At 39.5% G+C, this 271,327-nt stretch overlaps 2 protein-coding genes across 3 annotated transcripts; one reads left to right on the forward strand and one right to left on the reverse strand.

Moving 5' to 3' along the window:
* The first annotated feature begins 34,485 nt into the window (after positions 1–34,485).
* Positions 34,486–75,243, forward strand: col5a2a (collagen, type V, alpha 2a). Its single transcript, XM_087830230.1, has 54 exons — positions 34,486–34,751; positions 55,426–55,647; positions 56,169–56,188; positions 56,289–56,321; positions 56,418–56,450; positions 56,724–56,777; positions 57,659–57,751; positions 57,844–57,915; positions 60,614–60,658; positions 60,749–60,802; positions 60,957–61,010; positions 61,479–61,532; positions 61,625–61,678; positions 61,872–61,925; positions 62,019–62,063; positions 62,352–62,405; positions 62,511–62,555; positions 62,887–62,940; positions 63,044–63,142; positions 63,235–63,279; positions 63,365–63,463; positions 63,591–63,644; positions 63,743–63,850; positions 64,050–64,103; positions 64,239–64,337; positions 64,443–64,496; positions 64,600–64,698; positions 64,795–64,848; positions 65,236–65,289; positions 65,384–65,437; positions 65,554–65,607; positions 65,744–65,788; positions 65,870–65,968; positions 66,058–66,165; positions 66,294–66,347; positions 66,580–66,633; positions 66,805–66,858; positions 66,968–67,021; positions 67,126–67,233; positions 67,444–67,497; positions 67,591–67,644; positions 69,201–69,362; positions 69,529–69,636; positions 69,756–69,863; positions 69,960–70,013; positions 70,719–70,826; positions 71,039–71,092; positions 71,266–71,373; positions 71,868–71,921; positions 72,030–72,137; positions 72,332–72,638; positions 74,068–74,249; positions 74,346–74,588; positions 74,931–75,243. The coding sequence occupies exons 1-54, from the start codon at positions 34,667–34,669 to the stop codon at positions 75,075–75,077; spliced, it is 4,479 nt and encodes a 1,492-aa protein (XP_087686356.1). The 5' UTR covers positions 34,486–34,666; the 3' UTR covers positions 75,078–75,243.
* Positions 75,244–80,393: 5,150 nt separating this feature from the next.
* On the reverse strand, positions 80,394–176,012 carry gulp1a (GULP PTB domain containing engulfment adaptor 1a). 2 transcript variants are annotated; one of them, XM_087829857.1, is made up of 13 exons: positions 175,847–176,012; positions 135,951–136,036; positions 112,980–113,060; positions 96,711–96,772; positions 91,906–91,977; positions 86,394–86,492; positions 86,137–86,274; positions 85,849–85,965; positions 84,445–84,531; positions 83,499–83,729; positions 83,152–83,290; positions 82,959–83,053; positions 80,394–81,163 (listed from the first exon to the last, which is right to left on the reverse strand). In XM_087829857.1, the coding sequence occupies exons 3-13, from the start codon at positions 113,005–113,007 to the stop codon at positions 81,092–81,094; spliced, it is 1,140 nt and encodes a 379-aa protein (XP_087685983.1). In that variant the 5' UTR covers positions 113,008–113,060; positions 135,951–136,036; positions 175,847–176,012; the 3' UTR covers positions 80,394–81,091. The 2 variants fall into 2 exon arrangements, with proteins under 2 accessions (XP_087685983.1, XP_087685982.1); XM_087829856.1 differs by lacking the exon at positions 83,499–83,729 and having other exon boundaries at positions 175,847–176,008.
* Positions 176,013–271,327: the final 95,315 nt, after the last annotated feature.

A 271,327-nucleotide genomic window follows, 5' to 3' on the forward strand; every position in this document is an offset into this window, starting at 1 on the left:
TATAAAACTAGAATTTTTTTTAAGTGACTTTACTAAGGTGTTTATAATTTCACGCACATCCTTCATCATCCTCATTTTGTGCATCCGTTTTCTACAAATTGTACTTGTGGAGTTTTTTTAAATTATTTTTCTAATGAATTTTCTTTTCTTTTCTACACTTTTGTTATTTTTCATTAATGGTGTTATTTAAAAAAAAAATCCTGATCTTGACTCTACTCTGCAGGTCTTAAGAATTCCAAAAAGTTGACTCTATTCATCTGGACGTAGTGTTTTCAGTTCATCGTTTCGTCACTCATCCAAGTGACTTCTTCAGTCTCAGCTGACTGCAGGTTTCCCCAACCTTATAAACAGTGCATTTGCACAATAACTGAAACCAGCCCACCAAATGAACAATGGGCTGTAAGGTCAGTCCCTTGATCATTAATATACAAATTGTCAAGACCATTGATCAAAGGCCATGAGTACCATTCACAGAGAGTTGGGGAACAGTTGCAATCACAGCATTGTGAGATGTGGTCTTAAGAACTTCTAGTCTTGATTGTGGACTCTGGATCTACTAGCCCTAAACTAAAACCACCATTACTGCCTCTATAAGTATGGCATGGCCTACTTAATGAACATAACCTTAAATTCTGTAGCTGCTTTTACATATAACCTTAGACATAAGAATAGCCAAGTACATACATACCTAACAGAAAAAGTCCCAGCCTTTTGATCTATGACAGATGATTTGTGTTAAATTATTAACAATGACTAATGTAGAATATGAAATATTAATAGAACAAAATAGAAATAGTAGAATAAAAGACCACAGTCAGATTAAGTGTCAAAGAGCACATCACTTCATCATTAACAAGATTACAGCTTTGTCTCTAAGTATTGAATTGACTTACTGTAATAGGTGTTAGGACCCCCATAGGCCCCAAGAGTCTGTGCCACTTCCAATAAGCATTATTGTTGCTGCACACTGCCCTCTGGCTTGTTTAGGGACCCAGGTTTTTAAAGTCTGCTGCTGAGACTCGGCATATTGGTATGGTATGAGCTCCTTCTAATCTGCAAAGGCTGGTAATACCCCACATTTATGTGCACGCCACAGACATAAACAAAACAGAGTCCTAATGCTTTCATACTATTGCACAGTTTCTTCTAATTTTGGACAACTTGACAAAGAAGTAAATAATTAAAGGTTCTTTGGCTGCTTGGATTCCACCATTTAAGCCATTATCCAAGTCATTATTATAGCTCAGTATCTCTCTCTGTGCTGCTTGTGTTTCCAACGTGACCTCGTGTGGTTTGGCTGAGTTACATTTTGCTACCATTCAAGATAATGTTACTTTTTACAGCTTTATCAAGTTGGATTTAAGAACTGTTACTTGCCTGCCTTTTTTAAATATGAGGTATGGTTTGGTACATGATTTTATTGAATATTTCTCTTATTTTAAATCATACCAATATATTTTAACAGCTATTTCTAGGTTTAAAAACTCTGAATCTATAGCAGAATATGTTCATTCCAAAGACCAAAACCTGTTCCTGAATCTGCCTCATACACTTGTTCAAAAGTCAGATTTTCTGCAAGCTATGCACCAAATGGGTTCTGCCAGTTATGACAGTCCACACTGCCAACGCTCACAAGCTCTGAGCTCTGTCCAGTGTAGGATACATCCAGTAATAAAAATATTTGCAAAAAATGGATCTGGAAATTAGCTTAAAAAGCCCCTTTAAAAATATTTGCCATAAATTCTGTGAATATTAACAGCATATGTTTCCCTCTACTGGTCTACAGGGTGCATAGCACTTATGATGAGCTGACCTAAAAAAATGCCCAAACCCACATTCAAAAATATAAAATAAATAAATAGATAAATCAAAGTGTATCTATAAGGCAAAAAGGTATATTTTACTCCAGTCTAGAAATGAACAGCAAATGAGCAACAAAAACTGACACAGAAACACAGCTAACATTACACCTGTAACATCACGTTTTAGAGTAATCAGTCTAAGATGGTATACTGTATATATTTTTGCATGCTTGTGTGATTTGTTAGATATGAAAAAATAGCAGCTGGCTAGAAAAGCTGATTATAGTCGGTTGTCCACATGTCGAAATGCATGGAGCAGCAGCTGGTATAAACACAGATGCAGTCTGACTGAAGGAGAGAGGAAGCAGTGTTTATAGCGCAGCCTCATCATCTCTAGATGGCATCCACTGCTTGTCAGTTGCAGTTATACAGTGAAGCAATAAAACAGCTGGACACTTAAATTCAACAGTACAGCTACATGGAAGCATTTATGTGTAATATGCAGTGGTGCAGTTCAGCATGAGGACACTGGAGTATCTCTAGTAGCAATCAAGATTTTCTCAGTTACAGTAAAATAAAAGCTGAAGATGCCTTTTTAGCTTCTTGGCATTGGCAGTGTCATACAAAAATAATCACTACAGTTAAAATAAAAAATAAAATGAACGAGTGAGCTTTGTGAGGCTGCTATATGGGATCAGTCCACTAGAGGGTGGCCTAACTTTAATTATACAAACAGTTGTGCCTGTGCATGATGTGCTTTAACCCCAATGCAGTTACTTGCTTAAAGCTTATGAGCAATAACAATAAAAATAAAGAAAGAAGGAAACAATTATTATTAACATGAATTTGTGGCAATTGGTTATCAAGGTACTGGTTACCCTGTCGAGATGGGAAGTTGGATTATATGAAAGGCTCTTTTATGAGTGTCAGGACACTCTGGTAATGTTTGAAGTTCAAAGATGTTTAAGTCTGTAAGACAGACGCTTCATAGCTGCCGGCTCATCGAGTGGAACCGTTTCCACAGTTTGTTAAACGGAGAAGGAAAAAGAGGGAAAAAAGTGTCTTTTTCCATTGCAACATGGACGTGCCGGGCTTCCCGCTGTGAGTTCATTTAGTTTGATGAGGAAAATGATTTTACACATTAAGAAAAGAGAACATCTAAGAATTGTTAGATGTTATACATTAAAGCAGAGTTCAAAGTCCAGATTATCTCCTGTTTCTGGATCAGTAGAAACAGATCCTTCACGCAGCACATGTGGTGACCGTACAGGGGATGTAATCATTTTCTGACTTTCTCAGGCGCTCTTGAAGGATGTTTCATTGGCTCGTCACTACCCGAGGCTCGGATCTCTCGGCTGTTTGTCAAGTGATTACAAGACTTCCAAAGGGAAATGAGACTTTAAGGCTGTTCGAATACCGTCCTGTTTTTGACGCACAGTAACAGCTTGTGCTGTACCCCACCACTGCAAACCAAAGCCTGCTCTGCATTATCTATTCCCCCTCTATTTATTTAAAGCTACCTTCATTTCATTTAATGTTAAATGGCCTGTATTTGTACAGCGCTTTTACTAGTCCCGCCTAGGGACCCCAAAGCGCTTTACCCAGTCATCCACCCATTCACACACTGGTGGAGGCAGTTGTAGCCACAGCTGCCCTGGGGCAGACTGACAGAAGCGAGGCTGCCATATCGCGCCATCGGCCCTTCTGGCCAACACCAGTAGGCGGTAGGTGAAGTGTCTTGCCCAAGGACACAACAACCGAGACTGTCCAAGCCGGGGCTCGAACCGGCAACCTTCCGATTACAAGGCAAACTCCCAAATCTTGAGCCACCATCGCCGGTTAACGGTCAAGTGTTAACTGAGCATCAAATGTGTGTGTTAATTCTAACTACCTCAATGGCAACAAACAACACTAATTCAACAACGAGCTGGTGTAACACAGTTTTGCTACCCAGATATTTACCTCAGGGACTGGTGGAAGCCTTAACAGGGCTGAAATACGTTGGACACATTTGTCAAGTGGTCAGCAACATGACTCTAAATCAGGGGTGGGCAATTGAAGAGCTAGAAAGAGAGAGAATATTTCTCCAATATTGGCTTCTCTTCATTGGCTCCCTCTTAAATCCAGAATTGAATTCAAAATCCTGCAACTCACATACAAGGTCTTGAATAATCGGTGCCCATCTTATCTATAAGAAATGTGTTTACATTTTGGTGTGAGTATGCTAACTGTTGGATAAAATTAAGCTAATGTTTTCTTGTGCATTCTTAAGCTTAACTAGTAACACTCTCTCTTCTAATGTAATGAAGCATGAATGTCCTCATGTGTGCTGAAGTGTCCATAATCTCTTAAAAAGTCACTTTGTTACTGACTCTCATGCTTCCCTGCTTTATTTGGAGTTTAATGGAGGTTATTAATCCCATTTGCATACAGATTTCCTGCCTGATAACCAAGTCACAGCTCGCTTCTCTGCTTTTCTCAGAGCCAGCTGCCACATTGCATCTTTACACTCTACGCAGCTAATCTGTCAGAAAAGCCAAGGGCTGAACTGTTAGAGCTTTAGGGACGCCATGCTTTACTCTACCTTTGCTCCCTCGCTCTAGAGATTCAGGGTCGCCTCATGTAATTGACCCTGTGCACGAGAAAATGCTAACTTCCTGGTTTGAGACCGGATGTGGGGTTGTACATTTCCGGTAGCTTTACTTTGCGGTCAATCGCTACTGCGAAGATATTCTCCAAAATCATGTCCAAAACTCGAAAACGGAAAGATGGCGTTAAGTTACAAAGAGCAGAAGGTGGGAACACTCACCGCTGTTGTGTCATAAAAAATCGAATGATCAATTTTGACGTTTAAAGAGTTTAGATCGATTTGTTTACATCACTCAACACAAGCAGAACTGCAGCAGAAGACACATCGTCCACATTCAGAAGCACATCTCTGTATAGTGACTGGTCTCATGATTTAAACAGGCAAATGTTCAGCATTCAAACTACAGGTGAAGAATAGTCAAACCAGATGTTTCCCGTTATGTCGAGATCAGCTAGTCAGGTACACACCTACACAGCATGTTAACAAACTGTGGAAAAAAGCCACACAAAAATTGCTGGTAAGGGTTTCTATACATTAGTATTTACGAAGGGTGTGTTGTGACTTATCTTCAAAATTACAGCGGTCCCTCGCTATAACGCGGTTCACCTTTCACCTCGCTGTTTCGCAGCTTTTTTAGTGCAAGTTTGCATGCTTTTTTACATCACATTGTGTCCTGCGTCCTGATCGCTGCAGACGATCTCCTCCGTGACGTCTCTCCTGTACAGTACAGAATCGCTGCATCGATCGCTAGCAGTGTGACTCTGAAGTGCAGTGCTGTATGTCCACGATGTCCACGAAACGTTTTGCACCGTCAAAAAATAAAATTGGCTACTTGATTTCACCTATCGCTGGTTATTTTTAGAACATAACACCCGCGATAAACGAGGGACAGCTGAGAAATATAACATTTGAATCCCTTTTCTCTTTTGCCCTGAGGCACGGGAAAAAATATCGACAAGTCGATGAACATCATTTACAGATATATTGGGTAAATGCCCGAGACATCTATAGAAGTGTAAATCGCCGCTTGATTCATTCATTTGCTTAACTTGTTTTGGACCGTAAACAGGACACGAATAGGACACCGGAAACAAAGCTCCCCACAGGAGTTTCCGCACCGGAAGCAGCATATGCTAACGTGCACATAGTCAATTGTCCTGCAAATGCATCAGATATTCATGAGACACACTGAATGTTCCCTTCAAGAGCAAAGCATTCTCCAATTTACATAAGCTGTAAATTATCGTTAGTGAAGTCAGGACATGCCTATGCTGTAAGTGACATCCAGGAAAGCCAAAGCAGACATTTTGAAAGGAAGCTGGCAGGACTGGAAGTACAAATATGATAAAAAGCATGGCCCTCGGGAGCCTGGTTCACCAGAGATGAACTTCTTAAAGGAACAGCCCAACATTACAGATGAATTGCGATATATGAGAGTCAAAATTATTATTTATATATTGGGGGAAAAAAAACATACCATTAAATCATACCAGCCCACTTGAAAAACTAATGTAAGCAAAGTGGAAACTCTGTAACACATCCCACAACAGACAGAGGATGATCCCCCTTGAGATTTAAGAGAATGCTGTGGTGATTCACAGTGCAGGGAGTAGAACAGCAGATGAGCTTTAATAGAACTTACCTCTAGGCAAATAACATCTGTGGTGTTTCTCTCCCACAAAGACACAAACAACAAAACAACTGACTGGTCTGTTAAATGATCTTCTTTCATTAGTGAAGCCAGTCTAAGGATTTATGTAACTCCCACATTTCCAAGAAACCACAAAACAATATCAAAATCAGATTTTACACCATATTAGAATTTATGAGTAACTTGAACTTGTCCAACAACCAGTGTAAGGTTTACGCCACACATATATTATTAAAATAGCTCAGTATGTCTGTGTAATGGTTGACCAGTATGCACAATCTCTTTATTCAAAATATTTTTCATGCTGAAATATTGAAACACAGTCCCAATCAAAAGTTTAAGACCGCTTGAAAAATGGCAAAAAAAAAAAAAAATCATATTTTGCATGGTTGGATCTTAACAAGGTTCCAAGTTGAGCTTCAACATGCAACAAGAAGAAGTGAGAATGAAATTAAAAAAAAATTGAGCATGAAATTTATTGAAAACAACACTTAAACTGTTATGAATTATATTATTATTGTATTATATTATTATTGTATGCATATTTGGTGTTGCTGTCCTTCTCCCTGTTTGCGTGTGTATATGTGTTTCGACATGCGCCTTCAGGCCTGGTGGGTGTGGCCCTGCTGACAGTCTGGCCACACCCGAAGCCACACACCTGCTGCTGATCAGGCCTCGTCGGGGGAGCTACTTAGGAGAGTCTTGGAGCTCCCACCGACGCGGGATTATTCCATGAGACTCCACGTTAGTCACCCAGTTGTGCTTGGTTAGTGTGTGTGTGTGTGTGTGTGTGTGTGTGTGTGTGTGTGTGTGTGTGTGTGTGTGTGTGTGTGTGTGTGTGTGTGTGTGTGTGTGTGTGTGTGTGTGTGTGTGTGTATGCCTGCGATTGTATGTGTCCTGACGGCTGCTTCTATTGTGTCCCCAGGAGAGGGGTGGAGTGCCAGACAGCAGCCAGCACGGGGAGTGCTGAGACACGGGAGCGGAGAGCACAAACACTGGGAGAAGACACGACACGGGAGTCTGGGAAAGCACGGGAATTTATTGTTGTTTAGTTTCATACACTGTAAATAACCGCACTGTTCGCACACAGAGCACCGCGCCTGGGTCCTCCTTCCCTACACCCCCACGGTCTGCCTGTCAAACCGTGACATAAACTGAAACAGGCTGTTTTACAGCTGAACAAAAGTTTAGGACCACAAAAAACCCATAAACCTCCCCAAAACAGAAATCAAAGTTCCAAACATGAACTCAGTAATGAGGAGCTCCACCGTTATTGTTGATCACTTCAAAAATTCGTTGTGGCATGTTTGATGCCAGCGTTTCCATGAGGTGAGTGGGAACATTTCTCCAAGTGGTGACGATGGTCGCATGAAGGACATCTACTGTCTGGAACTGGTCTTCATTTTTGTAAACTTCTCTTGCCATCCATCCCCAAAATATGATTTTTCGACATTTTTCAAGTGGTCTTAAACTTTTCATTGGGACTGTATTGTTGTTGTCCTTTTTTTTAATTTATTTTATTTTATTTTAACCAAAAAAAAAGCATTAAAAATGTAAAGCACATGATCATTTTTTGATTCTAACCAAAGCTAACATTCAACTGATCCCATTAGATCGGAGCTGCCTTTTCTTAGCTTTGGAGCTGTGACGAACTGGAATACACCCCAAATTTATATGCTCTTTTAAATTGCACATTGTATTGTTAAAATATCTAGTAAGGCCAGTCCAGGCTTAACATGTATCCTGTTTTGACCTCAGTGTATTTTATAAGCAGTGTTGGGGAGTAACGGAATACATGTGCCGCCGTTACGTATTTAAAATACAAAATATGAGTAACTGTATTCCGTTACAGTTACCGTTTAAAAAGGTGGTATTTAGAATACAGTTACTTTGTTGAAATAAATGGATTACACGGAGGTACTTTCCTGTTTCATATTGTGGCGGGTCAGGACTGTTTGGGTTTTGTTTGACAGCTACGTTCTGTAGTTCCAGGCGGCAGCGTTACGGTTGCCATGGTTACAGGGTGACGCTCTCTCTCTGCGTGTTTCCTGGGTGAGAGAGGGCTTTTTGTTGTTGTTGTGCTAAGCTAATAGGCAGAATGCTACCGGTATAGCTCTAAAGAATGTAGCATCATAGGCTGTGTAGTCCGTGCTGCAGGGAGAAGGAAAAGTACGAGCTGTCATCGAGCAAAAACGGGAGCTGGAAGCATGTAAATATAATAATAACCACTGCAGCCAAGAAGAGAGCCTGACGAGCCCAGTTGTAAGTAAGCTATTAAGACTCGACTGTACACCGTGTTCGTGTTTTCCTCCAAAAACAATAATTTCAGTTGGAGCAGCCTTTCAACGTCTCTCTCTGTCTCTTGCAAGCAAAGTTGACTCAGACAACAAAGTAAAGCTAGTTTTCGGCTATGAGCCCGACATGGAACCCACCGTATTAGCCAGAGGTCCCTTTACTACGGTTCGGAGCCGCGGACCTTCAGTAACAGTAATAAATCACAGCAATAGTACATTCATGTAGTTGTAAACAGCATGATAATATATTAAGTAATCCAAAGTATTCAGAATACGTTACTCTCATTGAGTAACGTAACGGAATATGTTACAGAATACATTTCGGGGCATGTATTCTGTATTCTGTAACGGAATACATTTTAAAAGTAACCTTCCCAACACTGTTTATAAGTGAAGCAAAATTATATGGAGGGACTGATGTCAAATGCCAAACTTGAACTTTTTCCCTTTATGTGAGCCATACATCAGAAGTGTCAGCTGGATTTTCACATGTTTTATTGGATTCTCAGCATAAAGGACCAGCTCCTGTATAAACACAAACCAAGGTTATTATCGTTAACGAAAACTAACGAAATAACAAAAACTAGAAGTGAAAAAACATTTTCGTTAACGGAAATAAAAATAAAAACAAAAAAAGGAAAACTAACTAAAACTATAATGAGTGTTCACAAAACTAACTAAAATTAACTGAATTTATAGCAAAAATGTGTTTAGTTTTCATTGATGTGTGCGTGTCATACAATAATCAAGGGTGAAAATGAAGTTTAGTTTCCAGATTTTTTTCTTGCTGTGTCTCATTATGCCAGCAGGTGGCAGCACGTTAGTCGAGTCGTCTGTGTCGCTGCTCCGTCCACGCGCAGAATCATGTCAGGAAAAGTCGGGAGCCAGAGTCCAATTTGGGATTACTTTGAATATGACTGTGTTTTGGATAAAGCAAGTGTCTTGTAGTGGAAAGAGACAAATTATGAGGGACATTTCTAAAGGGAAAAAAATCCCACAAACCTTAAAGTGCACTTGAAAAGCTCACACAAGAAGGCTAACCTAGCTTACCTTTAGAAGGTAAGGGAGCACACTCAACCCTCATCCCCAGAAAACAGAAGCTAACCCCAGGCAAGGCAGCGTGATGCATCCCGAGACAACAGGACGGGGATATCAACACAACTGTGTGAGTCAATTACCTTCAAAAAGTTTATCAATTCACTTGAACCAAAATTACGAACACCCGGTGCTGCGAGAGTTAATAGTCTCATTGGGGCCAAGATATAGATTTTATAGTTGCCTGGTATCAATGGTTGTTCATCTGCCTTTATTTATTTATTTAAAGAACCCATAGGTGGGAATGTGAGTTGTCTGTCTCTGCGTGTTAGCCCTGCGACAGACAGGCGACCTGTCCAGGGTGCAGTATGGTAGCTGGAATAGCAACATACCCAAGGATGAGCAGAATGACTGATATGATGAAACTGTGATTTTGTTACACTTAATTATTGCAAACACGACTAAAATTATAACTGAAACTAATCAAAACTAAACTGAAACTAAGGATTTTCAAAAAAATAAAAACTAAACTAAACTAGCAAACAATTGGTAAAAACTAATTAAAACTGATATAAAATTGAAAATCTGAAGTCAAAACTAAATAAAAATAAAAACTAATGAAAATTGCAAAACTATTAAAACCCTGACACAAACTCACACGCCTATGTAGATAAAAGCACAGCCTGCTGTCTCAGAGGAACTGCACAAACATGGCCAAACTACTGCCATCCCCCCCAAATAATGCTGAGCATAGTGTGGCACAGTCTTAGCTTCTCAGGCTAAACAAGGTGTTGAATTTGTCTGTGAAGGTTCTCAGTCATCGTAGTCTAAGGAGCTTGGAAAGAAAAGCGTCTGGACTTCTTTAAGTCGCTTGAAGACGTTTCACCTCTCATCCGAGAAGCTTCTTCAGTTCTAGGGTCAAATGGTGGGTCCCAGAGTCTGGGACTCTGTTGTTGAATTACTTTCTGACTGGCAGCTTCAAAACTATGGAAAGTGTAGAGTCTCAGAGGAATCATAAGAAAGTGCTAGTGGTGTCCTTAACACGTGCAGCACATGTTGTAGAAGTACCCAGGTTTTAAAATCACCTACGGAGGGCAATGTGACTCAGCAGTTCATCTCCGCTTTATGGGGGGCAAAGTGATTCAGCCTTCACCAGATGGGGTTCCAGGAAACAAGGGCGATTGGCTGAGCCTTCCCAGTCTAATGTGGCAAACAGAGATGAGCACTGAGGTTACTGTTCAGTGTTCTTCTTGAAATGATCACTTCCTTCAACTTCTTGTGGAAACTCAAATTACCTTCCATGCAAAATTGACTTTGGCCTCTGAACTTAGAGACTTTACAGAACCCAGTTTGAACAAGATGTACAGTCATTACAGACATTTGTAAGGTTAAAAGTGGACTCACTGAGTTACACTGTTTTACATATTTCCTTTTTTCCAATCCTGCTCTGCTAAAAGTTGTTTAGAAAATGCAAAGTCACTTGAAAAAGTTACCAAAGACCAAAGTGGGACCCATATCAAGTGATTGTGCTGTGAGTGTGCTCTCATTGGCTGCTCTGTGCTGTAACTCACAGAGCTTCTTGAATGGGCAGCACCAAAGGCAGGTAAATGATCTGTGTGGTCTCTTGAGGTGAAATTTAAAACACACAGCCTTACATAAGTAAAGTGGGACCTTTCAGTCTTATCTGCAGTCACACTTTGTAGGCACAACAACAGAAAGACTCCTGAGGGCATTTTAAGCAGTAGCAGCACCATCATGTACACATGTTATATGCTAAAAGGCTTTCCGAGTACACAGAGTAAACCGATATGGTGCCAAGTGTGGTGACTAACAAGTGCGTGAAAACACAAACAAAATAAAATGTACCGCATCAGCTTAGGGTTAAATTTCTGTTTTTGCTGGCAGACTATGTGTAGACTGTAGTATAACACAGCCCAGCTCCTGTTTTGAAAGGAGAAACCACAGAAAAAACACATGTTTAGGTGTTTGAAGAGGGGAGTCTTGTTCACTCTGACTCTGAAAGGATAAAATGAAACACGGAAATGGAACACATCACGGGAAAACAATCCCAGCATACCCAAAAAAGGCAGATGCTCTCATATTACTGTCTGATTGGATTAAGAGAGGAGTGGACACGTGAGAGGGAAGCTTTACGATATGATGAAATGCTCATATTGAACTCTGAAGAGGCAAATAAAGATTTTTCCAGTGTAAGAGCCAGCAGTAAACCACTGACAATCTGTTAATTCCTGAGTTGTGATTTTAATATGTATGCTACATCATGTGAGCCACAGTGACCCGATCTCAGTATTTACTATTATATCAGCTACAAAACAGAGAGTATTTGACTTTCCTTTATTTGTCCAGCTTATCCAAATTTGAAAGTTATAGACTGTAATTTTTTTATTTTGAGAGGTTTTGTGGGGAGTTTCTGTATAAATTGACTGTAAGGATCTCTGTGAATATATTTTCCACTATGTAAATATAGTGGAAAACGACATACAGACTGTAAATCCAGTCTCCATGTCGCTTATGCATATTTTCCTAAATTTCAGCATGGAAACTTTGGGGAATAATAAAGTTCTGTGGGTCTGAACAATTGCTGGCTGCACATGACTTGCTTGCTCCCAGCACAGTGTGGATTAAACAGGACGGGGCAAATTTACATTTTTACATGTATTCTGAGTTTTAGTGAATAGCTTGTACCACATGTATGTGGTATAAATGTACATGTAAATCTGCAGATAGACTTGAGTGTGGACCTGAGGAGATACTGTAAACTCTTTTATTCATTCTAAGTTAATTGATTATTATTATCAATATTTAATGGTTAACAGGACCTTTCAGAGTGATCATGGTGGGCAGATGACTGAGTGATTTATGGGGTTATATAGTGAGTTAATTAATAATAAATAATCATAATAAACTATATTCATGTAGCACCTTTAACCTCCTAAGACCCAAACTCTTCCATAGCATGCATTTTTAATTTCTCTTTTTAACATTTTTTTCCTAAGAAAAACGAGAGCCACATATGAGGATATTCATTTAAAATTTTGATAGAACAGTAGCAGTATAATGTCCTCGTAAGTGGATATCAGGCCCTTGTAGAGCAAAATTTAGTATTTTGGTCTAAATAACCCAAAATGTGATGTCCACATATGTGAATGCCAGGTCCTAGGAGGTTAAAACACATGTTACAAAGTACTCCCCAAGACAAGATGGGAAACAAACAGCAAAACATTTAAGAATAGACAAAAGTGAAACGACATTAAGTGTGGGAACACAGAAAACACAAAGAGCTTAAAAATAATGGCTAAGGAAAATAAAAGATGGGAACAAGGTCATTTAAAAGCAAATGGAAAATATTTTTTTTAAAAAAAAGGATTATTAGTGAAAGATGATAAAACAAGACAACATAGAAGTCACATAAAAATAACTGTGGAGGCACAGAAAATTTCCACTTCCCTCTTTTAGAGGGAATTAAATGATGATAGTCAATCTGATCTCCTCAGGGAGATTATTCCAAGGAATCGGAGCCCTGACATAAAAGGCTCGATCACGCTTGGTTCCCGGCCAGCAAAGCCTTGGCTGAGGATCTTGGATTACGACCAGGCAATTACAGTGTCAGAAAATCTAAACTATATTTTGGTGTGATTTCAGAGTGGGCTTTAAAAGTCAACAATGAAATCATAAAGTTAATTATAAAGTTAATAGGTAACCAATGGGATGAAGCTAAATTAAGAGTGACATGTGCTCTATTTTGGACCAGCTGTAGCTTTTGCTTTGTTGGTTGATCCAAGTGTTTAATGAGTTGAAATAATCTAACTTGGAGGAGATTAAAAAAAATCAGGACTATTTTTAGATTAACTTAGAAACACTGTAGAACAAGATTGGACAACTGGAGTCACATGAACGTTCAGGTTAGATTGTCAAAAAAGTTGCTGGGTTTTTTTCAGCTCTGGCGAACCTTTACAAACACTGAGCTCAGGTGTGTTGTGTTACATGCATCAAGGCCATTCTATCTTATCCATATTTAGCTGCAGGACGTTCTGTGCTAAATAGCAAAACAGTCATTGACTGCATTTAATTTAGAATTAGTGGTGTTGAAAGAGATGAATAAAGAAAACTGGGGAGGTCCAGGGACAGACCTTTGAGGTACCCCACAGTGACTTGCCAATGACAACACTGAAAAAGCTCCTATAAGTAAGAATAACACATCTTAAAACGTGAACCAGAGATGCCAAGCAAGTGTTGGAAACAGTTCAAGAAAATACAGTGATCCATGGTATCAAATGCAGCGCTCATGTCTAATAAAACTAAAACAGAGGATTTAGCACCAGAGGCTCATTCATCACTCTGAGGAGTGCTGTCCTTGTGCTATGATTTGCTCTAAGGCCCGGCTGGAATGTTTCAAAGAGTTCATTTCTGTTCAAGAAAGCAATCAATTGTTCAGTGATCTTTTCTAAAATCTTGGCGAGAAAGAGAAGTTTGGAAATATGTTTAAACTTATTCAGGAAATTAGGTTCCACAGGAAAAGAATCAGTGAAAACTAAAGAATTAATTATTGATTGATTGATTGATTGAATCTTTATTTTGAACATGTTAAAAATGTACAACAACATAGAATTAAAAGAGACAAATAAACAAAGCAAAACAAAAAGAAAACGAGCAACCACAACTACAAATATCTGTCATGTTCAAAAAGGAGCAGGAAGAAGCATGAGCTTATTTAATCCCACCCCTTTTCCACTATCTAGTAATTTATAGACTCCAGAAATACCTCCTTGCAATCACATTATATGTCATGTGTATTTTTTTTTTTTTAAATTATTATTCTTTTTTTAAATTTATTTATCTATCCATACATACGTATTTACACATACGCACATATACACATTTTCAATAACCCCATTAACACCTCAAAGGATACACAACCTACAAATATATATATACCCATACCAACATACCCGTGCACCCGCACACACATGAAAATATCAGACAAGAACACCCTATCAAATCTCTACCTCCTCATTGCTTTATATCTTTACTTAGTCTGTTCCACAGCTTCACTCCACACACAGAGATGCAAAAACTTTTTAATGTTGTACGGATACGAGGATGTTTTCAATTTAATTCCCCCCTCAAATTGTATCCCCGTTCCCTTTTAGAAAACATTTTTAGAATATTGTCAGGAAGCAGGTTATTTATTGCTTTATATATAATTTGTGCAGTGAGAAAATGAACCAAATCTGTGAATTTGAGAATTTTTGATTTTAAGAATAGTGGATTTGTATGATCTCTGTAACCGGTTTTATGGATTATCCTTATGGCCCTTTTTTGTAATATAAAGATTGATGATAGCGAACATTTGTAAGTATTGCCCCACACCTCTGCACAGTAATTCAAATACGGTGCAATCAGGGAACAACAGAGAATGTGGAGTGATTTGTGGTCCAGAATGTGTTTTACTTTACTCAAGATTGAGACACTTCTTGAAATTTTGTTATGTATATGATTTATATGAGACTTCCAGTTTAATTTATCATCTATAATCACACCAAGAAACTTATGTTCAAGTACTCTTTCAATTTATAGATCAAATATGAAAGATTCGGAAACTTCCCTTAGGTATCTGACAGGCAGGATATCTGGGATGCATGACGACAGTTTAATTTTATTAATTATCTCAGTCTCTATAGAAAGGACTCAAAGTGAATAGAGGTTCTGGGAGATTCTATTGTAGCATGTGAAAAAATGGATATTGGACTGTGTTAGTTTAAGTGTGTTGATTTACTGGATATTTTGTTAAACAGAACCATCTGGCAAGTCATGTTTGAAAAGTATGGAAAGGGCAAACACCTAAAACGTATGTGTTACTACAAGTAATGGTTCACTCACACCAGAGTAAAAATGTCCTTGCAAATAGGAAAAGTTCCAGGTGATTGACTGATTTTTTTTATGTCACTAACTGCAAGCAGTCGCAGTGACTAACAGGTTACTCAGAGGTTGAGCATGCAACACCATCAGTTTGTAGGTGACCACTTTCCATCACCAGGTGACTGCAACCATTCTCCTAACATAGTCTTTCTGGGGCTGATTGGCAAAGGGTTGCAAATAACTGCCATCTAACAAAAAGAGCATGTTAATATTTTTTAATCTGTCTGACTTAAATGTCCAACATGTGCAACTTGTCTGCAATGCATCTCTTAGCAGTAGGGAACAACTGAACTGGTTGCCAACTGTTTGTACTCTGGTTAAAATCTCTATATTAAAGCAAGATTGTTAAATGAATTCCTGTATAGACGGCAACAGTTTTCAATTTTCACCTATTTGTCATAGTTAAAGTCTATATTGTCTCAAACAGAGTGCATTTAATTGTCTGCTTGACTCCATTCAATCATAAACGGATAGACTGCTTCCACTCTGTTGCTGTTTTAGTTACTCGCAGTCAGTGGTCGCAGACCTGTTCTCCATCATTTTAAGGTGATGAGAACACAAGTTCATTGCACACAGCTGCAAGAATTTTGATCATGCAACCAGTGTTTCCCTAGTATGATGTTGCATAACCATTCAACAGAGCAGAGCCATTTGGTAAATCAGTCAATTCTGGAAGCAGTAGGAAGACAAGCAAAAACATGTTTTCCATTGTGGCCATGCGTGCATAGACTTAAGCCTGGCAAGATGGACTCTTCCATGATACGCATGTACCATGAGAATCCAGCTAGCTAACAAAGCAGATTACCACATACTGCACGATGTGTTACATTCAAGTTACTGTTACGCAACTATCTGTAAATCTATTCATGCAAAATTAAAAGGGGATTTGCAGGCATGGTGGCGAAATCTCAGCAATCAGAAGAACATGCTTCGCTTCAGTTCATTCAAGGAGAACTCAAATGCGATCATTCTTATGCTCAATACAAAATGACACTGAAAGTGTTTTTTGTAAAAAAGGTTCATGCATTCAAACATTTCTCAGTAACGTCATATAAATACATTTAATCTTCTAAAGCTCACTAATCGGCATATGAAATAAAACAAACCAGGCTTCTCTCCCTCTCTCTTTAGACGTTTCACAAGTCAGTACAAGATGAGGAAGCTGTTCTCCATGAATTATTGGCAAGAAAACTAACACATCACCAGTGCCTTGCAGTTAAAAAAGAAGAAAAGATGACAACAGACACACACAGATGACTCCAGGCAGGGCTGAGCAGCACTGTGAAACAACCCTACGAACTGCAGTCTGACATGGCTGAATAAATAAGGTTTTTTGAAGAGCTGTCATTACTCACCTATCAGCTATTTGTAACATTACCTGCCTCAGGTAAGGTTTCCTTCACTTAGTTCTCCAGAGGAGGCAATTCATTCTGCTCTGAGGCTTCTGTATACATTATTGGGAGTGTGCACAGGCATGCAGCAGGCGTGTTGCAAAGAATACTTGTAGGCAAACAGATACTGTTGTCACTGGAGTCAAGGGAGGTTGAGGTGATAACCTCTGTGCTATCTTTTATAGCTATCTCTGTTCTTTGCATCCATGGTTTACTAGCAGAGCATACCTTGGAAGTAGGTTCAAGTCTCTGTTTTACTTGCTACTGTTCATAGCAAGTCACAGTGCTGTTTCTGTGCTGCTGGAAATTTCTGTTGCACAAAAGTAGTGTCGTAACTTCTCATTTCACATACACTTCCTAAAGCATGGGCCCTTTTTTTCAGAGGGAATTATACACATCTTTTTCCTCTTGACTCGTGGATCTCAGAGTGATAAATTGCTCTGGTACATTCCAGTTTGGGCTGGAGGAGACCCCCACTCACCAGACACACAAGGGTGGTTTACCCATCTGTGGAAGTAACTGGAATATGAGGGCCATGATTTTTTTTCCCTCCCCCTCGGCTGTGGAAAGAAAAGGCTCACATCCTAATAAAAGTGTGACATCACCACAGTGCATTAATTTGCTTTATACCCAGTGATTATCTGTCTGGTGTGGACTGTGATTTTCATGTAAGAAAATAGATTGTTTGTTTCCTTTGACTGCAGCTTGGAATATCATCATCACATAGGTTAATTGACTGTATGTCAAAACCTAACAATACATTTTCAGAGAAACTCTCATATTCATATTCCCAGGGATCATGGAGTTCATTTGACCTCATCGCTGGTGCATGGTAAGGGGAGATGGCTTTATTACTCGAGCTCCACGAGGCCTGGACATTTTCTGCCTCCGTATGCAGAATCATTCCCCAGCCTGTGGTCACATTGGTTTGGATGAATTCTACTTTTGCTATTATACCAAATACTCCTAATTGCCCCAGTGTTCTCTATATAGTATGGTTTAAAATAGAAGTCTCAGATTGAAGAACAAATGAAGATTCAGACAGCTAAGAGTAAATTAAATGTTTGATTATGTATATCCAATCCTCTTTGTCTAATGTCATAGTTTAATGGCTTAAACTCAATGATCCTACAGTGAGCAGTGAACAGTGAACTGTAGGAGGCACATTTTTCTATAGCTTGCCTGCTAGAGCTTACAGTTATGCATTACTAATTGTGTGGCCTCTTTGAGTGAAAGGTAGGTGCTGTTCAGTCCTGTTTAGCATTTGGTTGAACTAAAAGACATTCTAAGGATTTGTTTCCTTAGTGGTTAGCCAACATATACCTTGTAATATTATCTGATATATTACTATGATTTGAGATAGAGAGGCTGCACCTTTCTGTCCAAACAGTCTAGATAGATATCTGATCATTTCCCATCTCTAATTTTTCCATATCTGTCCAATTTCAAAAATACAAAAAGCCAAAACACAAAACTTTAAAAAATTATTTCATTTATTGGTCTACGTATTCTGAGTAATGATTTATGTGTGTTGAAGATTAAGATCTCTATCCATCCGTCCATCCATCCATTGATCTATCAGTATATCAGCACCTTTTTCCAGTTATTTCTGGGGATCCTGAGACATTTCTGTCCACATATCCACATTAATTATGTAACCAAGGTGTTCTTTAGAGTTGGGAAAGCCAAGGAGGCATGCAAAGTAAAAAACAAATAAAATCCTATTGTCCAAGTTGTCCCTAACCCCTTTTCTAAGGTTGAGACCAGCAAACTTTTGGAGAAAACTCATGCATTAAGTTACTTAATGACGAGAGGCAATATGCTGCTATAACTTGTAAATATGAGTGCAACAAACAGATCAGAGATTTCTGATAAAACTTTCCCATTTTTAAGCTGCACGGAGAAGAGAATAATGTTGGAAGACGTTAAAGCTCCAGCAACACCTAATTCCTTGACCGACACATTTTGGCGCATGGGCTTCATCAGAGTCTCGGAAAAGTAACGGGGTTCTGCCACAGCTATGTAGAGATGAGGTAAGCAATGAAACCAGGGGTGAGCATAATAAATCAATAGTCATGTAAGGCGTGTGTTGGAGTCACTCTGGATTTAAAAGGTGACCTACACCATACTGAATTTTCTAACACGAAGACACATTAAAAACCTTGATGAGCAGGTATCTGCCTTGTGTGATTCTACAAATGCCTCTTAAATTGAGATTGGGGATATGAAGAAGTTCTTTGTTGCAAAGTGAAGTCACAGACTTTCCCTGATGGACTTGCATGTTCACATCTTGTTGTTCAAACTGGCTAATCCCCCCATGCCTCTGGGATATAATGTCGGATTAAGCTGAAAAAGTATGAAATCAAGTATTTCTTCATCTTTTCAAGTCAAGTCTGGACCCCCATCTAACATCACAAGATTCAAACAGTCTGCCAGTTTCTAAATAGACTGACATCCATGCCATGCAAAGTGCTTCAAGCCTGCGTAGCACTCCATAACACTCACAAACATACACGTCCAGTCCTGTTCCCCAAGAAAGACTTTTATTTAAGAAAAGCTACTGATTTTCTTCTGATTTAATTTTCTTAGATGGATTTGAAATATTTAGAATGTGAATATGAGCATGATGTCATAAAACATCACAATTGTCCATTTCAAATATTATGAAAAACCAGACAGTAGTTTCAAAGATAACTTGTCATGGTAGAGAGGCTAAAGGTTCATTCAAAGCCATGAGCTTTGTTATGAATAACTAATGATGATCAAGTGGTTTATGCCCAGAGCAAGTGCTGGACCGCCTGATTAAAGGCTATGTGTCATCCATCACAGTGATGTGTGTTTGATTACTCTTAGCTAGTGTGCAACCTTATTATTGCACAGAGTCTTGCTAGAGGCTTTGTAGAGACTGCTTTCAGCTAGATGTGGATATTAACAAGCTAAAATACTTAGAGTGACAATATTAATGCAGCTATCAAATAGCCTTATATTTTAAAATCTCACAGGTTAGTATGGTAGATTGGGAACATGTTCTATTTACCAGTAAATATAACATATAACTAAGACTGATAGAAGTGGTATTAATTATAAAGGTATTTGGTGATAAACCAAAACATAACAAAATATTTTGCTCTGTTACGACTTCTGTCGTAATGTGTGTCCTATGCAAATCTAAGTGTGCAGGTGCCCTTCTGTCATTGGTGGATCCAGGGGATGGTTGATGGATGCGGATTGGCTAACAACCCAGAGATGATGTAAATGATGACACCGCCATGGACACCTAGGGGATTCATCCTTGGGTCGTCTCATCCAGCAGACTTCATGTTGCCTGCCCAGCGCTGTTTGCTTTACACAGGAGCATGTGCTGGACTGCCTTTTTGTTCTCATGTTTATGTTAGGGAGGCAAGTTGTTGTTATTTGGTTTAATTCTTTTCGTAGGCAAGTTTGGCACATCCTTGAGATAGGCTCTTTTTGTTTGTTGTTTTGGAGTTAGGTCCACCCACAGTTATAGTACTATTCCTTTCTTTTGTGTCAAATCACCATAGGAATCCACTCATTGTAAATAAATCACCTTAAAACTTTACTAGCTGTGTGATGTGCTGCTTGGGATCAGACGAGGATGGATCACCCTGATGATATCGTCTGGCCACCCCTAGACGGACCATAACAGCTCTAATTATGGCACCATATGTGAGTAATGTTATTAGAATATCTGAATCATCCAAAGTGCCAAGTGGCAGAGTAACTTAATTAGACGTTTAATGCAAACATTATAGATATACATAGAATTTAAAAGTCTTAAATACATCAAACATGGGTTAAATTTGTCATCGGGTGTACTTTTATGCAAACCAAAATTCTTCCTCAGCCCAGACTGTTAAGCAAACCTCAGTGAAAAAGAAATATAGAAAATGATTAAAGTACAAACACAATGGACTCTCCTGTTAAAGAGGCTCTAGATTTACTTCACAAAAAATCCCAACACCCCTTCTTCTCATTTAATGTATCTCAGACAAAAAGGTTTAAACTGAAGTAGCAATATCACTGTGAAGGAGAACAGAACTGTTTAATCAAGTATCTACACCATTATGTTGTCAGAGTCGGTGCAAAGAGGTTGAGGTGGATGCATGGGTAACATCACAGAAACATCTTTTTCATTTCTTATTTCAAACAAACATAAGGTCAAAGTCAAACAGCATACTGTTTCCAGCAGTCTGTACACAGTTACAAATTCTGTTGTTAAAAGGAAGTCATTCCTGGGCTCAGCCAAGATAGTGGTAACATGACATGATGTCTTTCCAACTCATTAAGATTAATACAAATATACAGGTGGAATAATTATTATGACTAAGGCCTCAGTCAAGCAGGTCTAGATACTGGTTGGTAAAAACCCACTGGCAAGTGCTAGGTGACATTTTTTGTAAAAAGGGTGCTGAGCTCCTTGTAATCAATTTGATTGCTATCAGATTGCCACAGTTGCCCATAGTTTGCAAACACTTGCTAACTAGATCCTGAGTGGTAGTGAAACTTGAAAAATTGTGACACAAACCATAAACTGAGAATGTTTGAAGTAAACTTTATGCCATACTATGGCAACCAACGTATTTACTTCAAAGGCCAATTGTCTCTGTTTCATATTTTGCACTGTACTTTTCACAATTTTGCTGATACTTGGCAAGTAGCTGGTGAGCCTTAGCAGACAAGTCGGTGTCTTCTATGCAAACAACAGGTGACCATGGCAATTGCAAGGTTTTTCAATGGAGCACCCCTTTTGCAACTAATTGTACTTGGCAATTGCAGCAACTATTTGCCAATGGGCTAGGGAATACACATTTTTCTCTAGTGCCTGCCAGAATGTCCTAAACTGGTCTCTAGATCCATATGACTGAGATTTAATGACTGACAATGCACGTTCAGTATTTGGTCAGATGCTAGAGTGCAGAGTTCTCCAAGAGGTCTCAGGATGCTACATTATATCTCAGCTCAAAAGAGTATGACAAAAAAGGGAGAGAAGAAAGAGATTCTTAGCAAACCTGTCTTGATCAAGGTTATTATCGTTAACAAAAACTAACGAAATAACGAAAACTAGAAGTGAAAAAACATTTTCGTTAACGGAAATAAAAATAAAAACAAAAAAAGGAAAACTAACTAAAACTATAATGAGTGTTCACAAAACTAACTAAAATTAACTGAATTTATAGCAAAAATGTGTTTAGTTTTCATTGATGTGTGCGTGTCATACAAGAGTCAAGGGTGAAAATGAAGTTTAGTTTCCAGGTTTTTTTCTTGCTGTGTCTCATTATGCCAGCAGGTGGCAGCACGTTAGTCGAGTCGTCTGTGTTGCTGCTCCGTCCACGCGCAGAATCATGTCAGGAAAAGTCGGGAGCCAGAGTCCAATTTGGGATTACTTTGAATATGACTGTGTTTTGGATAAAGCAAGTGTCTTGTAGTGGAAAGAGACAAATTATGAGGGACATTTCAGGCAGCGTGATGCATCCCGAGACAACAGGACGGGGATATCTAGACAACTGTGTGAGTCAATTACCTTCAAAAAGTTTATCAATTCACTTGAACCAAAATTACGAACACCCGGTGCTGCAAGAGTTAATAGTCTCATTGGGGCCAAGATATACGTTTTATAGTTGCCTGGTATCAATGGTTGTTCATCTGCCGTTATTTATTTATTTAAAGAACCCATAGGTGGGAATGTGAGTTGTCTGTCTCTACGTGTTAGCCCTGCGACAGACAGGCGACCTGTCCAGGGTGCAGTATGGTAGCTGGAATAGCAATATACCCAAGGATGAGCAGAATGACTGATATGATGAAACTGGGATTTTGTTACACTTAATTATTGCAAACACAACTAAAACTATAACTGAAACTAATCAAAACTAAACTGAAACTAAGGATTTTCAAAAAAATAAAAACTAAACTAAACTAGCAAACAATTGGTAAAAACTAATTAAAACTGATATAAAATTGAAAATCTGAAGTCAAAACTAAATCCATCCATCCATCCATCTTCATCCGCTTTATCCGGGGCCGGGTGGCGGGGGCAGCAGCCTAAGCAAAGACTCAAAACTAAATAAAAATAAAAACTAATGAAAATTGCAAAACTATTAAAACCCTGGTCTTGATGAACGTTTTTTTCACATTTTAACCCTTTAAAGCCGGCCAGAGCAGCACGCTCTGTTTTGCATAACTATTTTTAAATCCCGGTAGCACTGCAACCACGTAAGCTAGCGCAATAATTTTTTTTGCATATGAAACCAGAGGAGTTGTACTTACATCTTATGCCATCACCTTGTCCTAAGTCACAGTTTCCTTCCACATAAAGCTTTGCAAAAACTGCATAAAAAGCACTTGCAGCAACAAAAACATAATATTCCAGAAAGACACTTCGCCGATCCGATCAGCTGTTTGTAACACTTCCTAGTCCATGAGCGGGAATTATAGCATGTCCGCCATGTCCTTCCCAAAACCGGAAGTGACGTCCTTTGCGGAAATGTAGTTTTTTACCATTAGGGCCTTATGAGCCTATACTGGTGTTTTTAAAAGTTATGTTTGACTTTATGACTTTCTGTGTCGTTTCTGGGATGCTTAGGACTCATATTGCACTGCTGGAAATAGTTTATTTTGATGCATATGCTGTTTTTTTTGCAAATTTGCATTATAATATTTATTTTTGTTTTTCCTGCAGTATATAAAAATTGGTGTATTTCAAAAATAAAACTATGAAGTCACTCAAAATAAATTTCCTGTGGTGGGAAACTATTTTGTGCAACTTTTTTGTATTTACAGTTTTGAGGGATAAGCCTCTTAAATTTCTCTAACTAGAAATATATGTTAAAAAAACAAAAACTATTTTAATTTTTGTAGTTTATTGCACTTTTTTTTTGCAATTTATGTAATTACTATGCACTTAATGCAAACATATTATTAAAATTTGGGCTATAATGGTTGTATTGATGTATATCAACTTGAAATGCTCCCAAAACGGCACTACAACATGTAAAAATATAATATAAGCTCTGGCAGACTTGGTTCTATGGTAGGTCTTAAAGGGTTAATAAAGTAATTCTGATTATGATCAGTGTCTTTTTAAGCATTTATTGAACTTCCTTAATTTTCCAATTTCTTCTGAGTCTCAGTAGAATTTTTGATGACTCAGGTTTGAATCCCCTAGAGTTATTTTTGAAGCTTTGCCCCATGCAAACATGGATAACCTTTAGTCAATGTGACCAATTCAGTCAGTCAGCTTACAGCAGCCCTCAAAGTCCTCACTAAAGCAGTCATAATTTCCCAGTCTCTAGGAAGATTGCCTGACTAATCGGGATGTGTTTGTGTTTGGGCTGTGTTTTCTCATAAAGTCAATGAATAAGGCCTTTTGAGCTGTTCTAAATAATACTTTTGAGAAATAAATGTTAACTATGGCAGGTTTAGGTTATATTGTCCATCTAGAAAACTTGACTCAAGTGCAAAGCTGTTATAAGCCAATAAAGCACATTTATGTTCACTCATTTTTATGCATTGAACTTTTTGCTTCTATCTGTGTTTTAAGTTATGCTTCTTCCCACCATCTTCCCCTTCGTGTGCCTCTCAACTCCTCTGTCTGAAAAGTAAACAAAAGTCTGAGTCCGGCACTCAAAGGCAGGACTTCCATCCCCCTCAAAGATAGCTGGCCAATGACTCATGCTCAGTGGCCTCAGTCCTCCTCACATTTTCCACAAGGTGCAAATCATTTCTCCACAACCATGTAAAACCAAATGTACATGTGGTCAGGCATTAGGCCACACTGAAAAGCTTCATACCATTTATTGATCTGGTTGTTCCAGTTCTCTGGAATAAGAGCTGAAGCTGCTAACCACTAGCGCAAACTTCCTTAACATTTGAAACTACAGCTTCAGTGAAAAAGAAAAGAAAGTATTTCAGCTCAATCACATACACAGAAAGGCATTTTTACTTTTTATTTCTCACTGTAGCCTCATAAATATGTGCTAATATACAGCTAGATGCTGAAACACACTTGGGATTGGGATTTCTTTTTACATAATGCTTTTCAATGAAGTAAATTTAGTTTTCTCTATAAATTAGATCTCCTGCTTATACTCTCCATTATAGTCCTCCCACATTACTGAGGAAATCCCTTCCCCAGATTGCCTGCCGTCTGCCAGGAGGAGCTCATCTCTGACAGATGACTCTTGTGTTATGGCTTTGTTTCATCATTTGTAACCTGACATTCCCATTGGTTGTTTCATTTGAGAGGTATGTTCAGACTTGTCCTGTTAGCTGTTCTGACATCTATCATCATTACTATCACTGCTATTGTCAGTAGAAATGAGAAAGAGGCAGTGAAAATGCTGATTAATTTAACAATTGGCTTATTTGATCACTAAGAAAGGAAGCAGTTGCCTAAAAATACATTTGTGACTTGTCTGTCAATTGATAATGAGCTATTGTTTTGACTTCTTTTAGTAGCTATAGAAAATAAATGGGGTTCTACTTAAGCTGAGTTGCACACGTTCCTGCATGCACATTGATCTCACAAGCACAAATGCTTGGCCTGAGAAAAAATACTGCAGAAACTTTGGGGGGAAAAGATTAAAAGTTCAGCTTGGATCTCTTTGACTAATGCAACATGAAAAGTACAGTTAACACCAATGAAAATCTTTTTGCACAGTATAAAACAATATTGTCTTTTGACTTTGGTTTAGTGTTGATTTTCTGGTCAATCTCCTACAGTCATCTGTATTCACTAACTCTGGCTAGTAAGTGGTGGAAATAAAGCTTAGAGTTTGGTTATTTTTGAGGGACTCAGAGTAGAGATGTTATTCCTCCACATTAAAAAGAGACTGAAGTGATTCACACTTCAGGAGTGGGATGACTCCTGGATGCCTTATAGATGAGGTGTTCAGGGAATGTCCTACCAGATGGAGGTCCCAGGAGAGACCCAGGACATGCTGGAGAGATTGCATCCTTCAGCTGGCTTGGGAATACCTTGTTGTTGATGTTTCCTTAAGTTACACTGTGAACTTCAGATAAGTGATGACTTTAACAATAATATGTAGAGCAATGACATAAACATAACATCTTTATAACTCTTTATGAAGCCTACATAAAAGTTAAGTAACTGCATCATAATAGTGCAGAGACACTATGATGACTGTCACAAGAAGAGATATGCCACTCAAGTAAAAAATACTGAACTACAAGCTTTGGAAGAATTATACAACAACAGAAAAATGCAAAAGTTGAACTTCCATCAGAAAAATTGCATACTGGGTAAACTTCTTGATCTCTTGGATTAACTGGTGATTCTATACGTGAAACTTTTAGCCTCGTGAGCAGTGAAATTATAGTGAATTTAGACAGTGCTTCAAATTACCTACCCACATAAGTCCCTGAGCCACAGTGAGATGGCCATTCAGTAATGAAACTTGCTTTGAGGAGTTTGTGATAATCACTCATTGCTAAGTACTAAAACACTCATTTGGCCCAGTTTTCTTCAGGATTGCATCAAGAGCTCAGCAAGAGGACTGAGGAAGATATTCACTTCAAGTTGACCCTGATTTCACCGTTGCATATGGCTCTCATATGTGGGTACACAGGAGAAGCTTTGGTGTAGGTTTCTTGATCTCGGTCTGGAAAGATTCATGCTATGAACAACAAACCCCTGCTGTCCAGATGAGTTTTGGCTTCCATAATAAAAGAGGCAAATTAGGTGAGAGGACAACTGAAAATGGATAATAAATGCCAGGAATAATTAATGGCAATAGTTTTAGAAAAGTTACAATTTTGCAGACAAACACATGGCTAAAGTTCCACCAGGAAGGATTTAATGTTGTGAATGTTTGTGTAGATCATTTTATACCTTGAGTGTGTATTTCTTCTGTTAAGGAAATCAAATTTGCTTGTTTCAGGTTCTTGCTTGTTATTGTCTCTGTTTTACTGGCTTCCAATGTCTTCTCCATTTGGTAGGAGGACTTGAGATGAGATGACTTTAGCAGATGAGCCAAAACCATGAAAACTGCACGTTAGGAAATGGGGGAAATTCATCACAGCCTTGGCAGTCAGAGTGGGGAGGGAGGATTGCTGGGGAACAAGAAAGAGATAGCACAGGGGGAGATTTTTCCGCTGTAGGAAGTCAGCTCACAGCTTACACCGCCTCAAAACTTTCTGCCTGTAGGATCACTTTCATTTTCAGTACTACTTGTTTCAGATTTTGTGCAAAACTCGCACCATCTAGCTCAAATTTGACAATATAAAGTATGTATGTATGTATGTATGTATGTGTATATGGCCACAGTGAAATACAGCTTTCAAAAAGATAATTCATGCTTTTGTGTCATCCTCTCTAAACTACCCAAACTCTGTTTACACTGGCATCAGATGCAAATCACCCCTGTTTACAAATGGCCTAAAAAAAAACAGCATCTAGGCTCTTTTCCATTTACAACAGTTTCCATTTGAATTAAGAAGTGATTTCAAACGATTTAACTAATCACGTACAATATGTTGTTGGTATTGGCTCAGTTTCAAGTGTAATTTGAAACTGAGCCAAACTGAGTTTCAAGTGTAACTTGAAACTGAGCTCCTCATCCTCATTCTCAGGAATGAACCCTTTGGTCTGCCAAAAATGTTCTCCTTGAACTTTCCAAATATTTAAAGACTATTTATGCATTTGTGGCCAGAGCTACCAAACTTTTTTACAGTCTGCATGAACATTCAGTTTCACCAGGGATGACATGGAACAGTTTCACAACTCGATGCAAGCTCGAGTCGGTCTGTAGGACTGTTGCTCAATAAAACCAGTGATTTAAAGTTTTGAGGACCTTTTCAACTATACATTCACACTGGTGCCTTCGGTGATTCAAGTGAAAAGAGACATGTAAAGAACAGGAAAAAATGCTGATGATTCAGTATCTTGCAGAATCACCTTATTCAATAACTGAAAATAATTGTAACTGTATAATTTTATCACCATCACACATCATTGTGGAGGAACTTGGGCCCAGTTTTCTTTACAACATAGCTTCTCTTCACCATAACATTCATTTATTCACCACTCTCTTAAGATCTCACCAGCGTTTTAATCAGGTTGAGGTCTGGACTTTGACTGGTCCATTGTTTGGTTCATTTGCTCTTCTGTTTTGGATCATTGTCCTGTTGTATTATCTGATTGGAAAGAGGGCCCCACATTTGACCCTAGAATGCTTTGGTAAATGGAAGAGTTCATGGTCAAGTTGGTGTCTTCAAGGTGCCCAGGTCCATGGCCGCAAAACAAGCCCAAATCACCACGTCTCCACCACTGTGTTTAACAGTTGGTATGAGGTGTTTGTGCTGATACGCTGTGTTTGGTTTTCACTACACATGGTGCTGTGGATTACTGCCAAACATCTCCACTCTGGTCTTGTCTGTCTAAAGAACATTGTTCCAGAAAGAGTTCAGATGAAGTTTGATTCTGCAAACCCAAGCAATGCTGCCATGATCTCTTTAGGGAGAAATGAATTTCGATGTTTACCCTGTTTTTCTAATAGTACTGTTATGAATTTTAAAACGTAGCATGCTACCTGAGGCCTATAGAACATGACACGTAGCTTTTAGTTTGTTTGGGGCTTTTTGGTTTCTCTGATCATTACACAGTCTTACCTTGAGATGAATTTACTTGGATGTCCACACCTGGGCATGTTGTGGTACTGTATAAGAACAGAGGTGTAACGTTGTTTTTATTTTAAAAAATGGAATGCAAACTCCAGCACATTAAATACATCGCAGAGTTGAGCTGTCTAAAACTTGCCCGTTCTGGAAGCTGCATTTCTACCACAAGACTTCTCTCCATAGTCCAGGACTATGGGGACCAGGCCTGCAATAAATTAATCTGTTGATTGGAGCCACTAAAAAACGTTTCAGCTGTCAGGTCTAATACTGTATTTATTGATTCTTGTCAATGTGCACAGAATAAATACTTTCTTCTTCTTTGGTTCAGTTTTTTCAAGATGGACAAGTATTACATAAGTGTGGGTCACCTGGAGGTTTCTTTTTATCTCAGTGAGCTCCTTTGACAACATCATATACATCATTGAGGTCTGCATCTTACAGTGGGCTCCATGTGCTTTCCATATGCTCCAAAATGCTTCCTGTTCTCCAAAAAATGAGTTGACATCAGAACTAAATCTTTTCATTTCTGATGTCTGAGGACAGAATTCTTATTGTGTTCTGTGGTTTAAAATGTAATGTTTGCAATGCAGGGCAGAAACAATTCTAGTTCATGGTTATGGATGGGTGCTTCTCCTGAGGAATGGTGAGCTTGCTGATGGTGTGTGAGCTCTGGCTGCACAGTCTGTTTATTGCAATATTTTGGCAGTCGTAGCCTTGGAGACTTAGACACTGCTAATTATTTCCATTCTCCGGTTCAGTCCAGAGCTAAGCTATCAAAGAAGCCCCCCTACCACAAAGTCTGTCAGTGCCATCAGATGTCTCAAAAAGGAGCACAGAATGTACAGATGTTTTATAGTTTGTCTTCCTTCAGAAAAAAAATAAAAGTTAAAAAATAGCTTTTTGCTTAAAGGCTCGAAACGAACATTTCAAACACACCTTCAGAAGTGCGAGGCATGCTGTTTCAGAGCCAGGCCTCATTCTGCTTCAACTTTTAAACGTGTTTTTAGGTAATGCAAGTGGCAAAGTGCCTGTATTCCAAATCACTGTTGCAGGCACTTTGAGTAACTGCTGCAGTCATCAACTTTAGCCAGAGACACTGAAACATCATAGAGGATGAGAATGTGTGAACTGCTGTGACGCAGTTTAGGCAAAGTTATAGGAGAAAAGTTTTGGGTTTGGCAGTCATCTGATACCATTTCACTCTGGACACAGGCTTCATTGCTTTAAAAAGAAGCCAAAAAGGAGGAGTTTAGTATTGTGGGTGGAGATGGAGGAGTAAATAGATGGATGATGCCAGATGTGTCAGATCAGAGATTTTCATAACTACTTCCGTATACAGCAGACATGCAAATGTGAAGTCAGTGATCTATATATAATTTCTTTCCTGGGCCATTAAACACATAGCAGAGTTGAGCTGTCTAAAACGTGCCCATTCTGCAAGCTGCATTTCCACCACAGGACCTCTATCCATAGTCCAGGAATCTTTAGAAGAACTCCAGGGACCGGGCCTGCAAGAAATTAAGAGCAGTACAGTCTCACAGCAGTTTGTGAAATAGTCATACAAAGCAATCTAGTTTTCTTCCTAAGTATTTGAGTTTGTGTGCATGCATACAGATTAGAATATATGGAAGTGGGAAGATAAAATATTTGGTTTAGGAACACAATATGCAGGGAATCTCATGTTGAAGAATAGAAGGAAATAGAAGTTCATGTCCAGCAACATTAATAGATTAAAGATTGTGAGTATTTCAAAAAATGCTGTGAGACCGGGTTGACCAGAGATATCATTTTATTTCAAGTCAAACAGAATTTTCAGTAAAGTCTGAAAATTCAGGTTTGCAGTACAGAATTCTTTTCAGAGATCAAGAACACTTTTTGTTTGCGCTTTGCCACCAACCCCAGCTTGAAGCATGCACCAGGAGCATGCTTGAATATCTTCCAAGTCACAGAGGCCTTAGAGACTGGTCAGAAAGCAACTGGCAACCACCATCGTGAGACTGTGAAAAGTGTGATGCAATTGGAAAACGAAGACCATTCACCTTCTTTAAAATCAATACGTGTTTATTAAGAAAAAATACAAGCAAAAAGCTGTACGCATGGACTATCCCACCTTATTGTTTTCAGTTGACTAAATGAGCAAAGGCTGAGAAATAAAGCCGTTAATTGCTTGTGATAACACGGGGCTAATTTACATGTGAGTAAATTGTGAGTCTTTCGGTGTATGATGATGATGATGATGTAAAGACATTATGAACATTTGTTTTGGTAAAATAAGTATTGTAGTCTTGCTTAATTCATTAATAACAGAGTAAGTGCAGCCACAGTCTAATGTGTTCACTTCCTTTGAGTTTGGACAAAGTCCAAAGAGTTTTCAGTTACTGTGCAGTGAAGACAGGTCACATATATTTATGATTTTTTTTTTAGACAGGAAGCAGAGTTGGATAATCATCTTTCAAACCCCTGAAATTTGAAAATATAATCCCTTCCCCCTTTAATGTATGCTTAGTGATGACAGCGTAATTTTAGCAAATGATATTTGTTCATGACTCTGTGCCTTTTATGTAAAAAGAAACCAAGAGCTGCAGATTGATCTGCTGACTGCAAAATAGATTAGGAAATCACCCAAGATGCAGCAGACATTGTGCATGCAAAACCATGTTATGAAAGGGGACCTACGCTGCTTTCCCCTGTTTTCTGTCTTATATATAATTGGTGGCTATTCAGTTTAAACATGGGTAAAGTTTTAGATAATGAGGATGAGGTCAGCAAACGTACAAAAGGTCACGGTTAAAACTGATTTAGGGGCTAGATTCTCACACTTTCATTGTACTTTTGGCTTTCAATAAAAGCACATATCCCTGTCTTAATGAGGGGCGGGCAATCAGAACAGTTAGCTTCAATGGAGTGGGAGGAATGTTACAACAGCTTGTTTCAGATGCTGGTTGAACTGAAGGGCTGCACCAAAGCCTGTAAAATCGAAAAATATAAATAAATAAAAAATAATTAAATAAATATTTTTTTGAACAAGCTTCTCTTGCGGAGTCCAAGAATAAAGGAATGGGTTGAAAATTAGCTTAATTGTCCCCTCTTTATCATCTTTTTTCCATAAAAATATTAAGACTGAAGCAGGATTTATTACTTAAGAGCACTTTTACCCTCTGCTATTTGTAGCTATAGATGTATATTATTGAGTTTTAAAGACATTTTTTGTCGTTGGTGTGGCTGAATGTCTGTTGTATTATAAAACGTGAAATCTTCCTGGAAGCAACTTTGCAATCAAATAATTAGATTACTTCATGTTAATACATGAAGAAAACCTTGCCATTAAGTTGTCTAGTTTCAGATTGTTTCACAGATTATCCAGCGATTGTTGATTTTAGCTCTTTTTAAAATCTCATTTACATTTTTATGGTTAATATGATGCTTTAAATTTCCTTATTGGAATAAACTGCATTTAATATTTACATTGCAATAGTCTTGATAGCCACTTGGGGTTGGCTAGCTAGCCAGCTTTATTCATAAATGGCCTGTCTTACAGCACATAAACGCGAGTCTGTTACCAAAAAATATACATCTTTTCTCTCTAGCTAATTTCCCCCATTTAAACAGATGAGGAGTCCATTTAATAAATTCAAACATTCCACTTGTTTTGAAGCTTATAGTTAACTTACAAGGGACGTGACTGCTTTGTTGGACAGGTAGGTGTCTGTACACGTGCGTGAAGCAGGCGGCTCAGCTTGCTGAGATCCCTGAGGTAGACATCTTCACCTTTTTTGTGGTTTTTGTGCCCTTTGGGGCATTTTAATTAAATATCTAACACCTAATAAAGCCTGTTGTGCAATCATTTGTACTTGCAGGCTGCTAGCTGGTTAACTAATAACCGCTAACACGCCACCATCTTTTCTGTTTCCAAAAAATCATCCCACAAGATAGTGATGGCTAACATGCCAAACCTGAGGCTTTAACCCATGATTAATCCAGAAACAAATGGGGGACAGTAACTTTAGCTTCATATATTGTTCTACAACGAATGATTTAGTCTCTTTAAAAACAAACAAACAAACAAAACCCACATGAACCTTGTTCATTTACTAATTATAACAACGGCAAATCATTTAATTTAAATAAATGTGAAGCTTGCCTTAAATAAAGGCAGTCCAATCAGCACATGCAAGCAGGGAGGCAGTTCCTGCATGCAGATTAATACTGTTTACTTTCTAACCAGTCAGTTGCCAAGCTAGCCTGTATGCAAACCAGCAGGGGACAAACCAGGATTCACACTAATTGATTCCCAGATCACTTTCTCTCCCTTTGGCAACATTCTTTGCGATGACAAAGTCTTTGGAAACAGGCAGCAACTTGCAGTGTTTGCAGTCGGTGTTCTAGTGTTTCCTTTATCCTTCAGTTTACAGAGAAAATATGGCTGATGCTTCTTGTGAGTCTTGCTGCTCTGTGGGACTCTGGGGGAATTGGCAGACATGGTTTCTGGGCAGGGCCAACAAGAAAACAGCTGTCTTTCTCATTACCTCTACTCCAGTGTCATGAACCCCCCGCTCTCTCTATATATACACACATGGAATAACCTGGCACTTCTAGCACCTGGTGAACATGGCACACAGCTGTTTCCTGCCACATTGTTGAGGTTTAGATGTCTGTGTGTCAAAACTCGGTTTAGAGTTAATCTACAATTAAGAGCAAAAAAATAAGGTGTGAACTACAGCTCTATCACATTAGCTTTTCTGTTGCTATTTATTTATTCATTACACTGATATACAGATCATATTTGAAAGTGAAAATCATTCTCTTGGAAATGCTCTGTTATTCCTTTGTCTGGGTCATTATTTATTGGCTCATTTAAAGCCTATTTCACTGATTTATGGCAAATGTGAGCAAATAGCAACTCCCAGGGCTGTAAAGTGAAGCCAGTAACAAATGCCAAAAACTGCATTTCCTCCAATGGCCACTTGGGGCTGTCTCAGAAGTCAAATCAATCCTCATAGACAAGTTTTACAGCACAAATAAACAGGTTTAAGACTGGAAAAAAGGCCATAACTAGCACAAGTAACTGTAAAACTATTCTAAAATCAGCATCCAATTACAGCCACATCTTGCTAATCAAGCTAGATAACCAGAGTTAGCATTAGCTAGTAACAGCCCTAATCGAGCTTTTTGTTTGACTATGGTCCCAAGTGGTTTAAAAATTAAAATGACAAAAAACAAGAAGGTGACAGTTAAAATCTCAGAGCTGAGGCTCATAAATGCTACGAGGATATAATTGTGGCTATGTCATCTTTCTAACACAGTCTATGAAATAGATTAGTAGATTATCAGAAGCAGATTGATGTTGTTTTTGTGGCAAGAAAATTGTTAGATTGTATTAAAATTTGGAACCTTGCTAAGGTGCTACAAGATAGAGTGAAAAAATAAGCAATTTAAAAAATGTTGCATTTTTTTTGTTTAAAATATTGCTCTCTAATCTGATGTCAAGCTGTTGTTTGCATAGGCAATTTCCAAGTTCCCATCGTAAGTCAAGAGGTGTCGACTCCAGATTTCTCTCTAAAATTACACTCCAGATTCCCAGCGATGACCACCTACAGTCACGACCACCCACGGCAGCTCTTTCTCTTTGGTTTTTTTCTCTCTTTGTGTGCTTGTTGCTCAGTATAATTAAATATGTCAGTAATTGCCTAAGAAATCCATCTAATGTAATCTTCAAATAAACTTTCTTGACTTCAGTTTCCCTTTTGAAAAACAATTGTAATAAACTCTATTCTTACTTTTAATTGCCCAGTAAAAACTGTCCTGTTTGGTGCCCCAGAGACAGCAATAAAAAGGCGCTTTTATGGTCTTTCTTAGTGACCAGTTCTGAAGAAAAGTAGGAGAGAAAAGAAACAAAAAATCACCTTCAAACAAGCAAAGTCATTTTTCTTATCTCCTCCTTGGCATCTTTTTCTATGCGTCAGAGTAAAGACGGCTCATTTTTTAAGATAGATAGAAAGAACCACTGGAAACTATGAGAGCTTGTGAACATGGGTGTAGTTCTCTCACAGCCACAAAGCCTGTGAGAGGATGGTTATGGGAGAGGGCTGACAAAAGGGGGAGGAAAATTAGGCTCGCCAGCATTCTTCTCATTTAAAGCTGTAACTACACAAAAAAAGCACTCTCGCAGTCAGGGTTGGGTCTGCTGCTTACAAGGAGAGGCACTCTTGTATTCATGGTGGTGCAGTGATAACCTGAACATTTTTCTTCTTCTCATCCCTTTTCCCCTCGCTTTGCACACAAGGACAGCTCATGTCTTTCTTATAGACATGGAGAGCTTTGTGCATTTAAGGACTTTCCTTTTTCTGTTGGTCTCCGTTGTTCAGGTTTTGATAGTTTCATCTCAGACCAGCGGTAAGTGAACCCCATCAGCTGCTTATGTTAACACCTATTGTTGTTGGTGATAATGTGTGAAGGTGGCTAACCTTCAGATACTGGCTTGGACTTTTTGTGCAGGCATGAGAAAACTTTGAAGTACAAATTAGGCTTGGTTGTTTAGACTTATGTTGATTATTAATATTGCAGAAATGTAATTAAGTGCCATTTTGATTTAGGAGAAACTATTTTAGATAGACGGGGGTTTTGCTGGATTGTTGAATTCTCCTTGCATATGACAACTTAATTTGTCCCACTGACTTGTTCTGGTGTGGATGAGAAATGTTTCCAGCCCACTGAAGAGTCTGTGTCAGGCTTAAAGATGATTAATACGAAAGGAGAATCTTGTGGATTATTTGCTAATGGCAAAAAAAGAAGCTCTGCATGTCAGAAAACAGTTCAGTGGAAATCTGTCAGTGATTGCGAGTGATGTCACCCTGAGGCAGTGAAAATGTGCAGAGCAGGGAAACGAGGACCTTTGTGGTATTACATTACTCCTGCACGACTCTACCACTTTGGAAGATTCATTAAGTGTCACCACAACCCCCACCCCTGCCCCCCACTCCCTTACATTGTGCATCTGTGAAAAGAATTTCAGCTTTGAGGGAACACATGCTACATGTTAATTCAGGGCAGATGTGAGGAGCAGAGATGCTGCTGGAGTCACTGAGACTGTGGGGCTGCTGATGTCTCCAGCTGGCAAAGCTGCGACCTGGAACACCTGAGAGTTCTTGTTTTACTTGAACCACGCTTCCAGCTTTTTTTCCCCCCCTCACCGGAGTGTTTGATGTCTTGTGTCGTCACAGGGACTGACTTGTTCTCCTCGTGATGTCATGGGGCACACTGAGCACTGGACTGCTGTTAGAGAGTGTAATTAAAAAGAAAAGCTATTTTCCTTTATATAATTAACCAAAATGAGTTGTTTTCTCTCTTTGGGTTCAGTTTCATGTAAAGCTGTGGTGTGATAGTTGGACACTGGATAGAGTGCCACCTTGTGGTGAAAGCAGCATGTGTACACTTCATCTGCGCCAAAGAAATTTAACACAAACTTTAATGCTGACATTTGATGATCAGTGCATTTAACCCGAATTAAATATACAAAGAGATCCAGCTGTGCACATCTGCACGTTTCTGCTGTTTGTTCTCTATAGCTCCTAGAAGCTAAGTTTTAAGCATCTCACTACTCTAGCTGGTTAAATCTCACTTTCCAGATTTGTTCATATTCAGCAGTACTCGATCTTGCATGCTTTTTTCCCCCATGGAACATAGGTGGGGGGAGATGGTTGCATTTCAACCAAATAAAAACTTTGGAAAGTCCGTGGTTTTTGTTGACTAAGGGAAAATGTGGTTCAAGGCCCTGTGGAACAATATACTCGTGTCTTAATGAGGGGGGCTTTAAAGAGACAGTGACCAACTCTGCTTGTATGGGTTTTGCTTGAGAGTCATTACATTTCATGTTTTTAACAACTGTCTGCACCAAGACCAAAAACTATTTCAGTTTTCCTCTACTGTCTGGAATGACTCATGTCAGAACTCCTGAAGCACACTTAGTGTTGCAGTGAGATCACTCATTGGGCTAAAATATATCCTTGTGTCAGATTAAATGCATGATTAAAAGGTCAGTCTTTAATTAGGTGTTTTTTCCCACCAGGTGACTGTATATAAAATTTTAATGTAGCCACTGTGAAACAATTGGTTCTTGTCTTGAAGTGTTGAGCTGAGCAATTTGGCCATCGCCATCTTGGGGTTTTGAAACCGGATGTAGCAAATGAGCATTGGGAACTAAGAAACACTTATACAGTAGCAGCTTGGAAAACAAATGGTCAGCCCTAAAGCATTTGCTAAAGCATTAGCTTTATTGTCATTTTGAGCCCAAATAAGAAAACAATTTAGTAAATAAACAGCATGTTGTATTTAAAGAAACTTGGAACTAACAACAGAGACTGTAAACTCATTAGGAAAGTGGTTACTGAGGTCATAAATCAGGGTCATTTGCCTGTAGATTTCTTCATAATCTGACATTTTGCAATCAGAGGAGCCCCCTGCAGGCCATTAGAAAGAATTCTAAAGAATCTTCAAAAAGCAAATCATCCAATCCTAATGTTTACAAAGTCAAATTAGAATATTTCCATATTCCATTTAGTTACAGGGAACTACTTTTATAGGGAAACTGCAACTTAAAAAACATAGCTTGGCAGATGGTCAATAAAACTGTTGTCATACTCTCAGAAACCTTTTGTTAGCCAGCATTTTGCTTTTTTGAGAATAAAAAAAAAAAAAGATAGGACACTGAGGTTACTGAAAATCAAACACAATGCTTTGAAGACAAAAAAAACATGTTCGAAACAAATGTTGAATGTTTTAGTTGATACAGCTCTAGATTAGAGACATGTGCCTGCACATGTGTGGAAAGTTTTCTGCATAAGAACATGGTTTGGAAAACAAGATCAAGGAGCAGACTTTTAGCTCACACTTGGAAATGGTGACGCCAGCACAGAACACCAGGATAAAAGAAAATATATAGTGCAGGCCTCAAAGAAAAACTACAACCTGTGCTGGAAGAAGCAGATTTTTTCAGTAATATTTGGAGGAAAGTTTAAGGATGTGAACACGGAAAAAAATAGCAATAAAATACTGATTCCAATAACAAGAAACAGCAGTCTGTGCCCAGAGTTTTAGCCAAGAACAGAAATCATGCATTTTGTGTGTGTGTCTGTGTTCATGTGTGTGTGAGACCACTTCTTCCGACACTGACAGAGCTGTAAAACATCTTCAAAGATGGCACTTTGCACCTTACATCAAAGAAACTCAACACCCAGTCCTCATGACACCGCTGGCTTACTTTGAGTGTATTCGCAGTTACATTTGTCTCATCATCACCAGCTTTTTCATTTCCATCACAGCCAAAATCTTAAAGCGTCTCCAAGCATATTTTTTCCTCTGTTTGAGAGAAACCATTAGCACAAAGCAAAAATCTGGTACTCCAGATCAGCAGACCAGCATGAGGTCACCCTGCCTCCTAAATTGGTTCCAGTTGTTGTTGCCACATCAGTGACATCGCAACAAATGGGCTGTTTTCTACTAAAGCTGAAACGTCCAAACATGTGAATTCAACCAGGTCCACAGACGGCTTTGATTAGAAACACATGCTGCATTTTTGAGCTATGACTTGATTACACGCCTTCTTCTACCAGAGTTAAAGGCAAGACAAGGGAAGGGGGGAGGGTCAGCCTTAAAAGGTTGTACATTGTCTTATATTGTTTCAGTTACACGTTTGAGGAGGTGTTATGTCGACTGATGTGAAATGTCAGACTGTAAACCTGGGGTGTGTTGGTAGTAGAGACAGTGGAGCTGATTAGGAGTTTTCATGCAGGGATGCACCATGGGAACTACTTATAAACCAGAGTATTGCAGTCAGAAAATGGAGGATTGGGGGAAAGGATGACTTCCAGATGTTAAAAAAGTCTCTTTGGCACTACTTGGAATATATAAAAAAAGTCTTATTTGGAAGGGGAGGAAGTTAAACGGCCAATATAAAACAGTGTGTCAGTGTTGCTTTAGGTAAACTGCGAGCCAGTAAGTTTTACATCTGTCAACGCTAAAGACACCCTAAACAGTCTGAGGGGGACAGCCCATCTCCCCTGTCTTTACAGGTTCAAGTTAAAGTAGCTATTTGTTCCAAGGCCGTGCAATTATGGCTCCTCCTAACAGGTTTCCTGCCGCTTGATTGTCACTTGCTCGCCCATCTATCCTGTGATCCTCTCAGTTTGTCTATGTAGGAGGAGGATGAGAGGACAGACGGTAAACACAGAACAGGCTCGTTTCCCCAAATGCTACAATTGTCCTAATTTAATTATAATTGACACTGAGCCCTACGGTAGTCAGAGGAAGCGCTTGGCCACTAATTCACAAGTTCTGTGTCACAGTTGAATAAATAAAGCTAATTTTAATTCATGTTTATACTGATATAGTTAAATATAGTTGCAAAGCACTACAAAGTGTAAAGCTTTAAAATTAAAGGTGCACTGTGACTATATCAGCGTTACGCTGAAGGATTATGTATATAGAGCATGAAAATCCAAGCACATTTCACATGATCCACTATCTACTCCTTTTCATTACTTTCTGTTATATATACTTACATAGCCTGTCTCAAATAATGAGGTCGGCATTATTTACAAGTTTGATCCAAAAGCCTAAGCTCTTGGATGCTTCAACATCAGCAGTTACTTCTACTGTCTGAATGTTGTCATACATAGTCCTGTTTGAGCCTTCTGACTGGAAGGGTCAGCTAGTCAGAAGAGCTGGGTCATGGAGAGGGTGACCTTATAGAGACAGGAGTTTAAATGGCTGAACTGAGTTGGTTCCAAATGATTTAGCTGAGTGTTATTTTAAACTATGAATCATGCTAAGTTATTTTTGTGAAGTCAAAGAATAAAAATATGGAGCTGCAAGTATAATAAGTTCACCATCCATCCAATTTCTTGCTGCTTATCTGGGTTTGGCACTCATGTGTTCCCAAGCCAGCCAAGAGATGTGATCTCTCCAGCATGTATTGGGTCTGCCCCAGGGCCTCCTCTTGGTAGGACATACTAGAAATACCTGTCCTAGGAGTCATTTGAGTCATTTGAGAGACATCCTAGTCCAAGGGTGTCCAACTCCAGGCCTCGAGGGCCGGTGTCCTGCAGGTTTTTGACACACCTGAATCCAATGATTAGTTCATTACCAGGCCTCTGGAGAACTTCAAGACATGTTGAGGGGGTAATTTAGCCATTTAAATCAGCTGTGTTGGATTAAGGACACATCTAAAACCTGCAGGACACCGGCCCTTGAGGCCTGGAGTTAGACACCCCTGTCCTAATCAGACACCCAAGCCACCTCGCTTGGCTCCTTTTGATCTGAAAGAGAGCAGCTCTTTCTTGCTGCTTGTACCTGTGATCTCATTCTTCCGGACACTACCCAAATCTCATAACTACAGGTGAGGTTAAGAGATCGACTGGTAAATGCAGAGCTTTGCTTTCACACTCAGCTCTCTCTTCACCGCAGCAGATTGGCGCAAACGGAAACTTTTCAATTTTAGATTTCTATTTTAACAATTTTTTTTTTTTAAACAAGAAGTTTCTTTTACAAATCTGGAGATGTGAAGTTTGTAAGAAGACACAATATTAGTAGTCTAAAGATTGATTTTCATTTTGGAAAATCAAGGCTCCATCCTTTCAGTATGTGTCAAAAACTGTTTCATGTTCCGTCCAATCATTCTCAGTCTCTCTGTCTCGTCAGCTCCACGTCACTTCAGTACTAAACTGCAGGAGCAGGCCTTTAATTGGTCATGAAAGTAAAGATTATAAGCTTTCAGGCAAACATTATCTTTCTCCACAATTAAAAAGTAATATAGTCCATCACAAAATGCCAGGAAAACAAACATGGCCTTCATGATAATGCTTTTAAGCAGTCAGCCATTGCTGGTGTGTAGCCTGTTCAGCGAGTGTTGATACAGCTGGTTGTAGTTTTTCCTGCAGATCAGGGGGACTTTTACCCTCTGGAGCTTATCCTCTGCAGGTTGGCAGGGCTCAGTGTAATGTAGCACTCCCTCTGTACATGTTCTCTGTCTCTCCTCTGGTGACTGTTTAAAAGCTGCTGTAGTAGCTTTCAGGAGATGTTACAGCCCATCTGGAAACCTTTCTTTGTCTGTGCTGAAGTGCTTCGGTCCAGGTAATGATTCTGTAAAATCACACCACAGTTGCCGTGGAGGGAACCAGTTGATTGTTATAACGGGAAATGCAAACACATGCAATTTCAACTTCTCCTACAGTTTTAAATGAAACATTTGAAAGTCAAAATCACCTCAAGTCTTCAAAAATGTGATTTTAAGGCTGACGGAAAGAACTGAAGAAGCTGTTTGGATGAGAGCTGAAGTGACTTCAAGGACTTACAAAAGACATCTGTTTGCAGTAAACTCAACCACTTAAGTCTACCATGACCTGGATGACTATGAACTTACAGAAACACATTCTAAAGTCCTACCATGACTTGTTTGAATGCCACAAAATGGTGACAGTCGGCCATAATTGCAGGTTGCGGCCCGACCCAAATTCTAAGCTGAGGCCTGACTGTGTGTATATTACGACTGAAGAGGGTGACTGAATGGTGCTACATGGGTTACAGGGGTTAGCAGTGTGGCCTAAGACATGCTGTTAACAACTCGTTGGACAGCTGACTTCACAGTGAAATGGCTCATATATGAGCAGTGCTTTGAGGTACTTTTCTGTCCAGGTGGTCATAAAACTGCAGCAGCTGCAAATACTGCAGATTACTGCGTTTCACTGAGAACAATCCTATTAAATTGTACGTTACACAAATAATTAAAAAAATTGTTATGGAAGGTTTTTTTCTGAACGCCTTGATTCAGTTTGATCACATAATTTGGAGTTAATTTAACTTATTTGCCATAAAACTACAAATTCAGAACTGATTTCAGCAGTTGCAGTAGAGAATGAAGCCAGAAAAGGTACCAAGGTCATTAGGATCATTTTCTCACTGGCAGCTAATCTCACTTCAGGAGTTGACCTCCTGTTGGCCATTAGAAAAAATGCAGGCATTTCCACACTGGATTCACTTTTTCAGATCTGGCAGTCATGTGACACAAAAAGCGTTGACACGTTGCACTGGCCCAGTGAAATTCTGATACACAGAAAACAATTTCTTCAAATGACTGCTGCTCATGGTGGTCCTACAAGCTGCTGAATCATTGGGTACACTTAGTTTTCCACAGGATTGCAGGGACTCCTGTGGAAAACGTTTTTTTTTGTACAGAACATTTGTACTTAAGTTAGTTTCAAAAAGTACTGCTATAAGAACTCGTCAGCAGTATCATATGGTAAATGGTAAATGGCCTGTATTTTATATAGCGCTTTACTAGTCCCTAAGGACCCCAAAGCGCTCTACATATCCAGTCATCCACCCATTCACACACACATTCACACACTGGTGATGGCAGCTACATTGTAGCCACAGCCGCCCTGGGGCGCACTGACAGAGGCGAGGCTGCCGGACACTGGCGCCACCGGGCCGTCTGACCACCACCAGTAGGCAACGGGTGAAGTGTCTTGCCCAAGGACACAACGACCGAGACTGTCCAAGCCGGGGCTCGAACCGGCAACCTTCCGATTACAAGGCGAACTCCCAACTCTTATTATTTATTTATATTATTAAGTTTTCTTGGTGTTGACCAGCAAGAGTGCTAATAAGCACGTAAGGATTTCAGAATTAGACTGTTAGCAGCTGGAAAACGTCCACCATCTCAGACTTTTGCGAATCAATTACAATCTTTCTGGTGTTTTGTCAGGCCGAGTGGATTTTAGCACTTTAATGTGAGGGCCAAACTGAGCTCCTCTTCTATTGGATTTTGATTTGAATGTTAAGAAGAGTTCCAGCACACACAGGGTTTGTATTTTCTAATCATCCCATCCAGATCCCATCAGAGGGTATGGTTTTTATTGAAGTGTCGTCTATGATTAAAGTCATAGTTTGCTCAGCAGATGCATGGACTATCTGGGAGCAGCAATAGAAACCAAGAAGACTTGCTAAGTGTTGGCTGCAGAAAAAAGTAAGACTGATTGGACTAATAAAATTCTGCCTATTTAAGACTTTCTTTGTTTCGCGACATTTCTTCTTTAGGCTATGATGTGAAGAGCTCACAGCAGGTCCAGTGGGGTAGTGATTTTTTTTTTGGTAAAAAAGAAGGGAGCATTCTTTTAACACAATGTGAACTCTGTGCCGGCCACTGGCCATAATGTCCAGCCAGTGTTCCCAAACAGACGCGTCTCACATCGAGCCAGACCAGTGAGATGTGGAAATGTCTGCTTGTTGTCGGTGACTCATCGCCACCATTTAACCTCAATGGTTTTAGCAAATGGGTGAAATGCTTTGGCAGAGAAGTTGCCAAAAGAGACAAAGTTAATGAGAATGAATTAAAGTGGTGAAGCCAATGTTAAATATCGGAAAAAAACAATCTTTGCTGTATTCTTAGTGTCAGCCAGGAGCCTTTACGCATCAACCGCCTTTACCGCTTCACCATTCAGCTGTTTACAGCACATTGAGGAAAGTTAGTATATTTCACCCAGAAGAACAACAAACTCACATGCTGGCGTGGTAATTTACTCTGTGCTAGCTTTGAAATTATGTCCATATGAATAACATTAAAACTGCCATTTTGCATTTTTGTAACGCTTCAAATTAAAAAGAAAAGCAACGCAAACACAAAGGCTGGTGTGGGATAACCGGGTAATTCACGTGTTAGATATTTTCCGCTCAGGTTTCACTTGATCAGCCGTATGAGATTCAAACAAACAAAGGTTTACACAGCTTGACGTCTGCTGTGCATCATGCCATTCTCTATTTACTTTGGCTACATAAGAGCACTAAGTGGAGGCTTTGAGCCTTTTTTTTTGAGTTTTATTCAGTTGCATGCTCTTTCTTGTTTCTAAGCTTTTTTTCCTGGTGTGGCACAGTGTTTCAAGAGAAGGGAGGGGTAAGCTTTAAATACAGAATCTTTTCATCGTAATTTTATATCTACAGTATTAGGAGAGGGGCATTGAGGGGGGAAGAAAGTCCTGGCACAGCTGCGGATCAGAGAGGAAGGAACAGAGAGTAGAGGAGGAGGAGGAGGAGGAGGCAGGGACAGGGGATAAGAAAGGGAGTCTGAAAAGAGAGGGAGAGAAAAGAAAGGTGAGAATGTGAAAGGCAGAAGAAGTGAGAATGAGGGGAACCCCGGAGGATTGTTTGGGACATGTGATCAACAGCAGATACCTCCATGTGTATGTCGCAACAGACTCCAGTTTAAGAGTTAGGATGAAGGAATTTCCTCTAGAAAAGTGGTTGTTGTTGTTAATTGTGATTAACGATCTGAAGACAAGATAGATTGAGACATATGAGATTACTGCAAATATGTTCTTTTTCATAACGGAACTGAAAAATTGGTCAGCTGGTGATTTGTTCCACATCTGTAAAGCAAAACACTTCATTGTAATTTTATCTGGTGGGAGACCGCCTTCGAGATTTCTGCGACTCACAGCTGTCTATGACATATCGGATAAAGTATGCATCTGTTACTGATAGAAGGGGGAGCTTCAAGCAAACAAACTGCAGCAGAACTGCCAAGAAGGGATTCGCTGCTAGTGAAAAACGTTTTTCATTGGTTGATGCAGTTTTTGGTGTTTTGCCATAATGTCACAAGGACCTGGGTGGGAATATTCCCTTCATACTTCTGTCATTAGAGAAAATGGGTCACTGTGAAGTGTATCTCAGAGCATGTGCTTCCGAGTAGATTGAACAATAATCTTTTTGTCAGTCAAGAGCTTCAAAAACAGGAGAACATTATTTCATGTGCTTCGTCCTTTAAAAATTAGTAGAGTAATGCTGCTTATATACAGTTTTTCTTATCTAAGACTCTTTTGGCAAGACACGTGTATGCCAGAACTGAACCCAAGGCCGTATTAGCAAGTATTAGAGGTTCTGATTGGTTGAGAGGTTTGGATTCACTCTCAGTAACTGCGCAGTTGAATATAGTTTAATCAAACATGTTTTAAATGTATGTAAAATCAGCTTTAGCTTGGGTTACTTGTTTAACCTTCAACTACAAAACTATACCCTCTTCATTGAGCAGATTTGATAATGCAAATTATGCATTGTGCAACTATGCACATTTAATTCAGTCAAAAAGCAAATAATAAAAATCGGCCTTGACTTTAACATTAGCCACAGTTAAACTGGTGTTTTGTACTCATGGGATGGCCGCTGGGCAAAAGGAGCCAGCACCACAATGTGACCAAAACATCACAGGAAATGAACAGATGTGGCAAAATCCCAAGTAAAAGTGAAGGAGTACAAAGAAGGAGCATGTGCATATTACAGGAATATATATCTGCAGCAGAGACACTTTCAGGGATGCCCCAAGGGTCAAGCTCAGCCACAGTCCTGCCTCTCAGTGATAGCTGATGGATAAACAGATTTACGGACATTCAACACGTTAAAAATATGAAAGAAAACCAAAACGTGTTTTCCAGACCAGTATTAAAATAATAAGTAGAATAAAACAGAATAACACTTAATAATAACTTAAAAATCATATAGTAACAAAAACACATACATGAACTGATAAAGTGCAGATGAAAACTCATGGCACTGAGGCCACTCAGCCTTGTTGTACGGGCGTTGAGGCTACGCAGGCTTCTGCCTGAGGGAGAGGGGGTAAACGGTTCATGGTCTGAGTGGGAGGGGCCTCTCATGATGTCCAATAGCCTGATTATGTGTCTGTCAATATAAATGCCCTCTGAAGATTTTCACCATTCTTTACAGAACCTTCTTGTCAGCTTCAGAGACAACCCATGTTGTCAAGAAGCTCTGCAGATTTTCATGCTGTGTTTGTCTTAGTATCATCTGTTGTCACAGATTTCTGCTTTTCCAGTACTGACAGTTACCAGGGCTGTGAAAGCATCAATGCCCTCCACACCAATTGCAGTCTACCTAGAAGGTTCACATGAATGGAGAAGACAGAACTTCGGAGATTCAAAAACATATTTTAAGATGTTTAAAGGGAAAAAACAAGATCACAGTCAATATACAGAAATGAATGGCTCAATTTAAAAGGGAGCTTCTGCCATCAAAGTGTATAAAAGGCTTCATAGAAACTCAGTGCAGATTTCAGTTATCCTTCCAAGAATGCTTTGATTTACTTGTTGAATAATTACAGTTATTCATTTATTTGCATAACCAAACCCAGACAGTCTGGCTCCAGCAATTTCATAGATACAACCTTCTGGAGACAGAACCATGTGGCCAATCCTGCCTTGACCTTATCACCCCCTTTTTGTCTGTGCCTCCAAAAATGTAAACTGCAGTAACTTCAAGGGCTTCATTTGGCAATAAAGAGAAAGTGATAAATTCTGTGCGTCGCCCCTGGGCTTTCAACCTGAGTGATGTCACAACAGGAAGGGGGGCCTTGTGCTGACCCCCGTCTCCCTGTGCTCGCTTATCTGTCCGATCCTAACAGCGGTCCAGAAAATTACCCTTTCTCTCTGCAGCAACGGATATAGTTTATACCTGCAAGGAGCCGATCACTGGAAACAAACTCTGTGATTTCAATAACAGATGACTCCAGGAAGTACTTGGCGTACAGCTGAAATAGTTCACATGAATAAAGTCATGGTTTCCATTTCGGAGATAATGCTGAAATAATGTTGGATCAATTTTATCTCAAAATGTTTTGAGGAGGTTTTGGGCCTAAATGTGGGCTCAGACAGTGTTTTCCTTACAGATGCAGATACAGATCTCTGCTTCCAAAACCCCCCACAAAAACATCTTCCATAACAATGACTGTTTGTCTGATTCTTAGGGCTGGAAACCATTAGTAAAAGTGCATTTCTGTTAATACAATAACGTCACATTACTTTAAAACAAGGTTCCTCCAGCAATGTTTTGAATAGATGATGACTGCACTGAAAGCCTTTAGAAAATGCTGCGGCTTTTAAATTTGCTAACATAATCGCTTCCATGTATTTATCTAAAAGTCCTCAAACTTTCACTTTAAAGTGAAAAGGGATTGTGAGGAAAGTCACTAAATGGCTTGGAATTTGTGTTAAAAATAAAACTAAGCAGGACAAAAAAACAGGAGCGTGGCAGAAAGTTCATAAAGGTAGTGTGTCCTTTGATAGGGATAAGGGTAAAGAAAGGGAGATTGGAGAGCTTGAGGGGGGATATGAGAAAACACAGGCTAATGCGAAGGGTGGGAAGTGGGATTTAAAATGGAGCCTCCGGCAGCTGCGGGGTTTGAGGAGAGGATGCAGCGTCCTTAAACTGCTGTAGCGCAGAGGTCAAACAAAATGTGGACGCAATAAATCTCTCTTGCCTTCGGGCTTGCTGCTTCTCACAAATGCAGAAAGAGAGAGGGGAAAAAAAGAAAAGCCTCAAAGCTCTTCCCCACCTGAAGAATGATAGTGGCTGGACATGTGCCGTCCATCTTTTAGCATTTACAAGTCAACATGTGAATTATTGGAAGTGTTTCAAGATGAGATGCCCTTGAAATGTTGCACATATACCAGCAGCTTTGTGTACACTAGATGCAACTTTGTGCAAATCACTGTTGCTGTTTTCTGACTTTTATGCATGTGACCAGCTTAACTATGTGCTGCCCACATTTATCCGTGTTCTTGCATTTTGAAAAGGATGCAAAGACGAGGGAGAGAGAGGAGACAGGCATGTTATGCGAGCACCGCAGTCTGCACATGAAAATGCAAACAGATGGGTGAAAATGATGTGAGCTGAGATCCTTCTAGATGAGGTTTTTTATTGGTATCATCTTAATAACAGAGAAATAAACATCAAGAAATCTATAAAAAAAAGTCAGCAGCATCATGTTTTTCTCTGGACTTCTTACCTCTATAATAGACTGTAGGTAAAAGATGATGACATCAGACCAGGTCACATGGTTTGTGACCTACTGCTTTAAAGCAGTAGGTCACAAACCATTGTGGTTGTTTTTTGTGTTGTTGGGTTTTTTTTTTCCTCGGGGGGTTAGAGGTGTCAGCTGATTTTACTTAATTTACTTAGCAAGGTGCATCAGCAGACTGGGTAGGTGTATAAACACAGACGTCCTAATTAGTGCTAACAAATAATTAAAAAACAAAAACATTCAGACAGACTTCTCGGACGGTCATATTATCCATAGTATTTATGGCTAATATGACAGCATAAACACGAATGAGAATCTTGAATAAGCTGAGTTGATGCAGGTCAGACAGTGACTGACCACCTGTGTCTGCATACACCTCCCAATCAAAGCAGCCACACATTTTATCATGCAAAATTTTAAGCCTTAATATGATTTACATGAGGTAATTAAAGTTAATTTCTTCTTTAAAGTTGTACATTTAAAGAAGAGAGTCTGGATATCAACTCATTTTTGGAGCCAGCCTGGAGTGGTCATTTTGGGAACAGCAGCAGAAGTTGCCATTTGGAGTCACTCTAGATGTCTGAAGTTCAAGTTGTTGACACTAGCCCATTTCAAATGCAGCAGTAGTTGAATATTTGACCATGAAAACCGATCTTCACAATGTGTCATGCGAGAAAAGATAGTTTCCTCTTTGCCCTACACAGACCTGCTGGTTTCATCTGGCAGTACTTTTGGTCTATTTAGTTGATGACAATATCACAAAACCTCAGGAATTCTCACAGATAACAAATGGCTAAGTGACTCTACCAGACATCAGACCGTAATGGTTAAACAGTCCAGTCATTTGCTTTTCAGTTAAATGCATATAGAAAGAAAAGTGCCTTAATATAGTGTCATAATATAATCCACATGCTATGCTACCAATTTATCAGTGTTGGCAAGTACAGCAGTCATCCATCAAGGAGGAGGACGAGGCTAAATCATCCAGAAAAAGGCTCACCCAGCACTCTCTGCTTCATTAAATCCTTTTAATCAGAGGTTTATTAGACAAGTTGCTCCGGCATCTGAACCAAACCTTGTAGAGGAACTAAAGAATGGAAGAAGAGCATTAAGAAAACAAGCCAGATACAAATGCTGCACCGTTTCATTTGAGTTACAGCTACAGTATCTTGTAGTTTTCCAAATTCCAGACTGCACTTTGCTAACATTTGGTTTGCACAAACACAAAAGCCTCAAACACTAGCTTTCTTTGTATTCATGTGTTTTAATCAGACATCGTGAACAAACTCTGCTGGAAAGAAATTTCCTCTCAGTCCTTTTGAGTATACAATCCAGAGTTTATTCCAGCACATCTGGCTGTATGTTCAGTTGATGTAAAACACCAGGGTGCTCTGACCCCTTGTATAAGTTAACTGCCTGCTCTGGTAAACTGGAATGTTTGACATCATCCTTTTTCTTTTGCAGCATACCTGCTCTTAGGAGGACAAACCACAACTATTTATTTATATTAACACATTTGAAAAATCTGGTGAAAAAAACAACTGTGTTTGTGGCAGTCAGATAATAGTTCCATATACCCTTGATTGTAATTTCTGTGAGGACCACTTTAGTCAAAAGTCGATTCTTATTCCATATGACAATGTGTGCCTTGGGCTTCTGCGTATGCTGGAAGCCTAAGGCACACATTCCTGACTTCCATGTACAAACATGAAGCAACAGTAAGACTCGCCACGACAGAAAAGGAAAAAAAAAACTATCACTGACAAAGAAAAGGGTTACCATGCAGTCCTGTGAAATATTTGCACTTAAATGATCGTGATCAGCAACGATGCGTGTGAGCACCTCTATAAAAGCAGAAGTTTTGGCATTTTGCTGATCTGGAGGATTCGTGCGTGTGTTAATATAATTCCACAATCTGTCCAAGGATGAAAAGGAGTAGCTGGGTTAGTGGTGGGTTGCAAAATGGCTTGCAGAGGCAACTGCAACAGAGGGCAGACTAAAGCAACTGAAATGCTGAGTCCTATGTGAAATTTGAGAAATGAGTTTTATCATCTAAGACATCAGTTCATGTGGGCTGGCAGTGTGATCAGCTTTTAACAGCTAATGTACCATGGCCGACCTAAACTAACATTAGGTACAGTTCGTTTTTATGCAGCGTATTATAATTAGCATCAAGAATAAATGCCTCAATGTTTTATATATTTGATCACAAGTCCATTATTGTCCATAATAACTATTCTGTAATATTTTAAGTACATCCGCAGGTGTTTGTGTATTTTGTTTAGCTTGATCAGTGTGCAGCTGGAAGCATCCCAAGAGGACATGAAAACCACATGTTTGACAGGGTGCAAGGATTAAGTGGAAGATTTTATTCAAATCAAACAGCTACACCTGGCAAGGTCAAGAGTCACTTCAAGACTTTGTTGTGCATTTTCACATCCTAATAGCAAGAACGGCCTGTCGGAATGCATCCAGTAAACCTGTCCCCATTCTTATTTTTTGCTTTATCTTTAAATTATAGTCTGTATTTCAAAGCAGAAGTCAATGCAGGCAGTTTCAGAGTCATCACTCAGTGAGATTTAAGACTTGGGACATTGAGGATGATCACACGGTTTGATGGTTTAAACATTGATGCTTGTATTCCCGAGTGTGTTGGAATAAATTTGTCTAAATGATAGGTTACGTACTGCACAATGTTGCCATGTGCAATCAGACATCTGCAACATATTTTGATGCAGAAAAGCAAAAATAAACAAAAGAAGCTATGTGGTCACAGAGTAAACTGAACATAATCATACTTAGAGCCACAGTATAAAACAAAGACAGACCAGAACACTAATGCTCATTAAGAAATGCAATCTGTTTGGAGTCAGTGTGAGGACACTGCATTGCACTGTTTTTCAAAAGAAGTTAAGGATTCTTCTGATACTGAGCCAGAAAAAGATTGCCCTTCAATTGACCTTTGACACTGACCTCAGCAAGAGCCTCAGACTGTGCTGCTGAATCAAAGTCTAAAAACCTCACTGATGTTTAGCAACTTTCATTTTATCATCCTCAACAGCTTGAAGTCCTGTAATTATAAAGAATTCTCACTCTTGAGCACGATTTCTATTGTACAGCATAATTATCTCATTATGATAATGTGCCACAAAGACACAAAGGCACACGACCAGTTTGATAGAAGCGACCCCTGCAGCAAGCTTAATTAAACTGAGAAAATGCCACAATGTAAACTCAGTAAATTGCAGATTCAAATTTCCAGCTCTGCCATGGATATGTAAGATAAGATGGAGATGAATCCAGTCCAAGGCAACAGAAGCACAAGACATAAAGACAAGGAGGGGGTGATGTGTACTTCAGCAGGACCACAATCGTCCACTGACTGAACACAGGAAGGGAACAGCTCATAGCTGCGGTTGCCTCTTTAAAAGGAAGAGCCAGTGGAGACGGGGGCCTGTTGATGGAAAAGCCTAGACATGCAATCATTTTAACTTTCCTGGCCCGAGCTTCCTACCCCTCCCTCGAGATTCAGAGCTTTGTTTGTGAAAGCCGAGGTGAAGAGCATGTTCAAACTAGAGTGTTTCTTCAGCTTTCAAGCCCCGTCAGCATCATACGGTAAATCGTGCACACTGCTGAATATTAAACAGACAGGATGTCTTTTTCTGATGTGTTAAAATGCTAGAGGAAATAAAAGGAGGTAGATTGAGGTATAATCACAGGGTGTCGAATCACGTTGCAGCAAAGCACTGTTGACACGAGAGCCAAAACATTTTCTTTTTTTTTTACCTATTACGACTCCAGCTCTGGGCTGGGATGGCAAATACCTCAGTCAGTGTTTGTGGAACAGCAACTTTACGGGACAACTTTATCAGTGGACAAGTCGCAGGTTGAGCTAAAGGCCATATACAGCGGGAAGATTTATGTTTGGCCTCGACACTCTGGGTTTTTAGAGCAAGAAAGCACAGCTGCAGCAGAGCCACCCCTCAGCAGCTGTAACTCATCTGCATCTGGATGAGAAATCATAGTTACAGTCCTCATGGTAGAAACCATGTCAGCTACGGCAAGTTACTCTGACTGAAAAGAAGGGCTTGTTCAGAACAAAATGTATGATTTTATAAGCTTACCATCAACTGGAAAATATCTTTTAGAAATTAGATGATGCTGTGACTGTCAGTTTAGGCTCTGTACTCATCTTTGTTTTTCTAAAAGAGATCAAGGATCCACTTTTAAATGACTCATCATTTCCATAAGTTCATTTTCTAACCCCTCCATTTCTGGCTGCCATAGCTTCTCCCCAAACGCAGTGTGTTATGAGTGCTTCCATATTAGCCAAGGAAAATCCATAAACTATCCCCTTTTTTTCGTTCCTCACATCTGCCAAGTACATCACAAAGTAGCTTTCCCAGGTTTTCTCCTGGTGGTTGGTGCGCGTCATGACCTATGAGAAAGGATGTCGGGTTATCTGGGCGATGTCTGGTGAATGATACTAAATGATAGCAGCAGTAGACACGTGAGTCATGTTGAAAAGATCCAGACTCCATGTTTTAAACCAGGAGAGGAAACCGTCTGCCCTGTTAGCTGACTAGTGGAAAGTACAGATCTAGAAGTAGAAAGGGAGCATGCCTTTTCACCGATGTCACAGTCAAACCGTGGCGTCTGTGGAAAAGTGCAGAACCTGCAACGAATTAGCTGAAAGGAGGGGAAAAAGTGACCCTCCCTCCCCCCGACTTCCCCCCTCTTCCTCGGGGCTTGCGGTGGGGTAGTAAAGACCACTCTAAAAACCACACTTCTCTTCCAGTAAATTTCAAATTCTCCCAACACGCAGTGTTTGAAAACTCTCAAACCTCCGCAGGAAAAATTGCTCCCCAGCTCTGTGGCCAACAGCTCTGCCAGACATCCCTGGTTTTATGTCTCTGTATTGAAATGCACTGACGGTACACACAAATTACAGCAATACCTTTGAGATAACATTTACCTGAATGGAAATTCAACAGAAGCTTGTTTGAGACTTCAAGTCAAACTGAGTCAGTTAGAAAGAGTTTCTAGTTTGATCTTGTGAAACTGAATACAAGAATGTTTTATTTGAAAAATAAACATAAAGTTTTAATTCCAGATATTGAGATCCATTGTTCAAATAGTTCCAAGCAGATGAAGAAAACTGTTCCATGTGAAGTACTGCTTCTCATTTTGGAAGACCACCACCACAGTGTGGGATATAACTGGCTGCTGAGAGGCAGGAAATTTCATTTCTGCACTATGTGTGTTGTTAGTGACGTCAAATACCTTGTGGTCGATTGAACAGCGACATCTGAGAAAACATACCTTCAGGATGTGTTTGCTAGTTGGAGTGTTGATCCCCTGTGTGCACAGTTGGTTAGGAGAAACAATCTATGGGTGATGGCTGTTGTACCTCGAGGTCATTTGTACTAGCCTATCATGTCTGACTGAGTGTGCCTCTTTTTTAAATGTAACTGATGTAACTATGGAAAAAATACCAGATTAAGTTCAAAGTGCCCAAATTATGTTTTTTTTTGGGGGGGGGGGGGGGGTTGCCATCTTTAAAGTGGGGCTTCAGAGCTTTCTTCCATTACTAAATCTGGGATTTAAATAATCCCAGATAGTGAAACAATGCTAATGCTAATTCTTTTGCTAATGCTTTAAAAATATCTCAGTCATCAGCAAAGCAAACCAACTGTTAGCACATTACTTGGCTAATGTTGCTAACATTACCATTAGATTTTATTGTGTGGCCACAGGGAGGTTTTTTTAATAATCAGAATTGTGGAAAATTGAAGGCTGATTTGAAAACAAAGTAATTTAATAATTCTCTAAAGGATACAGATGAAAGTAGATTACAATGCTACTAATTTTAGAAACAGTAGCACCACTCACTGATTATATTGTACACTGTGTAATTTAATAATTTTTTAAGAAGTCTTTGATGCTAGTTGAAACATGCATGGTTAAACTGCAGTTTTATCATAGCCCTAACTATGCTCATAAACTCAAAGACTAGAGTTACGATACATAACCAATGTTGCCTTGACAGAGACAGGAGAGGATTACATTATACCAAAATACAGGATCAGTAAAATAAAGTAAAGATGCTATTGCAAAAAAACCCTGGGATATTTTATATTTTTATTTTTAAAAATGCTGTTCTTTTGAACCACAAGAACACATAACATAAATGGCCTGTATTTGTATAGCGCTTTTCTAGTCCCTAAGAATCCCAAAACGCATCCAGTCATCCACCCATTCATACACTGGTGATGACAAGGTACATTGTAGCCACAGCCACCCTGGGGCGCACTGACAGAGGCGAGGCTGCCGGACACTGGCGCCACCAGGCTCTCTGACCACCACCAGTAGGCAACGGGTGAAGTGTCTTGCCCAAGGACACAACGACCGAGACTGTCCAAGCCGGGGCTCAAACCGGCAACCTTCCAATTACAAGGCAAACTCCCAACTCTTGAGCCACGATCGCAGCCATAGAGCTGCACCTGCTTTCATATTGTATATATGTAGTTCCAGCAGTCATTTGTGATTAAAATATATACTAAAGTAATATCAGCTGGTAGGAAAGAAAACAGCAGCAGTAGTACAGCATAAAGGGGGTCATTCCACACCATTGTCTGAGATATTACCCAAATCACTGCTTCCCATCCTTGTGAGATTAGATGTAATGAGCTTAAGAGTGTCTGATTACACGGTGCATTTGTACAGACTCCAAGTCCAATTTCAAAGGTCCCAATGTTGATGGTGGATTGTTGAAGAGTTAAGCAATACTCATATTCTCAAGCTATCATTGACTTGCGTTGATCTTGTAAGGAGAATCTCAACATATCTCACAGATATGTTGAGGGTCTCTTCATTTTGTCACAGAAGGTTCGGCTGCTGGACTGCACTGATAGCCATGACTGATCTATTATTAATGGAATTCCCGAAAATATGTTTTTGTTTTTAATTACTTGATTTGTCATTTTATTGAATTCTTTGACCATTTTTTATTAACCAAGTTGAAAATCTATAGTGATTTTTTACTGCCTTCAGATATTCATCTCTACATGACCTCTGAAAAATGTTACTTCACATAGAATCAAATGTTGGTATAAATGGAACAATCTTTTTCTATTTGATCCTCAAATGTCATCATAGGTGTCAGATTTTCATACTGATCTGACTATAAGAAATATAGAGATCATAAAACTGTTTCATGTCAATACCATGAGATGTTCATTAAAGAGCATCTCAATGTGTACTTCACTTAATAAGCAAGTTTTACTTTAGTTTATTGGCGTATTTAAGTCTTCCTGTACATCTGTCCTGACAAATACATGTGTGCAAAGTATATTGAGAACTACAGAAAAGCTGAAAGAATGCGTGAAGTGCAACTCTGATTTGCATTTGAGTCACCTCTTTGCAACTTCCTGCATCCTGCAGCCGGGTAACCTGACTTACCTGCTGTCTAAAGCTCAGAGCTGCCACCTGCTGTTTATATCAGGAACAGGTAAAGGTTTCAGAGCATCTGCAGACCTGAAAGACTTGGGCTCATGTTTACAGAACGTGCCAGATGTCTGTTGAAGCCAGACAAACCACATCTACATTTCTTTCTCTTTTTTCTGACCAGAACTCTTTTATACTATTTATTAATATTTGGGGGGATTTTTAAGAATAGCAGTTGGTATTTAGCTGGCAGCATGCTGCATTATTATTGAATAAACAGTTAACTCATAAAGCAAACTCTGAACTAAAGTGAATAATTGGCTTCATGGGAGAAACTCATAGGTGGCTGCAGGTTTTTCTCTTTTGAAAAAGAGTCAAATTTCTGAGACGCTGCTTCTGGAGGAAATGATCTCATGTCTAACTGCTGGAGACTTTACCCCGACAGCGAATCACGTTTTCCAGACCCTTTCCCCCCTCTTACAGTGTGTGTAGAATATGGTGGAAACCTTGTTTGTACATTTAGAAGTACTTTGTGTACACATTGAGCCATCCTGACATCATGAGCAATGAATATCAGGATAGGCCACAGCGTACGGTTAGGTGTTTCAAAACCAAGATTTTTTTTCCCCACTGCAATCTTCATTATTAAAATGCTTTGTTAAAAAAGGATATCTTCAATTCAGAAATCTCTCTATAAAACAAGAGCTGTTCTTCAGTGGTTTTGTTTTGTATTCAACTGACACAAATTCCACCTTCCAGGAGATGACATGGACTGCACGGCAGACGGCCAGGTGTACACAAACAGGGACATCTGGAAGCCAGAGCCATGCCGGATCTGTGTTTGCGACAACGGGCAGGTCCTGTGCGATGAAATCCAGTGTGACGATCTGAGTAACTGTGAGAAGATGTACATCCCAGATGGCGAGTGCTGCCCCGTGTGTCAGACTGACTCATCAAGCAGCGGTGGGACGGGGAGTTTTGGTGAGCCTGAACCATTTGCCTGCGTTTGTGGAATTGAAGAAGAATTTTTTATTTAATCTGGTTGGTAGAAGACACCGTGATTCAAAGAAAGGCCTTCTCAGGTCTTTATCACGCTTTAACACAAATTTAATCCCAAAGAGGGGGCAAGAAATTAAACAGCATCGATTAAATAAACCTTCCCTACCATGTAGTTCAAAGCTTTCAGAAATAAAAGCTATAGCAGCAGCTTGTTTGGGTTTTTTAGTTTTGACAGGCTGCCAAATAATCTACTGAGATGAATTACTGCTGCCAGCAGCCTGCTGCACATCAGTAGCCTCACACTAAGAATGACTGACAACCGATTAATTGTGCTACTCGACTATTTTGCTTTTGACTGACCTGCGTGTTTATCCCATAATGATTAATGAATTTCTTTGGAGCTGTTTCAGTATATGCTGCCTACTGAGTTGTTACACTGATGATTTGTCTGCATATTCCTTACATGTTTCTTCCTTACAATTTTTCTATGCTTCCTCCTATAGATGGGGGTAGAATTTACAAGGTAGGCCAGTTTTGTGATCCTAGACTTTATATTCGCTCTGACTTCCACTGTCATGTCGTGTGAGTCTGAAAGTTGTTGTCACTTCTTATTGTTTGCGCAGGGTCAGAAGGGAGAACCTGGAGATGTTCCAGTTGTGAGTGTTTCCTACATTTAAACCTGCTTCACTGACAATTTTAAGTCCAAAAAACGTAGCAGGATGAAACTGATGTGTTTGATGGTTTCCCTGCAGGTGACTGGTATCAGAGGCCGCCCTGGACCTATGGTGAGCATCTTTTTTTCTTTCTTTACCGGCAGGATTTACCAAAAAGAACATTTCTAATGTTCATCCACCACAGTTGACACTAGATGGCATGAGAGGACAGCCGCATCCTTCATAACTTCACCTTAAAAGGAGGTCTACACAGCAGGATAGCCCTCCAGTCAGCTGGGTCACGGTGGCATTTCAAGCCGTGCCAAGCGTGCTCGTTGTTTTGATGTTACTGCACAAGTGTCAGGGTCAGATTTTTTTATTGATTCTTCTTGTCTATTCTGACAGGGACCTCCCGGCTCACCAGGAGAAAGAGGACCACACGGACCCAAAGGAAGGCCTGTAGGTCACATCAACAAGCATTCACAGACAACTTAAGAACAGAATATAAAAAGCATGAAGATAGAAAATCTGACCTTTTCCTGTTACCAGTCAGAGCATCACATCCTTCCTCTCGTTATTTTCTGGCAGGACTTTTAGAGAACACGTGGGTTTGCACAAAATAACAAACCACAGCAGTATTTATTACCTTAATCAAGACAACGCCATCACTTTATTGTGTCTTTCTCCATTAGACGACGGCAACACTAACAATATTTATCATCTTGCATCATATGCAAGCTATAAATAAGGACGTCATGTCTGTATTATTGGTTTGAAACACCCCCTTCGCTATAATTCACATGACATTTGAGCTTTTTGATTACTGGGGTCATGAGAATGGATCCTCACTAACTCACTCAGCTTAAAGCCCATTCGGTTCAAGGACAAGTGACTAACGGTCAAAAAGTGATGTAATGTGGAAATTTGATCTATGATGTGCTTAGCAAGCAAAGACGTGGCAGCATGAGGAATGAATGTGCTCTGCTTGGTGGAGATTCAGCAGAGTTGAGGGCAGCATTTTGCTGGTGATTTATTAATACATAACCAATGGTTTTCCTGTTGCACACGCTTTACAGCTCGCAGTTCATAAACAAATGAAAATTAAGTTTAGGTACATCTGTTTTATTATGTTCTTATTGAAGTCAGTGACATGTTCTAGAACACCTTCTGGCTTTACTGACTAATTGATTGATCTTCATTTCCATCTTTACAATTAAATCCATATAAGAGCTGAAACCCACTGCTGAAAGGAATAAATCAATGTGTGTGTAAATCAGTGTGGGCAGTTTTAAAAATACTTTTTAAACAGTAAATTAAACTCTCTCTCGTTTACTCTCCAGGGAATACGGGGCCCTCAGGGCTTTGACGGAGAGCCTGGCATACCAGGTCAGCCTGGTGAACCAGGACCTCCAGGACATCCATCACACCCAGGGGTGAGCCAATAAACAGAAACACTAGAGTTTAAACTGCAGGCATCTGTGTCAAGCCTTACATGGTAAGCTAACCTGCAGTGTTTTACCTGCAGGGCCTGGGAGCCCAGATGGCTGGAGTGACTGACTCAAAAACAGGACCCATGGCCATGTTGAGTGGCTCCAGGGTAAGAGCATGACAGCACTAATATGGACCGACCTTAACTGGATGTTTAATTAAATCCTTCAGCTGAAAAGCACCAAACTGACGCACCTATTTATCTCAAAAAATTAGCTTTGTTCCTGAGTGGATAACTTTTTTTCCCCACTTGAAGCTTTGGCAGAAAACTTTGGCACCAGTCTAGAACAGGTGTTCTCATTTCTTGGAGTTTCCCTAATACGTCTAGTACTTCATTAAATAAAGCTCCAAGCTACAATAAAGCTCCTATGTTTTGCTAATTATGGATAAAATATAATTAAATAATGGTGTTATATCTTCATTAACTCTATTACTTTGCAGTTCCACATCTTCTGGGAGTTCCTTCGTCTTTTCTGTCTCACTCTGTATCTCCCTCTTGTCCAGTCTTTGGCAGTTTCTAAAAGAAAAATGAAGAGAGCCACTTTTGAAATTTCTTTTCACTTTGGGTTTGCAGCCTGTCCAAACAATGTGACCTGCAGGAATTAAGATATGTACAGATGCATGTGTGTGCAGTAAAACTTTGTCATTGAATTATGAAATAGTGCCTCTTCAAAGTCATAAACAGGTTTAATTAAATAAACCTTCTTATAGCAAAAATGTGATCATTAGTCACTTTATTCAGCGTTTCCAGACATGCATATGGTGCATATTTTATTAAGCACTTTGACTGTTCACCGTTGCATTTACGCCAATACTGAAAGGTCAGAGTTCACGTATCGTCTTTGTATCATTTAAAGTTCGTCCCATGTAAGTTTGTCGTTTTGCTGTAATGTTCCACTTTGATCCCAATAATAGGAGAAGACAACAAGCTAATGCTACTGTTACTTACTTGTGGATTAGGGCTAATTTATGGTGATGCATTGGGGTCAGTTTCCTTCTGCAGCAACGACATCAAGAGAAGCAGTAGGGATGCCATTCACTTCCATAACGTCCACTATGGATTCTGTCTTATTGGCAGAGAGAATAAAGTCATGAGACCAACCATAACAGCAAGATACTGAACCCCAAGTTGCTCTGCGTTCGTTGCAGTATGACTGTGTGTGAAGCACATGGAAAAGAAGCGCTTGTATCAATGCCTGAATGAGGCATGTTGTATAAAGTGCTTTGAGTAGAAAAACATTCCATAAGAAGCAATCCATTTATTAACAGCTCAAACACAAACAGAAGCGCACTTTGATCTTCACGTACGCTTACCTCCAGACTGGCTTCAACAAATGCAACACTAAGTAGACCTGTCTGCTCTGGTGGAGCTTTGATTTACTTCACATTTCGAGTGCAGTTGACTAGTCAGCAGCTGATTAAACATGTTAAACATTGATGATGATGATGATGATGAAACATGGTGAGAACTGGAGCTGGTCCTCTCTGAGTCTTCATGTCAGCAGCATGTTGCGCCCCCCCCGTTTTCCCACAGTGCATCCTGGTGTTCTCTCTTCCTCACCAGCAGCACCTCCTGTTTCCTCCTCCTGTGCAGGCGCCTCCGCTGCTTCTGTGTCTCCTGATCCTGAATGTTTAAAATCCGGTAATGCACCCTGCCTCGGGTTGTTTCCAGTACTCTCTCGCCCCACTCTCTGCAGGTGTTCACCACCCCCTCCCAGGAGCAGCCCACAAGCTTTGCCGTCTCAGAAACACTCAGAAACAATCTTGCTCTTATCAACCTCGCTCCCTTTTCCCCGCTTCCACTGCTCTGCTTACTAACCCCACACCTCCAGGTCTGTTGTTCGCTTCCTCAGTGAAGGGCTCAGGGAAGAAATCCCAGCCTCCTGGAACATCCCATGCCTGCGTGTGACCAAACAGGAAGTCAGTTGGCGGGAATCTCATTTGAGCATGCTCTCTGTGGACTGTCTGCTCCTTCACTCTGTGAAAAAGATTTTTTTTAAAAAGTCCAAATATGTGGAGCAAATTGAACTGGGCATTCTTCTAAATATTGTTTTTAGCTAAGCTTTTTAATAACTGCAGATATTTTTAGAAAACGTATGAATCGATGGCCGAAGGAGTAAAACCTCCTGACTAGAAAGCCTCCCAGTAATTTCAAATGGTTTTGAGATGAGCCCCTGTTCTTTTTTGTGATACAAGTTATAATTTATTATCTAATTATAATCTTTTATCTCATTTTATTACCTAATTCATATGTAAGTTAATAAATAAAGTACTACTTCCCAAAACATTATGCTAATTAAACATAAAGATTACAACTTTATGAGATTTCACACATGTTAGTGTTTCCTGAACAGTTAATGAAACACAAATCTATTTCATTATTTTATATCTTTGTTATTTTTTATTGTATTTCTTAACACTTAATATGTCTGTTAGATATTTGTCTTGTTTAACTTTCATTTTCTTAAGTGTTGCAAATACCTAAATAAATAATGACAAATAAAAATGAGTGTGTGCTTGTGTCTCCTAATTTGCATTTGGTCATTTAGATGAGTTAGCAGGATATATATGTAAAGGATATTTAGATCTTTACAGCAGCATGATCTCGTTATAGAAACAGCTACTGTTTCTGTGCACACCTACAGAGCGTCTACTATCACATAGGTGTCATAAGTATCTCTGTGAATGGAAGTAATTAACTTGATTTTTAACTGCTGCAACAAAAAAGACGAACATAAATAGATATATTAACTTAATCGTTTTTGAATAAAACACATTTAACTGATCTGACGTCGTCTTTGTTTCAGGGAGAGAACGGAGCAAGAGGACCTCCTGGGCCGAATGGATCACCTGTAAGTTTGCAACATTTTTATTAATACTGGAGTGGCATTTTATTATTTAGTTGCTCTTCCTGTTTTGAATGTTTTATCCTTCATTTTAAGGGTCAAGCTGGACCACAAGGATCTCCTGGAGATGTTGGTGATCCTGGACATATGGTACTCTAACTTCAAGCATGCATTTTCTCTGTTCCTATATTTTCATTTACTTAATGTTATTTGATTTTTTGTTTTTGGTAAGCTGCTCATTAGAGAAAATTTTGCTGTCAGAATGATGGGCTGTCGCTGAGTGTTTGCAATCTGTGTTTGTCAGGGTTCACCGGGCCAGAGAGGACCTGAGGGCCCTCCGGGGAAGGCAGGCGAAGATGTAAGTTAGCTTTGAGATGTTTTTCTGCTTCGACTTGTGAAACTTTAGAGAATTTAAAAAAAAACAAAAAACTATTGTACTTTATTACGGAAAATCCAAATTTTGATAATTTCAGTAGAAGGGGGCAAGGTGAGTGGCCGCCATTTATACAAAAGGTGGCTTAAAAGAAAGAGGAAAGGAAATAAACTGACAATGAAAGAGAATGAACTGAGAATCTGCAGGAAGACTGATAAGGATCATTTGGAATTGAATCATGCAAAGTGCACAAATTAAAATGTGGAGCTGGAAATGAATAATATGGTTCCCCTGTAAAGGTATACATGCTTTGATAAATTACAAAATAAAATCTGTCACCTTAGATGTTTATAGGTCTTATACGGTACACCTCAAGCACGTTAGAAGCATAGAAAGACGTAACATAGAAAGACGTTTTACAGCCTAATGTGAAAATGTCATTTCCCCACACAGGGAGAATCAGGCAAAGCAGGAAATAGTGGAGAAGTTGGATTCCCTGGATCAGCAGTAAGCTTTAAATTAATAAAAAATAAATCCTGTGCTTTTTAAAATTATTATTATTATTAGAAAAAACTAACAAAGTTCTACTGTGGTTTTAGGGGCCTAGAGGATTTCCTGGAACACCTGGGCCTCCAGGCCTGAAGGGTCACAGAGTGAGTAATCCTTGTTAGAAGCACTTTAAAACAAGTACCAGTGGTATGATGATGAAGTGAATTGACTTCACTTTGCTTTAAACTCTTCTGTCATTCACTCTCTCCATGTTTCCTAAAGAGTAAAGTCAGTGTGCTTAGCCCAGCTCTGCATACACAACATAAAACAGCATGTCTTTTTCTATCTTATTAACAGGGCCACAGTGGACCTCTTGGACCAAAAGGTGAAACTGGAGCTGTTGGATCCAAGGTATAACTGATGTCAAATCGACGGTCTGTCAGTTTGTGCCCCTGGTGGATTAGATGGTTCCCATTAAACACTTTGTTTTGTGTCTTTTTGCAGGGCGCCACAGGGCCCAGCGGTCCAATGGGAGCACCTGGACCTATGGTAAGCTATTCTTAAAGTTTCTGTTGCTTGTTTTTACAGTCTCCACAGAGCCAGTAAATGCTCAGAAACCAAGTGACAGTAACAAATTGCCTGGAGCAGCCCCGTGCAGATGATGCAGTTTATTATTCTTTTGAGCAGGCGTGGACTTCAGTGTCGGCTGCTTTTGGATTCTGCTCTCATTTTGAATCAACTAAACATGTATTCACTTTCCTGTAACTAAAGCTTTTCACCTTAAACCTTTGCATAAATAAAAAGTAGGTGTAATTTATCACTCTCTGTGGATAACAGGGTCCTTCAGGGATGCCGGGCGAGAGAGGACGCCCTGGACCAGGTGGTATAGCGGTAAGGACGATGACACCATCTTTTTGTGTGTATATATGTGTGTGTATAGATAGATAGATAGGCCTACTCTATGACTTTTGAACCAAACTGATGTTTACCTTGCAGGGTAAGCGTGGTCCTCCTGGTAATATCGGGAAATCTGGTCCGATGGTAAGTCACAATATGCTGTGTTTTACTTTTGAGAGTTTACTGTGCACCAAAAAGACTATCATGACTTTTTGGAAATCCAAATTAGATACTTAGGTTAAACTGAGGAAAATATATTTGGGTTGCAATCATCAGTCTTATTTTAAACATATGTTTATGTGTTACTCCAAATAAACATATGTGAACATGAGCAATAACGGACACACAGATAGAAAAGTAGTGATACTTGCATGGTTGCTGTGCCCTGTTGTATGTCAGCAACCTTTATGTTTGCATATTTTTAGATGTGATGAAGTTACAGTAACATCCTACTGTCAATACTCTTTCTTAACAGGGCCCCTTGGGTCTCAGTGGATCGCCTGGATATCCAGGGGCCCCAGGTATGAAGGTAAGTAACAAAGAACATAGCTATTTGCTTTTTTATGCTTTCAAAGCCAAACATATCACTTTTATTGTTTATATTAATTGTTCTTGGCTTTTGTTTTCCACAGGGACAGCCTGGCCCCACAGGTGTCCGAGGTCCAGAGGGGGGACAAGGACAGAGAGGGGAGACCGGTCATCAGGGGAGACCTGGCCCCATTGGCATCGGGGTTAATTTCTTATTTTGTCCATACTTACACGCCACACTTTCACTTTTGCGCATTGATTTAATTTTCTAATTAGAGAGTTTCTATGTTCACAGGGGCCCATGGGAACAGATGGAGGCCCAGGTTCCAAAGGACCAGTTGTAAGTTAACGCTTATTTACTCCAGGCATGTTATTATTAAGACTAAGTGAAGTCACAAAAAGAAACACGTTTTAATTTCTTACAGGGTACTGTTGGTCCACAAGGTTCAGGCGGCCATCTTGGGCCCCGTGGCCCACCAGGACCTCAGGGAAGCACTGGTCAACCTGGTATCAAAGGACAACTGGTAAAAGGCCTCAGAGTTTGAACTGAATTCTTGCTTTTAACTGCCAGAGATTTTGTAAATGCTTAATGAACAGTAAGCTATCGCTTTATGTGAAGGAGACTCACATTTTTGCATTTCTGTGTCAAAGGGAGATGTTGGTGTTGGGGGATTTAAAGGAGAAGCTGGACCTAAAGGGGAACCGGTAAGATTCAGATCAAATAGTCAAACTGATGCAGATCGCATTATAAATCCAGACTTGCCTCTTATTCAGTCTTCTTGTTCCATGTGTTGATTTCCTAGGGTCCGCCTGGTTCCCAGGGAGTGATCGGACCTCAAGGTGAGGAAGGAAAGCGAGGACTACGTGGAGATCCCGGCTCTCTTGGGCCTCCTGGTCCTGTCGGTGAAAGAGTAAGCCTGGATTCTGCTTCCTACTCTAACACTCACCTTTCACGTAGTTCCAGGGCAGGAGTCAGCTCAGTAATTTGTTCACACAACTTTGCAGTTCAGGAAGTCAGAATTAAAGGCACATTCAATTATAGTTTCTGGGATTCTTCACTTTACTGATGTGGTTTAATATGCACATATTCAATCATCACTTCTCTTTCAGGGATCTCCTGGAAACAGAGGATTCCCTGGTGCAGATGGGCTGCCGGGACCGAAGGTACAGTTAGTTACCATAAATCATGCTATATATACATAATGATTACATTTGTGCTCTGAACAATTTATTTACAGGTTAACCTTTTGTTTACCGCTTGTTTACTTGCTTTAATCAGCAATTTTGTTTTGTCAAAAGGGTGCTCAAGGAGATCGTGGAATATCAGGCCCACCGGGACCGAAAGGTTCTCTAGGAGACCTAGGGCGCACAGGAGAACCTGGTCTACCAGGTGCAAGGGTAACACAAGAACTTGGCATTTTCCCTTTTGAGCTACAGTATTTCCGAAAGTTTCTCTTTATTGCTCTAGCTTCCTATCCTTATGTTTTAAAACTTTTTCCACAGGGTCTTACTGGGACCCCCGGAGTTCAAGGTGCAGAGGGAAAACCAGGACCACTGGTAATTCTGAGTATTTGTATATTTTAATGTGTTTGAATCACATGTACTGGAGTTTTCTTTAAAATTATGATAAATAACCAGTGTTGGTTTGTGTCATTTCAAGGGTGCCCCAGGTGAAGATGGTCGCCCCGGTCCTACAGGGCCCATTGGAAACAGAGGGCCTGCAGGAACCATGGGAGTCCCAGGCCCCAAGGGCTTCAGTGTAAGGCTGCAGCGTCTCTGAAGCTGTGCCCTAATAGTCAAGTCAGTCTAGTAACGTCATGTTCGGTCTCTAATTCAATATATTTTACTCTTAAAGGGTGACCCAGGAAAGACGGGGGAACAGGGATCTGCAGGAGTGCCAGGTCAAAGAGTGAGTACTATTTTGAGCGCACAAGTGCTGAAGTACGGCGACAAAAAGTGCTCTAGGATTAGTTTTAGACTTATTACAGTCAAAAAGTTGTACTTGGGGCCTTATACACTTACCTTTTTGATTATATGGCAGAAAGGGAAGGACCCCCAAATAACTTTCAGTGAGTAGCAGGATGATATGTCAGGATTAATGATAAACAGTTAAAAATTTTGTTGTTTTCAGGAATTGATAAAAAATACATGTATATTTGGATTTATTAGCACATGAGCACAGAAGTCATTATTAATGCAATCAACCTAAACTGAACGCAGGCTGCTAGGAGATGAAGGAGTGGATCCGCATCAGGTGTGTAGTCGGCAGGATTTCTAAGTGTGACTTTGTCCACAGGGTCCTCCAGGAAAAGATGGAGAGGTTGGGCCTGCAGGACCCCCTGGTCCACCTGTAAGTGTCTGATTACTATTTTTAAAAACTTTTTGCTGAGACCTTTTTTTTTATTATTGCTGTTGATTACACAGAAATGTTTGTCCTCTAACAGGGTGTTGCAGGAGACAGAGGAGAGCAGGGACCTCCAGGTGAAAATGGCTTCCCGGTGTGTAATGTTTTTGAGTCACTGTAAAAGGACAAAGTTTTAAAACAGTTCATGGAGTTGGATTACTTCTGGTTCTAAATAATTTCTGAAAAATATATTTTTTTGTGTGTTCTTAGGGTTTGCCTGGAAATCAAGGGCCTCCTGGAGAATCTGGGAAACCAGGTGACCAAGTGAGTCCAACAAAAACTATGAAAGTAGCCTTGAGTTATATCCAATACTAAATTATTATTGCAAAAGGTCTTGGATGAATTTAAACTTCATGTCTCTTTTGGACTGAGCATTAAAAATGTAGCTTTTTTCTTTCAGGGTATTCCTGGAGAACTTGGTCCTGTGGGTCTGATTGGACCGAGGGTAGGTGAACTGCATTGATTCCAATCAGTCCAAGCTGGAGTTTGACTATCTGAGACTCAACTGGTCATATTTGTTTTCTAGGGAGAGCGTGGAATTCCTGGGGAGAGAGGAGAACTGGGTCCAACAGGTCTGCAGGGACCTAAAGGAATTCCTGGTGCACCTGGTCCAGATGGGCCAAAGGTATTGTTATACACCATAATCAATGTATAACTCACAAGTCTGGAGTAGTTTGGGCCAACTCGTATTAACCTTGATGCTTGTCACTGAAGGGTAGCCCTGGTCCCACCGGTGCTTTAGGTGACGTGGGTCCTCCAGGTCTTCAGGGAATGCCAGGAGAGAGGGGCATCTCTGGTCCTCCTGGTCCCAAAGGTGAAAGAGTAAGTATGTGATCATCTTTGCAAAAATTGTAGTAATCTTTTGCAATGCTTTTAGCCTTAGTTTTTTTCATGACTACATTCCTCTTTAAAGTGATTGCAAAACTTTTTCATTTATTGTGTTTGTTCAGGGAGCAATTGGTGAGAAAGGATCTGAAGGTACAGCTGGGAATGATGGCGCAAGAGTAAGTGAAGCATCTTTGACTTGCTGCAAACACATTTAGTCTCAGCTCACCTGTGAACAAAGGAGTGTGACAGGAGCGTAAGCCAGAACTAATGCTGTACCCATACAAGCTTAAGACTTGTCAATGCTTGTTGAAAGAAATCTGTTTGCTGACGTGACTGCACAAGTTTCTGTTAACGATGAGTGATGGTGATGAGCAAAGATCCCCAACCACATTTCTTTCCTGTCAACAGGGAGCACCAGGTCCCATTGGACCATCAGGACCTGCAGGACCCAGTGGTGAGAAGGTAGAGTCCTTATAAAACACACATAAAGCACAAAAGCAGTTTGACAGCAGTAGGCCCACTGCTCTGGGAAGGAAACTCTTTGCCTCATGCTGCTTTTACACCAATAAAAATACTGGATTCTCAATAAATTGTTATCCAAATTATTGCAATAAACCTGTGGCTTCTTCACAGGGAGAACCTGGACCCAAAGGACCGTCTGGACCACCAGGATCCAGGGGAACACCTGTGGGTACACCTCACCAGTGTTTGCATCTTACACATTAAGTATTGCTTTATTGTGCTGAAACAAGGCAGGTCATTACGAAGTAATACAAACATTTATCTTGTGGTGCAGGGGTCGAGAGGTGACCCTGGTCCTATTGGTGCTGTTGGATTTTCTGGCCCCCCTGTAAGTACACTGAAACACTTTGCTAAATATATGTATGCCTTTGACAATGCCACAGGAGATAAAGGAGGAAACGCAGCTCTGCTAATATCATTTACACCTCACAGGGTCCTGATGGCCAACCTGGAGTAAAAGGAGAGCCTGGAGAGCAAGGCCAGAAAGGAGATGCAGGGTCTCCTGGGCCACAGGGCTTGGCTGGTGCCCATGGACCTCCTGTGAGTTGCAAAATAATGTAGTTGTTCTGACACATTTTTATTTCCAAAACCACTTATTTATTGCTATGCATTTAGTTAATCCAGTTTGGCTGCGAGTTCTCACTTCCTGCTTGCTCCTCATTAGAACAGAATCTGTCAGTTGCACACATTTCCTGCATGCGTGCACTGAGAGATTATGTTCTAATGAAATGTTGATATCATTTTTTGTAGGGGCCAGTTGGTGTTGCTGGGCTGAAAGGAGGAAGAGGAACACAGGGAGCACCGGTTAGATCCATTGATCCTACAATTAAGTACATTTCAAAACACTGTTATTTTCTGTTGCTGTTCAAACCACTTCTTTTTTCTTTTTTTTTGCAGGGCCCCACTGGTTTCCCTGGATCTGCAGGAAGGGTTGGACCCCCTGGCCCACCTGTAAGTACTGCCCCAAGTTAGGGTTTGAATACAAGGTCGTGAAAGAAAAAGAAAAATGTATGGGTTACAAATGTTAAACCACCAAAGATGATGCACAATCACCCGTTTATGTAAATAAATTACTTTACTGAAATAGTTTGCAAATCAAAATAAATGCTGACACAATAAAACAAATCTAAAATTCTACCTTTGTACATTATACCAAAGTCAAGTTTCCAAAAAGGCAAAAACGTCTGTCTGTCTCCTTCCCTGTCATTTCTCTTCAAATATTTTTATTGTGAAGCACAAATAACAATCACAAATTGTCCCATAGACTGACATTGCTTCATTTTTACAGTTTCCAGACAGCTTCCCTGTCATTTCAAAAAAGACACCATCATTCCCTCATTAAGCATTCTTGTGTGTATAACAAGTTGAATTAATTTCAGTTTGATTTATATAAAGCCAAATCTCAACAACAGTTACCTCAAGGCACTTTATATTGTAAGGTAAAGACCTTACAATAGATAATAGATAATAGATAACTCCTTTATAGTCTCATATTAGCCATGCCTCTACTCTGTGTTATATGAAATTTGTACGTTAAGGCATCATTGTTCTTTTCTGTGATCAATTCTTTAATATTATTTGTATAGAAAGAAAAAACAGGCCAGAAAAGATCACAAAACTGGTGGCAGGATATGATCCATACACACATTTCCATCCCCCTCTTGCCGTGTCCTTCATCTGTCAAACCACTTCCCCTCCTTCGCATTTCTCTTTTTTAATCTGTACCAACATACAGAGCAACATTTGTTTTCCTCAGGTGGCCCTGCTGACAAAGATGAAGTAAATGAAGGCATGGCACACAGAATGGCTAAATGCTGTGAATTTTGTCATATGACAAAAATTCAAGGATCCAGGGATCCAGACTTATTGTAAAGCATTAGCTTTACAATAAGTCTGGATCCTTGTTTCAAAAGTCTCTTTAAACTATCGGCACCAATATGGTGACCCTGACAAAGAAAAGTTTTATTTAAACGTGGTATCAACTTTTTACTTACTTTACTGAATACATAATGCAGCCTTTGTGCATGTTTAAAGGAGCTGGCGATGTCCAGCCTGAGATTGTCCTGCTGGTTTCATCACCCGGTTCAAACGTGGGTCAAACAACAGAATCAGCTAAGGCTGTGTGAAATGATAGACAAATAATTTTACCGGCTTTGTTTTCCTACTGTCTAGGTATCACATCACCATTGTAGTTAAGACTGAAAAGCACTCAAATAACAGAGGAAAGAGTTAAATATTATAACTACTAATTTCTGTCATCATCTATGATAATTATAGAGATTACAAAAATGTACAAGATATGCACCTCTAGGATTTTGTTTTGTTTTCTAAAGAGAAAAAGTATTCGTCTGAAATTTCTTTTTTATGTGTTGGAATTTTTTTTTTCCTTTTTAACTTTAAAGGTTTTCAGTGACCACTTGGATCAGGGATAAGCTTTTATGTATTGTAGCACAACACGTCCCATGAAACCACATGAAAATATTTGTGACTGTAACTGGTCTTATCAGGGTCCTTTAGGAGAAGCGGGACCCCTGGGACCTCCAGGAAAAGAGGGTCCTCCTGGACTTCGTGGAGATCATGGACCCCCTGGACGACAAGGAGAACGTGGACCTCCAGGATCACCAGGTAGCCCAGGAGACAAAGGGGACTCTGGAGAGGATGGCCCTACGGTAAAGTCAATTTTATTTTTATTTGTTTGTCACAATTTTAATAAAAAACTTGATTTATTTAAATATTTTTTTTAATCGTCCCAGCTCATACATTTTTTAGAAATTCCTTGTTGCTTGTTCTTCTGTTTGCCTTTAAGAGTATTTAAATTAATGTTGTCTGCTTTAGGGTCCTAATGGTCCTCCAGGCCCAGCTGGAACTACAGGGCAGAGAGGCATTGTAGGTCTTCCTGGTCAGAGAGGAGAGCGTGGGCCACCAGGTCTCCCAGGACCAGCGGTCGGTATCAAATCCGATATCTGCTGTGTACCAGCTTTGTTACTTACTAGCTTAAAAGTCTAAACTTGACATTCGTGTTCTTTTTATTGTATTGTGACTTTTCTGTTTTCTTTTTTTAGGGTCCCCCAGGAAAGCAGGGCTCAACAGGAGCGCCTGGAGATAAAGGCCCTCCAGGTCCAGTCGGTGTTCCTGGTGCTAATGGACCTCGTGGTGATCCTGGTCCTGATGTAAGTGCACGTTTTAAAGTGTTTGTGGTTCCCAACTAACGCTAGCAAAGCTGTCTAAATGTTCTGTTTTTGTTTTTTTCTTTGTCTGGTCCTCAGGGTCCTGCAGGATCAGATGGCCCACCAGGAAAGGATGGTGTTATTGGACAAAGGGTAAGACGCAGAAAGGATCAAAATATGACATTGCAAAAAGTGCTCATCTTATATTAATCTAAGGTTTCTGGAGGGATATAACTCTTATCTTAAAAGATCTTGTACCTTAGTATGGGATGCACAGGTATTCCAAACTATCCTCTCCAGCGTAGGCAAAGGTCTTGAAGGATCTGTGTGTTTCCTGGAGACAAAGAACCTGAGGAGGTACCAGCAATCCAAAAATGGACTGTTGAAATGGCAAAAATATTAGCATTTGAAAAGACTGAGCTGAAGTTTGATACATTGGTCTAAACCTGATGTTACGAATAGAAAAAGATGTTATTTTAGGAAGGATTGAATAGAAAAACATAAGTTACAATATTAGTTTAACATTAGAAAATGAGGAAAATATTCTGACTTGGGCGACAAGATCTGTGAGGTGCTTGATTCCTCTTTTCTGTTCGTTGGGAATGGACAAAAACTGCTCTTGGTTCCTCTTGACTTATTGCTTAATTTGGTGTTATTTATTGTGTCTGCAAATGAAGAAACGTATTTTTAACCAGGGTTGTTTGTGAATGTTTTGATGATGACTGCTAAACTTTGGTGAGCAATGCCAAAATTAGATTTTTTTTTTTATAGATAAGAAATTTAAAAAATGATTAGAAAAGGGGAAAAAATAAAGATGTTGCAGGTAGCTAACACTTACTTACGTTTTTAAATTTCCAGGGAGACCGAGGAGATCCTGGTCCAGAAGGCTTTGTTGGTCCTCAGGGACTTCCTGGACCTCCCGGTCCTGTTGGTGCCCCAGGTGATGCTGGAAGGAGAGGAGAGCCTGTAAGTGTTTGTTGTTTTTTTTCTGTTCATGTGCAGGGTGTATTAACAGATGTACCGAGGGCACATGAGGACATTCTGGAGGCAGATTTAATTGAAACCCTTAATTAATAGTAACTGAATAATGTGTTTCAGTACCAGAAGGCTGGATGGACTCAGTGTTTGCAGAGGTCTGTGTTCCCTGAGGGCTTTCTAATGACTTTGCTCGTTTTCAGGGCTCAAGAGGACCTCCCGGACCACCTGGCTCAGCTGGAAAGAGAGGATTAGTGGTGAGTCTTCAGCTTGTGGTTATGTGAAACGATCTGTTTTATGAAAGTAAATTACCTTTTCAGTTAGCTTTCAATGAACATTCATTTGGATCTCAGTGCAGAACAGCAGTAAAAGCAATCTTCATCATTTAATGACCGTAATTATGAAATGCCCTAAATCTTTTATAACTCAGGGACCCCAAGGGCCGAGAGGAGATAAGGGTGACCTGGGTGATCATGGAGAGAGAGGCCAGAAGGGACACAGAGGCTTCACTGGTTTGCAGGGTCTCCCCGGACCTCCAGTAAGTAAAACTGATAATGACTCGGATGACTTCTGCTTCATCTCAGAGGCTTTCCGACCCACTGCATACAGTACAGTGGAGTATTCTTCTCTTATTCCACCTTTGCCAACCGCGCTCTGAAATGCAAATCAGACAGTGATCAAAAGGATCTTTAATTTTTTATTTGAACATAATTCTCTTTCATTTTAATGCAGAGCTTGTAAATGAGCGCAGCTTCATTTCCGTTTTTTGCTAACAATGTTGTCTGTCATTATCGCATCAACCCACCCCTCATGACCCAGTTACTGACAGCTATAAGCTAAATTAGAAAACGTAGTGTATTTACTTGACTCTTGGCAGTGCCCTAAAGTGGACACTTTGTTTCACAAAAATTCAGCTGAACAAAACAAATGGTACCATTAGCTGAGTTTTCCCACTTGAGTATCATCAACAGATTGTGTTCATCGAGTTCAAGTGCATTAAACAGACGAATAAATTTGATTTATTGCTTTTAGGGCACAACTGGTGAGCAGGGAGCTCCAGGAATTGTTGGACCCAGTGGACCGAGGGTAATTGCCACCGATTCATTCGTGTCGAGGAAGAGAATAATCTTCATATCAGCTATAACTTTGGAATTAATTTCTCATATTTGAGGCTAACGGTTCCTTATGATTTAGGGACCTCCTGGACCTATCGGGCCTCCTGGAAAAGAAGGATACATAGGACTGCCTGGACCAATGGGACCTCCAGGAACTCGTGGGATCACAGGAGAAGTTGGACCAGAGGTATTGTCTCATTACGCAGCAAAAAGTGTGTGCAAAGCTCATAAAAAGGAGCCAGATGAGAATGTTTGTTAAAATGCAGAACATCTTTTCAACAGATGTTTGGTACATAGGGAATAGGGGATGGGCAAAATTTCAATGTGTAAATAAAAACCCCAAAGAGTACAGTCTTCACACTACTATTCCAAAACCCGCAGGGCCCTCCCGGAGAACCCGGACCCGCAGGTCCTCCAGGCCCTCCCGGACGTCCCATGGCAGCTGTGGATGACCTATTCGGCGGCCCCCAGGATTACGACTCTGGGCCACCTCCTCCTGAGTTCAGCGAGGACGAAGCTCTGCCCAACAGCAATGCCTCCACCATAGTGCCCGTCGACCCCGGTGTTCAAGCCACCCTGAAAGCCCTCAAGAGCCAGATCGACAACATGAAGAGCCCAGACGGCAGCAAGAAACATCCTGCCAGGACCTGCGACGACCTCAAGAGGTGCTACCCCATGAAGAAGAGCGGTGAGTGAGGGGAGACATTTAAACAGATTTGACTTTATTAGAATGTAGATGTTTTTCTATGGTGGCCTTGAGAGGTCAAATACACTGCAACTTAAGAAAACACCAGCAAATAGGAAAATGCTGCAAAAACACAACAGGAATTAAAAAACCTGCAAAATTTAAAAATCATGAAACAAAACGTTTTTCGGGAAATGTTAACGTGATAGAGCAGAAGCGGATGTGACAAGCTAAAAATAAATGGCTAACGGTAAATGGCCTGTATTTGTATAGCGCTTTAGCAAACATGTAGCCACGGCGTTTTATGAATGGTGATTAAATGTTTTACCTCCACAACACTGATGAACCCTCTTCGTTTATGTCTCAGTGTGAGCCTTCACATGTTTTGGTTTCCATCACGTTATTGTGTCCCCAGAAACACTTGTTTTTTGTTTTTTTCTCACTTTATAGTGTTTTGTGTGGATTTGCAGCGTTTTTCTATTTGCTGATGTAAATATTGACACACAAACTAAAGTTGCTTGCATGTAACCAATCAGCAGCTCCTTAAGGTACCGAAAACTAAGTATAAATTTAAAGGTGATCGTGCTTTTGCTGTAGTTGCTCCAAAGTTGTGGAATGATCTACCTTTGCATGTTAGGCAGGCCTCTTCTCTTTCTGAATTTAAAAGTCTTCTTAAAACATATTTATTCGCTGAAGCCTTTGGCATTGATTAGAGGGGTTGACTCTATTTGTTTTAACATGTTTCAATTTATTTTAGTTTTTTATTTTATCTTATCTTATCTCATTTTAATTTTTATTTACTTATGCTATTAGCATGTACAGCACTTTGTGAACTCTGGTTTTATGTTAAAGTGCTTTATAAATAAAGGTGGTAATGTATGGTATGGTAATATCAAGGCTCCGGAGTATAGTTTTATACACATGCACCTAACAAGAGAAAGATCCACAGTTTGATCCCAGGAGGGGACACAAATCCATCTGGGGGTGCATCAGGAAGGGTATTTGGTGTAAAAAGTCTGCCAGATCAAACATGCTGTGATGACCCCTTGTGAATAAGGAAGCAGGACATCCTATGTGTGAATGTGATAACTCAAGAACAGGTGATTTAGGATTTTCAAATTGATACTCTAGTTGCATCCTCAAGTTTTCAGACAATCTTGAGAACCCAATAACTCGGGAAGGAAGTCACCTAGAATTTATAGCACAGGTCTGTCTCCAAGGAGGCTAATTGCATACAGTCATCCTAAAAACCTATGGTATATACCATTTACAGCTTGGGAGCTTGTATGTACCTTTTAAGTGCTCAAGGAAACAGATACGTGCCTTTAATACCAATCGTTAGCCCTAGGGGTTCGTACATGTAGACACTGACTTAGTATATCCCTACTTCTGGAAGTGCAATTTAATTGAATGCTTCCATTTTGTGATGTAGGTGAGTACTGGGTGGATCCAAACCAAGGCAGTGCAGAGGATGCCATTCAAGTGCACTGCAACATGGACACTGGAGAGACCTGCATCTCTGCCAACCCATCCAGCATACCTCGTAAAGTGTGGTGGACCTCCTCCAGGAACAAGCCTGTGTGGTTTGGAGCCGACATGAACAGCGGAACACATGTGAGCAGCTACACACTTGTCGTGTGTGTCTGTGTGTGTGAGAGTATTTTTAAATCAATCCAGAACTTAACGTGTTGTACAAATTTGTGCTTCTAGTTTGCTTATGGCAACAAAGATCAGCCATCAAACACCGTCGCAGTGCAGATGACCTTCATCCGCCTGCTGTCCAAAGAGGTTTCCCAGACCATCACGTACCACTGCAAGAACACTGTGGGCTACATGGATGACAAGACGGGCAACTTAAAGAAAGCCGTGATCCTCAAAGGCTCCAACGACCTAGAGCTCAAAGCAGAGGGAAACAACCGGTTCAGATACACAGTGGTGGAGGACTCCTGCACAGTAAGTCCAGTGTTTCAACTGTTGTAGTTCAACACATGCCTGACGATGAAGATTGAGTAGTGAGTTAATACTGGACAGGTCTTCATCAGTCAAATCATAATGATGCTTGGTGTCTGCTGGGTGTGAAAGTAGGCAGCAGTTTCCAACAGATTCTATCAGGGTTAATACAAATCGAGTTTTTCAGCTTAATTTATAGCAGGAGGTGAGTGTATGTGCATGAACACGAACACTCAATGAACAGTGTGCTTAGGGAACAAACTGAGGAATTACATGTATTTGAGGATTTGAAAGCCTTTTTCTTCAGAGTTCACTGATGAACCTGTGTTTTTATCTCGTTAACAGCAAGCAAATGGCAACTGGGGCAAGACCGTGTTTGAGTACAGGACACAGAAAACAGCAAGACTTCCCATTGTGGATATTGCCCCCGTGGACATTGGCGGCCGGGATCAAGAGTTCGGCGTCGACATCGGGCCCGTGTGCTTCTTGTAAAGGCGTCAGCAGGGAAGGGAAGTGTCGGGGAGAATCCCGAGACTGTTGAACTGACAGCTGATGCGATCAGCCACGTTGTACATACGAGTACCGAGGACTGTTGTGGCCCCGTGGCGAGATATTTATTGTGCCTTTCGACCCAGTTCAAGACGGCAAAGATTTGTTTTGGAATTTACATGAAAAATTGGTTTGAAAAAAAAAAAAAAAAAAATCAGAATCATTCCTCTGTCGTCTTGTGTATGTTTGACTTCGAGCTTTGTGCATTTTCGAGGTCCAAAGATCTTACCCTTTAATTTCGCCAAAGAACATAGAAGCTTTAAACTGTTATTATGACTGCTGTTCGTAAGCCCAGAACGTTTCCACTGAAACTACGACGTATGTCCCACCACTACTATTTTTTTAGAGACTTCTTTATTTTCTTTTTGTTTTTTTACTTCATTGTCTGAATATAAAACATCTTTGTGGTGCTATTGAGGAAACAAATACAGCCGCTTATGCGTTCGCTGGCGCAGGTATTTTCTCATGAGAGTTCTGATGAACCGATGTCTGTATCTAGTTACTCAACACTCTGTACCAACCATGTAGAACATTAAAGACGCATGAAGACTGTCAGTCACTCAGTGTTAGCTACCTCGTCACCGGAACTGAGAACACCATGACACTACATGTAAATCTTTTGTTTCACACAGGTGCTGTTTTGTAAGTAGTGTGACCTTTGATCTTCTCCCAGCTGCGCGGTACAGGGCAGGGTTTGGGGATGCCAATAAAGATCTCTCTGTCAACAATGGGGAGATGAATGAGGTGTCATGTGAGTGATGTGTGGTGATTTGTAATTATTTTTTTGCCCCTTCAATTATACAATTATGGTACAGTTAAAAGGTAGCGATTTTTATGCATGTCAGCTCCCCCTTTGCAGTATCCTGGACATATATGCTCTTGAAATCCTTTTTTCAATACTCAGTTTTATAGAATAAGACGGCTGAGTGTGCCTGTTTGCTTTGTATTTTTAATTTTAATTTTTTGCTATGCAACAAATTAAACTAAATGCTTGTTAATCCCCCTAAGCTCTTGTCATATTGATTCAGGTATAGTTAGGCTCTTTGCGTTGGCCAGTTTTGCACCTAAATTCATATTTAGTTTAATTTACTTTTTACACAGAGTTTTCAATGTGAACAGTTTGTTTTACATTTTTCCTTTTTTTTTGACTGTGCTTTTAAGTAATTCTCTTGTGACCATTTGGTTCGAATTTGAGTATATTTATTATAGATTTGTTAGAATTATGCAAGGCATGGCTGCCTGCAAACACCCCCAAGGCAGAGAGGAGGAGAAGGAGGAGGAAGAGGATGAAGAGGGGGGGTTCCACACTGGAAGCAGATGCGTTTCTTCCTTTGAAAATAAATATTGAAAATACTTCTCTCTGCCTGTTCTTGTTTGAGTAGACTTCATTTTGGATCTTTATAAATTGTCTACGATAGCAGCCCCAAGAGACCTGAACCTTTGTTTTAAGAGAAAAGAAAAAGAAAATCAGATGTGATTTTTTTTTTTAACAGCACAACTGTAGCAACTGAAGAATTAGGACAACAACTGAGTGAATCACTCTCTCCCTGCCTGTGGCGATGTACTTAAGCACCCCAGTGGTTAAGGTGAATCTTAAATATGAGGAAAATCTGTTTAGACACTGAACCTAATCTGAGCTATTGCACCTCATGTCATAGTTATAGCTCATGGGGCATTCACAGAAGGTAGCAGTGATATGGCAGCTGAAGACTGAACACAAAAGGAGGCATTCCCAAGGTAGAGATATTACCAATGGGAGCAAAGGACTCCGATTAGTGGAACGTGACAGGTTGGCAAATAAAGTAAAAAGGTTACCTGGGCACAAATGGATAACTTTGTATACAGAAAGCATTTTATGGTGAAAACATATGATGAGCATAAAAGGTGTTTAGGGTAAAGTGTTAGAAAGTAACACAACAGGGGAGACATTCCCCCCCCCCCTCTGTCCTCTTCTGGCCACCTGTGCCTCAATTTTATCTCACAACTTAGACATCCACATTACTTACACTCTCATAACACACACACACATATATATATATATAGGGCCTTGAGGGTGGGCACGTTAACGGCGTCCAGTAGACGGTCTGTGTATTCAAACCTACCTCTGGCGCCGGTGCCCACCTCTCAATTTTAAATCCATGTAGACATTGAGGGTTCTCGGGAGGGGCCGTGCTAACACCTGCTGCTCTCTGGCAGCAGCACCATGCTCTCCCTTGTTTTAAACACACTTTAGAGCAACACGCAGCAACACTACACTTGAGCGGGAGGAGGAGGGTATGGGGTCTTAACACACCCCCGTTCTCTGCTAGCCATCGGGGCGGGGGGGCTGGGAAGAGATGCTGGCTGTCCGATTGGCCTCCCTGCTGCTGCGGAGCCTGGGGCAGTCTGCTAGCCTCCACCCCGGAGGGAAGGGTAACATCTCTTGGGTCTGGGTGCCGTTTCCCCCTCTGGGGGCGAGGATACCTGGACCCGGGGTATAGAGTATGTTTGGGGAGTGTGATTGTGTGTACATGTCCATTTACGTTTATTCCTACGTTGGGTGAGTGCTGAGTGTTTGTATATGTGTGCATGAGGGTGGGAATGCATGTCTGTGTCTGTGTGTGCCTGTTTGTCTGTGTCTATATGTCAGGTCGGGTCTTAGACTCCACCTCTCTGGGAACTCCCAGGCCCTCCAAGTGTGGAGGCCTATCTCCCCTCACCACACTCCCTGCCGGTGACTGATGCCCTCAGGGGTCGGTGCATTGTTGGTTCTTGGTGTCCGGGGCTGGGCGCTCAGGTCATGTGCCAGCTCACTCCCGGTGGCTACTTGGCGGGGCCTGGCGCCTGCTGCTCAGTCAGGCCTCTTCCGGGGCGCGGAGGGCCCTCGGGCCTCTGGCCTCTGTCCCTGCGGCTCGGTTCACTCTGGCACAGCTGGCTGCCGGCGGAGCCGGCGGGCACGCCGGTGCAGTCCCCTCTAGTTTCTGCCCGGTGGCTACTGGGTGACCCCTCGTCTGGGTATCCTCAGCCCTTCCCATGAAGGTGGCACGGATGCCCCTCCGGTGGTCCTCCTTGGGCTCTTGCACTCTGGGACCTCTGGATGTCTGGGGCCTGGATCTCCTCCATGCCTGCTTCATGCCCTGAGGGACAGGGCTATGGCTCTCTACATCCTCTTGCAGACCATTACATGGGGAAACCATTTGAATACAAGCGCGCCGACCCACACAGGTGTGCACACAGGTGTTCACTGTTCGTAGACTTAAATCACACCTTTCTTGGCTGCTACTTCAAAGCACATTGTGCGCTGTCTGTCCTGCGTGCTGCACAACAACATTCAATATTTAGTATTTACTGCTGTTTACACTTAGCTAGATTAATGCGATGGTGTTGTGTTTAGTATGTTGCTTTGTTTTGTTTTTTTTGCTTGTTTTCTATTCTTTTTCTCTCAACAGGTGATCCCGGAGATATTTTTTTTCCCCCCTTTCTCACTGTCCCTCTCCCCTTCTGTTTTTCTTTTCCTTCCTCTTTCTTTCTCCCTTTCCTATCCCTCACTCATGTCTGTCCCGTCTGTAACAACTGAAAATAAAATAAAATAAATAATAAAAACAAAGGTCGATCAAATGGACCAATACGGCAATGCCATGATGATCCATTTGGCAAAATAAATCCATTGGGTATCCTTGTTGGTCTTCAGACAACAATTCTGACGGCTAAAAAAACAGGCAAAAAGTAACACAACACATTTATTGCTAAATTCAAGTTTCTTTATTTTTGGTATATTTCTTTGGTTAAAACTCAGTCACACTAGAGTAAAGTAGGAGAGATACTGGGTTGTTCGGTGTTTGCATTGAGTGTTTTTGTATTTATGATGAATTTCAGGTAGTTGGAGTGATCAGCTACTTGCCCAGAGGTTCATTCATTGTGCAATGTCAAGCTTTTGGGTGACCACAAGGCGATTGCACAGGTGTCCTGGTGGGAGGCAAATATCGGCGTAACTTTGTGCTGAACATGGGGGGAGGGGATCTCTGTCTAAATAAATAAAATCATCTGGGGGGGGTTATATTTGTTGGGTCTGATTATTGGGCAAAAGCAAGGTGATTAAAAGCAAGGTTGCCAAATGCCTCTGTCATTTTTGCAATTAACATGCTGTTCTGCAGCAACTACACCACTATTTGTGGAGGAACTTCTGTTTAAAATCTACCCATTCAGATTTCTGGCTGGACTCTTAATAGAAGTAATTAATGTGAATCTCTGTGTATGCAGATGGCAATTTGCAGATTTGCAGTTTTCACAATTTATCATAATTAATTGCCGTACTATCCCAAGCAGATTGGATGAAATTGCCATATTCAATATTGACAGCAGACAGAAGGCATCAGCAGTCTTATCTCTGACAACTAACTGCAGGTGGTCACAGACCTGATACCAGTCTTTGAAGCAACCATATCAAAGGCATTGAGAGTGTAAGTTCATTGCACACGGTCAAAATCATTTTTGTAATGCCACAGTCTGTGGCCGCTGTGGCTTCAGCAAGAGAAGGGATCAAATCCTTGCTGTTAGTGTGCATTTGCACTTTAACTAGCCAAATGACACATCCTGTATTAGTGAGTGAAAAAGACGAGAACAACATGTAATCAATGTGATTACGTTACATCAGCTTTTAAGACCTCTACTGCACATGTGAAGAGACACCTGCAAGCTAAGCACAGTTCCACAACAACCCCCAACTTCTGCATCAGTTAAAGCTTTCGCTGAGCAGCATTAATGAGCTTGGTTCTGTGGAGGAGGAGATGCTATCAATATTAACTTACTATCCTGAGAAAACGTCAATATATTTAGTTGCATTAGTACAGCAGTATTACACACGCTGCAGAAAGCTAACCACGCTAACTGCAGCGGTACAATACCGCTGTTACAGACATAAATCTTAACTCTTAAATCTTAAAAGTTCATTATATGTACTTAAAAGTCACAAAGGCATATTGGCTAAAAGAGGCTTTGATATTGAAGAATCGAGAGCAGTGGCATGTAAACATATGGACTCTGTACTTCCTATTGCTAACAGGACGTCCAGTTTTTTTCATGTTTCCCTTTTGTAAGCTGATGGCAATCGCACACAAAATGTTGTGATGGCACTCGGAAAAATTCAAGGGCGTCATTGTGCTTTAGCCGAGCCTACAGCATTCTAATCATTCTGCCACTAGAAGAAAATGTTTCATAAACAAATGAACAAATAAAGTCAGATATAAATTATATAACACAGAAGAATGAGTGAGGGGCAGGTTTCATAGTAGGATTTTCTTTAATATCTGTAACAGCAAAGTCAATTCAACAGAAAGTGAAATAACAGGAATAGAACTGGCTGGACAGAGATAAAAGAGCAGAAAATGAAAGGTAAACACCGAAATGGCAACTCAATCTGGTCAAAATCTGAACAGAACAAAGGACAAAGAGCGGAAAGGTCACTGAAGTAAAAAAAACAAAAGAAAATATCAGGCTGGATTAATCAACTACATAACGTATGAATTAATGTGGAGTAAAATATGTGATGTTAAAAGCTCAAAGGTTTTGTCACAATATAGATTCCATTTATTTTTCTTGCCAGCTTGTGTTTGGCATACAAACAGGAATGTGTTGACAATACAGAATTCAAACGGTGCATACACACATATGAAAATTCTGCCACAGAGTGTACCATTGAACATATCGACTATTTACATCTGTCTCCTCCTGTGCAAGCAAAGGTACTCAAAACTAACACCTCCATACGCATTTTTTGTCTTTTTTTTATTACAAAAATAGCTCTTTACTATAATGGATCTGAGTTTACCTTGAAATATCGAAAACCAATTAAATGCAAATGCATATAAACCTCAAGATGACAACTGTGACATCTTGACTCAACCGTGGAGTGGATTTTGGCACTTCTTCTTCATACAAACGGGTTGAAAGTGCACCTCGAAGGGTTCATCTTCTCAGCATCAGCAGCGACTGTCTAGCGGGTCCAGAGAGAAGACGGTGCCCTCTAAGGTTAGTCCCATTTTGAACCCCTCCTGGAAGACATGAAGCCACACAGGGCCGCTTTTATAGACACTCAGGCCCGCTGGAAAAACCTCAGAGGCAAAGACGAGCTAGATGCCACTGACACCGCATCATGCTGGGTCATGCATTTTAGACAAGATCAGAAACGGCAAGGCATGAATCCTAATAGGAAAACTCAATTATAGCAGATCAAAGTAAGTCGAGCTTATTTTGCAAATGAGGCCGGCATGCACCCCCAACATTGTTTATGTGCAAAACAAATATTTTCAAGCTTAAGCAGTGCGTATTTGTTCTTGTTAATCAAAAAGACACAGAGTAAGTCATGAAGAAAGCCGAGCTAATGAAGCTGCCACAGATGCACTGGCAGCGTCGGCGCAGTCTGCAAATGTGAGCGCGTGCAGCTGCATTCAGAGCGTGCAAGACGAAAACACAACAGCACAAGCAGAGGGCAAAGGACTACGAACCATCTCTGCCGCTACGAGTGAGAGAGGGAAACAGATACGTTCAGCTGTTAGTCATTAAGAAGAGAAAGAACAGGGAGGAGAGAAACATCAGAGCAACGCTGCCTCCTACTGGCGACACGCTGCCAAAGCTCAACAGGTGTTTTCCAAACTGAACCTTGGATGTCGCAGTTTTGAAGTCACAACTTTTTAAAGCAAATGTTGTCATTTTCAGGCGGTTTTTACAGATTTATGTGAACGTGGTGTAACCACACTGATAACTGTGTGACAGCATGAAAACAGAAGCTACAGCAGCTTTTTTTCCATGTCCTACTATTGCAAACAGAAAAAAAGCACCGCTACAAATCTACTTAATTAATCTCATCTGTTAACAAGGCTGCGAGGTGCGTTTCTAATAATTACCAATTACAGGACAGGAAGCCCTGCGAATAAATACCACCGACTAAAGGAAACTATTTCAGGATCACTTTTGTAGTTTGTTAGGAAATGATGGATCCACTTAATTCCACTTCTGCACTCACTGACCTTTAACAAGAACGTGCATTTGTCTGTTAACACAAATCAGTTACAGTGGCTGTAAGATAAATTCACACACTTAACAAAAAAAAGTTATTGTTATCTTATACATGACATCATATATTCAAATCCCGATTTATCGCTTTGGATTAAATGACTGAATACAAGCTCCTTTAGTTCTCTCAGTTTTTGGCAATCTGCACAAAGGTTTGAGACGCAGTCTGAAAACAAAAGTTTATTTCTAATATGCACCATTGTTTTTTTTATTACAGATCTGACTACAATATTAATTTATGGCTCCATCCCAACAACAACAATTGCTTGAACTTGCTCCGCTGTAATATCACGACATTTTCATGCAGGCAGGAAAACACATCAGAGTGATACACTAAACACTTTTAATTAACACACTCCTTTATGAACACATTAGTGGTTCTGTCCTCTGATTAAAATAAATAAAGGAGCTACTCTTACCCATCGATGAGTCACTAAACCGTTCCTCATTAGATAATTCCACACAAATTGTTTCTATTGCTGTGCGACTGCATTTTTCTGCTCAAACATTATTGATTTTAATAAAGTGTGTACTGTATGGTGGAACTGATGTGGAGGCAATTACAGCGGTGTGCACTGCTGTTAGACAACTGGAGTTTGTTACTCGGTTCAGCTGAGGCGTCGCTTGTGATGCGCAAAGCCTTTATTTACGAAGGCAAGGGGAAAATCTTTAATCTTCAAAGTAATGGTTGTGATAATAAAAAGAACAAAACAGTTTCACAGTTTAAGCAGCCTGCCTGCAATTCTTCTGAAAGAGACACAGCGATGAGCTCACCTGCATCTCATCCAGCTTTGACTGGATGTCTGGAGGGAAGTCAGCTGCCCCGCAGGTGAACGGATCAAACGGCTCTGCACCAAACAAATCTTTACCTACACGCACAGAGCAGATCAACACTGTAATGATCAAGGAGGCACATCGAGGGTGGGAGGGGTTAAAACACCAAAATGTAAATAAGTTTTTCACTTACTTATATCTGGTGGCAATGTGGTGGGTGGAGGGGGTGGGCAGCCGTTGCTGGCTGGTGTGGGCACCAGGGGTGTCACAGGGGAGAAGGGAACCATGTCAAAAATGTCTGTCGACTGCGGCTTCATTGAGATACTCCCCGCCTGCATACAAAGTAATGGTTGAGCCACCGGCAGAGACCTGTAAGTTCACCCATGCACAAACTACACAGCTATTTTTCTCTTTCTTTTTTTTTTGCATCAAAGCAAGGGAAGAAGAAGAAGCACAAGCACCACACAGACAAAGGCAGGAGATAACAAGGCTCCGGGGACAGAGAGACAGCACAGAAAAAGAGAAGCGGAGGGTGTTTACGCGAGGCCGCGGGATGCTGCAGCCCTCGTCGAGTTTAGGAGGAAGGAGAGCGGGTTTGGCAGGCGGAGGAGTTAGTAGCCCGGTGGACAAGTTGGACTCCGGTGAGCTCATAGGAGTGAGAGTGACAGAGGAGATTTCCAGACAGGAGAGCGACTTGATGCTGTGGCACCAGAAGAGAGAGGACGGCCTCTGCAGCATGTACGCTTCATTAGCCGCGTTTATGTGCAGCGGCTGAGAAAAAGATCGCAGACAGGAAATGACCAGAAAGAGAGAGACAGAGACAATATTATTCAGTGTTGTAGAATAGGGGAGCTGTGGGTAATTGCATTCTCAGGAGGCTGTCACAAGTGCTGGCATTTGCCCCAATTAGATGCCGAATGTATCGCATTCCTCATCAGACCAATCAGGTGTGTAATTGCTTTGCTTCAGATACAGACCCCTGCTGCCTGCCTCCAGATAGGCCTGGTCATTCCAAACCGGAGTCGTGCATTTAATCGCACAAACACAATCAGCAAAGCCAGCTGTCCTTAAAAGTACTTTTAAAACTCAACGGTTTAAATTCAGGAATCTTTTAGAATTAAACGACGGTTTAGGTCGTGCACTTCTGGCTCATTCAGAATGCTCGAATCACAGATTATGTTATTAAAGAGTGCTATTACATTAGTCAGCTGTTTCGTACATAATGAAAGTCTTTGAATTAAACATCTCAAAAGGAACAAAAGGAATTTTGTACAACTCAACAATTCAGCTGGTATAACAGACAATTCAGGTAGTTTTAGATGGATATTGCAGATATTGGATATTGTAATGCAGTCACTCTATTGTTCCCCGTGGCTGCAGTAACTGCTGTTGAAAAGGAGCAAAATTAAAGTCTAAGGTCTCATTTTCTTCTGTAAAATCGACTTTTCTAAACTGAAGGTTGGCATGCTACGCAGTTTGTTCTTACTGGAGGTACGTGTGCTATCATCAGCTGTTCTTCAAGCTCTTGCAGTTGTTTCTTTAGCTCAGAGTTTTCCGTTTCCAGTTCTTGAATCTGCAAAAGATACAAACCGAATCAGGACACAGGGAAGCAGCAGAGTGCAGAAAAATATTTGATGTCATAGTGCAATTTGTGTAATTTGCTTATGATACAGAATCACGTTCGAACTGCTCACATGTCTTTTTTTTTTTTAACAGAATTCGACACAAATGACAAAACACTGTACTTTAGCACACTGCTAAAAACTAACTGTTATTAAGTAATTAGGCTGTCGCGGTCAACAATGAGATACTAAAACGCATTGATATTCAACAAATCTTTCCTGAGACTTTGCTGAAACATTGAGATTATAATAATCAAGAAAAACCTATGACGTCTGTGAACTCATCAGACAAGTTGATAAGTAACCAACTCCACACAGCTTTAAGCTACAAAGGTATAGGATAGCAATGGCTAGTTAGCAAGCTAACGTCAGTGCATATCAACAAAATACACAGAAATCTGCCATGACGTCATAACTAAAATTATCGACAAAATATGCAAAAATGAAAGTTAATTTGAAAACACCTTTAAAACAGCCGACAAAAAGACTAGTTTTGTTGTTTCCTGTAGGGTTAGATAGTGTTTCACAAATGTTACTGAAACGGGAGAAAATAGTACAACTATTGTTTAGTCATATATTAGAACACACATGCTGCTTTGCTGAGTATTACCAGCAGGGGGCAGCAGAAGTGATTTTTGGGATTAAATCAAAATAAACGGTAGATCCTTGCCAAGCTCTGCTCAGTAGCTATTTCTGGACCTTTGCTTCTATCACAAGGTCTTTATCAGCAGATGTTTATTCATGCTGAACAATTTGAACTCAATAATCATTAACCTTTAACGTGTCTCTGTGTCTGCATGTCTGTGTACATGTTCATAAACTGCTGAGTTGGCTGTACTGTTTAACACACTTGAATACACGTCTGCTTAACCACCGTCCTCCAACTGAGGTTCAAGTACACGTGAGGCTGGTGTTTAGCTAAAACATCACGTCCCCAATTTGATCAAATTTATATGAATATCTGAACAAATCTAATTTTAAACACTTCCCATGGGACGGCTCCGTGTTTTCAGCTGGGCGTACAATAATTTGATTACAGGCTGGCTCGGTTACAACAGAAGTCTGCGTCATTAATATTCATTAACAGTTTTTTTTCCTTTTATCAGCACAGCTTAATTGTCCACACTGGATGATTTAAGACAATCAATAGAAACAAGCTCCGCATTAATTAATAAAAACATCAATGCATCTGCACGGTGGTACACGCTGTCAAGAGTGTGTGTGTGTGTGTGAGCGAACGAGCTCCGCGAGCTGGATGGGAGACGCACTCGTTTCTGCAGGCTTCCAATCTGTTTCCTGGTCTCCACGTCTTTGCCTCCAGACTCCAAGAACTTCTTGTAGGCCAAATCAAAGGCTTGGCCGATAGTTAAAGTTATCTCTTCTGCCTGAAACGCAAAGGAAACAAAGACTGGCTCAAACACTAAACAAATGTGAGTACAGCTGTAGTTTTCACTTGAGCTGATCGTGAAAGGTTGTATTTTTCAGCAATCTGACTCATGTATTTCACATTTGTATCCAAGGAAACAAGCAAGCTTGTTGAAGCGGCAGAGACTTACACATTTTTCACTGTCAAAGACGTAGCAGAGGTGTTTGTTGGACTCTGAGTCTTTGCAGATAAAAGTAAATATCCTTTTATCGGTTTTGTCATCTGCGCAGAAGGATATTCTGTGTAACTGACAGTTATGCTGCACTTCCTGGGGGGAAAATAAAGCATTTATTATTTACTCTGCATATGAGAGATGACTTCACGGTGTTTATTTTCTGTATAATCACAGCTGTCATATACAGTTGCCTATATCCTTTCTGGACTCACTTTTGTCTTGGGATCTAGTATCTTCACGCCATAAATGGAGATCTGAAGTTCCACTTTCGGGATCTTCTGTCCCTCCGACTTTTTGATGTGCCTCTGAAACTGCAAGAGGAAAAATTAGTATGATAAAAGTGCAATTAGCATATAAGAAAGTATGCCACATGACACACAAATACAGCTACAGTAAAAGCATGGTAAGACATTTTTACCATATCCTGGATTTCTGCATTTAAAGCTGCTAATTCATTAGGAACCAGCTCAAAAATTTAGATACGATGAATCTGTTGGCACTGTTTGTCATATTTCTGCTCAAAGTACAAACGTGAACACTTGTTCTGTTTTGTTCTCTAAGTATATCTGCAAGCAAGCAAGAGCTATTGACATTAGCGAGGTGTCTTATGCTGGTGGCATGACAGATGCAGTTGTGAGGAAAGGACATGCCATGTTTGCTAAGAGTCTGAATCAAAGAGTAAAACCAAACCAAAGAGTTCAGAGATGTAACATTTAGTAGAGCTGAGATGATTATACTTTGAGTACAATTCCCTTTACAGTACATATTGTCATTTGAGGCACTGTTCATGCAAAGATTATGATTATTGCTGCTTTAAAAAGAAAACAAAAACAGCAGTAAAACTGAATGCTGTTCTCATCAGTGTAGACACAAACCTCTGCGCAGCATATTACCTTTAAATGCTAATTAGACTTGATCGAGGGAAATGCAATCATTAAAGTTTCCTGTTTTACAGAAGAAATTAAAAGTGTGAACCATGTAGTGGGTCCATCTGTGTTCTCTGCCAAAAAACTGCTTAAGTCTTTCTTCATTTTGTTGCCAAGTGTTATAAATACAAAGTGAACTTGGCAGCGAGTTGAGGCCAACAACCAATGAAATTAAACGGGAGTGAATGCTGTCAGTTGAGAAGACATGCATAGAAGCTGATAATATGACAACTCCTTTTTTAATCTCCAGATAGAGTACAGAGCATAAGATTCTGACACTTGTTTGTCGGGAGAATCGGACCAATCGAAAATCTACAAACTGCCACAGCATTAAAACCATTGACAGGTGAATGACACTGATGGCCTTGTTACAATGGCACCTGTCAAGTTAACTGTCATGTCTTGAAGCTGACATGTTGGACACAGAAAATGGCTGTAACAGAAACACAGCGACTTTCCCAGAAGCCAGTTGTGAGGGCTATGTGTGGGTTATGGCGCCTTAGGCTCACCGATGCATGCGGAGAATAAAGGCTGACCCGTGTGGTCTAACATCAACTCCAAATTTCTAAAACCTTGATATGGATGTGATAGAGAGGCACTGAGGCACAATGTGCATCCCAGCTTACAGAGTACATCGACTGTATATAAAAGATGGATATTGACATCAGCTGCTGGTTAGTCCAAATGTGAAGCTATGAGCTGAATGGAAACATTGAAACCAAATGTGAGGAGGAAGGTGAGGATCTGACTAAGAAACAAGAAGACAAAGCACGCTCAAGCTTTTCAATGATAACAAAGCAACAGCGTACTTTATCTCACGTCTTTGATTCTAACGGGGAACATATTTTATAAAATGAACAACACTCTGCAATTAGGACTTAAAGCCATCTTATCAGGAAGGTTTTTGCTGAGGTCACAGAAGCTGAAAGCTGGTTTCCCTTATGTGGACCTGTGAAAAACTAAATACAACCCCATGATTCAGTAGCTTACAGATCTACCTTTAGCAACGATAGCTTGACGTAATCACTCTCTGTATGCATTTATCAGTCTCTCAGATCATTGTGGAGGAATATTGGTCTACACTTCTGCCAAAACGCCTTGAATAGATTGTATTTGATTAGCATCACCTGGCTGCTACCTGTCCTCTGAATTCCTATGGAAGTAAAAACGTTGGAATGCTCACAAGTGAACAAATAAGGCTTATGTGTCTACTGCTTTCCAATCATCTTCTTGCCTGCCTTCTCTGAGCCTCCACTTTGCATGGTTTAAATCTGTCATTCTTCCTTTCAGACTCCTTTGTGCATCCTACTTCCTCCCCATCTCCACCTCAGACACCTGAGCCAAAGCTCTATTCGAGCCAGCTATTCTAGACTCTGATCTAGACGCTGTCCTAAATCCTTTTACTGCTGGGATTCAGTCCTGCCACGATGGGTTATCGGAGACTAATCGCCAAATATATTAATTTCTCCATCTCAATAAATCATGTTCGATTTTTTCAAGTGATCTCTCTTCATTGAAATGCACAGTTGAGGCACTTCTGCATGGCTTTCACTTTTTAGACCCAAAATTACACCCAGCCTTTTTATACGGCTGCATATGAAGCTGTGCAGCTTCAGACCAGCTGAGTGTGTCAAAGCTGACTTCTGTGTAGCACTCACAGAACATACATGAGCTTTAGAGTGAGAGCATGGACCAATAACATAATGAACTAGTCAGGGAAGGATGTTTCATCTTTTACATTTTGTGCATTTGTGATTTATTTACAAGAGGGAAAGAGGGCAACTTGGTGTAATGCTGAGAACTCTTGGGTCCAGGCATTCATATGCATGGTATTTTGCCATGCACCACCCACCTAAACACTAGTCACACTGATCCCTGATGGATGTGGTATTCCCTGACAGAAGTGGCCTCTTTTAGCAGAATAATGCACCTGCCACAGTGCTAAAATTTTTCAGGCATGGATTGAGGGAACTGAACAAAGAGTTCAAGGTGTTTACTTGGCCTCAATTCCCCAGATCTCTATCCAATTCAGCATCTGTCCTTCGCTGGGTCAGAGCTCTTTTGGGGGCACAAGGCAGACCTAAACAATCTCGGGCAGCCGGTTTAGGTGTTGGCATTGATCAGTTAGCAGACGAAATCATAAAGACAGGAGCTAAAAGAAGATGCGACCCCACAAATTGGATCACATCATCATCACAAAATCAGTCTGAGATTACACCAAGAGATGGAAGCAACTGAGACCTAAAGCACTTTAGAAAAGTCAGCATTCTTTTCAAAAGCATCCTCACTTTACTTTCACTGCCTTCAGCGGTTACACAGTCGTGAAATTAGAGATTCATGTTCGCTAAGTATCTGCTCCTGCCATAAAAATGGATAAAAAAAAGTAATCAGAAGCTTTACCATTGGCCTTCATTAAGAGCTTTTTTATATAGCCTCTAACACTAAAGCAGTAAATTGATGTTTATATAATTTAATACATTTACATTTCAAAGCCTGCAGACACAAACATGACCAGACACGAAGAGAGTGAGAGGACAATAAATGTGTGTTTCATGGAGATGCTTCTTGCTTGAGCAAAACCAGGTCATTTATATATACTAAGTGATAGAAGAGTACATTATTTGACCTAAACCATGGAGATGTGCCTTTGAGGCTGTCTCTGAAGTTGCAACATTTTTTTTTCTCTGCACACGATCTCAGGAAGCACAGCTAAAGTCGTCCCGACTGCCGGCGTATCTGGGAGAGTAACCATGGAGCCTTGGTCAAAAGCAGATCAAATGCAATGTAACAATAGAGGTGCGGGTTTGGAAAAACAAGTCTCCCCCTCCGAGTGGCCTCAGAGATTCAGCTCTTGGCAGGAGAAGACGGGGGGGGAGGCCAGCATGCAGCAAGCGCAGCCGCGTTACCAAGAAGCCGTGACAAAGAGAGCTGCCCAGGTTTCAGGCTGTTCCCATGCTTAAAGGTTTGATTAGATGTCTGTAAGGTTGAGGAGTATGTGTCTGGAGAGTAACCCAGGTTCAGTGCAATTTAGTGGGCAGGTTTAATGAAACTGTGTACTAAACACAAAGGAAGCCCTAAATTACAAATGAGGCTGTTTGTCAAAGTGACTCCTCGAGCACTTTCTTAAACGGTTGTTTAGCAACTTATACTACCTCTACAACTTTGACCACTTCTACATTAATTAAAGAAAACAAATATGGGCTGTGACAGGGTCAAATATAATAGAACTTAATTTGTTTACAAAAGTTAAACACTTCAGCTTAAAGTGAGTCCTCGATAAATACGTTTGTTTTGTTTTCCAAAGCAAGGCTAATTTATGTGTCTTAGGAACAGATGTAACATGAATGCTTAATGAGAAAACTCTTAAAAGAAAACCAACAAAAACGAGTCTATTCCCTCAGTTCCTCCACGCTTCTCCATCTATTTTAGTGTCTTTCAGCTCATTGTTTTGGTTTTGATTTCAATTCAGTTCAATTTTATTTATATAGCGCCAAATCACAACAAAAGTCGCCTCAAGGCGCTGGAATTTGGAATCACCTGCATAGCACCAGTGCCAATAAGATACAGTGGTACCAGATCTTCAACTCGTTTAATTTGTTCCAATAAAGACATTTGTACCTCTACTGATGTCAGGATTTATCAGTAAAGATGTGGTTTGATGACCATTAGCATAGTTTCCTGTTTTTTCCAAGGGTAGCTTCATCGACAGAGACCACCCTCACTAATTTCTCGTCCACACCCGATCGTTTTGTTTGATACGCCGGCCTAAAATATGACAGCATCTGCTCAGTTCAGAAAATATCTTCAGGGATTACTCCTGGTAGGCTTTCGAGCAGTAGACAGTTAACACTGCACTTCTGACCACCTTACAAATTCATGTTAATTACTCTGTCTGGCCTCCAAAACTCCTGAGGGGAAAGTCTGCCTCTTAAAAGCTTCTCTGTGTTCAGAAGAATTCTAATGGCAGCCTCAGACTGCACGATCTGTTTCTCTGTGATGACAGTCACTCTGTCGGATTAGGTTTTCACACAGTCATGAAATCTTACTCTTTCTGACTAATACCTATGACACACTACAGGTTCCTTCCTCATCGGCCATGTAAGGGAAAAAAAAAAAGTAAATCGACAGCGACGACTGAAGTGGTGAGCATTGAACTGGCTTTCAGCCTTGCAAAGCACCGATATCATTCCTGTTACGCTTTGTCATGTTTACAGCTGCACACAGCTGGTAGAGCGTGCTGTGCTCATACTGGTCAACATCACAGACGTCACAAAACCATAATGCTTTCAGACCAAGTCCATTATAAAAAAAACACCCAAGATAAAGCAATCAACTGCTGTCCATGATGGCCATTTTCATTCCTAACGCCACGCCCTGCATTGCCTGTACTGGGCCGCTATTGGGCCAGTATCATACAGCCTGGATCTGGTATAATTGTGCATGCCTTGCCCTTTAATGCAGGGCAGGGAGTCTTTTACTATTACAGCTATGGTGATTTAATGATTTATTTCAGCCTAGAACCTGAAACAGCAGATTTTATTCCTGATGAGTATTTCCTGTAACTAAACTTTACATCTACGCTGAGAAAGGGGAGCTAAATGAACTAACGTGCTTATCCAGCAGTTCTACACAGCTTAGGAGCTGAAAAACTCCAAGGGCACCTTGGTGCTGGCAGATGAGGGAGGGGAGCACTCCCCACTCACTCCCACCTCCCCTGCTCTGAGCCCCTTGTCCAATCTGGTCACTCAAGAATGCTCTGCTGTCCTTTAGGCTACAGCTATCTGGAGACTAGCTTTACCTTGAGCTTTCTGACTGCATCCTTTACAACTTCTGTGCCTTTCGGAGCTTCAACCTCTGTGTTTCCAAGGAACTGAAAAGAGAACAAAAAGACGCACACAGTAAAACAAAAGGTGTAAACAAGTATTTAATTACATAGCCCAATACAAAGAAGATGATGAGGAATACTTCTAAAATTCAAAAAGCAGGTGAGGTGTCAGTGTGTGTATTAATAATATTTAATAATGTGTCAAATTAATTTATGACCTCTGTGATTTGCTTCATCCACTGTGCTCAATTCATCCTGTTATTTTCTTCTTCATGGTAGGTCTGTCACAGTGAGTCTGTGGTAGGTCGACGTAGTCAGGGTTTAAAGCACTGGCATGTTTTAATAAAAATACCAATATCTGGCACCATGTCTGTGAAGGTTCTCAGTCATCCAGGTCATCGTAGTCAAAGGAGCTTGCAAAGAAAAGCGTCTGGACTTCTTTAAGTTACTTGAAGACGTTTCACCTCTCATCCGAGAAGGTTACTTGAAGAGGTGAAACCTCTTCAAGTAACTTAAAGAAGTCCAGACGCATTTCTTTGCAAGCTCCTTTGAATATCTGGCACCAGTGCATCATATTTATATCTAAGTAAACAAACGAATCCATAAAGGATTAGTTGGATCTTTTGTCAAACTGTAGGAAAGAGGCTTTCTCAGAGTTTAAAATCTGTGGAGCTTCACCTTTAAGTCACTAAAATCTCAAATTTGTCACTCTGACTTCAAATAAATGTAGATGATCTTTCACATCCTGAAGGCATTAGTACATATTCTTCTTCATCATCTTGCATTTCCTGTATTGCAAAAAGTTATAAAAGTGTCTTTTACACATGAGGATTGGATGAACACACACACACACACACACACAGACACACGAGCAGCACTTCTGCTGTTCACCAACAGATGGAGCCGTTAACCTTTGAGCCTGAACATCGTGCGCCCCATCTGGCAGCAACAGTTGTAATTGTTGCAGTCACACAGGTTGCTTCGCTGCTTCCTGAGCTTAATGTGTGGAGCCTGTTCCAATACCAGACTTCAAAAACACTGGTGTCAGAGCCTTCAAAGCTGGCACAAACAAAATAACAATGTCTCCCATTGGAAGCTGAAAGCAGCTCTGGCAGTTTGACTGTCTCTGTGACACATTAAAATCTTTGTGATGCAGACAATGACTTGGCTGTGCTAATACCCATAAAAATTTGGAGTGCACACTGCCAGCCGCCGTAGCTGTAATAACAAGAGGTGAAATACAGATTTTATTTGTATTTTTTTTAATCTTGCACATGTCTGACAGCGCTATAAAAGAACCCTTCTGTCAAAAATCGAATCAATTAATATAGCTTCTCCATCCAAAACGTGTCTGTGTAACTCTTTGGTGGCTGAGAGCCTCTGACGTCTTTCTAAATGCAGTAAGACAGGTGAACTAACACCAGACTGCAAGTTATCAATAAAGTCAGAAGACAGATTGAGGCTTCAGAGCAAAGCGTCAGCATTCTGCATCGGTGTGACAAATGTACTCTCCACACTTACACTCATCTCTGGGAGTGCTGCTGACAGATGCCCAGAATAGAGTGGAGTAACACTTGTTCCTGACCAGTGCATTCTGGGCTGCGACTGGGGAGGTCTCACAAGGCAAACAGAGCTCGGAGGCTCATCCATCAACTGGTGCACGCAGCTGAAAACGAACCGGCCCTACCTCTCGTTGCCCGCAGAAAGAACTCACATTTTCAACTGCAGACACACACGTGTCGGCCTTGTGGCAGTTCTCAAATGTTCACTCAGATGACACAACATAGAGCTCGGTTCCAACTCACCATCCATCCGGTGTTCACTCCTCCCAGCTGAAAGTTCTCAGATTTTTTTTTTTTTCTTATACACCTTCAGAAAGGGCAGGATCTGTGTTGTGCATAATTTAAGTGACTTGTGAATGTGACATGATTACTGATGAAAGACATGGCAAATCCAGCAGCTCACCTCTCAACATCCTCTTTCCTCTTTGAGCCCACAGGTCAATCACACTGAAGCTGCTCATAAAAAGCACCGTTAGAATTTGTATAACTGTCCGATCGGATCAAAGAACTGGCAGACCAACGAAACCACCGAAATCAAAGCTCACTTCAGTCTCAGCAGTCGTCACTGCGTACGAAGTTAAAGGTAGTACATTTTAAAAACAGTGGACTTAGTTCTTAACTGGGAAGTTGCTGCTGTGATTTGCTGATGACAGCATAACGATTTAGCATGAATATAAAACTGCAGATCTGTTGTGATTGGTGTGGATGTAAAGATACTGCTGCAAATATCGGCGAGGGAGACTTCCTGTGTTACCTGTTCTACAATTGTTCTTAAAATTGAACTCAAACATGATCAATTAAAGTAATTTGATATAGATATTTTATTCCTCTTAGGAATACGTTTAGTAAATTACAAAAGAAAAAGACTCACTTCCCTTTACTTCAGGAACCACCTCAGAAAAGTTAACAAAAATGCTAATGCTAAGCTAGCCCAATGCTAAGCTAGCGCAATTATAGCAACAAGAGAACAGCAAAGCATCATGGATACAAGGAAGTAGGCTCCGTTCCATAATTTGCATATATCGCCCATCATGCACCTCAAAAACCAACAACACACAACACCATGATACTGAAGGGCATGTCTAATGGTGACCTCTGCTGGCAGCCAGCAGCTAGTCAAACCCTGACTGGCCACCTGAGTACACTTTACCCTTGGGATAGGCGGTTAAAAGACAGCCCCCTGCACTCACTGCCTTTCTGGTTCTGGTCCCAGCTACCGTATCTGACCTCACCCGACAAAAGCGACTATCTACTTTGATAATAAATGGATAATTTCAGTCATTTTTCTAGTGCAGATGGAAATAACTTTAAAATCTCTTTCCAGCTTCTCTTAATTCGCTTGTTTTTCTTTGCTTGTTTTACCAAAGGAATGATCACTTAATTGTGATTTCAGTGAACAAAAAACATGAAGTCCATCTTCTGTGTATTCCCAATTCAGTCTTTACCCGAAGGATCTTAAACCATAAAACAAATGAACTAAAACACGCTTGAATCAGCCATCAGTCACCAGTTTTTGTTCCAATTAGCTTATTATCACCTGCACGCAATACTAAAGTTATTTTTCAGCCTACATTTACACCAGGGGCATCGTGGTGGGTGATGTATCGTTGCCAGAGATAAAGTTTAGGGGAGTTGCTACTTTGATTGGCAGGTGTTCTGAAAAGGAGCTGTAGCTTGTAGCTGTCTGCTAGGTCGCATTTAACAATATAAGATATTAGATCATGTTTGTGATGCCGCTAGGTTTCAAAACATTATTTATAGTTATTTTTGTCTACTGTGTGGTGTAGTTCCTCCAAGAAATTCAGATTTTATCGGGTCAAATTCTAGTATTTTCTTGTTATATCACAGTTAGGATTTGATCTCAGGTTCAGTTTATGAAAGTTTTGAAGTGCCGTCAAATCGAAATGAGTGAAGTTATCAAAAATTTTACGTCTTTGTAAACGTTTGAAAATAAAGAAAAAAGGTTCATTTTCTTGAGGCTAAAAGAGAGCTCTCTCTTTCTCTGCTCTAACTATCTGGCACATTGTTCAGTGAACTGCTAACTGAGCTTATTTTTACAGTGCTGAGTGCTCGAAACCTGGGAGATCATGCCAAGCACATTCTCAGCATTTCCCCCCCCAATTCCTTCACTGATGAGCCCTTTACTCAGATCTCAGCAAATTTAACCAGACGGGGATCTCATCACTCAAAGCAATACAGCGAGTATAGGAACTGACAATGTGCTTTGATTTTAGAGATGTGCCTTCTGCCGGCTTCCTTTGCTTCTTTGCTGCATGCAGGAAGGGAGCTTCAGCAGTTTGCAGGGATATTTTGGAGGCAGTCTTGGAGTTCCACCTCCGTTCCAGCATCGCATTTGTGAAGCACAAGAATGTAGGCTGACAGATTTTGTGCCTCATAGGAGGAAAACTCTGTCGAAATGAAGCAGAAAACCAGCTTGACAGGGGAGTCCTCCCCAAGGGACACAGTCCCTCCTTCCAGGGGTGTTTGCTGGATATTTGAAAAACACCTTTTTTCCGAGTGTTTTCTAACAGATCCCGATTCCTGAGAGCCATTTCATTACAAGTTAGTCCTGCATCAGATCCAGAGTTCTTACCTATTTTGTGTGTGCATGTGCCACTTTAATTAAATCCCTCTCTGTTCACACACTCATTAAAAATAAACAAATCAAGAAGGCTAAAAGACACACAGTCTCCTTCAAATTAAACTTTGATGAGGAAGATTTCCTTCCCTGCATCACAGCACCGAGAGACAACAGCTGCTATGAGAGACGAATACAACGGTATCAATTTTTTGACAGTACTTGAGGTGTGCTGGGCAGGGAATTAATTTAAACACCATTAAAAATCCAAATTATTGTTACATTGAGGAGAGGGGCTGAGGTTTATCAGCCGTCTCTGTCAGGAATTTTTATGCAGCCTCAACCTAAAACAATGCATCTATGGGCAGTGAAGCTCATTTGCTGGATAATACCAGAGTGTGCAATGAAAGGCCTGGTGTTTATCAGGGGAACTGCATTGTGGGACACACAGACAGAGAGGTTTAACAGGCATGACTGGAGGGAATAAACACAGACAAAGGTGGGAGCCACAAAAGAACAGACTTTTTTTTTTTCAACCTGCAATAAAAGTGTCACAGTTCTTCGTTGTTTCATTATTTTGCAGTCGCCCTGCTCTGACAGAGCTCATTAAAATGTAGCAGGCAAAGAGAGATACCTACCTTGGCATTGTAGGCTATGTAATGCTTGGCCAAAGCTTCTGGGGTGTGCATCCATGATTTATCTGAAATGATACAGACAGCTGACTCAGTATGACAGACTTAATCACCCAAGTTAATACAGTGCAGGTACAATTAGCCACATGCATTCAGTGGTTAAATGTGAGGCAGTGAGTAGAAGAAATTAGCTGAACCTTTTAAAGATGGAGAAAATTGGCTCATTCTGCGAGACGCAGTGCTTCTTTCCCATATATTCAGACCTGGAAGCTTCACATCACAAGTACAGTTCACCGCCACACATGTGAGGGTCTAGCAGCATCACTGGAGCACCCTTTTAGGGGCATACCAATGAAAGCTAGGCAAGGGAAAATGCTGATTTTAATTTCACACCTCAAGTTATCCAACATGAAAGGTAATTGGACCTGTGACTTACTGGTCTAAATCCCGCTTCTCAAACTGTGTGTGCTTTGACTGAACGCAGAAAATTTCAGAGGCCGAGCACTGTTTTCAATAAAAATGCAAACGCATGGAAGGAAACGGAGCCCGATGTGCTCTAGGTGGAGCAAATTAGAGGGGAGATGCATCTTTGCAAGTGGACAATGTTTCCATATCACATAAGTATGCGTGCCCTGTTACTCCACTTCAAAATATCAAAACGCAAGATAGAGAAGGTAAGGAGTGGAGGACTTAACGGAGCAGAGACAGTGAGAGTGCATTTTACCAGTTAGCTACAGTTAACGTATCCAAGCAGACTATATAGAAAACCAGTCAGATTCTTTGTGTTGCTGTCACCTGAGTCGTCGCTAGGAAAAAGTATGTATTCCAAATGTGGACAGCCAGTAAGATGTTTTTGGAGGTTACTTGTCTCCAGAAGCAAGCAAACTAAAAGTAAAGTAGCAATTAAACTTTGAAAAATGCGACGAAAACTAGAAATGAAGAACTTCAAAGTAAAAGCTGATTTTTTTTAAGTGTTGGTAAGGCAGAGCTTTTACTTTGAAGGCAAGCAGTGTCTGTTACACATTTATTTAAATACAGCTCATTAGGTAAAATAGCAACAGTTTGCAGACAAGTTGGCGTCTTTCATACAAACAACAGGCAACCACAGAAATCTGCTTGTATCCACAGCGATCACAAGGAGGTTTTTGGTTTAGCACCTTCTTTGCAAACATTTTACTTACGATACATGTCTGAGTTTACTTGCTACTCATGTTAAGCAAACTGAGCAAACTGGGTATCTTGGCTGGCCTCTGTTCAAACACTTATTTGTGTTTTTAGTGCATTAAGTTTGGTGGTTTTCCCGGGTTTGCGTACATGTCAGAGTGTGGTAGTGGATTAAATCTCTGGTCTCATCATTTGCGAATGTTGTTAGCTAGGTGAACTCGTAACTTGTGTGGTGTTTAGCCACATTTCATCATCACAAGGGCATTACAAGGGCGTCTCTCTTCAGTTGTAGGTGGTTACCTGTTTGTTTGATTGCTTCAATTCCTGATAGCTCATTTTGTACATCAGAGATCAAATTAGAGTTAGAAAGACAATCAAATTTGGTATAATTTGGGGTCCACATGCCACTGCATGCAGTGTTTGGTTTCTCAGTAAGATCCACTCCTCACTGTGATACCCAGTTTAAACACAGCAACCTGGTGACAGTCAAAATATTCAAGCCGAGGCCTGACAAGCTGTATGCGCTGGCTGATTGCATATTCTATCAAACATCTATGGTTTACATAGCCTGGAAATAAACTGTGAAATAAACACAAAATAAATAAATTTGCCTTCCATACTTCTTAAAGCATCTAATTTAATAATCCTGCATTTACCATAACATGATTTTAACAGTTTTTTAGACATGTGGCAGCTTTTGAAACATCAGTAAATCCTTAAATAAATAATATTTGTTTACATAGAACATCGAGTATTTTGTCTGTGGTGCTTTGATGAAAAGTGGCCAATAGGGTGGTCTGCTAATTTGTTCAGTATTGTTTTCGTTCTCTATTTGCAGAGCTAATCAAATGTGAAACTACACACAAATGGAACCATTTATTTTCAAATGGGTCGATCAGATAAAGGATTGATTAAAGTAATATCTTTTGCTAGCATTGGTTAAACTAAATTAGAACCTTAAAACACCATCTCTCTCAGCCGAAACATTACTCCAATGCCACTGCCAATCAAAAGATAATCTGTGTTTAATCACTTGAGTTTTAGCACCGGTGTATTTTTCTGTTGGGCAAATCATCCCACAGTGCCTATAGTTAGTGATTTACAATTTGCCCAGGAGACAGACTTTGAAGATTTACACCAACACAAAGTGAGCGGTGGTTCAGAGATCATTACAGGTCACTGATGACACAATCCAAAGCGCCCATTATGCCATTTTCAGCATTTCTTAATCACCCACTGATTAAGGATTCTTTTTGCTTTTCATTTCCACATTTATAAACGGCTTATCGCCTCGTTAATGAATCTTGGGACAAAAGATGCATGACTGTGACCTTGGGGCCACTTGGCTCCTGTGGGTTGATTGCGTTAATCAAGACTTTGCAAGGTGCAAACGATGTGATGTCAACTTTACCGCGTCCTCTGCACAGGTACGCTAATTACTTTGTTTACATTCATGTGCTGGCTAAGTGGCTTGATGAATTTAAAGTCTGTTCTAATTAGTGTTAATGTGGTACACCGCATTTGTTTAATTGTGACTGCTTAGGGTTGCTAACCTACAATATTATTCTCAAAGAAACTTTGGCAAAAGAGCATGTAATATGTAATGACGAAATGTTATGGAAGATTTTTTGAGATTATACATTTTAATTACAATAATTTATTTAGCAATTGTTTAAATTCACAGATTTAATGTGATGCATATTTACTTGCCAAAAACAAATACAAACTACTGTAAATGCGTAATATTTGACTCATATGCTGTTAAAACTCAAACTAAATGGATGCAATACATTTAAAATAATCTGGGTTAACACGACTGACTATTTTTACGGCTGTAAGGCAAACTGTGGTGACTTGTTTGAGTAATTTTTGATGGGGAAATATGAATCACATTAAGTTGTTTATTTTAAAATAAGCGCCCATACTGTGTTTTCTATCCAAATGAATAGAAAACACAGTTCTGTGCAGAAGACTCGAGCTACACATCATTATCGGCGCCAAGGAGGTTATCTTTTTGTAGGGTTTGCATGTCATTCAGTCATTCTGTCTGTAAATACGATAGTTCAAAAAGTTTTTAATAATTCTAAAATATCTGCTAGGTGTGCAGAGTGGGGTTATATTAACATCCATTAAAATTAGGCTTCCATCCACTGAGTTCTTCAAGGTCACCTTAATGATATATTGGTCAAAAGTTGACAAAAAAACCTTAGCACTAGAACGTAACTATAACTGTGGTGCTTATTGTCAACATATAGAACGTGTTGTATAAGGATTTATAATATCCCATCATATCTGACCTCTGACCTCTCCTTCAGTGTCAACAAACTCATCTACAGGTCAAAGTGATATTAATGCCATATAGCAGGATTTAAAACTATGTTTCTTACTGCCAGTGCCTGTATTTAAATCACATCTGCATGTAGTACGTGATATATGGGGATTGGAAATATCACATTACCTTGGACCTTTGACCTCTTCATCAAGGTCAAATGAGGTCAAATTGTCATAAATGGCTTTTATCTTCAAAACAGTGATTAAAATTTGTCTTTGTTTGTATTAAGGAAATGATACTGGTGTATGGGCATCCAAATATCATGTTACATTTGACCTCTGACCTCACTTTCACATTTCACATCTGCTTTTCTTTCAAGTTGACCCCAAAATGTTTTCTTTCTTCAGTTGTCAAGAGAAAGAGAATGAGCTTGTTAGTTAGAAATATACTGTAGTATATTATTATATATCAAGCTCAAGTTATTAATGTCCTGGTATTTACAAAAAACTAATTTTATAAAAAAATGAAAAGAAAAATGAAAAACAATAAATGCTACAAATGTAATATAATCCACATAAATAAAAAAAAGAAATACTAAAATAATTTAAACTAATAGCTCCAGTTTATGCCAAGTAAATTACTTTGGACAAATAAGAAAAGGCTGCATTTTGCAGTTATTTTTGCTGCACTACTAGTATGTTTGAAAAAATACAATATACAGAGAAGAAGTAAATACTGGACAAAGAATAAGATTTGCACACTCTGACTGCTTCTTGTGTCCTCCTGTTTTGCTTCAGAGGAGCCAAACGTTCCTGCCAATTTTTTGGGGTTTCACACTGTGTCATTCTGTTCCTACCTTATATGCTGTACTGCCGCACATATATCCCATTTCCATGCAAAAGCTAAAGAAGTGATAGGTAGCCTGAAACTTTTCACAGTCCTGTACATGTAACTGAAATACAGGATCTTAAGAATTTAGAATAAAAATTTTGAAAAAGTTGATTTTATGCCTCTGCAATTCATTTTGATGACAAACATGCCCACAGCCTTACAACTAAACAACACTAACACATCAGTGTGGTGGTTTGTTTGCAGTCTCCGGCACTGCACTGTGAACTTTTCTCTACTTAAACTGTATTCCTTCCAGGTTTACTTAACAGCTGTGCAATGAGATTAAACCTGCTTACACATTGCAATGGCCTCCTGTAAAGCACAATCAATTTCCTAGTGGGAAGCTTGAATGAAAACTGACATAGGAATGAGGCGCCTCCTCCCTACTTTTACAACAAACTCTAAATTCCAAGAAGGAGTCAAGAGAAAGGATGGAAGAGATGCTGTGCGGGCTGATTCAGCCACATGGGGTAGGCTGGCATTATTTTAAGGTGTCAGCACACACTGCTCTGATGAAAGGAGAGGGGGGAGGGGGATGCTTTTTGTCTGTCTTTGCTGTTTAAAATGGCAGCTATGTGAGCATGACAAAAACTGGCCACAGTGATGTGTACAGTTGAAATAACTGTTAGGGTGTGAGGAACAGTCAGAATCTGAAGGTCAACTTTGTGTGGATGAACTGTCAAGTGTTGGGTGGATTGAGGGAAAATTTAAGGGCTGACAGCCGGAAAAGTGTCGCTGCTCCTGTGGCTCATAGTGTAATGTACTTTGGAGCGACAGGTTCTGTTGCATAAAGGTCACAAGTCCTTCATGCATGTTACACTGCAGCTCCAACCATTATTAACAAGAGCTGTCTTCATGTATCTTTCGCATCATAGAATGAGCTCCTTCAAAAACAATGCTTATTTTATACTTATTCCTGAGAATATGAGCCTGGGGATTTATTTTATAAATACATACGGACAGTTAGGGCCATGTCCGTAATAGGTCCTTGAAATTCTGCTGCTGTACACCACCCCAGTGGCTTTTACATGAAACTATTAAAATCTGAATGAAGTGCAGACCTTCAACTTTAATTCAACAGGTTTAATAAAATGTACTGTATTAACTGTTCAGGGATAATAGACATTATTATACGTACTGTCCCATTTTCAGAGGCTCAAAGTTAACTGGCCAATTGATTGCGAAGCAACTTTGTGGCCAGGTGATGCATGTTTCCTGGTTATTCCATGACAAGTTGAGGGGAAAAAAGTCTAAAGTTGACTTCAAAATGTTGAAATTGGTGGCTGTTGATTGGAAATCTCAATAGGAGGTACAAATAGGTGTCAGTCTATTCATGCATAGGCTGAAAAAAACTAAATATCAGAGAGACAGCAAAAAAACTCAGGATTGACCAAACAGTTCCCTTCATTCTTAAAAACAAGGAATGAACCGGCTTGAAAGACCACAGAAAATATATAAAGTGCATGGTGACAGAATTATTTCCAAAGCTAAAAGAAAACTTCAAGAACAGTCTAGAAGAGGTACCCATATGATAGTTTGTATTCAAGAGAAGTCTTTATGGAAGGAAATATAAAGGTTTACAACAAGGTGCAAACACCACTGGTTACACTCAAGAACAGGAAGGCCAGATTAGACTCGACTTTAGCAGAAAACTTCTACAGGAGTCTCGACGTCAAACACTGATTTGAAACATACCACATTATTTGTCAAACACTTTACAGAGGCAATATTACAGGATGGGCATGTATGACTGCCAGTGAAACCTGGTGAGAATCTGGTGTTCAGCGGCGGCAGGATGAATTCAGCTACACTCTCTGCTCACATTCACACAAATGCTGCATAACTGATTAGATGGTACTTCACAGTAAGAATGGATAATGATCAAAAGCAAAGTACAATCCAAGACAAGAAATGGCATATTCTTCAATGACCAAGTCCAGATCGTACTATTCAGTTACGACAAAACTGAAGTGAAACCCTTTGAAGTAAAGCTTGAAATAATAAAAGTGTAGACTGCATCACATCTTGATGGTTTGATTTAAAAACCAATGTGGCATTGTATCGCACAAGTAAGCATGCTGGTTGAAAAGGAGAAAAAAGAAAGAAGCTTTAAGTTCTAATTACTGTAAACAACTTCACCCAAAAGTGATCCATTATTGTTCCAGAATACTGCTTTATTTTCGAAAACTGCCTCTTGTTGAAAATCGATCGGCAAGCTGGTGAGCTTGCAGCAGAAATACCGCCCATGAATGCCTGCTCTAATTACACAGAGTAGACAGATATAAATGGTTTAATCGTTGGACTAGAGTAAAAACAAAAGAAATAACGTTTGCTTCTGGCTAAAAGTCAAATTTCACACTGAAACAATACAAAGAAGCAGCTTTGGAGAAGTGATGGTCCTCCACTGCAGGTTTCACCAATAATGATGAAGAAAAGAACAAAGTTCACCGAGGTTTGAACTAACTCGGGTATTGCTGCCTTCAAGGCTTTCATTAATTAACAAAAGAAAAACAACTGAACACGAGATTGGCTGATAAACATTTTAATGTGGTGCACTGGAAGGAAACGAGACCAAAACCCTTGTTGTCCAGCAGTTTCATCTAATACATCATTATCAAAAAATCTCTTATCCACAAGCTAACAGTTGTATTTTACGATTTCTCACAGTTTCTTCATCTCAAGCTCTACTTTTTAAAAGTTCTTCATGTCAACAGTGTGAAGAAAAAAAAATACTGCATTTACTTTATCAACTTTAAACTACACTGAGTGAAATCCACGGATATGTTGCAAATAAAAATGCACCAGATACAATACAAGTACCTGTGGATTAAAATGACCAGATAATGCGTTCATTATTCCTTCAATTGTTCTTAAATTTTCGGTTTTGCATTTACTTGTTCTCTTTGCATCTGGGCATTATTCATTTCATGCAATCTTGTTTGCTTCTGTATTTTATTTTTATTTTTCTTTATTAAGTAAAACATAAATAAATGCATTAATATACATGGATTAAACATGAATTTTAAAATGTACTTAGTAAAAAAAAGGAGGCAAATTTGAAAAGCACAGAAATTGTATTTTGCAATTTGCTGTTCAGTTCCTAGATCTATTTTTAAGATCTTTAATGTTGTATTTATGTATCAAGTGATTTAAATAGTGTGTCCTTAAATTAAACCCAGGCTTTGTCTCTTGTTTTTCTGTGTAGAACTTTGCAAATATTGGCATTACAGCACGGAACATAAAAATAAATTCCTGCTATTAATAATATAATACAATGACTGTACTAAGCCGGGACAGAAGACGACCTCAGCTAGACCTTGAATTGGATAAGGGGTTTAAAAAACAGGTTGATGGGTGGATGGATGGATGTCTGTTACTACTAAAGCTAATTAGAAAAATAATGAAATGCTTAAGTCAAAAATTGCATGAAGTATTGTGGTCACAGAGAAACTGCCTAATATCCCTTGTCCTTGCCTTGTCGAGCTTGAGTGCCACGCTGTAAGTGCACTTTTTATTTTTTTTATACGGCCACAAGACGAGTGCAGGCAATAGACTAATTCACTGCAGTGCTCAATCAATGACACACAATGAATGTGCTGGCTATGCACAGTTCTCCATCAAGCAGAAGACAACTTCAAATGGGCTCCAAGCAGAGCAGACCTAAACCACAATTCTACTGCAGACTTGTGGGAGAGTGTTACGCTGAGATAAAGACTTGGAGAGTTTAAACTGTACTTCTAAAAAAGAACTACAATCACACAGACATGGGGACAGTAATTGTTCTGAGAAGAAATCTCTTGAGGTTTCGCCTTCATCATATACAGTACATTTGGGGAAATGGACAAAAATGTCACAACTGCCCTGCAATTTAATTCAAGTCAGTACCAACAACACTGCAATACAGCGCCTCAGAAATGAAATCTCTCTGCAAGTACAAACTGAACATTACAAGGTTCACTGTGGTTTCATTATTGCAGAGCTACTGTACTGAAGTTAATTATGTTCTACAAATGCTTATGATTTTGTGTCAAGCTCCTGTAAATTATTGTAATCCGACTCCTCCATTCTGCCAAAAAACTATGGGAACTGAATTTAAAATAAAGAGAAAACTGCAAATATTGACTGTAGGAAGAAAGTCCAGGCTCATTCAGAGCTAATGCAGATTTTAAGGCCAAAAAAGGAAACGCTTAAGGATCATGCAAATGGCCGTGCGGCTTTACAAAATAACACTGTCGGAGCAGATGTTAAGGCAAGGACAATACAGCCTCTCCTCTCACACTGCAGTGTTCTCTCAGGACAAGGCAATCAGACATGCATGAATTAAACGGTTACTACTTATTTGTGCTCCGATCATATCGCAAACCAATAATGATGGCTTGTGTAATAGTTAGAGGGATCATTTCAGGAATGAACATCACTTGGACTGGTATTTATTTAGTCCAGCCATTCAGCTGTGATGGCCACGGCAAAATTAAAAAGCCCATCCATCCATATCTAATTTTCTATGTGGGTGCTTTCAGTTAAATATAATCATAATGGTGGATAGAGAACATCTGACCATTTTTATAGCAACAAGAAGAAAAAATAGAACGCATGCACAATCCTCTTTTCATTAACTTTAGTTTATTATATGTTAGAAGATTCAGCAGCTATCTGTAGCCATGTAGATATTGCAATAAAAGTCGTATTGCAGTTGGAATGATTGAGAACCCTCATTAACCAGCTGAGCTGAGAAATTTTGTTAAAGGTACTTTTGTGTAAAGCATTTCAAAGCCCTCATTTTAAAATGTTCAAAACCTTCTAAAATGAACTAAACCTTTCAACAGAGACCATAGCTTCCCCCCCGTGTTGTGATGCCTGTGTGTTGTGTTGCAGAGATATCAAGTGAAGTTGAAAGTGGTCCGTGCTGTCACAGGACAGTGCAGCAAATCAGTGCACTGTCCAACGCTCTGAGTCCAACAATGGTTTTCAAGCTTGTGTTATCTCACCATTTACACAGAATTTCTTTTTTTTTTTTTTTTTTTTTTAAATTTAATACAGAAATATTACATTAGTTAGGAGTCATCTTTCAAAGTAGCATTGTAAAATTATTTCAAACATACAGATTGTAATGCTCATTAGGTTGGATCTAATGAGCTTAGCTACACTACAACATTTTAGCAAAACACTCTTTCTGGTAAAAAATGCTTCTCAGGCACAAAGTGTCCCTTGATTTTGGTGTCATGAAGCATCGGATTACAGAAAAACCTAGCACGTATTACTGCTTTAAGTACTCTGTCACATTTAAACACAGTGGCTGAGTGTCATTTTGTATTGTGCAGGGTTCATGTCTAGGGGACATTTTAACCCACCAATCGTTCTAGCTCCCAAAAGCAGTGTGTCTCTTTTTTTAAAAGCGCCACTTATCTCTTGGCCAGTCCATCAGGACACCTTTTGCCTGCAGGATTGGACAAAGCAACAATATTTGATGACAGGGTGAGAACATGCTCAGCATTAGAACCCCAGAATAAACACACTGCCTTACATTTTCTTAAAGAAACCTATTGCTTTTATTTGATTAAAAATAATAAAAATTAGGGCTGGACCATATCATACTGTTCCGGTAATACCGGTATAAGTATAGGCAATGATAAGAAATGAAATATCGCAATAGAACATGGGTAAAACACTCATGCGCAGTGCCTTTGTTTTCATACGCACATGGCAGAAAAGGCATGGCGGCGACGGAAAATTAGAAGGGCGAAAGCGGATTGCTGAATGACAGATGAACCAGAATTGGTTCATCAATTGGTGCAACTTCAGTGATGTGGAACTGGTTTGGCTTTCATCCGACAGATACACACCAATGCACAATTTTTGGTAGAGGATGCAAGCGGGCCGTCGTTATTACCATGTTTTTCGGAAAATAAGTCGCTCTTAAAAATCCTTGGATTTCTGAAAAATCGACAGTGCTCCTTATAATCCCGTGTGCCTTATGTATGAATTCTGGTTGTGTTTACTGACCTCAAACCAATTTTATGTCGTACACGGCGCTCAAAAATCTGTCACAAAATGTTTTAGTACGACTTTGATACGCTATGAAGCCGCTCTGCTTGATGGATTGTCGGAGCATTACGGCTATATTGGGCAGGCGCCTCGCGGAGTGATACGTACTGTGCTTCAACATAATATTACCGTATTGTGTGTGTATAACCTCTTTTTAAGTTTTGTGGATATTATACATGGTTATGCTGAGGATATGTCGGCCAATTTCCACTGGAAATGCCTTTTGGTTAAACTGTCAGTGAGGAATTTGCATTTGCACTGTTAAATTTTTATATAACTTTAATGCACAGAAAAAAAACAGCTGCTTGTTTAAGTGAAAATACATTGATGGGGTTTTTTTTGCACTAATAAAGTTGTGGAGTTGTAAAGTATTTTGTCTCACGTCAATTATATCGTCAGTTATATCATTATCGCAAATTTTCAAATATATATCGTGATAAATATTTTTGGCCATATTGCGCTGCCCTAATAACAATTTATGAGAATTTAATACTGGCAAATCAGAATTGTTGCTGCACTACATGAGGTAACGTAAGTGCAGCTTGGTAAGTAAGAGTGGAGAACTTTGTTTGGTACTTTAACCACCCAGTGTTACAGTTAAATACTTCTTAATACTTGTTTTATTATTTGCTTCTTTTTTGCTCAACAGGATCCAAAACAACTGAATGGCACCATAAAACACATCCATCAAAATGACCATAAGGTGAAATCAACGTGTCTGTGCAACAAAATCTGAATTTCAGTCAGGACCATCACAATCACAAGGCGATCATATATTTATATAAATTACTGGGAATGGAAATACCAGAGCAGTATGGCTTCGTTGAGGAATTAAATAACTCTTCTTCCTCTAACTGGAATATTGGAAAGCCATCAGCAAGTCTCAGCCAAAACAGAGCAGTGACAGACAGCAATGACATGGATTACCCATGAAGGTTTTCCCCATGAACACAGCATGAAAGGTGGAGATGAGGTGGAGGTGGGCTGCAAAGCAGTGTGCTAAGAAACGGCAACACTGAACAAGCTAATGCAGCTTAGAAAGCCCAGCCCAGAGATCTGTAACACTGAGATCAGCTGATCTGCTGGGACGGCGGCCGAGTTTGACTTCCTGGTCTGCCCAAAATAACCCCATGCCCGACAGCAAACGCTGCCTACAGACAGGATTGCATTAGAAGTAATCAGCATTGAAGAGTTAAACAGTCATCATTTTCAACGTCATGCCATCACTTAAAAAACTCAGTAGGATACAATGATGGTACCTAACAAGCTAAAAGAGCAATATTTTTAAGTGCTTCTCATAGAGTTCAACTCTTCAGTGCAAGTCACGTCCAGGACCATGGAGCAATCAGCACAGGAGATAAAAATGATCAAGATCCCTGCAGGTAATACCTGCTAGACGTGTTCGTGCCCACAAAACGCAGGCCTACACAGAGACAAAGATAAATCAGTGTGGTGGACCAGTTTTTGGTGCCAGCTGCCAGCCCAAAGAGCCAGAGGCAGACAGGACAGGTGCAGAAACATTAGAAAGCTGTTGGATAATGTGTTGACTATTGATGTCAACTACTACAAATTAAAAAGTGACAGAAAAAACAGCTAACACGATGTAAACCTTTCTTGTGTGTGAATTCAAATGGCGACACAAAAATCCAAAGATGATAATTGAACTGAGTGATGTCATCAACAACAAGAGGCAATTATCCTCTTTCAGTCACATTAAGACCTCAGCAAAGACTGAATAATTCACTCCAACGTGAAATCACTGGCGAACTTTTGTTCAGCTCATGCAGGAGGCTGCCGGGCTGCAGATGAAATATTGCACATCCGCTGATATTTAGGACTGATGGAAATGTGTTAAGCACAGCTGTGCTCAGATTATTAAGAGACTGAGGAAGTCATGTTCCCAAAGGAGTTACAAACCTCACATCTTCCTCTTATTCTTATTACAGGATTTTTATTTCGATCACTTAAAAGGTACCGGTTAATTCAAACATTCATTCCACGCCTTCGTTCACATTTTTGTCTAAGGATATTTTAAGGATAAAGCCGGAGGTGACATTAAAGCTGTTTATCAACATTCGGTCTGGCTTGCAAAAGGAAGGCTGCAGCATCAAGGTCCATGGAGCATGAATGCATCTTATCTTTTCGGGAGGGGAAAGCTTTTATCATATACTGTGAATTCTTGAATCTCTTGGCACCATCTGCTAAAGTTTGACAGTAACAAGTGTTGCAGAAATTCAATCTGCAGAGAAGCCTAAGGGTCAGGCATCTGTTGCTACTCTGATGTAATAGTGCATGGTGGAGGTCAGAAAGCTGCTGTCCTTCTGTTTAGTGAAAAAGCTTTAGCACGCCGTTATGGCAGACACGTAAAAGGATGAACCATTTAGAGCTGCAAGCAGTTAAAAACAAGTGGTCAGTTTGACCGTCTGCCCGTGAGCATGTTTGCCTTCTCTGTGACTGATTTTCCTTTCAGCAGCAGCCCTCACCTGTCTGCTTTGAGTCCTTCACACCGTGCCTTCGGATGACTTTAATTCATTTTTTTCATCATTCCTGCACACGTGCATGTTTATGCTGAAAACCACAGGAATTAAATAAAAATGTAGCAGCATTTCCGCTCCATGCAATTATAAATGGAAATTTTATGTGAGCTGAGGCCCTTGCAAAAACCTTCGCAAACAGTCAGCGTAGTGAGGGGGAAAAGTGAATTAAAACCAAATATCATTAAAGCCCGGCACACCACCTGGGCCCCGGACACTTTTCCTCAACGCTGTCCAAGGCTTCTCCAGGTCTGATGATTCACACCAGAGGGAGCGGGACAGATGGTGGTAAACACATCAAGCTGTTTGGCAAACGGCAGTCCCAAATATCTCCTCCTCTGCATTTGGGAAGGGTCACTTTGAGACTCGGGAGTGTTGCACAACCCTCATAACTGTCTAACGCTGCAGAGACAGGATCTATACGCGCTGTCGTGACTGCCTAATTCTGCTGTTTTGTTGTCCTCCGTGGCTTTGTGCTAATGAATCATTTGATGTTTTTGTTGATCTATCGCAGACAACATTTGTCGAACAGCGTTTTGAAGTTGCACGGTTCATCATTTTCATCTTAAACATGAAATCATTTCATCAGAGAAAATAATAAACATTAACATCAGTCAGTTTGGTTTTTTTTATTTGTTTTTCGCGGGGAGCTTTTCAAGCGTGAAGACTTTATAGTGCTGCCAAACTGATGAACTGCACGCAGGGAAAAATTTACCATGGCAGCCCTGCAGTTGAGCCTCACCGAAAAAGATTTCTGCACATGATTCACTGAGCGATTCCAAAAGCTTCCAAAGCTTGATAAACAAAACCATAACAGTGAGGGCTTCGTCCAGATAAAGCTGCTTGGTCTTTCTTATCTCCTGCCATGGCATCTGAAGAATTTTTTTTCATTGTTTCCGCGACAAAGAGCCAGAATTTGTTTTAAAAATATCTTTTAAAGAAAGAACATACCGATGGTTGAGCATGTTTAAACCAAGCTTTCCCTTCAGTGATACTGTAGCTGTCTTGAAATAAAGAAATACCCACGTGACATCACCGCGTCATAGATCTGCATTCCTAACTCTTAGTAACTGGGACTTGGATCTCTTGTTGTTTAAGTTTGCAGGGCTGATATCCAAGATATACAGTGGCTTGCAAAAGTATTCGGCCCCTTGAACTTTTCCACATTTTGTCACATTACAGCCACAAACATGAATCAATTTTATTGGAATTCCACGAGAAAGACCAACACAAAGTGGTGCACACGTGAGAAGTGGAACGAAAATCAGACATGATTCCAAACATTTTTTACAAATAAATAACTGAAAAGTGGGGTGTGCGTAATTATTCAGCCCCCTGAGTCAATACTTTGTAGAACCACCTTTTGCTGCAATTCCAGCTGCCAGTCTTTTAGGGTCTGTCTCGACCAGCTTTGCACATCTAGAGACTGATGTCTTGTCGTTGCCCATTCTTCTTTGCAAAACAGCTCCAGCTCAGTCAGATTAGATGGACAGCGTTTGTGAACAGCAGTTTTCAGATCTTGCCACAGATTCTCGATTGGATTTAGACACCAGACAGGTCAGGGATAAAGTTATTGAGAAATTTAAAGCAGGCTTAGGCTACAAAAAGATTTCCCAAGCCTTGAACATCCCACGGAGCACTGTTCAAGTGATCATCCAGAAATGAATGGAGTATGGCACAACTGTAAACCTACCAAGACAAGGCCGTCCACCTAAACTCACAGGCCGAACAAGGAGAGCGCTGATCAGAAATGCAGCCAAGAGGCCCATGGTGACTCTGGACGAGCAGAGATCTACAGCTCAGGTGGGGGAATCTGTCCATAGGACAACTATTAGTCATGCACTGCACAAAGTTGGCCTTTATGGAAGAGTGGCAAGAAGAAAGCCATTGTTAACAGAAAACCATTAGAAGTCCCGTTTGCAGTTTGCCACGAGCCATGTGGGGACACAGCAAACATGTGGAAGAAGGTGCTCTGGTCCGATGAGACCAAAATGGAACTTTTTGGCCAAAATGCAAAACGCTATGTGTGGATAACTAACACTGCACATCACTCTGAACACACCATCCCCACTCTGGGGGTGCTTCTCTTCAGCAGGGACAGGGAAGCTGGTCAGAGTTGATGGGAAGATGGATGGAGCCAAATACAGGGCAATCTTGGAAGAAAACCTCTTGGAGTCTGCAAAAGACTTGAGACTGGGGCGGAGGTTCACCTTCCAGCAGGACAACGACCCTAAACATAAAGCCAGGGCAACAATGGAGTGGTTTAGAACAAAACATATCCATGTGTTAGACTGGCCCAGTCAAAGTCCAGATCTAAATCCAATCGAGAATCTGTGGCAAGATCTGAAAACTGCTGTTCACAAACGCTGTCCATCTAATCTGACTGAGCTGGAGCTGTTTTGCAAAGAAGAATGTGCAAGGAGACATACCCTAAAAGACTGGCAGCTGTAATAGCAGCAAAAGGTGGAAATGTTCAAAGGGGCTGAATACTTTTGCAAGCCACTGTAAGTAGGTGGGATGCACTATATATTCTGCAACATCGCATCCTCCTCAGGGTAGCATAAACATTTTTGCAATTTTCTAAAGCTTCAAAAACAGCTGCTGTCTGTCTGTCTTTTCCAGCTTTCTCAATGGTCCAATGATGGAGCTTCAGAGATCCCTCGTGTTGCCATTTTTCCAGCCTCACAGCTTGCTTCACTACCCCACCCACACTCTGCTTCAAACCGGTATGAGAACCTACTGACTGATCTGCTAACTAAGAAGCATCAGCCAAATTTAGGTGGCTACTGGATGTAGCTGCGATAATAGGAAGTCCTGATCGGGATATCGTTTATCCACTCTCCCGTTCCACATTTTGGTCACTGTTTGTGGCAGCAGCAGATGCTTTCAATATCCTCCAATCTGAGCTTAACATAATACTTTTCCTGTCCCAATCAATGCAACTAACTCTCAAAGTTTCTATAACATTCACAAAGGATTTGTATTTCCTGTTGGGTTCTCTCGTGTCACCGCCATGTAACAACAGAATGGAGACGCCTCACTTCAGCATTTGAATGCACCACCAGGAAAGATTCCCAGATCTCTCTGAAACAAAAACCAGTGTGGGCGTGTGTTTCATTATGATGCATTATTTATGCTGAGGGCGTTTAAAGTCTCTGTGAGTTGATTATGGTTGTGTACTGAAATGAACTGAATCCAAAGATGCCCTGGAAGGTAGGAAAGACTGTGTAACACCACTGATACGGTTCTTTGAGGTATACCCTGCCCACTGACACAGGTGATGGTACACATTGAGGATGTTTAACAATAAACAATGTCGGGAATAGCTCAGGTTTATGAGCTACACAAGCGGCGGATATGTGTGCTCACCTTTTTTCCTGTTGAAGGCGCGGTTCATAGTGGAAACTGTGCGTCTCTGTGGTCCCTCCTGAATATCTGCCAATATTCCACCTGGAAAAGCAGCAGAAAGATGCGAGTTAAAAATGGTTTCCACCGCAAGCATTCAGCAAAAGACAGAAAGTCGAAAAAACAAACAGTCTAAAGTTTTCTTTGAAAAACAAAAGAGGAGAGAATAATCCCCCCCCCCTCTTAGAGTGAGGCAAGCATTTGCTGTCAGAAAGCGTAAAAATTAAACTCTCGTTATGTTTGTTTACCATGGAGCCACGTCATTCTCATCTCATCTGTGGTGCCTTTAACCTTGTGCTGCTGATAAAACAGAACTCACTGTTCTTGCTGTTTAACGGTACAAGGTGTGTCTAAGAAAGGTGATTTGTACCAAAGGGAAGCAACAAAGCTGCACGGTAAAACGCTGCATTGTTTACCATGATCCTCTTACAGGCGCTGGCATTAATGTTCAAATCTTTCCAGCAGAACTAGGGCAAATTTTTTCAGCTAAGCAAATGCACACATACACACATGTGTGTTTGTTTAGCTGTTACTAATCATCTCCAGGTTTTTATTACATTACAGAAAGATAAAGAACCAAAAGGATTTGAGGAATGCTGATAATGGATCAAGTAAGAGATGATGTGAAACATGGATAAAAGTCAGATTTCGTCCTTCTTTCTTTAAACCTACAGTAGCTGCGGTAATGCATGCGGGATGCGTCCGAACAGACAAACTGTACAGCACATTGACATTGCTACCTCACAGAAACAAAAGTAGTGATTTCTTTTGGGAATGCAAAGCATCCACCTCCACAATGTCTCCAAATGTGACACTGCTTTGACTGCTTTCCGAGCTTTTGCATCAGTTCCCCATGAGAGCCCAGCTTTGGAGAGGACTGCAAGGACAAACTGTCCAGAAACAGGTAGCTGTCAGCGACCCGCGCAATCATAATTCTTTACACATTTGCTGCTGGCAAATGTGCAAGGACTGCCACACAACAGCTCTTTCAATCTTTGCCTCTACAAACACATTATATGGGCTATAAAGGAAATGAACACAACTTTCCCCTCTTTTTTACATTTACAATGCAAATACTGAGCTATTAAAAGTTTGGGGTTGATGAAACAACAAATCTTGTACAAGCTGCTAAATTTCAACATGATCCAAACTGACACATTTTTTAAAAAAGGGTTTGGTGTTTGCTCTCTACAAGGAACATCCTAGAATAGCCAATGAAATGAATCATTTTTCTTGTTAGCTGTGACACATAAAAATGTCTATTAAGCGTATTAAATCTCAGTTATGTCATTCATCAACTGATGGATATACAGAAAACACCCCGCTGTCCAAACAGCCCATTCTTGTAAAACGTCATGTGACTTGAAAGATTCGAGGGAATTTCCTCAGAGCTCAACGAATAAATGATTAACTTCTTAAACAGAAATATTTTTAGAACGCTACTGTAGCATGAACTGCTACAAATGAAAGAGCGTGCTTTCATTTCCACAGCTGTGAATGTGAGCTGCAAGTTGTGTGTTAGAGCTGTGAGGCACTGTTTACCATTTTCTTCTGAAAAATGACTTATGAATTGTTTTTGTATGATTAATTTATTGCAAAACTTGGCAACTTAGTAGCTCAAAAAGCATCATCCAAAAGAACCCAGACAGTCAGAGGAGACTGAAACACAAACGCTGCTTATTAGACCCAATTCAAAACACAGAGGATGTGAGCGGAGCTAAACCCAGGGACAGACAATAGCAGCACCGTGATTTGGCACAAAGCAGCCAGGCTCTAATATGGAGATACATATCGATTCACGGGACTGACACCCGCAGCTATAAAACATATACTTTGGCCTCAGAACAGTTGGGACTTTGTCACAATGTTTATGTGATCATTTGTAGAAAATCCTACTTCAGTGACTTCATTCAGCAGTTTGCTTAGCTTGGTAAATGTAACCAAATAAGACCTCAGTTTAGGTGGTTGGTACTTTGGCCTCTCTGCCATTACCTCCCTTCATCAGCTCCCACTGCAACAAACTCTGACGTTGATGTTTATGTTCATCGGCAATTGTGAACAAATGACGACATTTATAAAAATGGGTTATAATATGAATACAATTATCAGCCAATACTCCATAGGGCTGAGAAATAAGATTAAAAGTTAAGCGTTACAAAATGAATCGATCACCGCGACATGGGAGGGTAACGGATCATCAGCTCTGACTGAGGCTGTGTCTGAGTCTCATATCTTTATTACCGAGGGGAGCGATTCTGACAAACAAACACAACATCGTTTGGAAAAGAAGATTCATCAATGACAGAACGCAACGTATTTCTGAACTCGCATTTAACAGACTGAAAAATGAAACACTCTAAACTGCTCATAATGAGGAACATAATGATGTGAGGCACATCACTGAGGGGAAAACGCACACAATGTAGTGGGCTCTCGCTGTAAGGGGAGCTTTTTTTTTTCCTCTGACAGAGGCCCTGGAAAAGGTTGTAGAAATTTTAAATGGAACAAGCTTCAGGGTGGAGACTCTGACATTCCTCAGTCAGCTAGAAGAGAAAATCGACTGCTGAAAGAGACCGACGTCTTCTTGCTTAAGCCACACATGATGCCGTTGCAAGCATCACATAGGCAGGTGAACCGCAAGGACACTATTATTATGTGCATTTAGCCAAAGGCGACAGGGAAAGCAAACTCTGCAGATCTCTGCATCAAACTACTTTGCAGTATTTGGTTTGCCAAATTAGGACCTTGGCAGTCGCTGCTTTGCTACCTGGGACTGTATATTTAGATTTAAGTGCATTCTTACCTTTCTCTGCGAAGCAACAGATTTGTGTTTGCTGCAGAATAAAACTGTCTTAAAAGACTCATCTTCCTTTTAATGGTTTCTGGTATTTTGATAGTGTCAGTATGGGTTGTTTTATTTTTGTTTTTTTCCATTCGAAATTGGGGAGAGAGCAGAGAGACTCTGAAAATTAAAGATAAAATAGACTTGAAAATTACAAAAAATATGCTCCCACTGGGAGCTGTGTTCTACCCTTTTCTTTTTCTTAAAAGCACAATAAGGGATACTGAAGCCCAAGAAAATTTGTAAGAACAAATGATTGGATAGACTGGATACATGGATCCAAAAGTGAACCATTAGAAAGACAAAAAAAAAAAAAAAAAAAAAAAAAAAGGACAGAACTGGCCTGAATCCATAATCGTGCAGAGTGGCTTACACGACCTCCCTAAAAGTCACAGCTAAGAGCTTTAACGTCTTAAAACAAAGATTGCCTCATTCTGGCATCCACAGTGGAAAAAGGCCTGGCAACCTTTTTGTTTGTTTGTGACATACTTGGACGTAGTGCAATGGTTCGCCTGACACTTGACTGTGATATCACTCATTTTGATTGACAGCTGAAGTGTCGCGCCTGTTTTAATAGCTTCCTGTCTGGTGATTCAACAGCACCCTCTCGGGAGAACGTCAGAACCCGGATCACACACACACACGCACACGCACACACACACACACACACACACACACACACACACACACGCGCACACACACAACACTGAGCTGCAAATGTCGTCAGTCTTAAAAATGTTTACCAGCTGCAGAGGAAGCACCGTGTTCTTCTGAATTCCTCAACAACAGTCCACTCTATACTCACTTCAATGGTCAATTAAGAAAGAATTAATAGTATTAAGACTAACAAGAAAAGCAAATGAGCACATATGTCAATAATTAAATGGCAATAAAAGCCCAGAGTGCCTTTACATTGTACTGTAACACACACACACAGGCTAAGAGACTTAATTACACAGTACATTCAATGTAGGCTGAATTTTGTTTGTGAATTACGAGCAAGGCTAGTGGAAAAAGTGAAGCAGCATTTACTTACTTAGATTCTCGTCCTTCCAAAAACCATGTCCAGATTCTGACAACTCACCTTCAGTGACTCATACATTTGGAATTTAGCTTGGGAAAGAAACTTACTGGAGCTGAGTGCAACCTACTCTGACCCTGTGCGGTCTTCCTCTTTCAAGCCCAATCGACGCACTGAAAAACGCAAAAGTTTAACAAACCCCAAAATGTTTCAAAATGCTTCGAATGAAAGCAAGAAAGCAAAGTTAATGTCCCATTTAAAAATCCCCCTCAGCCGCTCACTAATCCAAACCATATGCACTCAAAAGGCAGCGTGCTTTTAACGTGGGATAAGAGCAGAGCGTGCAGTGTGGTCCCAACACGATGCCCCAGCAAAGAAAAATCAACAAAGATCCTTTGTTTTCCTCACTTTGCTCTCGCCTCGGCTCTGAAGTCTCGCTGTCTAAGTGCAAGCCATCGCAAATACAATCTGTTTATGAATTTGGTGCCAGGATTCCTCCACTGAATCAACCGTGGTGTTTTTAGTGTCTAATCTGGAAGGCAGTCTTGCTCTCTCACAGCCCAGCACTTTCATCTGAGGTGTATCAAATGCAAAATCCTGACATATTTTATAAAAGAAAGGCACCTCTCCCCTTCTACTCTTTAAAAGGAGAGGAGAGAAGTGGAAAAGACCTGCTGTATGGAGAGAAACATGCAAACAACAACAGAGCCGAGATAAAAAGCTACTTACTTGCCTCCAAACTGGGGTGGAATAGTGAAGAGGAAGTTTCAGCGGATCTTAATAGTTTTCAGCTGTGGGCCAGATGGTGGTGCGCTAAGGACTACAGTAAGCAGAGATGATGGGGCTTGCAAGCTCAACAAGAAGCGTTTGCCTAGACACAAGATACTTGACATTCAAACCCAACTTCCTCCGCCCACAGTTTGTCCAAAAGGAGTTTCACATGTGCAAAACAAGAGACCCCTTTAGACAGGGACTATTTTGCTGTGATGCACAGGGGCATACCACAGATGAGCCATAAAAGCCATCTCGCCAGAGGTTGCAGGCTGACCCTTTTGCTGCAGTGTGTGATTCATCATCACACTATGCACCCTGGCAACAGCCTTAGGTCAACATCTTGGCATCAATCAACTCAGCAGTACGGCCAAAACATTATGAAGTAGAAGTAACAACACTTCTCTAACTTGGAGCACAAAAAGCCTCCCTGTGAGATGATGTCAACTTAATAATACCTTTTCCTTTTTCTCTGCACTCTGAAAACATTTACGGCTCAAAGTGTGAGTACCGGCAGCTCCAAGTGTTACACTGCTTTAAAATCTGACATTCAATTTTTATCACATAGAGATGAACTGCCCTAGAGTGCCCTCAAAGTGGGCAGGGGCAATGCAAAAACAAAATTGGAGCTGACAAACAGCTGAATCGGCAGCCTACTTTGTCTGCTTATTGAGATTTTTCTATGTCAACATCTAAAGCGTTATGCAAATGTCCTCTCCCAGCGGGCTATTCAGGAAACTGTCGATCTGAATCTCTCCTTCAAAAACTTTTGAGCATCTCATTGAAGTCCAAATACTTGAGGACAAGCAACTGACCACTTTTATTAAAAGTGTATCAGAGGAGGCTGATCCAAACAGGCAGATGAGGTTGCTCCTGCTCTGCTTTTTTAGACGCAAGGAGGAGATCAAAATATAAATCATAATCAAATCTCGCAGAAGTCGGTGCGGCGCTGCCACTCACGCTGTCCTCCTCATTTCAGTTTAATGCGCTTCGTGTTTTTCACGAGGTGGGGGTACAGTTCTGAAGCCAAGAGCTATCACAACAACATTTCTGCTATCTCATGTCACAACACTCCTGCACCATTCACAGAGTCCACACAGATGAGCTCTCACTGTTACTAACAGAGGCGTCAGAACACGTAGAGGTTAAGTACAGGAACTCTGTGTACGATTTAAGGCACAGATAGATGCATGTAGCTTTTAGTCTTAAATCTACAGTGTTCGTAATGGCCACCAGGGGGTGATACCTGTGGTTGCAAAAAGACTTTCAGTCCTATTAAAGTCTGTAGGAAAATTAAACTTGGCCCTGACTTTAACACTTTTCTCAGTTTTTGGGCTCAGTCAGCATTTTCACTCATATTAAATGAAACACCAGGTCAACATTCTGTAAATCATGGTGATTCTAAGTACTCGGTACTAGATAACCAAGCCAAAATATGATAATCCAGAATATGCTCATTGGCCAATAATTTGTGACCGACAGTCAGATCCACCTGATCATCACATCCACTAGGGCTGTGCGATATGACCAAAATCTCATATCCCGATATTAAGACATCTATTGTCCAATAACGATATAAAAATGTAACATTTTCTGTAAATTCTGTGAATCTCGGGCAGCTCGTCTTGCGTGAAGTGTTTCCAGCTGGGCGTCGCGTACCTGGAGTCGAGTGTTTTAACTGATGCATGAAACGATACATTTTTAGACATAAGTTGTAACGGCCGCCGTTTTCTTTGTGAGTATTTATTACACGGCGTGCTGCGGGGAAAAGCCGGTTCTGTTTGAGTCTAAGGTTTATTTTTTAGCACCTGACGGCTCTTTTTTGCTTCTCATCTGTAAATACTCTAGATCATAGGTGTCAAACTCTGGCCCGTGGGCCACATTTGGCCCGCAGCCAAATTACATTTGGCCCGCGAAGCCATACCAAATTACTATTAGAGCTGGCCTACTGGTATTATACAGCTAATATATATATTGTTTAGTATTAAGCTTTGCTTGTTCCATATTCAGTTTTCCAGCAAAACTTATTTGAGTCCATAAGAAAAGATTCATTCTTATATCTGGAGGAAGATTTTTTTTTTTCAATAAATATTAATGTTAGCCCGCGACTTTGTTCCAGTTTTGAATTTTGGCCCACTGTGTATTTGAGTTTGACACCCCTGCTCTAGATCTTTCACGTGATTCAGTTTATTTTGAAAAGTCTCAACAGGATCTTGAGCTTTATTGTGAAAGGTTTATGTGGAAATAACGACAACGCATAAAAACAAATGCTTGTCTGTCTATAGTGTGGTTATATTAAATATAAAAGAAAGAGAGAACTTTAAGAAATTAATGTAGCCACTACAGTGACCATCAAAATAATGAAAAAATATTGCCGTAAACAGTTTATTTTGCGACACCACGAAACAAACGATAGCGTAAAATGCAACGATAGACGTTTTTCTATCGTCATCTGATATATATCGTTATATCGAACAGCCCTAACATCCACTATCAAAACCTTCACCTCTAGACTTCATAACAGGACTTAACAGCCAAGTTAGGAGGAGGAAATGTGTCAGAAACACCAGAATGACTATGATTATCTGACAGCAATGGCAGAGAAGATGAGAAGGCAGCAAACCAGTGTGCCGCTAAACACAATTTAAATTAGCATGCTTTACACCAGAGGTCGAGAAGTGGCAATTACGAAATAGCTTCAAAAGCTAACTATATATATTGATATGCTAATTTTGTGCATATCATATGCTATGTCACTTCCTCATGTTACTATGCTGGTGGGCCAACAGAGCTATTGTTTAGAGTGACCTGGAAATATATCCCAGTGATGCCATTTCTGCATTTCTGATATACACAGGTTAGAGTTGACCATTTATTACGGAGGGTTTGATGCCGGGATCTCTGATCTAAGTGTCCTTTGGTGTCAGTCTCATGATTTTGGTGTGAAACCCGAAACAAACAGCTGGAGAAAGTAATCTGTCTGTCAGTAAGTAATAGTAAGTAACTGTTGCTCAAAGGTTTTTCCCTCCTTTTTCTAATCCTCGTGGTTGCTCGGTGTGAACCAAACTGTTGATATGGTGAACTACTTGGAGTTATGGTCAAGCACTAACAAGAACGTATAAGTGCTGAGTTTTAGTTCCCAGCAATTAATAGATGCATTAAAACTCAGATACATTCAAATGTGCATTGAAATGCAATGAGAATACATAACATTTTGGAAGCTTCTATGTATGTGAACTGCAGCAAGTGCAACAGGAAATATAGCTGTGGAGATCAAGCATTGCATCTGGCAAATAATGCTTTCTTTTAAAGAGAAGACTTTTTTAGTTTCCAGCCAATTTACAAAGGTCACTCGGAGAAGAAAAGAGCACCTTTCTTGTTCATTCTCTCCCTTTTCTTTTTTTCAAATCCAGTATCCGGTTAGAGATTCAGCTTGGTCAGGGCCTTGGGTGGCGGTGTGTTTATGCTGGCCGGCACAACTTTGGTTTCTGCATGAGAGAGCATTTAAAGCAGGGAGGGTCTCCGGATTTGGGCTGTTCTGTTCGCACTTTATTTTTCTAGGGGTTTTTCTTTGCACTGCCCAGTATCGCTTCACATTTGTGTCTTGTATGAACAGCTGTGGTTAGGTAAGGGAAGTGGCTAGCCGAGACACTTGAAATGGGGACATTTATGTTGAAGAGCCAAAGATATTACTAAATGCCCATGGAGGGGAATTGGGAAAAAATTAACTAATAATTAATGATATCTATAACACTTTAAAAACATATCTGTCAGTGTACACAGAAAGAACATATCTGTGTACAACATTATGAGCCTGTCAATGATTAAAAACAACAACACACATTTCATGGGATTAAACATCAATTTTTTACCATTTTATGAGTAACAGATATTCGAGACAACAGTGGCACAACAGACACAGCAACTCGAATGCATCTAGGTCAACAGTTAAAAATAATGAGTCATCTCTTCTGACTGTTTCATAACGTGGTTGTAACGTCGCACTTCTGGGAATCATTTCTAATTGAGCAGGAAACTAAATAATTTGGATGGCATAGTGATCGTGTCGAGTTTATTTATTTGTAGATATCCAATAACTTAAAGCACTACTCTCACAGGAGAAGACATACGCTGTACCTGATTTAGCAAGCAGCTAATTTCCATATGAAATCCCCAGAACGCAATAAAAACAGCTAAATACAAGGCTTCAAAGTATCTTCTTCTGGATTCTAGTATTTACAGTTCTTATGGTTTACAGATTTTCTACAAGTTTAGACTCCAATTATTTTGATCCTCGCCTGGGATGCATGTGTAAGTGTGTTTGTGGGAGTGGGGAGTGGGTGGAGAAGCAGGAATGTGCATCTCAATGAGAAGCATCTCGGTGGATTTTCATTGAGATTTGCAGCCTCCATATGATTTGTGCTTCATTCAGGCAGTGATGCAAAGTGCCAATGTGTGACACCCAGTGTTGGGACTAACACGTTATTAAGTAACGCGTTACAGTAACTACGTTATTATTGTGGTAACGAGCACGGTAACTAGTTATTATGCCAAAATCAGGAACGCGTTAGTCGTTACTGGGATTTAGATAGGCTCGTTACTCGTTACTTCGTGTGGTGGCTATCGCGGAGCTTCCACAGATTCTGTAACATTAGCAAGTGGTGGAGGCAGCAGGTGGAGGAGTGAAAGGGGACGCAGAAGGAAAAGAGACCCAAGGCGGGTCCAAGTGTGAACTTCAGGTAAGAAGTTATGACCTGCAGTCTATCTGGGTCAGATATAAACCAAGTTTAGGTGGAGTTTATTTTCGTTATTCTGACTTTTTCCGTACTGCGTACTAGCTAGCATGACGGAGTTTCTATACAGCTGGGTGGGTGCTATGTTACTGATGTTGAACTTTATTTTGTTCATAAGTTATTAGAGTTGCCAACCGTCCCGTCTGGTATTCAGAGAAAATATTACGTGTTTCTTATTATTGAGGTGAAAAGGAACAGTTTGTCCCGGACTGCAGCTACAATGGGAAAAGACACAAAGCTGCAGTTATTCTGTGTCTTTGCTGCACAGCTGCCTCTTCTTCTTTCATTCTCCCCCCTCCCTCTCCTGTTTCTACTTCAATCATGAAAACTGATCAATGATCAGCTGATCGGCTCTCTTGTTTGTTTATCGCCCACTTTGCGCCAGAAAGAGGAAACCAGCCAATGTCGTGTTAAACAACAGCAGCACGTGTAAGCTTGATCAGCTGTTTTTAGAATTTATTTAATATTAATTTCTAGTATCAGCTGATGTTTGCTGGAGCCACAGCTGTAAAAGCTGCTGGTCATGATATCGGTTTGGTTATCTGGTGAGAGGGAAACATGAAGATGAAACCAGGAGATGTCCTTACTGAATCATCAGAGCTGAACAGGTGATGGAGAAACAGGTTTACCTTTTAGGTGACATAAATGAGTTGAAGGGAAGTTATGAACTGTTTCTGAGAGACAGATAACCCCAGGATCCTTTTTATGTAGCTGACAGCTGGTAACTGTGCAGGTGCGTGTCTAGCAAAGTGTTGCCAGGGGGGCCAGGTAGGGCATTAACAGGGAGAGGGGGGCACAAAGAAATACTTTTCTTTCTTATTCTCATTTAAAATGTCTCGCTTTTAAAAAATAATTATCTGAATCTTACAACAAACGACTGATAGATTAATGCATATATACCATCAAAACAGTGAACATCACTGTCACAACAGCGTTTGTCTTCATTCAAAGGCTTTATGATTTTTCCTATAATGGTGGGCCAGTCTCTAGTCAAAATGCCCGGGCCGATTTTTTGTCCCAGTCCAGCCCTGTATGCAGCTCATCTGCAGTCTGGTGTTACCTACATCTTCCTATTCAGAAGGCAGAATTTCCGAGTTCTGAGTACAGTCAAAGCACCACGACTGCAGTTTTTGTGTTGGATGTAAAAGGCGCACATGACGCTGTGACGTAGGCTAGAATCATGGCAGCAGTCAATGACGGTCCAGGCGTGGGATTTCTCTCGTGGAAATATGCACATTATCTTTTCCTTTCTATTGGTAGGTGGCACAGTGCACTTGTGGCAAGTAAGCAAGCTAGAAGACTGGCAAAGTTATGGAAGCAACACATTAACAAGAGAATTCTGAGTAAAACCAAAGTTACTTTCCCTAGTAACTAGTTACTTTGAAAGTAACGAGTAACTTGAAGTAACTGAGTTACTTTTGATAGAAGTAACTAGTAATGTAACTAAGTTACTATTTTAAAGTAACTTACCCAACACTGGTGACACCAGAGATGGATTTTCAGTTGGCATGACTCGCACCGCTCACAGCAATGTGATGACAATGGCCCAAAGAGAAAGCAATCATTTCAATTTACCACCACGTAAAACCAGTTCAAGCAAATACACGATTCCCAAAACTAAAAACCAAATACCAAAGGATGACTATTAAGGTCCAGCTCTAGTTGTTAAAATGCTAATCAACAGCAGGTGTAATATCAGTTTGTTTTCATTCCAAGGGTGTCAAATATTGCCATTTTGTCACAGCTGCTGCCATCTCAAAGTCACATGCAAGTAAGGGAGGGAAAACCAAATGAAGCAAAGTGCAAAAGGAGACACAAACTGTAATCTCCCAGCTGACAAACCTTTGACTTACTCCAACACCCCTCCATCTGCCTAATGTGGATTATGGATTTAAAAGAGGTCCATTATCTGTCCGTAACCAGTGTTGCTACGACAGGCGTGTTTAACCAAAAGAACTCAAATGTCACCCTGCAGGTGATGCCAGGAGAAATGTCAGGCCATCATTAACGCCATTAGTACGACTCCATGGGGGAGCTTAAATGCCTGGTCAGTAGTTGCGGTGGACTGATGAAATAACAGTCACTGATGCTGCCAGCATGACTAAACTGGGGCTACAGAAATGCTGTGAACAGTGTGCAGTGCTCATCCTTAGATGGATCTTTAATCAGTCTATTTCAATCTTGCTAGTATTACAGGGAAAAAAGCAAAGATATGTATAAATATAATACGGTTTATATCTGCTGTGTAGAAGGGCGATGTTTGTGAGTAGCAGAAAAATTCAAGAACAGTATTCTATGCCCTTCATTATGCACAAATTTTCTTCCATATTCCAATGGGAAATCATAATGGAAACATATTGTATGCGCAATCGTTAGAACGATTGCCCTCCGGCTCTGTGAAAGTATTCAACTATTAATGGGCAACAATCAATCACCAGTGTCAGCCACCTCCTACCTGAAACACCAAAGCCTAAACTGTGTGGAACAGCAACCAATCCTCACTGTATGAATGAGCTGAGACCAGAGGGCTGTTTTTTATTTTCAAATTTTTTTTGAAAAGACAGAAGTGTTCAGAGTGTTTGCCACTGGCTGGCTGGGTTTTTTAAGTGCGCATCTTATCCATCACATCCCAAACACATACATGTTAGGTAGAGGTGGGAATCACCATACATCCCACGATACGATATTATCACAATACTTAACGCACGATACGATATTATTGCAATTTTACATATTTTGCGATATTCAGATTCTGTACATAAAGGTAAACTTTATCAATATTCATTTTCTCTAATATCAAAGTCTCACACTCAGTCTTTCTCTCATTTCAGTTTTATTGTTGACAAACTGAACGGTTTGTATTACAGTCTAGTCCAACTTAACTGAATCAACCATCTGGTACAATTATAGCTATTCTGAACTATGCAGTTTATGAAAACTATGCAGCCCATTCACCAACTGAAGAATTTGAAAGTAAATTAAAACAAAATATAATTTTACATTAAATAAAAAAGTTAAACACATTTGGACAGTGAAGGAATGTCAGGATTCTTGCTCAGAAAAAGGATCAACATGCTCTGAAGTCAGAGCACAAAAACCTTTTTTGTAACAAAATATCGATTTCTGCTGCGAGTAGTTTTCTGTCCAGCATGTACTCTGCATGTCACCTTATGACAGCTCGGACAGGCTCCAATTTGACTTTGACCCTGAATTGGATAAGCAGAAGAAAACGGATGGCTGGATTCAGCAATCTTACACAATAGAGGCTCAAAGTGTCCCTGCACATTGGTAAAAAGTGTTTATATCACTTAATTATTTTTTGCAATAAAGACATCTCTCCTCGACCCACTGTAAACCATCTCCAGTAGTAGTAGTAGCAAAGAATAACCCTAAATGTGCATTAATATTTATTCAAAAACGGATTACATCATGTAATCAATCTTCCTCCGAACTGTACCACATGGAAACTCAATAGGTCATGAACTGGTCCTTTGCTGATTCTACACAAAGCAGCTAATTAAAAGACATGGCGTCCAATATCATGAGGTACAAGGTGAAAGTGGAAGGGTGTCCACTGTGCATGTTCCTCTTGTTGCTGCAGGCTACAAACTTACTCGAGAGTGTTCAAAAGGTCACGGTGTGTCTGCTGCTCTGCTGTACTATTGATTTGAATAAATTAACTGTTTCATTCAAGTGTTTTGTTAATTAATCTTTACCCTCCCCGCTGCATTCATCTGGAAGAAAAGGTCTATTCTGCGGTCATATAAGCCAGGGCGAGACCCAAAAACAGCAATTGTGGGAATTCTAAAGGTCACAACAAGCAGTTTATTAGGAACACCCATGCATTTAAAAAAAACTTGGCAGAGCTAGTGCATTAGATTGCATTTGAATGCACAGATATATAGATATATAAAGTGTAAAGCTCTTTATGTTAGATAACATTTAGATGTCAAATTATAGATTGATATAAATCATGTTGTGCTCCAGGTATAGATATAACAGCTCCACCGTTTTAGTGCGTCTGGCCTTATGTAAAACGACAGAAACAGAACAGACTGTGTTTTTCTTACAGTAAAATTTACCAGAGCCTTCAGAAACCTTTCATCTGTGTTTGGGTTTCTCTTTGACTTGTGTTAGATACTTTTCCAACAATGCTGAATACAAATATCTGTATTTGTGTGACATTATTCTTGTAATTTTAATCCCCCACATATGTCTAGGTCATCTCAATTCAAAGAGGCTTTTCTGTAAAATCTTCGCACATGTCATCTGTGTCAACACAAACAACTGACAGCCCGAGAAAAATAAAACCCTGTATTAGAATATATTCTCTACCCACGTCTTCCAAATGTGTATCATACAGGCTCAGAAAGCTGTAGTACATTCAGTGTTAATATACAGAATTCATCTCAATTATCTATAATTTTTTTATAAAAACAATTACAGCTCTGAGATGAAGGGTTAGACACTTTGGAGGTGATTCTACTTGAAGGTTTTAGGTTTTCTTTTCTTATCTTCGATGCGTTTTGTCATTCTCCTCTAAGTGCAACATTGCTCTGTTTTTGTTTTGATGGCTTTTCTTTTGTCTCCGTGTCATGCTTTGTTCTTTCCCAGTCCTCTGTCACATCTGCACTGGCAAACAGCTTCTTTCATAAGTTTAAAGCATGGATATATATATAAGGTGTTACACTGAAATTCATCGTTGGATTGTTGTTTAACTTTAATAAAATTGGAATCAGCTACCTGAGATTCCTGAGCATTAATATTGTTAACATTAACTTCACTGAAACTGTTGTTTGCACAAGTCCTCACAGCATCTGTTGGTCTGTCCTAAGAGGCTTCGTCATCTTTAGCTAATGATCTAGAATTGAATGGCTCTAGATTCAAAGATTGTCCACGTGCAAGTGAAGCCTTCTGAAACATTAAAGGAGTTTGTAGCCTTGCAGAGATAAGGCAAGAACGTGTATCACAGGTTATCACGGCTGCTTCTCGTTAGCACTTCTGCTCAGCTGTAAATGCTGGGCTGATTGCTGTAGTTGTCCACTTTTACTGCATTATAAGTCCTTGATTTAAAGGAACTTATGGAAGTATGTGCAGACCTGCACTGAAATTCAAGCCCTGGCTCAGGTCAAAATTCTTCAGTCCACCATTCTGCATAAGATACAAAGAATCAAGCTCTTAACCCTTTAAGACCTACCATAGAACCAAGTCCGCCAGAGCTTATATTATATTTTTACATGCTGTAGTGCCATTTTTGGGAGCATTTCAAGTTGCTATACATCAATACAAACATTACAGCCTAGATTTTAATAATATGTATGAATTAAGTGCATAGTAATTACATAAATTGCAAAAAAGTGCAATAAACTACAAAAAAATTGAAAATCGTTTATGTTTTTTTAACATATATTTCTAGTTAGAGAAATTTAAGAGGCTTATCCCTCAAAACTGTAAATACAAAAAAGTTGCACAAACTAGTTTCCCACCACAGGAAATTTATTTTGAGTGTCTTCATAGTTTTATTTTTGAAATACACCAATTTTTATATACTGCAGGAAAAACGAAAATAAATATTATAATGCAAATTTGCAAAAAAAGCAGCATATGCATCAAAATAAACTATTTCCAGCAGTGCAATATGAGTCCTAAGCATCCCAGAAATGACACAGAAAGTCATAAAGTCAAACATAACTTTTAAAAACACCAGTATAGGCTCATTGAGGCCCGGACGGTAAAAAACTACATTTCTGCAAAAATGACGTCACTTCCGGTTTCGGGCAGGTCATGGCGGACATGCAATAGTTTGCGCTGACGTCTAATCCAATGTAGGAAGTGTTATGAACAGCTGATCGGATCGGCAAAGCGTGTTTCTGGAATATTATGTTTTTGTTGCTGCAAGTGCTTTTTATGCAGTTTCTGCAAAGCTTTATGTGGAAGAAAACTGTGACCGAGGACAAGCTGATGGCATAAGATGTAAGTACAACTCCTCAGGTTTCATATGCAAAAAAAATTATTGCGCTAGCTTACGTGGTTGCAGAGCTACCGGGATTTAAAAATAGTTACGCAAAACAGAGCGTGCCCGCTCCGACCGGTTTTAAAGGGTTAAAGGCAAATAAGTGTTAATTCTTTACAGGCCAAAAGCTCTCTGAGAGAAATTTTCGTGACAATTTTAAGAGGAATAACACCCTGTATATTGGATACAGAACAGAATTGCTTTCACTGGCTAACAGACATGTCATTGTTAAGTTAAGCATGGCATTAAAAAGAGCAGAATGGGTGGAGACAGGCTGAAGTAACTTAAACAGGAGACTTTGCATGAAATTTGCCAATAGCTGTCATGAACGGCTAGACCTTCTTCCTCTGATGTGTGCTGGTAAAAATCATCCGCTAATGGATGATGTACTGGGATTGTGGGGCAGAGTTTGAATTCATGGTCTTCTGAACTAAAGCCTAAACCAACTTCGCCATGATTGCATATAAGCATGGTCATAAACCTCACGACAACGTCCTCCTTTAAATCAAGATAAGATGAAGAAGAGGAGCGTTAAGCTTGGCTCGGAGATGATGATGGAAAAGAAGAAAGTCGGGTGGGTGGGAGCAGTGCACATATGCCATAAATTCAACCGTGCAGAAGAATTATTCCATTATTTTTCATATGCAGGTACATAATTACTAAATTCTATAGAGACGTGTCTAAAGTCTACAAACATTAGTGGAGAAAATGGAAGAGTTTGGACTGACTGGATGTTTGTGCACACTGAAAGCATAGGGAATAAGTGTGGAATAAGAATAAGAGTGTCTGCAAAAATATGAATCAGTTCATACATCAGGCTTTCTTTAGAGAGGATGAATTTAATATAGTTGAAAAACAAGTGTTTTACCACATTTAAGTAAAACCTGTTGTTCTTCAGTTTAGGGGAATTAAAAGCAATAATTGAAACATAATTCTCAAAAACCACCTCTGATTTTTTTTTTTTTTTACAAATCGGAAAATTTGAGGCTTTGCATTCAACAGGTGACTAGTTAGACTGAAATATCACTTTTCTGCTTTCAATATTGGAAACTACAGGGTTCAGGTTGCACTAATCATTTTGTATTGATTAGGGTCAGATTATATATCGAGTGAGCCGCAAAACTCACACACAGGAAGAACACACCTAGTTGTTGATGCCCAAAGCCACCAGGTTATGATTTTTCAGGCAGCTAATTACAACCGATGGCTGGTCACAGGGGATACGATAAAACCCTGGAGTGTGTCAATGGTGCGCACCTTGCCCGGCGTGTCAGCTGGTCAACCAGCCAGCCATTCCAAAAGAGTCTTTGCACCCACTACCGTTAATGGAGGTCCCTTTTGAGGACCTCATGGACCTCATTGGGCCATTTCACCATAGTTCATGTAGATATCACTTTGTATTAGTCCTGTTGGATTATTCAATGCGACATCCGAAAGCAGTACCGCTACACACCATTAATGCAAAGAGTGTGGCCCATGCACTGTTTTAGGTCATTTCCCGAGTCAGCATCCCAAAAAAGATACTGACTGGCCAGGGCATGTCATTCATGTCTCGCGTGGGGTGTTAGACTTAATAAAAGAAAATTTTGAGGAAGGTCCAACCCCAGCTAAGAATTAAACTCAATACTTTCTGAACCTGAGAGCCAAACTACACACACTGGGGAGATTTTCATGAGAAAATCTGCCCCAGGCCCAGGAATGTCAGCAACGCCTGTAAAACAGAGGGGCTATTTCACAGCGAGATGAAGTGCCTGTATTACTCCCTTCCTCTAGCTCAAAATTACTAGCCAATTGGCAAGTGTCCTTCATGGTCACCCAGCAAATGGGGGACGTCATATGAAGTGGTACAGTCAGACAGTGGAGGAGCCACACAGATATTTCACCTCAACCACCTCAAAGTGTGGAGAGAGTTTGAAACTGCTTCTCTGGTGAGCCTGGTAAAGGTAAGAGATGAGGTGGTGCTGGAGGTGCCAAATTCCACCATTCCCACCTCTCTCCATTGTAATAATCACCTCACACAGACCCAGCCAGTACCAAGCTCATTGAGCACCCAGGCATGACGCTCCATTCCAGCCCTATAGATTACCTGAACATAAAACACAAATTATTCAGAAGGAATTGGCTGAAATGTTAAAGATGGGAATAACAGAAGAGAAGAAAGACGGATCTACACGGTTCTGTGTTGACTACTGCAAAGTGAATGAGGTGTCACAGTTTGATGCTTAGCCCAAGCCCCAGCTACATGAGCTCCTGGAACAGTTAGGTCAGCTTGTTCAGAGTCCCCACGGACCGGGTCCTGCTTCAATGCGCTGCATATGCTGCTGCTGACATCATCATCTATAGTGACACCTGGGTGGAGTGTGCAGTGGGTGGCTGCGGTCATGGAGTTCCTGAGGCGGGCTCACAGCCAAACCGAAGAAGTGTGTGGTAGGATGGAGGAAGATGCACCCGCAGGTGAAAAAACAAAAACCAAAAAAGGCCATCGCATCCTGCTTACATCCCAAGACCAAAGAGAGGTAAGGTTCTTGGGGCTGGCGGGTTACTACTGCCGGTTTGTGCCTGGCTTTGCAGAGCTCACCAGCCCCTTAACCGATTTCACCTTAAAAGGTGCCCCAGATCTGCTGGACAAAGCAGTGCCAGGCAGTGTTTGTGCAAGTGTATAGGGCCCTCTGTGTGGAAGCCCTGCTCCACACACAAACAAACCAAACACAACTAGCAGATGTCGTACTGTGTGTCCATGATGCCGGGTTTGAGGACTGGGGACGTTACAGTGACACATTAATTTAATAAGACTATGAAGTGTATTTTTGCCTTTTATGTCGGACATGTTTTTCTCTAATAGATGTCTTTGTAAAAAAACCACACACAAATAAACAAAACATAGAAGGATTTGTTATTAAGCCTTCCAAATGGCAGATCTTTTACAGTGAACATCCATGAAAAATGTATGTAAAAATTGAGGCGGAAACACAGTGTGACTCTGGCTTCATGGTTAATGGTAAGCTGCTTACAGAGTACTAACTGAGCATCAGATAATGAATCCTCGATGTACCAATTTCAAATGAATGGAAGTGAACCTTTGTGTGAAAAGTAATCATATTCCCCCCAGATGTTCCTGGGGTATTATATTCACAAGAATGAGATAGATATGAGGTTACAGTGACCATCAAAATCGGTACACAGGGGAAGCTTTGGTCCACAGCAAGCACTGTGATTCAATCAACCAATCCACAGACAATGAACTCTACATCTGCGTTAGTTAAAAAAAGAAACCCAAAAACTATTTATGCAGACTCTGTATACTTGCTAAAAGTAGAACATAGAAATTAAATCACAGACCTTCACCTTTCAGAGAATAAGGCTACTAAAATGTAGCTCTGAGTTAAATCGTGAATAGTCATACAGCCTAAAATGAAGTCAAAATCCTCCACTGTAATAAAAACAGAGTCATGTAATCTGAAAGAATACAGACAACCCGCCACCAAAATGTAGTTAAGAGAAGTCTACAAAGAATTACTTGATGGGAAACAACGGGGAGTAAACGCTCAAGAAAACTTCACAAACTAGAATCCTATTACAGCATTAATGCAATAAAGCTTTTTTAGTGCTGTAGTTTTCACTTCCCACGAATTCCCAGCCTAAAATCCTAACTGCAATGGAAAACCTTAATCTAAATTGGCAACTCAGAAGGTCGAAACGATTTCCTGACATTTTCAATAATGTGCCCACAAAGCTAGTACTGTTTATGTCATAATGTTATGGAAAAGAGTTTCAAATGGTCTGGCATGCATAAGAATTTTGCATCATTGTGTTTGTGAAAGAAAATAAAATGCAAAGGACATTTTTATGGCAAACTTCAACTGGTCAAAGAGTTTATGAACAGCTTCCCAAATGCCTGTCACCACATTCATGTTCACAATGTGGACTGCGGGGAAACCAAAACCTGTGCTTAATCTCTACACAGTATCTGGCAACCCAGGCTAGAATAGTTCTACAGTAACACACCACTCCTCCAATAACCACAGACTGAATTTTAACTTTAGACCCATTAGTGGGTGCATTTTCTAACTTTTTTAGACCGCCCGGAACAATCTACAATTGGTTCACTTCTTTGAATGCATGCAAGAGAGTTTCATTTCGTAAAATAGCGCATATGTGATTTAGGTGTGAGGGGAGCAGATTCTCTAGTTTAAGCTCCGATGGAGGAGCCTTGGTTCTGACTGGAAAGTAAATGTGAATTCCTGGGGAAAGGAAACAGCTGAGCAAGCACTGTATATCTGAAGGGGCATGGCAGCTTCTCCAGAGTGTTTGGATAAAGACTGTACAAATCTGTCTAGAGCCGTCATCTAAAGCAATGATGATTTAATGCTTATACTGCATTCCAGCCAGCGACAAGTATGTCCACTGTTTTTGTCCAGCACTGGCATTTTCTCCCCTTTAATCGCTCCAGGTTTCACAATATTCAGACCCTGCAACGCTCTTCACATAAAGCGAAAATTCAAGTTTAAAAGCACGATCATTCTGGAAAAAAATACAGAAACCCATAGTGAGCAATGCAGCACACAATAGCAGGTAGTCATTATATTTTCAATTGCCTCTGGATTGCAGGCATTTTTCACAGGAATTCAAACGCTCCTTTATTAGCGGTGACACACTCGTAAATCTTAAAGAAGGATTCATTTATGATCCAACTCTATCTCAATAATTTACCTCTAATCTACACCCCTGTTTCTGCATGATAAGACATTCTCCTGCTTCAACATAAAATCAAGCCAAAGTCATTTATACAAGGCCATATTTTACTGTTAGTAACTGCTCTAAATGTACTGACTAGAATGCAGGGAAAGCTTTAAGATTATGTTTAGTCTCACAAACACTCAAAACGTCCTACAAGGCAAAGCACTCAATATGAACCAAAAGGTCAACAGAAGCTTAAATTGCTCTTATAAGATGAATGATTCACTTTTAAAATAAAAAGTCTCCAACTTTAATTCATAAGTAAGGTGCTGCCATAGAGGGATGCTACTCTAAAGTCTATGCCAAATCCCATCAAAACTACAGCTTTACAGAAAGTCTTCTTCCCCTTTATCGTCATGTCCTGACTGTCTGCATATCAGACCCCATCTGCCCAGACTGTCTCCAAAATAATACCTTGCAGAGGTTTACACATTCACCTAACAAGCAAAAGATTCCTGGGTCAGTCTCCAGAGGATACCCAAATCCCTTGGGGGCTGGGTCAGGAAGTGATCCCATCAGAATAAGGAAGCAGCCTAAATGTCTGTGAAGGTTCTCAGTCATCCAGGTCATCGTATTCTAAGGAGCTTTAGGCTGCTTTAGGCATGCAGTATTTGTTTAGACTTTTTAGCTCAAAGAGTAAGAAAGCTTGGTTGTAAAAGCTTTTTTCTTGGGATCATGATTTTATCTTTGATTTTTACTGAAGAATACTGATAATAGAAATGAATATTAAAAGAAAAAAAAAGAGAAAGAAAAGAAAGAGCTCTAACACTAACATGCATCTTATCTGGAGGCCACCAGATAGCGATAGCTGTGGTTGTAAAAAGATCTCCAGTCCTACAGAAGCATACGGGAGAGCAGCTTTCTCACCTCACCTCTGTAAACACTTTTTTGATGAGTTTATGGTCTCAGTCACTCATTTTGTGCCACAGCGAATAGAAAAGGTTCTACTTTGTAAATGGTAAATAGACTGGTTCTCATGTAGTGCTTCTCAACTCTACTTGATCGCTCAAAGCACTTGATACAACATCTCTTTCACCTGTACATACAATCACTTTTTTCTGTGCTTTTTCGACCCAAGTGCTTTCTGTCTATTCATTCATACTTCAATAAAGGCATCAGAGGACAAAATCCCAAGGATACTTAGGCATGCAGGACGGAGCAGGATGGCTAATGACTTGTCAATCCCAAACCATTAGCCAGTGAGCACGCCAGTTACAGTCAGACCCTGTGCAAAATGGGAGAAGTTACTGTCTCAGTGGTTCTGGCCCTACTGTTACTTTTATTTACTCATGCCTATACCGAACATTTATTATCCCCCAAAGAGTTACGACTCACCCTAATCCCCTAAAGACAACCCAGTCAGAGGGAGGAGGGCTTATTTTTGTGGAATTGCCTTAGAGTATTCTCACAAAAAACAAAAAAACATCTAGTGCCTCTCAATAAATAAATTGCAGCCAAGCTTCACTTCAGCTAATCTGAGTCACTGAACTTGACCTCTTGGTTGTGTTTGTAGTGGCAGCATCATTTTTACAGTTCAGTAACAGTTCAGACCTGCTTGCAGGGTGCTGATCAGAACTAACAACCTCTCCAAGGAATCCAGTTTTGCTAAGTGAACTGTAAGTGGTATATTTAGGTGTCACTAGTACTAATTGTCATCTATCAGTGTAAAGTGGACCCATGCTAGCATAAGCTGATAATTTAGCACTCTACCCTCTTGTTCAAATACGGCCAAGTATGGTTCCCAAAAGACAAAATGAAAGCAGGTATAATGCCATAGTTGAGTCTTCAAAAAAAAAACTGGTGACTTCCCAGTGGATATATCCAACTTTTATAGGCAGTCTATGATTTAAACACACAAGAGGATTTAATATAAACAGTTCATCATCCAGGGGTAATAAAAGTTGACTAATTAATAAATTGGCACTTGTGGTTTGGACAACATCTAACAAGCTACAGCTTATATTAGTAATGACAGCTCACGGCGGCTGCTCATCACGGTAAACCAACATAGTTTGTGGCAGGCAGGTTCTCCGACTGAGCAGCAGTCACAAACATTGCCTGAGCATGAGAGATGAAGAGATTTGTCACTGTAAATGCAGCTGATGGGAATGCAAACAACGTCTAAGCTGACTAAACCTGGAGTTAAACAAAAACTGAAGCAGAACAGTTCATGAGCAAGTATTATCAATAGGCAATTAAGTCGTTTCCAAATCTGCACAGCAATAAAAATGCAGCTTATTTTACTTTGACGTCAGTTCATATATTTTGTGACTTACAGGTGTGCATACGAGAGAGTTTCAAAAACTTCTGGGAACCACCGACCTAGAATATATGGACAGCAGCATAACAGTGTATATCATTTCATAATATTTTCCAGCACTGCATGAATTTGAAAAATGTGCTTCTAAAGGAAAAAAGAATCAAAATGTCACCGGTGAGCATAAATACATTTTTTAAGAAAGATTAAAAAAAACACGGCATCGGACTGTCGCCTCACTCCTGTCTGCGTTTATCACAAAGCAGCGGAACCATGACGAGAATATACACAGCTGAATTATGTGTCAGAGCTGTAGGTGTGATTGCTACCATATGCCATCTACCGTCTCTCACAGTCACAGTGATATTCACTGTTCAGAACAATAAGCACGTGCATTAGCAGGATCTCAAAGGAAGAGGATTGAAGCATGCTGTATAACCATGACGACACATAATTATAACTTCACAGACAGCTCGGAAGATCGCTGATAATGTTTCTTACTGTTACTGTAGACTGTTGATGTTCAGGTGTTTTTGTTGTGAGTCACTCATCTAAAGGCTGATGGCTGCTCATTAGTGCTGCATCATCTGTAAATAGAAAGAAATAAGAAAAAAACCACTTATGACTCAAGCTTTCAGAGATGAAAGATTATTCCTGCAGGTCTACTCTCTGATTACATCAAGCAGAAATCCAAATCTTTGCATCTAAGACTCTTTGCCCGTATCCAGGTGATCCTCAATTCTTCAAGTTACCTAGCTGACAACTTAGCACGCAACCCTTTGAATTAAACACGAAAAAGAAAAGCAAAACACACATACACCAGCGGCTGACATGAGTGGCTGTCTACATCAATACAAAGCCATGGAGGAAGAAGGACAAGTTTAAACTTAGGCTGCACACATCCAATGCAAATCCTTCCAATACCCTTGATAAGTAAGAAAAATGCATGTACTGTGATTGCCCAAAAGACCATTGTGAGCAGTCAGGGGAAAAGTAATAAATAAAAAAATATATACAAATAATACAATCAGTGCATACATAGACTGTGCAAGGCACAGTTATTATAGGTGCTGACTTCGCTTCCAGTGCAATCAAGCACCCTGAATTTTGTCTCATTTCCAATGCTATAAAGTATTTTTATTCATTCAGACTACTGGATTTATAGCACCGACCCAGCTGTAGAGATTGGTTGGTCTTCGGTGTTTATCAATGGTTTAAAGAAGGCAAACACATTGATCACTCACTCTCAAAAATAAAAAGTAGGGGAAAAAAATCAATGCTGCGCTGATCGGGCAATCAGAAAACGAAAGCTGTCTGATGGCTGAACCCATTTAATACACTCTGATGCAAGTTTTGTCTTTACAAGTAGCACAATCTCCAACTTCATACCTTCTACAACAATCCCAGTCTGAGTTAAAGAAAACAAAGTATCGAGTTTTTAGCCAACTTTACAGCCAGTAAGAAAAAAAAAAAAGAATACACTCATAACAAACGAACCCCTTTAAAGATGAATGATACCCGTCTGCACTCTACAGTGATTACATTAAGCAGACATCTATATATTTCTTCCTTGTCCATCTACATGTTGTGTATTAAAACAATCTAAGAAAAGCAATTTATAGACTAAAGCATTTAAGACTGCTTTTCTCACTGTGTTGAAATCATGCAAATCATACAGAGGCTCTTCGCAGTAATTTATTGGTAGGTGGAAGGCAATAAGCAACCCCTGGGGTGTAAAAAATGCTAATAATAATGAAAACAAACACTGCAATCAGTCAATAAGGATATAACTGAAAAAGTGGGTGAAATATATTTTTATTACATTAGTTCGTGCCTGACGAATGAGGTGCAGACTTAGCTCATGGTGTAATCAAGCACCATGAGCCTGGTCTCATGTCCAATACCGTAAACTATTTTTATTCATTCAGACTATTGGATTTACAGCACCGTCCCAGCTATAGAGATTTGTGGGCCTTCAGTGTTTATTAATGGCTTAAAGAAAGCAAACAAACACACTGATCAATCACTCTGAAAAATGCAATGTTGAAAAAAACAAGGAAAATCAATGATATGCTTGTGTGGCACTCAGAAACCAAAAGCAATATGACAGCTGAGCCCATTTACTAGAACGCCACGTCTGCTTTGGTCTTTATAAGATCTGCAATCCCGAGTTTCTTCTAAAGTGAATCTTGTTTTTACATTTTATCACAGAAGTGGAGATTCTATCAAACCTTCACTGTACTGTGACATTTTTCAGCACGATATCAGAGTTCAAATTAGCACTTCAGAAAGGACACACTCGAGATTAAAGTGTGCTGTCTGCACATTTGATAAATGAGGGCCAAAGTTTTCTATTATGTGTTAGCCTGTAGTAATGCATAGTTATCATAAAAGTGCCTGAGGAATTTGTGGGGAAATGACATTCAGAGATAGATTTAAAGGGCACAGACTGTGGAAGGTGTTGCATTAATTTGAGCTAGGTGACTTCCCCCTGTGAGATTTTGTTGATATATACACTGCTGGATATGGAAATACAGGTTTTGCAATTTTAAAGTCAGCATGTGAGGCGTTTCTGGCAACACAGATGATACAATAGTCAGCGTACTGTATGAGGTCAGACCTCGAGCAACACTAATAATATGTTAGAGCAACCTTCTTGCTAGACTTCTGACCTTAATTTGTAAATGTGTGAGAAGATAAAGAAGCCATATCACAGACAAGATAAAAAAAATCAAATAGTTAATGTAGTTTGGAACATTGAACGATAAGATTTCTCATTTCGGCACATTTAGTGAGAGGGAATTTTACACTATCCATCTATTGAGACCATATAGTCAAAAAGAGCAGCTAAGCTTTTAGTATTATGTTTCAGCAGTACATATATCTTTGCATCGTATAATAATAATAAAGGATTGCATTTATATAGTGCTTTTCGGAGCCCTCAAAGCGCTTTACAATACCACTATTCATTCACTCTCACATTCACACACTGGTGGAGGCAGCTACAGTTGTAGCCACAGCTGCCCTGGGGCAGACTGACAGAAGCGAGGCTGCCATATTGCGCCATCGGCCCCTCCGGCCGTCACCAGTAGGCGGTAGGTGAAGTGTCTTGCCCAAGGACACAACGACCGAGACTGTCCGAGAAGGGGCTCGAACCTGCAACCTTCCGGTTACAAGACGAGCTGCCAACTCTTTGAGCCACGATCGTATGTATGCTAAGTATATATAAATAGAAAGTAAAAAAGGGCTTCAAGTCCAACCTTGTGGTACACCACAGGTAATGTGAGCTACAGGTGATGAACTGTTACCCATGTTGACAGAACTTGGACTTTTGAAGTAAGCTAACAAAAGCAAAGTGGCTAAAGATAAAGACCAGAAGCCTCGGTATGAGCAATGGACCAAAGAAGTTACGATGGAAACTACAGAGATGAGTGAAAAAGGGTTATTGTCTTTTATCTGTTGAAGTTATAAACATAACGGAAAGTGATGTAACTGCTTTTTGTTTTGCCAAGGTAAAATATGCCAGGCAAAGGTGGGTGCACAGCAGCTCACTGTCAGTTAATTAACTGTACCTCTTATCAGCAGCAGAGCACTTCATTTTTGATTATTTAAGCGAGAGATCCTGTAGCTTACTCTGGTTTATAAAGTTTAATCATTACATTTATTATGAAAATAATATTTTGCATTGAAGAAAAGTACATTTTTTGTTTGTATATGCTATCAGTTTTCTATACAAAGAAAATCAAAATGTGCAAAAAGTGGTACTGGCAGGTTAAACTTACAAAACAATGGAATGGGTTGAGAAAATTCCAATTGGTGCATCTCTAGTGTAAAGCAAAAGAATAAAGCAAAAGAAATACATTAAAATACATTAAATATATTAAAAAGAAAGACATTATATAGGATTTAAAGTGAAACTTAATGTCTTTTTTTTAGCTTTTGACTTTGAAACTAAATCTCAACATTGATTCAATTTCTTGATTAGTGGTTTTATGTCTGTTGTGGGTGGTTTCACAGTTACAGTTAATACCATATTTGGGGCATAAATTGGTATCACCCAACTATAATATATAGAGGCCAAAGGTATATTTATTTATATTTTAAGTAATAGATTTTATGCATTTCATTATCTGAAACTATATGACCACCTAGAAGGACACCAACAACTATACTTGTAGTTGATAAGCATACTTTACAGTCATTTTATCTGATAAGTTTAATAATAATATTTCATAATGACTGGGATTGATGTCACATAAAAAATCTCACACTAAAAGTGCACAGTTTGAGTGTTTGACTAATTCCTCTCATCTATGCACACTGGTGGCATGTGAAGTTCTGCCAGAAACCTCTATGTATTTCTTAGTGCTGCAAGTCCACCGTTCTATCACAATGTATCAGCAAAAGTCCATTTTTGGCATACAGAGAAACAAAAACAAAAACTTCATCATGAAAACCTGCACTAGTTTAGATAAGGAAAAGTTTCAGAGACGAAAAAGAGATGTATGTCCTCTCTTAGATTCAAAACTCAAAACCCAACCCCTCTCTCCTCTCTTAAAATCGAATCCGTCCCATCTCCATGTTGCCATTTCCATCTCAGCAAAAACAAAGGTGACATGATCAAATTTATCCCCTCTCCAGCTGAGAAATAATGCAAAATGGATTTTCTTCAGCAGTACTTTCTCACCTTTCTGGCTTCCCACAGTGTGTATTATACTGAATAACAGTGGTGAATGGAATAACAAACAGCCTGTCATTTCCATATCCCCTCAAGCACTAAGTTTATGTTTCAGAAATGTGGCTTTACAAAGCAGAGAGTGGAATCTTATTAAGGAAACAGGTGTTTAGGTTGCAACAGTTACCATCAAATTTACTTTAAATGTAGGTTGTAAACAGTCCAGTTATTGTAACTTATATAAGAGCTTATATAACTACCGAGGAGGCAATTCAGTACGCTGCACAAAAAAATGTTTTAAAAAAAAAAAACCTACAATGACAGGCTTCAGTCTGAGCATGTTGGTAAAGCACGTGCAGGAATATGACAGAGGATCACGGCACCATTCTGATGAAATTAATTTATTCTGCTCCTCCTCATTAGGAGAAAGCCAATCACCCAAAAATCATAATTAAAATATGATGACAGCGAGAGGCTTGAAGTCACAAGGACAGGGGTGGGTGACTTGTTATGAAAGAGCGAAGTCTGCTGGATTAATCCTCTTAGGCGAGTTTTGACAGCTAGGCAGAAAGTGGACTCAAAAACAAACTATGAAACACGCCTTGATCTGGAATTCCAAGTAAAGTCAAGTTTATTCATATGGTCCAATATTAAACATGACTCAAAGGGACTTAGAGGCTCAGGACACGAACCCAGCTCAACTTTTTTAAGAGAAGAAAAAACTTCCAAAAGAATACAAAGAGAAAGTATTCATACGAGTATAATCACACAAGAGGATTACAATTAGTGTAATAGTAAATCGGACACAGTATATTTCATCTAATCAAGTCCGAGTGATATGCCCCATGGAGGAATGAAACAAGTCAAATTAAATCTTTCAATAACTTCTTCAAAATATGCCAAAAGCTGTTGACCACCAGACAGAAAAACAAGTGGATAAAGTAATTGCGGAGGATGTGTGTTTCTAAATGGTTGAGGTCATGGTGGGGTAGCATCTACCATCCTGACCCATATAATAATCCTCTTTCAAAAATAAACTCTTCTAAACGTATCGAACCCTTTTTCTCCCTCTGGGCTCCATAACGAAAGTTTCTTGATAGCAAAACACCATCATGCGAGCAGCAGCACAGATCCAGTACCAAACATGCTGGAAGTGGTAGATAAGAGACAGAGGACATCCAGATAGCACCAGACTGGCTCTAGCCCATCTCACTTCCTGAGGGGCAGGACTCTGCGTGCACTGGGCAGATGTCAAGGTTTTAGTACAGAATGTGCAAGCTGGCATTAACATCTTGAAACCTGCAGTGTTCTGACCCAAACACAGAAACTTCAGACAGCTTTCTTGGAAGCGTTTGAGAAAAAAGCCAGTGCAGGGACTCTGTGACTTGTAGGCTTTGTAAATGGCTCATTCTTCATGCTACATTAGGGTTTCCACAGCATTAAATGACAACGGGGAAAGATTATGTATGCGTGCTTTAAATAACACCACTATGAATTGATACAGAATAGCATATGAAGCTTTATTGGTAATGGAGATTATGGCTTAATAACGGTTTTAATTGTATATCTTTGATGATTAGATCACTGATAATCCCAGTAATGGAACTGTCATTCATGTTTATACTATTTATATGAAAGTGGGTCACAATTTATTTTGTCAGAATTTTTGTCACCAGTTTTTGCAAAGATCGTACTGGATACACTTGTACACTGGAGCCAAGGAGAAGAAGAAAAACACGTAATTAGAAATGAAATATCCCTTATTTGTTGGTATTACAAAGGCAAGATGAAAACAAATGCTCTAGGTAAAGCATAACAGACAATAAAATTGGCTTTAAAAAATTTGGCCATCAGCCATTATCAATGTTTTAATCAGACACATTGCTAGCACCCTCAGTCTGTTACCAATGAACAGATGCAGTAGACTGTTGTCATAAATTCCAATCAATGATAAACACATCAAAGCAGATTATGCAGACGTAAAGAAAATTATGTGAGCAAGTCCAGTTGTAATTGTTATTGTAAAATGATTTACGTATGAAAGGTTTAGTTTAAGCTCTTTCAAACCATTAACAAGTAGTTTATTTTAACTAAACCCAACCAATGCCAAACTAAACACCATAAAACAAAACAATAAAAGTAAAGAGTAGGGAAAACCACAAGTTAAAAAACCAGGCAAGGGAAATTAGAAAGATGGGTCTTAGACTCACATGCTCAGTTGAAGGTTGAACTGAATATACTTCCTAATGGAGACTAATGCCATTTCAAAGCAGAAACACTCCCACTGGCCATATTTATCAGGACTGAAAACAGCTGGTGATACTGGCCATTTAATGAGCTGGTGAAAATCTGTAAGAAGAATCAGCCTTGCTCAGCAGCATTTTTTGTTTAGCAAATCCCAGCTTATTTGGAAGTTAGGGGCAAAGGGCATGGCCAGTCATGATGCTGTTTCTCTGGCGCAGATGGCTTTAAGCGTGGTAGATTGAGGCTGGACATTTCAACCTCAAAAGAGCCCTGTTTGACTGAGCCACGTTGCATTTACTTCCGTAGTTTATGCAACAATAAAGCAAGCACAAGCATGTCTGAGAGCGAGAGCCGTGTGCCAGCATGCAATGACGATATAGTATCTAAACTGCTATTGTTTAAAAAGGGAGCTACTTTAACAACCTCCAACAATACACAAGAAAGCTGTTCCTGCTAAAGGTGAAAACAACAAACAAGCCAAAAACACACCATTCAGTACACCCAGGCTACGAGGGAGGACATACTAGCAGCTGGCAACCCAACCCAAAAGATGCACATCACTGAGCATTACTGGAGCACTCACAAGCTCGATTCCATATGACTGGAAGAGCAAACAGTGGGTGGAAATTACTGATGAAGTAACACGGTGGAAAAGCAGGGCTTTAAGAAGCTGGTTAAATGCTTAACTCAAGGGAAACATCCCAGGTGGAAAATATGTTTCTGTTTTATTATGTGACAATGTTGTGTCGGCTCCTGAAGAGTTAAAGGGTTAAGTTAGTGTTAAACTGTTTAGTAGTAGTAGGATCAATGTACTGTTGCTTAAAATTCCCCAGAGTAAACACTACCTAGGCACTTTTTGTGCGTACACTGACTTCTGTTGTGTCACTGGATATAATGCGATGTCACTAATGTTGCACGATATTGCTGCTGCTGCTGGCTCCTTGTATCAATATAAATCCCACTTTAAATTAGTTACTGTCACCAGTGACAGAAGCGTATTGGAAAAGAAGGACAGAAAATGCCCTTTGTTTACTCATAAACGCTGCTGCCTGCAAACTCCGAGCATCAATAAAACATTCAGCTTTTTCCGTTTTTCTACACCATGAAATTTCAGTACTGCAAATTTTCTATATTGTGAAATAGAAAAAAGTTGCATGTTATTCTTCTTTTGAACAGCCATTATTATTAATAAGTAGAAAAAAGGACCTTAAAGATAATTATTTTAACTACTCTGAAATAACCACTCATGTCCAAACATCAGTGTATTTGGTTGAAGATATACACATTAAAGTTACAACAGGGCCGAGCCACACTTTCATGTAGTACCACTTTCTACCACAAGATACTGTAGCAAGTCAACTAACAACACATCGTGGGTGGTATGGGGAAGGAAATTCTTTTGAAGAAATGGGGGTGGAGCTTGAAAGAAATAAGTGTTAAATAAATAAAAAACAAAACAATTAAAAATAAAATACAGCCACAGTGTTTAAAAACAGCTAGAAAATGCACAATTAAATCCCGTTCCCAAGATTTGGGATACATATGAGCAAGTGCAGTGCAGTGGAAGCGGATGATCTGCTGTAAGAACACCTGTAAGAAGACGATGAGCAAGGAAAGTGCATGGGAAAGAATTAGAACCATTTTTCACCACAACAGAGATCACAACTCCAACTGTGACCCAGAAGAAGCAAGTGTTAGATGGATTCATGTGCACATGAAGATTAAACATGGATGCACCCAGATATTCATGGGAGTATACGCACATAACGGCAGATGTAAATCCTGCTTTGCAATCACTCCTTAGAAACACAGCTCAAGCTTTATGCTGATTAGCATCTATTTCACGTCATGGTGTTTACAGCAGTTTGTGTTGATTTTGCATTTGTTTGACTTGAATCGTCCAGTAAATTATTGGCAGAAAGACGGCAGAAATGTTCAGTGTGTAAATACCACTGGGAGGGGAAAATTGAGTTTAGCATATAATGAATAAAACAAGGTCTGAATAAGTCATTTGAAAGTGGAGACGTACTTAAGAGATGGGAACTGTTTTTTATCATTATATTATACTGAATCCCACAAGATCTACCAGCAACACACACACAGACACACAGACACACACACACACACTTTGCTGCAGAAAAAAGCTGCATCCCTTTCGGTGAGAACCTACAGCAGCTTTAATGCACAACCTGACCTAGTTAAGGCACTAACTGATATTCCTTGTCAACCTCAGACAAGCTAGGCTGAACTGTATTTCCACACGTGCAAAGAAACCTTAATCAGCCTTCCCCTTAGTGTGCACAGAGCGAGACTGTTGGCTGACATGGAAAGCAACAAGGGGATTTGTATTATTGATAAAACATTACCAGAACACCTCCCTGATTTGGAATAAATATAGAAGCACATCTCTGCTTCTGCTGAGCCAGCCCACCCAAGTACAATAAACTGTTTTACCTCTAAGTGTGGAAGTGAATTCTACTGTTTTCCTCATGTGGTTTCAGCCTTTTGACAGACAACAAATACCCCTGGCTGAGCATTAAACTCAAAGCTGAACAGATCTGTTCTACCATTGTCACTGTGTTGATACTCACAGAAGCACCTGTGCAAGTCAAACCAAAAGACAATGCTTTCTGCGAAAATCATCCTGGTGTGAGAAACAGTCTGCACTTAAATGTGCTTTTTGTAAGTGAATAACAAGAATGGTAAAGCACGTGTCAGTGGGGGTAGGCTGACACCTGGGTAATCGAGTATCTTTATCTTCAATGTGAAGAAAATACCTGTAATTATAACTTAAATGGACATTTCAACAACTTTTTTAATAACAGTCACACAAAACCTTTATAATTTTCCCTTCATAACATCTTCTTCATTAAAAAGTTGTGTTTATTTATTTATACAGCACCAAACCACAACATAATAATGTCTGTAACCTTATCTTTTCCACTGAGCAAGCAAGCAAAATAATATTTAAATGGTTCATTTCATTTAAGTTGGAAGTACAATGCAATACAAAAAGTATAAACTACCACAGAGATTCAGAACCACGAAACTTTATTAACTAACTTTGCTCGTACCCAGTTCAGTCCTGTTTTGTTTTTTCTTAAAACTGAACACATTCAACAATGTGCTGAAAACATTTCTCAGAGATTTTGGTTCACCACCAGTCTGAACTGTTGATACAAGGCAGGATAAATCATTGTTTCCATGTTGTTTATGCCAAATTCTGACCATAACACCCAGGTGTCATAGCAGAAATCAAGACTCCTTAGGCAAAGTTTTTCCAGTCTGTTGTCCAATTATTGTACTCCCGTGTGAGCTCTGCTTTGCTGTTCTTAGCTGACAGGAATGACACTCGGTTTGATTTTCTTCTGTTGTAGGTTCAATGTGTTGTGCAATTAGAGATGCTCCTCTGCGTACCTTACATGTTATGAGTGGTTGTTTGATTTACTGTTGCCTTCCTATCAGGATGAAGCAGTCTGGTATTCTCTTCTGACCTCTGACATCAACAAGGCATTTTCACCCAGAGAACTGCCACTCACTGGATATTTTTTTTTTTTTTTTTGACCAGCCTAGAGATGATTTTGTGGGAAAAATCCCAGCAGATCAGCAGTTTCTGAGATACTCAGACAAGCCTGTCTGGCACCAACAACTATGACTCGAATAACCTTTCTTCCTCATTCTGATGCTTTGTTTGAAATTCAGCAGATTGTCTTGACCATGTCTACATGACTAAATGCACTGAGTTGTTGCTATGTGACTGTGTTAATATCTAATCGGGCTGATGGCTCTATGACCATAAGATGTACACAAGATATAGCAAGTGACTATTAAAAATATTCACTTTGTCAACATAAAGAAATGCACCAGTAGCATAGTAAAATTTATAAGATCCATGAGTTAAAATCAAATTTAAAAAAAGCAGAAATAAAATAAAATAGTAACTGGTAAATTGTAGTATACCAAAAGATGATGACCTCAGGGATCAATGACAGGTGGATGCCACTTGTTTCCCAGCTTTGCATTAAATTGATGTTATCCTTATGATTAGATTCATAATAAATTGAATCTACTTCACTGTAATTTCATACCATGTTGTGTACAGTTTAACTGACACTTGGAGCACAGACATTTGTTTAGACTGACACTCTTTAAAATAAACTTGTAAGAAAGGAGCGGCTGTGAGAAAACATAAAGACTGTGTTTCTGCCTGCTGGACTGATTTCAAATGAGAGCTTAGTGAAATTGTGTGTCTGCAGAATTGCCTGTTTATGTCCTGTCCTCAACATTTTTTGCTAAACTGCTGGGTGTTTGTGTTTGTCAGTGAAATACTCCGTATACTGCAGAACAGAAGAGACACAGGTGAGACAGTTATACAAAAAACCCAGAATGACTTAATCGACACCAGACTCAATCACAGCTGTCATAAGGTGGGAGGTGGGACATCTGTCCACTTATTTTTACTAATTATAAAAGGCTTAATCCCTCCTATGTGAACAAGGCTGTCTTGTTGGACTGGTAAGTTCTTTTTCTGCATGTTGGAAGTAGGAAATAGATATGAGATGGACAGCACCTTCTAACTACACACCAGTGGAAACGCCTTCCATAACTGCAGCCATTTTCAAATCCAAATTAAACTTTGTGTTGGCTTTGGTGCACTTAAGGAAACTTAAACCCACCGATGCACTGTACCCTCAGAAAACTAGATTTCTTGTCTTTATATTTACGGTTGGGGGAAATAATTATTTGATCTCCTGCTGAATTAATACATTTACTCACAGAATCTAGCTTTCATGGTAGTTTCATTTTAATGTAGAGAGACAGAATATTAACCATTAAAATCCCTTAAAACACACTATATAAAAGTTATTTCATTTCTTTGGAACTCAGCAAACTTACAAATTCAGCAGGGGATTGAACAACTGTTTCCCCAACTGTATATCACTATTTTATATAGTACTTTTACTGGTTTCTTTTTTTTAAATCTTTGCTCAATGTTTACTTTTCAGTGCCTTTCAGTGGTCTAACGGTTTGCTTGGACTATGTACAGTAGTGACATCAAGCACTAAATCACTTTAAACGCACCTTCTCTTGATTATTAATCTCACCGTTTCCTTATGGCTGCTTTGTAGTTATAATTGTTCCACTAAACAATATACATTTTATATGTCGATTATAAAGGCTGAGCTTGAATGAACAGAATGTCTCGATTTATTGCCTCCTTAAATGACAGGTGTACAACATCTAAACACTCAGCCAATTGCTTTAGAGCCTCGATGTCACAGTGCTCATCCAGTGACAGCTCATACTCTAATAAGTGCAAACCAGCGAAGAGTAAGATCTTTGCTTCCCTTAATTCATCCAAGGGCTGGGAACACACAGAGACTAAGCTTGAGGCTCAACCAAACAAGGCTGTATACAGCAAACGCTGAACAACAGTTCATCTGTGATTGAAAGACTGTCGTCAGAGTTCCAAGTGAGTCAGAGTCTTCATCCCCTGTTTTTCAGAAAGTCCAAGAGCGGTACAGTGTCCTTATTGATAGCTGTTAGAAAAATGATCTCTCTCTCCGTATCATATCTTCCCAGAAAAGGAGGCCTTGCATTAAGGCAAGCACGGAACAGTCCAGTTAATCCACAGAAATCATAACCCTGACACTGGCATGTTGCTTCATTCATAAAAACAGACACCGAGTTGCTCTCCCACTCGCCGTAAAGCTACTTCTACAGTAACAGGAGTATTGTTGAAATCACGCTGAGACAATTCTGCTTGTTATGGCTTCGAGGACATGCATTCATGCCTGGCCTGTCAGACCAGTCTAATTAATTCAGTTTGCCATGGCCAGAATGAAAGGGAAAAATCTTCCATCTGAGGACACAAAAATTGGACTCAAATCACTGCACTGACTTCCCAGGAATTATAGAATTGATTAAAAAAATTGACTTATTGTCTAAAAAGGCTTGGCTCCACACTGGTACTGTCAGGCTTTTCAGAAATGAGTCAAACCTCTTTAATCTTGTGCTGCAGGACTGTTTTGGGGGTTTGAGAGAAGCTGGTGAAGCTGCGTTTAGTTTTACATATTTCTGTTTGCTGGTACGCTCCACTGATTAGGTATACTTGTATATTAAGGTCATTATGTGCCAGTCATCATGCTAAAAGCAAGACTGAATATCTGAATTTCTCTTTTTTTAATCCAAGACATCTGAATTTGTTAGTAGTAGCTGTTTGTTTGTTTTTTAATTGAGGTTTTTTAAAATAAGCGCAAGAAAAGCCAAATCCAGGCTGTTTTCTTTGCTTTTCTGTGAATCTGCATTCCCTAAGAAGCCAACAGAACGTATTAGCAAAGTAAAAGTTTTGCTTTCCTGCTTTTGGTCACATACAAACTGCTGCCTGTAAGTTAACACATCATTTTGTACTAAATGGACTGAAAAATGGTTCATTCAAGGCTGCTGTTAGACTGCCTTTTTAAGTCAAAGTCTTTTTCTCCCACATGTCTCCCGGGGCCCAGTTGTCAATCGAGCACCACAGGGGTTCCTCTATCTCCATCCTTGCTTCCTGACTGTGTCACTAACACCCCCAAAAATCCTCTCATCTCGACAACCCTTTGCAGCTCTCCTGTACAAACTCTCAGTGAGAAGTTATATATTTGTTTCTCTAAAGGATTTCCGAATTATTGCTTTTAATAAATAAAAAAGCAACTTAAAATAACGTTACAGGGAAACAGAGCTGCGCTCCATTAAAGCATAGTCTTCACAGTTACAGTATTGTGCTGTGAAAATGTCATACTCATTTAAAGAGTCAGACAGGTCTTCTAATGGCTCAATTCAGAGCTATAAACTTGTCAGAGAAGTGAAGATATTCTTCAGTGAGTCGAATCTGCACAGAGTCACAGAGAGGCTAAGCTGCATTTTTAGCACGCTCACATTACTGTTTCAGCGTGAGGTTAAACTCAGCAGTGGCTTTTACTCTGAATCTATTCTGGGAAAAGCGACCTTTTTCAGTCTGCTGACCTTTGTAAACATCACAGCTGCTGTGATGTGTTGACAGCTGGCTTCGGTTTTGATTTTGACTTTGACGAGAACGCGTTAGACGATAGGTTGGATCCACTGTGACAGCAAATCATCCGTTTTCATTATCTTTATTGTCCACTGCACAAAACATTGTCAAGTGTGACACTCTAAAGACAGGGCAGCAGAAGTATTCTTTAAACTGAGCCCCTCTAATATAGTAAAACATGAAGACAAGTTGAGTACTTGAGGGACAGATGAAGACTTTAAGCTTAGATAATAACACTCTTGTATTTAAGCACGTACTGCGAGGACAACGATTTTAATAGTGACACAGCATGAAAGAAGAGTTAGAGTAGACAAGCAGGACACTTTAGAGACTTTATTCTTAAAGTCACCTTTGCACAAGAATGTCCTTGCAGTTGCTCACATGCTGAATGATAAACAGAAAATGGGGAGTTATAGCTCTAATATCACCTTTTAATGTGATAATTTCAATTTAAAAAATAATCAATATGAAATAGGTCTTTTCTAAATATGTGTAAAAGGAAAATACATCGCGTGGTGAATTATTTACAAATATTATATCTTGCACTGGCACATTACCATCATCTCTCCATCTGGTGGACACTTAAGGCTAATGAGAAGTCATTAGCAGACATGTTTCTAATAGGATGCTTTGCCTGAAATGTGCAATTTTCTCGACTTAATTTTTCCTTGGCTTTGCACTTGTCACATTACGTGACTGGGAGGCATGATGGAAAAAAATGACACACTTCTCCTTGTGAAACTGCGTTTATTTTTAGACTTTCCGTTTCATTCTGCACTTTATCACATCTTCCTCATCCACAGCTTCTCCAGCGACGGTTATAATGATCATGAAACAACAGAGCGAAGCAGCCAAACAAACGTCCGCGGTTTTGCTTCACACATCCAGTTTTCTTCTTCTTGAAACTCCCCCACCCTCACTCCCCGCCTTGCTTGACCCCAGTGCCACCGCTGCTGAGCTCTCATTACTCTAATAGAGGCGCTGATAGAACATAGAGAGATTGTAAAAGTTAAATGCAGAAACTCAGTGCATGAATCAAACCTGGGGGCTTATTTGACAGCCACAACAGGGAAACAGGAGATTGCGTCAGCTCTATAGCTAAATGCGGTCACTCTACTGATATGTTAGCGCTCTGAGGTAAATTAGCTAACATAGCATACGTGTGCACCAGTTTGAATTTAAAAAAATAAATAAATAAATGTTGTTAAATGAAAAAAATGTGTCTTCATAATTACTGAATAATAGTGTTTGAGTAATGGCTTTAATTATAGGGATTAGGTACTGGTCCGTGGCCATGGGGTTGGGGACCGCCGCAGGTACTGGTTATTTTGAAAGAAATGTTTAGGCATTACCATAGCGACCAGAGAGCATTAAGGGGCAGAGAGGAGGATGCTACTCTCAGTGTTGTTGGTGCATTTCAGGAGGACACTACTAATAAAGTTAAACAATTACACTGAATTCATGTTTATTATTATATTTACAAAAAAAAACACAGTTTTTTATCTTGGTCGTATTTTATAGAGTTGTATTTATCCATGACACCTTAAAGGCCTGGTCTGTGAAAGTATTAAATTAAACCGGTCTGTGGTGCAAATAAGGTCGGGGACTGCTGCTCTAAAAGGCACCAAAACTGCAAACATAACTATTTTCATTGGAGTTTGAATGGTCTCTCTATTCCAAGTTGCCACACCATAGTTCTAAAATTTGATTGGTATAGTGGCTATAGTGTTCATAGGTCTAGTCTTTGTACAAGCCTTCTCATCCAATGAGAAATGGATGGATGGATGGATATAATTTGTATATTTCTGCCCATCCCTGTATCCTACAGTCATGAACCAAACTTCACTAGAGTAGATTTCACTCAGACAAAGTAAGACAGATCTACTACTGGCTTCAAAGTTCAATGCATGTATGGGCCACTGGCCAAAACAATCTGCCAAGGGGCTATCCTTCTTTGTCAGTGTACAGAGCAGCTTTGACAGGAAATGGCCTTGAGGGTAACTAAGCAAGCGAAACACATCTTCTGACTTCTTCTAGTTCATCTTGATTTAGTGCTTCAAATCAGGGTTCAGGATTCCTCCGTTCTTACACTGACCTTAAACTCCCTATAGCACTGAATAACACATCCTCAAAAGCACCTCATCCAAAGTGAAGTGAAAATGGTTTGTTCACATTTTAACAAGTTATGTTATGCTTCACCAAACTGTTATCTCGCCTATGTATACGGCAGCTCATGCATGAAGCATATCTGTGGCTGGGCCAACTAACACTGGACCCATTACATTAATTCTTTATGAAGTACATTTGTCACACTCCAGATAACCTTTCTACAGACTGTCAAGAACAGATGTCTGACAGAGTAGTGTGATGAGGAAAAAAATGCATATTTTATTTATCTATATAGATAGATATATATATAGATATATAGATATAGATATATAGATATATAGATATATCTATATATAGATATAGATATATATATAGATATATAGATATAGATATATAGATATATCTATATATAGATATAGATATATCTATATATCTATATATCTAGATATATAGATATAGATATATATCTATATATATCTCTATATCTATATCTCTATCTCTATCTCTATATCTATATCTCTATATCTATCTCTATATCTATATCTCTATCTCTATATCTATCTCTATCTCTATCTCTCTATATCTCTATATATATATATCTCTATATATATATATATATATATATATATATATATATATATCTCTATATATATATATATCTCTATATATATATATATATCTCTATATATATATATATCTATATCTATCTATCTATCTATCTATCTATCATATATATATATATATATATATATATATATATATATATATATATATATATATATATATATATATATATATATATATATATATATATCTATATATATATCTATATATATATATATATATATATATCTATATATATATCTATATATATATATCTCTCTCTCTCTCTCTCTCTCTCTCTCTCTCTCTCTCTCTCTCTCTCTCTCTCTATCTATCTATCTATCTATCTATCTATCTATCTATATATACACACATACATACACACACACACACACACACACACATACTGTGTGCACTTGTGCAAAATGAAACCTCCCCACTGGGATTTTCAGGTGAACTGCCATTTAAATGTGCTTATCAATCACTGTCATCGCAGCACACTCCACAACAAAAGCAACAACTTGTTTCTGTTTTGGTATAAAGTTGCACCGCACAATGTCAGAAGTCATTTGAAATGCATTTCCCTTACTTCTCCCATAAAGAAGGTCTGCATTTCCAGACGAGAGACACTTACGAGTCAGCATGTCACTGAACTTTTCCCGAAAGCGTAGAGCAGTCTACATACTAGCTTCTATGGTGCACTGCTTTATCTCAAAAGCATTCCTGCAACAATCCAGATTCTTTACTCGTCATTTGAGGCTTAAAATAAAATCTGCCTTGAGGATTTGTTAAGATGGTGCCCACTAATTATTTGCAAAGCTTTAAAAACAGTATCAGGCTGATATAAACTTGGCTGGTCAATGCAGTTATGATCAGAGGTCCAGACAGCCCAGCCCACTGGCTAATGAAGACAGAATACAAGGTAGCAGTGTCACAGTCCAGGGACAGCATCTTCCAAGAGAGAAACTCAACAGAATGACCTCCGCTTGTCAAGACATATGGGCTGTAATGGCGATATACAAAAAAAACCCACCAGAAAGACCCCAGCCTGATGGTGCAATTGAACCCAGGACTAGAGCAGGGCGATATGACCAAAAATATTTATATATAGTTATATAACGATATAATTGACACTAGACAAAATACTTTACAACTCCTCAACTTTATTAGTGGGGAAAACAAATAAAACATCAATGTATTTTCACTTAAACAAGCAGCTGTTTTTTAATCTCCATTAAAGTTATATAAAAATTTAACAGTGCAAATACAAATTCCTCGCTGACAGTTTAACCAAAAGGCATTTCCAGTGGGAATTGGCCGACATATCCTCAGCATAACCATGTATAATATCCACAAAACTTAAAAAGAGGTTATACACACACAATACGGTAACATTATGTTGAAGCAGAGTACGTATCACTCCGCGAGGCTCCTGCCTACGATAGCCGTAATGCTCTGACAATCCATCAAGCGGTGCGGCTTCGTAGTTTAGCAAAGTCGTACTGAAACATTTGACAGATTTTCGAGCGCCGTGTACATAAAATTGGTTTGAGGTCAGTAAACACAACCAGAATTCATACACGGGATTATAAGGGGTAGGGCTGTGTGATATAACTAAAATCTCATATCCCGATATAAAACATCTATCATCCGATCACGATATAAATCACAAAAATGTAACATTTTCTGTAAATTCTGTGAATCTCGGGTTGCTGAAGTGTTTCCAGCTGGGCGTCGTGTACCTGGAGTCGAGTGTTTTAACGGATGCATGAAACTACACGGCGTGCTGCGGGGAAAAGCCTGTTCTAATGTTTGAGTCTAAGGTTTATTTTTTAGCACCTGACGGCTCCTTTTTGCTTCTCATCCGTAAATACTCTGCATACTTTTTCACGTGATTCCGTTTCCGTTTCACGTGATTCCGAAACAAACGATAGCGTAAAATGAAACGATAAACGTTTTTATATCGTCATCCGATACATATCATTATATCGAACAGCCCTAATAAGGGGTACTGTCGATTTTCAGAAATATAAAAGGATTGATTTTAAGTGTGCCGTATTTTCCAAAAAACACGATAATAATGACGGCCCGCTAGCATGCGCTACCAAAAATAGTGCTTTGTTATATATCTGACGGATGAAAGCCAAACCAGTTCCACACCACTGAAGTTGCAGCATTTTTACAAACCAGTTCTGGTTCATCCGTGTCATTCAACGATCCACTTTCGCTCTTCTCATACTGCGTCGCCACCATGTGCGTATGTAAACAAAGGCACTGCACGCATGCGTGTTTTACCCATATTCTATCGCCCAGTCCTACCCAGGACCATTCTCCGTAAACATTTTTTAGTTTTATAATTCAAGAAATTCATCACATTATACTTTCTGGAGCAACAAAGCAATCGCTCATTGTTAGAAGGTCACCGTTTTCCTTAAAATTCTGCAATGTGAGTGATTTTCATCAATATTTAAGTGACTGAAATGTTTCCTTACAAATTAATTTAACAGCTCATTACTGAAAATAGAAAAATTTAAAAAGCACTCCAGAGAAGCACTCTGAGGAAAAAGAAAAGAAAAACTTGTGTGTTTTGTGTCAGAATTTTGTGTTTTTCCTTAAGTACAGCATCATCACTGAATTTAAATATTTCAGTTTGTGTTCATACATTGCAGAAAGGTTTTATGAATTCAGATTGGGAAGGAATCAATTCTTACATTTGTACAACATGAATTTTAATCAGTCCAACCAGATATATTTCAAGCCATTATTCCAAGCAACAAAGCCATCTGTGCAAACAAACACAACCCGAGCCCTGCCAAGATCAAAGTGGTTATTCTGAGGTGGTTTTATCAGGAGACCTCTCCTACTGCAGCCAGCATGTTATGTTTTCTAAGTATATTAATGGTTTGAAGCCACAACGAGATCAATATTGGATATTTTTGACTGTCTGTGACTCTGTGAAACATCTGATATTCTGCACTTTGTGAATAGCTGAGCACATCAGTGCCAAGCAGACGTTCACTCTGTGTTTTACATCACAAAGCAATTCTTTTATGTTATAATTTACATACATTAGAAATGAACATATAATACTTCTTGCTCCTGCATATTTTTATGTGTTTGTTTCTTTTCTGTCAAGTGCAATGACAACTGTATCTGTGTGGAGTCGGCCATAACGAGTGCAGATACATTACTAGCAGAGACAATGGTAGAAATGCGGGGAGACAGAATAGCTCATTTATACAGGCTGTAAGGAGGAAGGCCGGGCTGCGCCTGTTGACTAGGCAGTGACTTGGATGGGTACACGGGCAAAGTGATTAGCATCCATCATTGCCTGTTTCTCTTGACAGCAAGAGCACTGTGACAGATGAGGGGACACAATGAGGGGTGAGACAGCAAAGCGTGGCAGCAGATAGAAACCTGGGAGGCAAGAGGGTGACCCTGGTCAGCTGACAGGAATGACAAACTTAGGAAAACATATTAAAAGGTCAAGATAAGGACAAAGGACATTTGCTGTGTGTCAGTTTGGGTCTGAGCAGCCATTGTCTGTTGGTGGGAAGGCAGGAGAAGATGCATTAGTACAAATCTGTACGGGGTATGCTGCAGAGTCATTTTAAGAAACTGCCACTGAAGACAAACATCAGGCTACAGGGCATTCCCACATCTTATTATAGGTTACAATGGATCTCAAACTGTCAGTGTTCTCTAAAAATATGCCAATGCAAATGTCAAGTATCTGCACTTAGAGCAGGGCTGCAGAGCAAGGATATTCCCTTATATTTTATATTCCCCATGTAGAGGCACTCTTTGGTCACACCAGTGTGACTAAAGACCACAGCTAAGTGTTTAAAACATCTGACTTTCTAATGTTTCCCTGTGAGGAGGGAAACTTCAAAGCAGCAGCTTGGCTTTTTAAATTGATTAAGAGGACAGACTATTTCTGGTAAATGGCAGTCCATTATAAAACAGAGCTGTAAGAGCTCCATTTGCTACTATGCATTTTTTTTCCTCATTTCTAGAAAGCACAACCCAAAGGAGCCTGAAAGCACGGTTGAATCAAAAGTAGTTCACATTAAAACCCTTCTAGATGTGTTGCCACTCTTCAGCAATTTTGAAATGCTTCCAGATATTATTTATTTATTCAAACAATTAAATCAATGTTTAAAACACTCATTAGCACTCACAATAACCTCTCGTCAACTATCACTTCAAATCTAACAGGCTTTTCTGTCTCCCTGCTGCCATATTGGTTCCTGCTGATCCCAACAAGCTTTTTAGGGTATTTGGTGTTTCTATACTGGCTGTGGTGTGACTCTCTCCCTTTCTCTGTCCTGTGGCCCTGTGATGTACTGGCAGCCTGTCCGGTGTGTACCCCTCTTCTTGCCCTATGGCAGGTGGAAGAGGCTCTAGCCACCTCGTGACCCTAAAGTGGAGAAGTGTTTAAAAAAAGCTGGCTGAATGGAAAACCCCATGTGAACAGTATAAGCAACACAGAAAGTCAGTCATATAAGCTGTAAAAACAAATGAAACTGATGAAAACAAAAGTGCATAAAGGCAATAAAATGTGAGGCTTCATCATCATCAGTACAAGTTGAGTTATAGTGAAATACAGAGCATTCAGAAAGCTGTAATGTTTAGTGTAATGGGTTTTTTTTCTGTGTACACATACCAAGCTAACTACAGTAGCTTGCTAACACAAACACTATATGTATAAAAGTGTTGCACCACACCTCTTAATCTTTGATATCAGCTGGTTTCAGAGGTGTATAAAACCAAGGACCTTTTACACACCTCTGTGAAAGAATGGGTCCATCTGAGCTTTACACTGATCATAGAATATCTAAAAAATATTGATCTAATGATCTTATCTAATATCTAGTTGATCGTTTTTGCAATATGGAAAGTTACAGAGTGGGTTCACCAAGTCCTGATGTGTGTAATGCATAAAAGTCACATTACAAAGTTCCTCTGTCATTAACACAAACTGTACCGGAAGCTTCATGTCATGGCTTTCCATGTCTGGGTGTATAGCATGGGTATAGTAAATGGTAAATGGCCTGTATTTGTATAGCGCTTTACTTTACTGACCCCAAAGCACTTTACACTACATTCAGTCATCCACACATTCACACACAGGTGAAGGCAAGCTACATTGTAGCCACAGCCACCCTGGGGCGCACTGACAGAGGCGAGGCTGCCGAAAGCTGGTGCCACCGGGCCCTCTGACCACCACCAGTAGGCAACGGGTGAAGTGTCTTGCCCAAGGACACAACGACCGAGACTGTCCGAGCCGGGGCTCGAACCTTCCGATTACAAGACGAACTGCCAACTCTTGAGCCACGATCGTAGCTGACATTAGCTACCAGTGTTGGGGAGTAACGGAATACACGTACCGCCGTTACGTATTTAAAATACAAAATATGAGTAACTGTATTCCGTTACAGTTACCGTTTAAAAAGGTGGTATTTAGAATACAGTTACTTTGTTGAAATAAATGGATTACACGGCGGTACTTCCCTGTTTCATATTGTGGCGGGTCAGGACTGTTTGGGTTTTGTTTGACAGCTACGTTCTGTTGTTCCAGGCGGCAGCGTTACGGTTGCCATGGTTACAGGGTGAGCTCTCTCTCTGCGTGTTTCCTGGGTGAGAGAGCGTCTTTTTGTTGTTGTTGTTGTGCTAAGCTAATAGGCAGAATGCTACAGGTCTAAAGAATGTAGCATCATAGGCAGTGTAGTCCGTGCTGCATGTGTCTGTGAGCGAGGGAGGGAGAAAAAGGCGAGTGGAAAAGTATGAGCTGTCATTGAGCAGAAACGGGAGCTGGAATCATGTAAATATAATAATAACCACTGCAGCCAAGAAGAGAGCCTGACGAGCCCAGTTGTAAGTAAGCTATTAAGACTCGACTGTACACCGTGTTCCTGTTTTCCTCCAAAAACAATAAGTTCTGTTGGAGCAGCCTTTCAACGCCTCTCTCTGTCTCTCGCAAGCAAAGTTGACCCAGACAACAAAGTAAAGCTAGTTTTCGGCTACACGGAACCCGCTATTAGCCAGAGGTCCCTTTACTACGGTTCAGAGACACGGACCTTCAGTAACAGTAATAAATCACAGCAATAGTACATTCACGTAGTTGTAAACAGCATGAAAATATATTAAGTAATCCAAAGTATTCAGAATACGTTACTCTCATTGAGTAACGTAACGGAATACGTTACAGAATACATTTTGGGGCATGTATTCTGTAATCTGTAATGGAATACATTTTAAAAGTAACCTTCCCAACACTGTTAGCTACTAATATTTCTAACTGCTAACTAAGCAAATAAAGCTCAAAATCATGTCACATCTAATATTTTTAGAAAGATGGGAAAAGATGCATCACAGCTGCAGAATGGTGGGTTTCCACCAAACTTTTTTTAAAAGGTACATGATTCACATATTTTATATTTAACATTACATCTTAATGTGCTGGACCACTGGCTTAAACATTCCTTCGCTCTCTGTCTTATTCCAGATGATATAAGATATTCATCCTCCAAGAGATTCAGCTCATATCTTATATTCTTCCTTCCATGTATCATGTTGTCATGTTGACCTTGTTTTCATCTCCTGTATGTGTGCATGGTGTGAGTGTCGTCTCCTGTGGTTTGTTTCCAGGTCTTCATGATGGTGCAATGCTGGTTACACCTGGAAGTTGGTGCATAACCTCCCCATCATATTTCTTCATGAGGTGGAGGTGGATTTTTTTGTCTATATTAAATCTACGATTGCGTTCCGTACCAACAAGATACCGATTCTTTTTACTTAATCCTTCTCATGGGAGTTTTTCCCTCATTCAAATAGCATTCTTATGCTGCACAGATTTTAAAGCACCTTGAAAGGTGTAACGTGTTATAGTAACAAGAAATGAACTGACCTTTGGTCATTATCTATGATTTTAAAACATAAGATTTCCAGGTTCCTTACGACTTGCCACCGGTGTTATTCTTACATTAAAGATCCGACCATGTTTCCCTCATTGACAACCACTTTCTAAGCAGTCTTTTTTTAAAGTCTGGTTCAATCCCAAGACAGTGAAAGAAATATGAAATAACCTTATGATCACATGACAAAGCCTCTCTCATATGTGACTCAGTCAGCCCCACACTTTACTGCACCAGTGTCCATTTTAAAAGGTACTTTAGCCAACATACAGTTATGCTGGTGAGTGTGTAAGGGCAGCAAACAGAAAATAAATGTGAAGTCAGGCATTTCTGACCCAGTTTTAAAACTTTATAACCTGCCACGCTGCTCCTGTGAGTTACTCTATAAACATTAAGCTAAAATAAGTGCTTTGGCAAAACAAAATGTAACCTAACTCCAACTGCCAACTGCCAGTGCATGCTGGTTTATCTGTACAAAAGGTTAAACACACTTTAGATGCAGATTAAGCATTATGTGACAACAAGTGCACTCACCCGTCACATCACTACAGACACCTGTGCAACCTTAAGCAATCCAATGAAAGAGCATTGATATAAATTTTGCTTTCACTGAGGGTCTATGCTTCTGAGCATTCACAAAGTTTGGAGAATTTGGTCTCTAAATGGCAATTTCAGCTGCTATTCAGTGAGCCCATTTTACACACAAAAGAGGCCAACCAGCAAGAATGATCTGACAGGATAGTGTTTAAGAAAAAGACTCACAGTGAGCAACATAGTCTCCTTTTACAAAGAGAAACTGTCAGATCAGAATCAAACAAAGGATAAAAGTAATTATTGAGTCCTAATGCAAAAACAGCTTTAACTGCAATTCAGCTAAAAATGTTCTTCCTTCCTCGAGAATGATCTTAGCTGCTGTGGAAGAGGACAACTGAGACTCTACCCAGCTAAGCTTGCCTCAACAGACTCAGAGTCACCCTCCAGGTCTGTATCTGGGCTCCTGCACAAAGAGCTAACCCGAACTGCTGTTAGAGCTGCAATTACATACTAGATTTCCTCACTGCCTACTAGATTTCCTTACAGTACTGCCAAAAGGATTTTTAAGCAACCACCATCCAAGCTGGTGGGCTAGATAAAGAAAAAAAGACAATGATGGGAAAAGAAACAACAAGATGGATGGAATTTTTATAGCAGTACTGTATAGCAATACATCAACAAAGCATGGTACAAATGATTCATTGACCTGCAGTTGTAGTATTTGGGATTTTATTTCTCTGAAAATACCATCATGAGCAACACTGAAAACAACTTGTGGTTTTTTAAAGGCCTGACATTTCTTTCATTGTCCATTTTATCAAACTAGGTGATCTTATTTCTAAGAGATTCTTATATTTGTAACTTTACTCATGTGTAATATGATTGTATAAATTATACCAATTACCAAAACTATGTTTTATATATTCAGAAATGCAGTAATTTTTTTATCCTCTCTTTTAGGAGTGCAAAATATTTCAAAAGAAATATATTAATACATTTCTGTCTATCAGTCTAGCTCTCCATCTATCTTTCAAAGTGGACAGTGTAGTCTGGTTTACTCTAAACTAGCTGCACTGCAGCACAACATAAAAAGTTGCTAATGTACTTCAAGGATCCAGAATTCCTGCTACTCTTCTTTCCATTAGTGGAGAGAAAGTCTAAATTGCACTGGAGAGCAAATAACTACCGTCTGCTTGAAAAGCAAAGCATGTTTTACTGGCGGCTCCACTGCACCCTACAAAGAAAAAAAAAAGTACAGAAGTTTGTTTCTTTTTCTGTGAAAGCTTGGGGGCTTCAAAGAATGTGGCACCATGGTGAATGTATGAGCCTCTGGTGGTCAGTGCCATTTTTCATGCAGTAGTTTGCTCGGCAACGACCTGAGGATGGATGACACCAAGAGGCAGGATAATCTTAGAAAGGCCATCGCACCCTTGGGGATCAAGCTGGAAAACCTCTCCTATCGTTTGCATTGTTCCTTAACAGCCGACCCTTTATACTACTCATGAACTGAGAAACCATTAGTTGCAATACTATCAAAAATGTTCACGGCATTCACTACACATCAGCAGGTCTCACTTATTTCTGGATACTTTTTGGATTCTGCTGCAAAAGGGCATTATGTAATTTTTTGGCAGGGTTACCTTCCCCTTATTGAGAGGTCATGTTGTCTGACTTAACCCTTTAAGACCTACCATAGAACCAAGTCCGCCAGAGCTTATATCATATTTTTACATGCTGTAGTGCCATTTTTGGGAGCATTTCAAGTTGCTATACATCAATACAACCATTACAACCTAAATTTTAATAATATGAATGCATTAAGTGCATAGTAATTACATAAATTGCAAAAAAGTGCAATAAACTACAAAATAATTGAAAATCGTTTTTGTTTTTTTTAACATATATTTCTAGTTAGAGAAATTTAAGAGGCTTATCCCTCAAAACTGTAAATACAAAAAAGTTGCACAAAATAGTTTCCCACCACAGGAAATTTATTTTGAGTGACTTCATAGTTTTATTTTTGAAATACACCAATTTTTATACACTGCAGGAAAAACGAAAATAAATATTATAGTGCAAATTTGCAAAAAAGCAGCATATGCATCAAAATAAACTATTTCCAGCAGTGCAATATGAGTCCTAAGCATCCCAGAAACGACTCAGAAAGTCATAAAGTCAAAGATAACTTTTAAAAACACCAGTATAGGCTCATGAGGCCTTGATGGTAAAAACCACATTTCCGCAAAATGACGTCACTTCCGGTTTCGGGCAGGTCATGGCGGACATGTGATAGTTCACGCTGATGGACGTAGGAATTGTTATGAACAGCTGATCGGATCGGCAAAACGTGTTTCTGGAATATTATGTTTTTGTTGCTGCAAGCGCTTTTTATGCAGTTTTTGCAAAGCTATATGTGGAAGGAAACTGTGACCGAGGACAAGCTGATGGCATAAGATGTAAGTACAACTCCTCCGGTTTCATATGCAAAAAAAATTATTGCGCTAGCCTACGTGGTTGCAGATCTACCGGGATTTTAAAATAGTTACGCAAAACTGAGCGTGCCAGCTCCGACCGGCTTTAAAGGGTTAAAGTTCAACACACAACAAGTCATAAAATATGATTAGTTAACAATTCAATGTTTCTGTGTCCAAATCTGGAAAAAAGATTTGGATGAAAAAAAGAAAACCTTGTCAAGGGTCTCTCGCCTAGTGTTAACCTCGTCTAGGCTGAAATGGAAAATGGACAGATGAATGTAGTAGAACAAATACTAACATACTAGATTTCATCAAAATACAGAGGAAGGCATACTCCAAGGATCGTTCTTCTTCCTCGGTTTCTATTCATCAGTGAAGAAAAAAGAAAGAAAAAGTACTAAACAAGTTCATTCCAACATGAAAGGCAAATGTTCATCTTTGTTCAAACGACACCATTACATCAATCCGATAATGAAAAGTAATAATTATGTGGTTTAATTATAGTTTTTGCAAACAAACCACGACACTGCGAAGTAACTTAACTGAGACGGCGGCTAATGCATCAAAGTCATAAAGAGGTGTTATGTTGTAGTCAAGTTCGAGCACAGACAACAGCCGTAGAAAAACACTGAAATCCTCGATGTGTTTGCACAGGGAGCCTGCAATTTAATGAGCCCAAATAAATCTAATTAGTTTTAATGTGAATGATCTTTATGGAAGAAGCTTCCAGGCTGATAGTGTAGAAGAAAATAAATAATGGACTTGAGAAGCAATTTACTCCAGACTGCAGCCTTGGCAAAACATCTACAACGCATAAATAGGCATTCGGGTCTGTGAGGATGAGATATGCGCTCTACTCAGGCAATGAGCAGAGAAATCAGCCTCCTAACTAAAACGTGAAACAATACCAATAAAACACACATAAATCTTGCCAATTCATTATCAAAAGGAGGATAATGCAGTCGTGTTGTCTCCAGTGCATAAAAAATGCCAGCTGGAAAGAGCGCTTTGCCCTGTGAAATTAACGCTACTCATCAGGAAATAAAAGAGCCATAAAAAGGCGTCTGTTTTCGCCCACAACGGGATGACTTTCTGAATTAACTGTGGACGCCTTGGACACCAGCAAGTGATTTCTTTGGAGGTGTTGGATCAGGAGGACATCCATTATAAAGCATCAGCCACCAATGGCGACGGCGTTAAGTTCGTCTCCCTGTCTGATTTGCTCAAAACCATTACCTCTAAATGCTGCTTGTCAGCTCCACAAACGCTGAATAGTATCTATGAGGGTATGATGTAATGTAGGCTTTTTATTCCAGACACTGTGCTTTTCACTAAATGTGAATAAAGATGAGAACCAGGGCAAAACATGGAGGGTTCTGATTTGTCAAAAATTAAATAAAAGCTATCGAAGCTGTGTGCTCAAGGCCTCAAGGATAAAACAGCAATGTAACCGTATAATTTTTGTATGAAATTAATTTAAAGTCAGCTGTAAATCTTCATCTAACTTACTGTCTTTGGTCAAAAGACGGGAGTTTTTACAGTTGACAATAAACTTGTTGATCTTGCTGAACTGAATAACTAGTAACTGACCGCTGTTACTGGTTCAATGTCTAGTTTGAGAAGAAACAAAACTGGTTTTCTAATCGTTTCACAAACAGCAACAGATTTCAGTGGCTTTCAAACAGCTCAGCAAAGCAAGAAACCCGAAAACTGAAATTACCGTTTGGTGAAAGACAGCTTCAAAGCACAGCGACACTTTTGTTAGACTTCTGAAAGATGAATGTAGTCAGCAGCCCAGATGCCCGATTAGGGCTGGGCGATATGACCCAAAATTCATATCTCGATATTTTTTACCTGGACGGCGATATAAGATATATATCTCGATATTTTTTTTTAAGCCATAAAGTAAGAACAAAAAGAGAGTTCTTAGTTAAAGCTGTGTCCCAGATGTCACACAGGCACTTTTATTAACATAGAGCATAGATGTACATAAAATTTACTCAAAAATAAATTATAAGCATTTATTAAATAATAATGCTCCATAAATAAAAGAAAACAATGTTGTTTTTGTGCATAACAAAAAGCTCACAATTGTGCAGTCAAAATGTAAACTAAAAGACGCTGAGCATAGTAACAAAGACAGATTTCACAGCTGCTCTGTTCCCAACTTCTACTGTGTGACTGACAGCCTGGAGTTTGAAATCCTCTTCGTAACCACGTCTCTTAACAGGTGCCATTTATGGTCCTTATACACAATACGGTAATATTACGTTGAAGCACAGTACGTATCACTCCGCGAGGCTCCTTGGTAGCCGTAATGCTCTGACAATCCATCAACCGGTGAAGCACTGTAGCTTACCAAAGTCGTACTAAAACATTTTTTGACAGATTGCTGAGCGCTGTGTACCACATAAAATCGGTTCGCGGTCACTTTTAAAAAAATTTTTAGGGAGGATTTTAGGCTGTGCAGCGCCTCTGGGCTGCATGGCGTTAGCGTGGTTAGCTCGTTAGCTTGGTTAGCTAGCTAACACGTTGACGGCGTCCAGCCCCACGCACGGGGCGATGCGCAGTAACTCGTTAACGGAGATTTGCCGTGTCCATCTTGTCACTTCCTGCAGGTGAAGCGATGGGGGAGGAGGGGGGAGGCCGAGTAATGTTGCGTAAAGACAAAAGTGGACGAAAGAGAGGCAAACTTGCGGCTCCACAAGTATAGTTATAACGTAACATAGACTATATCGATATAAAGGATATTGTCACATCTTATATCTCGTATAAAAATATATCGATAGTTTTAAAAAACTCGATATATCGCCCAGCTCTATGCCCGATTACCACATGTTAAAGAGAATGCAATGCTTAATAAAGGGCAAAACTGTGCGTGCTTGGCCAAGCTCCCGTGGAGGGCCACAATTTGTGGAACGAGCAGAAAAACTCATGACAATAGAACAATGAATCAAATGGCTTAAAAAAGTAAAGTCCCATTATTTATGAATATACTTGACCATTGTAAATCAACTAGAAATTGTAAATCATTGCTTTAGAAGTGTTCTGCCGTTTTATTTTAATTGGTTTTTGACAGAAGGACAGCAAGAGTGACGTTTACACGATGGTAGTGAGACCTGATGTGATGTAGGGTTTGGAAACAAAGGCACTGAGAATCGACAGGATCAGAAATGAGTACATCAGAGGGACGGCTGAAGCTGTGAGCGGTTTGGAGACAAAGTAGAACGTGTGCAGAAGAGGGATACAGACCACAGAGGAGGTTAATCAATGAACCGAGGGAGGACGTGTAGATTGTTGGTGTAACAGAGGAGGATGCTAGGGGTAGGGTATGATGAAGCAAGGCCCTAATGTATATAGCATAAGGGCCTATTTTCCTCTCACCCCTTGTAGCCCCCTCAATTTCTCTTCCCCGGGATGAAGGTAACTCAGCACCCACCCACTTTGCACTGCTAACACGGTTTTGCTTATCACTGCAAGTGCAAGTCGCTGAGGTTCTCAGGCATTCTGAGCTCAGTTGTTGCCACATCACAGCTACTCCCTTCCTGTTTGTCCGCCCTTTAAGGAGTTGGGTAATAACAAGAAATGCTCAATTCATGTGAATTAATGTTAAAAGTGACTGAAAATCTATTCACTGTGAAGAAGGTTGTTTTTTTTTAATAAACGTGGAAACATGAGAAATATAAATGTACACAACAAACAATGACATGTCAGTGAAGCAGTAGATTGTATGGTTCATGATCAATCACAATATGCAAGTTACTGTAATGTGTTTAATCAGAATCAGAATACTTTATTGATCCCTGGGGGAAATGATTTTAGTACAGGAAGACTAAGATGGGTTTGACTGTCTGTACTGCACAAATTAATTAGAATAAAAATCCACTGAAAAGTAAGTAAACTGTTTGAATACAGTATTGTTAATTACATCAGGAGCAAGAATCTTGTGAAAGTAGTGCATGAATGTAGACATGTCAGATGCCAGATACACACAAGAAAAAAAGAAAAAGTAAATCAGGCCATTAAATGTCCTTAGAACCCATAAGGTGATTGTTGTCTCTAAGTTTGATAAAATTCTGACTAATAATAATGAAGGAAAAGTAATTCTTGTGAATTGTGGATCGACGGATGAATGGACAGGATCCTCATCATGGCAGGAGCGCATCAGTCTTTTTGGCCGTTTGAGCAAAAAATGCTAGTTTTGTGCTGCCTAGCAGTAGACTGCTCTACTGTAATTTAACAGGGAAGTTATTATTTTATTATTTGTGCCAGTGCTATTATTAAGTATTTTCCAGTGCCCTTTCAACATCCTCTTTGCCATTTATATCAGGAAGATGGTATATATATATATATATATATATATATATAATATTAATATTAATATATATATTAATGTCCAAGCCTTCGTCTTATGATAGAGCAACTGTCACTCCTCTACTATATGCTGATTACTGACTCATGGTTGTCTTTCAGACACTCTGGTCCATTATGATAGGTTTCAATGATTTACTTGCCAGATCCTTTTTAAGTGTTATTTAATGTTTAAACAAACTGAAAGATGGAAATGAGGCTTTCGTGTCTGAGTGGATAACTTATTCTGACGGCAGTATGGTTAAATAATGACTCAACTAAGCTGCCATAGTGACTTGATCACGCATAGTGCCATAAGAATACAAATATAGTATATGGGGAAGATTTTACACCACCCTATGGTTGTGAACTTGACCACAGACATGCAAATCCACTGAAGTTAACTTCCATACAGAACCAAAGCTCATTTCCTGTGAATAAGCTAGCTGCCACGGTGAGGGCAAAAGTGCAAGAAAGTGTCCAAAAAGTCAAAATTCTGAGAAATGATGGAAAAGATTTTAGCATTCAGTCTGTATGTCTGCTGTGTCTATTTATAGTTACCGTCACTATCCAATTTTGATAGCAATAAGCGCTAATTGTGAGAAGCCATGTTTCTCATCCCATTAGCTTATCTCTTACAAAGGAAGAAGCTCATTTATCAGGAAATTACATGGCAAAGAGACTTTTATTAATCAAAATGTATAACCTCATCCAAGTCTTGATAAGCAGTCCTCACTGACATTCAGCTGCGTACGACCTTGCAATGATATGAAAACATTTACAAGCCATGGGTTAACAGCAAAAAGCCAAACAAAAAAATAAAGAAAGTAATGACACAGATAAGTATTTGAAAAACTTAATGTGTGAATTGTTATGACTAATTTCAGGTTCGCAAGCCGGTTTGGCTTTGCCAATGTCATGCACTAGATTCAGAAAGTGCACACAGCATGCAAAACCACACGCAGCGCCAAAGATGAAGACCACATTAAATCAAATCAGTGGTTGTAATTCGCCTCAAATCAGAGGAAGGCTAAAGTCACAGTTTGAAAGCACTAATGTAATAAGGCTGACGGGAGTTTTCTTCTCATCAGCTCACCCGCTCATTTTTCTTTCATCATTAGCTTCCCATGTCTCAGTTGTGATTTACTTGCGAGATCAATCTGACCTATCCCAGAGACAGGCAAAGACATTTCCTCTAAATGTCAATGGGCAACAGATGGGTATGAATACAAAAGCTCTTCTACTTTTTCATTCACCTTTTCTCATCTCCCTTAGGAATCTTTTAATATTGCAGTGTTTAAAAGGCTACAGCAAGAGATTATAGACACAGACTCTATTTTTCACAGTATTTTCAAGTGACATGTTCAGGATATAAAAGTGCCCTTTTTAAATATTTAATTTAAATGCATATTAAGAGTTGGAACAATCAATTACTGAAATGACTGATTGTTTGAGTATATTTGGTTGTTGCTATTTTCATTTAGAAAGTTTACAGATTTTTGTCTCTCGAGTGCAAGCATTTGCTGATTTTTCCCTTTTTAAAATATTGTTCATAAATATCCACTTTTGCTTGCCCTGCCACATCACTAGATGAAGCAATAGAAAAAAAAAACCTCACTCGGCTCTAGAAACTTGCGTTACACAAACAATTAACTGATAAAATAATGAGCAGACGCTTATTCATGGAAATGCTAAATGATGAATGATTTTATCTGTAGGAATTATTTTATTTTTTCTTACCAACCGTTTAATTATTTGTCATTTATTCAGTTTGGAAAACGTCAAGGTCTGATGAGAATTAAATTCTACATCAGCTTTAAAGATATTGTTTAAAAAAAAGGAAAGAAAATGAAAAATTAATTTATCAAATCGTCTTGTGGCCTTCACTTTCGCAAGTAGATTGACTTTCCTCTGTTGTCATGGAGATTCTTTTTTTTTTTTTTTTTTTTAAAGTTGAGAAAATCACAACAATCTCCGGTCTCAATCTACATAAACTCTCCAGGAAATGTAGAGTACGTGGTCTGGAACATATTTTCTCTATATTTATACTCTTCTGAGGTGGTTCTAAAGAACTGAGACCACAGCGTCCAGTAAGAAGGACAAGTTCAGGCGACAAAACGATATCACATCCACCACCTATGCACACCACTGGTTAATATCAGTTGACTTACTAAATGGTGAACAACATTATGCTGAAATTTATAATATTAGTAGAAATCCAATCATATGTAAGAGTGGTATACAAATGACTATGAAAACTCGAGCTAATAAAGCAGTACTGCTGCAGAGTACCTGACATGAATGATTGAATTTGTATGTACAAGGTCTGGGCTTGCTATGGCATTAGATCTTCTATCTGATTACTCCTGTGAGTTTGCCCATTCATTTCGCTGCACTGGCAGAAAAACCCAAACAAAAATATATGGAAAGTGATTTCTTGTGTCGGGGAGCATAGATCATTAAAGCTCAACAACATAATTGGGAATTACAGTAAAATCCCAAGGATCTGGCTCCAAACCAAGGACGTGTCTGAACAGCTTCTGAATTTAATTACTTATGGCACATATTTTTGTAGACCCAATATCATACTTAAAAAGATTAGTGCTAAATGCTTACAGTGCTAACCATTAATGGGTTACCTCTCAAAATTAAATGCCAACCATGAACAAGTACGTCATTTCTATATAAAAGAGGCAAGCACGGTGTGAGCTCTTGTTTCTCCCTATAATATTGCTCTGCTGCCTGCCTTAGTGTCAGCACACTCTCCAGATTGCCACCCAGCATATTTCAATTTTGACCATATGTGCAGCTGACCTTTCAAAGCACTACCTGTGAGAGCGAAGCTCTATAGAGAGAGAGAGAGAGAGAAACCGTTCTACTCATGCTGTGTTTTATAAACTCCATCAGATTATAACACCTTCACAACCTTGGGAAAAGTACTGCACTGGAAAACTGGAAAACTGCACAATTGAAGGTATGAAATGCTGAAAGGACATCATTGGGAAAGATTTTACCCTAAGACCGTTTTTAACGTGGTATCCAAGGAGAACAACTAATAAGATGGTTCATTTATCATGCTGAAAGTTTTCATTAGGACCGTCACCTTGTTCCATTCACTGATTTGGCAGAATTATTTACCCTTGGCTCATTTGGGGTTTTTTAAGGGAGAATATACAACCGCAGTGTGTCGAGACGACGAGTTTTCTACTTTTGTTATTATCTCCCATTTTATTTTTGCAGATTTGTTTTATTGGACATATTTCTGAGACAGTGACCTCTATATCACCACGTGCTGGTATGAATCCAAGCAAACCTAATTAGTTTTAAAAGCCCAGTGTATGAGTGCACATAAGAGGCTCTACTCTTCTGACCTTCACTGCTCCTTTTCTAACTTGTTTTTCTTCTTCTTTTTAGCTATAACTGTTATACTAATGTATCCTATTAACATAATGATCTCTGAAAGTTTGAAAGAAATGCCTCAAAGAAGTAAACACGAAAAGTACCAGGCTAATCGGTTATCTGATCTGACTTTAATCTGTCCATTAGTAATGGCAGGCGAGATATTTAATCCCATACTGATCCTGAAATGTTACAAAGGTCAACATGCAAACTGTTGAATTATTGCTTTGGCTTATTTAAAAAAAAATTAAAAAAACATATGCTCATTTTTAATTTTATCATCAGAAATGCAATTTCAACATTTATTTAAAGGACTAAAGATGATGTTTCATAACTTTTTAGACTACTTTATAGTATTGAGAATGCTTACTATGTTGGGCTTTGCCTACACATTATGCTTTTCTGCTTTTTCCTTCTACAGATGAGACAACAGCACTCAGAGTGCTTAAAAGCACTGACGGCACCTGCATAAACCAGACAAGATCTGCACAGGAATTTGCACATGAATTATGATGTTATTATGGGCAGTGCTAACACACCCACAGAGTTGCAGCACAGAGCACGCTGTAGATCTTACACTGCTGTACCTTTCTGATTGGCTGTATAGATCCTCTGAAATAATTTATGCTGCAGAAAGTGGAACAAACATGTTGTTTTCCACATCAAAGCAGTGAAGTATCCATTTTTAAAGTGTTTGGGACTTTAGCTGCATTCTTTGTTTCTTCTCATTTTAGGTCTTAATATGCTCCCAAAATGACAAATCATTTGAACAACACAAAAGATTCCATTAGCTCCGGGGCAGCCTCTATTAAGTGGAACAACACCAGTATCACCCAAGAAAAGTGAGACAAAAGAAACCTGACACATGTATGAAAAACAGGCAGCACCATTCAAGGTTCATTCAGCTCAGCTCGCTTCCTTTGCAAGAGCTTGTGATTAATTGAGATGTATATGAACTGCTTAGAAGATTCGTTCAATCACAGAGGTGCTGAGACAACAGGCTTTGACACTTCTGAGCATCGACACCTTTGCCAAGCAAGACCGAAATATCAGTTTTCTTGACTTTGGCGAGTCATCGGTGAAGGTTTTGGACCAAGGCACGACGAGGCTGAGAAAACTGAGTCAGTAATAGGAAGAACCTTAATCTTCCTGCCCAATTTTTATTCCAGAGGTAACAGCTGCAATAGTCATAGTGGATGAAAAGTTGTTTGATGTTTCCAACTGCACACGAGGCTGCAGTCACTTCGGCTTTCCAGCAATCTGACAGCAAACTGCTTGAGGTGGAATGATGAACTTGTTGTAATAGAGTTTCTGGCGACAGTGAGGCATTGAGAGCACGGGCTGATAGTAATGATGATATCAGTCACTGTGCAAGCGTGAACTGATAGATAGACGTGTCTGCTGAACGTTCTGAAGGCAGGCAGACAGCGGCGAGCACGAGCGCTGTCAACATTACAGGGGCATATGCAGATTTTACTCAACTACCTAATGTTCCGACATGCAGCCTCCAAGGTCGCCAATCAGTGTGTTAATATCGTGTTGCATTTTGCAGTGATGTGTCATCTTAAAGTGTCTTAAACAGAGAAACCAGACGACAACACACATACAGCAAGGAGGCTGAGGTCAGTGTGACAAATGGTTGATGCTTGGCTACTTCAAGCAAAAACCTGTGCACCACTTCTAATTTTCACAAAAATTTAAAAATAAAAAAAATATTAATATATTACATATAGCATTAAATCATGGGACCATCATCTAGCATTATTTTTTTTTTATCATGAATTGTCAAAAATTCAAAGCAAACCTTGTGTATTCAAGGAGAGGAAGAAACATTTGTGTTTTTTGCTATATGTTACCTGAAAATAAATCAACAATAACAACATAAGTGTTCATTTTCTGTGAATGGACGAGCTGATCAGAGAACTATCCATTTCTGCTCTTTTTAGGCTTCAGGAACACACACAAGCAGAGACACCAGCTCACACTGCGCAGCCTGCGTATCCAAGGCTGCTCTTTAAGCTGTCATCCACTACCTACACTGATAATAAGTCTTCTCAGGATATCTCTGATTCAGCTCAGCAGGTGACCAATTGGGCTCAGCAAATACACAAAACAATTTCCAAGCGGAGATAACCTGAACCCTATTTGGTTAAATGCTTGCCAGCATTAAATGCAAAGATGCATTTAAACCTCTGAATGTTTTGCATGTAATTTCCATTCAAAACACCCCCACCAACTTCCCAACTGCATTTAATTTGGTCAAGTCTGAACTCACTGATGTCACACAAGACCACTGGAACTGAGAGAGTGAAATGAATACTGAGGATAAACAGTTTTAATTAATTTAGAAGAGCAGAACTTCAATATTATATATTCATAACATATCAGCTTAAGATACATTTAGATTTTATTCAGAACTAAAAGCTAATCAGGTTGATTCTCTATTTCCATAAAAAAAAAACCCTGCGTGAAATGCAAATACAAACAGAAAGCAATGATTTGTGCTTCTCATAAACCCATATCGTATTCACAGCAGTACACAGAAAATATATCAAATGTTTAAACTGAGACATTTTACTCGTTCATAAAAAGTATTAGCTCATTCTGAATTTGATGGCAGCAGTAAGTCTCAAAAACGTTGGGACAACAAAAAGCTGGAAAGGTAAGTGGTACTAAAAAGGAAACAGCTGAAGGAACATTTTCAACTAATTTGGTTAATTGGCAGCGGGAGTGTAAGATGGCCAAATGGGTTTCATCTTAGAGAGAGCCTTTCTGAAGTAAAGATAGCCAGAGTCCATCTATCTGCAAAAACCTGCGTCTACAAATTGTAAAACAATTTAAGAATAATATTCCTGCATATAAAACTGTGAAGATATCTCATCATCTACAGTACATAATATCATTAAAAGTTCAGAAATCTCTGTGCGCTAGAGATGAAGCAGAACATATTGGATGCCTTTGGTCTTCAGGCCTGCAGGTGGCACTGCATGAAAAACAGACATGATTCTGTCATGGAAATCCTTGCCATATGCTCAGGAACATTTCTAGTCATCACTCTGTGAAAACAGCTCACAAATGCAGGCGCTCTGTGTGCAACGAAGAAGCCATATGTAAAGATGATCCAGAAATGCAGCCAGCTTCTTTGGACCCAAAGTTCAATTAAAATGGACTGAGGCAAAGTGGAAAACTGTTCTGCGGTCAAACCAATGGAAATTTTAAATCTTCTTGGAAAATGTGGACACTGCATTCTCTAGACTAAAGAAGACAGAGACCATCCAGCTCAATTAGAGAACATTAGAGCCTCTGGATTTGGCAGCCTGCACAGCACGATCAAGACCTTCAACGGCGAGAGGAATGTACAGGTTTTAGAGCATCATATATTCCCATCCAGAGGACATCTTTTTCAGAGGCCTTGCAAACTTTGGTAAGACAATGATAAACTGCATATTACATCTATTACAGTAACATGACTTCCTAGCCAGAGTCTGGCTGCTGAACCAACTGAAACATTTGATGAATCAGGAAATAAAAAATACAGCAGCAATAAAGCAGACTTCCTGCATCAGACTGGTGTTAAAAGAAGAATAAACATGACCCCGTTCCAACTCGTGAGACTTATTGCAATCAAACTCATAGCAAAACATAAAATAAAATGAGCTCAAATAAGCCAATTTCAATGGAAACTAAGGAAAAGATTTCCTGTTCCAATGCATAACTTGGACCAAACTCTCCACAATGTCAAGCTCATGACGGTAGAGCTTCTGGACACGTGAGTCACATGCGAGCCTTTTTTCTATCTGATTCTTCAGTCTCAGATAATAATACAGTTGAAGGGAAATATGCAGTCAGGTATAATTGATCAGGAATCAATAAAGAATACGACTTACAATATATGAAGATAATAGAGGTACTATCAGTAGTATCTTATCTATCTTTACCGCAATCTCAGTAAGTCAGTTTCACTCCCAAGTGCATCATCCAGCACACATGCTCACAACACACGAAAAAATTGAGAGAAATGATCACTTCCTAGACTATTTAATCAAAGCGCGTTATTATCCCTTAGTTGCTGACAATATACAGAGTACCAATGGGATGCAAAACAAATGGCACTTGTCTGTCTTTGACTATAACGACACACGACATGCCTAACTAGGACATGTACTGACTATGCCAAAAGCCTGTAAACGAGAGTGAGGACTGAGGGGAAAAACAGCTCTGGGTTCAAAGGTTTAGCAATCACTGCATCACTGCAGGGACCAGAAATGGACTCAGAAATATACCCCTTCTGATGTCTGTGTAGTCTCCTCATATGCTATTTACAAAGATCTCATGTTGTTTTGTTTGTGTTTGTTATACATTCATTCAAATGTGTTTTTAAGGCATGTTGTTGAAGACTTTTATTGCATCTTAAATCTGTACCTCCCCCAATATCAGCAGCAGTTTCAAAGACACTATTGGGCTCTAAAATCAAACAAGCATACAGTTTAAAGCCCCTGTATTTTATGAAACTACCCACACACACACACACACACACACACACACACACAAAAGACAATATCACACTGCTGAAAAATATCAACAACAGTCTTTATGATTGTGCTGAGAGCAAAAGTTCCCCTAACAGAGTAAGTCACAGGCTGCCAAAAACAACCAATGCCAAGACTACTGAAGGCCAGTAAGACGCTGTCATTTATTAATTAACATGACCTTTATTTTACTAAGACCTCGATGCCCACATTGTTCTTGACTTACTCCAGGCCGAGACACTGCAGCCCTGAATGGCTGTTTGTACAACCCACAAGGCTACTTCATAGAGATTTTTACTGCATACAATATGACATGCTTGACAGAAGCTATTTAGTAACTACTACCAGTCACAGAAGGAAAAAACAATAATAACCCAGAGCTCATTCAGCTGCTGTTATACCATGAGTCTGTCAAGAGGCGAGACTCGAGATTGAACATTGAAAATTTGTGAAATCATGCTGATCTCAACAAGTCTTCCCAAAATCTCTATTTCGCCACAATGGGAACCAGTGACTCTTCAGCCATAAAATGAACACTGTGTGGCAGAAACCAGAAGTACTAGAATATGCAGAGACAGCACTATAAGTCCTCATAGTAATGGGCACATGATCTCTCCACAAATTAGGGTCCACTACTTAAGTCAGTGATGTCTGGCAGCGCACAATGGCAAGCTATTTACAAAGTTATTAACATCGCCAATCCCCTGCTGTCATCTTCTGCTGAAATGGTTATCTAGGCAGGGTATGATGAAAGCTAAAAGCCATTTCATATGCCTTCGCAGACTATGGAGGTAGATCAATGTGCCTCTTCTCACTGAGAAAATAATAAGGCGATGCATTACACACAATCACGCACGACCTCATACTCAGTACTCAGTACACAGCGAATGCGAGGAAGTCTGAAATGGCAGAAAATGTTATGTTTGAAGTAGACATTTATTGGTGTATCCCAGCTGCAAGTGTATCCCCCTGTGTGTGCCTCCAATGTTAAATACAATGATCCAAAATAACGTCACTGCAAATGCAAATGAGAGCGACTTTTTTTCTCCCCCTCTTCCTTTTATTTGAAAAGCGTCAATGAGATGCGGGGAAACGAGCGGCCGAGGAGCAAATATCCACTACCACTAACTTTAAAGTGGCGGAAAACGCGGAAAAAAATCATGAATAAAGATTTTTGAGTGAAAATGTTTGAGGCAAACTCGACGGAGCTCAGTCCACCTTGCACGGACTTGCGCAACAAAGTTTCCCGTTAGGAGTTAAGGGAGAAATGAATTCGGGAACAACGATGCCTGTCTCCTCCCAAAACTCGGATTTAAAGCAAACAAACAAACATATTATAAACAGCTCAACGCAACTGTGTCAACTTCGTCTTGGTGGCAAACAGCATATCGCACAGGCGCAAGAGTGCAAACGATACACAAAACATTCCCAGCACAGGCGAGAAACTCGATGGTGAACTCCAAACAGCAGGCTCGGTGCTCGGGAAACGGAACGCAGAGCGGCCGTACTTACACTGGAACCACAAAGTAGTGCGAGCAGTCCCGCAGAAAACAAGTCCACGATCCTCGGCGCTGCGCGGTCCGAGCTCCACATCCAGCAGGCTCATTCCCTCCTCTCCTCCTCCTCCTCAGCTCGCCTCTACAGCTGCTGGATAAGTTTGCTGACGTCAACAAGCACTCAGTCTCAGCCGCCAAAGCTCTTTGGTGGAATAATACATGGAAAAGGAGGGGAAAGACGCGACCGGAAAGACCCGGGGAGGCAGCCATGTACGTTAGAGGTTGCTCATGCAAGACAAGGGCCGAAAAAATAAACAAACAAACAAGCCAGAAAATTTCACCACCTGTTATTATTAAAAAAATATACATATATATATAATGTAATGAAGTAGAGTTTAATAAATGCTCAAAGCGTTAGTACTGCTAAATAAATGCATCACTTTACCACTACTAGTGTGCTCCAGTTAAGTGGATTTACTTTTGGTGAGCAATTTGACTTTACTCACCAAAGTAAAGTCAAAATAAATAATTTAACCTATCAGCATTTACTTATCTCTAGTTGCTAGTCTTGACCACATAGAATAAAAGTTGGATGTGTATGTGCAGCCAATAGGAAAGCGTCTTAACCCTGCATTCTTTTTGATAGACACCAGGGGGCGATAGCTATGGTTACTAATAGTGTGGGAAGATGGCACTCATACTAGACCTCAGAAACACCTTCCTGGTGAGTTTATGGGATCTGTTTGTCATTTCTGAAAATGTTGTTTTTATCCCTTAGTTTCATAAAAGGATAGACTCATGGGTCATTGGCTCAGGTGACAGCTCGGGTTTAGAAGTTTGGAGACTAAGGTTGAGATGGTTTGGCATGTTTATCTTGGAGAGAGGTTAATATTGAGCTGTTACGCAGGAAAAAAAGAGGAAGACCTCAGAGGGGGTTCCAGGATCTAGTGAAGGAGGACAGGTTGGTGTGACAGAGGATGATGCTAGAAAAAGGGTGAGAAGATTCACTGTGATGTCACTAGCTGAAATCAAATGTGTCTGATATGTCTGCTATTAGACCAAAATTTCTGCCTCCTTGTATACAGCAAATTATCATATTTAGCTTTGCTGTTTGCACTCATGGCTGGCTGCTCATAACTTTATGCTGTCAAGAAATTGGCTAGCTAGTTTGACCAAAAATCAAATGAGCAAGTCAGTTTTTTTAAGGAGCTTGCTATTACAAGAACACGTTTAGCTAACTTCTTTTTATTGTTTTTATGCTAATCTTTGCTGTATCGCTATTTTAAAGCTAAACCATCGCTAGCTAACTAATGAAAAATTTAGACCGCATTTTTTTTCTGTGGCAAATCTGGAATCTTTGTGCCGAGAATAAAGGCGATGATGTAAAATATCAGCATAAGATTATAGTAAATATATTACATAATAATTTACCTCTCAATTAAAAGTAAATTACTTATTCATTAGCAAACTACAGACTGAAAATATGTTTAGTAAAATATATACTAATATTCTTAAGGTTCATGATCAGTAATCACCATGTGATAATATATACTTAATTTATCCCAAAAGTTGTACAACCTCGAAAATAATTAGATAATCATTATCATTAAAATGATAATGTTCAACAGATACAGTGGAGAAGCCTGCTGCTCTTCTTCTCATCTTTTAAGTATGATGTGAAAATATGATCATCATTATGAGCAGGGTGCATTTTTGCATTTTGACTCATTTGACATGAAGTATTTTATGTTTTGCACTAAATTAAATTACTTCTATTCAAAAAATGTAAATGCCCCAAAAAAGTTTTTTGTTTATAAAGCTAATTTCAGTGTAGTTAATAAGCAACCAAAATTTAAAAAAATCTGAAAATGTTATTTTTTAAACATTATCATAGTACAGTGATAGACTGAAACATCTGTATCAGGAGATCTGTGGGGCTGGCACTGCTTTATGATACCCAGCTATGAGTGTGTCATATTGTAGTGCTACGAGAAACATTAACAGGAATTTAAAATGTCTCTATTATATAATTGATTTTTTTCCTTCAGCAGAGCGATTTAAAAAGACAGCTATACACAGTTTACAAATCCAAGGTCCGGCCTTGATGATAAATTTTAAAGGGCAAAGTCTTTGCTGTGTCTCAGTGTCATTATTTCTAGTTGCTACTACACAGTCCTATTTTCAATTATACTTCAAATGTGCTTTCCAGGTAAACTACGTATCGAGGAGACGATAAAGTTGGAGAAAGGTTACAATGAACAGAGTTTTCCTTTTTTATGTCAAGGGTAAGCAAGCCCAAAATGTGAGGGATCCATAAATGGGCTCGCTAGATTCGAAACAGATCTTTTCATGATGGTAGAAAAGTAATTGCAACAATACAAAGCCCATTACACAAATCAAGAAAGACACTCCAACACACAAGGGGGACTGAGACACGCTCAGACAAAGGACAAAGAAAAACTGGAGCTACATAAACCGGCACACACAGGTAACCAAGGGAAGTCGACACATCAGAGTAATAACAGCTAAAACTAATAAGACAAAAGACAAAGTCAAACTGGACAAAGTCAAACCAACAGCGAAGTATGAAAACAATTTAACTCTACTGACAACAAGTGGGATGAGAACTAGCGCCGTCTCTGACTGTGACCTGTAAGTGAGAAGTTATAGGCTGTTTCTGTTCAACAAACTCATTTGTCATCAAGTGTCAAGAAATAAATACTGCAAGGAAGAAGAAATGAGTCATTTCCTGGATGTTGTGCTGATTAAGTCATTATTTTGTGGTCTTCCTGATCCAAATTAAAGCCCCGCCTTTTTACCAGAGGTGCAGACCAAGAAGATCTTAGTGCATCTTGATCCAGATCTGTATCTAGAAATGTTGCACTTTACAAGTGCAAACTTTGATGTTTTGCATCGTGTTTTCACAAATACACATCAAACTGAAATAAGAGAAAGCTGTCTCAATGAAATACTGCTGATCCATAGACTGAGTTCATGCAGATGTACTGGGATCTTTCACATTGGCAGAGGTATGAAGTCTTGGGCTGCCCTTGATTTATGTAATCTATTCATCCATCCATCTATCAGTCATTCTGGCTATTTTCAACCAGGATTAGCTGACAGTGAGTAACAGGAGGGATCTTTAGACAGGTCAGCAGTTCATTAATCTATACAGTGGCTACACAGAAAGAACATTTTGGGTTTGAAACTGCTTCTAGGCTTGAGTCTTGCTGTGAGATGTTACTGTGTTCTTCATGCACCTGTTTAGGTTCTTTGTGGGTACTCCAGCTCCCATTTACTGCCCAAAGGCATGTGCATAAGAGTAACTACATTAGACAAAGGTGTAGGTGTTAATGTCAGCGGTTGTAGAAAAATAAATAAAAATTCTAGAGGTGTGAAGAAAGTTTTACTTTGATTCATGTGTCAGAAGATACTGTTGCAGAATCTTTATAAGATAAATAGAGCTGAGATGAGAAAAAGCCGAGCAAAGTTTGCAGAAATGTTGCCAGATGTAGTTTTACCTGCATACATACATATTGTAAATAAATAATAGTTTCATTAATTAAGCTCAAACAAACAGATCGTTTAATTGCTTGATATATTTTCTAAATAAGAAGTCAGTAATAGCTGACAGCTGCTGACTTTCATAAAAAAAAAGCTTCCTTTAAATATCAGTGAGACTTCACAGTACTTATAAATCCATTTGTGAAGGACTAAAAAAAATCTTTTCAGAACAAAATCCAAACAGGTCACTGAATATCCATGCTGACAGGGAGATGAGCTTTGCACAGTCAGATGTGTGCTCTTGTTTAATGCATTTACAATGACATTAAGTTTATTTCACGGCAGCCCAAGTCTGGCTTAGATATTTCACAGAGGATTAAAGAGTCTGCTCTCAAGAGAACTGGCAGACAGTCAGCTTCAAATGACTTTGCCTCATCTACAGTTTGCTAAAAATGTATCAATATCACTGGAGAATCACCGCAGCTACTATCAGAGTATTTATAGTCTGTCCTTCTCTGAGCAACTTTACACACTGTTTTGATGACATTGCAGATGTAGTGTGTGCCTCCAGATTTATCTGGACAGACACTGCTTCCCTCAGTGATGGATTAAGGTGTCCAAGATGATAAATAATATGAGTATCTGATTTTTACGCTGGAGAACCTTCTTTTGTTTTCTCATCTCATATAATTTCCCATGTTAAATATTGCCTCTCTTCAGTCTGGCTTTAATCCACAGTAATAACACAAATATGTCCCTTAGCAATAACCCTCAGTGCAAATAATGTTTAAATGTCCTTGCCTAAACTTCAAGCAGTGGCAACATTTTTCCAGTGAGATGAACAGAAAGATTTAAAGTAAGAGACCATCCTGGTGAAATTCCACTTTTTTCTTGTCGTCAGTGATAATGAATGAAAACATGGGTCAATAAAAACATTAAAACAATAAAAACAATAAAATGTTTCTGGATGAGGCTGGAAACTCCCAGACATACATTTTGGAGCATTATCAAAATTTAAAAATTTTTTTTTTTTACTTCGACCGTAAGCAAGGGTTTAAAAAAGTTTTCTCCCCTGGAAGTTTTACTTTTATCACCATCTTTAAAGTTGTGGCATTCCCCCATACATTTTCATTCAGGCTTCTTTGAGTGTCCATGATCACCATAATTCTCCCATAATGTGTCTGCCTAAACCAATTTAAAAACAGATCTGGTGAAGAGTATTTTATGGAGCTAAAGCCTGATTTAGAGCCCTCATAGAGCTCCATTCTCACTGAAAAACAATTAAAAACACATCAGTGGGTTCCACTGTGGCACTATTTGTCATGTTCCTTCATTATGATGAACATGGGCACTGTGGTTTGTTTTGAGTCAGTCCTACATATGTCCCGATGCTTTAAATGCACAGACTATCTAATGTGTGCTAATCCATCACTGGAAATAAGCCCCAGCTGATTCACTATTTACTTCTGTTTGAGTAATGTTTGCTGGAAAACTACTGTGCTTAGCTGCTCTGGGAAATTAAAAAAAACAACTATTTGTAATCTTTTTTTTTCTTCTTTCTTTGATTAGTGGAGGTAGAAGCTTTTTTAATACTGCAAATCATAATTTTGTCTCTCTGATCATTAAAATATATATTTAAAAAACCTGTTAAAATATTTCCACAGAAAGTTTTATCACAAGTTCATTGAACCTTTTCAATATTTAATTAGGAACACCATATTTCCCTTATTTCTAAACAAGTGCTTTGAGAATCTACAAACATAGCCATTAAAAAAGCACTTATAATGCTACACTCACTACAATAAGCAGGGCCTGCATTGCTAATGAATATTGTTGGAATGAACAAACAAAATATCTTCTATCCTAGCAATTCACATTCAGCATGAGGATTCTGCAAATTTTATTGTGTAATGTTATGAATAAAAATGGCATTTAAGGAGCTTGTTTGCTTGTTAAGTTACTTACAGCAACTTATAAATCATTCAAGCTTAAAATCAACCAAATCAAGGCGTAAACTTTTGTGTCTACACATAACAAACACTTTTGCGCGTGACCAATTTTAAAATGTGTCTTTGGCACTTTGTTACAGCATCCCATCTCAAAAATACACCATTTGTTCCCATTTCTTTAGTTGAAGCTACAATAAAATACCAACGATAACACAGTTTGACAGGCATGAAAAAGTATTTTTGCACCAACAAGGTGATTCAGAGCTTTTAGCTGGAAACTTGGCGTATCTCGGCACGGCGTGCAGTGTGTCCTTAAACAATTGGGGACCAGTGAAGGACAAAAGAAGTGGCAGGCCTAAAAACTATGAAAGAAAAAACAACAATTTGAACGTCATGTCCTTAAGAAATAGAAAAAAAAAACTCTAGCCAAAGCCTGACAAAGGACTAAAGAGATGCATCTGGCCCTTGAAATGATCTATCCTCTGTTCAACAAAGCCTCATCAGAAGTGGTCTCAGTGGAAGCATGGCAGACAAGAAGCCATTCTCAAGTAAGGGAAAAAGGGAGAAGAGGCTGAGGTATGTAAATATACAAGAACTGTACTGAAAATCAGAGCTAACAGGACTTACAGAATGATCCAAAATAGACTTTTGGTTCAGACTGCCATCACTGTGTAGTTAAGCCAAGGGTTTTGGAGATAATGTTCAAAATTGACTGAATTATGAATGCATTAAAGTAACACCAGATTTTATATACCATGCAATACCATCTGAAAAACACCTGATTAGCATTATTGAAGCAGTGTGGGATCATCTTAGAAAAGCAGCCAGCATCCAAAAAAGAGCCTGGTTTTGCCATGTAATGCTTTTCCATTTTGGTTTGCTTGTGTTTTAATAAATCCCTCCACCTACACCCCATTTTCTCTGCAAATGATTAAGAAACGTGGGACGGATCAAGACTTTTGCACAAGACCCCTGCAGAGTCCTGTGTGATGATCTGCTATCAAAGTTGTATTTAATATTTAGTTTTAGTTACCATATAAATAAAGCATGTTCATTTATATACTAATAATTTCTGTAGGGCTGCGTTGGATAACAAGCCGTAGTGCTTCCTGTTGCCTTTGATCAAGTGACTGAATTTTATACAGATTCAAAGTTCTCTCCTCATTTCCATACGGAGAGCAATGGAGAAAAAGATTGGATTTTTCTTCTGAGATATAACAAACTTGTTGTTTTTTAACTCATCCGTGTTTTTGGTCACATTTGGCTAAAACATCACGCTTGAGCGTAATCGAGAAGAAAAATAAAAAAAACCTTGAGCTGGGCAAATACCCCCGAAATTTAGGCCACGTTAACTATGTAAACTTTGTACCCAGGTTATTTGTCTGTGTTAAAGGCTCCAGCACTCATGGCCAATGTAATTTACTGCTGAAAATGTACTGATATAGAAAAACCTGTGTTGCTGATTTGGAGGGCAGAGGTATAAACAGCATCATCCACTTTCTCCCAATTTACTGCTCTTTTTGTCAGCTCGCCTCCCTGTTTCAAAGCGCACAGAACAGAAAAATATGCCTTTTCAAAAGAGCTCCCTGCATTAGAAATGCTGTCTCCTTTGTATAATGCCTAAGCCTGCTCATTTGAACTCCAAGCTCAACCCTTACCATTGATTGTTTCTGAATTGTTTTAGCGTATTGTCAGAACCGGAGCTATTTTCAGGCAACTATTAGAAATGTAAACCACCTCTACCCTGTGGATTCATATATAGAAACCTTTCCTTTTTTTTTTTTTGTCTTTTGCAGTGATTTATGCAACAGCAGCTTGTTTTCGGTTGCCTTCATTTGATATTGCTATTTCCAGTAACCTCCTCACTCCATCAAAAAGGGAGTCTTACCAAACAAAAAAAATATTCCTCGTCAACAAGCCAGAGCTATCCATTACCACCTGGTAAGATGAGGCTTTGCATTAACAGCAGAGCTAAAGACAGATCTTCATATCCATCATCGTTACAGCTCATCAGCACAGCCGTCAGAGAAGATCACCATTGAAGTGATTAATGAAAAAAGGCCCATAAGCAGAGAAGTGCCACGTGTTTCTTTCAATGCTCTTTAAGCAGAGATAATAAGAAAAGGATAGTCTGCTTTGGGAATTAAACTGTGAAAATGAGACCCGTAATTGGCAATATCCTCAACATCAGCTACTGCGAGTTTTCCTTTTATGGCTTCTATCTGGGATGTTGGTTTTATTTCTGACTTGCAGTGTTGCACTACTTCAGAGACAATTTCAAAGTATTTTTTGAGTCCTCCGCAGTTTTTCTCTTAGTTCTGCAAGTAATAGTAATGGTGCACAGGTGAATCGGTGCCATTTAAAGATGTTAAAATACAGATGAACCAACTTCAAAATCAGTTGCTCTGTGATCTGCTGCAGCAATAATGGGATTCGATATCCATTCAGCAGCAAGGCAAGTTTTTTTTCTTTCCCCCAGAGGCAGAGCGTTTGCCCTGTACATCCGATCTCAGAAGACGATGAGAATATTGATGTCACATAAAGCACCCATTAGGGAGCTGTGCTTTGGCAGTCTTTACCCGCTTTGTGTGATGTTATTGTCTAAAAATTTCACCATGATTGCATGCTTTGTTATGCCTTGCTCACATCAGCTGCTCCCTCCCCTCTTTCCCCTCGTTAGGTATTTAAGATCCAGACAGAGGAGCGATAGAAAAAACGAGCTGTGTTCTGATGAGCCATTTTCAAATAAATATACTTTAAGTGTAAATGGAAATAGATTATTAGCTGTTTTTCACCAGTTATTTTTCATCTCATTTTGCTGTTCGGAGCAGGCTGCAGGTTGGGCTAAACAAGGAAGGATCAATAATCCTTGTAGTATTATTTTCTTTGTAGAAAATGAGACAAAGGTACAGCTACATACCAAGCCTCGTGGCAAACTCCTAATAGCTTCACAAGGTGGAGAAATGGCCACTCGTGAATCACTGAAAAATGGAGGGTTAGGGCACAGCGACAGCAGCAGAAATACAATGCCAGGCAGATGTGATGGAAGGATAAACAACACCATAAACCTCTATCCAGCCCGCAGACATCTTAAACTTGTGTCACAATCAGTCTTACTCCATAAGCTTGCATCTTAGTGATGCAACTCTGTCACATGGTGGAGTCATCGTCATTATCAGCTGCTTTCAGTTCTGTTTTTCTTTCACCGTTTAACTGAATTTTTTAAGTAGAGCATTAAGAGCAAGAATAAGATGAGGAAGTGACCACAAATTTAATGCTACTGTGTTTTCTAAATCTCCTACAAAATGTGACATTGCTTTAATCAAAGTTTTATAGTTTATGTTTAGGCTGAAGAATGACTTGATTATAAGTTGATGCTTTGGAATAAAACAAGTTGAGTGTTATGTTCATGCTGATGAACCACTAAAGATGACCTTTGTAGCTCTCACTATCCTCCATTCTTTGAAACTAACTTACTTTTCCTTACTTTAGTCGGCTTTGTAAAGCAGATTATGAAATCTTTTTTAATTGGAGCATACTCCTTTTATCCCCATGGTTCTAACAAAAGATCATCTGCTTGCTACTTTTCTTTCATTATTGACGGCCGGCGTTCATTGATTTGTAGATTTCTCAAAACAGGCTGAACACCATCCTCAGCCATCCTAAGCCTTAGGTATATTTTTTATTCTCTCAAGTTCTAAAGTTCAAGTGCAAAGTTGTTTTTTTTAACAGTTGCTCCAAGTCACCAAATTTCATTGACAGTCGATGAATTGCTTTGGAAAATGTGAACATTTCAAAGGAGGATGGCATGAATTTTGAACCTTCAATTCGTTTTAGTCGTCTTACTGACAAAAACATAACTTGTGCTATTGAGTTTAATAACAGAAAAGTTCATTTCTATTTGCTATTTACAAAAGAATTTTTTTTCAAAAGTAAATAATGGAACATTTTCTGTGAATTCACAGATAATTTCCATCACAGGACAAAGTCTTTCATTTCTTTATGTCCTTTACAGCGTGAGCAAAGTGAGCCTTGCTGACAGCTTTCTTTCATTTACTACAGCAGCAGCATTTTTCTGCTGAAAAATTGAGAAGTACTGTTGAAAGTGCACTTGTTTTTTCCTTAAGCTATCTCAAACATTAACTGTGAAGTTTACTTTTTTTACACTGAAACCAACAATTTGGAGATCTTGTTTTTTGGGAGTCTTTTTTCAGCCAATAACTTTATTGGTCCGCTCCACTTAAAAGATGAAGTTAAGCTGTGTGTGTCCTGTTTTATAAAATGATTTTAGGATTTCTTTACCTGGATGACTGAGCATGCATCATGTTGGACCTGTTGAAATACACTACATGTCATTTCGGGGCATTCACTGAAACCATTTATGAAGCATCTTGTGCTGTAACAGCCATTAACAACAAGGAATAAAAAGCTCCAGCTTATTTTGTTATTGTCAAGAAAATTGTCAGACTATTTGTCTTTCCTTCTTCCAGGTAGTTTCTCTAATTGCGCAAAATATAAAGAGTTGTGTATACACTGCATGCGGGCGTTAAGATGAGTTTTCAAGTGGCCATGAATCGTAATAATGGATGAATTAACTATTTGGTTTCCACCAGTTATTTTCCATCTCAGATCATCTTCACTGAGGTGTGATAAAAGGAAGCTCTGAAGTAAAAAAGGCTGTTTTCCATTGCGTTACATTTACAATAAATAAACTGCGTTACAATGAAGCTTTGAGGGCTGTCTTTGTGACTCAGTGTCATTTCAGTTTCAGGAGGAACTGTTGTGAGTACGGCAAATTGCGGAATATGCATTATAGTGTGCATGACACATACAGTAAATGCTCTAAAGTGTTCCTACAATAAATTAAGTTAAGTTTATTAAGTTTATAAAGTTTTTGAATATCAAATTTTCCACAGCAAATCCAAGCTGAGGCAATTTTATGCTCTCCCAGGATCCTCTTGGAAGGTGCTGGTGATAAACTGTTTTCAATTATTTAGGTAAATGTTTTTTTTCTTGGGTTTGTACTTTGACACATGACCATAGATGCCATTATCCAATTCACCTGAGCTGTCAGAGTGGTACACAATCATATATTTCTTAGTTCAGATCTGGGCAAAGGTCCCCCGCATTATTCAGTATACAAGAAGCTGAAAACAGCCAGTTCTCCCTACTGACGTGTCTCACATAAATTGTAATTACGTTCCCCTCTTTGTGTTTTATGAAACCATAGAAATTTACAGTCATCTCAAAAACCAAAAAAAAAAAGTGAAAAAAGAAAACTAGAGAAATGACATTGGGAGCCAAACTAAAAAGCTTTGACGATGAAAGCCTTGTAGCCTCAAGCTACTCAGACCCAAAAGGCAGATACAAGTAAATCAAATTCCTATTACTGGGTTGAAGAGTCCATGTGCTGCAGATGTTATTACCCTCATTATTGTATTCCTTGGTGGAACACAAAAGAGAAAATGCTGGAGCCTTGTGGGCCTTATTTTTAGTCTGACGTATAGACCTGGAACAATATAGATGAGCTGGGGTAAACCTGCTTGAATGGAGCAGGAAAAAAACGGCTGTTCTGCAACCAAAATAGACAAAAGCGAATGACTCAGAAACCTTCCATTTCAAATCATAAGCAGATGTCCCACCTCCACTGTTCTAATTATACCTCACCTTTTTAGTGCATGTTTTAATGGATATCAAAGAGGCATACAGGTGCTACCTTCTCATTCTTTTCCTCTTTGTATGCGTGCCATTTTTCTGCCAGTCTAAACGATGGACATGTCCCTGGTCATACTTTATAGTGTTCTTCACTAAACACAGGCTTAGTTACTCCTTAGATGACAGATTATATGTACACAAATGAGTCCTCATCCTTGCACATTCCACAAAAGCTATCAGTTGAATTATAAGCCATCTCTAGAGGGTGATTTAGAATAACCGTCGCTTTAATTTTAATTGACTGCCTTTAAAGAAATTGCCAATTTGTTTGCTTGTTATCAGAGGCCTGCAGGCCTGAGAATTCCCTCTGCAATGAAAAAACATCCCCCATCAGTCAAGCTGATAATCCTGGGAATAAAAGCATGCATTAGTAAATAAGTATACGTAAATCTACGATCATCCCAGACATGCTTGACATTTAGAGCAGAGATTACATCGCTGTATGGAAAACATAACCCACCTCCCATGTGTGCTACAACGCCAAATGGAAACAAAAGCAGACGCCGATTAATTATGATGATCATCTTAACGTCTAGCTTTTAGGACCTTACACAGCGTATTGTATTAGATATAAAACATTTTGTGACCTCTGTATTATTACATAAAGCTTTACATAAACACTGAGCATACATATAAAATGGATAGTTTACCATTTAATGTTCACAAAGCTTTCACTGAAAACGTTGCATATCTAAACATTCCTGGAGCCGGTTTCTCCCCTTTTGTATTGCATTATGATAATAGGATGTATGCTGTCGATTTCAGCCGTTTGGCTACTGTGCCTGCTGAATCAGGTGTTCTGGCGAGCGGTGCACCTCTGCTAAAAGCAGGCAAGTTGCCTTGAGCAGAGGTGGATTAGAGCAGCGGATTAGAGGAGCTCACTGTCAGTTTGCTTCAGTGCATGCACCAGGTTCAGTTCTTGATCCCAAAAGGAACGGCTTGAAGCCCCTGCAGTTCTGTGTTCTCAGGCGACGCCATTCAGCCAAACCAGAACTAAAGCATAGAGCTGTGACCGAAGCCTTTTTGGCGAGGAGAAAACGTTTCTTTTTATGAGCCATTTTCCAGGGGACACAATATCAGCTAATTGCTGCAGTCTGTAATAAAAAAAAAAAAACTGAGGTGAGGAAATCTGTTGTTAATTGACAAACTTGTGGCACGCTAATTGAAGTGCTTATTAAATATGCTCCTCAGTGCCTGTGATAATATTGATGTAGATACTACAAATTAAGATCTACCAGCCACAAATTGTATGTGCATGTTAAACGCTATCCCTTTGGTTTGTGGACTCACTCATCAGCTTGAGCTTTTTTGGCCATCTTGGGTTTTCTTCTAAGCTGATTGTGACAAGCAAGGACCTGCCTGAGAAACTGAGGATGCTGCATTCATCCTGAAGTGACTCAATCCTGCTCATCATTTTAAAAATGAACGTTGTGATGTAGTAAACAAAACTTGCATTACTGCCAAGATTGCGGCATTAAATCGAGTGACTATCTTCTTCTTTTATAGTCTGTGATGGATTTGTAAAAAGAGGAAACACTCCCTGCTGACCATAAGCAAGAAGGCAGAGTTAAGACACTTGGATTCAGTTTTCACATCTCAAGGCTATGTTCATTTGCTTAAATCAGGGGTGGGTGAACTCCAGGCCTCGAGGGCTGCAGGTTTTAGATGTGTCCTTGATCCAACACAGCTGATTTAAATGGCTAAATGACCTCCTCAACATGTCTTGAAGTACTCCAGAGACCTGGTAATGAACTAATCATTTGATTCAGGCATCTTGACCCAGGGTTATATCTAAAACCTGCAGGACACCGGCCCTCGAGGCCTGGAGTTCCCCACCACTAGTTAAATAGTCTCTATCCTACTAACACAATGAATGCTCAGTTTTTAACACTTTTATGCCATCTGCTGCATTTGAAACTACCATATTAAAAGATGTCTTCCACTAATCTGTCTGTTTCATTTAACAGCGCAAACTCACTTTTAAAGAAAGATTACTGACAGGCCATGAACCTGAAGCAATAACAGGCACATCAGAAGATCTTATACTCAGATCCTCAGTTGGTGGTGCTAGTAAGGTGCTATGAAGATATAATACCTGAGACTGGCCAATAAATGAAAGATTAAGATTAGCTATTTTCTTCAGGGTCACGGTAAGGTTGGGACCCGGGGCACACCTTGGACAGGTCTCCAGTCTGTTGCAAACCAGGAAGGCAGAAAACCCAGAGAGAACCTAAGCTGGCACAGGGACAACATGACATCCTGAAAACTAGCTCAACAGTGCAACAAAGCTAACCACCTCCAGTCATTAACAATACGCTGCAGAGTAATCAGAATGGAAAGAACAGGAAAAAACAAAACCTTAGAACAGGGGTGTCGAACTCCAGGCCTCGAGGGCCAGTGTCCTGCAGGTTTTAGATCTCACCCTGGGTCAACACACCTGAATCAAATAATTAGTTCATTACCAGGCCTCTGGAGAACTTCACGAGATGTTGAGGAGGTAATTTAGCCATTTGAATAAGCTGTGTTGGATCAAGGACACATCTAAAACCTGCAGGACACCGGCCCTCGAGGCCTGGAGTTCGAGACACCTGCCTTAGAACATGTTGAGTGTACAAGGTGATTTTCTCTAGTACCACTCCTGCAGTCACATCAGATGAATAGACCTAATTTAGATACTTTTGTTATTTGAAGCAGTTTGTTACTAAATGTAACCAGATACGCTGACTAACAAAGAGTGTCTTATTCAAGTAAAACTTTTTTTTAGGCTTAATTTGGTCAAATTTAGCAACACAATAAACAAATGTAAAACAAGAAGCCTTCCGAGAGCGCAAACCTCCGCTAAGGCAGCTCGTGTGTCAGCATTTACTTTTAAGGGGATTGTATTTTGTTTTTATTCACTTTGTCTTCTTTGTTCTTTCTAAACAAGAAATTTGTAGTGCAGATGTTTACTTTGATTACACAAACATAATGATTAGTTATTAACTGAGCATGAATAACTTAAACTTATTATGTAGTATTGTACTACAATATATTTTTACCTACCCAGGCAGCTCATTCTCTTTCTCTTGACAATTAAAAATAAGAAACACATTTTTGGGTCAACTTGAAAGAATGGCAGATGTGAAATGTAAAAGTAAGGTCAGAGGTCAAATGTCGCATGATATTTAGAAGCAAACTAGGATATGATATTTAGAATCCCCATATATCATTCCCTAAATGTTGTTAACACAAACAATAGCTCTGTATAGCGCTAAGATCACTGACCTTCAGGTCAATCTATTGATCTTGAAGGAGAGGTCAGAGGTCAAATCTGACATATTTTAAATCTTTATAATAAAATATTTATTATTATTATTATTAATAATAATAAAACTAAAGCTAAAACTATTGAAAATTCCAAAAGATGCAATGTTAACCTACTAACACGAGAGTGATATTCACTGAAAGAAAATGAATAATAAAGGAAAGAAATTCTTAATGTTTAAGATTTCTTAAGGAATGTCTTGTATGTAATGTTTTAGTTAAAAAGTTAAAAATGGGAGCAGAAACTTCATCTGAAATACAGAAGTGTAAAATCGTAAAAAATATATGCATGTCGGGGTTTGTGTAGACAAGAATATATTCATCTGCACCGTTCTTGATTTTCTTGTCAGCCGTGGCTGATTGTCAACCTGTCCCTTGTGATATTCAGCAGTGAACTGTTTGATTCCCTTTGATTCTCAGTGTGACAGTGGAAGTCAGTGTTTTTTTAATAACAGTGGCAGTCGGAGGCATTAAAGTCAAATCTTGCTCAGACCCTTTGGAGGCTTTGAGTTAACTTAAACAAAACAAGGTCAAGGCTGCAGTCGGGATATCCTTAATTAATCTGAAAATGTATTGTGCAAATCTTGCAGAATTCAGCTTCTCTTTTCATTAACATAGCTCTCCAAGGACTTGCTATATATTTAAATGCCTTGAAGGAACTGTGGATATATTTCCAGTTTTACCCATGCTTGAGTTAACAGAAAAGATGTATAGGATAAAGACATTATAATAATTTAGCGCTACCACTCCAGCATAACCCTACACTTTGCTATATTATGCTACTTCCAGTACTATACTTCCAAAGCCATAGAATAATTATCTCCGCTTGGATCACCATAAAGGGCATAATGGTTCATTGGCTTATAACAGCCTATGAGCTACCCGGGTACAGTTCAGTATTTCAGTATCCACTTAATGCTCTCTTCCAAAGTACACAGCTACTTTACTACTAGAGTGACTCGGACCACTTGGGTAAACTGAATTATCTTGATCATAGTGTATAAAAGTGGTTTCTGCATGGCTCCATTCCACTAACAAGGTCACATGAGGGACTAAGGACTGACTTTGAAGGTGATTTATACACATGCGAGGTGCAGTCATGTCCCCATTGCTCAAAAACAATCATTTCAGTAGCTGCGGCAGCTTGTTGCTGTCCATGTGTCGAATACGTGTGTGCTTTGAAACAGTTACTGAATCCATGTAGGTGCATTATTCAGAATCGTTGTTGCTGTTTCGTTATCCAGCATGAACCAACAGCATGTAGAGAAAGAGAAGATCAAAGGCCACAGTTAGATTACGTTTCATCTGGATAATGGGGAGTAGCTGCCACAGAACCTTTTTCATGTCCATTTGTATATGTGGGTGTTTGTTTACACGGATTTCTACACGGTATATTTTTGCCCTGGATACACTTAAATAAAATATAAGTGCAGGAACTAAACAGACGTAGGTAGCGTTGGTATCAATGATTTAAAAGGGAGCATTTACCATAGTGTAAAACAGGGGTTTCTAAAAGGTGCATTGAGGTGAGTGCATGTATACCTGGGAATTTTATGGCAAGCATACGCTGTTATAGTGATGCAGAAGTAAAACTAACCATCACTGTATCCATAGCCTTACTTTTTAGGCACACAAGTTATATATCTCTAGAAATCGTAACAAAAATTCTTTCAAAGGTAACACCAGCGAATTAACACAAATGCTCTGACTGACAGCGAGGGTGATACTGAGAGTAAAAATATGGGAAGCAAACCAGGTGATCCGGTAAATAGAGAAAAGAAATCAAATGTTCTGTGGATAGTATTGTGAATCTATCTCTCTTAAGGCTTGAGGTGGACAGCATCATCTGTCTGGAGAAGTAGGATAATGCTATCACTTTGCCAAGCAAGCTAAAAAGGCACCAAACATCCTTTGTGAAAGAAACTTGGCCGGCTTCAAAAGAGCGCTGGACCTGAACCAGAGGGAGCACGACCATTAGTTGGACAGTGTCAGAGTCTGGTAAAGTGAGGGAGGAGACGAAGTAGATGACAAAGGATTTATATTGTAGATATGTGATAACCAGTGCGATTTGAATGTTCGTCTTGGCTAAAAGTTTGAAAGTCACTTGTCTGATTTATAACACAAAATCAAAGGTTACATGTGTATGTCCATGCCTGTTACTGTGTGGGGCTTTTTATTAGCATGATTAAACATTGGTATACATTTATGCGAAATATACAAACTAATAATCTTTGTTACAATACAGGGATGTGTGTAGTGAAAACACAGATTCATCATGACCTTATTCTACCATCCATTTAGTTAATCAAACGGAAGCAAAAACAATTATACTGGAAGGGTTCCTTTGAATAGCAAAAGAATTATGGGCATTGCCACAGCAAAGTGAGCACAGTTTATGAACCCTTGTACCACCGCAGCCTTTTTTCTGCTGTACTATTGTGAATAATTGTTATGGCTTTCATGGCAAAGTTACATCATCCACCTCTGATCTAGTGTGTAGTCTGTGTTTGAAGTTGATTTTTAAGGTAACATAAAATCCGTGTGTGTTGATGAGAATACCTGTAATATATTCCTCGCTTTAAACTGCATATTTTGTTCTGTTCTCAGTCAAGATGACACCACACTGCTTCAATAATATTGAGGTCTGTGCTGTAGGGAGGTCAGTCCATGACTTATAGTGTTTCATTATGTGTTTTTCTTTCCAGGCATGCTTTTACTGCACTGGCACAGTGTTAGGGATTATTGCTATGCTGAAAAATCAAGCTGTTGCCAATCAAACACTTTCTAGATGGGACTGCAAATTAGGGCTGGGCGATATGACCCAAAATTCATATCTTGATATTTTTTAGCTGGATGGCGATATAAGATATATATCTCGATATTTTTTTAAAGCCATAAAATAAGAACAAAAAGAGAGTTCTTAGTCAAAGCTGTGTCCCAGATGTCACACAGGCAGCTCCAAAGAAACGGACGGTATAGAGACCGATTGCGTCCAGAGGCGAAGCGGCGGTACTTGCAGAAAATAGCGTGCATTGGAAATGTGGACCCGTATGAAATACGGCCGTGGAGTAGAAACCCTGAAGACCAACCGCTACTGACGTAGCCTGACATATTTTCGTACCTTACCTGTGGAGTCAGCGCGTACAAGTCGTCATTCAAACAAAGGTAAGTCAGCTCGAGTACTGCGAGTGAAATGCGTTTGATTTTCCTGCAAACATTCAGATTAGTGCAGCATAAATTCATTCATGAGGGGAAACTACAGTGAGAACATGTGGAGGCTGTTAGAGGGAAAACATGGTGAGTTCAGTGCATTGATGTGACATTGTCCTGAAGGATTTAGTTATTCTTTATGGTTAAAGAAATTGCACTAATTTATTCATATTTATTATAAATAATTCTAATTATACATCTTGCTTCCATATTTGTATCCTGTGTCACTAAAAATACATTTTATTTTAGTTTTATACATTGATTAATGACCTGCAGAATCTCCTTATCATATTAAGTGATTCATAATTGTCACTTTATGCCTTCTCCATGTCTAAAGTGATGACATCCTTGCATTACATACGTTAGGTTCATTTTCTACAGGCAGGTTTCTGACAGAGAACAGGCAGATTTACACTTTAACATGCAGCGTTCTATAGATGGACACATAAAGAAATGAAAAATTACATGTATGTGCTAACTTTCTAAACACTTTGTTACATTAATGATTAAGTAGATAAAACACATTTATGTCGGCCTTGGCTCATAGTTCTTGTCTTTAAATTACCTTTGTCTGTGTGTGTTTCAGGTCCTGCACTCTCAAAGACTGAATCAACCAGCATTGCAGCCATGGGTCACTGTGAGCATCACAGGGAAGGTTGAAGCCGCCTACTGCACCTGTAAGGCCAGAGTCGCGGAGACCTGCACCCACGTCACTGCTCTTCTGTTTAAAGTAGAAGCAACAGTGCGGATCATGGCACAAGGACTGTTACAGATGAACCTGCATGCTGGGTTTTGCTGGGTAATATGACCAAGATACAGTCAGAGGTTGGCCATAAGATAGACTTCTCCTCTTCAGCTGCCCAAAAAAGGCTCTTGATCAAAACATAAACAGACCATCTATATTGAAAGGCAAAAGGAGCCGTCCTCTAAAAAGAAAAATCCCACCTGCTACTGTGGAGGAGTTGTCACTGCTATAATGCCATAATGTTTTATCTAGGGGTCTAGATTTATGCCTGTAGTGCACTGCCGTGTAAATAATTTGCATTTACTGAATATGTACTGACTGAGTCCCACTGTTCAAAAATTGAATAAAGAAACAAACTAATGTTTGCCTTTTTTTTTTTTTTTTATTAAAACCACTTTATAGAACATCACATCCGTTACAGTGTAAAATCCATATCATTTATAGTTTACAAGTGACAAAATGTTTACATAAAATCATGACAGTGTTTACATGATATCACCCACTACTAACATTACTGTAATTACTGTATCTTTTGAAAAAATTTATACAGCAAAAGACTTAGGAATGTTTAACAGGAGCAGGTTTCATATTTCCCTGGTTTTATTATCACACTGTTCACCAAATGCAGCAAACCTTCACCATCTTATCCAGAAGGGTCACCTCTTCACCCTCACATGGAAGAAGTAATCTGATTGGCATGGTGGTTTGTTTGAAGCAGGTCCCTTGTGTAGCGCTGGAACCCAGTCATGATGTTTCATCCATTTTATTGGCTGGTTTGCTGCAATAATGCCAAATAATTAGCAACTCTATAAATAGAAGGTAGTTCTGCAAAATCACTCAGTAGGATGTTTGTTCTAATTTGCTATGAGCTCAGAGCGCATCGAAAATAAAACTAATAGGCTATAAAGATATGAACATATTTAGAACTTACCGGAATGAAAATGTCTGGAGCACCAACAGATATTTGGAGATGGAAGAGAACTGGATATCAGCTCGTCTCACAGCTGCTATCCAGGCTACACGCCTTCGTTTGCTAACATCGATACACGAGCTGCCTCATGTTGCTTCCAGGTTAGGAAAGAATGAAAAGATAAACCATTTTCAAGCTTATTCTCTTGCCGGTCGTGCGATCGAACATTGCAGCCGACCACACAGCAAATACGAACCGTGGCTGTTGTGTATGTCTTCGCTCCTTCGTCGCTTGCGCTTAGACCCCGAACATGGCGGATCAGGCCAAAATCCTTTCCACGCCCACCCCCGTGACATCACGCTCGGTAGCCGTAATGCTCCGACAATCCATCAAGCGGTGCAGCTCCGTAGCTTACCAAAGTTGTACTAAAACATTTTTGACAGATTGCTGCACGCCTTGTACCACTTCAAATCGGTTCGCGGTCATCAAGCACAACCAGAATTCATACATAAGGCGCGCTGCCAACTTTTGAGAGAATGAAAGGATTTTAGGCTGTGCATGGCGTTAGCGTGGTTAGCTCGTTAACGCCGTCCAGCCCCACACACGGGGCGATGCGCGGTAACTCGTTAACAGAGATTTGCCGTGTCCATCTTGTCGCTGCCTGTAGGTGAAGCGATGGGGGAGGAGTATAATTATAACGTAACATAGACTATATCGATATAAAGGATATTGTCACATCTTGTATCTCGTATAAAAATATATCGATATTTTTTTTTAAAAAACTCAATATATCGCCCAGCCCTACTGCAAATGCTGTTTTCATAATTCCAAAATACCCAACACCACCACTTTAAATGTAGCTCAAAACCATGACAGTACCTCTCTCCTGACTTCCTCTGTACATAAAAATGTCAAATTTGGATAATTCACTCCACAAAATCTGTCTTATTATATTTGTCGTGACAGCCACCCTTCCACAAGACCTTTTATGATGAAGCTTTGGCAAACAGGTGTGTCAATCGAAGGGTCGAATGCTTTTATTTTCTTAAAATTACGGTAGTCCCTGTTATTTAGTAACTATTCGGCCTGTGTTCCAAGCTATCCAAGGTGATCTGAAAATGTGATTTCAGCAGACTGCACCAATTGGCTAGTCAGTGGTGTAACTCGATGAGTCATGAGAGCATATCTTTCACGAAAATCAACACTGCTGTTTTTGAAGCCTGGCAACAGGTATTGCCTTTGTTTACACTGTCTTTAATAAAAGAAATTCTGATTATTCCTTAATAATAAATGACAAGTATGCATTTAAACCTTAAAGCAATTTATTAGAGGGGTGGATAAGCTATGTAATTCTATGTGTTTGTGTGTGCGTGTGTGTTCACTGAGCCTTGTTTGTGTCACGGACCTGGCTCTGGAGGACTCAGGGGTCTGTGAGCAGGATGGATTATTATTATTATTATTATTATTAATATTATTATTATTATTATTATTAGTGTTGTTGTTGTTATTTGGGGATGTGTGTTTTTCTGCACTATGCTGTGTTCAGTGTTCCACTCATATGTAGAGGCAGGGTGTGTACATGTGTGGCTGGAGGATGGAGAACAGCCACATGCAGGCCTGATGGGTGTGGCCCTGCAGGAGGACTGGCCACACCTGAAGTTCCTGCCACACACCTGTTGGTGATCAGGGCTCGTCGGGGGAGCTACTTAGGAGAGTGTTGGAGCTCCCACCGGCGCGGGATCATTAAGCTAAGACTCCAAGTCAGTATGTAGTATTAGGAAGTGCGGATCGTGTGTGCGCGCGGGTTCAGTGTTGAACGGCTGCTTCTGTTATTGTCCTGCAGGTGGAACGAGGGACCAGAAGGGCAGCACGCACAGGGTGTGCAGAAACACAACTGCCGGGAGCACGAGCACGGACGTCGGAGGGGAACACACACATGGGAGTCCAGGGAGCAAAGGGGATTTATTGTGCATCTGTTACCTTCACTGTAAATAAAATGCACTGTTTCCATCGCAGAACCATGCGTTTTGGGTCCTCATTCCCCCACATCCCCACGGTCTGCCAGCCAGACCGTGACAGTTTGTGTTTTAGATAGTTATACGTATATAATCATAAGGCAATATGAATATGATGCTCTTTGCCAGGCTAAAATCAGACTCTCAGTGAGGGATGACCGAACGCGTTTACCACACAAGAAGGCGCCCACAACCACAGAACATGGATTTGGAAATCCCATTAAAAATGGGTCAGCTGATAAGAGCGATGAGTATACAGCCCTCCAAGTGACTCCCAATTTCACACCTCAGCATTTTTCTCCATTTAGCGCAAGGGCTAGGGATGCAGCTAGAAAGTGAAGACAAGTGCATATGCACAAAATAATAAAAACCTGTTTGGTTTGAAAAACAAAATGCATGTCCTCAAAGTGCACAGATGACTGCAAAACTATCTGGGCAGTATAAAATATTAAAAAAATTCAGCCTCCTGGCTTCAGGTCTGTGAACTCTGCATTGGGAAAGGATTGCAGATGGTTTGTTCCTACATCATCATTTTTCCCAGCATAATGTCCCAACTGCTCCTTGCTGTGCTGCAGGTCATGCAGCCTCCTGTTTTTGCCTCTGTACTGACAGACAGTGTGCTAAATGATCCATATTTTAAATGATGGTGATTTCTTTCAAAAAGAGTCGATTCCTCACTCGTCGGTGGGACTTACTCTCTCTACTTGAGGCACAAAGTGTTTCTTAGGGTGTTGCTCTCAAGTGGTGGAAGAGTGAAGCCGAGTATTGACATCCTGTCTATTGAGTGTCATGACTTCCCAAGACTTACTCTTTGTGGTTATAGCAATTTACATCTTACTGTGCCTTATTTTCATTTTTATGCAGTTTCTCAAAGAAAACAGCTGTTTTCTTTAGCATGTATGTTTCTTCTGTTTGTAGAGAACAATCTCATCTCACAGCACATGCTGCACTGATACCGCACCTGGTAGTTAGCACAGACAGTATAGAAGATGAACGTCGTCACTGTGACTTCACCCAGTGGGTTTCACAATCTTGATTTTCAGTGTTGGTGAGCCAAAAGTCACTCTTGACAGGCCAGATTTATAAATACATATAAACAGATGACTCAGATTTATAAATACATATAAACAGATGACTCACAAACATTTTGCAGTTTGTTTTTTAAACAGAGGCACAGTCAGTTCACTTAGTTTGGTCCAATTAGCAGTAGAGTGTGTTGCAAACATTAGCAAATGAGTTTGTGTACTTGCTTTAAATATGTTTTACTCTATACTTTGCACCAATTCTTTCACTTCTTTCACATCTTTCTAAAAATGCTTAACACTATTCTTTTTTTATGCGTCTAAACTCAGTTTGTGCTCTTGCAAATCATCAGCAAATCTGGGTTTATGAATTAAAAAGTTGGAGTACTTTTGGATTTCTTTTTATAAGCTAATGCTAGCTAGCTTGGTTAGCAAGCGACTTTCAAAAACTGCACATACGCTACATTCAGACACACAAATCACACAGATACCAAAATAGTGAAGTTGTAGATTTTAACAAGAGGGTCTTTGGGGATTGATTTCTATTTGGAGACAACCTCAAGTTGCACGTAGAGGAACAGCAGTTTTTTCTGTGTTGGCTTCATTTTTCAGATCTGGAAGTTTCCCTTTGGCACTTATGCTGCATTCCATTTGAACAGAGAAATCAGTACTCCTGAGTTTCAAATCTGATTTTTAAACTGGAATGCCCCCTCAAGTCAAATTTCCAGCTCAGAAAGTCAGAGGAGTCCCACGAGCTCTAACTTCATAATCCAAGATGGCAGCATTGCATATAAACAATAGTAAAACTGTCAAACTTGCCATTGGTGCTATCGCTGTTATGGATTAGAGACTCATACACAGAACACTGATGGGGCACTATGCAGTGCAAAAAACACAGGAATTGTGATGGATGAATGGCTCTACCTTGCAAAGGACCAAAACAAACTTGTTTTTCCAACTTCTTCTCCTGGAACTGACATCACTCCCAGCTCCGACATCCAACTTCCAGGGTAAAAGGAATGCAGCATTAGTAGCATTCTTCTTGGTCACTGGTCAACAGCTTGCTGGGGTATTGTCACCATTGTCTGGAGGTTGTCACCTATTACATCCTAGCAGGCGCTGGGGAGAACAAGAGGAAATATACATTAAATGAACAGGAAAAGCTACTTAAACTCTCTTATTTTTCATAACTTGTCCACTATTCAAAAACTATGCTCACATCTATTTCTATGTGAATACAATGAAATGCTGTAAATGCTGGAGCAGCAATAGGAGACATCCTTACCTAAAGCAACAGCAGCTGCTATGCGATGTGGATTAAAATGACCCATCTACCTTGAATCATTGATATCAATGAGTTGATGTGTCTCAAGAGAGCCCAGAGGATACTAAAGGATATACCTACCTCAGCCTGTTCACCCTGCTGCCATTATTGCAAATAATACAAAAGTAACCACTGCTGTGCCTCCAGACGTCAGAGCAGTTTCTGTCCTTGGGCTGCTAGACTTCATGAATAATAGCTTTATTTTTTTAATTATTTATTCAGTTTGTTTATCAATTTAAATTTGTGTTTGTTTTGAGTTGCATAAAAGGCCTACATCTGTAATTTTGTTATACAACCCTGTGTTGCATAATGAGAATTAAAATGAATCATGAATCTCGAACGACGCTGTTGCCTCCCAACAGCAAACCGCGAGGCGGTAACACTTTATAATAAGTGCACACTATTAAACATTAGTTAATGGTTACTTAATTATCTCTATAGCATCTGCAAAGTTTTTCTCATAATCAGTTAATAGTTTACAAGCACTGCTTTAAACACTTTGTTAGTGATGAATAAGCTAATGTATAACACTTTTGATTAATCATGTTTTCATGTTCTAAAACTCATTGATTAATCATTTATAAACACTACTCTGCATCAGTTACAAACCAGTCATTTCAGGATGTTCAATGGTTTCCAAAATCATTGATAAAAGCAGGGACGATTCTAGGATCAGAGCTTTGGGGGTGCTGAGCACCCAGAGAGCAAACGCCAGCCAGGCAAAATAAACTTTACACGTCACGATGAGACTTCTTCTCTGTCTCTGTCAGTCCCTGCATCCTTAAATGTCTCCAGTTGTCCCGAGTTCCCTCTTACTGTCTCCTTGGTGCATTTAAACACCTGTTCCTCCCTGTTCTTGTCGTCTGTTGTTTTCGTCTCTGTTATCAGTCATCATAATTTTACCATCTCTGTGCAAGTCTGCAAATTTCTTTATTAAATCATAAGATTCTTAAGTCAAAGGAGCTTGCAAAGAAAAGCGTCTGGACTTCTTTAAGTTACTTGAAGACGTTTCACCTCTCATCCGAGAGGCTTCTTCAGTTCTAAGGTCAAATGGTGGAGAGTCCCTGATATAAACCTGGTGGGAGTGTCCCCCCACAGAGGGACAAAAGGACCCCCTGATGATCCTCTAATCGCCTGAGCCAAGGTGTGGAACTGGGTGTGGGTCCCAATCAGCCAGAGTTTCAGGTGAGTTCATTGTGAAACCTGGCCCCACCTTATCATGCGAATTCCTGAGGTCAGATGGCCCAGGGTGTGAGTGGGCGTTAAGGCGTCTGGGAAGGGATCTCAAAACTGTTTACGGTCGGTTTACGACACCAACTCTCTGCCATCTATAATCCAGTTTTGACATCCCTTCCCAGACGCCTTAACGCCCACTCACATCCTGGGCCATCTGACCTCAGGAATTCACATGATAAGGTGGGGCCAGGTTTCACAATGAACTCACCCGAAACTCTGGCTGATTGGGACCCACACCCAGTTCCACACCTTGGCTCAGGCGATTAGAGGATCATCAGGGGGTCCTTTTGTCCCTCTGTGGGGGGAAACTCCCACCAGGGTTATATCTGGGACTCTCCACCATTTGACCTTAGAACTGAAGAAGCCTCTCGGATGAGAGGTGAAACGTCTTCAAGTAACTTAAAGAAGTCCAGACGCTTTTCTTTGCAAGCTCCTTTGACTACGATGACCTGGATGACTGAGAACCTTCACAGACAAAAGATTCTTAAATTCATCAAGTCTCTCTGTGTCTGGGTCCTCGTCACAAAACATGACATCACTGTTTTGTATTTTAACACAACTTAATCCCCACATTTGTGAAAGAAAAACACTTTTTTGAAAAGTCTGTAACAAAACCATCAAATCCCTGTCATCTCTGTTGGACAACATCTGCCACCCCATGCAAGAGACTCTGACAGCACTGAGCAGCTCCTTCAGTGGGAGACTGCGGCACCCACGGTGTGGGACAGAGAGATTTCGCAGGTCTTTCCTCCCCACTGCTGTCAGACTCCACAACAAAGACTTTCGCAGCTGATTAAACCCTCACACGTGCAATAAGACTGCTATATGTGCAATTCTTGTACAATTCTTCTTCTGACGAAGTTGTATTTTTGTATTTTCCTACTCAGTTGTATATAGCATTTGTATTTCTATTTTATTCTATTGTATATATTATTCTATTCTATTCTATTGTATATAGTATTTTATTTTATTTTATTTTATTGCATTCCAGTGGGTTTTTTTTTATTTCTGCTACATAACTTTGCACTTTTGCTGTAACAAAACAAATTTCCCACCTGTGGGACTAATAAAGGTCATCTTATCTTATCTAATCTTAAATCTGATAAAGTTTATTTAAATGCTGCAAATAGGCTGTATACATTTCAATGGGAGCAACAGGACGGTATTCATCTAGTATGGATATACTATCATGTTTGTACAATATACTTTTCACGTTTGAACAACATAATATCTCGTTATTACAATATAATATTTATATTGTACGAACGTGATAATTATGTATATTGTAATAATGTGATATTATGTTGTACAAACTTGAAAAGTATTTTGTTAGAACATTAAACATTTCACGTTATAACGTGATATATTTCTATTTTTCTTTTGCCTGGGTGGCAGCTCTACGCTTCCGTAATTGTATTGTTTTATTAATTTTATTTATAGCTAAGTCTCATTTTGTTTTTAATTTTCTCTAGGTGTGACTGTTGCCCCAACTGCACAGCTGGCAGACAGAAGAAAATCAGAAGAGTTGGAGATCTGTAAGATGAGGCTAGAGTGGCAAAAGGATAGATTGATGAGCTCACCAAAGAAAGACTATCTAAAGGAGCAATTAGCAGCATGTAAGTCCACTCTTAAAAACATTACATAGCTTGTCACATACTTCCTCTGCTTGAGCACTTACATAAGCATTCTGTTGAGTAATTTTATCTGTGTTGTCTTTTTAACTGTTTTACTAGCTCTCTCAAAGGAACCCACAAGTTCTGTCCAGGATCCATATCTTCACTGTCCTCTGATGGGTCTTTTGATGAGAGTTCTGACTCATCCATGAGCACAACTTCATTAGATAAAGACAGGAAGAAGAGGAAGAAGGGCAAAGCAAAAAAGCACAAGAAGTCAAAGATACATGACCAAAAAGAAAGAACAAGAGGTGAAGTGATTAACTCAACAGTTTGATTTCGCACGCGGTGTGTTACGTTACTACACTATTACATTACATTAATGATTATGTTCTCTCAATTGCAGTCCAGAGTCCTAAGCAAGTGGTCACCCAGTATAACAAGAGGCTGTTCAAAAGAGGAGGCGCCATGTCTGCTGCCTTTAAACATCTGGGAGTGGACCCGAACATGATTGTGGCAACTGCTCCAATTGCTGAGCTATTCATTGTTGCACCTGAGAGGTATAAAGAATTAGAAAAAAACAAGCAGGGACAGAAACTCTCATTGTTTGCTACACAGTGTGCTGCAGCAATCAGTGCAGATCCAGAAATTGTCAGGGATCCTGGGTCGGAGTGACCCAGGATCCCTGAGCAGTTATGAATTATATTATTATTGTATGCATATTTGGTGTTGCTGTCCTTCTCCCTGTTTGCGTGTGTATATGTGTTTCTGCGGGCGCCTTCAGGCCTGGTGGGTGTGGCCCTGCTGGTGGACTGGCCACACCCGAAGCCACACACCTGCTGCTGATCAGGCCTCGTCGGGGGAGCTACTTAGGAGAGTCTTGGAGCTCCCACCAACGTGGGATCATTCCATGAGACTCCACGTTAGTCACCCAGTTGAGCTGAGTTAGTGTGTGTATGCCCGCGGTTATATGTGTTCTGACGGCTGCGTCTATTGTGTCCCCAGGAGAGGGGTGGAGCGCCAGACAGCAGCCAGCACGGGGAGTGCTGAGACACGGACTGTTCACGGAGAGACACGACACGGGAGTCAGGGAAAGCACGGGGATTTATTGTTGTTTTGTACCATACACTGTAAATAAAGAGCACTGTTTGCATCGCAGAGTACCGCGACTGGGTCCTCCTTTCCCCACATCCCCACGGTCTGCCAACACAGACCGTGACAGAAATAGTGGAAAAATTCAAAGCGTGTAAGTCTTCAGGGAAGTTGCTTCCTCTTAAAACAAAGAAAGATTAGATTTTTGTTGTTATTTTATATGGTGAAATGTGGTGAGAGTCCACCATTGTTAACAGCTTAAAAAACAAAAAAGACAAGTTGATTGGTCAATTGGTTTTTTTTGGTGTTTTTTTTTTAAATGACACACTTGATTTTTGGTTTGTATGTTTTTTTGTTATTATTTTACTGTTATAAATTCTGTAGTTTTATTTTAATGATCACACATGTGATAAACTTTATGTAAAGAGCTACAGGTCACATAGTTTGCATCCAGCCGAGTTCTGTATTACTTCAAATATTGGCTGATTGTTTATGACACTGTTTTTATTTCTGTATCAACATTTGTGTGTCAAATCTGTAAGCATTGCCCTGATGTTTTTGTGATTTGTGACCTTCCGGTTACAGATACGCTTCCCAACCCCCTGAGCCACGGTCGCCCCGACCTGTAGAGATAATTAAGTAACCATTAACTAATGTTTAATAGTGTGCACTTATTATAAAGTGTTACCAGCGAGGCAAACAGGCTTTATGCTTTAACGGCACGATGACAAAATTCAGCCGAGCAATTTCTTATTTTGCATCTCTCTCCTGAAAAACAGAGGAAATTAAACAAGGCAAGAGAACAAAGAAGTTGAAGATCTCTTCCTCTTGTCAGTTATAACTCTTTTTGCCTCTCAACTGCAGAGGAAATGATGAATTGTTCTGTGAGTAAAATTAATTTGTGCTGAGCCAAAACAGGAGGGGGTAGCCGTGGGGAGGGGAGAGCACGCTGTATTGATAAGGGCGCCGTGGTGAGAGTGGTCACTAAAGGGTGAATTATGGCTCATCCTTGAGAAGTAAAATTGCTTTGCAGCACATTATTTGGAGACCCTCACTAGGATGCACAGCTGGCAGTGCCACAGTGCTCACTGCTGCAGGCCAGTAGGAAGTCATTACTTTGCTTAGCCATTGATTTTCCTCCCGCTTAAAAAGATGCGCCACAGAAAATACGAACAGCTTTCAAGATAGATTGCCAGGATTTGGAGGAAACTTGAAGGACATTTTATCATAATATTTTGTGCCTAGAAATAAAGTCGTTGCTTTCCTGTTTTCAAACACTGCTGGTGCGTTCAGTCTACTTTAAGCCGAGAGAACGTGCTGGTTCTCCTTGCTAACAGTTTTAATAAATACCTTGACATTTCTTTAAATAATTGAGGTCTCAAATCATATGCAACTTGGAATATATCCAGCAACCAAAAGTGTGAGACTCCTAAAAAACATTCCGCTTTAATCAAAACCAAGACTTTGCAGAATTTAGAGGAACTGTATCAGGACTCCAGTAGGAGCTATTATTTAACTAGGTGGGAGGCAATGCGGTCCACATTTGCACGCATTAACACTATCTTGAGCATGATTTTACAGCAGGGCGCTGGCAGATTGGCTCATTAAGAGTAATCACACCATATAAGACTTCATCAAAAAGATATTTGCACTCACACCATTAAGATTCCCGAAGGGTGGAAGAGTGCACAGAAACACAAAGCAGATTTCCATCGAAGCCTGTTTACAGTCGAATCTTCTCCCCTGCAGAAGTGCAAATAGAAAGTGAAATATGTGTAATAAAATTACTTCATATTTCCCACCTGCCACCCAGTCTATGAAGTGTGATGAAGCAGCCAAAATGTTAATTTGATGCATATTAACTCAGGTCAACGAGCGTGGCGTATGTACGCTGCTGTGTGGTTGTGTGTGTGGTAATTAATTACTCCGGGAGATTCATGAAGCGAAGGAGCGTCCACTCTGGAAAATAGGTTGTTTTCTTTGCCAAATGTTGTTGAAATATAAATGCTTTGAAAAATGAGCAAAGAGTAACTGCTTTGTTGGCTACACAACACACTGGTCAGCTGCAGCTCCATTATAGTGACAACGTCCTGACAGCTCATCAAGCCTTTGGAAAGCCACCTCAAGCTGTTCATTGTGTGCACAAATGGCCTGCGGCTGTATCGCGCTGGCCAGCAGAAACTCATCTTTGGGGAAATGAAATGACAATACAGTGGATGAAGAATGCGTCAACAGATATTTTTTGACTTATTTGAGCCCGTTCTCACTCCCGAGGCGTAACATGCCGACGTTTTGTCATGTCCCGCGGCGTTCCTGAGGAACGCAAAAGGAGGCCTTCGGCGTTCTTATGGTACGCGGCGGGTTATGGCCGAAATCCAGTGCAATGACGCTCCCGCGGTAATAGACGTTCCAGCCCTGTATTCCAGACCTAAACTTAACCTTATCCCTAGCCCTAACCATAACCTTTTTCCTGACCTTATCCATGACTGTAATGATGTTAAATAGCGTGTTTCTAAGCGATTTGAAGAAAAAGAGCGAACATGTGTAGATAGAGTCCATACGGTTCTCATATTTCCTCATTTTTCCGAGGTCGTCATTTAGGAACGTGGTGGGTAGCCGAAAACGTAATATGTTGACGATTTGTCACCTAGCGTAAAATATTACGCTTTGGGAGTGAGGACGTGTTGCTTATTTATACTTTGAGGCTTTTTCGACCTATGGTTGTTTTTGTTCCAAATGCCAGCCAAAAGAATAAAAAGCTACCGATCACAACTGTCATTCATGATTTCAGATTCTCGGTGAATCTTTCCTGTTTGGCCCTTTGCTTACCACCTCAAATACCCCAAGTCTGGATGCATTTAAGGGTTTTTTTTTTTTTAATCAGAAGGCAAAGGCTGAGGTTAGTAGGAAGCCCCAAGAGGAATGGTTGATACCTGCCCAGTGTCGTAAGCTGCTAAGTGGAGCCTCTGTGGCAGCTGCAGAGGTGTATCACCATGGCTATCTAATTTCCCAGCGTCGCTTAAGGGACCAACAAGGGCAATTTTCTGCTCTATCAACATTTCTTTCATTTTTCGATGTGGTGAGACGGCATCCTTTAGACTTGGTGTCACACAGCATGTCAGCTCAGAGAAAGTGCCCAGAGAGGAAGACATAAAAGTGCAAATCAGAAAAAAACAACAAAGCCGCTCATGTCCAAAAGACTATTCAAGAATGTGGAGCAAGGCTTTAATGAGTCTTGGCAATCAACCAGCAGCTCATGTCCCCAGTGGAACGACCCACTAAGAAAACAAAACAATCATGATTTGTCTGTTTCCGTCTCTCCAAAGCCAACTCAAGGCCTGATTTGGACCTGGCCACTGTGGTTGGGGGGTGAATGAAGCATTCAGTGTTTCAGCGTGAGACAACAATCAGCCTCGCTTCAAGACTCAGGAAAAAAAAGCACAGTTCTTATTATTAGTGTGCAAGGCTGCAAAAGGTACACAGTACATGGATTCTCATCTTTTGCTTTGCAAAGCATGATTAATGCGATTCATATTCCATAATCCTTTTTTTTATCACATTGCTTGATTGAATCTAAGCTTCAGTGCCATCAAAGAAGACATCCAAATTTATCTTACAGAGAAAATTTAATAAACCATAATGTTAAGGATGATGTAGATAATGTATCTAACCACAAATGTAGTGCATGCTACAAAACATGAGACCTCTTTTTTTCCTACCTGCCATACATATTTGCATAACAAAGCCATAATTGTGTTTTTTTAAATGAATATGCTATTTAAATTCACATATTTGTATTTGAAGCTCGTGCAGATTAATGCATTTAATAGAAGAAATATGGGACTGAGCACCACAGATTGGCTCAGAGATTTTCATTTATATTGGAGCACATTGTTGCTCAGTAACACAGTGTGTAAAATGCAGTTGCTAGAGCATAAAACTAACTTTTATCAATCTCCTTCTTAGCAGGGTCAGTGAAACTGAATTCTCTGCCCCCCTTTCAACCTCTATAAAATAGCATCATTATGAGATATTTTGCTCGTTGACCCTAACAACTGTGGGAGCAGTTGTTGAGCTAAGTAAAGAAGCAGAACACTTGCTGACCCACTCTTTTCCTCTGAAAACATAATTACAGTCCTCAGGGTAGCTGATAACCAAATTATTTTGGGAAGTGAGATGAATAGAAAATTGCTATATCATTGCTTATGCTAAGGAGAACCAATTTTGTGCCATTACACAGCATTTCCTGTCGTTTACATGGCTAAAGGCCAGAGGCAGCCTTTGGTTCCACAAGGCACTGGCCTCATGGTCATTGGGATATTCCAGCTGGAGAGTGTTAGCTATCTAACATTAATTCAGTAGTTTGATAGTCACTGTAATTAGTGTTGGGTATTAGTGACAAGACCACATTATTTTTCTTAGGTTAAAAAAATATGATCTAAAGTGAACTGAAGCTTATTTCCAGCGTCACTTTAAACGAGCTCCAAAACCTGGGCGGGTCTGCAGAATGAATGACACGTGTGATTGGTCCACTGTAGGAGAAATGCTCTCCCATACAGTGGGGTAATATTGAACTATATAAATACATTTAACAGTGATATGCATCACTGAGTTGATGCTCGCATCAGTCACAGTGCAAGTTTACATGACCTGCCTCCTTGCACATCTCCATCCCCCCTGTTTTTATTCAAATATATATAGCGTTGTTTTCCATGACCACTTCCTGCAACTATTTCACATTAAAAGCCTTAAGCCTTAGGCTGTTAAATCTGAAATGAACACACCACAGTGCAGTGCATTGGAGTGGGAGTAGAGCAAAAGTAGTAAAATGTTGCAGCTTATGCTAATTAACCAGAAAGAATAAGAATAGGCCAGGAGAGGTGAATAAAGGTTAATCTTTGTAAGATCAAATTCAGTGTTGATGTAAATGAAGAAGAAACAAAGAGTTTGGCTCAGCTTTTACAGGTTTGGCTGTTCTTAAAAAATAAAAGCATCATCCATTGCAGTCTTAACTCTGGCAGTGCAGCCAAAATAAAGAAATAAAAATGTACTGTGTTGCTTCAAGGCAACCTTCAGCTACCAGCAAATCTTAAGGGATAATGTTTTCTTACATCTAACTCAGTGCATGAGTTGAGAATGTGAGGCAAGCAAGCAAGTTTGTCTTAATGGTTCTTGTGCATAAAAAAACCTGCATTTCAATAAGATGATGCTATACATTTAATTTTCTCACATCACGAAGAGCTTTTCTTATACTGAGAAAAATCTCATCCAGCCCAGTGATTAATACTTTAAGCTAGACTCTACTCCTATGCACCTGATAAGCCCTCATATAAATAAGTATGTCTATACAAAACAAAACCTCCTTGACAAATGCACACAGTGTTAAAGCATCTCATTTGATTTCCATGCCAAGTCTCCTCCTGCATCTCTGTCTTGCCTTGGGCAGCAGGTATCTCGGTGTGCTGTACTAAACACAAAGATGTCTGCTGTGACATCTTCTATTGTTCTTCCCTGTGACAAGAGTGAATTGAGCAGGCATTGAAATTGTTCTAGGGAAACAATTGGGTGCACTCATGGTACTAAACAGAGGGAATGAAGTCTGCTTTGTTCTTACCCAAAAGCCTGAGACTGCGAACACAGCAAAGTGACGTCTGCTTGATAAATAAATGACAAATGCTGCAGATGGCTTAAATAGATTCAAGGTAAGTTTCATCTTTTATTGATTACTGAACTATGTTGAACTGCATTCCTGTGTGTTTTAAAAGCTGTTCAGACTTAAGTTTGCATCTAAAAACTTGCAGTTCAAAGGCACTGCCAAGAATCTGGCTTGAGTGTGTGGGCTGGGCGGACACATAGGGATTTAATAATTGAACTAAGAGACTCTGCTGGCTGCAAACAGTTGGTGATGGTCTCTGTAGTGAGTCCACTCTCCTCCAGCGCCCACACGCACAAACAGCACAGCTGTGTTACCATGCCTTCCGTCCGAGGAGATTACAATGACATACATTCATTCCCTGGAAAAAAAAAACTACTCGCAACTAAGCCATCATACTAAAATTTATCGATTTACATTATGGAGATTTGCATTTTGTTCTCCACAGTTTGACTCAGTAAAGAGATTTAAGTGCACACAAAATGAACAATACAAACACACACACATACAAACAAACACCAAAACAAAAGCTGAGCAATGTCCGTGGACTATCCCAGGTTTGTGTGCTGGTTCAGAGTGAGAGTCGTTGGGGGAAAGGCTGCATTTCTAGCTTTACAAGATAAATAGAAATGGAAGAGACAAAATGCTTCAATTTGAAATGTGCATAAATAAACACACAAATCTAATTTGGATTTTTGCATTTTTAACTTTGGCACCTCCCAGTGGCAGTGCCAAAAAAACCCCACACTGGACACTGAAACACTGCTGCCACTTTTAATTAAAACAAGTTAATATTCTACACATAATAGTTTTCAGTAAATATTAATCAATCCAAGAGACAACTTTACGAAACTGAAACAAGGCTTTGTGCAACAAGCAGCAACAGACTACACTAACACACAACTTGGTGACATAATATAATTATTTAATGGCTGTGTTTTGTCACGTACAGAGTTTCATAATTGACATCTTGTGATATTTTATGACACCATTATGAAAACGGGTTAGGAAAAGATGTTTGATGGCGTTTTTTCACACCAGTTGTAGCTTCTGTTATGACCATCTCAATGAAATGCAGCAGTGCACAGACTCCAGAATGGCCTGTGCAGTGTTCAGTCACAGCCTCATTTGTTACGTTTGTTCTGCGTATAGTCAGTGAAAGATGAAAGAAGCCTGTCACTAAGATATTTATTGATGAGTCTTTGTCCAGCCAAACATGTAGGAGGAGCCCTGAAGACTGAACAGCTGGAGCTGCATGCACTGTGATACACATGAAACCAACTGAACAGCATACATTCATTTGTGGGCAACTCCAGGCCTCGAGGGCCGGTGTCCTGCAGGTTTAGATGTGTCCTTGATCCAAAACAGCTCATTTAAATGGCTAAATTACCTCCTTAACATGTCTTGTAGTTCTCCAGAGGCCTGGTAATGAACTAATCATTTGATTCAGGTGTGTTGATCCAGGGTGATACCTAAAACCTGCAGGAAACCGGCCCTTGAGGCCTGGAGTTCCCACCCCTGGCATACATTTTAAAACAGCAATTTAACCTGTGCAACAGGTTAAATATATTAAATATTTCTTTAAAGTCCAAAATCTCCACATGTTGCATTTCTATGTTAGGTTTGGGAGAACATAGTGGACGAAAAAGAAGCCAGCTTATAAACATGCAAAAAATACTCCTTAAATCGAGAACTGAAGGTTACCTGGGGGTCACATTCCTCTGCTCTTTTACAGGCTGCCTGCATCCTCCCACTTAGCTGTTTGCTCTGCTTTCAGTCTTCAGTCTTTGTGTCAGCCTAGGTAAATATCCTCCCAGGTCCAGCTCTATATCTAACACATAAATATGGGAGTGGAATCAATCTTCTCATCTACCACTCGGAGACAAAGTAAATAAGCGCATCCCCCCCAAATGCTTCTAAAGTACACATGAGGACACATTTGAAACAGCTTGTCAGCAATAGAAGGCCACAAGTGTTTTCTTTGTAATCAAAACCTGACTGCTTTTAACCGGTTGTTGCTACGTCTGCGTCAGTGTCTTTGCAGAGTCGAGTAAACACCGTCTGTGTTTGAACTAATTATTCACACTGCTCCTCTGCTGAGTGTTGGGGTGATTGGTTACAATCGCACATCGAATCCCTCATTACAAAACACTGCTTTGAGGGAGGCTCAGCATGCCCGATGGTTCTCAACGATGCCCTCCTTATCACTGGAATCCATCAGCTGTAAATCACATCAGCACTGCTGATTGGACCACTGTGTTGCAGAGCGATGCAAATTTGACCTTTTTATGTGTACTGCAATTGAGCAAATAGGCCTTTCATGTCCTTTATCTTGACCTTAATCTTTTATTGCATTTGTCATTTTTGAAGGTCAAACTGTGAGGGAGGGAGTGATTGAGCGAGCCAGGGAGATACTCGTTTCACCAATTAAGCCTCAAATCAAGCATCGCACCTAATGAATCAAAAGGCTTCATCGAGGAATTGAATGAATAAAATGATCAAACAGGAACGCTGAATTTCTTCAGGGAGAGCATCAGGAATGATTCACAGAGTAAGGGAGGCGCGCAGCACGACTGTGTTTCATTTCCATTTTAATTTGCAGTTTGTGCACCTTTTGGAATCACAACAATTTCTGTGGTCATTCTGCATAAAATGCGGTCTGATGTTCGTCTGATCTAAACTGATCTAAACTAAACTTCACAACCCACCTGGGAAAAGTAAATAAAGTCTTTACTTTAGGAACTGTCATTTAGCAGCAACAGTCCCCGTATCTGCTTATAAGACTCTTGCAGCTGTGAAGGGGAATTTTGGACCAAATCTGCCCTTCCCACCCTTGATTTCCTGATATTATTTTGAATGCATTTAAGGGTTTGGTGTGGCTTGGCAGTGCCGTTTTCCTTCCAAACTTAGCATTGTGCATTGTTGCTAGAAGGTTAGGCTTTTGTCTCAACTGTTCACAGAACATTGTTCCAGAATTATTATGGAACTTCCAGGCGGTCGGATAGAATGATAAAAGACCATGTAGATGGTGTCCTCCCCTTTGTCTTATAATAGATGCCTAAATACAAATGTGATCCATTTGTATGGATTTCTGCAGGTGTTTGTTCTTTTACCTCTGTCTGAATCAGAATATTTTATTAATCCAAGGGGAGAAATTATTTTGTTACAGACATAAAAATAAAATGCAAATATGTAGGAGTGAAAATATAAACTCTTTCTTTAAAAAAGTGAAAGTAAATAAACTGCAATGTTAAAAATTCCAAAGTCGAAGCAGTGGAAGGACCACTGAGGATCTCGTCAGTCCTGGTAGTTCCTGTGTAAAAGAAGGGTAGCCAGACTCTTCAGCCTCACTGGGTAAGTCTATGCCATAGTACTGGAGAGGACAATCCGTCTGTTAGTAGAATCCTGTCCTAGTCATGGGACATTGGACCAGCTTTTCATCCTATCGATGATATCTCCAGGTGTTTGAGAGCTTGCAGAACTTGTCTGCGTGTGTTTTGTGGACCTCCTGTGGGAGATGCATTGGTAGTATAGGGCATCTGGCCCATTGTAACGGGCTATTCAGATGATGCTGTAAGAAGATAAAACCTCAACAAATTTCTGCTTCAAAATTGGTCTCCAGTAACAGTGTGAGGAATGCTGGAGTTGTTTTTGACCAGCACGTATCCTTCAGTATGCATATTAAACAAATATGTAGGGCTGCTTTCTTGCATTTGCCCAATATGTCTAAAATTATACATCTTGTCTTAGAGTGATGCTGAGAAACTGGTTCATGCATTTATTAACTGTAGGCCGGACTATTATAATTCATTATTACCACCTGTCCAAAATGGTGCAGCGATAGTACTGACAGGGACTAGAAAGAGAGAGCACATTTTCCCATACTGGTTCCCTGTTAAATCCAGAATCTAATTTAAAATCCTTCTCCTCACATACAAGAATATCAGGCTCCCTTTTATTTTAAAGACATTATGGTACCATACCACCCCAATAGAGCACATCACTCTCAGACATCTACCTTATTTGTAGTTACAAGGGTTTTTTTTTTTTTTTAAAGTAGATTGAGAGCCAGAGACTTCAGCTTTTAGGTCCCTCTTTGACGGAACAGCTCAGACTTTGGATTTGGGAGACAGACAGCCTCTCTCCTGATGCTGATAAAGCATAAAGTTAGGGCTGGTTCGGGTGATTTTGAATCCTTCCATAGTTAAGTTGCAATAGTCCGAGGCTGCTGGGGAATTTCCATGATGCACTGAGTGTTTCTCCTTCAGTTTATGACTTGTGTCATGAACTGCCTGTGTGCAGGCAGGTGAGGACCCAAACGCAAAACTCACGGAAACAGAACTGAACTCAAAAATCACTACTTTATTACAGGCTTAAAGACGGTACAGAATATAACACCAGACTGGGAATGATAAACTGAGACACGAGGAAACACAGGGAAAATCACACAGTTCCAGGGATGAGACATTGACAACGCAACACTAACCATGGAGAAGACGGCTTAAATACAAAAGGCAGTAACAATGAAATGAGACACACAAGGGGAGCACAGCTGGGAGCAATCAAACCTGAAGAGACTGATGGAAGCAAAACAGAATACATTAACCTGAGACACTGACCTTCAAATAAAACAGGAAATGCACAGACAGAACTTACAGACGCAGACTCAAGGGAAACACACCTCTGTGTGAAGTTTTGTCCTGTTAAAAGGGAGTATTTTCTTCCCACTGTTGCCAAGTGTTTGCTCAAGGGATCGTTTGATTGTTGGGGTTTCCTCTTTATTATTGTAGTGTCTTTACCGTACCTTTACCACAATATAAAGCACGTTTGGGCAACTGCTGTTGTGATTTGGTGCTATATAAATAAAGCTGAATTGAACCGAGTTGAATTCAGTTGAATGGCTCTAATGCTAACAGTATGTTGGACTCATTTCCTGTGGACATTGTCCTCAGTCAGGACTGCCCTTTGTCACTGAATATGTTCACAGATTTTACAGACAGAACGTCGAGGTTGTGAAGGGTTTCCAGTTTGGTGGCCTCAATATTTCATCTTTGCGTCTTGTGTTTCATGCTGATTTAAATTCCTGTGATTTTGTTTCATTTGCGTTTTCAGGTTTTGAGTATTTTTTGGGTTGCTTTTAATTTTCTGCTCTTATTTGGAAACCCATATTTTTTCTGTTTGCAGGACACAGTTTGGTTTTCTGTCATTTCTCTCTCTCTCTCCCTATGTGTGTGTGTGTGTGTGTGACATGTCACATGTGTTCAGTATTCGGAATATACATATTTCTTTTCTTTTTGGATCAAAAATTAGCTGCTGTGTGGTTCTAATTGTATTTATTAATTTAATTTGTTAAAATAAAATAAAGTCTTTTTTCACAATTTTTATTTATTTATTTTTAATATCATAGAACCTTGTATTTTGTGTTATTTTAAAAAATTAAATCTATTTTTATTTTATGTATTTCATTTGTATGCATTTTTACTGACATCTAAATGACATTATTGTTTTTCTTGAAACATATATTTTTGAATTTACACATTATACTTATTTCATGAAACAGTTTGGTTTGTTGAGACCAGTTGGCTGCATTTTATTTACTTCAGATATTTAGAGTTTTTCTTCCTGTTTCTCTTATTAACGTCTGGATTTGATTTGAAACAGTTTCATTTTATTTGACAAAATTAAATAATTAAATAAAATTATACAAATAAATAAAATAATAAAAAATAAAATCAGCCACACAACAGCTGACGTTTGATTTAAAAAAACGGTGTTTATTCCTAACCAGTCACCGCTCACATATCAGTTAAATATGAAAACCACTACATTGTGCAGCTACAGCTCAAAAGAAATGAAGATGACAGGATCAGCGAAGCCACCAAAGCGCAGTTTTGGCTGCATTTACATGGCATGAAATAACAAAAAAGGGAAAAAATAAACAAAAATTGGGAAAAAACAAGAACTCCACACCATAATAAAACCAAATCAAATTAAGTCCACATGAAACATTTTTATGACAATGTCTGCGATGAAGATGACAAGAAATTGGATGGAAGCTGAGAGAAGGCAGAAAAATAAATTTTATTTCGAAATCTCTTTAGGGATTTCAAAATAAATACTGCTACAACAATAAAATGAAGCATGTGTAAGTTCAATAAGGAAGATCTGTAGTCGCACATCTGTCTTCCTTCCAGGTGTCTGGTGGCTAATCTAAGCTTTACATCACTTCCACTTTCCCACAATGTCAAGCTCATTGTGACGTCACTGGTCTGGTCCAATCATTTTTCTGCCCGCCTTCTTCAGGCCAATCAGCCTCCACTCTGCGTACTTTAAATCATGCTGCTCATCCCTTGCAGGCAACTTATTGCAACCCACCTCCTTCCCATCTCCGTCTCTCTCAAGTTACTCAGTCTCCATCCAAGCCTCCTTGTTCATCTCCACCACCAGCATCTAGACTCTGAGGGGGAACTGCCTTAATTCCTATCACCACTTGGAATCCTGGACGGACCATTGCCAAAAAAAGCTTAATTGAATTCTCTATATCAATAAATCTTGTTCAGTTCCTTCTAATGATCTCTCCTTATTGAAATCAATCAGACAGACAATCCTACGTCTCCCAACCAATTAAGAATAATCAGTCTAACTCTGCTTTTTTGTTCTCATCCATAGATGAAATTATTTAATCTTTCCAAACCCATCAAATGAATTTCTTTCAATAAATAAATGTCCTGAAGTTTCTTCTTTCTTCCAGAGCAAGGTTTATAATATCAGAGGTAATATCAAATTAGCTAGAACTGCATCACATTCTGATCAAATCACTGCCAAAAGCTAAATTTCCACATTCGCACTTGTAAAACATCTGGCAGAAGTTATTCATCAGTTCAAATCTTTCCCCTGGGCGATCGTGGCGCATTTCGTCTTGTAATCGGAAGGTTTCCGGTTCGAGCCCCGGCTCTGACAGTCTTGGTCGTTGTGTCCTTGGGCAAGACACTTCACCCGTTGCCTAATGGTGGTGGTCAAAGGGCCCGGTGGTGCCAGTGTCTGGCAGCTTCGCCTCTGTCAGTGCGCCCCAGGGTGACTGTGGCTACAATGTAGCTGCCATCACCAGTGTGTGAATGTGTGGATGACTGAATGTAGTGTAAAGCGCTTTGGGGTCCATAGGGACTAAGTAAAGCACTATACAAACACAGGGCATTTACCTCTTTACTCGACCCCATCCCCACCAAACTACTCAAATCTGTATCTCAGTGTTTTAGAAATAAATACTAGCAGCAGCTCTCTACAGTCTGGAATTTTCCCTGTTTCTCTTGATAAAAAAAATAGCTTAGATTAATTGTTAATTAATAATTATATACCTATTTCAAATCTTTTCTAATCTCAGCAGCACATTTGAAAAAAAAAAAAAAAGGTTTCCAAACAACTGAATGAATACCTGAATGATCTCACAGTCTTTATGATAAGGACCAATCAGGGCTGTGTAGCAATCAAAGCATAGAAACAACTGTTATTAAAGTCAATGACCTGAAGATCAACAGTGACTCACAGAGAGTTTCAGCTTTAGTCTTCTTGATCTCACTGCTGCCTTCACAGTATTGATCGTGACATTCTAATTCAAAGATTTCATGACTCACTTGATTTAACCAGCCAGATTTTTGATTGTCTTTTGTTGTATCTAAAGGGCAGACATTTTTATGTTTTAGTTAGCAGTTTTATATCTGCATAAATAAAAATTCAGTCAGGTGTTCCTCAACGGTCAGTCCTCCGTCTGCTACTCTTTAACCTCCACATGCTCCTGCTTGATGTTAGCATAAAGAAGCCTTTCATATCCTACCATTCTACCCAGATGACGCACAGCTGAGCTTATCACTTTCCTCTAATGATCTAACCTCTGCTTACAAACTAATGAGCTGCACTGATAAAATCAACTGCTGGATGGAACTTTTAGAACAGAGAAAAGACAGAAATATTAGTTATTGGTCCCAAAGTTAGAAAATGTTCTCATATTTATGATCGCATCTGGCCCACTACATCGTTTTATGTGGTCTGCAAGAGCTTAAGAGGTGTAATATTGTAATAAAGAATATTTAAAGTATGCACAAACTACATATTCCATAATACAACTGTGGTGTTGTGCAATAAAAAAGAAGTTATGTTGGCTGTTGGCCCGTAGGCTGTCATAATATTTCACCTTTTTTTAAATAACAAAAGTCTCAAACTAACAGTGACTTGAGTCCTTGAACCTTGGACCTTGAATTCATCCAGGCACCTTGTATAACCTTTGTTTTGTAATTTTCCACTGCTCAAAATAATCCTCATTTGCTAATTAACTACTATTTGAGTTGCATTTGCTAAATGCTACAGTCTCCAGTTGTGAGGAAATCACTTGCAAATTATTATAAAGAAATGATATATTTATGTACATAAATATATGGGACATGCACAGCGTTGGTGTTACAGAAAAGGATGCTAGGAATCAGGTGATCGAGTGAGATGGAGGCAGATGATTCACTTCAATTTTATTTATATAGCACGAAATCACAGGAGCAGTCGCCTCAAGGGGCTTAATATTTATATATATATATATATATATATATATATATAACTTGATCCACTGTGTCAACTCCTAAAGTGAGTAGCTGATAGAAAAAGAAGAAGATATATTTGTGACTTGTTATTAGATGTAAAGATTTAGAAGTTAAACTTGACATTCTACTTTTGGTGTATGTATATTTGTTGACAAACGTAGATCAATACAAATCTTGTTACTTTTAAGCCATAAAACAGCATAACAGGCTGTTAGGATATCAGTGGCTCAGTAGGTATAAATCTGTCAGGGGTTGTGTCGTGGATGAGAAGGAGGACCCAAACGCTGGACTCACAGGTAGGTAGGTGAAGGTTGGTGTTTTATTATCGATGGAGTGAACAAACAGAACAGAGGAAGGAAATGGCTGGCTGAACGAAGGCGGAAATGACAACATAACATCAATGACACGACAGTGAACGAGTAGAAACAGAAGACTTAAATACACAGACTGATGAGGATGATAATGAGAGACCGGTGAGTACACAGCTGAACATAATCTTGCTAATGACACATGATGAGCTGACACAGGAAAAGCAGGAAGTGAGAACATGGAAGTGGCAAAATAAACTGAACATGAACAAAACTGAAAGCACTGGGTCAATGACCCAGGAACCCTGACAAAATCTTACACTAAAATATTCAGGTTTTAAGAATAGACTACAAGTCTGTATGACTTTGACAGGTCAAAAAGACTTGTGCATAATTTGAGTCTTTCAGTCAGTATCAAAAAGTAAAAATAAGTCCAGGGTCTAGCGCCGCATAAAAAGTGTGGACTGCATTTGGAAAGTCACTCGATGCATCGACCCTGTCAGACTGCTACTGCTGAGTTACAGCTATAGCTCCCCCGTTGCTCTTAAAAATACAAACAAGCCAAAAATTTGCTTTCAAACATAATACTTTGCAACAGAAAAAACTCCAGTGTCTGAGGGGCAAGTGAAGAATTTGCTCTAGGAGATGAAAAACTTATTTTAAATGAAACACATTTAATTCCGTCTTGTGTGCGATACCTTTCTGAGTTCAGTCATTCAACCAGCAACTATGAAGACCCAACATTTTTATCTGCAGGCAGTTACTGTCAACACTTCGGGATCTAGAGTGAATGTTTCCCAAGGTCAAAGCACTTGACAGCATACAGTCACATCGTCAAGGAGCCAGAGAGAAGCAATTTAGACTTAAGCAGACAGGCATCCGTCTGCTGCTATGCTCGAAATTACCTTTGTACTTGGAGGAGAATGAAGCATGACAGAAATGGAGACAAAGGTTTGAGTAGATGAGGGTGGAGACTGAGTGCGAGTAGGTGTAGGGCAGTGGCTTCAGTCTCATGAGAGATCGTTAGCGTCAGCGCACGGTGAGACCGGACCCGGGGTTTAACACTCAACAGACCTTGTAAAGCGCACTGTGGCATGGTAACATGTGGAGTGTATAGAGTGTATAATTGGATAACGCTTCAATATAGGGAACAAGCAGTTTGGGCTGAGTGGGGAGGTCAGGATTAAAATGGGTGTTCTGTGGTGTCTGGCTGACACGCAGTAATGTTTTTAAAATTACTTCTGACAAGTCCTCAGCATTTTCCATGAATCATCATCCAGCAGCAGCATGCAGCACCCTGGGATTATTCACCTTAGTTTCATCTCCCCCAAAGTGAACTTTTGGGACAATTTATTCTGAAATGAACACACACATTAGAAATCATATGATCATATAAAACATAGACTGAGGATGTGTACTTCTGTGTTGTGTTTTGCAAATTTAATATCATTTTTTTCCCCGCTGTGAAGTTCCTGAGTAATGTACACAGTTGCCCCCATTTCTTGTTAATGACTTATTGAAGCTGCATGATTTTGCAATAGTTTGATGCAAGGAGTCGACTCAGACCAACCATAAAGGTTTGCAAGATTTATTTAGGGAATAGACTGAATTGACAACTGGCAGGAGAGCAACTGGGCTGGAAATAATCTCAACTGTTGAGCTCAGGGAGGGTCTGCAGAAAGGTAGTTAATAGCCAGCGAGGAATTGAGATTTACAAGGGTCAGCAATACCTGACTCTTAGACCTTATTAGTTTCTGTGTTTGAGGTGTAGGAGGGATAGCAGGAGAGGCTGGAATCCAGGGAAGCTGAAGAAGGTTCGCTGGTGAGCGGAAAGGTGAAAGGCAGGTAAGTCCTTGTTTCCCCAAAGGCTAACAGACTCAGAGCAGAAAAAGAAAGCTTTGATCTTCAGACTCCTTAAAGGGACACAGGTAAATGCTCCAGGAAGTGAACAGTGAACCTCAGGCAGGGAACTGATAAGCACACACAAGGAAGAACAGTTACTGAGTGTAATACATGAGGCGAGGACAAAAACTGGAATTTTGTTTACCACCAATTTGCCACCATGAAGGACTGCCACAACCACTCCTTTGATGCCAATGATGAGACAGTGTGCTGCAGGTGTGTGAGTGCAAGTCTGGGAAAGGTGGAGACAAGTAAAAAGCCCACCTCTCCACCTGGGAGAAGGGAGGGGAAAAAAGAGACAGAGAGAAAACAGAGAAGTACCCCGAGAGTGTGCAGACCCTAACAATGTGATCACAGTGTAATTGTAATCTGACAATAGTGCAAAAATATTCAAAATTGTGGATGACATCAAACAATTAGCATTCTTTCTTTGGTCTTCATAGTTTTAAAGGAACTCAGTGGGCTCTGCTGAAGAAGGAATCCTTCCCAACAGAGATGCAATCAGAGGGTGGCTTGTTGGTCAGCCTACTTCACTCTTCACTCTCTCCCCACTAGCTCCACGTTACCCCACTCATGCAGTCATCTGCTGTGAAGTGTCTGTCCTATTCTGAGTGTTTGGTCTTGTTTCCTCTCTGTCTGCAGATATCAGAGGACAAGCAGTGATCACTAAATCTCTTCTCAAGTCTTCTTTTCACGTGAGTTTTGTTGACTGGAGTCCTACGGTGAGTGCAAATTCTGGATCTTTTGCTTGTTTATCTGTCAATGAATACTTATGAATGTATCAGTCATCTGACAGAATGGACACAACTCATTCAATCCCCTAAAGGTGTGCCTTACTGTGCTGAATAATCATGTCCTGATGTTCAGAAAGCCTCTTTGACTAAAACTGCTGTCTGATTCGCCATCCAATCTTTGCCTTAGAAAGATTGGGAATGCTGATTTCAGTGGGAGAACGAGGGGCGTAGCATTTTCACTTGGATGTCTTTCTCCCACTGAATATGTTTAAAGTGAACAGAATCAGCTTTCTGGAATTTCCTTACGTGTGTTACTGAGTGTGAAGGAAGACATGTTTTATTACATTAAGACATTTTATAAAAATGTAATATAACTGAGGAGTTAACCCAGATCCTTGTGAAACACTGCATCGTAGAGCAGCATCTAACCAAAAATTGCCCACTGAAAACAAAAAGGTCATTCTATCAGCAAGGTAAATGAATCCAAGGCAGGGTCAGAAATCCATACCATATAGTATAACCTATGAATCAAGGTCTAAAGGTCCATATGGGATGAACTGTGACTGTTATTATGCACTTTTCTAAAGGTAATTTGAGATTTTAAGGCTAGCTGTTTTAGTGGAATGTGACTTTCTGAAAGCAGACTGAAAGCTATTGAGAACACTGTGTCTCCAAATGTTCTCAGCCAATGCTAGCACACCTGGTTAACAAGCTGCAGTCATACACCATGTGGTTGCAAAGCAGAGAAACATGTTTTGGCTAATGAGTGCTTAGTAATGGACTAATAAAATACTAGAATTAGATTCACCAAATCAGACTGCAAACAGGTCCAGACAATGATTTGAGGTAGTGGATGAGGCCTAGTAGACGCCAATTAGTTCCAGCCACCTGGTTTGGGACGCTTGTCGGTTAAAAGGGACATGCCCATAAGTCACTTATCCAGGTGGATTACTTAAATGTTCACCCCACTCAGAGTTGTTATAAAGCTTTTTAATGCTGTAAAGTTTAATATGAGGGTCTATGTGGATTGACTCCCTTTTGGAATGAGCCTCAAATGGCTCATAGAGAAACTGCAGTTGTTGCCAATTCTGTGTTGGCTTCGTTTCCAGAAGTTCACCCTTGCAGCTACTTAACCGCAGTGTGTTTGATTGAATAGTTGGCATGGTGTAAAAGTATAAAATCAAATTCATAAGGTGGCATATTTACACAAAATATCCTGTCAGAGGAAGGTAGGATTAAAAAAAAAAATAGGGGGGATAATGATTACTAAAAGGGTTTTGTAGACTATCGTTCACAAAGCGTCTAAATGTTAAGCAACTTTTTTTTATGCCTTTTGGTATAACTGTCAGGATGCAGGAGCATTTTTATTATTTCATCACAATATTGATGTTTAAAGGGAAGGATTGAGAGAGAAAAAATCAAAGAGCTGGGGCCTGGCACTGTCAGCTGCAATATTGTTGATGTCACTGTTGGAGCGCTGAAGGGAATCTGGCTTTGTAGGCACCCAGGTGCTCGTCAACATACATGGGATTTTGGTGAGACTCTAGACATGAATTCAGACAAAGCAACTTTTGACTGCACGCTGTTGGTGGTCCTTTAATTCCAGAAAACAGAGGCGAGCGAGCTGCAGGAAGGCATACTCCAGGTCAAGACTGACGTAGCAAAAATACAGACTCTAGGTCTCCATTTGACTTCATATAATTCTCGGGTATTTTCTGACCAAAATAAAAATGCTGCCACTCCCAAAGAAAAATAACTGGCAACCAACAATATCAAAGACGTACAGAGTAACTTATCTGCTGCATCCACCTGATAACACAGGGACAAGGCTTATGAAATCTAAGCATAACAGGAGAAGTGCTCCTCTCTACTCTGTTCCCATGGGTGAGCCGTTTAATTTAAAGTTCAAGCTAAAAGTCGCTTCTTTCGTTTGTGTCAGATTTTAGCTTCAGGCTGAGTTTTGTAAAGAGCAAGAGAAACACTTAAAAAACAAAAAACAAAAAAAAAACTGCTTCTTGTCCTTTCTAAATTTGCTATTTTAACAACAACAACAAAAAAATCATACTGAGAGAAAGAGGTGTTGGACGATAGCCTGGGGGAGGGGGGGGGGGGGGGGGGTTGGCTGGCACTGACCCGCAGTTAAGAGTTAAGGTGTGGAGTTTTGTAGCACGTTATTCCCCATCTGCTCTGTCCAATACCACAGGCAGAAACACTGCAAATGTAATTGTGATTCTTATGCTTAGTTTTGCATGACTCATTTAAAACAAGATTTACCAAAATACATTTGTGAATAACTTGTGGCAAACCGCATTGTCCAATCAAATGCAGTATATTATATGCAGTTGCATTACATACCACACTCCAAATTCCTGTTTTGTTCATTGCTTTACATGTGTGTGCATTTTGATTGAAGTGTTGAATCCACCCAAACATCCATCCATCCTACACTGAAGCCTTCCAGGCCAGCCGAGAAATGTAATGTCTCCAGTGAACATGACCAAAAACACCAAACCGATGAGGCGCCAGGGTGGTATCCTGGTCAGATGCCTGAACTACCTCTAATGGCCAAAGTCCTCAGCTGAATATTTGCTAGTAAAATATGTTAAAGTCATGACGTCTTTTGATTGTTCTTATAAGATGAAAAAAAAATAGTCTAAAGAACACAAAACACAAATGTTGATGATTACTAAGGCAGTAAAAATGTGTTTTAAAGATTCCTGAAAAGGCATTTAGGTGGGGGTGATGATGACCTGTGATGTCTAATCCTCGAGGGCTCATTCCTGGCCTTGGAAACACAGGACTTCAAAGTGATTCTGAAAAACAGCTGCAGAACATGTCAGTGATGTATAACATCCACACACATAATTAACTGCAATAACTTTGTAGTCAGCTCTGTCTGGCATGTTAAGCATGTAGATGCCTTTAAAGTACTTGTGTCTAGTTACTTCTAAAAGGTGTCCGAGAACAAGTTATGTGTTTTTGAATTACTTTTTTGCCCAGTTTGGAGGAATAACGGACAAAAATCCACATGTGTAGGAAAATGAAGAAGTGAATGGTATAATTACATATGTTTCAGTAATGAAGAGCATCACCTCAGCTCATGGTTTAAGGTCAAATATATCCCTTCAGAACATATAACACCACAGGAAACTCTAAGCTGGGTACATGGTGTATTGAAATGTGACCAAATACTGTGTGAGCGAGAACGCTTTGTCACAGAAGTTAATCATGGCAATGTTTTATGTAGTGTGTTATAGACCTTCCGGCATTTTAGCGTGCACAATACAAATGCCATGGCCCACCAATATTAAAAAGAGCCATAATTAATGTTTATAATACCTGTGTTTACCCTGCAAATGGACTGGTATCTGCCTACAAGTGAAACACTTTCTGTTGGGCTGCATGACACCAAACCCGACGAGGCTCTGCTGGAAAGAAAGTGTGAAGTCTACCTGTGGTAATGGCTGCCAATCAACCTCTGCAATCACTTTAGCCAATCCAGTAGCACTGCCTGCAAGCTATCAGGCGCACACACACACACACACACACACACACACAGCAGCACTACTGACAATGCTGTAAAAAGCAACATAAACAACAATAATGTAGAAAAATATAATGGTTTCATTTTTCCATTATACCATTATAGAATCCTAAAAACTACAATATTAAAAATGTCTATTTTGCCAAAACATAAAAAAAGTGTTGAGTGGGCAATGTCCCGATTGGATTCATACATATGGAACAGAATTTCCATGCATACAAATTGTGTTCTTCCCTCAGGGAACAGAATGAGTTCAGGGTAGTGCCGTAGATAAAGGAAATCAATACAAGTAAGACATTGGAAAGGTCTCAATTTACATAATATAAAGCACTGTATGGTTCTTGATATAAATCTTATCTTGTGGTTTTCTGCCTGATACTTGACATCTTTTTATATCTGTCAAATAATGGGGATTAAAGATAACAGATGGGCTTTAAAAATTAAAAGATAGCAGCCTTTTGGTCAATTTTCTTTAAAATAGAAAATGAAGAAAACAACTCTTTATGAAATTAGATCAAAGATTGTTGTAGATGACTATGACCAGTTAGTTCCTTAGCTGTCTCACTTAATACCGTCCAAGGACTGACTGTATAAATACCAGTGTCTCATTTTTGGATATTACATATCAGTGTAGCATGCTATATATTCTAGCATAGTGTGCATGGACCTTGTATAGAAGATGAACATATGCAGCCTCAGTGATAGCATTTTGGCTGCTGCCATATTAGTTTTTCTAGGTCAAGAATATATCATATTTGGATGGGACGGATGGGCCACAAATTGTGCATTTTAGAGCTGTAAAGTTGGGCATTTAAAATTGGGAACGTATCGGGTTAGACTGGCAAGGCGGTGCAGCAGTTAGTACTTTCACCTCACACCTACAAGGTATTAGGTTTGTATTGGATGACTGATAAGTGCCTCTGCATAGAGTTTGCATGCTCTCCAGGTGCTGCCACACTCCAAAGTCATGCATGTTAGATTAACTGGTAATTCTAAATTGGTTGCAGGTATGTCTGTCTTTATGCATAAGTAACATGTGGGATACTTCACCACCACCACTCCATTTTAAGAAACTGGATAGAATGGTTTCTGGAGCCATCAGAAGAGCTGCATTTTCAGGCATTTATGTGTAGGTTTTGTTTTTTTAAGGCCTGTCTCAGTTTTGAGACTACATTCAGATAAATGTGCGAAACACTAAATGCAAGTATGGAAGGTTAGCACAACTGCCTGAAACCCATCTACGGTTAATATCATCCATAAACAAATTATGTAAAACATTCAGTTTTTCTTTAGTAAATAATGATTAACTTACACTGGAGTTCGTGGTTCCAGGTCAAGCACATCTACATGTATTGCTCTTTATTTGCTGTGATGCAGCAAACAAATAATTTGCAAAACCTCAGATGTTTCTGAGTGTGGCTTGGCCTCGGATTGAAAGGCCAGCGCAAATATGGCGTGACCTAAGGGATTTATGCAATGATGAGAAAGTCTTTCAACATTTGCCATCGACAATCATATTTGTGGCAGGAAGCGAGAGCGTAGTTGTTATTCAAAGGAAGTACAATATTGGACACAGATGTAAAGCAGTCCTGCATGTGCCTGCCAAGTCCAACACTCAGCATGACACTAAAAGCAACAAAAGAGTTATTTTATTTACATAGTGTCATGTGGTGTGGCAAAATGTTTGTGAAGTCAAGAAGCTCACTCATGACTCTAGATTTTCTTCCCTCATAGCAAAGCCAAACAAATCTGATTCTGATTGAAGAAAAGGTGTATTCTTTTCCAAGGACAAACTCTTCACAACAAATTCCTTCATGAGTAATTTATGATCAATTATTGCAAAGCTATATTTCTATGAAACTTAAATCAATGTCCTTCTTTTAAAGCCTTTGTGGGTTTGGATGGGAGCCGTACATCTGGATATCATTTGAAACTATTGAATATTTTCATTTTTGTGTTTAAGAGATTGTGTTTTAAGCCCAGTTCACATGCTCAGCCAACCTTATTTGAGGCACCAAAGACTGAAAAAGTGGAATGTGCGTGCTTTGATAAACACTTTAAGCAAAGAAACCATGGAATTGGACATTTGTACACTGCAAATGAATGCGAATATCCGAGACAGGAGTCTCAAAAATATTTGTCAAGGGAGATACAGATACGGACTTTTAGGTTCGAGCAAAACATCTCCAGCCTGCTCAAGTATGAAATCTGCAAGATCATGAAGGTGTCCTGGAGTGTCTGGCACAAATACATCTGGCACAGAGATCTGTTCAAGCATTTCCCAACATAATGCCACCACTGTTTCATTCAACACAGCTGATTCAGGCACAACATGTTTCTTGAAGTTTGCACTGATCCAATTACCCAGTCAAAGCTTGTCCTTGTCAAAAGGCAACGATTCCTGCCAATCTCAAGTATACTGGAACAGATACAAGCTTGCAATAATAACCTTAGAAAAGAAAAATCTTAAAATATGTTTTTATTTTCCATCCATTCAGTTAACCAAACATGCATGTCTTTGGACTGATAAGGGACCAGGTCATACAACTGACCAGGAGAAACTTTTAACAAATGTTTTGACCACGCAGGAACAACTGCAGCTTAAAATTCAACTGCAGGATTGCAGAGGTCTGCTAAACACCGGCTACTAATAACCTCTGACTTAATCTAATAGATTAAATAAGCTTTAATACGCTGATGAGACACAGTTTTCCTCCTAAGTCATTATAAAATCATTAGCTAAATTTGCTCCTTCTCATCACTGTGAAGGGCAGTTGTGCAGTTCTTTAGGCCTGTTTGGGGCACTGCAATCAAGGCTTGTTCTTGTTCTTCAAGGCTTGGTATTGTTTTTGTTAAGTAAATATCTCTTATTCATTTCTCATTTTAATAATTTTTTTGTGCAATTTAGGCAGAACTGTTTCCTGATTCCTATTTAGAAGCTGCCAGCACAGAGCCAGATAACAGCAGACTAGACCTTTTCAAGGCTTCAGCTGGGCACCAGTTCAAACCATCACTTACATCCATCTTTACTACATCCTGTGGTTTTGGCTCATTGGTGTAGGACTCAGCATACTGTATAATATGGCACAGCATATGACCCCAGTCTAGACAGAACTATTGATGGGGAAAAACCAACAAATAAAGGAACTAAAACTTAAGGGATATTCAGAAGATCATAGTGGTAATAGAAAACTTGAAGGCTGCACAAGAGTAGGTCTAAAAACACTTTATTAAAAGATAAGCTACTTAAAAAATGTCATCCAAAAACTGATTGATTCATGGAATGAAATCCTGAAGAAACATGTCAGCGTTGCTGAAAAGAAGTGATGAAGATTGCAAAATCCTGAAGGTCAAAGGAGGAAAAAATATATCGAAAAAACCTCAGAAATAAATGTTATTCACGGTTTCTCTGACAAGCGAGCGCAGTAATGTTTTATCAGGACTGAAAGTTCAAATGTCACTACATTATTAATCCACATCCATAAAGTGAGAGGTGTTAGTATTTCCATTAAATTCAGTAAATTTTCATTTCAAACTTTACTTTTCATTTTCCTCATCATCAAAACATCGAATTATGCTTCAGATCTCTCGCATAGTTCACCAGCGGGAAAAGGTTGTCTATCATCACTTTCAATCAAAGGCTGACAGATGATCTGGAGAGTCTGTCAAACTCCAGAACAGCCGGAGGATGGAACATCGTCAAGGGCTGTCGGCCTGCTGAACTCATGATTGACTGTGTTGCTACAGCTGCCCTAAATATTAATCAGTGCCTGAGTAAAAGCAAGTATTTTGACTGATATTACTTCAGCATGTCAAATAGTTTAAATGATACCTGCCTTTTTATTACATGTGGAGATGAACATCATTAAATATAAGTGAACATAAATTGTCAAACTCGTCCATAACGGTGTCCAAAAAAGTAAAATGATTTATTAATTATTATTAACTTTAGTTTACCACCTTACTAGGTGTTCATTCCGTTGGATCCAGTCAATATATTTAAATAAACTGCTGTTCACCACAAGAGAGACAACATAAAGGAGAAACTTTATGGCAAAAACAAAAGCTTTGAAGAGCACTGCCTTGAAATACAGGAAGTCTTTGAGGCAGAGAGGAGAAAGGGAACCGGACTATCAGAGCAGGACAAAGATATGTTCAGTAGAGAAGTGAAAGATAAGCAGTAAGTACAGGAAGCCTGTTGCTTCACGTTAACCTTATCTGTAGGACATTATTCACTGCTGTGTCGAAAAGTTTGTGTTCTGATTGCAGCAAGCTAGAAAAGTAATTGGTTTCAAAATACTTCATTGGTACAAATGTATTCATTCAGGGTGAGAAGATATCTGCACAGGAGGGCCTCTGTGAGTCTGACTGTTTGGCTCAAAAGAAGAAATGGTCACAAATGTCAGAGAGGAGCCAAAAAACGCACAGGAAACTGGAAGCAGAACTTTCAACAATACAAAGTCCACAACAGAAACAGAGTCCAATAATGTAACATGAACAATAAAGAGAGCAGATCCAAAGCACAGGGAGAAAGACTAATCACACAGATGTCTAAAGGGAAGACTGGGTATTTATATACATGATGAGGGAGCGGATGCAACTGTTTGATGAGGGACAGATGAGACTAATTAGGGATAATGAGAGAAAGGAAGTAAAACTCAGCATGAAGTACAAGAGACAAAGGACTACCAAAATAATACAGGAAGTGACTAAATATAGATACAAAGGCTCTAACACACTAAAATGAAATATAGCAGAACATGGGGGGGGAAGGAAAAATAACATGAGAAACTTTGAGCTATGAAACCCTAACCAAAACTGAAACCTCGGCTCAGGATACAAATATAACGAGTAACAATAACCAATAAGAAACCAAATAAAACAAAAAACAAGACTTCACATAAACTGAAAACTCCGGGTCAAAACACAAGACCACAACAGAAATAATGTAAAGTTTGAGTGCTATAGTCAGCTAATGAGACCAGACTGACTGCCTACCAACTATGTAAAGTCAGGACAAGTCTCAAGACACTCTGGAGACAAAGTAACCTTGTTCTTTCACTGTGTTAAAGCCTGCTCCCACTGAACGTATCATTTTATCACATGAAATCAAACCAATTCAAAAACTACTACAGCATGCGCAGCTGTTCGCATTGCATATATTTCCAAAGTTAGAGCATCAAAATCTGCCTTCCTTGGAAGTGAGTTCTTGAGGTCAATTGAATAATCTCTCAGAAAAACATCAGCAGCTCTGCAATGAATCCAAATGCACCAAATCCACTATACTTGATCTCTCAAACACCACCAACTGGGAAGAAGAGGCCTTCCAATACGACACAGAAATCCAGCCATCCGTTTTCTGCTGCTTATTGGAATCAAGATTGTAATTTAGGTGACGGCTGTCTCCACATTCTCTCTAACCACATCACCCAGCTTTTCCAGAAGAACAAGATAATACCACGGGGCCTACTTCCAATACAAGATGCCCTCAACTAGGAGGCGCCAAGGAAGAATCCTGGTCAGCCCAAACCACCTCAACCGTCTCATTTCAGTGTGGAGGAGCAGCAGCTCTAGTCTGATTACTTCCAAGGTGACTGAATGCATCATCTCTAAGGCTGAACCTAGCCATTCTTCGGAAGACACTCCACCACTTGTGTCTATAAATTTAATTATTAAAATCGGTCATTAACCGAGGTCGTCACGAATACTGTACCCAAAAACAGACTCAATGAAAATGAAAGTGAAAGTTCAACTCGGGCCAGAGAAAATGGGAGCAAATATGGAGGTGCTGAGAGAAGCTGTAATCAGGACTGTGGGAACACTGCAACAGAAGAGGAAACAATTACTTAACTGCAGGGAAGCAGAGGTGAGAGGACAAAACAGGATAATGATGCTGCGGGCTTACTGTCAGAGCCAGACCGTGGAGCTCAGAGGGGGAAAACATTCGTGGGAGAATCTAGAGGGATGAAGTAACAGAGAGTGTTATCCAACAGGAGGACAGGCAGGTAGTATTTCCAGTGAGCAGGACGGAGACCTGGGCACAAGGGAGCAGAATTAAACACAAGCCAAAACGGGTACAGAGCACAGGCGAGCCTTAGTTACCACTAAAAGTGACTGAACGGACTGGCGTGGAGCAGCAGACCGTGCTGGCTGAAGTAATCCTCCTGTGATTGCCTGTAGATGGAATTCAGGTGCGACCCTGGTGGCCCTGTCCGAGGGCGTAGCCGAAGAGCCATCCCGAAACACTCCCTACACGATTGCTCCCACAGACCATGACAAACTCCCTACACAAAGCTTGCAACCACAGGTAGAAATAGAAACGTAAATTGTACATTGAGAGCTTTGCTTTCACAATTTCATTCATTTCATTTCATTTATTTATTTCACACTTGGTACAACAATTCAAACAAACCAACCGCACTTTCTATCAAAAAGCACTACAACCATGTGTGAAAAGGAGCAGGAAGAAGAAAATATTCTTATTAAACCCTGCCTCCTATCTACAATCCAATTTATATTACAAGTGGGCACCAAAAATCACGGAACAAACTAACATTAACATTTATCTCCGGTCCTAACCCAAACCAAGCAACAAATTTACAATCAGAATATACCACTCCACATAGTAACAAGGAAAAAAATAAAATTAAAATAAATAAAACAAAAAATTATAATGGATCCTTTTTCAATGAACTCCAATTTCATTCACATTCTTCATATTGAGTTATCGGTTTAAGCATGTAACACTTTTTAAAACAATGTAAATTTATACAATTCTTTAAATTATAATGAAGTGAGTTCCACAGTCGTATACCCCTAACCGTTGGACTCATTAATCTTTGTGTAGTCCTAGCTAACTAATGCTTAAAATAAAATTTCTTTCTGCTGTCTTCTCCCCCTGAGCACAATAAAAATACTCTTTGTAACTTAAAGGGCAAAATATTATTTTTATTATTATTATTTTAATTTTTTTAAACAAAATTAATAGTGTCAGTAATTTCACTAAATCTCCTAATTTTAATAATTTCGATTTTATAAATAATTTATTTGTATGTTCTCTATATTTAACATTATGAATCATTCGTATCACTTTCTTCTGTAATAAGTATACAATATACAATCGGATCACTATTCACCACAACAGACCACTACAGCAGCTGCATAGTTGCTGATGCCGCAATGACCCATCTGTCAATCTCCTGCTGCACTCGCCCCTCACTCATGAGCAAAACCACAAGATACTTAAACTGCTTCACTCTGGGGCAGCAACTTGCTCCTGACCCAGAGTGGACTCCCCAGCCTTTTCAAGCTGAGAACTGTGACCTCAGACTTTGAGTTGCTAATCTTCCCAGCTGCTTCTCACTCAGCCACAAACTGATCCAGCGTGAGCTGGAGGTCAGCACTTGATGAAGCCAACAAAATCACATCATTCACAAAAAAATAAAATAAAATACAATACGAAATCTAGCACACATAACCCAACATAGTCAGCCAGACACTTACATAAGATCATTACCATTTCTCTAACTTTCAGTGACTGCACATAAAATGATCCGGACTTAAAAACTCTGAATGACGAAAGAAGAATTTTACCACGCTGTTTGAATAAAGGATACATTTCGGCATAACTTCATTTGATACTTTTAATGTGTTTTTTTTTATATTTGAGATGTGATATTAACATGTCCGTGGCATAATAGGATATAACTGATCACATACTGTGCAAGTGTAATAATGTGTAGATTATACTCAGTAAAACTCCTGTATAATGTGGCCCCAGGAAATAACTTTTAGACAGATTACCTCTAATAACTCAGTGCCTGATTCATTAAATATATGAGACAAGTCAAATAATTTCCATCTTTAAAGCTTTTGCTAAGTCACGTTCTCCGAAATTAGGGAAATGACATGCATCAGGCCTCTGTGTTCATGTGTTAATGACATGCATTATCCCAGACGCCGCTAATCTGAATCAGATGAATCCCATTACACATGTTGGAGGTGTTACTTTGGTCATGTGTCATCTGTCTGTAGTCCGGCATCTATTACTGAATTTTAACAGAAACCAGTGGACCGACTCATGTCATCATCCCACTCCAGTGGTTTCAGTACCACCAACAAAATGGGTCATGTTAGAGGAATTTTTTTAAGTCATAGGCTGACATCATTCATTTGCCACATGTGTTCTGCACTTTTATAACTCAGAGAGGTCTACAGTTAAAAAAGTAAGAAGACAGGGTCACAATGTTTAAAGCTTAACACAAAAATCAGGTTTCCACTGAAACAATTTTACTTTGCCATAATCCTTCCCTCTCATCATGTTGATTAAGTAAATAAAAAGGGAAGGGACCTTATTTCCAAAGACTCTTTTCTTTGCAAAAATACATTCCAGAGTTCAGCTGAAGCCAATATGTGGTTTCAGCAGTATGGGGCAACTCAAGTGATCTTCCAAAGTTAGTCACCTTTCACCACTGCGAGTACATTTCCCCCTTTTTTCAGCTGTCTGGTTTAAGACACAATGTCTGAACTCCCAAAACTCTGCACTGATCTTAATCCTGATGTAGAGGTTAAGCCTACGGTTGAAAACACTGAGGTGTTCGATGGCAGGGGTGACGCAATGCCAATGTTATGAATAAAACTTGAGAAAGTCCGATAACTCCAGCTGTGCTTATCTTGTCCGTTTAACACGTTTATCGCTCACCATCCGTTGCATTTGTTGTTCAACAGTTTCTCTTAGTATTCGACATCATTTAACATAAATCACAACAGCGCAGCGACAACAACACCTGATGCTAATTAAATGTGCCTACCTTAAAAACCATCGTTTACAAACAGAAGAGCGAGCCCTAGCGGCACACATGATGTACCAGACACAAAACATAACAGTTCAGATAACACAGATCACAGCTTGCTATATGTCCACCTTTATTAATACTAAGTTAGATTTAGCAATGTTACAATTTATTTAATTGATGCTCAATTAGTGGCTGAAAGTGTGCCCAAAAAATATCCACCACACCGTTAAACAACCACAACCAGCTTGAACCACTGGTACAAGCCTGTGGAAACTGAAGCTTCAGCTTCTTATTCTTAGCTGACAAGTGTGCAGTCTCGGTGTGATCTTCTGCTGCTATAGCACATCTGCCATCCGCATTCAGAGATGCTCTCCTGTATACCTTGTCTGTAAGGAGCAGAGACGCGTTACTTATAACGCGTTACTGTAATCCGATTACTTTTTCCAAGTAACGAGTAAAGTAAGGGATTACTATTGCAAAAACGGTAATTAGATTACTGTTACTTTCCCGTAGGAACGCTGCGTTACTGCGTTACTAAAACCGTGATTTTTTTGCGAGAATGTCTCATGACAGTGATGTAAGCGAGTGCGACGTTTGTGACAACAGCTGTGTGCAGATCAACAATGGATCATATATCGAGTGCAGAGAGAGTATGAGCGTGCAGCGTTTAAAGCGTGGAAGTACTGACCTTACTTTGAGTTTGATTCCATAAAAAGTGACAAAAACATTAGTGTCCGTTGTGCGTGGGAAGAAAACTTCTTTTTACAGCGAAAAAAACCCCTAAACTTCCAAACAAGCACCGAGTGGCTACGACGTAATGGGAAACTCAGAGAGAAACTCACGAATTCTTCCACTGACCGCTGCAGCACACCTGCACCAGGGTAAACCTCCGCCTACCCTACTCCTGCTTTACAGGTGAAAATAGAGCAACAGGACCGCTAGTCTTTGACTTTATTTATTTTCTGCTGTTTTACTTGCATCTATTTGAAAGACTGAGTGTAAACACACAAAAATATTTTATTTCATGTGCTGGAATGTGCAGAAAATAGGTTTAAATATTAAACAAATTTCTTCCAGTCAGTGAATGTTGCATATAATTAAATGTTTGCTTGATGCATAAAGTTAAAAGATTAAAACTAATAAAACAAGTTTTAAAAAGAGACTTTTCCATTTGATTACATTTTGTATGATGGATTATGCAGAAAAAGTAGAATTGGGCTGAAAGATCTATCACTTTATCACCTATTCAGGTTGTAAATCGTGTTTTTAAAAAGTAACTAAGTAATTAATTACTTTTGAAAATAAGTAATCAGTAAAGTAACGGGATTACTTTTTTGGAGAAGTAATCAGTAATTAGTTACTGATTACTTTTTTCAAGTAACTTGACCAACACTGGTAAGGAGTAACTGTAACTTTAGCTTTAACTGTTGCTTCACAGTCAGCTTAAAGTGGTCCATCCTTCGATCTTTGGCATCAACAAGATAAATGAAAAAAGAGCTGGTACTTACATAGTGCTTTTTTTCCACTCTACCTGAGCACTTAAAGCACTTTATACAACTTCTCTCATTTGCCCATTCTCCCTTATGCTTTGCACACACATTCATACTCTGATGGATGCATCAGACAGCAACATTAGTTAGCCTAAGGATATTTGGCATGCAGACTGGAGCAGCCAGGAATCAAACATCGAACCTTCAGCTTAGTAGATGACCTGCTCTGCCAATTGAGCTTCGTTCACTACACAGAGAAATACTAAAAGAAATTAGTGCATTTCTCTTAGTGTACTAACAATTGAACTAACTGAGGCATAAACAAATGAATAAATAAATCAATAAACAAAATGTCTATAAACTGTATTTCTACAATAAAGAAGGTGTCTGAGTCCAACTGTTGACAGAGGCTCACATTGACTTTATGTGTTTATTACAGCCAGAACACATGCTCACATACTGAAACCAGCTTGACAGTCTTTGGTAGGTGATGTTAACAATATACCACAGAGTACACATTTATTCACCGTGTATTCCCCGTACAGAGTTAGTTTGTGGTCTAGACTTAATGTGCTGTCAAACACATTAATTACCCACCGCCCACAAAAAGCTCCAGCCCCTCTTGCTTCAGCATCTGGCAGGTAACATCAGGCTACGAGCAAGGGAACAGCCGAGGGGATCTTGTGTCAGAGATGTGGAGAGGTTAACACAGATTCACTGGCCCTGCATTAATCACTGAAAGGTCATGCAAGGAAAGGCCAAACCAAGCAAATTACTCCTGGCTAGACTTCAGGTGAATACCCATGAAGTAAAGAACGGCAAAAGGCAATCAATGAGACAACCAGTGTGATGCTATGCATTCATTAAGTTGTTCAAGTACCGATTTAATGATCTGCAAGTATCATTGGCTTCTCATTGGCTTTCATGTCTCACACAGAATCTACTGGCTAGATAAAACACGCACCCAAGGTCAAAGCTTTACATCTTGGGCAAAATAAACTTTGTAGTCTAACGGCTATGATTGTATGGACTCTTTTTTTTATTTTGCACATCATTCCACTGAAGTGTATCTAGAGAATATTTCATAGATTACTGATATTTTTATGAGTGGTGGTTTCATTTTGTAAATGTTGCTAATCTCATGTTAATTTCAATGTTATGCACCGATGTAGATTCTTTTCCTGACTGTGACCTCTTACCCTGCTGAACAATGATGCCATGCACAGCTGTACTTTAAACCAAACTGTGAGCTTCAAACCAAAGAAAGAAAAAAGTCAAAAGTTTTCGGTCACTCCAAAACTCAGTTTCTACATTTACATGTGGACACGAAAAAAGTCAAAGGTGTGTGTCTTTATGTCTTTTTTATGTTACTCTGTGCACCATGTTATTAGTAGGCTTCTAATTGGCCAGCATTTCTACATGGCTAGGGTTATATTGCCATCTGTTGCTTGTGCATGCCCTTCTTAGTGCTTTTGATGTGGACGGAGATCTTTTTCAGAGGAAAAGTGGAAAAATCCTGTTTGAAAAAATACCTGTGCACATGTGGATGTGGCCTCATTAACTCCAGACACTCTGAACTTTACCCATAGGTGATCTTTCTTATATGTACCACACATTAGAAGATGTGTTCTCACTCGCTTTGATTTAAGGTTACTAGCTGGAAGCATGATATGCGCTGCCCAGATGCTTTCAGTATAGTCCCTGAAAATGTGTGTGCTTTATTCTCAAATGGGCATGAACCTTATATGAGGACGCTGGCAGTGTAAAGACATTTAACCTCTCGATCTGACTGATCTGGACATTTGCTTTGCCGCATAGAGCTCTCCAAGGTAATGTCAATAAAATTCAGACCTGAAACAGGTCAAGAGCAAAAATCCTTTGGTCAAGTCTTGTTTGACTGTCGTGTGATTTATTCATCGCACATTCTGCCTCACCGTGTAGACTTTTCACTATTTCAAACAGGATCATTTGCCCTTGAGCATCTGTCAGGGAGTCCAAAATCCCTGACAAAATGGTTTTATCTGATGCTCTAGCAGGACACAACTATATTTCTGCGGCTCATTTTAGAACAGGTAGAGACATAATTCACAAAAGAAAAGAAAATGATTTGTGTACTTTTTCATAAACAGACATGGTGTGTCTTTAGTATTCTTGTATTGAGGCCTTTCACCCCCCATATTGTAAATAATGGAAGATATTTTCTAAAATGAATATGCTCAGGAGGTTGGGTTCCCGGAGAGTGGCTGCAATGACACATTGCTGCAATGAACACCTTTGGATGTGCATCAGGTGATGCAGTCAGGATGGCATTTAACAGATGATTTGGAGAAAAGTAGCTGGGTTTGATGGTCAGGCAAAGCAGATTACTTGTAACAGACTGCGACAAGTGCCTCATCTCCTTCCACTGGCTAGTCCTGCTAGTGTGGCCATAATGACTGTGATTTCCTCCTAACCTTGACCAAGCAATTTACCCAACCGGTTGTTTAGATTGTGCTGCCATATGACTCATTTTGTCATTTAGATTTGAATCCCTGTTGGCTTACAGTGCTGCAGGCTGCACTTTAATCCACCCAGAACCTTCACAATTTTTGTAATGTATCTGTGGACCAGTCATTTTATCTCAGTCACTTATCTGTCTTATAAAAAAGACACCCCATTCAAGCAGCCTTATGAAAAGAAAACTGCACTGTATGAAGGCCACGTCATACAGCAACTAATACCATAATTAGTAGTGTGTACTCCTTTAAGCTCAGAATTGCAGTTTGTGAGGAAAGTTTCTGTTTAAAGTTTATTGTAAAAGTGGAGCTACACAATAAAACATCTGATGGTAATGAGAAAAACACGACCTCATTGACAAGGGAAATGGGTCCTCTGGGAAAGAGAGCAGATGTCCTGATTAAGTCCCTAAAAAAGAAAGCTCAAGTTAATTTCCCCCATAAAAAAACAAACTACAAACTCAGCACCGAGCCTGAGGCAGAGAAGCAGGTAGAGAGATATACAATCAGTAAAATAATCTCCATCATCTTGTATGAATTTATACTCTTTTTCATTATACTATAATGAAAAATATTTACAAGCTGAGTGCTCACGTAGGTGATATCTGGCTGTGTGCACTATTGTGAGCTGCTGATGAATAGATCTTTTATCATCATTTTAAAATGTCACAGTCTGTGAAAATGATGAAAATCAACTTGAGGATAATGCTGTGAGCCCAAAAAACATCAGTCCACATCACTTAGGAGCTCCAAATAGAAGCGTGCAGCGAAGAAGAATAAAGGCATGATACTTGAAAGGACCTTCAGAGAAGCCTATTCAATAACTAGCACATTTTAATTTAACATAAATTTGATTTTGTTCTTTTACATGCAAACCTTTTGTGTGAAGAAAAAAGTGTAGACTCCAGAGATGACGTGGCTCACTGCACTGTCCGGCAGGGCTAGGTGAATATTTATCTTTACGTGCAAGGTTTAAAGGTTTCTTTTACAAAACTGATGCATGAAATGGGGAATCGCTAATCATTCCAGACAAGTGACAGATACTACCTCCCTAACTGTGTCAGTTTGTGCGCCTCTATCTGTGTTAGCGTCTGTACTGCAGTGGTTGTGCTTTAGTGTGCCTCCTCTCTTCATATTGTTGGCTTTTTTAAAAGCAAACCTGGATTTAAAATGGCCTCTGTCACCCCACACAACATTAAATGGAAGGCTCAGATGTCAGGTGAGACATCCCATTCAGGGAGATAAATGGATTTCCACTACAGAGAAGAGCTTCCTGCGTGTTCACATTATGGAATCTGTGATCGGCTCAAGGGTGAATCTTGCAGAAAAGCGTGAGTTCACAAGGTGCTGCATGCCATCAGAAAACTCCTCTGAGGTGACGGCTTTCTAAGTTGTCGTGATTTAAAAACTACCATTACGCCATCAAATGACCGATATCCTCTGCAGAACCTGTAATCTTAGCCAAAATGGCTATTTTCCCACCACATTTGTGTGATAAATTGCAAAAATACAAAACCCAAGCCACCCTATGAACAGCTTGTGCACATGATGGAGGAATGAGCCCAAACCATTTAGAAATGTTGGCCGATCACAGGCTGAGCGGGGCAGTATCCTGCAGAATTACATTCATATCACATTCTGTAATACACTATATAATCCAGCTCATACACTGACTTTTGTTGCTGTCGCTTTCACTCACCATGTGGTCTGGTCCCATCAGTTTTGGTCTTTTCTTCTAGTTGATTTTGGACGCGAGAAACACCATCTGCAGTATAGCGATGTTTATCAAAGCTACAAATTCAGGCATCCACAGGCCCAGTGCTTGGCAGCAAAAGTTTCTCTCCTCAGTCTGCAGCAGAAGAGTGAGCGCAGTAACACCACCCGTTTCTAACATTAAATTATTTGCGCGCCTCTCCCGCCATCTCCTGTGTCTCCTCAGCCATTTGATTGAACTCCTTGTTTGTGTACTCGACTGTGGTGCCCATAAATATGGCTAACCGTCCAACTGAAATGACATTCAGTCGTCCTCATAAGGATCCACAGGTTAATCTGCTAATCTGTTCTTCAGTAGACATTATGAACAAACCTCATACACAAAAAAACAAAAACAAATCAGTGTGCGGCTGAATAGGCAGAACAACTATTTTTTTTCTTTTTTTCAAATCATAACAATAGAGGTGGAGAGTGCACAGTTAGCGTAGCCAAACGAGCCACTTAAACTTTCTATTTAAACTTAAGCTTGAAATGTAACTGAATTATAGTTTTTTAGTTGCGTTTGCATTTTGGTTGCTTAAAATGTCAAAACATTGCATCAGTTGAGTCATTTCCAAAACAAATATCCAGTGTCAGCCTTTTTTTGCATGAAAAGTACCAAAGGTGACTACACCGACTGTATTGGTTCAGTGTGAGGACACAGGAACTACAGGTAGGTTCATATGTATTTGGAGACTGACAAGTTTTAGTTTTTTACCTGTTTACTAAGACATACCAATTACAGTTACATAATGGACATGGACATAATGCGTAGACTCCCAGCTTTCATTTGAGGGTATCCACATTCAGATTGGATGAAGGAGTTTTAGCTCCTTAACATATGCCACCATCTTTGTAAAGGGACCAAAAGTAATTGGACGACTTAATTATGGTGTTATCAATTAAGCAGATAAAGGGTCTGGAGATAATCTGAGGTGTGGTGTGGTGCTTGATTTTGCTATGAACGGACAAAATGTTGCAAGCCGTGTGGAGATAAGAGAAGGCCCAAGATGCAGGGACTGGTTATGATGCGAGTGAGCTTCATTAACAGGAGGTGAAAACAAACAAAAGCGAGGATGGCGAGGACAGAACTAAGAAATAACCTGAAATGGGAAAACTAGTGAACAAACCTGAAACCATAAAATGCAGGGAGAAACACGGAATGATGAGCAGAGAAACACCAAGAAAGGCAGACGGATCAACAACGAGCACAGGCAAACACACACTATATACACACACGGAGGGAAACGAGGAATGGCAAAACAGGAGGGAGGCACAGCTGATCCTAATTAATATGATGAGACAAGAGACACAGACCTTCAAAGTAAAACAGGAAATATACACTGACAGAACTCAGAGACACGATACTGACTGAGAACAGAAACCAAAACCAAAGAACTAGAATGTCTTAACCTGAATACATAATCAGAATAAACTAGAACATAAGATCATGATAATAAACACAAAACGCTGGGTCAAAAGACCCAGGACCATGACACATGTGGTCAATCGAGCTCTCTATGCAGGTGAAACAAGCCATCCTTAAGCTGTGAAAACCGAAAAAAATCCATCTGAGAAATTGCTTCAATATTAGGAGTCGCAAAATCTACAGTTTGATACATCCTGAGAAAGAAAGAAAGCACTGCTGAACTCAGCAACACAAAAAGACCTGGACGTCCACAGAGTACAACAGTGGTGGATGATCGCAGAATCATTTCCATGGTGAAGAGAAACCCTTTCACAACAGCCAACCAAGTGGACAACACTCTCCAGGAGGTAGGCGTGTCGATGTCCAAGTCTACTGTAAAGAGAAGACTGCATGAAAGAAAATACAGAGGGTTCACGGCAAGGTGCAAGCCACTCATAAGCCTCGAGAATAGAAAGCCGATAGAAATCTAAAAAAGCCAGCACAGTTCTGGAAAAACATTCTATGGACAGATGAAACCAAGATCAACCTCTACTAGAATGATGGCAAGAAAAGAGAAGGTGTGGAACAGCTTCTGATCCAAAGCATACCACATCATCTGTAAAACATGGCGGAGGCAGTGTGATGGTTTGGGCGTGCATGGCTGCCAGTGGCACTGAGACAGTGTGTTTAGGGTTTACTTATGATGTGACACAGGACAGAAGCAGCTGAATGAATTCTGACTTACTGGCTGCTCAAATCCAGCTAAATGCAGTCAAAATGATTGGGCAGTGTTTCATAATACAGGTGAAGCAAAGAAAAGGAATATCTTTGAATGCCCAAGTCAGTCACCTGATCTTAACCCAACTGAGCATGCATTTCACTTGTTCAATACTAAACTTTGAACAGAAAGGCCCACAAACAAACAGAACTGAAAGTCACTGCAATAAAACGGCTGGCAGAGCATTAAAAAGGAGGAAACCCAGCATCTGATCAGTTCAAGACTTCAGGATATGACTGGCAGCAAAGGGTTCAGCCAAGTTTTAAAAATGAACATTTTATTTTCAGGTATTTAATTTGTACAATTACTCTGGAGTACCTAAAATTAAGGCATTGTGTTTAAAGATTCTTTATTTCCTCAGATTTTTATGCAATGTGTTTGTTCAACCCACTAAGTTAAAGCTGAAAGTCTGCACTTCAACTGCATCTTAGTTGTTTCATTTAAAATTTGTTGTGGTTATGTACAAAACCAAAATTAGACATGGACCTAACTATATAATTAGATCTTTCACACATTTGTGGAGATGCTTAATGCAAGTTACATTATGGCTAAATAGGGTTCTTCTTTTTGGCAAACTGGGCCCTGGATGCTCCCAAAAGCTCTCCAAAAAGGATCTGTGTAAACACACTTTCATAGCCGTAGTCTGTCTTCAGTAGTAACTCAATCTTAGTGGGAACATATACATGACATGCCTTGATTATGTGTGATGGATCAGCCACTTCTCTCCACAGGGTGTCAAACACCGCTGTCATGTGCGCACATGGTGTGCTTTGAAGATTGTGACTTGACTCACCGAAATTCACGTTACTGAGCGCCAGCAGCAAACGGGCCGGTTTCAAAGAGTGACTGAGAGGGTGGAGAGGTGGTGGTGGAAGCATAGAGACAGAGTTGTGCTTTTCACTTTGATTTCACTCAGTGTTTCGTTTTTACCTCTCAGCCTTAAAAGGCTGATGGGGTATCATCTTCACACTGTTGCCTGTGGTCTCAGTGATCTTAACCTTAGCGACCTTAAAAATCTAGTGATAAATCCAGAAAGAAGTCAGTTAGGATTTTCACATTTTGGTGTGTATTTACTAGACAGCTGCACCAGTTACCACCAGTTTACTTAAGTTTCGCAGGTCTAACAATACCTTCTAGAGACTGGTGACCAATCCAATGTGTACCCTGCCTCTCACCCTTTAGCTGGGAAACTTTCCATCCTTCCAGGTTCCTGGATGGATGGATTGATGGATGGGTGAAAGGTTTGGATGCCAGAAAGACTTGGATGTCTTTTGGTTTCAAATGCCTTTTTATAGTTTATAGTATTGAACGCAAAAATGACGCTTAAGGATCACAGAGTGCATTAAAATCTGATTTGAGGGAAAACTGTTTTTCCTGATATCTTTGAAAAAAAAGCTGCATTTGACACCATAGGCTAGACATAGGGTTTCATGCATGGTTGCACTGTGTTGCTTCTATTGACAGGTAGAGGTTGCCTACTTCTCTAGTATATCTATACTTTATAATCACAACTTAAACCCACTATAAATCAAGTAAAAATCAGTGGAGTGTGTAAATGAGTTATTTTTCTTAGATATTTTTTTTCCTTTTGGAATTAGAGTTGACAGGACTGTATGTGGCAAACTTCTAGAGCTTCTTATGAAGGTTAAACCCATAAGCGCTCTAGCAATGACCTTTTCAACAAGAACAGTCTGTCAGCCTGCTCCCGGGAGAGAAAATCGGAGGGAAAAAGGGAAAAGTATGCAGTCTTGTTACATTCATGCACAAAAGACAGTAGTACTCTCTGAATACATTTTTCTATTTCATTTAGTACCAAAACTCTTACAAAGCACTCTTTATAGGACACTTTTTTAATCATGTTAATCAAATACCAAGAAAAAAAATTGCTGTAAGACAGATCGACCCCTTTTTAAAGGGCCTATCATCCACAGGCTGCCATGCGAAGAACATTTATAAACATAATCCCCTGCTCACTTCATGCTATTTAGCGCTGCTGATGTGTATGTGAGACAGAGCACTGAGAATCTCATTACATTCACTGTCACTTCCCTCAGGTGTTGTGAGTAACGACGCCTACCCACTGACACTGCAGAATCCATTGGTGCCGATTAAAACCGGGCCGAGGCAGAAATTGATTCCGCAGCTCCAGTTTGCGGCCAATCCTGCCTTAATTGAGTTACAGGACGACACATCAGCATCCTGCCTCGTGGCGTCACTGATACATGAACTCGTCAGCTCGCTGAAGTTGAAATTTTCCTCTCCTTTGGCAATGAGAAGCAGAGAGGGATCTGCCTGCTCGAGAGCTATCACAGTCGGATAGCTAATAATGTGGGTATATTAGTTGGCACAGTGTCATTAAATTAAAATTATTGCCTCACTGTAATCCAAATGATGAATGAGGTTTTTATTATTAGTTGTCATTTTAATACTATTAACTCAGATGAATAATTCATTACTGTGGGAAGATGTAAATATACTGAGGCAAACTCGATTCCCTCTGACATGTCTGTCATTTTGGAATAATTTTTACTTTTTTACAATATTAATAAAGTACAGTTTGTGTGAGCTTTGCCCAGCTAAAATGAAGCTACATCACATGGCCTTTCCATTCACCATCTACTTAAACTTAAACTTAAACTATTTAATTAGTAATGCAATTTCATTAGAGGATAAACCACTGCAAATCTCCCTTTTAAGCTGGTGGATAGAAACAAGGCATGGAAATATATATGCTAAAATATGCTATAAATTACACAAAAACTAGCCAAATAATGCTGCTTTTTCCTTTTCGATATTACAAATGTTTGAACGCTGTGCACTCATAGCATTTTCTCTAACATAACCTCACAGAATAGTGTCAGCAAACTGAATGCACTCTATATAATGTGAGTCGTGCATGCCTCTGACAGCAGCTCACATTCATGGTGAAGGCTCCTCTCTTATTCAAGGTAGAGTCTGGATGGCCCCACCACACTGTGGTCCACCTTTCTGAGTAGGCTGGTAAATATTTTACTTTACACACAAAAGTGCTCTAAACTCATTCAAGCAAGCATTAGGGGGCCACAGACATCTGGATGTGCAGTTCAGCAACAGGATGAACCCGAGCTATTTATTTAAAGATTTGTGTTCCTCACAGGACAACCACTGCAAAATATTTTATAGAATACAATACATATCTCTAGTTTAAACAGTGTATAAAGTATTTAAAGTGAGCTCTGCCTTAAACATCTGCAGCAGAAAGGGTACTTTTACTTTGGATAATTTATTTTCAGTAATACAGTTTTATGTGCACCAAGATACTTTAACAGTGTTTCATTGCTTCTTTTGCTAAAGAAATGGCTCTGACAAACCCCTGCAGCACATTGTGAGCTAATGGTAAATATTTAGATGATAACTGTAGAAGCAATAACATTTTACAATTATTCAGCCAGTAAAGAGTAAAGGATGAATAAAGATGAAGAGGAAACTTTATGCAGCAAGAGGCTACCAGCCGGCTAATTTCAATTTGTCTTGTTAAATAGTGGAGGTGGCATCATCTCTGCTTATCTCTCTATAATGTTACCAAATGCCAGTGAATTTCTGTGTATGTAGGCTGCAACATGACGCTGACAATTATTATCAGTTATCACAATAAATAAAACAATTAAAATAAAACCTTTGAAGAGAGGAACTGTCTGCAAGTGGGTTAGGGTATATATTTAGATATTTATATATTTAAATGAAATGACTGAAAAAGAAGTAAACCTGGCTGTTACATGGTGTTATCCATAGTGACATGTTCTAGATGGCTTCATGCAGTCCCCATGACTCAACAGCTTCCCCGAGGCTGTCATTACTGCTCCTGTATAGTTGTCAGGAAAATAGCCTGTCTGAAAACATCGACTGCAGAGTGTCCAGTTTCTAATGAAGTGCCCGTTAAGCTCATACAGGGATGTGTTGTTTGGCTCACTCACATATCTGTTTCTAACTTGCAGATTTCTTTCATTACTTTGGCCCAACATTCATAATATAAACAAGTCTGTATCGTTTTATACGTGTTGTTTGCACAGAACCGTTTCCATGTCCATGCTACAGATGTAAAGTAGCCCCTCATTTAGCAACAAGCTCCTTGTTGCTAAATGAGACGGTCCTTCTGTGGTGACTACTGCAAACTGTTATCTAAAGCCATGAAAAAAATACTGCAGTAAAAAGTGTGTTTAGCAACAGCACAAAATTAATGACAGATTTTTGAACATTGTGCTCCGATATATCTCGTCACATCGCACAGCTCTACCTCTAAGCAACCATTTCAGAGGCAAAACGATTACAGGTTCATTGCACAAGGTCACAGTAATTTTTAACTTTGTAAAACAGTAGCTTTTCTTGTGCTAAACCACAACCAGGTTATGGTTTAGTGTAAAATACACAACTTGTTACACACATTACAAAATTTCCATCTGGCTTCCAGGGTGTCAAGGTCAGATAATCTTAAAGTAACAAGGCCAGAGCACACTATATGTTTCATGGACCTCATTGCTCTTATTTACCAGTTCTTTAGATGTTTTTGAACTTTAAACCTTGATAAAAGCTTTTACTAATAGCTTGTTTACTGGGGGAGGAAAATCCCTATTCAACATATCAGATAAAAAGCATCAGCTAAAAAGAAGCTGCATGTCAGGCTGTTCCTGCACACATCAACAATCACAGAAATATTCATTTTAAGAGAAAACTCCACATTATTAAAGGCACAAAGTGAGTCATGGTCAAGAAAATAAAACAAAGAAGTCAAAAGGGTTTTTTGAATGTACCCTGAATGTAAAAATATTTTTTCCTTTAACCTGGTGTCAACCGGGTTTTGTTTTCCCACTGGATAGCAGCTTGGCTGAAGGAAAGCCAAAGGGCTTGGGTTAATCCTTAGTGCCACTGGGAGAGTGTGAAGTGGGTGTTAGCCAGCAAACTGCAGGCCGTCTGCATCTCATACTGGATGCCAACAACTGGCCCCATGAGCAGCATATCAACTCTCTGTTCCAAGTTGTGCACGGCCACCGACCAGCAGGCACTGATCCCAGTTCTATCGCTCTGTGTGTTTGTCAGTCTTTGTGGGAAACAGACAAACACATGCACGCGATGAAGGAAAAGTATGAAATATTAAGTTTGCTGTCCCTGGAGATACCACCGTATTAGAAAGATGAAAGGAATTCTGTTGCAAATGGGCAATTGCTTTCAGTTAAACATGTTTGCAAAAGCTGACTGAAAAAAAAGTGTAAAAAAAAATGAAATGGTGCTTTGCATCACATTCTCACGATGCCATGAAATGTGAATAAGTGTGATAATATAGCAAAGCCCAGGCAGCTAATTAGCAAGAACCAAAAAACTATCCAATCAACTTCCCATTTTCAACGGCTCTTTGATGTTCTTACTTGACGGTCCTGGTGTGCTCGTCACGTCATACTCCTTATAAAGAACAAACCTATCTGAAATGAAAATGTGCCTCTTTCATTTTGACTCTGATTTGCTTAGAATTCTGAAAGCAAATACAAAGAGAGGGTTCAGTCCCATCCGCAGTGCAGAAGGTGAAGCCAAACTCAAAAAAGTAGCTGGATATTTTGCTTTATTTTGTATCTTATCTAGTGATGGTTTGAAGATGGTTTGGAGATATTTTTATTAAACAGTTTATAAGACTACCATCCCCAAATATTTTCAATATTAAGGAATTGTTATAAATGTAAATTTGGTTACAAATACAAGTGGATATTTGTCCAGAGCATTTATTTACTATTCATAATCACACTTGGCCTTCTTTTTAATATAATAACAATGATTAGCATTGGGAATTTTAAGGGATTTGTTTATTTTTTCTTTTTAATTAAAAAGGTTTAACAGCTTGTTTGGGTGTTATGATTTTGCAATTTAAAAAAACAAAACAAAAAGTGTTTTTATCACGATCTCATTATTTTCTACTGGCTATTGTTTCCACAGAATTCTGCAGCAGTTTTCAAAGTCACGCTGTGATTTTGTCCTTAGTGTAAAAATACATTGTTCTTCTCCGGGGCACACACATGCTGTCTACCTTCATAAATCAGCCAAAGTGGTCACTTTGAAGATATTCCTTATTTGCACCTTAATGGGACCTCTCCATCAAATATGCTAATCATGCTGGGAACGCTAATATCCCCTGCCTGTAGCAATATACCCAAACTTTTTGTGCTAAATCTACCATCCAATTTAAAATGAAGACATAATTCCATATTGGTTGTGACAATCTGCACAGCACATAGTCGTAAGTTTATTTTTTTTTTTAAAAAAAACCCCACAATAATTAATATAAACAGCTTTTCAAAAACCTTTAGATAAAACCTTAAATGGTCTTGCTCCTGCTTATGGGTCATCCCACGGTCAGAGCTTATTGCACCAAGATTAGAAAGATCTCCCAAGTGACCCAAGTCTGATTGTCTTTAAATCATGTAAACAGTGTGACTGTGTATGGGATGGGTTTCAAGTAACTCTTTTATTTTTCTGTTACAAGAATCTTTAGTTTTAAATGTTCTATATAAACAAAATTTATGAAAATATAAATATGCCGTTAAAAGTACAAAAAAATGCATGTAGTAGGATACATGTAGTAACTTCACTGGAATCAAGAGTTCTCAGAAGAACAATTTAGAGCCATTAGCACTCAGTCATCAGTCACGTTCCGTACAGATGTCCAGATTATTCCAGGGACAATGAACACATATACTGTATGAACACATGTTTAGTTTCAACAGAAAACTAAGAAGCGCGATTGCTTCTAGCATGTTTTTATTTCATAAGCCAGATTCTTTGACAGAGATACTGTAGGTAGGAGCAAAGGCTACATAACACCAAATGCCATCTTCATCAGCTGTTGTCCTCTTTTGTGTGTTTACCAGTGTGGATGTCCTGTTGTTCTGTTTACCACACCATGTGGTGATCAGGTGAAATTACTGGCTATATTATTAAGGTGTGGATGTGAGTGGGTTTTTCTCTCTGTGTCAGCTTTGTGACTGACTTATGTTTGCTGATATTTTGCAGGAAACTAACTATACTGTCAGTCACACCAGAGTATGACATAGAGTCCATAAAAATATAGGAGTGGGACAAACCCTAACCACAGAAGCCGGACACCACAGGACACCTTCAGAGGCCTGGTGTACATGCTGCACATTAGAGCTGTGAGCCACTGCTGCCACTGTCATCTCATTGGAGGGCCACTTTAGTGTTCAAGTAGTACAAAAAAACCCAAACAACCAAAAAAACAAGAAAACACTCAGAAATGTTTCTGAAAATGTAGTGTTTTGTTAGTTTTTTAAAAAAAATATTGTATAACAAGACAAAACTGCAAATGTAAACATACATTTTTTTCTTACTTTTAACTAACTAAAGCCTTTCATTGAACTACCAAATAAACACACTGCGTTCTGGCCAGACACGTGGCAGCACTTCTGCTATAATGTTGTTTGTATTTAACAAAATAAAAATGCAGATATAAGTGAACACATTAGTTTTTGAATCTCTCACTGAGCTAACACAGCCAGTCCCTCAACATGTTTGTATTCTCTGCTCATCTTGTCTTAATATTACATCATTTTTTGCTTTTTAAAGAATTTATTTCAACAGTGCACTCAACAACAAACAAATCCTCTCTAACAAAAAAAAGTAACTTCAAAGGCCAAATTGCATTATATTTCTTCACATCACTATACTGGCCACAAGCAGGGGTGACGTGGGCCACAAGCAGTGTTGGGAAGGTTACTTTTAAAATGTATTCCACTACAGATTACAGAATACATGCCCCAAAATGTATTCTGTAACGTATTCCGTTACGTTACTCAATGAGAGTAACGTATTCTGAATACTTTGGATTACTTAATATATTATCATGCTGTTTACAACTACATGAATGTACTATTGCTGTGATTTATTACTGTTACTGAAGGTCCGCGGCTCCGAACCGTAGTAAAGGGACCTCTGGCTAATACGGTGGGTTCTGTGTCGGCTCATAGCCAAAAACTAGCTTTACTTTGTTGTCTGGGTCAACTTTGCTAGCAGAGACAGAGAGAGGCGTTGAAAGGCTGCTCCAACGGAACTTATTGTTTTTGGAGGAAAACACGAACACGGTGTACAGTCGAGTCTTAATAGCTTACTTACAACTGGGCTCGTCAGGCACTCTTCTTGGCTGCAGTGGTTATTATTATATTTACATGCTTCCAGCTCCCGTTTCTGCTCGATGACAGCTCGTACTTTTCCTTTTTCTCCCTCCCTCGCTCACAGACACATAACGTGTATGGCAGTCCATTCTCCCTGCAGCGCGGACTACACTGCCTATGATGCTACATTCTTTAGAGCTATACCTGTAGCATTCTGCCTATTAGCTTAGCACAACAACAACAACAGGCGCTCTCTCACCCAGGAAACACGCAGAGAGAGAGCGTCACCATGTAACCATGGCAACCGTAACGCTGCCGCCTGGAACAACATCACAGCTGTCAAACAAAACCAAACAGTCCTGACCCGCAACAATATGAAACAGGGAAGTACCGCCGTGTAATCCATTTATTTCAACAAAGTAACTGTATTCTAAATACCACCTTTTTAAACGGTAACTGTAACGGAATACAGTTACTCATATTTTGTATTTTAAATACGTAACGGCGGTACATGTATTCCGTTACTCCCCAACACTGGCCACAAGTGGTCCCCGGGCCACGAGTTTGAGCCCTCCACATTAGAGGAAGCAAGTTAATAGATGTCATTGTGTCATTCTGCCATTGTGCGAGGTCATGTTCTCCGTAGTTAGTTCAGTAACATGATGTGAACAATTAAAAGACTGCTTAGTAACACTGGTTTCATTGCCCCAATCAGAGCCAGAATGTGCATCGCACTATTTGAGTGGGGGTTGAGATTTGAGTTGCATTAACATTAAATCAAAGCTTTGAATGAATCACTAAGTCGCATACAGTGTGATATGGATGCTTCCTCCATGGCTGGCTCAGCCTGGATTGGGTTTGTTATGGCTGCCGTATTAATGTTTAACCACAGTTTGTCCTAAAAGTGAGGTGCATTGCATGTCCTGCATTGATTATTCTGGAATTTCGTCTCTTCCTCTCTAGCACTTCATTTCCTTGCTAATGCTTCTTGATGAAGCTTGGCAGCTGTATCAAGGAAATGTAACCTCAAAATAGATCTCACAGCGGCTGAGCAGCATTTCATCTAGTTGAAAGGACATGGAGGAGGGGAAGGGCAGAAAGAGTTTAAAAGGGGAGGAGAGAGATTTATTTATTTACTTCATTCGTCATGTTGCTGAAGCCTGTGACAGGTAGCAAATGAGAGACGCAACAGAGTACTGACAGCATGCATGCACAGGTCCCACCAGGAAACTCTGAGAGCAAAAAGAAGAAAAATATTAAGATGAAAAGAGGATTTAGCCCCAGGCAGATATACATCATTTATTGTGACTACTTGAACATGACGAGTATTTTGCAGCTGTAAGTGATAGCTAATAATGTTAAGTAAAAAGTTCTTGCTCAGGTTTTCTTGTTGTGTTGTCTTCTTGTTCCAACATGGTGTCAGTTTTTGCAATTTCCGTAAATTCTGTCACCCCTGGAGAACATTTCCTCTCCACATTTTGTGTGTGTGATTTGTTTTCTGCGTCCCGCTGGTATTAACTGTACCCTGATTCAGGCAGCAGGGAGCAGCAGTTATTATTTCCAGCTTATCATGAGATTACTTAGTGTAGCGATGTCAGAACAAGCTATTGGATGTCTTGTTTGATTTAATAAAAGATAGTCCTCGCAGGCGTCCAATTCCCCACGACTGAAGCGAGTCGTGTTTCTTCTTGACCACTGGCGGCCTCTTGAGAATGGCGTTATTGATATATGACAAGTCTGAGCACTCTCCATGCAATATGAGGGTTTTTTTTCCCCCTGAGTAAGGTCATGTGTGAAACTGGAGGTAGAAAAATGTTTGATTGATTCTCTTAACATGCAGTACTTCTTTCCAAAGCAGTACAAGCGAAAGGTATTTATCAAAAAGTGCAACTTGACAGGTTGCTGATACTCAGAAAAAGTCAGCGTGCCAAAACTCTATTTCATATTTTGAAAAGCACTCACCTTTAAGTCCATCATTATATCTCTTTAACTCATCAGTTCTCAGTGTTACCATTAACTCATTTTAACAGGCACCTGAAGCAGACTGCTGCTTTTAGTGAGAAAGCTCTCATTCTGTCCACACAGCAGCAAACAGCAGACAGACGATGGGTACATTTTACTTTGAAGTTACATTAATAACACCAAGTCACCATCAATGTCATTAACAGCCATAACATCTTTATATGGTGCATAATCTGACACTTTATTTTTACACTTGTTTATTGCACACAGTGGACATTAAATTTAGCTTTGAAATGCAACATGATTTTAAAGCTTAATCTAGAAGGCTAGCTGTTTTTTCCTCTCACAGCAGTCATTTTGGATCCAAAGTACCTCAGCTGCCCTTTCCTTATGTGGCACATATGGATTAGTCTAGATCACAGCAAAGAAATTGACTGGTTAGCATATAGCACTTTTACCTAAGCACCCAAATCGCATGCCTCATTTACAGTCACCCTTTAATAAAGCACCAACTTAGCATAATGATCTGCTGGAAGAGCAGAACAAGATTAAACAGAAATCCGAATCATAACATACATAAAATAGAAACAAAATCTCTGAGCAGCACTTCCTTCTGACACACAGACTCACTGTCTATCTCATGTTAATACGGGAATTATTATGGTTAGCTTATAAAATACATTATAGCTGTTAACAATTTTACAAATTGCACTTTTAAAGAAGTTCTTAGTTGAAAGATATAAGCAGTGTAGACTGTATCTTTTCACAGAAGTATGCGTGCCCAGAAAAACCCTGATTTGCACCAGGTATGGTTACATTCCAGCTCTGATGCAGAGCTTGCAATGTATGAAAGTTCCAGCAGATGCACCACAGGGCATTTCAAGGCAATCCCAAACCAGAGCTAAAAATATATGCCATGCTTATTTTAGAGGGATGCCAAATCTAGCTCTCAGTCTGTATATAAAACATGGATTTAGCCACTGTGATTTCGTCCAGTGGTTTTGCATTTTGAAGCATTTTGCAAATGCAAAAGCACAGATACCTGCTGATTAGACATAGTTAACACTTTCACTGGAGGTAATAGGCTTCAAATCCCTGTGCCGATGAAAGCAGCCACGGCCCTAACTTTAAGCTTTCCCAGTATCCAAACATTTGAAAGAATAAAAAATTTTAAGTCACCCCCTACAGTTGTTATGAAGGGAGAAACTATCCCATCACACCAGGCTGTAAACAGGCTTTTAGTGCTGTTTGTTTTGGAGTTTTTACACTGGAGTCCATGGGGACTGACCTGCTTTTGCAGCGATGCTCAACAGGCCACAGAAGAACTCATTTTTTTTTACACATATGTGCTGGCTTCATTTTTAGACTGCAGAGGTTGCTGCTACATGAAGCTGCACAGCTTTCTGAAGGATGGAACAGAACGGCCTCTGAAATAAGAACTTTATGTGGGTTAAATAAAGCCTCTGTTGTCTCTGTGCTGTGAGAGGCTGCACAGCAGCACCTCTATTATAAAAAAAAACCCCTCATCTCTTATATTCAGTGTTGACAGTGACATTTCTAACTATGCTTCTGTTTAATGTTAACTTAGTAAAAACTGTACTTATTGCTAAACATTCATCCCTGAGTTGCTGTAATTCTAAGTTATTCAAGGCAATATAATTATTACACATGAGTGATACATGTGTTTCCAGCGAACACTGAGTTAATCCCTTGCTGTGGCATTACAGCTAACTGCAGGTACGGCCAGAAAGCTCTTTGTGCCATAAGTGTGTTTTCAAATAAAATGTGCTTCCACATGTCCAGTATTTCTCGTCCATTTCTTGCTTTTTTTTAAAAAATAAAAAGATTTTAAGATGTTGTCTATTGAATTTTGTCCAGAAGCAGAGGGAGACAGTCGGAACTTGTTTTTCCCTCTGTCAGGTGCTGTTTGTTTGGCTCACTGGTTTCTTCAGCTATTTTAGAGTTTTGTCAGACTGGAATGTCCCCATTACTGATTTTCAAAACACCTCTGGGTTTCAAGAGCTCAGAGTCTGTTATGGCAACACTATTTATGGCTTACAGACTCTAATTGGCAAGGTGTGATGCACGGTCTTCCACAATTTGAGGTGCAGCATGTGCAGCCATGGGTGGCACAAATCTGCGCTGTCACTGATAGATACAGCAAACATATCGACACTGAACTTTTCATTTAAGCTGCAAATCTCACTTTAGCAGATAGGTTGCATGCCACTTCCTCCTCTTACTTTGTCCGTGTAAACAGAGCTTAGAGGTGGAGAGATGGAGATGATTAAAACGGGCTTAGCGAGGTGGATTTGCATTGCCTGATGTGATTGCATCACCTCAAAGGAAGCTTATTATTGAGCAGTGGAGCAGAATAGCTGGTAGAGGGAAATCGCTGCCATTTGGCAAAATTTGTCGAGGGAACGGCTCCTAATTTCAGCCTGTAATGTAATTATTTCAGCACAGCCTTATCGGCACGTCCTCCTGCTCAAAGGCAGACTGGTTAATGTTCCCTCTTGGCATTTCTGCGTGAGCTGGCTGGCTTCAGGTTTGAATCCTTTATTGAAGGATTTTTTTAGCAGGTTCTTAAATGGTGTGTTTAGCCATCAGAATCTTTCAAGTTTTTTTCTTTTCCTTTCCCCACATTTGATTTGTACAGAAAACAACTTTTACTTCCAAAGAGACACTGGTGAATGCATTTCTAATATTTCAGTGTATGAGCTGTGATCGGAGAATTACCGGACACAGACAGGATTTTCTCAACAGCATTTAAGGGAGACAATGTAGTGTAATCTGTACAGTGTAGCGAGGAATGCCCAGACCTCTACATCAGAGAGACCAAAAAGCCACTTCATAAACACACGGCACAACATAGAAGAGCCACCTCCACGGGAAAAGACTCAGCGGTCCATCTGCATCTAAAGGTCAAAGGTCACTCTTTCAAGGATGCCAATGTTCACATTTTGGACAGAGAAGACAGACGGTTTGATAGAGGAGTAAAAGAAGCCATTTATGCCCACTGTGAACAGAGGCGGTGGTTTACGACACCAACTGTCTGCCATCTATAATCCAGTTTTTAGATCCCTTCCCAGACACCTTAACGCCCACTCACATCCTGGGCCATCTGACCTCAGGAAACCACATGATAGGGTGGGGCCAGGTTTCACAATGAGCTCACCCGAAACCCTGGATGATTGTGACCTACACCTGTTTTTACACCTTGGCTCATATGATTAGGTAGAGGATCATGAGGGGATCCATTGACCATTGTCCTGAAGAAGCTTCTTAGATGAGAAGTGAAACGTCTTCAAGCAACTTAAAGAAGTCCAGACGCTTTTCTTTCCAAGCTCCTTAGACTACGTTGACCTGGATGACTGAGAACCTTCACAGACATAAGGGAGACAATATTACCCAATTATCTGTGAACATAAAGTTATATGAGATTACTGAAAACAAGGAACTGTACAAACAAACTGTACATACCAGGATAAGTGAAGTGCTTTATGCTCAGGTTTGGGTGCCTTTAAACTATTTTCCAAAAAGAACTACACTTCATTTGTGTCAAATTCTTAATATAATATGCATAACATTTTATACTGAAGATATCAAATACATAAAACAAGTGAGGAAGGAAAAAGTAGTGCTGTGCTATAATTATTTATTTGGCATCGATCTGATACCAAGCATGTACAGGGGAAGTTTTGCTGATAACAGTATAAATACTGAAACCTATAAAGGCACCTTATGGAGAGGAAAGCAGTGTGTCATGACTTACGAGCTGAATTCTTACTCTCCAAAATAATTAGTCAACACAACAAAACACTCTTTAGAACTTTTTGTTTATTTTGAATCTGGGTTTTTTGAGGCCTGAAATGTAGATGTGCCTGTCTATAGTTCTGATACTAATACCAGCATTAATATTGTTTGATATTTGGATCGATCTGCAAACCTCTAGGAATCAGTAGGTAGTGACTGAAAGGGAAGCAAAACTAGTGCAACAAACTCCAGCTCTCTGTGTCTTGGTCAAAAACACTTTTCAGAGCCTGGAGGAATGTTTCCAGTCGCTGTCTTTTTGAAAGTGTTTGTTCCCACTGTGCACAAACAGGCTGGGTGTACCTGTATCAGCTCTTTAATTTAGTGAGTAAATCTGACATTGTCTGTTGAGAGCCATATGTACGCAAAATGTATGAGGTTCGAAGAGGAAGGAAAAGACATAATGGAAAAAAGAGGATGCACTGTGCCGGAGTTGCAGGGAGAGAGAGAAACAAACTGAGAAAGCCTGGGTTTCATGCTCATCCTGTCAGGTAAAAAAAACAACCAAAAAACAGACACCAATCAAGGCATTACCTCAGAGAAAACTGGAAGCTGGCCCAGCGAGCCAAAAGAACGGGATCAGCACAGCATGTGGTCGGGCACAGCACCTGTAACAGGAAACAGAGAGCCAGCTCGCCTGGGGCCTTCACACGGCTCTAATCTCAGGTGCTGCCAATCACTGGTGCTGGTGACTCTGTTGAACTTTTCTTCTGCAGCAGAGGGAACTCTTGCTCTTACTTTCCTGGGGCAGTCCTCATTAGAGCCAGCTTCATCATAATGTTTGAAAGTTTCTTCAAGTCCAGTTTTAAAGAAATGATCAAAGTTCTTGAAACTTTTCGGAGTGATTGGCCTTCGTGTTTTACAGTAGTGATGGACCTACCTCAGCTAGTCTTTGCTTAACTGAGAGGTTTAGTGGGTTTTGCCATTATTCACTTAATTGAAAGCATTCAATACATTACTGAAGTAAACAGTAACTTTTAGAAACTGGAAATGTTAAAAATATTTTTTTTTGCTTACTGTGCATTATTCTATATGAGTTATTTCATGATTCTTGATGTCTTAAGTACTGTAGGAAGCATTATAATGAAAAAATATCTTTGCATGGTGTGTCACACAGTGACACACTCTGTGTGTAACCAAAGCTTGGCAGTTGTTATCAACAGCAAACGTCTCCCATAAAGATATGAGGCTGATATAAAATACTGTCACGGTCAAAGGCCAGTGTGTTTTATTTGAGGTTTTGTTTTGATTATTATTTACATCGATGATTTATATTCATATTATTTCTATATGACATATTAATTACATTTATCTAGTAATGCTAAGTTTTCGTTCTTGTATTTTTTGAGTTATAGTTCTCATTTAACTCATTAGTTTGAGTTTTGGTGTCAGTTTGCATTACTGTACTGATGTGGTGTCTGAGATTTCGAATTCTGTTTTTTATTGAGTGCCAGTTCTTATTTTAAGTTCATTACTTTGTTTGTGCGTGTGTGTGTGTGTGTGCTTTCAGTATTTCTCTGTGTTGGCTCTATCTCATCTACATGCTTGTTGTACCCTCACCGCCATGCACCGAGTGACTAGACTCTATGCATGGCCCGTGGAAAGATACTGTAACTACACCCCACTTCGACAGGAAGTAGAAGCCAAGTGTTGTTATTTACTCAATGTTCATTGTTTAGTGTGAGCACGTCTACAAAACAGAAACATTGCATTCAAGTGTGGTTACCTACAAAGCAGGAATCAATTTGTTGCGATGAACCTCTCAAAGTCTGGACCTCACCCTGACTGAAATGCTGTGGTAGGACCTCAGGAGAACTGCACATAAATAAATGCCTGCAAACCTTAATTGAAGCAACATTCAGGATTGGTTCACAATTATTTTAAAAAGTAGGGATAGTGTCTGTGTCCTAAATCCAAACTGGGAGCTGGTTCCACAGAAGAGAGGCCTGAACACTGAAGGCTCTGCCTCCTATTCTAAAAAGGGAACCAAGGGAACTAATACGAACCACAAGTAAGGCCGAAGTCTGAGAGCAAAGTGCTCTAATGGGTCGATATGGTACTATAAGGTCATTAAGATAAGATGGGTCCTGATTATTCAAGACCTTGTATGTGAGGAGCAGGATTTTAAATTCAATTCTGGATTTAGCCCAGAATCTAGTCCCCGTCAGGACTCTTGCTGCAGCATTTTGGATCAACTGAAGGTTTTTCAGGGAGTTTTTAGTCCAGCCAAGTAATAAATGCATGAACTAGTTTTTCAGTGTCACTCTGAGACAGGAATATACATAACTACAAACAGCTACGCCAAACCCATATACATTACACATACCCATGTTTCTGCATATTATTATTTGGTCTTATACAGTTCTACACAAAACACAAATGTGGAAATCCAGAAACTTCTCGTGTATCTCTTCAGTTTGTAATACCAGTTTTCATTTCCAGTCTGTGATCATTACAGCTTTAAGGTGACTCTTTGTCACTTTTAATTATATATGTTGTTCGTTTTTCTTTTCTATTTAGCTTTTCTTTCTGTGTACTTCTTTTACTGAAAATTATGTTATTACATGTACAGCAATGCTGTTAATTGAATATTTGATGAGATTTTCTCAAATATATGTTTATTCCTCGAGAAATATGGAAAAAGAACATAACCTGTTACCGCTCAATACTCTCAGCACTGAGAGTGTCCTTCTAAAATGTTATCGTTTTAGCCTTGCAGAATAAAAAAATTATGAATTATTAAAAATGTAAGAAACCTCTCAAGTGGAAACAGGTGTTCATAGAAAATGTTTCCCATGTTTCCAGAGAGCAGACATAAAAATGTTCTCTTCAGTTTTAAACAGAAAGGCATTATTATTAGTCCCTGAGCTTGTAGTGCTCTTTGGTCTGCCGGCCTGTAATGATTGTATCAAATATGGAATTAAATGTATCTTTTGGGGGGTAAAATGTGCTTAATTATCAGTTCTGGGTGAGCAGAGTGTGAGAAAAACCTGCAGTTTAAGTTCATTTTGTGCAAGTATGATTGATCTTGAGCGGGTACACCCATGAAAGTTCCTCAGTCTCCCAGGTAAAAAAAAACAATAAAAAGAGAATTCTTCTCAAGAACAGATGCCTGCAAGTAAAACAGAAACATTGATGCGTGCGTGGGAAATTTTCTGCGTCTAGCTTGGAAGCTGTGCTTTGGATATTAGAGTTTCTTCAAAGTGAGCCTGCTGCATCATCTGAAAAGTCAGAATAATCATTAAAATTACTGACTTTATGAATGCTTCTGTCATGTCTCATATTCAGTCTGCTGCTTTTTCTTTTGCCCTGTAACCACAATCAGATACTCATAACTTGGGATAGAACAAGGACCTTAATTGTGCAGCAAAGCCTTTGTAGACCTATTTCTTTATGAAGTAATTGCATGAGCTTGAAATCCCCGTAGGGTCCTTTGTTTGACATTAGCCTAGTACGTAAATCCATTTTAATCAAGTTCCCGTGGACTCTTGCTTTAATGTGAGTCTGCAATCTAAAATGTTCATGCTGAGAGAAATATATTTTTCTTCACGAAGTGAAAGAGTCCTTCTTTGAACTCCTTTCAGATACAACAAAAGATATTATTTGTAGAACTACAATTAGAGCAGTGATATTTTCAGGGTAACTTCCGCAGTTGCCACACAGCACAAGGAAATTGGAAAAGTTCAACTAATGGAAAACGATTTATTAAAAATAGAGAATCATGTGTATTTGTGTGTTTTACCTGTAACCTGTGTGCGTGGCACATGCAGTTTTGAGCTTCCATTTCCAACATTGTTTTGTGTCTTTTGATTGACAGGAAATATGAGTGAAAGTTGATTGCTTCACATCACAAGTGTTTAACATATACATGACTAAGGGGATACTTGAGATTGAAAACTACTGATTCTAATGATAACAAAAAATAATTAAAAAATGTAACAGGTGTTTTTCCATATGTTTCATCACACGCTGAATTTGAACATTTACTACTTTTCTCACCTTTTACAAAATCTGACAGAAAGATTCTGACCTGTACATTTTAGTGCACGTGCGCTGTGCTCAGGTACAGTTAAGTGTGACATACGTTGGCTCACTTGAATAGATTTAGATTTCCGTTTATTTCAAGTCTTCTTCTTTAACATTAGCTCAAGTTAAAGTGTTGAACAGAATCATTCTGTAAGGCATGCAGAGGACCATGTGCTGCAAAAACGACTAAAATAGCTTAACATAACAATACTTCCAAAAGTCTTCCCTTCACTTTTAAATGAAGGGTGTAGTTTGGAGAACAGGCAGACCTATCAAACTATCTTGTCCGATGGAACAATAGAAAAACCATGTGTGGATACATGTTTAAGGCCCCATTGAGTGACGAGTGAATGTCACTCGATATAATGTTCTTTGATCAAATGTTTTGAGTTATGTATCCTTTATTTATTTATTTGCATCTGGTTCATTCTTTGTTTCAACTTCCATGGTGTTCCATTGTGTTTTACTGTCAATTCTCCATTTCTGTGTTGTTTCCGTGTTAACTTGCTTTCTGTTTTATTCTGACAGTGATGTATGCAACAATTTGTAATTACTTTTACTTCCCTTGCCTCGGACCTGATCTTTGTTTTGTGTGCCCTCAATTTGTGTACCCTGAGATATGTGATCTTTTTAATTTAGTTCCTGGTTTCTGAGTCCTACATTCAGATCTGCAAAACTTTAAGACACACAGTGTTTCTTGACCCATACGAGCAGCACCTCAGCCAATCTGAATCGCACAAACTGATCTCTCAAACATGTCTGTTGTGATTGTACCACATATATTAAACCTTTTGGTTTTGAAGCACATAATGGCGCTGGCACGACTGGCAGCCTTAACCCAATTTCCCTCGGGATGAATAAAGTATGATCAATCAATCAATTTAACAGTGTAGTATAAGCGAGTAAAACTGTCACTCAGCAGTAAGAATATAATAGCGAAACTACATCCAAAAGAGTCTCCATGCTGACTATTTGTTTAAGCCTTTGCAACGAACATTTCAATAACGCTCTTTCGCAATAATAAGACTGGGATTTGTGGTGGCAGTGGGGATGGTATGCTTCGTGAATTGTCCTTGTTCCATTTGTATAACTTCAATTATATTTATAGACAGGAAAGAAAATCTAATTAAAAGGCATCCATTAATACGCTTTAATCCATTACTGCCCTAACTTGATATCTATGTAAAAAAAAAAATGAAGCAACTGTTTTTCCTGCGTTTGTTTTTTCAAATGTCTCTCACTTGTTGCAAAATGACTCATCAACTCCTGGAGATGCAATTAAAGTACCCCACATTTTTAGCTGAGACTTGAGGTGTGACCTGGGTTTAGATGGTACTCAGGGAACAGATATACTAGGCTATAAACAGTAATATACAATATGATGATGTGTTATTTCCTTTTGACATACAATCAACAGAAGCTTGTATTTCAGCCCCAGGTAAGAAAGCTATTTCATACCCCCCTGTATCAGTGCTGACAACCGTTTCATAGTTTCACACATATCAGTAGGTGGGTCAGAGAAAAACAGTGACCTCCTCAGATATTTTGTCATGCTGCTGGGGGGGATTTTTTTTGTTTTTTAAATAATCCTAAAGCCCTTTTACAACAAAGAGAGCTTCTTTTTTCTTTGGCAACTATACTGAGACAGAATGAAGTGCACCAGGTGGTTACAGTATCCTGTGGAGGGGGCTTCACATCAAAGCCAGCAGGTTCTGTAGCTTTGACTCATGCTCTGTACTTCGATGAGTGACCACATATTTCAGTCCATCTAAGTGTGTGCTTATAGCAGTTCTGTCCTCTCTTATTCACAGCCAACGGGGCCTTCCTTTGTCAAATGATGACTTCTACTGACTCATAAAATCAATTATTGATCTCAGAGTTAACTCAGCGTGGATATGATGTAAATTGTTGGCTGCTTTTAGCTGAACTTTGTGGGCATAATAACACTTTAATGAATATAAAGACCAGATCAAAGCTTTATTATTTGCTAAATCACTCACCCTGAACTGTCATTACCTAAGTTATATTTTTTAGGTCACAAACTCAAGAACTCGTGACGTTTGAACCCAGCAGAAAAAATCCCACCTGAGCTGAACTTTGATCCAAACTGGATCTGACAGAATGAAGTGGTTTTGAGTAAGCCTTTATCCAAGTCCTCTGCAGAGAGTGGCAGCAAGAAAATGAAAAGGAATGATGGTTTTAAACACTCAGACTTCAGCCCACTGAACACCCACAGATGCTGAGCAAACATTTTGGTTAACTATATGTATCACATCCTCTAACCCAAAAGCACACGCTTAATGTTTAGAAGCATACAAAGTGTCTTCAGGGGAAGGTGCTTCAGTATTTCGGCAATACATAATAAAATATATTAAAAAATACACATAGCCACCCGTGACATTGTCCATTTATCTATGTTGTTTCTAGTTTCCTGCTGTGAAACCTCAAGCTGATGTTATTGCCATAATGACTTTTCAGTCGAGGCATTAAAGAATATGCTGTTTGGCTGTTTGGCTACACTAAATGGAAGTCTTCATAATAAATAAGACTTGAAAGTAGTGGCCATGAACTCAATGAGAAAGCAGTGGAGACATTTTTTTTAAATTGATTTTTATTCTTTTCTTTCCATTTTGGATTACAGGAATAACCTCCTGCTGACCATAGGAGAGAAAGCAGGAAGAACTGATGACATCAACCAACCTACGGCTCCTAGTGTGTTTTACTGTAGTTTTATAATAGTTTTATTAGCACTAGTCATGTGCAGCAAGTTTTTAAAAGCTTACAATTTAACTATAGTTCATGGGCTCACCTTTTTCCAGATGCCATATATTTGAATGCTTCAGAAAAGAATCACTCCGGGGCAAACTATACAAACAAATTCAGCGGGTGCACTGTTCAGGACTTTTTTATAGCGAGTCATCCAAGCCAGAGGGCAGCGTATTAATGACTAACCTTGTGTTATAAATGAATCCTCTCAGGGGTTTTCTCACTGAAGTTTGGTCCATTTGCAATATCTTTTTCCTGCCAATGATTGCTTTAATCCCTGTCCTCACATTTTTATTGAGGGGAAACAATTATGTTTATCCTCCATCTTCCCTCATCTGTTTATACATTATTCTAATCATTGGTAGCCACCAGTTAGCACACCATTATATGCTAGCTAGCCCAACTTCAGTGACCCTACAAACATCGCAGCTATTTAGTTTTCTCTCTTCATTTATGTCCAAATAGCAGATAGCAGAACCATATGTCCTGGTTCCCAAGAAATCCCTGAGTCAGAATATGGTGTATCATCTTTAGACAGAAACTAGCATGCTAACTTCCTGCTACATCTTTGTCTGTCTTTTTCATGGATGCCTGGATGTTAAGCATGATTGTAATACCTGGGAGAGCGGCCACTCTGATTATTTTATTGGAGATTTTAACTCTCAGTGATACCGCAGTGTTTGTTTGAGTTTGGGAATCGAAGAAGAGTTTGGACTGGAAATGGCTAATGATGTTAGACTCAACCACTGTACATTGTACCTGAAATATCAAAAATAGCTACACAAGGAACTGGGATGGAGTGGTATGTGTATCAGTATGAAAAATCCTAGTTGAGGCAGATTTAAGAACTTAATGTAGACATGAATAATTTAAATAAAAGATTTAACTTTATACAAAATCTGTCACTTCTGGATACTTTAATTCTACTCACTCCTCATTAAGTCTGCAAATGTGGCATGTTTTTTTTTTTATGAGCAGCCCCTCAGATATATCCTAGGGACCTTGATTTTCAACCTCCTGTCTGGGAAGATGTGTTCTAAAGGATGACAAAACCGTATGAGTAAAAAATTATGACAGCTGCAGTGGTTGCTGTAAAGCTGTCTTGTGTTTTATACCATGAATCATCTTTTAGCTAACTTCAGCAAACCAGTGGTAAGAGGAACCAAAAGCAGGACAAAAGAGGGTAAGTAAGAGTTCAAAATCCAAGTCTTAAAGTTGAGGTCATACGCAGGCGGTCGGGCGGTCTAGCAAAGAAAGCCAGCAGTGTCATGGCCGTGGTTTAAAACCTTGTTTCCTGTTTTGAATCCTTAGTTAATATAGGAGTTACTATTTGGTATTTTCTGTTACTCCTCTGTGTAAAGTTTTGGTTTTTGTGTTCATTGTAATGTTTGGATTCCTGATTTGACTTTTCTGTTACTGTAGTCAACACTCTGGTTATACTGTGCCTCCAGCTGTTTTACTTTATAGTTTCTAGTTATGAGTTCTAGTGTTTGTGTTCTGGTTCATGCCTATTTTTAGTATTTAGCAGGACCTGTCATACTGTGTTTGCATCTTGGTCTCCTTTTTTTTCTTGTCTTGTACTTGTTATGTACGCTCTGTATTCATGTCTCCTTTGGTTATTTCCTGACTTCTTTGAGGATTTGTTTCATTTCAGGTCCTGTGTTTCCTTTTTTCCTGTTGAGTTGTCTAATTTTGCGCCTTTTATTTTCTTCTTTTTGTATCCACTTTTACTTCATGTTTTCAACTTTGTTACTTTGCATACTTTTACATGAGCCACATTAAAGATTTATGTTTGTTAAGTTCTCATATAAATACTTTAACACAGTTATCCATCCCTTATTTATTCCATAATTATTCCAGCATCTTGTTGTCTACACCATTAAACAATCTGGAAACATGCTATACATGCTGTTATTGTTTATAGTATCTGTCTACTCTGTTAAGTACATTGAGGGTCATTTCTGTATTCATATACTTGGTGAATAACGTTTATTCTTATTATGCAGATAGATACAGCAAAATAAACAACTGTACATTTAATTTTTGTAAAATGTTACTTCATCACTTAATTCCTTTTGTAAATATACTCTAAACAAAGTATTAAACATGTGAAATCCTGAAATTATATTCATCTTCAGACAGATATCCAGACAGACCTTGAGAACAAAGCACAATGTCATCCTTTCATCTGCTAATGTCAGAGTTCTTCTTTGACACATTGTTCCAAGTGAGAAATATTGAGGTCATGATATCGTGGGAAAATTAGCATAAAGAAAATTCCATCAGAGCTTTCCTCCAGATTTGACCATGTGACTTTTACTTTCTTTCATTCTTAAACTTTCCATACAGAACGTGGGGGACTACAGAGACATTGTTTCCCCGAACAGAGTGAGTAATGGCTCTGCATGATTAGTCTCAGAGACGGGCACATTCTTGTCCACTGACATCCCACACATGTGAACAAATGCACAAAGCAACCACCACACTGGCTAAGTACCAAGACTGTGGACTGTTCACTCAGATTTTCTGCCTTCGGGGCTCATTTTCTAAAAACAAGAGTGTATCTGCCAATGGCTTAAGATAACTCGCCTTTTATTTTCCCAGTGTGGTTTCTTTTGTTTCAGGAACCTTAGAAGTGAATATCATCATCGAGACTGAATGGGCGTCTCTTTATTGCATCTTCACTACAATAAATCCGACTGTTTGTTTGTGTGGTCTCCAAAGTAAGTCAACAAATGCATCGTATTTCTGACAGTAAAGAATCGTCTACTGTAGGTTAGGAGATACAGCTAAACTGTAACAAAACATTGAATATACGTAGTTCTTCTGAAATACGAGGCTTTAATAATAGTACTGACATTATGATATGTTTTATAACTTATATATGTGCAAAATACTGGACTGGCACATGTTGATTGCAGAAATGAAAACACAGAAATGATAAAAAAAAAAAGTTTAAGGAAATGATGTGGCATTGTGGCTGGAATATCATTCAACAGACAGGGAAGCATGCGAGTCATTCATCACTGGGGAAACTATTTTGAAAGCACAGAAGGGTAAATGTAGTTTCCCGGTCTTTCTGACTGGAAGAAACTGGACATCAGCAACTCTGTCCACTGGGAAAAGTGAGATCGATTAGCTAAATCCACAGAGAAAAATTAAAAAATGTAAAATTGACTATGTAAGAAACATGAAATATTTTAACAAAACAGTCACAGCTGAGCTAAACATACTCAGCAAACTAAACTGAAATAGAAACCCCACTTTTCATGGGAGAATGCAGCTTTAGCTTTGGTTTTGTAATCAGTTTCCATCAACCGATCTGAAACAAGAGTAGAGGCGGGTATATTGCTCCATATGGGATTACTCAGCCAGGCAACTTCTAAAACAGCGTGCAACAACTTCTCTGAACATTTGTTAATAAAGGTCGAGTGAGAGGTGGTGATAGCTGTCTGATTAGCACACTGCATGGACATGCCTTCACAACAATTAGGACGAAAGAAAACAAGGGGTGGAGTTGGTCAAAGATGTTTCAATTACAAAAGAGAATCAATTGTAAAACATTAAAGATTTTTTATGGTCAAAGTAGCTTGAAGTTTTATAATTTAACCACCCATAAAATGTCAGATTAGCAGTTTAACTACGTTAATATGCGATTAGGAATATATTTGCAGCGTAAATTTATGCCACAGCATTACCAAAATGATTTGTTCATGTTTCTGTAATGGTTAATCCACCGGTATGTGTAAGTTCTTTAATCAAAATGAAATTTTAATGCTAAAATGGACCCCAAAGCGCTTTACACATTCAGTCATCCACCCATTCACACACACATTCACACACTGGTGATGGCAAGCTACATTGTAGCCACAACCGCCCTGGGGCGCACTGACAGAGGCGAGGCTTACTATTATTATTGCTGTTATCGTGAATTTTCTAATTCTGTTTCATTAAAAAGCTGGATTTTTTTTTCCTGAACAAATAAAAAGAAGTTTTAGTTTTTGAATGTTATGCCTGATTTATTTCTCAGAGAAGTTCAGTGTGCCAGCTTAAAACTGTGTATAAAAACTTTGAATTAGAGAAGTTAGAAATGTTTTGTTTTTGGTAGATTTGCAACAAGGTAGGTATCTATGTAGTCATTCATGTGTCCATTTTTTACAATAAAGTGGCAAATTTCTAAGAAAGATGACAAATTTGCCAAGAATAACTCGAGACCTGCAACATCCTTGGATGAGTTTTTCTTAAACATTTTATAGCCCTTCATGCCCCGCCCCTTTTTTCCTACCTTCAGTGGCTCTTGGTGCAGCCATGGTAATGAAAACCTGTGTTGGGCCTTATGATATGTATCTATATATATATATATATATATATATATGTGTATATATATATATATATATATATATATACACATATATATATATATATATATATATATATATATATATATATATATATATATATATATATATATATATATATATACACACATATACATATATAGATATAGATAGATATATATATTAGGGGTGCATTGATACACAAAATTCACGGTTCTGTTCGGTTAGATACTTTGGTGTCACGGTTCAATATTTTTTCGATGCAAAAAAATGTTCATGCTTTTTTAATTTGTCATTTATTAAAATTATAAATATATATTTTAACTCAAAAGTACAGTTTTTAAATTTAATTTTGCTGAAACAACAAAATAATAAAAAAATAAATCTATCTGATCGAGAAATCACTCATCTTTGGAAAAAGAGAGTTTATTACAGAGAAATGGCTCTTTCCAAAATAAAAGCTATACTATACGCTTCTTCTGGGTTATATTCTCAGCAGCATATTAAACATATCAGGTCCCCATAAGGAGAATCATGTGCTAACGGCTGTCTAAATGACTCGGGTAAAGTTTGTAGCATGCGTGCTTGTTGTTTTTATCTGCTTCTACTTGTCTTTGCACTACGATGATGTCGGAGTAAATGTGCAGTCATATTCGTTGTGTTCCCACTAGTGCTGTCAGCGTTAATCTCGTTGAAATGACGTTAACGCCACAACATGGCAAATCTCTGTTAACGAGCTACCGCGGATCGCCGTGCGTGGGGCTGGACGGCGTCAACACGTTAACGAGCAAACTGCGCTAACGCAGTACTTCCCACCCATGTAATTGAGCATTGCGTGGCACATCCGACATACTGTTTTACTTTTGTCCATGACACACTTACCATCAGGGTCATACGTCACATGAAGACCAAAATAGTTCCAAAGGCCAGATCTGAATGAGGGTGGGGGAGGTTCAATTTGCCATGTTGCAACGAGCTTAGCTTCTGTCTTGCTAGCTTGTGCTGCGCTCAGTGGATCTGCACTCGACAGTGCAGCATAGGCGGAGTAGTCAAACGCAGATCCACTGAGCGCTCAACACAGACAGCATCGTCAGAAGAAAAGTTGATAAAAAAAATTAAAAATTTTGTATTGTTCGATACATATCCGTACAAAACCGAAAGCACTGTATGAACGGTTCAATACAGATACGAGTATCGTTGCACCCCTAATATATATATACACTAGTGATGGGTCGTTCGCGAACGAAATGGCTCTTAGAGCCGGCTCTCTGAAGTGAACGACGCGAGCCGGCTCCTTATTGGGAGCCGTGAGGGGTTTTTTTTCTTTTTCTCACCCTCTCTCTCGCCCTTTTTTCCGCTAAACTATATATATATAGTTTAGCTAAACTCATATATATATATATATATATATATATATATATACACATACATACATATATGTGACTTTATATAACTTTAAAGTTGGGATTTATTTCATATATCCTAACTAACAGATCTATTCAGTGTATCCCAACGTACAACTGGAGCAGACAGGGAGGCCGCTTACGCACAATGTTTGAAGCCCAGTTTACTGATACTATCTCACTGGCACCGATTTCTGTGGGAATGAACAGCTGGCAGCTTTCACAGGCACATGCTGGTATGTCTTGTAAACCAGCCAAGTATGACATAAAGATCTGGTGTGATTGCAACATTCCTGTTGCATATACGCAACTGAAATATATTATACACACTCTTTTAGTGTGGTTGGTTCACGTGCTATGCCAAAAAAATTAATAAAAAAATCAGTATTTAATTTTTTTTTACTGTTGTGCAGACCAGCAGATGAACATTGGGCTCTACATTTGGTTCACTAGCTAGTTCCTCACTTCTGTCTGCTATTGTTGCTGGTCGTTGTGTATAGTTGGTCTGTGGATATTCTTCTGTGAAACAACTATAATCAAGGTTGGATAGACCTGAGGTCTGTAATCTGAAGCAGGATATCGACTTATCCAGGTAACTTTAGGATTAACCTTGGCTTTTGTATAAAGAAGGTGGTGCACTACTTATAAGGTTACATTGCCATGGTAACATGCTGCAAAACTAACCTCTTTTTTGAACAGGTTATATTCCAGATTAGAGATCAGCAGGTATGACATCACCATCAACTCACTAACCATGAAAATAGGATCACCACGCCTGGATGATCCCTCAGTGTCTGTTTTTGAAATATTGTCTAAAGTCTCTGTGTTTCCTCAATGAGCATAAATTATTTTTTTATTGTCCTGTTTGCTGAAAACTGTTCTACAGCATTTTCATTGAGCTATAAGCATTAATACAAAACAGGGCACCTACTTGTGGCTAGGCTAATTTGTGCATGGCCTGTTGTAAGACTGCATTTATTGACATATTTATTCTTTGCTCTCAAACCACAGAGCGCCACAGAGGCTCCAGCTGAAGGAAGCGAAAATAAAACGGTCTTATGTACATTTAAAAATTAATTTTAACAATGGGTGATAGAGTAATGGGTGATGATAGATCAGGTTCTGAAATAGGACAAACTTTCTTATGACACTAGCTCTTTTTCAGTCTTAAGAGCTTAAAGCAAACACACATTCATACAGCACTTTTTATACTAAACTGCAGAGCTTTTCCTCTTACACACACACAAACACACACACTCTTGTAGCTACCTTGACTGCAGCTGCTGTGGTGCTTTCAGTCTGTATTATGTGCTTAACCTCTTCACCCCCGCCCCCCATGAAATAGTTTTATCTTCCTTTGTGCCGTCGCCAATACAGTTGCCTATAATTGTGACTGGTCAGACACTGCTGGCACCTCCCCATTCATGTGTGTTAACTTACAGAGTTGACAACCACCTTCAAGTGACACTTATCCTGATTACCCATTTTATGGTAACTGAGTCCAGATAATGGAAAGATACCCGGAGCATGCTGAGCTCTCTTCATAGTAGAAGCCTCAGGGAATAAACCATAAGAATGAGGGTGGGGTTCTAAAAACAAACAAAATGGGGAGGATGCAAACACACTCCTAGTTGCTAAGGAAAAATAAAAGAGCACATGAATGATTCATTTAATGTAACACATCAATCTTTCAATCTATATTAATGAAAATGCATTCACTTGAACCACATGAACAATGTGTTTTGAATCTATGTGAAAACACAATGACATTGGTCTATGAAAAAGGAAATAGTCACAGTTTACTAAGGGTGTGTTAATGTCACTTAGTCATACAGTTAATAGCATCTCCATAGGAGTTTCACCCTCAACTATCTTGGTTTGTTTTATTTTCATCATTTTATTGTGAAATAAAAAAATCTTCCACTTTTCCCATTTTGCATCACACACACACACAAACTTCCACGCAGTCCCTCCAGGGAGCTGACCAAGTCTGACCACGATCCTGCTGCCGGCTGTTTATGAGCTCCATGGGAGCAACTGGGGTTTAGGAGGCTGGCTTGATGGCACCTCAGAGAACCTTTGGGGAGAAGAAACAAATATTAACTTTCCCTGCAAAGATTTTTCCAGCTGTTCTGAGGACTTGAACTATGACCCGCTGTTAAAGTCTTGTTCGGAAAAAAAAGTTTGTCTTGGCGACTGGAGAGAGCTCTAAGTTTTAGTGGATCAGTCAGTTATGGAACAATGACAATTTACTTTTTGCTTCTTTTTTTTTTATAGTACCTGCTTTCTAAACACTAACGTAATTCAGTTGATCAACTGCAAAATTTATAACACATATTTGTCTAAAAGCCCAACTCTCTAGTCAAGCCTTTGGGTAGTATGACGTGTTTATGGTTGTAGCATTCAAGCAAATGTCTCCTATGCACAGATTAGTCATTAACACCAGTTTCTAAGGCTTCAGTATTTTCACAAACCATTTCCTTGTTAACAGTTTCCTGAAAGAAAAGCCAGAGAAAGAGTCATGCTGAATCACCTGAGCTCTACATTTGTTCTTTCAGCGATTCAAACTCATTGGTCAGACTTCTGTTCTGATCAAAATCACACCAGTTGCCACCACATTTAAAATAACAGAGTATGTTTTGTCGGTGTTCATGTTTCATGGCATGTTTGAACCTGAATCACAATCATTTCCTGAACCTAATCTAAATAGTTTTACAGTGTAAACCTCACCTGAAAAACAACTGGTGCCTAAACATCCAATGAAAAGCAAGAGTAAGGGGGGGGGGGGGGGGGGGGGGGGGGGCAATCAGTGGATCAAAAAGTCACAACAAAGCAAAATAACGCAGCAAACATAAAACTCATAAACAGGACACAAAGTGTAATCTCCTGGCTGACAAATACACTCTGCTGTCACCTCTCTGTCAACCCTAATGTGGATTTTATCACCTCTTTAGAGAAGACCATTTCTCTGTAACCAGTATCGCCATGAGTGGTGCATTAAGGCACCAATACCAAAGGACACCTTGTGCTTATCTATAATGGCCCTGAGGGTGTGAACTATAACAACAAAAAGGAAAAACATAATAGCATTCCAGAAAACACCAAGACATAAAAACACAACATTATTCAATTTACTTGAGAATTAGGTAAAAATAAATAAATCTTGTTTTTGGCTATTTTCTGTTCCTGTGCTACTCTGAGCTATGCCCTGTGAAAGGATGGAAGAGTCAAGGGAATATTTTAACAAAAGACATTAAACAAACTAATGTCTGCATAAAAAATATTTTTAAACCTGAAAAGAATATTCCATAGCTTAAAAGAAATGTTTCCAGTTTACAGCAGATGAGATGTGGTGTGCAGCAGAGTTTGGCCCGAGCCTTTCTGTGTGGGATTTCCGTGTTCTCCCTGTGTTTGCGTGGGTTCTCTCTGAGGACTCCGGCTTCCTCCCACAGTCCAAAGACATGCTAGACACATGTCAACGTGTTAACTGGTGATTTTAAATTGGGCATAAGTGTGAATGGTTGCCTGTCTCTCTGCGTTAGGTGTACAGTACAGTACTATACTCTCTCCCTATAGTAGCTGGGATACGCTCCAGCCCCCCTGCAACCCTGATAAGGATAAGCTGAAGAGAATGGATGGATCCTAAAACAACATAGGGTTTTAAGTGTTCACAGCACAGGGCAAACACCTTTAATCTCTGACAGATAAAGAACATCTCCACCAAAGTGTTCTATGTGACAGTCAAAGCACTGTCAAAGCACCAACTGTGACTCAAATCCTCAGCCTTGGCAGCAGTGCAGCCACCTGCATTTAACAAAGTGTGCTTTGTACATAAATCCACTGGGGTATTTAATGCAGTGTAATGAATCCATCCAAGTTATGAACATTTGTGGGAAAAAGAGGCTTGCAGACTGTAATTTCAGGCTATATGAGCCAACTCAAAGCTCAATTACAGCTTGTG

Source organism: Neolamprologus brichardi, chromosome 16 (assembly GCF_056152115.1).
Source record: "Neolamprologus brichardi isolate AB-2024 chromosome 16, ASM5615211v1, whole genome shotgun sequence".
Taxonomy (NCBI): domain Eukaryota; kingdom Metazoa; phylum Chordata; class Actinopteri; order Cichliformes; family Cichlidae; genus Neolamprologus; species Neolamprologus brichardi.

What these genes read in the sequence shown, in the direction of transcription:
- col5a2a (XM_087830230.1), top strand. Translation starts at nt 34,667, where the DNA reads ATGGAGAGCTTTGTGCATTTAAGGACTTTCCTTTTTCTGTTGGTCTCC. An exon ending in TCGGGAAATCTGGTCCGATG is followed by an intron (nt 62,556 to 62,886) that starts GTAAGTCACAAT and finishes CTTTCTTAACAG; the next exon opens with GGCCCCTTGGGTCTCAGTGG. An exon ending in CTGGGAAACCAGGTGACCAA is followed by an intron (nt 65,608 to 65,743) that starts GTGAGTCCAACA and finishes TTTTTCTTTCAG; the next exon opens with GGTATTCCTGGAGAACTTGG.
- gulp1a (XM_087829857.1), bottom strand. Translation starts at nt 113,007, where the DNA reads ATGAACCGCGCCTTCAACAGGAAAAAAG. An exon ending in TACTAGATCCCAAGACAAAA is followed by an intron (nt 86,275 to 86,393) that starts GTGAGTCCAGAA and finishes TTTTCCCCCCAG; the next exon opens with GAAGTGCAGCATAACTGTCA. An exon ending in CAAAGCTGGATGAGATGCAG is followed by an intron (nt 81,164 to 82,958) that starts GTGAGCTCATCG and finishes CATGTCTTCCAG; the next exon opens with GAGGGGTTCAAAATGGGACT.